Source organism: Schistocerca cancellata, chromosome 3, assembly GCF_023864275.1.
Source record: "Schistocerca cancellata isolate TAMUIC-IGC-003103 chromosome 3, iqSchCanc2.1, whole genome shotgun sequence".
In the NCBI taxonomy this organism is placed as follows: Eukaryota; Metazoa; Arthropoda; class Insecta; order Orthoptera; family Acrididae; genus Schistocerca; species Schistocerca cancellata.
The window spans coordinates 339,627,664-339,916,021 of NC_064628.1; the positions used below are offsets into that span (position 1 = coordinate 339,627,664).

The 288,358-nt window shown below is 41.4% G+C and overlaps 1 protein-coding gene and 1 pseudogene across 1 annotated transcript; one reads left to right on the top strand and one right to left on the bottom strand.

Annotated features, from left to right (window-relative positions):
• Positions 1–33,252: 33,252 nt before the first annotated feature.
• On the top strand, positions 33,253–190,392 carry LOC126175032 (rac GTPase-activating protein 1). Its single transcript, XM_049921534.1, has 12 exons — positions 33,253–33,410; positions 33,494–33,696; positions 59,037–59,223; positions 63,096–63,259; positions 81,940–82,135; positions 112,730–112,907; positions 121,057–121,183; positions 168,473–168,619; positions 173,806–174,056; positions 174,291–174,423; positions 178,803–178,984; positions 189,095–190,392. The coding sequence occupies exons 1-12, from the start codon at positions 33,305–33,307 to the stop codon at positions 189,144–189,146; spliced, it is 1,926 nt and encodes a 641-aa protein (XP_049777491.1). The 5' UTR covers positions 33,253–33,304; the 3' UTR covers positions 189,147–190,392.
• An 82,395-nt stretch (positions 190,393–272,787) lies between these two features.
• Positions 272,788–272,905, bottom strand: LOC126177729 (5S ribosomal RNA; annotated as a pseudogene).
• Between the last annotated feature and the right edge of the window lie 15,453 nt (positions 272,906–288,358).

Consider the following 288,358-nt stretch of genomic DNA (forward strand, 5'->3'; position numbering starts at 1 on the left):
ATTGCGGGAGGATATTGGACGTGTCATTGTCAAAGGAACCGTGCCGGCATTTTCCACAAGTGAGTTAGTGAACCCACGGAAAACCTTAATATTACTGGTAAGACATGGATTTGAATCAACGTTCTCCCAAATACGCATCCAATGTTTTACCACTTAGCCTGCTCTCTCGGTGAAGTTGGTGGGAGACGGTAGTCAGGTGATGTAAAATGCTGCTCACGTTCTCCAGAACAAGAGATACATTATCAGTTTTCAGACAAGAATTATTAATAAACTGCAGAGATATACCTAGATAAAAGAGACTCGTACCTCAGATTACGAATTTCTAGCGTAAAGAAAGAGTGAATAATTAAGAAAACATGGAAAATAATTTTAAAGCAGAATAACATTACGGAATCTGCCGTAGCAGCACTACCTTTTGCGATAGGAAATGTCAGTTTTGGTGCAATATTTCTGAGCGTGCAAGCTACAGCCAGGTGCGGGCCCTGTTTACAGTGAGTTACGCTCACCAGCAGTTAAGTAAAATAGAGGCCACAGGGGCATAGAACTGCCACAAAAAGTACATGCAGCAGGTTGCATGGTGGAAGTTACAGGCAGAAGGGGCCCACTTGCAAACCTGTTATGAGTATGTGACACGGAGCAGCGCGTTTAGCAAAACAGAGGTGCACAGCTGCATATAAATAGTTTTCCGTTCACTAACAAAGCATTCAAGTGTGGCAGCTCTCCTGGACAGCGGGGCATGTCACACCACCGGCTACACACAGCAGCAGATGGGGCGCCAGCATTTCAGTCCACGGTGGGTCGCTGGTTCGACCCTCTGAGGCTGACACAGGGCCCACAGCTAGCCAGCGGCGGGCCACTCTTGGGTCGCTACTGTGGGCAGTCGTCTTGGGTCCCATCATGCACCAGAGACATCCAGGGCGAGGGCCACAGATTCAGCTGCCGGATCGTGGGCGCTTGTTGTCGCTGCGGCCCAAGCCACGCCGGCGAGGGAGCATGGCGCAGGCCACCTTGCAGTCGTCAACGGGCGGCGCTGTGGCAGCGCAGAACGAAATCTGCTGAGTCGGCTGCCGGTGCAGCCCTGACGTCATCATATCACCGCAGCCGTACAAGGCTGACACGTTAGCAGAGTGCTTGACGGGTCTCTGAGGTGGCGTCCTCAGCATTTCGGGATTCGGTGATGCAGACTGAGGGGAATGCGGCACTGTGGTTGTAAACAATAAATCACTTGGAAAGCTCGGTCTTAATACGGTTCCTTCTACCTCTTCCCGCTACATTTGGTGTTGCTGTTACATTCGGTGTAAGAAGTTGCTACTACACTAAAAGTATGAAGATGATGAACAGAGGCAGATGAACTGTTTTCAAAGTCTGAATACTGGTTCCATGCACCTCTTGGATAGTATGAGTAAAGAACTCAGAAAAAAGCTCGCCTTGAACAGAGGTAATCTAGAGATGAGCTTATTAACGTCGTTGTTTGCTTTCTGAGTGAAATACAAGGAGAGAATCAAAAGAATATTTGCTCTTCTAGTAACAAAGAGCAATTTATGCTTAGTACAACACAATGCTGCGTAATTCTTTTTACAACTATTCATTGAATCCTGCAATACTGGTTAACAGATTATATCAGTGTAAACACAAATATTTTTAAAACAAAGAGTCATTTATTAGTCGTACAGTAACTTAGAATTAGATGCATAACTACTACATTTTAGACAAAACTTTCTTTGTAGTAAATCACAGTTGCACGGTATCTTGTAAAACATATTATTCCTCTGTGTTCGGCACTCGTTACAGTCCGTACGTTTTGTTCAATTAATCTGCATTAAGAACGTTATGGCGACAAAGTTGTGACGAGCATTTCGAAGAAAATTATCACCAGGCTGAGTACTCTTTCCCCTGGAAGACTGAAATACAAAAACAAACTGCTTAACACGCTTATTTTCGTTCCTTTCTTAACATCAGTATAGTTTTTCTCTCTCAAATGACATGTGTCACGTATTATTTACCGAACATACTTCATTGCCTGCAGTCCTAACTAATCAGATACGCTCACTGCCAAGATCTGTACAGCATAGCTGGACAGTAAAACTGTTGGAAACGTAGGGCAAGTTACCCTGTACGAGACAAAAGTGTGGCACTTTGCAAACAAACGCATTAATTAATGTTGGAAAACTAATTTATTGTACTGGAATTATTTCTAGACCTTGAATAAACACGTGAAAATTAATTGTCCGTCATGCATGTGAATTGATATTTGCACCGTAACACACTCTTCCGTCGTTGGCCGAAGCGAGATCATTTTACCCGATTGAAAATACGTGTGATTACGAGCGACTCAGCGCCAAATACCACCCTTAGTCCGGCGACGCTCACCTTTCGCTGAATGCGGTCTTAGCCGTTTCCTTGTGAATTTCTTGACCTATTACGACCATCAGTAACTATTTTCAAGAATATGGTATCATCCTTTAGAAAAGAATAATACACAACAATCAATTCTTCCACCATTTTACTGTACCACTTCAAGCGAATTACTGTTCTTTAAACAAACCCTAGTTCTTTCTTACCTCATCGTCATCTGAGCTAGTACTCCTACTGTATTGTCCACATTGTCCACACGAAAGAAATTCAGTTTCAGTTGATCTACATTTTAAGAAAGGCATGTGCAGCACCGGGTCCTGACGCAATATAGTTGGACAGATCATTTGTATGCATCTTGCCGGCACAGCACAGCACTATTGTGAGGTCTCCTGTTCACAGAACAAGGGTCTGTAGTGACTGGGAAAACCTCTCTACCTAAATGAAACACCTGAGAGAAGTCTTCCATAATGATGGCTATAGTTACCACTGACGCATCTAGATTTACATAATTACTCTGCATCTTACAATTAAGTACGTGGCAGATGATTCATTGAACCACCTTCAAGCTATTTCTCTACAGTTCCGCTTTCGAACGGCGCGCGGCAAAAATAAGCACTTAAATCTTTCTGGGCGAGATCTGATTTTTCTTATTTTATTATGATGATAATTTCTGCAGCTGTGCGTTAACAAAAAATTTTCCCATGTGGAGGTAAAAATTGGTCACTGAAATGTCACGAGAAGATCCTGCCGCAACGAAAAACGCCTTTGTTTTTATGTTTGCCACCCCGATTCACGTATTATCTCTGTGGAACTCTTTAACCTATTTCACGATAATATAAAACGAGCTGTACTTCTTTGAACTTTTTCGAGGTCCACCGTCAATCCCATCTCATGCAGATTTCATTATGCGCACCAACACTCCAGAAGAGGGGGGGATTCCGGAGGTACGTATAAAACATCATCCGAAGTTGTGCTAAACGCTTTCTCTGAAAATTATTTCCAGCAGTTAGTTCATGAGCCCACGCGAATAGTAAACGGTTGTGAAAACACCCTTGACCTCTTAGCAACAAATAATCCTCACTTAATAACGAGCATCAAAACCGATTCAGGGATTAGTGAACAGGATGTCGTAGTGACACTGAATATTGTAACCCGCAAATCCTCGAAAAATAAACGAAAAATATACCTATTCAAAAAAGCAGAAGAAAATTCACTTGACGCCTTCCTGATAGACAGTCACCACTCCTTCCAAATTAATGATATAAGTGTAGACCAGATGTGGCTTGAATTCAAAGAAATAATATCGGCAGCGATTGAGAGATTTATACCAAATAAATTAACAAACGACGGAGCTGATCCCCCTTGGTACACAAAACGAGTCAGAACACTGTTGCACAAACAACGAAACAAACATGTCAAATTTAAACAGACGCAAATCTCCAAGATTGGCGATCTTTTACAGAAGCTCGAAATTTAGCGCGGACTTCAATGCGAGATGCTTATAACAGTTTCCACAACGAAACTTTGTCTCGAAACCTAGCAGAAGATCCAAAGATATTCTGGTCGAATGTGAAGTATGTTAGCGGCAAGAAACAATCAATGCCTTCTCTGGGCGTTAGTAACGGAGAAGACAGTGCTGCCAACGCAGAGTTACTAAGCACAGCCTTCCAAAATGCCTTCACGAAATAAGACGAAGTAAATACTCCAGAATTCGAATCAAGAACAGCTGCCAACATGAGTAACGTAGAAGTAAATATCCTCGGAGTAGTGAAGCAACTTAAATCACTTAATAAAAGCAAGTCTTCTGGTCCAGACTGTATACCAATTAGGTTTCTTTTAGAGTATGCTATGCATTATCTCCATACTTAACAATCATCTACAACCGTTCGCTCGACAAATGATCCGTACCCAAAGACTGCAAAGTTGCACAGATCACACCAATATTCAATTAAGGTAGTAGGAGTAATCCACTTAATTACAGGCCAATATCGTTAACGTCGATATGCAGAAAGATTCTGGAACATGATGAATTACCTAGAAGAAAACGGTCTATTGACACACAGTTGACACGGGTTTAGAAAACATCGTTCTTGTGAAACATAACTAGCTCTTTACTCACATGAAGTGTTGAGCGCTATTGACAAGGGATCTCAAATTTATTCCGTATTTCAGTATTTCCGGAAGGCTTTTGACACTGTACTACACAACCGGCTTGTAGTGAAATTGCGTACTTATGGAATATCGTCTCAATTATGTGACTGGATTCGTGATTTCCTGTCAGAGAGGTCACAGTTTGTAATAACTGACGGAAAGTCGTCGAGTAAAACAGAAGTGATTTTTGGCGTTCCCCGATGTTATAGGCCCTTTGCTGTTTCTTATCTATGAAAACGATTTGGGAGACAATCTGAACAGCTGTCTTAGGTTTTTTGCAGATGATGCTGTCGTTTATCGACTAGTGAAGTCATCATAAGATCAAAACAAGTTGCAAAACGATTTAGAAAAGGTATCTTTATGGTGTAAAAATTGGCAATTGACCCTAAATAACGAAACGCGTGAGGTCATCCACATGAGTGCTGAAAGGAATCCGTTAAACTGCGGTTACACGATAAATCAGTCAAATCTAAAGGTCGTAAATTCAATTAAATACCTAGGAATTACAATTATGATCAACTTAAACTGGAAGGAACGCATAGAAAATGTTTTGGGAAAGACTAACCAAAGACAGCATTATATTGGTTGGATACTTAGAAAATGTAACAGATGTACTAAATAGACTGCCTACACTACGCTTGTACGTCCTCTTTTAGAATACTGCTGCACGGTGTAGGATACTTACCAGATAGGAGTGACGGCGTACATCGAAAAAGTTCAAAGAATGGCAGCACGTTTTGTATTATCGCGGAATAGGGGAGAGAGTGTCAATGAAATGATACGGAATTTGGGATGGACATCATTAAAACAAAGGCGTTTTTCGTTGCGGAGCAATCTTCTCACGAAATGCCAAACACCAACTTTCTCCTCCGAATGCGAAAATATTTTGTTGACGCCGACCTACATAGGGAGAATCGTTCACCGTGGTAAAATAAGGGAAATCAGATCTCGTACTGAAAGTTATAGGCGTTCGTTCTTTCCACGCGCTATACGAGATTGGAATAATAGAAAACTGTGAAAGTGGTTCAATGAACCCTCTGCCAGGCACTTAAAGTAACTTGCCCCCTTCTAACAGCCGTGCACCGCAAGTCTCTAGAGGAACGGAAGGTTCCAAATGATTGGAAAAGAGCCCAGGTAGTTCCAGTTTTCAAGAAGGGTCGTCGAGCAGATGCGCGAAACTATAAGCCTATATCTCTGACATCGATCTCTTGTAGAATTTTAGAACATGTTTTTGCTCGCATATCATGTCATTTCTGGAAACCCAGAATCTACTCTGTAGGGATCAACATGGATTCCGGAAACAGCGATCGTGTGAGATCCAAATCGCTTTATTTGTTCATGAGACCCAGAAAATATTAGATACAGGCTCCAAGGTAGATGCCATTTTCCTTGAATTACAGAAGGGGTTCGATACAGTTCCGCACTGTCGCCTGATAAACTAAGTAAGAGCCTACGGAATGTCAGACAGCTGTGTGGCTGGACTGAAGATTTTTAGCAAACAGAACACATCATGTTGTTATCAATGGAGAGACGTCTACAGACGTTAAAGTAACCTCTGGCATGCCACAGGGGAATGTTATGGGACCATTGCTTTTCACAGTATATATAAATGACCTAGTAGATAGTGTCGGAAGTTCCATGCGGCTTTTCGCGGATGATGCTGTAGTATACAGAGAAGTTGCAGCATTAGAAAATTGCAGCGAAATGCAAGAAGATCTGCAGTGGATAGGCACTTGGTGCAGGCAGTGGCAACTGACCCTTAACATAGACAAATGTAATGTATTGCGAATACATAGAAAGAAGGATCCCTTATTGTATGATTATATGATAGCGGAACAAACACTGGTAGCAGTTACTTCTGTAAAATATCTGGCAGTATGTGTGCGGAACGATTTGAAGTGGAATGATCATATAAAATTAATTGTTGGTAAGGCGGGTACCAGGTTGAGATTCATCGGGAGAGTCCTTAGAAAATGTAGTCCATCAACAAAGGAGGTTGCTTACAAAACCCTCGTTCGACCTATACTCGAGTATTGCTCATCAGTGTGGGATCCGTACCAGGTCGGGTTGACAGAGGAGATAGAGAAGGTCCAAAGAAGAGCGGCGCGTTTCGTCACAGGATTATTTGGTAAGCGTGATAGCGTTACGGAGATATTTAGCAAACTCAAGTGGCAGACTCTGCAAGAGTGTAGCTTGCTGTCCAGGTTTCGAGAGGGCGCGTTTCTGGACGAGGTATCGAATATATTGCTTCCCCCTACTTATACCTCCCGAGGAGATCACGAATGTAAAATCAGAGAGATTCGAGCGCACACGGAGGCATTCCGATAGTCGTCCTTCCCGCGAACCATACACGACTGGAACAGGAAAGGGAGGTAATGACAGTGGCACGTAAAGTGGCCTCCGCCACACACCATTGGGTGGCTTGCGGAGTATAAATGTAGATGTAGATGTAGAGAAATGTGATTTGCAGAGTATCCACGTAGATATAGGTGTTAATGGCAGCCTATACATGGGACAGCAATTCCCCAGTCTGGTTGTAGCTCATCTCCGACCAGTAGTGTGGGATGACTCAGAAGGTTGTTGCAGGTCCGTTACTTGTTTTCGAATGGCAGGAACAGATTAAATGGGTTACGATATGTTTGGTACACAGTAAGGAGATACTCCCTTGTGATGGCCGTAGCTGATCGACTAGGTTCTTGATGACTAGTTCGCCTGTTCTGACGTTCTCATGACGTCCAGCATCTGGTCACTGTCACATCCGAAAGCACCATGTATCTGGATATAGCTCGATTCGACAAGCCGGCCAAATGAAGTCCCACAACGAGACACCTTTCAAACTTTGTCACTGCAGATAATGTTGTCTAGAAGGAGTACGCGGCATCTCCGTATCCTTCTCTCTGGTCTTCCAACGTCTGAGGCTGTTCACACTCCTTACACACCCTACCAGCCCTGGTAACAACACTAACCACGGACAACATTAATGCACTCTGGTGGCCGTTTTACCTGTCACAGAGAATTGCAGCTCCGATCATTTACATTCCCGCCGATGGTGTGTATCAGTACAAAAATTCAGATCACGAATGTAAAATCAGAGAGATTCGAGCGCACACGGAGGCTTTCCGATAGTCGTCCTTCCCGCGAACCATACACGACTGGAACAGGAAAGGGAGGTAATGACAGTGGCACGTAAAGTGGCCTCCGCCACACACCATTGGGTGGCTTGCGGAGTATAAATGTAGATGTAGATGTAGAGAAATGTGATTTGCAGAGTATCCACGTAGATATAGGTGTTAATGGCAGCCTATACATGGGACAGCAATTCCCCAGTCTGGTTGTAGCTCATCTCCGACCAGTAGTGTGGGATGACTCAGAAGGTTGTTGCAGGTCCGTTACTTGTTTTCGAATGGCAGGAACAGATTAAATGGGTTACGATATGTTTGGTACACAGTAAGGAGATACTCCCTTGTGATGGCCGTAGCTGATCGACTAGGTTCTTGATGACTAGTTCGCCTGTCCTGACGTTCTCATGACGTCCAGCATCTGGTCACTGTCACATCTGAAAGCACCATGTATCTGGATATAGCTCGATTCGACAAGCCGGCCAAATGAAGTCCCACAACGAGACACCTTTCAAACTTTGTCACTGCAGATAATGTTGTCTAGAAGGAGTACGCGGCATCTCCGTATCCTTCTCTCTGGTCTTCCAACGTCTGAGGCTGTTCACACTCCTTACACACCCTACCAGCCCTGGTAACAACACTAACCACGGACAACATTAATGCACTCTGGTGGCCGTTTTACCTGTCACAGAGAATTGCAGCTCCGATCATTTACATTCCCGCCGATGGTGTGTATCAGTACAAAAATTCTTTGGCATCCGGCAACGTCTGGGTGCTTTACATTTTAATATGATAAATAGTTAATGCTGTAAATCTAGATTTAACCATTTTACTATATTATGCTGAGCATTACAGTGGGACATTTCTACTGCACTGATTATGTCACAAGAATATGTGTGAATGACATCCTAGTTGAAACACCTGCGTTCCGAACAGATGTTAAGCTGTTACTGACAAGCATGAAAATACTGCCGCGGCGCCCTAGACTTCAGGCGCGGACTGCACCCCGCACAACTTCTAAGTCGATTCGGTTGCCTGGAGCTCCGGTCCTACGGAACGGACGCCTCGGGAGCTCCACAGCCAGATCAGCAGGTGGCGATAACAGCGTTCGGCCAGACCGCCAGGCGGCTTGCATGGCGACGGTTAAGGTCTTTGACGTATCGCACCTTTTCCTGCATTCCTTCATCTGCGGGGTCACGAGCCGAAAAGAGGCCATGATAGAACCTTCAATGCAGTTATTTAGACCAGAACGCGAGCTTAGCAGAGTATATCCAGCGTAGTGAGCAACCTACCGAAAGTCTCCGCTGCGCCTTCCACTGGACTCACTTCATATTCGTGGACGGCACGTCGCCTCCCCACTCCCCCCCCCTCGCCCCCCCCCCCCCCCCACCGCGGATGGACAAAGAGTGATCAGCGACGTGCTAGCTGGGACTATGTATAACTTTCTACTGTTTAATTTCTTCACCGGCAAGACAGTCTATGCTTGTTTTTACTAAATTGTTTGACCAATTCTCTTGTGAAGTGCTACTGTGAGATATTTCGAGGATGATTTGTTTTCGCGACTTAGGCTAGAGTGCGGATTTTGTTCTGTTGTTTGTTTCATGCTGAACTGAACTTTATCCAGATTTCAAGATGTGGCTCACCTTTAAAGAGTGTTGTGATTATTCCACTTGTAAAGCAACTTGATTGTTTTTGTGATTCAGGAACTTTAAATTTGTTTGTCATTGAAGAACTATTTTGTTTTTTTCGCCTGTGCAAGAATTTTGTTTAATTTCAGATTTAAGGGAATTTTACCTCAATAATCCATTAAGGATGTTTTTAACGCTGTGTTAGAGAAGTATACTTGTGTTAATGTGGCTACCTAAGTGGATGTCTCCGTGGAACCAGATATATCAGATGGCAATGAGCATTTAGGAAGGACATTTTCCGCGGACCTTGTTCAATGTAGTCCACCTCTGTTTAAAGGACTGTTTCTGACATGGTAGCCGCTGCAGGCTCAGTGGCTTTAACCCATCCGGTGATCGTTCTGCTGCTGAGAATGCAGTACACCAACGACCTTCCCGTCGAAAGGTTGGCGGCTGTCACCCAGTCGCACCTTGCACAGATTGACTCCTCCATATGCAAATTCGGCCGATGTCGCCGGTTCGACCGCTTAGTGGAACCATAGTCGTTTTACATGGCGGGGATGAAACAACAGTACCTTTACCACGACATTTCAGGTGGTACGGAACAGCGCGCTTCCCTGACGGATAATGCGGGACCTTGGTCAAATATTTTATCCAGAAAATACACCCCAAAGTTGAGCACCATGCCCTTTCTTACGCCACGTTGATTTCCAGATGCATGTGTCAGCGCACAGCCACAAGTTCTTCAGTCATCGTTTGGGTTGCCGCGAGCTCCGCTACTACGTATCAGATGCCGCGGGAATAACACAATTTGTCAATACGCCAGTAAGAAACAATTATTAGCTACAGAGACCGACATGTAATATGTAGACTATTTACTCTTAGGAAAAAAAGAAACAGAACCAAAACATGTAACAACGTTGAGTACAAGCCAGTTCAGCTTCATCTTTAGAGAATGATATGACGTTAAGTAGTGCGTTCTTCCACACAGTGGCTAAAAATGCAACAGCCGTTACGCAGTTGTGTCCGCATCTTGTTAAAAGGTACTAAAACAATAAATTTTAGCAGAAATATATAAAGAGGAATCGTCCTATTACTCTAATGAAACTACCAAAGCAAATAATACACAACAACCATTTTTTCACTGGCTGAACTAGAGTTTACTAAATGCAGTAGCACTCAGTGCGGTGGAAATATGTTCACACTATAGCATTCAATCCCAGACACAAATATGAGCTCCGATGCAGAATATTTTTTCTGTGCAATGGTGTCTGACACAAGAACCACTTATTCTGTCAGATTGCAAGTTAGTGGCAAGAAGCAACACCATTCAAAGCAGAATTATGTATTTTTTCCGCGAAAAGACGTAATAAAGCCGAATACCGAATACCTATTCTGTCAGAAACCATTTACATCGAGTGCGTCCGCTGGACTCCTCGCTGCATAATTGAAGATCATAAAGAGCAGTCAAGGACTCCGGGCGTGATACCAGCCTGATAGTAGCAATTTTTTGTTGAACATCTTCATAGGCGATGTAATATCCGTTCATCACTTCCGACTGCACACCAAATGATAATCCATGCAGCGGCGCCAAATCAACTATCCTCCGAGGAAAAAGTTCAAAAACACACCCTCAGCTGATAAAGTCATGGCGACGGTGTTCTGGGGATTTTAAGGGGTTCAAAAAAAAAATGGTTCAAATGGCTCTGAGCACTATGGGACTTAACATCTATTGTCATCAGTCCCCTAGAACTTAGAACTACTTAAACCTAACTAACCTAAGGACATCACACACATCCATGCCCGAGGTAGGATTCGAACCTGCGACCGTAGCAGTCACGCGGCTCCGGACTGAGCGCCTAGAACCGCTAGACCACCGCGGCCGGCTTTACGGAGTTATTCAGTTTGATGTCCTCTCTCATGACGCAACGATCAACTCTGGAGTGTGCTGTGCTACTCTAAGGAAATCGAAGAAACGACTTCAGCGTGTCCGTCGCCACAAAAATGCAAACGAACTTCTTCTTCTCCATGACAGCGCAAGGCCTCATACAAGTCTGCACACCCGAGAGGAGCTCAAACATCTGCATTGGACCCTTCTTCCTTGGACCTCGCGTCTTCCGACTTCCATCTGTTCGAACCAATGGAGAATGTACTTAACGGGAAACAGTACGTAAAAGATGAGGAGGTTATTGATGCAACAAGAAGTTGGCTCCGATGTCGATCAACAAATGGTTCAAATGGCTCGGAGCACTGTGGGACTTAACATCTGAGGTCATCAGTCCCCTATACTTAGAACTACACTACTGGCCATTGAAATTGCTACACCACGAAGATGACGCGCTACAGACGCGAAATTTAACCGACAGAAAGAAGATGCTGTGATATGGAAATGATTAGCTTTTCAGAGCATTCACACAAGGTTGGCGCCGGTGGCGACACATACAACGTGCTGACATGAGGAAAGTTTCCAACCAATTTCTCATACACAAACAGCAGTTGACTGGCGTTGCCTGGTGAAGCATTGTTGTGATGCCTCGTGTAAGGAGGAGAAATGCATACCATCACGTTTCCGACTTTGATAAAGGTCGGATTGTAGCCCATCGCGATTGTGGTTTGTCGTATCGCGACATTGCTGCTCGCGTTGGTCGAGATCCAATGACTGTTAGCAGAATATGGAATCGGTGGGTTCAGAAGGGTAATACGGAACGCCGTGCTGGATCCCAACGGCCTCGTATCACTAGCAGTCGAGATGACGCATCTTATCCGCGTGGCTGTAACGGATCGTGCAGTCACGTCTCGATACCTGAGTCAACAGATGGGGACGTTTGCAAGACAACACGAACAGTTCGACGACGTTTGCAGCAGCAGCTCGGAGACCGTGGTTGCGGTTAAGCTTGACGCTGCATCACAGACAGGAGCGCCTGCGATGGTGTACTCAACAACGAACCTGAGTGCACGAATGGCAAAACGTCATTTTTTCGGATGAATCCAGGTTCTGTTTAGAACATCGTGATGGTCGCATCCGTGTTTGGCAACATCGCGGTGAACGCACATTGGAAGCGTGTATTCGTCATCGCCATACTGGCGTATCACCTGGCGTGATGGTATGGGGTGTCATTGGTTACACGTCTCGGTCACCTCTTGTTCGCACTGACAGCACTTTGAACAGTGGAAGAACATTTCAGATGTGTTACGACCCGTGGCTCTACCTTTCATTCGATCCCTACGAAACCCTACATTTCAGCTGGATAATGCACGACCGCATGTTGCAGGTCCTGTACGGGCCTTTTTGGATGCAGAAAATGTTCGACTGCTGCCCTGGCCAGCACATTCTCCAGATCTCTCACCAATTGAAAACGTCTGGTCAATGGTGGCCGAGCAACCAGCTCGTCACAATACGTCAGTCACTACTCTTGATGAACTGTGGTATCCTGTTGAAGCTGCATCGGCAGCTGTACCTGTACACGCCGCCCAAGCTCTGTTTGACTCAATGCCCAGGCGTATCAAGGCCGTTATTACGGCCAGAGGTGGTTGTTCTGGGCATTGATCTCTCAGGATCTATGCCCCCAAATTGCGTGAAAATGTAATCACATGTTAGTTCTAGTATAATATATCTGTCCAATGAATACCCGTTTATCACCTGCATTTCTTCTTGGTCTAGCAATTTTAATGGCCAGTAGTGTAGTTCACTGGTGATCGCTCTTTTTTGGGAACCGTTCATTTTTACTCGTTCACCGTTCATTTGTGGTTGGTATATGGGTCTTATGAAAAACTGAAAATTAGTAGCATAAGTGACTGAAGATGGAAGGCGCCAAGAGGGGGCACTTGCCTCCTCCCAGAGTACAGGTTTTTTATTCATAACAGAATTATCAGGCACCTGTAATTTTCGTGATTCTGCAAAATCTCTCGTTTAGCCAACTGTAGCGTTATGTGGCTGATCGCAGTGAAATAATATAAGGTGCCGTACGAAAAACCGGCCCCAGGTACAGACTACTCGCCAATTACGCACGATTTCTTGACCGCTACGAGCACAATAGAGAAACATGCAATAATTAGACAGTGAAGAAATAACAAATAAGATAATGGAAACAACAACGTGGTGGGCGACAATGAGCAGTCTGAACCACTGAAATAATATTGTAGAAGTTACCATATTCTCTTTAAAAAATGTGACACCAGACACTCGATTATGTAGCGCGGGCTTCATTTGGTTGTAGGTCGGTCTGCCTTCCATAAAAATGAACATGCCCGTTTACCTTGGATCAAAAAAAGACGGAAAATGGCAACTCATGCGCGCCGTGCGGACTTCCTTACTGTTGTGTTGGCAGAAGAGCCAACACCGTGTTACTAGTGGAGGCCAAAATGCACGCGTTTTAGCTCACGCAGGCTGGCGTGAGGAGGGAAGAACTATACTGACGTGAGGTCTGGAACATGACAAGGAATTAGAATTCAGAAAGCGGACCTAATTTGTTTGATACTTAACTTTAATCCATTAATGATGAACGTCGCTCTTGACGGTACATGATTCACAATATTATCTGTTCAGAATACATTCATAGTAACTGAATATGGCGCCTTTCTAGGTCGTAGCAAATGACGTAGCTGAAGGCTATGCTAAACTGTCGTCTCTGCAAATGAGAGCGTATGTAGACAGTGAACCATCGCTAGCAAAGTCGGCTGTACAACTGGGGCAAGTGCTAGGGAGTCTCTCTAGACCTGCCGTGTGGCGGCGCTCGGTCTGCAATCACTGATAGTGGCGACACGCGGGTCCGACGTATACTAACGGACCGCGGTCGATTTAAAGGCTACCACCTAGCAAGTGTGGTGTCTGGCGGGGACACCACACTTTCCATGTGTAATAACAAAAAAATCTTGCCTATTTACAAGTATTTCTTCTGCTGTTTATCGAAATAGTGAAGTAAGCTGATATGCCGTTTTGTTACCTGAACAAATGTATGTATTACATATCACGTAATTTTTATGTAATTTACGTAATTATGAAACACATTTTAATTACCGGTCGTGGACGATGAGTAGAATACGAAAAGAACCAGAAGTTTAGAGTTCAAAAACGGTTTGAAACAGATCTAGAAAGGGCGTGCGCATCGAACGAAACGAACAACAATTCGATACTGAACTAACTATGAGCAGTGGGCAGTGGAACTGCGACGAGTGGCCACGCGGAGAAGGACGAGTCCGGCCGAACGAGACCGAGGGGAACGCGACCGAGGCTGGAAGGAGACCGGCCGACGTGTCGTTGCGGGAACGAGATCGACCGTTTCCCATTCCCGGGAACTATAAGTAGAAAGTCGCGGCCGAAGTGAACTATGAAAGACCGTTCCTTAGAAGTCGTTCCTCGCTCGTTCCGTTCATCTTGGTGAACCGTTCCTTTGGACTCGTTAGTTCGCGAACGCCCCATCTCTAGCGGGATTCTTCCTGCATGTCGATCAGAGGGTCTTAAGATGACGAAATGTAGCGCTGAAACTGGCTACTCAAATAAAATACTGGAAATTTAGACGACTGAAGGTGTTTGCGTTCGACATTTCAACAGCAAACCACGAGGGTACAATTATTATCCGCAATTTAGTTAAAGTTTTGTTTATTTTGGTAGTACTGTCGTTTTACGTTGATGGCGCATGCTTTGTTTATTTCTTGTTATATGTTTGCAGTTTTCAAGCTGCTAGGTTAGTTTCGTTATCGCTGCCGTGCTGTAAATCATGACTATTCCGCTGTCTATTTGCACCAAAGAAGAGCAACGTTCAGTAATCCGTTTTTTTGTGGTCGGAAGGCGTATCAGGGGCCGAAATTCATCGAAGACTTTCGGTACAGTACGGGAACAGTGTTTTGCCAAACGGATTGAAGAATTCCAAAATGGTCGCAAAAGTGTTACGCATGATGAAGGAGCCGGACGTCCGTTTACCGCCACTAATGAAGAAACCATCGAGCATTCACGTGAAATCATTCTCTTAGACAGACGATTAACTATTGACGAAGTGGCACATCGCCTGCAAATTAGTCATGGTTCTGCCCTCGAAATCATCCATGACAGACTTGTGTTTCAAAAAGTTTGTGCAAGATGGGTCCCAAAACTCACACAGCTGCATTAACAAACGTGCTTGGACATCTGCAAAAAACTTTTGGATCGCTATGGTGACGAAGAGGACAACTTCTTGGACAGGATCGTTACTGGTAACGAAACATGGTTCCATCATTACGAGCCGGAGAGTAAACGGCAGAGTATGGAATGGAAAAATCCAAATTCGCCGTGCAAGAAAAAGTTCAAGGCCCAACCATCCGCAGGAAAACTGATACTTATGGTTTTTTGGGCCGCTCAGTGTCCAGTACTGGAACATTATGGAGAAAGGGGCACAACAATAAACAATGTACCGCACAATGAGATACTTACTGCACGCTAAAGCCTGCAATTCGAAGCAAACACCGAGGATTGCTGTCAAAAGGTGTTGTATTGTTGCACGACAGTGCCTGTCCGCATACTGCTGGCCACACTGCTGAAACGCTCCAGAAACTCAAATTTGAAGTACTGGACCATCCGCCATATAGTCCCGATCTTGCCCCTTCTGTCACTTGTTTGATCCACTCAAACAGGCGTTAAGGAGCCGTCGATTTGCCTCGGACGAAACAGTGAAAGAAGCGGTGCATTCCTGGCTCGCAACTCAACCGAGAACCTTCTTTTATGAGGGCATCAGGAAGCTTGTACAACGATGGACTAAGTGCGGTGAAACGCAAGGAGACTATGTCGAAAAATGATATTCTTGTAAGTTTCCTACTTGATTACAATAAAATTTTATAACTAATTTGCGGATAATATTTGACTTCTATCTCTTTCTAGCTGCACTAGTTCTTGCAGACCTAATTAATTATGAGGTAGGCAGCTGCTGCCCGTGGAGCCGAGTTTTCAAACTGAGGAGACGATGTGCGCTGACGAACTGGCCTCCGAGCGCTGTCGTCAGCGTTCTTTATGGCAGCGCCAGAGAGGATGTTGGTATCGTGTAGTCTACCCAGAAAGTGAAGGTGCAGCGCCCGGTTTCCATATACTGCCTCATTGGCGCCACCCCTAGGGATCCACAGGTACTGATGTTCGTTCTGGTGAGCTTTTGACGGCCAGCACAGGAGTGATGTCTTATGATAATAATAACAATAATGAGCATATGGCATTGGTCGCCGGGAGACCCCTCGCGGGGAGGTTCGGCCGCCGCTCCACAAGTTCTTTAACGCCACTACGGCGACTTGCGAGTGAATGAGGATGAAATGATGGTGAAAGACACACCACCCAGTCATCCCGAGGCAGAGAAAATCCCTTACCCAGCCGGGAGTCGAACCCGGGACCCCCTGCGCGGGAAGCGAGATCGCTGCCGCAAGACCACGAGCCGCGGACGTGTCTTATAATGACACCACAGTATCAGAATGACGATGCACCCATCGTAAAACAGCACCTGTGAGGCAATCGTTTGTGGACAGTAACATCCCAGAAATGGAGTGGCCTGCTCAAAGTCCTGACGTGAAACCAATGGAATGAGACAGAACGGCGACTTCGCTCCAGACTCCAGCGTCCTACATTGTTAGCGTCTCCTGTGTCGGATCTAGAGCAAGAAATGGCCGCCACTCCTCCACAGGCACTCAAACACCTGATTGAAAGTGTCCCCAGCAGAAATGAAGCTGTAATAAAGGTGAAGGATGGACACACACCCCTATTAATGTCCAACAATAGATGTCTAGATAATAGTGTGAGGCGAAGAACCAGACATGAACCTCTGAAGCGATACGTGTTGGATCTAGTAGAAGAATAGGCTGCTACTCCTCCACAGACATTTAGACACCTCCCTGAAAGTATCCAGAGTCAAGTCGTCATAAAAGAGAATCATGGACACATCTCATATTAATTTCCACCATAGATGTCTAGATAATAGCGTGGGGCGATGAACCAGGTATTTACCTTTGAGGCGACGCCCCTAAGCCAGCAGCAGTAAGTTGTGTGTGCGTGTGTGTGTGTGTGTGTGTGTGTGTGTGTGTGCTAGCGCTCGCGCGCCACGGGCCTCGTGGAGCCAGCGCCAGGCAGGCAACAGGTGTGCGCTGTGCTGTGCCGTGTGGTGCTGTTGTGTGCGAGACTCCGCGCCTCGCCAGAGATCAATACTGCACGGCACGCGCGCCGCCACTCCTAGCCTCTGGCGCTGACCCGGGGTCGCGGTCACTGCCTGCTGTCGCCGCTGCCTCTCCCGCCCGACCCGACCGAACAGACCGTACACTACGTCCTACGTGAGCGGTCAAATGCGAACGCGGCGCGCCGCCGGACCGCGTAAACAGGCGAGCGACACACTGCGAAGCAGTGCCGTTCTGTCACTCTGTCCTATGTGAGCTGTCAGCTGCTTGGTGGATGTAGTTCTTCACAAAAAAATGTTATCCGATTTTCTTGCAGTAAAAAACACTGTAGCTACATCAACTCTCATATATAGTTTTTCGGTAGAGATTCTCCTTTTCCTTTAAAAAATTGAAAACCGCTTCTTTCGGTTTTGGAAGTTTTCTTCACTATATAACACTTCTCATTCAATTATAAGAACACTAATTGTTGCAAAGAACTGATTTTTCCGTATCTTACAGTATCATATCGCAGCTTGATGATGAAGTGTCAATTTTTTCGATATTTGTCATAGTCACTGTGATAATCAATTTCTAAGTAAGCTATCACATCAAATTTAGAGTGTTTACAGTGAAAAATGTGGTCGCTGGTTATTTCACGTTTGGTTAATTTTAGGTGATATGTTCCTGCATATAAAATGTAGCTGACATACAGAAATTGTTTTTAAAGCCAAAACAAAAGCCATATCTCGTTACAGTATGAAGAAAGATGCTGAAGTACTTTTATTCGAGGGCGCAGGTGCCGAGTGCGCTGTCTGAGCGCACCACCTGCATGTAGCCTGCAGGTCAGTCGTGAATACCTGTGGAAGCAGATGCGTTATTCTGGTGTCAGCACAAACACCCTTTCAGTACACTGCATTCATTATGGACAGATGGAAGACATTTTTAATGGAAAACTCGTATCTCAAGTATCAGATACTGAAGAAATATTGTCTACAGCAAAGGAGTGAAACTAATATTATATATTTGGAAAGCCATATTCATGGAGATTTCACCATTTGTATGAAGAATTGAAATGTCAACATTTGCTATTCAAGGAGTATGTTTGAATGTTACCTACAACGTTTGATTATATTGTGGATGCTCTAAAACCTGTTCTCCCATTCAATTCAGCTAATTTCCTGCGACCTATTTCAGTAGAAGAACGATTGAGGGTGACTTTAAGGTAAGAACACAAACAAATAATAAATCAATCCTTTTACTTCTTTATTCACATAACTGTATGTACTTAATCTTTTACATTTATCGAACATTAGTGATATCTGAATGATCAACTTGTGGCACCTGTAGCTTTGACAACTCCTTTAATAAAAACTCCTGCATTTGTGTTCTAAAATGTAATTTATTTAATAATGGCAACTGTTTTATAAATTGCAACATTGTCTTGAACCACATTGTTATCTTTTTGGTCCTGATGCATTATTTTAATTTTCTCTGTCTCTAATTGGAGAAATGCATATGGCCCATCTTCTCTTTGCTTACGTTTATTTCTCGTTGCAACCGGTACATTTATCGAGCCTGAACGGATGCTATCATTGCGGGTAGTTTCTGTTGCTTGGGAAATCAGCAGGATAGCTTGCTCTGGCTATTCAACTACAGGAACCTGAAGTTCAGGTCATCGTTGACATCAACACTACTGTCATTGAGAGTCTCAGTACTGATACTGACAGTAGCACTTTCAAAGGCATTTTCTGTGTCCCTCACATCCATTTCGTCTTCCAGAGTAGCAGCACATCTAGATTCCAAAACATCTGAAGATGGGCTCTCTGCTGAGTGTTCTGGCTAAATGTTGCCTTCTGTTTTTTGTTGTGCTAAAATATCTTTTAAAAGTAGTATTGACTCAAAATATGGCCAAGTGCCTCTATATACCGGTTCACTGTCGACGTCAGCTTCAGAATGAGGCTTACGTATTTTTTTCAATTCTTTTCAAACGTGGCCCTTATATTTTTCCATTTTTTCTTTGCCACATCATCTAAAGTAAAAATTTAAAAAGAAAAAGACTTCAAAGCGTAACGGTAGTAAAAGGTTGTTACCCTGTCTCTTTAACAGTTCCCGTTTCAGTGGGGAACGCTAACAATTGTTGACTTGATTGTTTAGAATTAATGGCGAATGGTATATTCATGCTCAGTGAAAATGGAACTTTCCGTACACTATATGAGCTGAGCGAACATGAGACAAATTTAGTATCAAACTCTCCATACTACTGATTCATCCTTGTACATAGAAACATAGGAAATTAATGCACCTGTTTAATGACATAATAACTGATGAGATGCTGCAGACGTTTACTCCACAAGCAGATTTCACCTACATGATTTATAATTGCTTTCCCACTGAATTGCTCTATATCACAACACCTGACAGCATGCTTACAATCTATTTCAAAAGATGTTAAAGGCACATAATGGCAGGATATCACTTTGAAATCTATAGTGACTATAATCTCAAGCTTGTTAATGTGTAAATAAAGACTAGCTCACCATTCTGTTGTCATCAATTGTGTAAGGGACAGGCTATACAAATAACTTTGTTATTTGTTAACGTTAGATATATCACATTGCATATGTAAAAAGGAAACAAATAATATTGTCCAATTTACAACCCACCCCATTTTTAAACAAATTTATAAATATAAGAGATTAAAACAGATTTCTCATCATTCCACGAGCACACTCTTCTGTCAAATCGCTTTTTCATTCAGAATTTCTAAAATGGCTATTTCCACAATCGTTGCAGAGGTTTGTAAAGCTATCTAGACAACACTCTTCATGAATCACATGCCTCAGCCAACAGATGATGACTTTTAAAAAATAGCACAATGTTTTCAGGGCAGATGGTAATTCCCTATGTGTCTTGGAAGTATAGGTGCAAAACACTTTGTATTAAAAAAAACAGTAAATCTGGTTCCATGTACTAGTGCTACAAATCCTTCTTTTCATTGGATTATTAGCCATCGCCAACGCAAATTCTATCTATGTTTGTCATGGTGAATGTACCGGGTGTTTAAAAAATGACTGGTATATTTGAAACGGCAATAAAAACTAAACGAGCAGCGATAGAAATACACCGTTTGTTGCAATATGCATGGGACAACAGTACATTTTTGGCAGACAAACTTTCGAAATTACAGTAGTTACAATTTTCAACAACAGACGGCGCTGCGGTCTGGGAAACTCTATAGTACGATATTTTCCACATATCCACCATGCGTAGCAATAATATGGTGTAGTCTCTGAATGAAATTACCCGAAACCTTTGACAACAAGTCTGGCGGAATGGTTTCACATGCAGATGAGATGTACTGCTTCAGCTGTTCAATTGTTTCTGGATTCTGGCGGTACACCTGGTCTTTCAAGTGTCCCCACAGAAAGAAGTCACAGGGGTTCATGTCTGGCGAATAGGGAGGCCAATCCACGCCGCCTCCTGTATGTTTCGGATAGCCCAAAGCAATCACACGATCATCGAAATATTCATTCAGGAAATTAAAGACGTCGGCCGTGCGATGTGGCCGGGCACCATCTTGCATAAACCATGAGGTGTTCACAGTGTCGTCTAAGGCAGTTTGTACCGCCACAAATTCACGAAGAATGTCCAGATAGCGTGATGCAGTAATCGTTTCGGATCTGAAACATGGGCCAATAATTCCTTTGGAAGAAATGGCGGCCCAGACCAGTACTTTTTGAGGATGCAGGGACGATGGGACTGCAACATGGGTCTTTTCGGTTCCCCATATGCGCCAGTTCTGTTTATTGACGAAGCCGTCCAGGTAAAAATAAGCTTCGTCAGTAAACCAAATGCTGCCCACATCCATATCGCCGTCATCAATCCTGTGCACCATATCGTTAGCGAATGTCTCTCGTGGAGCAATGGTAGCGGCGCTGAGGGGTTGCCGCATTTGAATTTTGTATGGATAGAGGTGTAAACTCTGGCGCATGAGACGATATGTGGATGTTGGCGTCATTTGGACCGCAGCTGCAACATGGCGAACGGAAACCCAAGGCCGCTGTTGGATCACCTGCTGCACTAGCTGCGCGTTGCCCTCTGTGGTTGCCGTATGCGGTCGCCCTACCTTTCCAGCACATTCATCTGTCACGTTCCCAGTCCGTTGAAATTTTTCAAACAGATCCTTTATTGTATCGCTTTTCGGTCCTTTGGTTACATTAAACCTCCGTTGAAAACTTCGTCTTGTTGCAACAACACTGTGTTCTAGGCGGTGGAATTCCAACACCAGAAAAATCCTCTGCTCTAAGGAATAAACCATGTTGTCTACAGCACACTTGCACGTTGTGAACAGCACATGCTTACAGCAGAAAGACGACGTACAGAATGGCGCACCCACAGACTGCGTTGTCTTCTATATCTTTCACATCACTTGCAGCGCCATCTGTTGTTGAAAATTGTAACTACTGTAATTTCGAAAGTTTGTCCGCCTGAAAATGTACTGTTGTCCCAAGCATATTGCAACAAATGGTGTATTTCTATCGCTGCTCGTTTAGTTTTTTATTGCCGTTTCAAATATACCGCTCATTTTTGAAACACCCTGTAGGTTCCTGTGGCAAAGACAGTGACCAGATGTGTATGATGAATGCCCCTTCCGACATGCAATAGGAAAGGGAAGACTAAAACTACCTGAAGAAGAATTTTTGCCAGGATCCAGTGTCAATTGTCCATATGTTATTCTACGTGATGCAACATTTCCACTAAGGGAATATTTAATAAGACCTTTTCCAGAAAGCACAACGACTGCAGGTGATAGTAAAGACATATAAAACTGTCGGTTATCTCAGGCAAGAATGGTGGTAGAATGTTCATTTGGTTCTATAACATTCTAAATTTAGAAATTTGCGTAAACCTATCGAAACTAGGGAGGAAAATGCAGTACATATCGTTAAATGTATAAGTTTATTACACAACATCATCCGTGATCTTGGATCAATTAATGAGCCTGAGGTGGCATTTTTCTAAAATGTATACCAAAATATACCAAATACAGCACAAGACAATTTACAAAAGAGATAGTTCATGGTGTGGGTTCCTGTAGTCATGTCCTAGTTGATGAACCATGGGCAACGTATGAGTGGCCAAGTAAGTGGTCCCGACAGTTGGGATAATAGTTACTTTGGAAGAAGGCTGGGCAACTCTGACATATTCTGAGTCGTAGTCACCTTTGTGCTCATACGGCAAAGACTACCAAATCCACCGGTCACTCCCTCAACCGTTAGGGGTAAAATCCAATGGACTCGGGGCAAGTAAGGCTAGCAACCTGCTTCCCTGGTACTTTAAATATGATGCTGGGAACAATCAGAGCAAAATGCCTCGGACCTTTGGAAGTGACGGAGTCCCACCTCTAACTAACTAACTGACTTGCGTCACTTAATTAAAAATAAACTTGATCATTATTTAATCTGCAGTGAAATTGGGATTGTGAGGCCGAAAGTGCAGGTGGTCAGGTCCATATGTAGGAGGATAAGAGTGGAGAAACTTCAGGATAAGGAAATCAGGCACAAGTACATAACAGTGATCACAGAAAGGTACCAGTCAGTTGAATGTAGTCAATTACAGTCATTGGAAAAGCAATGGACAAGGTACAGGGACACAGTACTAGAAGTGGCTAAAGAATGTCTTGGAACAGTAGTGTGTAAAAGTAGGATGAAGCAAACAGCTTGGTGGAATGACACAGTCAAGGCAGCCTGTAAAAGGAAAAAGAAGGTGTATCAAAAATGGCTACATACTAGAACTCAGGTAGACAGAAAGTTATGTTGAAGAAAGAAACAAAGCCAAACAGATAATTACAGCATCCAAGAAGAAATCTTGGGAAGACTTTGGAAACAGGTTGGAGACTATGGGTCAAGCTGCTGGAAAACCATTCTGGAGTGTAATTAGCAGTCTTCGAAAGGGAGGTAAGAAGGAAATGACAAGTATTTTGGACAGGTCAGGAAAACTGCTGGTGAATCCTGTGGATGCCTTGGGCAGATGGAGAGAATATTTTGAAGAGTTGCTCAATGTAGGTGAAAATACGATCAGTAATGTTTCAGATTTCGAGGTAGAATGGGATAGGGATGATGATGGAAATAGGATCACATTTGAGGAAGTGGAGAAAATGGTCAAGAGATTGCAGTGCAATAAAGCAGCGGGGGTGGATGAAATTAAGTCTGAACTCATCAAATACAATGGAATGTCAGGTCTTAAATGGCTACACAGGATAATTGAAATGGCCTGGGAGTCGGGACAGGTTCCACCAGACTGGGGACAAAAGCAGTAATCACACCAATCTTTAAACATGGGAACAGAATAATTGTAACAACTACAGAGGTATCTCTTTAATCAGCGTTGTGGGTAAAATCTTCTCAGGTATTGTTGAAAGAAAAGTGCGAGTATTAGTTGAGGACAAATTGGATGAAAATCAGTGTGGGTTTAGGCCTCTTAGAGGTTGTCAGGACCAGATCTTTAGCTTACGGCAAATAATGGAGAAGTGTTATGAGTGGAACAGGGAATTGTATCTATGCTTTATAGATCTAGAAAAGGCATATGACCGGGTTCCTAAGAGGAAGTTATTGTCTGTTCTACGAGATTATGGAATAGGAGGCAAACTTTTGCAAGCAATTAAAGGTCTTTACATGGATAGGCAGGCAGCAGTTAGAGTTGACGTTAAATTGAGTTCATGGTTCAGAGTAGTTTCAGGGGTAAGACAAGGCTGCAACCTGTCTCCACTGTTGTTCATATTATTTATGGATCATATGTTGTAAACAATAGACTGGCTGGGTGAGATTAAGATATGTGATCTCAAAATAAGCAGTCTTGCATATGCGGATGACTTAGTTGTGATGGCAGATTTGATTGAAAGTTTGCAAAGTAATATTTCAGAGCTAGATCAGAAATGTAAGGACTATGGTATGAAGATTAGCATCTCCAAAACGAAAGTAATGTCAGTGAGAAAGAAATATAAACGGATTGAGTGCCAAATAGGAGGAACAAAGTTAAAACAGGTGGACAGTTTCAAGTACTTAGGATGCATATTCTCTCAGGATGGTAACATAGTGAAAGAACTGGAAGCGAGGTGTAGCAAAGCTAATGCAGTGAGCACTCAGCTACGATCTACTCTCTTCTGCAAGAAGGAAGACTAAGACTAAGTTATCTGTGCACCGTTCAATCTTTCGGCCAACTTAGTTGTATGGGAGCAAAAGCTGGGTGGATGCAGGCTACCTTATCAACAAGGTTGAGGTTACGGATATGAAAGTAGCTAGGATGATTGCAGGTACTAGTAGATGGGAACAATGGCAGGAGGGTGTGCACAATGAGGAAATCAAAGAAAAACTGGGAATGAACTCTATAGATGTAGCAGTGAGGGCGAACAGGCTTAGATGGTGGGATCATTTTATACGCATGGGAGAAGCAAGGTTACCCAAGAGACTCATGGGTTCAGCAGTAGAGGGTAGGAGGAGTCGGGGCAGACCAAGGAGAAGGTACCTGGATTCGGTTAAGAATGATTTTGAAGTAATAGGTTTAACATCAGAAGAGGCACCAATGTTAGCACTGAATAGGGGATCATGGAGGAATTTTATAAGTGGGTTATGTTCCAGACTGAAGGCTGAAAGGCATAATCAGTCTTAAATGATGATGATGATGATGATGATGATGATGACAATAGAATGCATCATCATGAGCACCTGTGCAAGTGAGGGACAATTTTAGAATACACTAAGCTGATTCAGAAGGATGTAGGTTGCAGTAGTTACTAGGAAATGAAGAAGCTTTCACAGGATAGAGTAGCATAGTGAGGCACATCGAACCAGTCTCTGGACTGAAAATCACAACAACAACAAAATTTCAAAGAGAGTGATATAGGTTTCCCAAAGTCTTTCCTTAACCTATCTTCTAAGATATGTCGTAGGGTCATTATTGTCTTGCGTGTTACTGGATTTCTCCGAAATCCAACTTATCTTCCCAAAGATCGACTTCCACCAGTTTTTCCATTCTTCTGTAAGGAATTCGTGTTCGTAATTTACAACTGTGACTTATTAAACTGACAGTTCAGCAGTGTTAACACCTGTCAGCATCTGCTTTGTTTGGATCTGTAATTATTACATTCTTCTTGATATCTGAGGATATTTCGCCTTTCTCATACAACTTACACACCAGATGGAAGGGTTTTTTCATGGCTAGCTCTCCTAAGTCTACTAGTAGTTCTGGCACAACATCGTCTATTCCTGGTGCCTTGTTTCGCCGTAGGTCTTCTAGTGCTCCATTAAATTCTTCTCACAGTATCATATCTCCTATCTCATCTTCATTTATGTTCTCTTCGATTTCTATAAACTGCCTTCATCTCTCTTGTATAGACACTGTTTATACTCCTTCCACCTTCCGGATTTTCATTTTTTGCTTAGGACTAATTTTCTATCTGAGCTCCTAATGTTCAGCTGGATCTGTTTTCTATCTTGATTTTTAGGCGTTTGTATTCCCTTTCAACTGCTTCATTTGCTGCATTTTTATATTTACCCTTTTCATCATTTTAATTCGATATCTCCTGCTATCTCCAAGGATTTCTGATAGGCCTTGTCTTTTTATCTATTTGATCTTCGTTTGCCTTTATTAATTCATCTCTCAAAGCTGCCCATTCGTCTTCTGTCACATTCCTTTCCCCTGTTGTAGTCACTCTGTCCCTGCTGTTCGCTCAACTTCTGGTTCTTTCAATATGTCCAGGCCCCATTTAATTAATTTGTTACCTTTTTCCAATATCTTTAGTTTTAATCTACAGTTCCTAACCAATAAATTGTGGTCAGAGTCCACTTCTGCCCCTGGAAATGTCTTATGATTTAAAATATTTACGTTTTACCATTATATAATCAATCTGAAATCTACCAGTATCTCCAGGCCTCTTCCACATGTACAACCTTATTTCATGATTTCTAAACCAAGTGTTAGCGATGATTAAATTATACTCTGTGCAAAATTCTAGCATGTGGCTTCCTTTTTCATTCCTTGCCCCCAGTGCATATTCAACTACAATTTTTCTTTCTCTTCCTTTCCCTACTGTCGAATTCCAGTCACCCATCACAATTAAATTTGCGTGTCCCATAACTATCTGAATATTTTTTTATCTCATTATACATTTCTTCAGTCACTTCATCATCTGCGGCGCTAGTTGGCACATAAACTTGTACTACTGTGGTGGTTGTTGGCTTTGTGTCTATCCTGATTACGATAATATGTTCATTATGCTGTTCATAGTAGCTTACGCACATTCTTATTTTCGTACTCATTATTCAACCCACTCCTACATTACCCCTGTTTGAGTTTCGATTTATGAGCCTCTATTCTCCTAACCAGACGTCCTGCCACCAAACTTCACTAATGTTCACTATATCTAACTTCAACCTATCCATTTCCCATTTAAAATTTTCTGACCTACCTGCGCACCCCAACTCATAGAACACCAGTTTTGTTTCTCTTGAACATCCTCCTGAGTAATCCCCACCTAGATATCCGAATGGGGAATTATTTTATCTCTGCAATATTTTACCCAAGTGAATGCCATCATCATTTAACCATACGGAAGAGCTGCATGCTCTCGGGAAAAATTACTTCTGTAGTTTCTCCTTGTTTTTGGCTGTTTGCAATACCAGCACATTAAGGCTGTTTTGGTTCTTGTTACAATACCAGATCAGTCAATCATCCAGATGGTTGTCACTGCAACTACTGAAAAGTTTTGTGCCCCTTTTCTGGAACCACATGTTTGTCTGGCCTGTCAACAGATACCCCTCCATTGTGATTGCACCTACAGTACGGCTATCTGTATCACTGTAGCATGCAAGCCACCCTACCAATGGCAGGGTCCATGGGTCATGGAGGGTACCTTAAAACCCTTGAATTTGTACAGTGAACCCATTCAGTACATTCGTTAGCTTGTGGATGCAAAGGAATAGTACAAAGTTTTCATATAGGAATAGGTGACACAACTTCTTCAGAAAGTCTGACATAAAATTTATATCCAGATCTGCAATTATAGAATCGGGGACACCAAACTCTAGTATCTAGTCGTAACCAATGTATTTACTGCTGTACTTGATCAATGTCCAGAATTACCACCATTGCTTTGCACCAGAAAAAAGGATCTATTACTCTTAGAGTATACTTGTTACCAGCTGCTGTCCTATTGAAATGTCCAAGAATATCTAAAGAAAGCATTTCAGAAGGTGTTGTCACTTCTGCTAATCTCTGAAATGGTGCACATCAGTGATTTAAATCTGCTCTTTGCGCACATGACACACAATCTGTCATGTACAAGTCACATCTTGTTTTCCGGTTATCCACAACAGCTTTCCTGCAAAGCATCTATCTGTCGTTTCTGTCCTTCATGATCTGCCATCAAGTGATTATGAGCCTGTTGCAACACTTCATTTCAAAATAATGCAGGAACCACCACACATGGTGCACACTTTGTATTTCTGCACAGCAAATCATCATTTATCAAAAACTGTTGCTGTGGACGGGAAGCCTGACGACTGGTGGCTGTTGCTTCTGCTTTCCGCCTTTCTGACAAATTTTTGTCTAGTCCTTACAGAGCTCAGTTGTCCTACTTAATGAGTCTGCGTTAGTGTGCATATTCCCAGTTTTATTGCCTATCTCATAAGTGAACTTGCCTTATTTCAATGTCCATCGTGTTAATCTATTGGAAGGTTCTTCAATCCCAAAGCCACATAATGGAAACATGATGAGTCACTACCTTAAATGTTCTTCCCTTAACCAATAACAGGTAAAGTAGATAAAACCATAAATAACAGCTGACATATCTTTTTCTGTTGTTGAATAATTGCTTTCTTCTTTATTCAATGGTCTCGATCCATAAACCACTTCACATTCATTATTATCCCCGATTTGGCTCGAGACACACCCATCTGCCATATTGCTTGCGTAGCAGGATAAGATGTACACCTCTCCAATGCGACTTGACACTCCACTGATCACTCGAATTTTACTCGTTTTCTTAACCCTCTAGCGGACTCACCTTTGTATAAAGTGAGCCAACTACAAATAACATTGTCTTGTAACGTTCCATCGTTGCTTTACAACTGTGGGTCCATACCTATTCCTTCATTATTGCTTCAGCTAATCCAGTGCTAAGTTACGCTGTCATACGTCGAACGGAGCAGCAGTAATATAAAATAAACTGGATGCTGGTTGAGGAAAAATGTACGATCCATGCAAAAGAACGACCAAGATTCTGAGCTAGCGACACAGCCTCACAATGAGGCAGGTGTCTATGATATAATTAGCAATCTAATAAATGGTTGGTTGGAATCTGATGCAACAGTGCTCTTCAATGCTTAGAGTGTGTCATTACTTCTACACGGCATCAGAATGATAAAATCAAAGGTTATTTCATTATTTTTTAATTAAACAGAGATTTAGCTCATATAATGTGATTTTATTTTATCTTTGTTTAATTAAACTAAGGTTAATCTGTGATTTTGCTCACTCATGTTTACCTTGGTAACATGAAGACAACTATTCTTTAAATGTGTACAAAGTGCGCTGTGCGCCCACTCGTTTTACAAAAATCGGCACAGACACTTGTGGTTTGATTCAAGTACTCGACAATTCCTGCAAAATTTCTTAGAAATTACCAATAATAATTACAGAAGCTAAAACTGATTGTAACTGTTTTGTAGTTTGTGGTGGCACAAAATCACGAACAGCTGATATTAAATGTGGCTCAGTCTCTACTCCTTCCTGGCTATTTACATGCCCTAGATGGTTTACTTTTGTTTGAGTGAAACGGCCCTTATTGGCACTGAGTGTTAAGCAAGCTGGCCGTAGTCATTTAAAGATTTCTTGCAACCGTTTCACATGTTCTTACACTTTGTTTGAAAATGCGATTATGTCATCATCTTACAACAACCATTTTTAGGTTTCAAACAGTGAAGCACTCCATCAAAGAGTCTCTGAGACCTAGCCACTGCCATTTTAGTCCAAACAGCATTCAGCTATACTGTTAATGTCTCTATAGTGTGGCAAAAACTGTATTTGGCCGGTTTTCTGGAACTGCTTCAGGCTGATGGTAGCCACTCTTCAAATCCATAGTCGAAAAGTATTTACACTGACGTTGATTGTCGAGTGTCTCCACGAAGCTCGGGATGAGATACGCTTCAGTGACACTTCTTGCATTTAAGAAGTGAAAATTGCAACAGAAACTTTTTTTGCACCATCTGATGATTTTTTGAGCACAATAATAACTTTTGCACTCTAGGGACTATCACTATCCTTAACGATGTATATATGCAGACTGAAGTGACAAATGAACATTTGTACCAAGATTGGGATTCAGATCCAGATCTCCCACTCACAAGAAACATGTGCTAACTATTACCACCCCGGAACGTGTGGCACAATGGCTTTGCAAAATTGGATGGAATTACTGTAGCACAAGTCCCTCTTTGGCCCAAATTTCCATTCCATCTCAGCCCACTGGGTATTCCCTCTAAACTCAAACAGCATCGCAAAGGCCATCCAACAGTATTGGAATAGCACCTCAGCATCAAATGAAACAGGGGATCCTGCCTGAAGCACAGCCACGTGCTGAAATGCTATTCATATTTCGGGGGGAACACCAAATGGGCTGAGCTGTGAATAGGAATCTGGATGCTAGGGTAATCAGTACAGTTGTGCAAAGCCACTGTGCCATGGAGGTACAGTGGTTAGCACATCTGCCTCGGTCCAGGTTCAAATCCCATCCATCATACGAATTTTCATTTGTCACTTTAATCTGTATATAAACATCGTAGATGTTTGAGACTTGGAAAGGTGCCCGAGGCAGGATTCGAACCTAAGACAGGAGCGGTCGCGCGGTTCCAGACTGTAGTGCCTAGAACCGCTCGGCCACCCCGGCCGGCTGGTATCCAATGCTGTGTGACTGGAGTCACTGGTAACAGACCTGCTGGCTTAATGAAATCTATGAATCTAAACAATAAAGCTTCCGTGTCTTTCCAATATTTTCCTTGCAACTGTTTGATTTTATCATTTACAGCAGAAATGGTAATGATATGGTTGACATTCAAATAGGCAACCACTAGGCCATTTGTAAGACTCACCTTGTCTATACTAAAATTGTCTAAAGTCACAGGAACCACAAATCCTCCAGCTATATCCATAATGTCTACTGTGCTCCTATGCACCATACAATGCAACTTATTTAAGTCTTTGTGCATGCCAGTGGTTCTACGATGCAAAACAAGGATCTCAATAAGTCTGAACCAACACTAAACCAGATCAATTTTCCTATACCTGATGATACATCCCACAGTGTACATGTACATAGTTAGCCTGTACTACACTGATTACACGTGTGCCTTATGATATTGTTTCATTAGCAGCTTTCTCCCTGACAGAAACAGAGTTCCATCACTTTGATCATATGCCACAAAATATCAATTATTGCATGGTGTTTTTTTTTCTTCTTTTTCAGAAAACAAGTACTGAGAATTGCACGTGTGCCAGTACCTCCATATACTCTGTAAACTTTTCGATCCCAATGCTAAAAGTGAGCAGTGTTGTCCCCAGTGATTCTACCTTATTGTTACCAACTCCACACATATAAGCTGTATCATGGAGACTGAAATCTCTTCATACCAAATGCCGGCCAGCCATCCCTGTCAACAATTCCAAAAGTGGTTCAAATGGCTCTGAGCACTATGGGACTTAACATCTTAGGTCATCAGTCCCATAGAACTTAGAACTACTTAAACCTAACTAACCTAAGGACATCATACACATCCATGCCCGAGGCAGGATTTGAACCTGCGACTGTAGCAGTCCTGCAGTTCCGCACTGCAGCGCCTAGAACTGCACGGTCACCGCGCAACAATTCCAGTCATGCCAGCCAGACAAAGGCAGACATGACTGCCAGATATATTGGTCAGCCATGCCAGTCTGCCAGACAGGCATGTCAACCATATAAGCCAGCCACAACAGCCACATTTGTACTCAGAACCACTGAAAATCTTGGGGAGAGGAAAATCAGTAAGTTGAAGTATTCTGCGCATTTTCATTTATTATTGTCTTTTGGATTTATGTTCTCAGGCAACTCATCATTTTTTAGAAATCTGTTTAAAGGTGTTGACCATTCTGACTGCTGCTTCACAGAATATTAATGCTCTTAAGAAGTTTGTGGTAAATAATCCACTGTAGTCCAAAAGGAACAATATCTACGTAACTGCAATAACAGAAAAACATGAGTTCATTAATCCACATTAAGGTTGTCTTGAAAACATGTGTGCATAGTGCTACATTCAAAAGTTTTGAGAAGTTACATAGTAATATAAAATATCTGACAGACACCAAAGTAGAATTTACAGACAAGGTGCAAAGTTTCTCCTTGAGAACCCTTTCTGTTTCGTGAAAGTGTTTCTAGATTAGATTAGATTAGATTAGATTAATACTAGTTCCATGGATCATGAATACGATATTTCGTAATGATGTGGAACGAGTCAAATTTTCCAATACAAGACATAATTAAGTTAATTTAACAACATACTTAAGTTAATATAACAACTTTTTCATTTTTTGTGTTATTTTATTTTTATTTTTTTCATTAATATTTTTTTTGTTTTTTTTTTTAATTTATATCTAAAAATTCCTCTATGGAGTAGAAGGAGTTGTCATTCAGAAATTCTTTTAATTTCTTCTTAAATACTTGTTGGTTATCTGTCAGACTTTTGATACTATTTGGTAAGTGACCAAAGACTTTAGTGCTAGTATAATTCACCCCTTTCTGTGCCAAAGTTAGATTTCATCTTGAATAGTGAAGATCATCCTTTCTCCTAGTATTGTAGTTATGCACACTGCTATTACTTTTGCATTGGGTTTGGTTGTTAATAACAAATTTCATAAGAGAGTATATATACTGAGAAGCTACTGTGAATATCCCTAGATCCTTAAATAAATGTCTGCAGGATGATCTTGGGTGGACTCCAGCTATTATTCTGATTACATGCTTTTGTGCAATAAATACTTTATTCCTCAGTGATGAATTACCCCAAAATATGATGCCATATGAAAGCAACGAGTGAAAATAGGCATAGTAAGCTAATTTACTAAGATGTTTATCACCAAAATTTGCAATTACCCTTATTGCATAAGCAGCTGAACTCAAACGTTTCAGCAGGTCATCAATGTGTTTCTTCCGAATTAATCTCTCATCAATGGACGCACCTAAAAATTTGGAATATTCTACCTTAGCTATATGCTTCTGATTAAGGTCTATATTTATTAATGGCGTCATACCATTCACTGTACGGAACTGTATGTACTGTGTCTTATCAAAATTCAGTGAGAGTCCGTTTACAAGGAACCACTTAGTAATTTTCTGAAAGACAGTATTGACAATTTCATCAGTTAAGTCTTGTTTGTCAGGTGTGATTACTATACTTGTATCATCAGCAAAGAGAACTAACTTTGCCTCTTCATGAATATAGAATGGCAAGTCATTAATATATATTAAGAACAACAAAGGACCCAAGACTGACCCTTGTGGAACCCCATTCTTGATAGTTCCCCAGTTTGAGGAATGTGCTGATCTTTGCATATTATGAGAACTACTTATTTCAACTTTCTGCACTCTTCCAGTTAGGTCTGTTTCTGTTAAGAGGAGTACTAACTTACATCTGTATAATGAAAAAATACGCATGTAAATGGTCAACATGTAGGCATATTTACAAATTAATTTGTTACGTAATGTAAAGGACTCGTTCCATGTAACTACGGTTTGTCGTACGAAAGCTCCATGGACTTTGAACTAACTTACGTATCGATCCATCTACCTGATCGGCCACCGCAGCTATATACCCTTTGCTTTGTAACATACTCTCTGATGGCGGTTGAAATTTAAAATTGTTGCGTCGTTAGATGGTTGTTTGTGGATTAGCAAGCGGTATGGCTGCGTCACTTGTTGCTCAATATGATGATTTAATAAGGTGCACTAATGTGATAACAGGAGGAGGCTGTGAGCCAGGTAGTTTTCATGCAGTGTACGCTTGAGGATACGTGAATGATGTCTTTTCTTCGAGAGTTGAAGGAAGTGTCATTTTGTTTCAGAGTTCATCAAATTTGTGTTAAACCAAGAAGAATGTCGGAAACGATGGCTGGCATCGGAACAAGAATGCAAACGTCTTCGCTTAGAATTGGAAAAGCTGAACGCAGTGAAGGAGAACCTAGAGATGAATTTAAGCATGGCACGCCGAATTGTTGACATGGAAAAGAAAAAGCGACGCCAAGCGGAAGAAGAACGGGACTCATTGGTAAGGTGCTACATTGTTGCTATATTGTCCCTCTACTGCACCAGTGTGTGGTAGACTGGTAGTGAATACCCTCCCCCCACCCTCCTTCGTCATTTCGGAGCTGAGTGTGTAGTTGTGCACCCTCCATCCCCCCCTGTCACCGTCCTCGTCCATCTGCGAGTTTGTCAGTTTTTGTGAGGCTATGATAAAGCCTTTGGAATATGAATGTTCACCAACTATCAGAACCTAATTTTATTATCTGTTTACTTTTATAATATACACCAATATAATGTTCATTTAGAGCTAACATATTTTAAGAGTAAGGAGATAATTGTACTTGCACTTTGTGTGTCGAGTTATACAGTTCTGCGAAGAAAGCTGTATTCTATTAATAGTGGTTGTATCATTAGACTGCCATGACCTGGAAGCAGAACTGTGTTCCTGTCACAAGTGTTTTCACCAGCACTATCTGAAACATAATGTTCCTCTTTCTCTGTAGTCAAAGATAACGTTCATGCTAATATTCTTAGCTGCTGTCATCTACTGTGGTGATATGGAAAGATTGAAATAGATTTTCACTGACCACTGGTCTTCTAAGAAACAGTTACAATTCAGAGTAATGATTTCTTATTTCTGTCAAATATCCTGCAGTGGCAACAGGTATGTTCCTCTCTCTGTTTGTTGATTTTGTTTGTTACTGATATAAATCGTATAGGCCTACTTGCAATCAGTCATTTCCAACACCTTCAAGTCTGCCCCCGGTAGCTGAGTGGTCAGCACGACAGACTGTCAATCCCAAGGGCCCAGGTTCGATTCCCGGCTGGGTCGGAGGTTTTCTCCGCTCAGGGACTGGGTGTTGTGTTGTCCTAATCATCATCATTTCATCCCCATCAACGCGCAAGTCGCCGAAGTGGTGTCAAATCGAAAGACTTGCTCCAGGCGAGCTGTCTACCCGATGGGAGATTATTATTATTACTATAAAAAAAAGTACTCTACTGTTTCACACGTTTGTTTAAATTACTATGCATAGGCCTATGTAGATATTTGCGATTTTGTACAGCTCAAGAATTGTGAAAATATTGAACTTCCCAGTACCATCAATCTGCTTTGACTTAAATCATTCAAATGGTGAACATAATGATTTGCCTAAGGACAATGTGTGTTAAACAAGATCAATTACAAGCATCAGTTATTTTCGTGACACCACACAATGCATGATAAGCCTTTACCTTACATCCTGATGTGGCCTCAGGGTAATCTACAGAACATTTTGTGACCACAGCATACACTCCAAAATAATATAGAAGCTCAGTAAATATTGTTATTGTTCTGCATCTCTGTTTTGGGAATGTTGTCACAAACAACGAAACAAGACAATCAAATCTCCACTTGATTTTATACTAAAATGTTTACATAGCTGACGACAACAATCTTCGATGCAAAGAACAACACCCAACTCACTTTACTCATTGGCAAATAATTTACATATACCATCTACATCCAACACTGCTGTGAATTGGCAATCATAAACCATGTGTATACCTTGGAAAAACTATTCCTGAAATATATGTGGTTAACCTTTAATTTAGAACTGTAAACAAATAAGAGACTGATGCTTATGCAGTATTGCATTGTTTTCTTTTCGGTGTGAAGAATTAAGAGGCAAGTTGGGTGCCCAAATGTGGTGATATATCCTTATTCTGTTGTTGCAAGTTAAAAATAAAAATCAGTGAAGTATAAGATGCAAGCAGTAATAATAAACATATAATAATTTTTTGCGCATATAGCAGTATATATAGACAGAAAAATACTGCAAAGAATAGTTTCATTAACAAATTCAAATATAAAGAAAGAAATTGTATTTTAAATACTCTTCCACCTTGGATATACCATTGTTTTCCTTTACATCCTGATCAAAAAATGTAGTACACTTAGAGGTAAGGAATAAGATCTTTTCATAGCATTTGTTGTTGAATTCATACAACTGTGCCCTGTGACTTGGTAATAACTGAACATCCACCTAGCATATGATGTTGGAGGAAGAGACCCAAACACGATCTTTGACACTAAGTCACAAAAAGAATTGAGATCAACTGTGTGTTTCCTGCTGACTCACCTCATCTTCCAATTCATGTGAAAGCTGGAAATGTCATATGTGCCGGTCTTCAATGTATTTGAAAGCCACATACTGCTCAACCTGCAGCTGTTCAGATGAAGCATTTTCATAAGCTCCCATAGCAACAGTTGTTCCATTTACATCTGTGCAAAGTCTTCATTAGAATAGAGTTTCGTAGCAGTAATTTGGAACTGCTTTCTGTACTGTACTTGTGTTGCTTACTGTACTGTGCCTCTGTTGCAAGAAATCTTCGTAAGATTGAATGCCTTTGAAGAGACAAATAACCTATTAGTAGTCAGAAGTTTGTGGAATACCAATGTTTACAGATCTTCAGGTGTGAAGATGTAATTGGATGATGATAATAACTCTTCTGACAAGGCATTTTACAGTTCACCAATATCATTACAGGGACTTTCCCCATGGCTGGAAGCAAAAATGGTCATCCTGCTTCAATCCCAAAATTTTCTTGATTGTAAATTGGGTCTGTGAGGATGTGTGTGTCACAGCACCATCACTGAAGTATAATTTTAAAAAATAAAATAAACTGCCTGTCTGCAAGCTTCAGTTTGACATTGTTGACAAAATGTCTTAGAAGCACATTCACAGCTGTAGTATTGTGCTGCATTTGATCAGGTATATAGCCAGGGGCGCCGACTTATAAAACATATTGGGGGAGGGGGGGGTCTTGCCCCAGGAAATTGGAAATTTTAGATGGAAAATAGTGAGTTATAACTGTTTTGAAGCATTTTAGATTCATATTACCAACATTACAGCCCCGAAAACTGGACTCTAGATAACTCGACAAGCTTGACACATTTTTTTGTCTTTGAAAAAAGTAAAAAAAAACATACACTCACAGTATTTTTGTAAAAAGCTAATTTAATTTGCAGTAGTAATCAGTCTTACAGACTATTACAGAGCAGTGAATACATCACACTGAAAAGACTAAAATTATATTTATTTAAATCCTGAACTATCATTAAAAGAATAAAACATAAAATATTGCTGTCACACAGTATCAGCACTTTGATTAATAACTGAAATAGCTAATTTAAGCTTACTTTTGAATAAGGCTCACGGTTCATTAAATAAAAACAATATCTCAAAATTAATGCTTTAATACAGTTAATTAAGTTAATACAGTATGCCTAATACTTCCAGTCAAAAAGTACGTAAATTGCGGGTTTTAATTGGTTCTTACACCCTAAAAATATATCAGTATTAGAAAATAACTAATGCAGTAATACAGTACTAAACTAGTACTAATATTTCGAAACTGAAAATTTAATGTTATGTCATCGTCATCATTTAAGACTGATTATGCCTTTCAGCGTTCAGTCTGGAGCATAGCCCCCTTATAAAATTCCTCCATGATCCCCTATTCACTGCTAACATTGGTGCCTCTTCTGATGTTGAACCTATTACTTCAAAATCATTCTTAACCGAATCCAGGTACCTTCTCCTTGGTCTGCCCCAACTCCTCCTACCCTCTACTGCTGAATCCACGAGTCTCTTGGGTAACCTTGCTTCTCCCATGCGTGTAACATGACCCCACCATCTAAGCCTGTTCGCCCTGACTGCTACATCTATAGAGTTCATTCCCAGTTTTTCTTTGGTTTCCTCATTGTGGACACCCTCCTGCCATTGTTCCCATCTACTAGTACCTGCAATCATCCTAGCTACTTTCATATCCGTAACCTCAACCTTGTTGATAAGGTAGCCTGAATCCACCCAGCTTTCGCTCCCATACAACAAAGTTGGTCGAAAGATTGAACGGTGCACAGATAACTTAGTCTTGGTACTGACTTCCTTCTTGCAGAAGAGAGTAGATCGTAGCTGAGCGCTCACTGCATTAGCTTTGCTACACCTCGCTTCCAGTTCTTTCACTATGTTGCCATCCTGTGAGAACATGCATCCTAAGTACTTGAAACCGTCCACCTGTTTTAACTTTGTTCCTCCTATTTGGCACTCAATCCGTTTATATTTCTTTCCCACTGACATTACTTTCGTTTTGGAGATGCTAATCTTCATACCATAGTCCTTGCATTTCTGATCTAGCTCTGAAATATTACTTTGCAAACTTTCAATCAAATCTGCCATCACAACCAAGTCATCCGCATATGTAAGACTGTTTATTTTGAGTTCACATATCTTAATCTCACCCAGCCAGTCTATTGTTTTCAACATATGATCCATAAATAATATGAACAACAGTGGAGACAGGTTGCAGCCTTGTCTTACCCCTGAAACTACTCTGAACCATGAACTCAATTTACCGTCAACTCTAACTGCTGCCTGACTATTCATGTAAAGACCTTTAATTGCTTGCAAAAGTTTACCTCCTATTCCATGATCTCGTAGAACAGACAATAACTTCCTCTTAGGAACCCGGTCATATGCCTTTTCTAGATCTATAAAGCATAGATACAATTCCCTGTTCCACTCATAACACTTCTCCATTATTTGCCGTAAGCTAAAGATCTGGTCCTGACAACCTCTAAGAGGCCTAAACCCACACTGATTTTAATCCAATTGGTCCTCAACTAATACTCGCACTTTCCTTTCAACAATACCTGAGAAGATTTTACCCACAACGCTGATTAAAGAGATACCTCTGTAGTTCTTACAATCTTTTCTGTTTCCATGTTTAAAGATTGGTGTGATTACTGCTTTTGTCCCCAGTCTGGTGGAACCTGTCCCGACTCCCAGGCCATTTCAATTATCCTGTGTAGCCATTTAAGACCTGACATTCCATTGTATTTGATGAGTTCAGACTTAATTTCATCCACCCCCGCTGCTTTATTGCACTGCAATCTCTTGACCATTTTCTCCACTTCCTCAAATGTGATCCTATTTCCATCATCATCCCTATCCCATTCTACCTCGAAATCTGAAACATTACTGATCGTATATTCACCTACATTGAGCAACTCTTCAAAATATTCCCTCCATCTGCCCAAGGCATCCACAGGATTCACCAGCAGTTTTCCTGACCTGTCCAAAATACTTGTCATTTCCTTCTTACCTCCCTTTCGAAGACTGCTAATTACACTCCAGAATGGTTTTCCAGCAGCTTGACCCATAGTCTCCAACCTGTTTCCAAAGTCTTCCCAAGATTTCTTCTTGGATGCTGTAATTATCTGTTTGGCTTTGTTTCTTTCTTCAACATAACTTTCTGTCTACCTGAGTTCTAGTATGTAGCCATTTTTGATACACCTTCTTTTTCCTTTTACAGGCTGCCTTGACTGTGTCATTCCACCAAGCTGTTTGCTTCATCCTACTTTTACACACTACTGTTCCAAGACATTCTTTAGCCACTTCTAGTACTGTGTCCCTGTACCTTGTCCATTGCTTTTCCAATGACTGTAATTGACTACATTCAACTGACTGGTACCTTTCTGTGATCACTGTTATGTACTTGTGCCTGATTTCCTTATCCTGAAGTTTCTCCACTCTTATCCTCCTACATATGGACCTGACCACCTGCACTTTCGGCCTCAAAATCCCAATTTCACTGCAGATTAAATAATGATCAGTGTCATCAAAGAATCCCCTGAATACACGTGTGTCCCTCACAGCCTTCCTGAATTACTGATTTGTTGTTATATAATCAATGACAGATCTGGTTCCCCTGCCTTCCCAAGTATACCGGTGAATGTTCTTATGTTTAAAAAAGGAGTTTGTGATTACTAAGCCCATACTGGCACAGAAATCCAATAGTTGTTTCCCATTCCTGTTGGCCTCCAGATCTCCAAATTTATCCGTAACCTTTTCATACCCTTCTGTTCGATTTCCAATCCTGGCATTAAAATCACCCATGAGCAGAACACTGTCCCTGTCCTTTACTCTAACAACTACATCACGGAGTGCCTCATAAAAACTATCCATCTTATCTTGATCTGTCCCTTCACAATGCGAATATACTGACACAATCCTAATTTTCTTGCTAGACACTGTCAAATCTATCCACATCAGTCGTTCGTTTACATACCTTATTGCAACTACGCTGGGTTCCATTTCTTTCCTGATGTAAAGTCCTACACCCCATTGTGCTATTCCTGCTTTGACTCCTAACAGGTAGACCTTGTATTCTCCCACTTCCTCTTCTTTCTCACCACTTACCTGAATGTCACTAACAGCTAAAATGTCCAGCCCCATCTTATTTGCAGCCTCTGGTAGCTCTATCTTCTTCCCAGAGCAGCCCCCGTTGATATTAATAGCTCCCCATCTCATTGCCGTTTGTTTGCCAGGTCGTATCTTAGGAGTCCCTGGTTTGTCAGTTAGAGGTGGGACTCAGTCACCTCCAAAGGTCCGAGGCATTTTGCTCTGATTGTTGCCAGCATCATATTTAAAGTACCAGGGAAGCAGGTTGCTAGCCTTACTTGCCCCGAGTCCATTGGGTTTTACCCCTAACGGTTGAGGGAGTAACCGGTGGATTTGGTAGTCTTTGCCGTATGAGCACAAAGGTGACCACAACTCAGAATATGTCAGAGATGCCCAGCCTTCTTCCAAAGTAACTATTACCCCGACTGTCGGGACCACTTACTTGGCCACATGTGTGTATTTTAATTCTTTAATTTATAAAGATTTTCAAGATTGCTCTAAATGCCATTATTAGGGCTAGAGTGTCTTTAGAAAGGTGCAAATGACCGTCTGACTGGATTACTGAATATGGAGTCGTTGATGACTGGTCAGATTTCCAATTTGTCCATAACATCTCGGTGAGCATGAAGAACAGCCAAGTTGTTGTCGCTTCTGTCCCATCTAAGGGTACTAAATGACTGTTCCGTTGTTGCTGTCACAATTGGAACTACTTGGAGAAGCTTAATGCACTTCACTACCTCACGTAACATTTCTCCAACTGCAGGCTCTTGTGTAATGTACTTTCTTACATCATGCATGTTTTTATGACCAGTTGTTTTTTATTAGCGATATCGACTAACATATTCAAGTGTAAGCGCAGTCTCTCAATGTCTAGGTCATTTTTGAGAAACGTAGTTGATTTTTCCAAATTTGTTTCACCTCTCTTCACTGAAAGAAAGCACCCATGTTCAATTACAATGACATTTGTGAGTCCAGTTGAAGCACACCGCTCAGTAATGCAAGATTGCACTGTTTCACAAACTTCAATGTAAATAGCTTGGTAGTACTCCTTTGGGGTTTTGAAAGTGTGCCGTGAGCTGGCTTTGTTGTTTTTGTACTTCGTTCGTCTACTTGAATTCCGATGAAGCAAAGGATCATCAACTTGTGAAGGGTTTTCTTTTAGACACAATTCCCAAGAGTGTTCTGAACTATGACACCGTCCATTCAATATACAAATCGAGCCCTCATAGGTTTTTTCCAAATCAGCATCACTTAGATAAGGGCACTGAGTTTTTTCATTGACATCCTCTAGTGGGTTCATTGCCTGGCGATAAAGACATAAAAAGAAGTCAGTCTTGAATTGTAACATTGAGTCAAGGTAGCCTGCACATTTATAACCTGCCTCGTCCTCTGCAGAAAATGTTTAAAAAAAACTCTAGAAGTTCTTCAAAGTTTTTGAATATTCTCAAGATACTAGAAGCTCTCGTAGTCCATGAAGTCGGGCAAAGGGGTTGTAGACCACCTTGGTCGTTGGCGCTCTCACAGCATATGCTTCTGAAAAGTCCTATCTTTTTGTTGGATTCCCTTACGGTGTTTATTAAGTCCTTGGCTTAAGCCATAATATGCCTCATGGACGTAAGATGGCGGAGAATGTTTAAACTGCCAAGCCCAAACTGTGAGCAGTGCATTGCACATAACATGCTCTTGGTTGTATATCCAAAACTAACTTTTTTAGTCCTTTGAACTTACCTCTCATATTTGAGGCATCATCATAGCACTGTCCTCTTCAGCTATCCAGTGACAAATCAAGACGAGCATAAATATCTTTTAAAATATTAAACAGATTTAGTGTTGGGATCTCGTATAAGCCAGTAGAGTCTTCATTGATGATTAAGGAATCAACAACAGTATGAATACGAAATGACACTTGTTGATGAGTCAAACAATCACTTGTTAGCCAACCATAATAGAAAAATGTTCCATCTTCTTGACTGAAGCAAATACCTTTCTCAACACAGACTTTCCTAGTAGATCAATGCTCTTGGTATGAATATCATGGGACATCCACTTATACCCCGAACGCCCTAACCAGTCTTTAAACTCAGGTATGTCATTCTTTCGGAGTTCCAATAATTGGAAAAAAAAAAAAAAAAAAAATTGAGTTTACATCTTCGTGCCCTCTAATTGCTAGTCTTTGTCGGCATACAAATTGCACGGTAGTAAAAATTGTCTCAAGAGCTAAGCGGCCTTTCTTCATGTCACTATGTAACTGTTCATTCAATTGGGTTAGTGATAGAATTTAGTTTCAGAACCCCTTCTTTATGCGTAAATGTATTTTCAAGAAGATAGCATTTTTCCAAAGCCTTTTTTCCAGTTATAAAACAATATGAAAGTAAATACATCTTCTTTTACTGAAGAAAATTGTAATAGACTCTCAGCATGTGCCTCATTGCAGGTTTTGCAAAAAGCTTTTTCGGTTGATGCTTCATTCTAGTCATGTATATTTGATCAACAAAAACTTCTGAAACAATCTTCCCTTACCGTATTGTCCAGATTTCGGCTCTGAATGGTTCTCGCCTAAAGATGACAAAGCAATTGATGACACAATAATTGTTGGAGGTTGACTTGCAGTATCAACAACTTCCACTCACACCTTTTAGGTAACAAATTAATCCATTGCAAACTTAATTCACAATACACTAAAGAGACTAAAGTAAGCGAATAAAATATAGTTGTATAAAATAGTCCAATAGACACTAAAGTAGGAACACTAAACACATCTACAGCAAGCACTGAACGGAACTATCCGCACTGAATGACTGCATCAGCAGGGTGGGCTTTATATAGCTGCGGCGCTGTAATGTCTTGAAGTGTCTAGGCGACGCGAGGTGGAGGGTTCCAGGTGCTTCTGCTGTAGTCCTTTTGATGTCACCGCGGCCACAGCGCTGGCCTGCCAGCGCCAGACTTTCCCTGTAGGTTCGAGCACTAGGACAAATTCTAAGTGTGCCCATAGCCCCGTAACACTATCATAATTCACACCAAGGTTAGTTAGGACAGTGCTATTTGAGAGTTCTATTGTCACCTGCTTACTACTGTAATAATTATTTGTGGTAACTCATTACTGAATGTATTTTAAAAGGTACTACCCTCAAACAAGGAAAATAAAAAATTCTAACATAATTTTGTGATTTTACAAAGCATCTACATACATACTCCGCAATCCACAATACGGTGCATGGAGGAGGGTACCTTGTACAACAACTAGCATCTTCTCTCCCTGTTCCACTCCCAAACAGAACAAGGGAAAAATGACTGCCTATATGCCTCTGTATGAGCCCTAATCTCTCTTATCTTATCTTTGTGGTCTTTCCGCCAAATATAAGTTGGCGGCAGTAAAATTGTACTGCAGTCAGCCTCAAATGCTGGTTCTCTAAATTTCCTCAGTAGCGATTCGCGGAAAGAACGCCTCCTTTCCTCCAGAGAGTCCCATCCGAGTTCCTGAAGCATTTCCGTAACACTCGCATGATGATCAAACCTACCAGTAACAAATGTAACAGCCCGCCTCTGAATTACTTCTATGTCCTCCCTCAATCCGACCTGATAGGGATCACAAACGCTCGATCAGTACTCAAGAATAGGTCGTATTAGTGTTTTATAAGCGTTCTCCTTTACAGATGAACCACATCTTCCCAAAATTCTACCAATGAACCGAAGACAACTATCTGCCTTCCCCACAACTGCCATTACATGCTTGTCCCACTTCATATCGCTCTGAAATGTTACACCCAAATATTTAATCGACGTTACTGTGTCAAGCACTACACTACAAATGGAGTATTCAAACATTACGGGATTCTTTTTCCTATTCATCTGCATTAATTTGCATTTATCTTTAGAGTTAGCTGCCATTCTTTACACCAGTCACAAATCCTGTCCAAGTCATCTTGTATCCTCCTACAGTCACTCAGCGACAACACCTTCCTGTACACCACAGCATCATCAGCAAACAGCCGCACATTGCTATCCACCCTATCCAAAAGATCGTTTATGTAGATAGAAAACAGCGGACCTACCACACTTCTCTGGGGCACTCCAGGTGATACCCTCACCTCTGATGAACAATCACCATCGAGGTCAACGTACTGGGTTCTATTACTTAAGAAGCCTTTGAGCCCCTCACATATTTGGGAACCAATCCCATATGCTCATACCTTAGTTAGGAGACTGCAGTTAGGCAACAAGATAAACGCTTTCCGGAAGTCACAGAATATGGCATCCGTCTGATACCGTTCATCCATGGTTTGCAAGATATCATGTGAAAAAAGGGCGAGTTGCGTTTCGCAGAGGCGAGGCTTTCTAAAGCCGTGTTGATGCGTGGACAGCAACTTCTCTGTCTCGAGCAAATTAATTATATTCGAACTGAGAATATGTTCGAGAATCCTGCAACAAACTGATGTTCAGGATATTGGTCTATAATTTTGAGGATCCGTCCTTCTACCCTTCTTATATACAAGTGTCATCTGCGCATTTTTCCAGTCACTCTGGACTTTACGTTGGGCAAGAGATTCACCATAAATGCAAGCTAAGTAAGGAGCCAGTGCAGTAGAGTACTCTCTGTAAAACCGAATTGAAATCCCATCAGGACCTGGCGATTTATTTATTTTTCAACCCATTCAGCTGCTTCACAACCCCAGGGATGTCTATCACTTTGTCCTCCATACGGGAATCTGTTGTTGTTGTTGTTGTCTTCAGTCCTGAGACTGGTTTACTGCAGCTCTCTATGCTACTCTCTCCTGTGCAAGCTTCTTCATCTCCCAGTACCTACTGCAACCTACATCCTTCAGTATGTTTAGTGTATTCATCTCTTGGTTTCCCTCCACGATTTTTACCCTCCACGCTGCCCTCCAATACTAAATTGGTGATCCCTTGATGCCTCAGAACATGTCCTACCAACAGATCACTTCTTCTAGTCAAGTTGTGCCACAAACTTCTCTTCTCCCAAATTCTGTTCAATACCTCCTCATTAGTTGTATGATACACCCATCTAATCTTCAGCGTTCTTCTGTAGCTCCACATTTCGAAAGCTTCTATTCTCTTCTTGTCCAAACTAGTTATCATCCATGTTTCACTTCCATACATGGCTACACACCAAACGAATACTTTCAGAAACAACTTCCTGACACTTACATCTATGCTCGATGTTAACAAATTTCTCTTCTTCAGAAATGCCCTCTTTGCCATTGCCAGTCTACATTTTATATCCTCTCTACTTCGTCCATCATCAGTTATTTTGCTCCCCAAATAGCAAAACTCCTTTACTACTTTAAGTGTCTCATTTCCTAATCTAATTCCCTCAGCATCACCCGACTTAGACTACATTCCATTATCCTCGTTTTGCTTTTGTTGATGTTCATCTTATATCCTCCTTTCAAAAGACAATCCATTCCGTTCAACTCCTCTTCTAAGTCCTTTGCTGTCTCCGACAGAATTACAATGTTATCAGCGAACCTCAAAGTTTTTATTTCTTCTCCATGGATTTTAATACCTAATCTGAGTTTTTCTTTTGTTTCCTTCATTGCTTGCTCAATATACAGGTTGAATAACATCGGGGAGTTTCTACAACCCTGTCTCACTCCCTTCCCAACCACTGCTTCCCTTTCATGTCCCTCGACTTTTATAACTACCGTCTGGTTTCTGTACAAATTGTAAATAGCCTTTCGCTCCCTGTATTTTACCCCTGCCACCTTCAGAATTTGAAAGAGAGTATTCCAATCAACATTGTCAAAACCTTACTCTAAGTCTAAAAATGTTAGAACGTAGGTTTGCCTTTCCTTAATGTAGTTTCTAAAATAAGTCATATGGTCAGTATTACCTCGTGTGTTCCAACGGAATCCAAACTGATATTTCCCGAGGTTGACTTCTACCAGTTTTTCCATTCGTCTGTGAAGAATTCGAGTTAGTATTTTGCATCTTTGACTTATTAAACTGATTGTTTGGTAATTTTCACATCTATCAGCACCTGCTTCGTTTGGGATTGGAATTATTATATTCTTCTTGAAGTCTGAGGGTATTTCGCCTGTCCCATACATCTTGCTCACCAGATTGTAGAGTTTTGTCAGGACTGGCTCTCCCAAGGCCATCAGTAGTTCTAATGGAATGTTGTCTACTCCCGGGGCCTTGTTTCGACTCAGGTCTTTCAGTGCTCTGTCAAACTCTTCACGCAGTATCGTATCTCCCATTTCATCTTCATCTACATCCTCTTCCATTTCCATGATATTGTCCTCAAGTACATCGCCCTTGTATAGACCTACTATATTCTCCTTCCACCTTTCTGTTTTCCCTTCTTTGCTTAGAACTGGGTTTCCATCTGAGCTCTTGATATTCATACAAGTGGTTCTCTTTTCTCCAAAGGTCTCTTTAATTTTCCTGTAGGCAGTATCTATCTTAACCCTAGTGAGATAAGCCTCTACATCCTTAAGTTTGTCCTCTAGCCATCCCTGCTTAGCCATTTTGCACTTCCTGTCGATCTCATTTTTGAGAAATTTGTATTCCTTTTTGCCTGCTTCATTTACTCCATTTTTTTATTTTCTCCTTTCATCAATTAAATTCAATATTTCTTCTGTTACACGAAGATTTCTACTAGCTCTCATCTTTTTACCTACTTGATCCCCTGCTGCCTTCACTACTTCATCTCTCAAAGCTACCCACTCTTCTTCTACTGTATTTCTTTCCCCCATTCCTGTCAATTGTTCCCTTATGCTCTCCCTGAAACTCTGCACAACCTCTGGTTTAGTCAGTTTATCCAACTCCCATCTCCTTAAATTCCCAACTTTCTGCAGTTTCTTCAGTTTTAATCTTCAGTACATAACCAATAGATTGTGGCCAGAGTCCACATCTGCCCCTGGAAATGTCTTACAATTTAAAACCTGGTTCCTAAATCTCTGTCTTGCCATTATATAACCTATCTGAAACCTTCAGTATCTCCAGGCTTCTTCCATGTATACAACCTTCTTTTATGATTCTTGAACCAAGTGTTAGCTATGATTAAGTTGTGCTCTGTGCAAAATTCTACCAGGCGGCTTCCTCTTTCATTTCTTAGCCCCAATCCATATTCACCTACTACGTTTCCTTCTCTCCCTTTTCCTACTACTGAATTCCAGTCACCCATGACTATTAAATTTTCGTCTCCCTTCACTATCCGAATGATTTCTTTTATTTCATCATACATTTTTTCAATTTCTTCATCATCTTCAGAGCTAGTTGGCATATAAACTTGTACTACTGTAGTACGCGTGGGCTTCGTGTCTATCTTGGCCACAATAAGGCGTTCGCGATGCTGTTTGTAGTTGCTTACCTGCACTCCTATTTTTTTATTCATTATTATACCGACTATTGCATTACCCCTATTTGATTTTGTATTTATAACTCTTTATTCCCCTGATCAAAAGTCTTGTTCCTCCTGCTACCGTACTTCACTAATTCCTACTGTATCTGACTTTAACCTATCCATTTCCCTTTTTAAATTTTCTAGTCTAGCTGCTCGATTAAGGAATCTGACATTCCACGCTCTGATCCGTAGAACACAAGTTTTCTTTCTCCTGATAACGACGTCCTGAGTAGTCCCCGCCCGGAGATCCGAATGGGGGACTACTTTACCTCCGGAATATTTTACCCAAGAGGACACCATCATTTAACCATATGGGAATCTGTATGAGACTCAGACGGCAGTATGTTTGTACGATCCTCCTCCGTGAAAGATTTCTCAAATGCTAAATTTAAAATGTCAGCTTTTGTTTTACTTTCTTTTGTTGCCAGGCCAGTCTGATCAGTGAGTGACTGGATGGAAGCCTTCGACCCGCTTACCGATTTTACGTAAGACCAGAATTTCTTTGGGTTTTCAGCAAGATCGTTTGCTGAGGTATGACGGTGTAAGTGGTTGAATGCTTCGTGCATCACTCTTTTTACAGCAGCACGAATCTCTACTAACTTTTGTCTCGTCATTCTCCCGATCTTTCTTGTACTGCGAATGCCACTGTCTTTGCTTCGTGAGCATTCTCCGAATTGCGCTGTTAAACCACAGTGGGTCTTTTCTGTCTGTAACCCACTTTTTTGGCACATACTTCTCCAATGCACGATTTACAATGTGTTTAAAATTTGCCCATAATTCTTCCACGTCCATCGTACCGGAAGTAAATGAAGTCGATTCATTTACTAAGTGGGATGCTAACAACTGCTTATCTGCTCTTTCTAGTAAGAATACTCTCCTAGTCCTCTTGACCAACTTTTTAACTTTCGTAACCATAGTCGTAATGACAACATCATGATTACTAATCCCTGTCTCAACACTGACGCTGTCGATGAGGTCTGGTCTGTTCGTGGCTACCAGATGTAAAATATTTCCATTATGCGTTGGCTGTCGATTTAACTGCTCAAGACAGTTATCCGATAGTGTGTTGAAAAGTAATTCACACGACGGCTTGTCTGTACCACATGTAATGAATCCATAGACATCCCAGTCTATAGTAGGTAGGTTGAAGTCGCCTCCGACTAATACAGCATACTCCGGGTACTTCTGTGATACAGAATGTAGACTCCCTTTGAATGATTCTAGAACTGTCACGGTGGAACCTGGTGGCTGATAGTAACACCCACAATCACACTTTACTTCGACCTCAGTAGACACAATATTTTTGTCAACTCCAATGAAGACACCACCTCCTACAGTGTCTAATCTGTCATTCCGATACACGTTCCTATCTCAGGGTTCAGCCAGGTCTCAGTCCCGAGAATAATTTGCGCGCCACACACTTCCTGGAGGGCAGTAAATTCAGGAACTTTATTCCGAACACTCTGAAAATTTAATGCTAATATCTTGATAGCTGAAGGGTCTTTACACTGAGCGCATCCTGATTTACCTGCCTGCACGTCGACTGGTGAGTGTTAAAGAATAATAATAATAATATAACTAATAATTTTCTTAAATTATTGGGGGGGGGGGGCCTCTGCACCCCGCCTCCCCCCTGAAACGAATTTTTGAGGGGGCTCGGGCCCCCTCAGGCCCCATGGAGTCGGTGCCTGTGTATACAGCACATGCTCAGATATTTTACAGAATTGTAGTGTACTGCAAATGGATGCAGAGTTGCCTGAGAATTATCACACTAATGTCCTGCAACTTGCCTTGTATCAAGAAACTATAATTTTCAGTAAAGTCTGGAAACACTAGGATATCAGAATGGGCTGAATTTTCCATGCAGTATTGTAATTATGAAGATTGCACTTTTGTTGTGTAATGGTGTTGCTGCAGATCATCAACCATTTTGGCTAGATATTCACAGAATTCACTGACAGGCAGTTGGAATCTTATTATGGTGCTTCTGCCCATATGCATCCATCTACACAAGCTGGTCTACTTTGCAAATCACACTTACATGCCTGGCAGAGGGTTCATCGAACCACCTTCACAGCAATTCTCTATTATTACAATCTTGAACAGTGCACCGAAAAGTGAACACCTATATCTTTCTGTGTGAGCTCTGATTTCCCTTACTTTAGTATGATAATCATTTCTCCCTATGTATGATGACTTCAGAAAAAAATTTTCGCATTCGGAAGAGAAAGTTAGTGATTGAAATTTCATGAGAAGATTCCACCACAGCACAAAAAGAGCCTTTGTTTTAATTATGTCAGCCCCAACTCCTGTATTATGTCCATGACACTCTGCCCTTATTTCTCGATAATACAAAACTTGCTGCTCTTTTTCAGACTTCCTCGATGTACTCTGTTAATCCTGTCTGGTAAAGATCTCACACCATGCAGCAGTACTTCCAAAAGAGGATGGATAGGCATAGTGCCATTATGACCTTATCACTTTAGGACATGATGTTGAAAAGATCTGGGATGGTCATTACAGACTGAAACCAGTCATCATCAAAAGAATTGGTATTGTGATGAAAGACTGGAATGAAAAACATTTGATAGTGTAGGTAGTCTCTTTAGTAGACCTGTTGCATCTTCTAAGCATTCTGCTAAGCAGTCTTTGGTTCACCTTCCCCACAACATTTTCTGTGCGTTCTTTCCAATTTAAGTGGTTCGGAATGCCTGGGTATCGAACTGAATTTATCATCTTATTACGATCATCTTTCAGATCCATCTGATGTCCAAGGAATTCTTATACAGTGGTCTTTCCAGGACATTGGACATGTTATCTACAGTGTTGGAAAGATAATCTTTCCTTTGTGCACAAAGTCTCGAAAAATTGTCATTTTAATTAAACTTCTCATCTTGTTTCACAGTATCGGGTAACATAATTTGACGATTCCTGCATTCTGGAGAAGCAAATACATGACTACTCTCGTTAACTTTCCTTGCTGTGTATACAGTGTGCCCTGTGACACCAAAAGTAGCTGTTACTCTGGCAGTGCTCCATGAAGGTGGGGCAAGTGTTAAAACTTGAATATGTTCACTGCAAGTTTAAGTTCTACATGTCCAAATTAGGCGGTCCATTACATCAGAAAAATCTTTGCCCTGCTTTCATGGACTTGCATTGCTTACTTACTCGGCTGTAGAATCAGGATTCAAGGCTTTATGAATTTTCTGGTTTACTGCACAGCTGATTTGATGTGATTTGTTTCCATAAGCTTGTTCGTAGCTGGCAGGAACTGACCTCAGTGGTAACATTCTGAGCAGAGTGTCAGATTTGTTCAGGGACTGACGAAGAATACTGGATGGGTCATGGGCATCGTCTGAATCTCTTGAGCTGACTTCTTTCTTTTCAGCAGTATTGAAGCAGGTACAACACAAATATTGGCCAGCTTCACATTCAGCTTCATTCACTTCATGCATGACTTCTGTAGAAGAGAAAGTTTCATGCTTTACAGTTTGGGAGAAAACGAAATAGCACGATTAATTAAAACAAGACTTAATTGAAACTGCTGATGGTAAAACCTGTATTTTACATAAATTTTAGACAACAATTACAGGCTTCACATTCAGTACTAATTACACAAATAATATTTATAGTGATGAAATTGCTTACTTGTAATTTGTCTCCTATGCCTGGAGAATGATTTGGCGCAACACAGTTGCTGATGTGAGTGCCAGATGCATCTTTTTGTGATGGAAACATCTCTAGTATTCTGGATCAACCGCATCTTTCAGGAACAATTTGGCAAGGAATTACCAATTCTCTTTAGTGGGGAATGTGGAGTGGCATTTTCATTTTATTCTTTGTCATTGAATAAAATGCATTCGCCATTGTCAAGACAAAGAAGAATATTCTATTAGGTATGTAAACATTTCAGCAAAAAATCTAGTAGATCTCTGAAAATTTGTAAATTCGTGCCTGGCTGACAATCTACACACCCTTGAGCATTCAAAACTGATTTTCCTCAAAAAGGTTAGTTAGGACACTGCTATTTGAGAGTTTTACTGTTAAGACATATAGGTATCCTTGTACCAGATATGACTAAATTCTGAGATGGTCACTGTATCATCCCCTGGGGACAATGCGTGGAATGATCCTTCAGCTTTCTCCAGTATTTGTAGATCACACATAACCTTTATTTCCCTTATTTCAATGTGTTGCTTCAAACTGTGGACAGACTTCTCAGTTATACCTTAATGAAAATAACAGTGATGGACATTCAAGCATGTTGGTTCACATTTGTATGTACACACAATATGGCTGCAGGGTGTTTCCTAGATACATTCTCACACTGCCCTTTAATGTGCGTTATTGGGTTATCTTTTGGCACGTGGCTCAATTTAAAACTTTTCTACTTACTTTTGCAGGTATTTTAATACATTCTTGTAAAATAACCACCACACAGAAAAATAATGATGAGTAAATTTTTGTGTTTCTGGCTGCAACTATTGGTTAGTGACAGTAATGGACCGAATTGGTGGGGCCAAGTTCATCCTCTGATGGGTTGTTGCTATGGTAATGGTCAGTTACTTTGTGCCTTCTCATGCGAAATGGAGATTACGGCCAAGTACAGAGTAGAAGTGTGGATACCTTTTCTTTTGTCACTTGTTCAATATAAAGCTGTTAACATCTCTGACTTGAGCAGCTGGTTAACAAAGCTGTGGCCAGCAATGGAATCATTGGCTCTGCTAACAGACAGTCTTTACATGCATATTGTCAATACTGTTACCCCTACAGGTCCGGGGGTTAGAATAGGCCCGATGTATTCCTTCCTGTAGTAAGAGGCAACAAAAAGGAGTCTCTCACTTTTCAGCCCTATGAGTTCAGGTACCATTCTGTGGTTTGACCAGCCACTTTCAAAATTCTACAGAAGTGCGGGCCATATGGGTAAGGACGCCTTACGTGGTGTAAGAGTGCCCTTAGATTCGATATCCTGAATCTCTTGTCATGGCTTTGCGTCTCCACCTGCGATTCAACCATTTGCGTGAGGACAGTTTTCCGGAGTATGTCATCGTCTTCCATTGTCACCTGTCCTCTTTCGCACCATGACAGTAATGGATTTCTCTGCACCCAAAATCCAGCACAGTAGCCAGTCCCCAGTCCATTGTGATGGGGCCTTCATGTACCCATTTGGTGGTAGCCCCCTGACAACACAGGGATCACACTGCTGATGCGCGAGCTGTAAACTCCCCCCCCCCCCCGCCCCCCTCCTCGTATGCCAAGGAGTAGATGCCTGTCTTTCTGGGGCGTCAGGACTCCCGGCAACGGCCGTCTGGCCTTTGCTGTGGCGCATGTGGGGAGAGCCCCTGATCGGAGTGGGTGGCATCAGGGCGGATAACCATTAATCAAGTTGACTAAGTCATCTCTTGCTGGTGACCGTATGGCACCAGCAGTCTCTAAGAAGGGCAAGATAGAATACCATGCTGACAGATATGACCGTAAATAATTTCCCTCTCTCGATACACCATGGGAAGTACATAGAGCTACAAAATGAAGAGAGCCATATTCGCCTCTGTTTTTAGTCTGTAGCAGAACTGATGGGGACTCTTTTCTACCGACAAAGCCTCAGTTTTTCGTTGAACACCTTCAGGATAAGTTCGGAGGAGTGACAGAGCTGTCCAAGATGTGAAACGGCCTGGTCTTGATTCAGACAGCATCCCCAGCCCAATCCAAGCCTTACTCGCCTGTGACAAGCTGGGTGATACTCCTGTTTACCTCACTCCCCATAAAAGCCTCAACATGGTCCAGGGGATTATTTTCCATCGTGACTCCTCTTGCAGTCTGACGACGAGCTCCGCACGAATTTGGAATGTTGGGGTGTTCATGTCATCCGACTTGTTTACCGGGGACCCAAAGACAACAGGGTTGCTACCGGTGCCTTCCTCTTTGCCTTTGAGGGTGATTCATTGCCTGAAAAGGTCAAGGTGATGGTTTACCGCTGTGATGTTAAACCATACATCCCTCCCCCTACGTGGTGCTTCAAGTGCTGGAAGTTCGGACACGTCTTCCCGCTGCACTTCCAGTGCCACATGTCGAGACTGCGGACATTCACTGCACCCAGATACTCCAAGTGCACCACCTCCCACTTGCATCAACTGTGGAGAGCACCACTCCCTCCTGCTTGCCAGACCGCCTAGCACTCCAAAAGAAGCAGAAAATTATGGAGTACAAGACCCTGGACTGGTTGACTCACACAGAGGCTTTACGTAAATTTGAAAGCTCACACCCTATTCTGTTGATGTCGACATACGCTTGCAGCTACATCACCACCGCTGTCCCAAGTGTCAGTGGTTCGTCACCATGTGCCACGAACAGTGGACCCTCCGGGCCACCTGAATACATCTGCCTCCTTACTTGTAGGGGGCAAATCTTCCTCCATTGCTCCCGAAGCACCTACTTTGGGAGCAAGCCCCCCCCCCCCCCACCCCAAATGGAGTCCCCTCTCCCCTGCCAGAGGAGTAACAGCCTCCTCCGGCTCCTCTCATGTGGAAGGGGTCCCTTGGGGTCCTCTCTTCCAAAGCCTGCACTATTGCCACAGCGGACACTTGCCAGTAGTTCAAGGAGCCACAAGCTGCTGGATGAAGAGCTTCATGGTCTTCCTGTGTGTCTGAAGCTGTTTTGAGAAATCTCCCCAGCAAGCCCCTAAAGAGAAGCGAGAGAGCAAGCAAACTAAGTAGTAGTCTGCTAAGAAACAGGACCCCTCTGGTGTCCCCAACACACCAGTCCCTATCAATTTCAGTTCTGCATCTGATGATGCAGTGGAGATCTTGGCATCCCCTGTGGACCTGGATGTCACTGGTGCCTCGTCCACAATAGAAATGGCTACAAATACTCAGTCTGGGCAGCAGGTGACCCTGAGGCATAATCTGCCTCTTGCATGCTTCATTCCTTCCCAGCCTCGCGATAACGTCATCCTCTAGTGAAATTGCAGCGGTTTTTTCCAGTCTGGCTGAGCTACGGCAAGTGTTAAGCTTTACACCTGCTTTCTGCATTGCCCTCCAGGAAACCTGGTACCCGGCAATGCGGACCCCTGCCCTCCATAGCCATAAAGGATATTACAGGGACGATGGCAACTATAATAGTGTCAGGTGGAGTTCATGTCCTGAACTCAGTATGCAGTGAATCTGTGCCACTTTAATGCTCTCTTGAAACTGTGGCTGTCAGGATAAGGACGACGCAGGAAATAACTGTCTGCAACATATATCTTCTTCCAGTTGGTGAAGTACCCCTGAACACATTGGCTGCACTGGTTGATCAACTCCCTAAACCTTCCCTACTTTCGGGAGATTCTAACATCCATAACCCCTTGTTTAGTGGCACAGTTCTTACTGGCCGAGGCAGAGATGTCGAAAATTTACTGTCACAACTCGACCTCTGCCTCTTAAATACTAGGACCGCCATACATTTCAGTGTACATCTCAGTTTGCAGTCCTGGCCTTCTCACATCTATCCACTGGAGAGCACATGATGACCTGTATGGTAGTGACCACTTCCCCATCTTCCTGTCACTGCCCTGGTGTTGGGCCCATGGACGCCTGCCCAGGTGGGCTTTAAACAAGGCGGACTGGAAAACTTTCACCTCTGCTGTCACTGTTGAATCTCCCCCACATGGTAACATCGATGTGGTGGTTGAGCAGGTAACAACAACAATCGATACTATGGCGGAAAACGAGATCCCTCGTTCTTTAGGGTGCCCCGGCCAAAGACAGTCCCTTGGTGGTCGCCAGAAGTCGCTGAGGCAATCAAGGAGCGTCAGCGAGCTCTACAGCGGCATAAGCGGCACCCTTCCCTGGAGCACACTGTGCCCGTGTTCGCCAGCTTATCAAAAGGCAGAAACAGTAGTGTTGGGAGCGGTACGTTTCGACCTTTGGGTGCCATACGTCACCTTCCCAAGTCTGGGCAAAGATCAAATGAGTTTTTGGGTACCAGACCCCAACAGGTGTTCCTGGTGTTAACATAAATGGCGTGTTACTTACCGACCCAAATGCAATTGCCAAGCACTTCGCTGAGCATTATGCTGATGCCTCTGCGTTGGAGAATTACCCCCCACCCTTTCGCATTCTCAAACAGCGGATGGAAGGGAAAGTCCTCTCTTTCACTATACACCACAGTGAACCCTATAATACCCCATTTACAGAGTGGGAGCTCCTCAGTGCCCCTGCACATTGCCCTGACGCAGCTCCTGGGTCCTATCGGATCCACAGTCAGATAATTAAACATCTCTTGTCTCACTACAAGTGATGTCTCCTCTTGATATTCAACCGCATCTGGTGTGATGGCGTCTTTCCATCGCACTGGTAGGAAAGAACTGTCAGACCAGTGCTCAAACCTGGCAAAAATCCACTCGATGTGGATAGCTATCTGCCCATCAGCCTCATCATTGTTCTTTTTAATCTGCTGGAATGTATGGTGTGACAGCGGTTGAGTTGGGTCTTGGAGTCATGTGGCCTACTGGCTCTGAACCAGGGCAGCTTCCACCTGGGTCGCTTTACCACTAATAATCTCATGTTTCTCGAGCCTCGAGTCTGCCATCCGAACAGCCTTTTCCAGACACCAGCACCTTGTTGCAGTCTTTTCTGATTTACGAAAAGCGCATGACACCACCTGGCGCCATCATATCCTTGGCACATTATAAGAGTTGGGTATCCGAGACCCACTCCAGATTTTTATCCATAATTTCCTGTCTCTTCGTACTTTCTGTGTACAAGTTGGTGCCTCCCATAGTTCCCCCCCATATCCAAAAGGGGTCCCGCAGGGCTCTGCATTGAGTGTATCTCTATTTTTAGTGGCCATTAACAGTCTAGCAGAGCTGTAGGGCAGTCCGTCTCACCCTCTCTATATGCAGACAACTTCTGCACTTTCTGCTCCACCAGTACTGGTGTTGCTGAGCGGCACCTACAGGGAGCCATCCACAAGGCGCAGTCATGGGCTCTAGCCCACGGTTTCCAGTTTTCGGCCGCAAAGTCGTGTTATCCACTTCTGTCGGCTTCGTACCGTTCATCCGGAACCAGAACTTTACCTTACTGACGATCCCGTCACTGTAGTAGAGACGTATCGATTTTTAGGACTGGTTTTCGACACCCGATTGTCTTGGCTTCCTCACCTTAAGTGGAAGTACTGGCAGCAACTCGGTGCCCTCTGCTGCCTGAGCAACACCAACCGGGGTGCAGATCGCTCTATGCTGCTGCAGCTCTACAGAGCCCTTGTTCCATCCCGCCTTGACTATGAGAGTCTGGTTTATGGTTCGTCGGCGCCCTCAGCATTGCGTTTACTCGACCCAGTGCACCACTGTGGTGTTCACCTAGCAACGGGACCTTTTAGGACGAGTCTGATGACAGCGTGCTTGTGGAGGCCGGAGTGCCTCCATTGCAGGTTAGGCGTGCACAACTGCCAGCTAGTTACGTAGCACACGTTCATAGTTCTCCTGCGCATCTGAATCACCATATCCATTTCCCACCCACGGCGGTTCATCTCCCACATCAGCGGCCTAGGTCTGGGCTTCCAATTGCAGTTTGTGTCCGATCCTTTCTTTCCAAACTGGAGTCTTTGCCTTTACCACCTATACTTGAGGTCCATTCACGTGCACCTCCATGGTGTACACCTAGGCCGCAGCTTCGCCTGGACCTTTCACGTGGCCCTAAGGACTCTGTTAACCCCACAGCTCTCCACTGCCACTTCCCCTCGATTCTTGACAAGTACAGAGGCCACAAAGTGGTTTACACCAATGGCTGATGCCCACGTCGGCTTCACGTATGTCCATGGAGGACATATTGAACAGCATTCCTTGCCTGATGGCTGCAGCGTTTTCACTGCCGAGCTGGTGGCTATATCACGTGCTCTTGAGTACATCCTTTCATGTCCTGGGGAGGCATTTCTTCTGTGTACTGACTCCTTGAGCAGCCTAAAAGTTCTCGACCAGTGCTACTCTTGTCATCCTTTGGTAGCGACCATCCAGGAGGCCATCTATGCGCCGGAATGGTCCGGTCATTCCATGGTGTTTGTGTGGACCCCAGGTCATGTTGGAATCCCAGGCAACGAACTTGCAGACAGGCTGGCCAAACAGGCTACGCAGAAACTGCTTATGCAGATTGACGTTTCTGCAACTGACTTGCATTCAGTACTACACCGCAAGGTTTTGCAGCTTTGGGAGACGAAATGGCATAACCTCAGCATGCACAACAAACTGTGTGCCATGAAAGAGACTATGAATATGTGGCTGTACTCCACGTGGGCCTCTCGCGGGGACACTGGGGTTCTCTGCTGGCTCCGTATTGGCCACTCTTGGGTGACACATGGCTACCTCCTGCACCGTGATGAGCCACCTCAGTCTCGTTGCAGCGCCCGGCTGACAGTGGCCCATATCTTGGTGAGCTGTTCTTCTTTGGATGCCCTGCAACAAAATCTTCAGTTACAGGACTCGTTGCCATTAATTTTAGCTGACAAGGCCTCGTCGGCTAATTTAGTTTTATGTTTTATATGCGACGTTGGGTTTTATCATTCTATATATGTTTTAGCGCATGTCCTTTGTCCCATTTGTGTTCTCCACTCTAATACTTTTAGGGTGGATGTTTTAATGTGTAATGGCTGGCTTTTCCTTTTTATTCTCATGGCTACAGTCATCTGCTCTCTTGTTTTTTACCCCTTCTACCTGTTTCTTGCTTCTCTCTATGGTTTTCTTTTCCTGTTTTTGTCCACCATAATGTTGGTTGTCCTGTCATTCTTCTGGTTCTTCCTTTCTCTTGTTATTGTGCTGTACATCTCCTTTCTTTTGTCCTCTCCGTTGTGTAATTATTTTACTGGGAACAAGGGACTGATGGCCTTGTAGTTTGGTGCCTTCTCCCCCTCTTCTAAACCAACCAACCATGTGTTGTGCAGGAACATCCACAGCACTCATGTTATGTGACTGGTGGGTGTGATTTCATTCTTCATCTGTTTTTCTTCAAGGATATGACACATCACTGGCCAGTTAGGTGTACAGTGACATTTGCTCATGATTCCAGCTTCACATAAATGCAACTGTGTCCACACCAATACATTCTTCCAAGGTGGGGGGACACCAGATGTAGCTTGACAGGTGACAGATTTGCTTCGAGAAACCTTCAGCAATGACTGCATTATCTCTAGGCAGTTTCAAGGTGTTTGGCCTTCCAGACCTCCCTGTCTAAATCCATGTGACTTCTGGTTGTCGGGATATCTGGAAGATCATGTCTGTCAGGGATGTATCTGGACACTTCCTGACCTGAAGGATAGCATATGGCGACATATTGCTCTGATTACACCAGATATGCTGCGAGCTACTGTCAGACATGCTGTGTTAGAGATGCGGCATGTTCCTGAGTCAGGAGACGATATTAAACACATATTGTAAAATGTGACAATATCGTAATAACCATGCTCCAAATCTAGGGTTGTCATGTGTTTGATTGTTCCTCCCCTTTTCCTGCACCCAAACCACATTGACTGCTTATAGCATCATCTTTTCACCTGGTGGCAGAAAGTGGAAGTATTATTTTTTCAGCATACTTCATAAGTACACCGATTAGGAAACACGCTACCATGTTCCAGCATCCTGTGATGTATACAGCCGACACTGCAGCACTTAGAACATTGTCAGGTTAAGTATAACCACCCAGTACATGCTGTTAAGGTCTAAAAAATTTCATTTATTTTATTTCCATTTTAGCTTAGTGATATACAGCTTGTGCTATGTTAGAACCAAAACTTTCTTTTTTTTTCCAGGAGAAGCAGATTGGTCTGGTGAGAGAGGTAGTATTCATAGAAAACAGAATAAATGATGAAACAAAGGAAAGACTTGCATTCTTAAATAACACTGCCAGCCGCAGTCGTGTCAGCATAGGGAGACAAGATGGTAACATCCTTGAAGCACAGAGACTCAGTGCAATAAAAGAAGACTGTGATACTACAGGTACCAATACAGGACCACTTCCTAGTCGTTTGATTTATGCTTTCATTTTATTTATTTTTTTATATATAGGCACCTAAACAAGACTTAAAATGTCACAGAGCTTTAGGATGTCCTTCAGAATTAACTTCCACAGGAAACACACACAAAACCTATATTGTACTGCTGCTGCTACTGCCGCCACCGTTGCTAAACTGGTGCAGATGTCGTCAGGGGAGTTCCTGTGAAGAGAGAGGAGGTGGTTACGGGGAGGAAAGAGTATATTTGAAAATGTGGAATGTACTGCACATAAGCCATCCCACAGTCTCAAAAGGATATCCACTGCTCATGCAATCTATTGTCCTGCATCATCTGTTTATTTTGTGTGTGTGTGTGTGTGTGTCTCTGTGTGTGTGTGTGTGTGTGTGTGTGTGTGTGTGTGTGTGTGTGTGTGTGTGTGTGTGTGTGTGTGTGTTGAGTGAAAAGTGGAAAATCAAGGGTGGAGTATAACAGTACAAGGAAAAGGATAGTTGTTACTCACCATATAGTGGAGACGTTCAATCACAGAAAGGCACAACAAAAAGACTGTCACACAATTAGCTTTCGACCAACAAGGCCTTTGTCGAAAGCAAACACCACACGCAGAGCTTGTGGTCACGTCTGTGTGAATTGCATTTGCATGAGTGTGTGCGTGTGTGTATGTTGTCTACTTTTGACAAAGGCCTTGTTGGCTGAAAGCTAATTCTATGACAGTCTTTTTGTTGTGCCTTTCTGCGAGTCGTCGTATCCGCTACATGGTGAGTAGCAACGATCCTTTTCGTTATTCTGAAATTACGTAACACATTGGATGTAATATCTGCTGGAAGTCGTGGATGGAGATGGCTCAGTGGATTTGATGCTTCTAGACGGACTGAAGCTTCTGATTCAGTGCTTTAGATGCCTACTAAATAAAATAGTTCTATTTGATATTTATCCAAGTTTGCAGCTCATGGAAAATGTTTTGACAGGCAAAATGTTGCTCGTTATCTTGATGACAATTCAGCCAAAGACAGAAAAAATTTTTGTGCACTCCAGGAAAGTCTTACTATCGCCAGTGTCAATATTGTATGTTAATGGCCTCAGAAATTATTAATTGCATCTGACTTTTCACAGATGGTGCAAGTTTCTGTAAGGAACTGTCAAAATTACTACTACGACCCAGTCAGATAGAAAGAAAATGTTGATGTGGTGCAAAGTTTCTTCAGGAACTTGTAATGCAGGAAAAGTTGAGTCATCTTATATAAAGTGTTATGGTGGTTATATACCCAGTTATCAATTAAGTCAGTTGGGCCACCAATTATCAGCAACTGTCAGCATGGTATAACAGTGGAGAATAGAGTAAAGTCATTTGTAGCTGATGCAAATTGCACACACCATATTCACCTTCAAATGTATTTCTTAACACTTTCATGGGCGCATTCTTTTGTGGCGAGTCAGTCAAAATGAAGCAGATTTTTTTTTTTACTACAAGATGATTGGTACATCCAGACATGGTAAGACTTATTCACAGAAGCTTTGTAAAACCACTAATTTGGTGAAAAGTGTGCTTCCCAAGGTCAACAGAAGACAAAACAAATTTTGTGGTAAGTATACCTCCCTGCTAGCTGTGCGGTCTAATGCACTGCTTCCCAAGCGGGAATTCGTGCCAATCCCCAGCACGAATCCATCTGCAAATTAGCGTCGAGGTCATTTTCCATCTGCCTCGGTGAATGCGGGCTGGTTCCCCTTATTCTGCCTCAGTTACACTATGTCAGCGATTGCTACATAAACACTGTCTCCACGTACATGTACATCATAATTACTCTACCACGCAAACATTGTCTGGAATGAGACGTTTCCGAGGAGGTCCACTGGGGGCCGAACCGCACAATAACCCGAGGTTGGGGTGGCCGTGGGCTGAATGTATGTTGGGGTGGCCGTGGGCTGAATGTATGTTGAGGTGGCCGTGGGCTGTGTACCACTGAGGGCTACAGTGGGGATGAAGCCTCTGTCGTTTCTAGCTCCCCGCTTCAATACATACATGCTGCCCAAGTCTCTTTGAAAACGGCTTGGTGCTAAATATTATTCCCTTGAAAATTAAAATGTTATTTGGTTTGATATGTACTTCTCATAGCCCTAAAAGAAACATTTCACAACAAACTGCAGCTCATGCGGCGGATTACTACTACACACCAGGCACTTGCAGAACTCGTACAATGTATTCCCTTAAATGCAGTAAGGAAAAACACAGTGGTAAGTGTATCCCCCATGGCCTACAAAGGGGTTAATATGTCACTTCATCCTCTTCAGATGAACAGTGTCATTTCATTACTGAAATGCTGGTGACAATGTTAAGGCATTTCTGTGTTGCTTGTATAATGTGTAAAACACTTAACAGAAAACTAAGTCCATAGCCACCATTGTTTCACAGGTTGAGAGAGGCAAAGAACAAGGGGGAAAAAAGTTTGCATCTTAAATCACAACATTTAAATAACTTAAGCAGCTTGTCTGTGCAGTTGGGGATATTGTTCTGAGGGTAATATTAAAAAAAATTGTGAATTTCTGAATTGGGCATGCAGGTCATTCAGTTGGGGTGTTGCTAGACTATCACCTCAAGTTGGAAGTTATGAGATAGGGTACATCAGCAGCCAAAAGCAAGAATGGACTGACAAATAAATCAATCTATACTAAATTGTGCTACAATGTTTGAGTGTCTCTTTGAAATGACAAAATGTTTAAATTACTGAAACGTAGTCAGTCATAGTTTGATCCACAAATTAAGGTCTTGAATTCCAGGACCTGTTCCATCATGAAGTTGAAGTTGATTTTCCCCATAGGATTAATTTTTGTTTGATCTAATTTGTCATACCTGTTACCAAATAATTGGTTATTTCGACCATATAAAAGATTATCACTCTTCTTCCCTTTATCTTTGAGGCTCCGTTACTGAGGTGGAAGTGGAGTGTATTTTTAATGGCAGTGATGAATACAATATTAGAAAATTTCTTCTTATTATGCCTGTGATTCCACTGTTATAAATTCTGTGACATTCATGATAAGCTCTTGAAAAGATTTCATTGGGCTGTTAAGTAAATCTTGCTATGTTCGTTATGCCTGAATATTATCATTTCTTACTAATAACAAAAGGAGGGCCAATATTGGTTGTTGAAGTACAAATCTTTCTTTTTGTTGCAAATCGATTTGAATCACTGTGTGACCATCATCAGTGCTAGTATTGGACTGATAAATACAAGCAGTAAAATTGCAATATCTGCACATACCAATGCAGAGTAATTGTCAGACTGACCTGGGCTGGGCTAGCCCAGTTACATTTTTACTTGTCAGACCAAAGGTACATATGCAACTGGGCTAGCCCAGCCGAGTTCTGTCGGACTGGTACTTGTCATTGGTGTGTTCAGATATTGCAGTTTTACTGCTTGTATTTGAGTTCATAAGGCTGACGATGGTCATGCAGTGATTGAAATTGATTTGTAACAGAAATAAAGATTTCTCCTAAAATGACAAATGCTGACCCTCCTTTTGTTACTAATACTGCTGTGGTGGTCATGGTGCACACCACTCTTGATAGAGCCCTCATTAGCAAAAAAAAAAACTTTTCATAAGAAAACTTAAAAGTGGTCTTGCTGATTGACTCATTAAAGCTTCTCATCAGTGTTATTGGGAGTGCAGCTTGTGTTTGTGATGGGTTGTGGCAGGACATCCTGTTTTTATCCTTACATCCATCAAATCTGAAGTCCATTAACAGTCATGCAATGATACCCCAAGGTGTAAATGAAAATTATGATTTATTATTGTGTATTGTATACAAATAAATAAATAATAATTGGTAGTGTTGGTCATAAAAGTTTTTCTTTAAGGTTCGCTGCTATCGGATTTAAGTTACTCACGGTCTGAAGATGACCTTGATGTGGACGTGGTCCGTACTATTAGATCTTGGAGAAAGCATCGTCCTTCCATAACTGTAGATGAGGTGGAAGATCACGTGCCAAAGCGCCGTAGAAAATCAAATAGGGCTATTGAGGTAAGTTGTTTATTTTCCTGCTTTACAATGTCATCAAAAAATATATTTGTACCAAATAAAGACAAAAGAAGTCTTCTGTATTGCACTTTCTTGCTTCTAGTGGGGAACAAAAGTTCAGTTCTTATTAATTCATTTGCCGAAATGTTATTAATAGCAATTTCAGTTGATTCAACCAAGCTATAATGTCAGCCCATTCTTGTTGCTGATGGAGCTAGAATGACAGAAATAATGTGTTGGTTTAGAATCCAACAAGCATCCTGCCTAGCGGGCCAACAGAATGAATGTGCAGGTCCATTGAGGTGCATGAAACTGACTAAAACATCATTTTCTTCTTCTGAAACTTCACACACATTACCAGTCCACCATTTTCTATCATATATACAGGCAATGTATTGGCCCGATTGTAAGGTAGTAATATTTCTGAATAAAACTGTTGCTTGACTTTGGTCAACATTTGCCACCAAAAAAAAAAAAAAAAAAAAATGTATCATTGGATACTCTTATTACAAACTTGCTTTTCATTTAATGGCACAAAATGGTGATTTTCTCTTGTTCCTGATACTGTGCAGCCATTTTTGAACCTTGTTTCCTGCTCAGTTTGTAATGTTTCAATTTCTTCTTTTGGAAGGAAAAAAAAAGAAAAAGATTGGATTCCTCTGATATTCTTTGTACAGTATTTAAACAAATCAGTTGGTGTCAAAATTTGGTCCTCAGTTGGTCTTTGAAGGCTTGCTCTTGCTGCTAGGCACTTTACAGTTCCTCCAATTCCATCACATGGAGATTTTCCGTGGCTTGTAGCAAAAAAGTTCCATTCAGCTGAGATTCCAAAGTCATTTTGATGGTGGCAGAGATTAAGAATATTTTTGAAGTTTTTGTACTATGTTGCTGACCCATTACTGAAGTAGTAAATGTGTGTGATTTTTTACAAGGAGACACTTTAGATCTTCTATTAATTTCACTATAAAAGCATGTACAGAGATTGCATCATGTTTCAGGCTGTCGCTTATTATACAGTAGCTGATGCTGCTGGTGTTATTTCTGAAGTACACAACAAATGGGTGTAAAGTTACTTGGCTGTTACTCCAGTGAAAACCTGGAGCTGCATCCTAGACAATGAAGGAATAATTTTCAGTGAAGTCCATTAATATTATCAGTTCAGTTAGCTTACAGCTTTCTTTTATCCATTTTAGGTGCTTGCTCTGGTGCGTTGCAACATAATAATGAGTGGAAAGTTTTCAAAAATTGACAATCAAATCTTCAATAAAATCCTCAGTGGTCATCTGCCTGGTTTCTAATGTATCTCTATCAGTGTGAACCCACTGTTTGAACTCAATGGTATCATGTGGATACTACTACTTTCTAAAAACCGTTCCAAGTAGTTCTTTTCCCGGACACGTTTCACAGCGATGAAGGATGCAGTCTTTGGATTCCAAATCACGCATTGTTTTAGCAGTCACTCTCATAATCTTCTTTAATTGGAGTGCTTGCAAGCATCAGTTACACATTTTTGTGTAAAGTACAAACACAGACTGAGTGTATTCCTGCGGCACCCACAGTGATGCATCATTTTGGCCTCAATTCGCAAAATTTGGAAAATCCAATTTCAGGCCCATGCTGAAGTCGGTATGCAGCAAACATTTCTTTCAAATTATTCAGAAGAAGATATTTTTGCATCAGAACTTTCTTTCCTTCTATTCTAATTGATACACGGTCTTTTTTACCTGGACAAATTCGGCTAAATTCTTCATTCTGAAAAAATGTTAACACTCCTCCTTTTACGGCATCTGGAATCTTCTTGCCACACTTGTTCTTTGGCAGAGCTAATGCACCATTTTCGGCCTGTAACTTCCTAGCTGCTTTTACCATCCTCTCTGAAACACCAAATTCTTGCATTGTCTCTTTTATAGCCCAGCTTTGTGGCACTAATGTCAGTATTTGCAATTTTTCAGGCTGCCTTGACAATTGCAACTTCTCTTTCAATTCTTTAATCAGCTGCTTATAATCTTCACAATCAGGGCATGTCGTGCTTGTGCTAGGTGTTTGAAGATCTTCTGGGTGAATCCTCAAGCAGGAGTGTTACTCGCAATTTCCTCTTGAACTTTGCTTATTTTTCATTTTGCGTAACCCTTCACATCCCTTTTTGATACTCCCTGAAATTTTACAGGGGAGACCCCAAAAGCAGTCAGACTTCAATCGATTGATACTTCTGGATATGCTTCATCTTCTGACTGCATTGAAGTGGACTATGATTTTTCTGCTTTCTTTGCTAAAAATTGTTTTCTGCAAGTTGGACAGATCGTCTGACCAGGTTTCACATTGATCTTAGACTTGGCTTGCAATTATTTTGCTGTTTCCACATTGATAATCGGTAAACCCTTTTTAACAGAATGATTCTTTGCACCAAAAGGATTACAACAAGATCTCTGTAGAAAGTCATATTTGCCCACAAGTATTGCTTCGTGATGAAAGCATATTTGTGGATTTTCAGTAAAACATATCTCATTTCTTTGGTTAATTAATTCCTGTTGCTCTACTGAAAATTCTTTAATTCGAATGAAGCCTTGTTGATGTGCGTGTTTTCAGATGTTGTTGTTGTTGTTGTTGTTGTTGTTGTTGTTGTTGTTGTTGTCGCCTTCAGTCCAGGGACTGGTTTGATGCAGCTCTCCATGCTACTCAATCCTGTGCAAGCTTCTTAATCGCCGAGTACCTACTGCAACCTACATCCTTCTGAATCTGCTTAGTGTATTCATCTCTTGGTCTCCCTCTACGATTTTTACCCTTCATGCCGCCCTTCAATACTAAATTGGTGATACCTTGATGCCTCAGAACATGTCCTACCAACCGAACGCTTCTTCTAGTCAGTACCACAAATTTCTCTTCTCCCTAATTCTGTTCAGTACCTCCTCACTAGTTACGTGATCTACCCATCTAATCTTCAGCATTCTTCTGTAGCACCACATTTCGAAAGCTTCTATTCTCTTCTTGTCCAAACTATTTACCGTCCATGTTTCACTTCCATACATGGCTATACTCCATACAAATACTTTCAGAAATGACTTCCTGACACTTAAATCTATACTCGATGTTAACAAATTTCTCTTCTTCAAAAATGCTTTCCTTGCCATTGCCAGTCTACATTTTATATCCTCTCTACTTCGACCATCATCAGTTATTTTGCTCCCCAAATAGCAAAACTCATTTACTACTTTAAGCGTCTCATCTCCTAATCTAATACTCTCAGCATCGCCCGATTTAATTCGACTACATTCCATTATCCTTGTTCTGCTTTTGTTGATGTTCATCTTATATCCTCCTTTCAAGACACATTCCATTCCGTTCAGCTGCTCTCCCAGATCCTTTGCTGTCTCTGACAGAATTACAATGTCATCGGTGAACCTCAAAGTTTTTATTTCTTCTCCATGGATTTTAATTCCTACTAAGAATTTTTTATTTGTTTTCTCTAATGCTTGCTCAATATACAGATTAAATAACATTGGGGATAGGTTACAACCCTGTCTCACTCCCTTCCCAACCACTGCTTCCCTTTCGTGTCCCTCGACTTTTATAACTGCCATCTGCTTTCTGTACAAATTGTAAATAGCCTTTCGCTCCCTGTATTTTACCCCTGCCACCTTCAGAATTTGAAAGAGAGTATTCCAGTCAACATTGTCAAAAGCTTTCTCTAAATCAACAAATGCTAGAAACATAGGTTTGCCTTTCCTTAATCTATTTTCTAAGATAAATCGTAGGGTGAGTATTGCCTCATGTGTTGCAACATTTCTACAAAATCCAAACTGATATTCCCCGAGGTCGGCTTCTACCAGTTTCTGTATTCGTCTGTAAATAATTCGTGTTAGTATTTTGCAGTCATGGCTTATTAAACTGGTAGTTCAGTAATTTTCACATCTGTCAACACATGCTTTCTTTGGGATTGGAATTATTATATTCTTTTTGAAGTCTGAGGGTATGTGCTTGTCTCATACAGCTTGCTCACCAGATGGTAGAGATTTGTCAGGGCTGGCTCTCTCAAGGCTACCAGTAGTTCTAATGGAATGTTGTCTACTCCCGGGGCCATGTTTCGGCTTAGGTCTTTCAGAGCTGTGTCAAACTTCATGTGGTATCATATCTCCCATTTCATCTACATCCTCTTCCATTTCCATAATATTGTCCTCAAGTACAGCACCCTTGTACAGACTCTCTAAATACTCCTTCCACCTTCCTGCTTTCTCTTCTTCGCTTAGAACTGGGTTTCCATCTGAGCTCTTGATATTCGTGCAAGTGGTTCTCTTTTCTCCCAAAGTCTATTTAATTTTCCTGTAGGCAATATCTATCTTACCCCCGAGTGAGGTATGCCTCTACATCCTTACATTTGTCCTCTAGCCATCCCTGCTTAGCCATTTTGCACTTCCTGTCGATCTCATTTTTGAGGCGTTTGTATTCCTTTTTGCCTACTTCATTTTCTGCATTTTTATATTTTCTCCTTTCATCAGTTAAAGTCAATATAGCTTCTGTTACTTAAGTTTTTCTACTAGTCCTCGTCTTTTTACCTACTTGATCCTCTGCTGCCTTCACTGTTTCATCTCTCAAAGCTACCCATTCTTCTTCTACTGTATTTCTTTCCCCCATTCCTGTCAATTGTTTCCTTATGCTCTTCCTGAAATGCTCTACAACCTCTGGTTTAGTTGGTTTACCCAGGTCCCCCATCTCCTTAAATTCCCACCCTTTTTTTTCCCAGTTTTAATCTACAGTTCATAACCAGCAGATTGTGGTCAGTCCACATGTGCCTCTGGAAATGTCTTACAGTTTAAAACCTGGTTCCTAAATCTGTCTTACCATTATATAATCTGTCTGAAACCTTCAGTGTCTCCAGGCCTCTTCCATGTATACAACCTTGTTTCATGATTCTTGAACCAAGTGTTAGCTATGATTAAGTTGTGCTCTGTGCAAAATTCTACCAGGCGGCTTCCTCTTTCATTTCTTAACCCCTTCCATATTCACCTACTACGTTTCCTTCTTTTCCTTTTCCTACTACCGCATTCGTCACACATGACTATTAAATTTTCATCTCCCTTCACTATCTGAATAATTTCTTTTATGTTATCATACATTTCATTAATCTCTTCGTCATCTGCGGATCTAGTTGCCATATAAACTTGTCCTACTGTGGTAGGTGTGGGCTTCGTGTCTATCTTGGCCACAATAATGTGTTCACTATGTTGTTTGTAGTAGCTTACAAGCACTCCATTTTTTAATTCATTATTATACCCGTATTCGATTTTGTATTTGAAACCCTGTATTCACCTGACCAGAAGTCTTGTTATTCCTGCTGAGCTTCACTAATTCCCACTAATCTAACTTAAATCTACCCATTTCCCTTTTTAAATTTTCTACCCTACCTGCACGATTAAGGGATCTGACATTCCACGTTCCGATCCGTAGAACACCAGTTTTCTTTCTCCTGATAACGATGTCCTCCTGAGTAGTCCCCGCCCAGAGATCTGGATGGGGGACTATTTTACCTCCGGAATATTTTACCCAAGAGAACGCCATCATCATTTAACCATACAGTAAAGTTGCATGCCTTCGGGAGAAATTACGGCTTTAGTTTCTCCTTGCTTTCAGCCTTTCGCAGTACCAGCACAGGAAGGCCTTTTTGGTTAGTGTTACAAGGCCAGATCAGTCAGTCATCCAGACTGTTGGGCCCTGCAACTACTGCAAAGGCTGCTGCCCCTCTTCAGGAACCACATGTTTGTCTGGCCTCTCAACAGATACCCTTCCGTTGTGGTTGCACCTACGGTACGGCTATCTGTATCGCTGAGGCACACAAGTCTCCCCACCAATGGCAAGGTCCATGGTTCATGGTTCAGATGACATGCAGGATTATCTGCAAGGCCAATGACATATGGTACTGAAACCTTATTGATATCCATTACACTACAATTAAATTTATGCTTCCAGTTGCTGTTTGTTTGAATATTAGATAAAGTAGAAGTGGTGTATATTTCCAACTGAAAAATATTAAACAATCATAGATAATGGGAACTTACTTGAGAATACAACAGAAAAAATTAAATAACATGATTAACATTTCTAAAGAGTCACCCGTACCTTGAAATACTTCCCGAAAAAAGATCTTTATCCAGTAATGACAACACACTTTACATCATTTAAAAAGGCACACACAACGTCTGAACACTCTTGACTACACAAGTGTACTTCAGATTGATTGTTGAAGCATGTTAGCAAACTCCATTGCTGACACTGAACTGGTATGTCTCAAAACAATAACTTTTTCTGATCAGACAAGTTGAGCTCAGACAACTCAGTTATTATTTGAGCAATCTGGATGCCACTTGCAGAGTTTTATGACATGCTGACAGGTTGCAGATAACTAAAGTTTCAGCTTCAGAAAGTTATACTTTCAGTAGATACAAGGCAATGAAGTACAGTGAAACCTCTTTATGAAGTTCCTCCATATAATGTTTTCCTCTGTATTACGTCCAGCCATATAAACAATGTCAAATTTTCCTCTTTACTGAGTTTCCTCTATATTACAATTTCCTCCATGTAACACTCATATTTTTGGAACCCTGGTCAATTATTTACCTCTTTATAACGTGTAAGTGACTGGATGTAAACACATAGTTTTCCGTTCTGTGGATTCACAATTTGCACTGGCTCAGAAAGCCCGCACTCAGCGTGTTTCATATGTCAGTGGCAGAACCCAGTCACATGACATGTGACACACATTGTGCTTGTGTTCTTTTTGGTGCCATTTCAGTTGATGCTTTGTATTCATAGCGTGTTGGGTGAGCTGAGCAGCAAACAGTTTGTATATCTAGTGAGAGTGTGTCTTCGATATAACTTTTCTTTTTTTTTTTTTTAAAAAAAAAAAAAAAGCTTTCATCAGTGGACATGAGTGAAAAGTGGAACATTTCTCTGGAAGATAAGTTTTCAGTTATTAAAAAAGTGAAAGCATCTCTCGGTGTGAGTCGTGGAGCTAGCGAAGCAATTTGAACTGGCCCCCTCAACACTCAACACTATTATGAAAAACAGATCGTCGATAATGTAAGAGTTTGAGAATTGTGGAAATTCGAAACGTATGCCTGTGAAACCATCGACTTACGACGAAATGGAGGAAGTTTTATTAATTTGATTTCAGCAAGCACGCACTGCAAACATTCCTATAAACTGAACTATTCTGAAGAAGGTGCTTCAAATATCACTGCAGTTAGGAATGGAAAATTTTAAGGCGTCTAATGGATGGATTGATAAATTTTGACAGCATCATGGTGTTGTATACAAAGCAGAATGAGGAGAAAGTAAAAGTGTGAACAAACCAACTGTAACTCAGTGGATGCAGACTCTCGCTAATCTGATACATGGCTACAAACTGTGTGACATTTATAACTCTGACAAAACCGGCATGTTTTTCAATTTCATGCTGGATAGGACATTTACTTTTTGTGGGGAAAATTGCCAAGGCGGTAAGAAGAGCAAGAAACGTCTTACCGTTTTGTTGTGTACAAACGCCGATGGCAGTGGAAAACTGAAACCTTTGGTTGTCGGGCAGCCAAAAAATCCGAGGTGCTCCAAAAACATTTCCACGTTTCCGTGCAAATATACAAACAATGCCAAGGTGTGGAGGATGAGTGATATATTTTTACATTTTCTCAGAGAATTTGACGCCAAAATTGGGAGTGCTGCAAGAAAAGTGCTGCTGTTTTATAGATGTGTGGCACATCCACCAGACGTATCCTTTCTGAGAAATGTGAAAGTAATTTTCCTGCCACCCAACTGCACCAGCCACCTGCAACCTTTCGACTTGGGAATAATACACCCCTTAAGGTTAAATATAGCCCTTGTATAAAAGGCCTTGAATTTGATGGACCAAAGAAAACTGGGAAGTCAGCAGAGCTCACAACTGAAGCTGAATATTTTACAGGCAATGAATTTAATTATGTACTCGTGGAGGGAAGTCAGTGCTGAAACTATTAAAAACTGTTTCACAAAAGCGGATACTGTGAGAATGAGATGGCAGCTCCTGTGGAAGATGTTGCAAGTGATTTGCAAGAGTTTCAGGAATTAATAGGCAGTGTTTCTGTCACTTTTGAGGACTTTGTGGCTGTGGATGACAACGTGGCAACCACAGGAGTACAAAGTATTGAGGAACTGACTGCAGAGAGAAGCTTGGAGAATAATAGTGGTGGTGAAAGTGACAGTGACACGAAGGATGACCCTGTGCCCTCATATACTAAGGCAGCTGAAGCCTTTGAAACATTCAGGAGATATATGATGGCCCATAGACTTGAGGACAGAACGAGCAATAAATGATTGCCATACAGCCAAGGAGAAATAGAAACATGCTTGCTTGAATATTTTAAAAAATCATAGGTATGTGATTTTCAGATTGCATAGGTTCCTAGAGTTTTGTGCAAATTTAAGTTCCATTTAATAATTTAATTATTAAAGTAATTTTTTTGTAACTAATTCTTTTTTAATCTGTACCACTTACTGTGTTTTTGTGTAATATGTGCAGTATATCATAAACAAAATTTGGCTCATATTCCATAATTGGGTCAACTGAAGAATGGAAACCACCTGTCAGCTTTGCACAATGATGTCATATCTTAAGAATTTGTTATAACTTTCTATGGCACAAACTGATCCATTTACTTTCACCCATCCACCTACTGGTTCCCATGTTTTAATTACAAAAAACTAAATCATTTGATACATTGATCATTTGCAATGAATATCATATTACGGTATTGTGAAAATTTAAAATGTCATCTATGGCACCATTTGTCGAAGCTGATTAGTGGTATCCCTATCTTCAGTAATGCCCTATAATTATTATTTGGAAACCTTCCTCTTTATAGTGTTTTCCTCTATACAGTGTTCAGAATTTGTGGTCCCTTGAAAAACGTTATATAGAGGTTTCACTGTATAGTCAAAATTTGGTACGTCGAGATTTATGAGCCGCTTTGATAGCACACTATGATTAATTCATCATAGTTTGACCTTTTGAACTACAACTAAGCTATTGTACCCAAATAGTTGAACAGGATCACAAAGTTTCAGCACAACAGGTCTCTTAGATCCCGAACAATGGTAAAACAAAGTCGATCATTTATTCATTTCGGTCGCAGTGTCAAAAAACGAGCATTTACAAAAAGGTGTCTAGTGGCCCCACCATATTACTTATGAAGCTGTAATTTGGCAGTGCTTCATGTTAGGTCTATATGTACATCCTCTAAAAATTTCATCGAAATTAGAGATGGTCGAGTGGGGACCCTTTTAGGCCACTTGACATGGAATGACCCAGATGGTAGCTCAGGCCACACAGTTTATCGAAAACTCGCACACACAGAGCGTTATCTATGCTGGAATTTGAACCTCCACCAACAGACAACAAAAGTGATGCACCATAAGAACATTGGCAGATAGAGTAAGGAACATCTGCAAACCATAGCTGCTTGACAGTATTAAAATACCTCACCAATTCACTGCTCAAGATGGGTTATTCGTCCGCTGACGTAAAAAGAGCATTAAGACCACCACAAAAATCATAGTGGTGCACAAGTTCTGTGAAATGGAAAGTTTTTCTGCCTTTCATTAAGGACATTGCTGACCACAGATTTTTGACAAAGCGGTAATCTACAGATCCACCCAGAAAGTACAGCATCACCAAAAACTGGCCAAGGTTGCTTGCAAACTGCCGGCCGAAGTGGCCGTGCGGTTAAAGGCGCTGCAGTCTGGAACCGCAAGACCGCTACAGTCGCAGGTTCGAATCCTGCCTCGGGCATGGATGTTTGTGATGTCCTTAGGTTAGTTAGGTTTAACTAGTTCTAAGTTCTAGGGGACTAATGACCTCAGCAGTTGAGTCCCATAGTGCTCAGAGCCATTTGAACCATTTTGCTTGCGAACTGCTTGGGGAGGGAGGGGGAGTGGGGAGGAATTTATAGGCTTCCGTGTAGTTGCAGGGTCGTGAGTGGATACAACAAAAACAATAGTCAAAAAACACCTAGGAAAACACAATGGCAATTACAGAAAGGGGATATTGACAGATTTAGCTGTTGCAGAAAGTGTCTTGAAGACAGGAGACTACCACATCCTTTTTGATAAAAGTACTGGCAGCCACAAGTGGATACCATGAAAGGCTATACACAGAGGCCTTACACACTGTAAAACACCCCAGAAGTTCAGTATGAAGGACGGCATGAAATTGAGACATCTGGATCCGGGTGCTGAAGATGTGTATTAGTTGCCCACCATGTAGCGATAACAACAGTGGACATTGTCAACTGACAATGCCCAATTACGCTTGGTTATTCAAAGCAGGTGACGTCATACTGCTGCACGGGTGCACATGTAAATGGAATTTTGCTGCAGTCAGCAGCCAGGGTGTGAATTACATACTAAGATGCTATGATCCTCCTTGAAAATATGGGACAAAATGTTGGGTTTTAATACGAAATCTTTGACCATGGTGTAATAGCCCATAATATTTCATTAACTGTGACTTTCGTGATTATGTAACTTAAAAATATGTTTCTTAATTTATTTCATTGTGTGATTCGTTAATGGCAAGGGAACTGCCAGCCCACGTCGTTGCCACCACCCACCCTCCGAGCTCTCGGTCAAAGGAAAAATATAGTATAGTCAGATGTTTCTCTTTCGAGAAAATTATTTACATCAGTATAACAGATTTTTAATTGGGTTATAACTGGAACTATTTATTGCTACTTAAAACTTGCCGTTTGTCTTCCAAAATACTACAAATATTCCATATCTCCACATGTATGCCCTCCCACACAAACTATCGCATGGTAAACATACATAATTTGTATTCCATCTTCGTCCACACTTATTGCGCCTTATTTGAATCAGCTTTGGTGATTCTGGAAGTGGTTAGTCGTCAAATAGTTTGTCATTCAGACATTGGAAAAATATACATAGCTGACTAATTCCCATAGGAGGTCATAATATCCAATGATTTAGGAGACCAGGTCAAATAGGCTGAATCAACAGATCTTACTTTCTGGAATTAGCTAGTCCAGAACATCACTCCCCCTCTGTGTTCATTTAATGATATAGCACAGTTTTTGTCGCAGAATGATGGCTGGGCAGCTAAGTGTGATAAAGCCTATGGTGGCAGCACTTTATTGATTGCATTGTCTTGGCCTCAAGTTAATAACAGAGGTAATACCAGCCACTACTTCCCCTTTGTGTTGTATAAGTGGCAACTGGTTTGTTCTACTTAACCTCTGGGAGGATTGTTTTAGATAACTAGTGAGAGATGAGGAAAGATACATGTTTTGATTGTTGAAATTGATTCAGCTTTATACTCATCACGAGCTATTACTGGTTGTGTTGGCTCCTGAAAGGCCGCCTTAAAGTGAACTTACAATGTTCTTGTTTTCTGAATGCGTTACTTTTTTTTGTGGTGAAATTCTTGTTGGGATCTGACTTTATTTAAATTATTTGATAGTAAGTATTTTTGTCTTTTGGGGATCACTCCACATAAAATCAACCAGTAAAAACACAAATTTGAACTTTAGTGATTTAGAATTTTCTAATTTTTTGTAATTTTATTCTACCTATCAAAATAAGATAAAATTTAAGATTTTGTGGACATTTTGTTTTTGAGTTGTTAGTTTCTGAAGTTTCCGAAAATGTGCAATTTCTGCCACTTCTTAAAGCTAATAAAATGACCATGCCTCAAAGTACTTGACATACTGACCTGAGTTGTATACTAATTTATTCAGTTTATTATAGGCTTTTAAAATACGTGCTGCTTGATCAAATTCATTATAATACAAAATTTTCCCAAACCAAAACTTTTTAAATTTTGATAACATCAAAATCAGATTTTTTTGATTTTGGATACAAGTATGTTAGTTGTACACTGCTTGTTAATTCGTGTGCCAAGTTTTGTAATTGTATTCCAAAGGCAAATTACTTTATTTTACTGCTGTTTGATTTGCCACTTGTCTCAGCTGCACTTGGTTTGCAGGCTGGTTCATAAAACTATTATTAATATGAAATTATTGAGAACTAATTAAGCACCCTTCACTTTTATCATATTAAAATTGTACTAAACTATGCCATATATAAGTTAATGCAAATAATGAAAGGTATAGTACAATTTTTCATTTTATGTAACTTTTAATTTATGGTAGTTTGGTTCATGTTTGTAGAACAACTTCGTGTGATTGTGTGTGGGCTCATGGGATAAAGTGGCAGTAAAGCACTGGTGTCATGATTTAAAATGCTCAATTACGCCATAAAATCTTGAAAGGCCTGTGTTGGTGTACATGTATCCCAACATGTACCAAGCACAGCCACCAAAGTGGAATATTGTATTCTCATATTGAAACATCTGCAGTTCAACATTTTATTAGGAACTTGAGCATTTTAAATAATGACACTGGCACATTTGTGCCACTTCGTCACCTGAGGATTTTAATGTAGAATAAAACCAATGGCCTAATAAATATACATAAAATAAGTTCAAATGGTTTTCTTAACTTTCATAAGAATCAGCTGTGAAAGCACAAAATGTGATCAAATATTATCTCCCATCCAGTTGTTAGAGTAGGATAAAGCGTGTTGTCATCGGTCACTCTCTACTTCACAAATGATTAGCATACAGCATAAAAAAAGAGCTTGGCTGAAAGTTTTTATAAAGCCACATCTGTGAACAGGCACTCAAAAGTATCATGAATTTATTCCCGTGAACAAAGCCAAAGGTAAATCAAAAAATGTTTCTGATTTTAAGGATTTTGATGTTCATAAAATCCAAGTGGGTCCAGAAGCTGCAGCATTTGACAAGACTACAGGACTTGTTGCTTGCTCATTTATACATCCTTTCGTGGAGCACTTTCTTTTTTATAACCAAGACCAGATAAATTGATTACAGTAAAAAAACTACATCCTTTCGTGGAGCACTTTCTTTTTTATAACCAAGACCAGATAAATTGATTACAGTAAAAAAACTTCATACCTAGTAAATGAAGTCCCGCAGTTGCCACTGATAGAACATACAGACGGTCAGATGAAGATCTGTGAAGTCAGAGATTGTATTGGAAAAAACTTGTGTTTACATAAATAATCTGTAATGATGGCTTGGGAGATCTAGGTTACGTCATTTGAAAGAAAACTGCAATACATGATCTTGTAGTCTAAGAAGAGTCTAAAATATCTTTCTTGTGAAGGTGAATAAAAAAATTCTTTGAAAGGCATTCAAACAACACATTGTTAATTAATAACAGCTACATCATTGTTTAATTATTTTGATCAGTATTAATGTAGATACTCCCAATTAATTAGGGTAATGTGGGGGAGAAAATGCACGAATAATAGAGATATTTTCAAATACTTACTCTTTCTTCTAAAGTTTATTGAAGTTCTGTGCATAGGTATAGCATGCCTGATTATTTCTTAAAATAGTCTGTGATGTTTATCTACTCCCAAGAGGAATTTATATTTTTCCTCACAGCATTTCAAATTTTTCTTGCAGCAGTAACGCCATTGTGCTGAAACACCCTCTGGCCCATGTGATCTAAAAGAGTATAAACAGACTGCAATGTGGTGCAATGATTGACAAGGTCACTGACTTCATCCCCAGTTTCACTTTCACTGTCTTCTTTGTTTTGTTTAGGATCCTTGACAATTTCAGTGTCACTCTTGTACTGGAAACAGGGTTCGTATGTGCTGACCTTCAGCCAATCATTCAAATTTTCTTCGACATCTATAAAACCATTTAAACCAGTTGCCAGATCCATTAATTGAACAGGTGTTATTTCTTTATCACTGGAACCTGGGAAATCAGTTTTTTCTATATATGGAAGAATTTTCCTTCATGATCAAACTAGTGTATGTGGCTTGACGTCCTGCCAGGCATCACAAATCCCATGCATGGCATCTAGAATTGTTATCTTCTTCCAGAACGCCACCAAATTGTCCTCACCAAGTAACAATCTCATCAGATGAGCCCATTAGTGCTGTTTTACTGGTGCAATTATGCCTTTGTCCATTGGCTGTGTAATGGCAGTCAAGTTTGTGTGTAAAAACTTAGTTACAATGAGATCACCATCATATATGAGAATCCTCTCATCAGAATGGCATGAACTGCGCTCTTAAAAGCAAGGTTCTGGGTGGTAGACATTTCCAATACACCAGTTTCATCTGCATTGTAAATTTGGTCTGGTGTAAATTCTAGTCCACAAATTTCTGGAACTCTTCCCGGAAGGGATCAACAGCTGCAACATTTGAACTAAGCCTCTGTCTTTGTACAGTAATTTCACAAAACACATGATGGTTTTTGAACCTGGTTAGCTATCCAGATGAGACAATAAATTCTCCCTCTAACCCTAGAGCTTGATGAGAAAAATCATACCTTTTCGACACAAACCGTGCCTCAACTAATGAACCTTCTGCTCTGTTTTGGCTGAACCACTGCAAAAGAGCAGCATCTAATTCATCAAATGTAGATCTCTTAGTGATTTTTTTGTGCAGATAGTCCAGAACTAGAATCGCATTTCAGTACCATGATCAGCACTTGGTTTCCCCCTTCTCAAATCTTTCAATTATTCCAAATTTTTGTTTTAATGTCAAACATGTTTCTTTAGTCTCCCTTTCATTTCTTTCACAGAGTCCCTTAAATGTGCTTCAGTGACACTCACACGCTGATGAACATCAGAAAACCGCAATTGTTTTCCATTGACTGGGGCAATCATCGCACCCCCATCCATTACAGGCTCCCCTTCACGACGGAAACACGGTGAACGAGCAACCCCCATGATAGATGGCTTCCATGTTACAGTGGAACATTAATGGGTTCGGGACACATGTGGAGGAACTGAAACTGCAAGTGCAGGAATGCCCCCTGTGCCTGTGTTTTTTGAAAACACACATTAAAGCCACTGACACTCTGGTGTTATAGGGCATCCTTCACCAAAGGGTGATCTGACTTGGGACAGAGCCAAGAGAGGGGTTGCTGTGTTCGTCGATAATCTGCTTCACTCCGCTGCTCTCTCCTTGGCTATTGACCTGCAAGCAGTTGCTGTCAAAATTCATGGATGTCGAAGGATCACCATTTGCTAGCTGTATTTAACCCTGCCAGATGCAACAGACTCTGAGGTTCTCATAGACCTTGTGGGCCAACTCCTGCTACCATTTCTCCTGGTAGACTTCGATGTCCATCATGTCTTGTGGGGCTCTCCCTCTACTTGCCCTCAGGGTCGGGTTATGGAGAGCCTCATGACATCTCGTAAGCTGTGCCTCCTCAACATAGGTAATCACATTCATTTCTGCACTGCACTGCTTCTGGGTTATCCTCAGCCTCTCTTTCTGCTCTCCAGCCCTTGCAGACTCCATTCAATCGGAGGTCATTGACGACTTTCATTTCCAGTGACTGCATTCACGTTTTGAATGGAGCATTACCAGAAGAGAAGCTACCATCATGGATGGTCAGCGGGGCTAACTGGATGCTATTCAGTCAGCTGGCTGCATTTGTACATCACAACAGTGTCCAGGGCTGAGTGGACTACATATCACAAGTGATCCATCATGCTGCTGACTCAACCATCCCAAAGTCCTCAGGTCATCTTAGGAGGCCACCTGTATCTTGGTGGACAGATGAGTGCCATTCAGCTATCTGGGACAGACGATTTAAATGCTGTCCTATAGCAGATAACCTCACAGCTCTTTTGAGTTGCAAGAGCCAAGGCTCGTAATTAGGAGAGCAAGAAAATGTCATGACAAGTGTTCCTGTACTCAATCAACTATTCCATTTGTTCTATGAAACTGTGGGAAGCCATCAGGAGGATTTCTGGCAAACACAGCTGTTTACCAATAGCAGCAGTGCTGAAACAAGGATGTCTCCAAACAGTGCCCGGAGACTTCGCTCAAATGCTGACGGAGAATTTTGCACTAACTACTGCCAGTGACAGCCAGGATCCGGCATTTCGTGACTGCCATGCTACTGTAGAGATGGAAGATTAAACTTCAGATCCAACAATTCTGAGACTTACATCTACCCTTCCTCCATGTGTGACCTGGAATCGGCCCTGTCTGAGACTTGCAATACTGCACTTGGTCTCAGCCAAATCCCTCACTGTATGCTTAGAAGTTTGCAGCCGCATAAAAGGAAATCCTCCTCAAATGTTTTAATTTTATATGGTGGACTTTCCCAGCTTGTGGAGGGAGGCACTTTTGGTACCTCTCCTCAAACCGGAAAGGACAGCACACGTCTCAGTAGTTATTGGAGTATTGCCTTAACGAGGTATGTAGGGAAGACCCTGGAGCAAATCACTAACCATCATCTATTCTGTTTATTAGAGACCTTTGCTACTCTGTGTGAATCCCGGAGATTTCGGTCCACTGCCTACAACCTTACCCTGCTAGAGGCAGCTATTCAGCAGGCTTTCCCATGTAAACATCACTGCATTTGCATATTCTTAGATGTCAGTAAAGTGTACTATACTTCTTGAAGACACTGTATTCTCACACAACTGCATCAGTGGGGCTTTCGTGGCCGCCTCCCCATCTTCACATGGTCTTTCCTGTTTGAGCACTTTCTTAGGACTTGAGTTGGTGACTTGCTGTCAGATCATTTTAGGCAAGAGAATTGTGTCCCTTACAGCACTGTTTTAAGTGTTATCGTGTGTGTGTGTGTGTGTGTGTGTGTGTGTGTGTGTGTGTGTGTGTGTGTGTGTGTGTGTGTGTCAGAAGTTACTAGATATCATAAAGTATCTTAGCCACACGTTTTGGAGAGTGGACAGGGCATGTTTACTCCATGGGTACAGGGCTTTCATGCATTTTTGGCTGGACTATAGTTGCACAGTGTATGGATCAGTGAGGCCTTATTTGAAGATCATTGACACTGTACACCACAATAAGATTCGGCTCGCCATGGGTGCTTATAGACCAATCCTGTATTGAATCTCTGTGCTGAGGCTGGGGAACCACCACTCACCGTCCCGTGGCAGCTTCTCATGTAGGGCATGCAAGTTCCTCGCAGCTCCAACTTCGCCCGCATACCATGCTGTTGCTCTTCCACCTCTGGAACACCTTTTCTCCAACTGTCCACGAGCCACACTGTTGTTTGAGATCCGTGTGCAGCGTCTACTGGAGTTACTTGGTGTGGACAGAGTACATCCCCAAATCAAGGGCTTTAAACATTTGCCATCCTAGTTACTGCAGAGGCCCGGTACAATTTGATTTAGTGCTTTACAGGGGAGATTGTACTCCTGCTTCTGTTTTTAATGCGACATTTTCTATGAGCATCACACCTTCGTAGCTGTCTTTATGGATTGGTCTAAGTTGGGGACTCCATTGGTTGCTCTGTCGTTTTTTGGATCATGTCCTCAGTGTTCAACTGCCTCAAGAATTCACTGTCTTTGACGCCGAATTGTGTGTGTTCTTGTGGACACTGGATCAGATGAGACGTTCTTCCAGTGCTAAATTTCTTGTCTGTTCAAATTATCCGAGTGCACTCCACTCTATCCAATGTTTGTACCCAATGGGTAATTAATCCAGAATGCCTTCCTCCAACTAGGATGACTGGGGAAGGAGGTGTCTTTATGCTGGATAACAGGGCACATGAGTATTGTGTTAAACGAAAGAGCGGATCTAGCAGCCAAGGAGGTGTGTTGTGATCCTCAGTTCCTTTAGTGCCCCATCCTCCAACATGCTAGCACCTCGCTGTTGAGGTACAAAGTCATGCATCGAGGGGAAGACGAGTGGCTGAAAGTGACTGACAATAAGCTCCGTGTAGTAAAGCCCGCAACTTGGCTGTGGCATACTTCCTTCCAGCCACATCGAAGGGACAATGTCCTTCTTAATCTTCATCTCATCAGCCACAGCCCTATGACACACAGCTTTTTGCTGTGGCAGAAGGACCCTCTGATGTGTGGTGCTTGTGGCACACAGATCATTATGTGCCACATTTTATTGAAATGTGTTCTATTTTCTAACCAGCAGGCCGCTGCGGATTTGCCACAGGATCTGCTCTCTGTTTTACATAATGTTCAAACGAATGTGGTTAGATTTTGAAAGTTTTGTAAATTGTCCAATATTTTCCCCAAGAATTTAGGGGAATGATTTTAATGTGTTCACAGGGTAACTGGCTCACCTACGTTTTTATAAGTGGTCAGCAAGTCACATTTCCCTTTGCTTTTCTTTTAGCTCCTCTGTTGTTTTACTTGTGTTTCAATCTCCTCTATATCACGTTTTAGTATTTATTCATTGTGTTAGCGTGTATGTTAACATTTTTGCTGTTTCATCCACATTCATTTCATGTAATGTTTGTGAGGGCACTGATAACTTTGCCGTTGAGCATCTGTTAGCATCCCCCACCCCCCTACACACACACACACACACACACACACACACACACACACACTTGTTACTGACTTTAGTGTTTTTCTGTTTTTAATTCATTGAATGGGTCAATAAATGATTGAGCTCAGTTACACACACAGTTTCAGCACCCATTAACTTTTTGAGACCCTGCAGTTATGGTAGTTAGATGCACTATACCATTGGCAGTATACCAGTTGCTACTATTTGTATACTTTGGAATATAACTGAGAAGTTTTATTGAGCTGAAGCATATGTCTTCACCTAGAATTATGCCATATTTTATTGTATCCACATTACTGGCATTTTAGATTGATGGTGTGGAGGCAGGACCTGATGAACACCTTGTTGCGACAACTACTTTCAAAATGGCGCGTGATGGTCCCATATCTGCAACTTCCAGAATTGAGGCTGTACCATCATCTGAAACCAAAAGTTCTCTTTCAACACCAGTTGTGCCACCTCTAAAAAATGTTATAGCATCAGCTCCACCAAAACCGACAGACTGTAAGTAATCCTCAGTTTCCACTTATGTTATTGTTTTCTTACTCTGTGCTGCAGTAATTAAATGCTTGGTGTACACAATTTCAAACAAATACTTTAAGTATGTATACAAGTGTTGTTTTTTAAACATTCTGTTTTAAATTCACTAATATGTTAGATCGTTAAATTGTAGCAATAATGAAATCTTAAATGGGAAATAGGCAGCGGAACGGTGCCAGACAATCAACATTAACATCTGAAATTCCATATTTTCAGGCAGCACATTGATTCCACCGGCTGCTGCTTGGTAGTAGATGGTAGCAGTTTCAGAACTGTGTCCAGTCTCCATCTTATATAATCACTTGTTGTTCCTTTCGTTTCCACTGCTCTTTGTTATAGTGATACAGGGTGTATACGATCTGGGAAAACCCAGGAATTTTTTCATCCGGGAGAAAACGGGGAAAAATCCGGGAAGTTTTCATTATTTTAGTTTGCAGTTAATTTTTTGTAATTTTGACTGGTAAGAACCGATATTCTAACAAAGGATATTACTGTATCCCGCTACTGCAGAATAGTACTGCAGCAATAAAACATGGACTAGAGAGAGAGAGAGGAAAAAAAATAAATAAAACTTAAAATGCAACAGAAATGCACCTTATACAACAACAAAACATAGTGCTCATACAAGTGTCTGCCAATAGCAAAATGTGTCAAGGCTTTGGGGAGACCATGCAATGCTTCATAACAATAAATTGCCTCCGACGAGTGTGACGTCACAACTGTTTATATTTAGATTCATTTTAGCAGTTACGAGCGGACTCGTGCGCATGCGCAGTTGAGTCACGGATGTGTAGTACCTTCTCTCGCTTCTGGCTACGGAAGTGTGGTAGTGGGTTGTGTGAGCAGTCACAGCAAGCAACTAGATGCAATCGGGAAAAATTTTACTCCCGCCCTCAACCTGCCAGATTCACGCATGCCAATCGGGCCCGGGTGGGGGGTGGGGGATTGTTTCACAAAGCACCTAGCATCCAGCACTTCTTGGTCTATCGATTACTTACATGATTTTGAAATACATCCCTGTTTGTTTTTGAACACATTCTAAGCTGATTTCTGAATGAATCATAAGTTGATTTTTAATGCATGCATAGTGTGTGTGATATCTGTGTCAGGGGAATCCTTGTCGTGTCTAGAAATAAACTTTCCTGCCGGCAAAAGGGGATGGGGCTATACGAGCTGAGCAGAGTAAAGCCGAACGGGAGAATGCCAAACGCTGTCTGATTATGTGGTTGATTGGGTTCGCAGATGACCAGCGTTGTTATAATTACTAGCGAAATCCATCGATTCAGTCTACCAGAGTGAAAATAAACGACTAACAGGTAAGAAGGATTACGTATTATCTCCTCGGTGTATCCAAGAAAATGAAATTTTTAAAGAAAATTTTTGGTCAGATCGCTACACTAGTAAGGGCCAGTTGCACAGTCACCGCTTAAGTTCTATTCTGGAAGTAGCAGAAGACAAGTTGTACGAACATGTAAAAAGCGCGATAACTAAACTGGTGATTCTTGCAGGGCTAGTGAAGTTAACCGGCGAATTAAGTTTTGAGTGTGGCAGGAATAGTTCCAGAATTAGTGACGACAAGATTGTTTGTTAGAATGAGGAAGGAGAAGAAACAGGAACAGCACACAATTATGGAAGAATATGATGATTCCAAATTTATATAAAAATTTTGTACTACTACATTTCGATCTTTCGATCTCAGGCTTGAGAAACTGGAGTGTATGAATGAAACGTGAAACTAACATAAAGCTTTTTGCTTATAGTAGGCCTGATAGGCATTTGACATTGGTACTTGGGATTATATTCTGTTGTGTTACAAAAATGACCATTTGTGCCAAAACAGCCTGGTTTATTTGATGTGTGTTGCAATTGCGGCAATATTAGAAAGGCCTGTTTTGTTTTATGTAGCAGACAGTGACAAAATAGACGTAATCAGATCGAGAAACCATACTATCTAGTATTGCCTAGGTGTGGAAATATCGTAGATCCGGAGCTGATGTGCAGAGCAGTCTGAATTGGGGAATTGTGTAATCTTCACATGACCCCTGTTAACATTTAGTGATTTTGCTGTTTCCTCTTTGTTTACTGCTCTCTCGTCAAATGAAAACAAAACGGATTTCTGTGGCCGGGAGCTATCAAGTGAATTAAAATACATTCACATAATTACGGAAGGCTAAAATATGTTATTGGTTTCAGATTTTATTTTATTTCCATTTCTTATGACAGTCAAGCATTAATCATCTTGCAGAACAATGTAGTCATTTTTGTCGGTTTGCTAAAGAGATTGGCTTTTATTAATATTTTGTGCTGAGGCAGTCAATTTATTTGAAACGAAGTGTTTAATTTCACACTGTTGGCTAGTTTTAACTGTTCGCTGCATTTCAAGTGCACGTTTTCCATCTTCTAGCTTGTATGGCATTATGCCATAATAAAGAACCAAACATGAGATAATACAGTACTGGTACTCATCCGAATCTGGACATACGATTGTGCACTTTAAACCGAATTATGCCTTTTAGTATGGTTCACGAAATTCCGATGCTCCTGGCGTATCCTTTGATGTCTTGTTTTTTTATGACATAATGCAAGATCTTTTAATATTTTACACATACGAACGTGCGGGCTTCCTGCGTCATCGTAGCTGCACAGGCGCAGTGATGCTTGTTATCTGGTGCTCTGTGGCAACTGCTGAAACGAACCAATTTCTAACAGGTCACGGGAAATATTGTGAATGGTGGTTTGAAAAGTGTTTCCTTTTACGCAAGATGAACTGTGTGCGAGAATGTACGATGAATTTCTTAAATCACAAAGCGTTTGACTCTCATTTAAAAATCAACTCTTTGAGGACGACCATTTAGAAGAATGTTGAGAAGATCAGACATTTACGTCGTTATTAAAATTTTACTGGCACATTTGTGTGAAACACGCACAAAATGATCAGCATTATATGTGGAAGCTTAGCTTCTCTTCCAGCTTATTAATCTTAGAGACCAATATTATTTGTGCAAGCTTTGTTTTTCATCTAGCAAAACTATATTAATTTAAACCATTAACTTTTCTTTTTGTATGTTCGCGCTACTTAAGAGTGATCTTGCTATTGGTTGACTACACTACGTGTCATGTGCTGTCATCAGCTGCCGAGATCAAGTGACATGAGCTATGACTGGTTTACAAAAGTGCGTCGCAATCTTGATTTCATTGCTTCGGAAAGTAACATGTATTGTTTGGTGGCATTCGAATTTATACCTCTGTAAAACGAAGAAATGCAGGGTACATGTTGCTGCACATCAAAGATCTTTCCAAAAAGGTATTTTTTTCTCTGGGTTTCGTTTTCTAAAGTACCGGCAAATTCTACATCTGTGTAGAAAACAATAAACATTCTAAGGATTGATAAGTTTTACAGTGCCAAGGAAAAGTATACTGTCATTTAACACGGAAAAAGTGTATTTTCACCTGGGAGAAAGTGTATTTTCAACCGGGAAATCCAGGAATTTTTTTTTTCCTTGTCCACGTATACACCTTGCGCCAGTACCTTGTCTCCTACCTTCCAAACTTTACAGAAGCTCTCCTGCGAACCTTGCAGGACTAGCACTCCTGAAAGAAAGGATATTGCGGAGACATGGCTTACCCACAGCCTGGGGATGTTTCCAGAATGAGATTTACACTCTGCAGTGGTGTGTGCGGAAATAAAGCTGTGAGGACGGGGCGTGAGTCGTGCTTGGGTAGCTCAGTTGGTAGAGCACTTGCCCGCGAAAGGCAAAGGTCCCGAGTTCGAGTCTCGGTCCGGCACACAGTTTTAATCTGCCAGGATGTTTCATATCAGCGCACACTCCGCTGCAGAGTGAAAATCTCATTCTCTAGTGAGATGTGTTCTCTAGTGAAGTTTATTCGATTTTAGTTCTTACTTGATATCTCGCTTGACTTCATCCCGTTTTCTTTCTATTGACATTTGATGTTACTGAATGAGCTATAAGTGGTACAAAAGACAAATGAATCGCAACATGGATGATGGCAGAGTTAAGAGAATATTTCAGGCTATTGCAGAGAGGGGAGACATAAGAGAGGAAATGTTGACATAATCCACAATCAGTGTTCCCAACACAGCTTGCAATGTTTAGCTTCACCGCGCAATGATAATGGGTCGAATATGTTTCACACTACTTTTTGCAGGAACTGACATAGTTGTGAGATGGTGGCGCTGTGAAGGCACCTAGGAATGAGGCTATTGATTTGTTACCCACTATAGCATCAAGTTGATGTTTATGGGTGTGTTAGTGACAGGAGAATCTGTTGTAGCAAGAGCTCTTTAGAGGAATATGTTCGTGGTTGCACAGTGTGCGAAACATTTGTGACAGGGAAGAATTACTCATTGTTTCACTTGTAGCAGTTTAAACTGTCGGACTCTTAGGTTCCTGCTTTACCACACACTCGAAATCGCCACACATTGGGAAATAAGCAGGCAAATATTTATTTCATCCTTCATTTTCTAACTAGATAGAAATGTTTAACAACACTGAATATTTCAGAACATATTGTATTAAGACTATAACGAATGTGATAACGATAATAAGTTGAAGAAACTATTGGCGTGCAGCAAGTTTGGAACCTCCAACCTCTTAAGTCAGCTGTTACAACTTATTCATCTGAATTTTGTGTTGTGCATTAGTGATTATAAACTCTATTGAAGCCTTACATCATTGATGCTTTATTAATTCTCGTTTAATGATAAGTGTGATGTATTTGTGATATGGTATTCTCAGTGCACCATTGTTTTGAAAAGACATACTGCACTCATACGGCACACACTTCATACAGGGTTCGTTAATAAACTCTTCCAAATGTAGACAGTCGAAAGCCCACCAGTTATGTCACTACAGTAAAAAGTAGTGTGAAGTGGTGTCCACACCGCCACTGAAAATATGTTTCTGTTGGAAACATCATTTCCTACAGCATTTCACATCTGTTTCTTGTCTCTGTTTCTGTCCACACTAGCAGCAAACATTTCTCAGTGTATTCACATTGTCTGCAACATTCTTTGTTGTATTGTTTTCTTGTTGTCTGCCATGTCATATATAGAGATGAGGAAACTGTAATATGTGCTGCTGCGTTATTAATTCTCTAAGGTTTATGCAAACAGAAGGAAAGATGTCATCGTCATTAATTCTTTTATTTTTTTTTTTTTTAATTTATTTATCATAACCTGATGGCCATAAGCATCACCGTGTTTAATAGATTTGCAGAGTAAGGTTGCATTTATCAAAGCATTTCGTAACTGGTTTTAAAACCCTGATATTATTTTGATGGAGAGTTTGTATAGTAGTCGTTAATGGTTGATAAAATTGGATTAGTTATTGTAAGGAATCAGTTGGTTGGTTTGCATACAGTTGTCTTCTTTGTTGAGCGAAAACATACCATAGAACAACTTTGGGAAAAACTAGCTCTAATTCATGTAATTTTAATTGGATATCGTCTAACAGATTTTTGAAATTCTGACATGCATCACTGTTTCTTAAAAAGAAGAAGATACAAATTTCCGGAAAGCAATTGCAGCCAAACATGCTGTTAGTCTTAGTTATTTTTGAACAGGAGATTCATTCCAGAGCCTTGAGTATTTATTTCTCATTTGGAAGCAAGCTACAACAAACTACCCTATTTCTTTTCTACGCAGACTTTTGCAGTATTCTACCAAACATAGCAATAGTTTCCTGCAGAGCATCTTGCTTTATTGCTGTTCCTGTACTCCTTTCCTCAATAATTCTGCAAGCAGCTGTCAGCCAGGTAAAAGTGTAAGAACAAGACAGTCTGCTGCCTCGTTGACTGCATTTCAACCCACACCCTGGAAAACAAAACATCTATACAACAGATGACACAATGCAGCTTATAAACGTCCACTTGCCTCATGCAGCAGTTACATGCAGTAGCTGGCCTGAGCGATTGTTTCATTTGATCTGTATGCTGCTACAGACAGATCTTTCTGTGTTTTGAAAAACACACACACACACACACACACACACACACACACACACACAGAGAGAGAGAGAGAGAGAGAGAGAGAGAGAGAGAGAGAGAGAGAGAGAGAGAGAGAGTTAGATACCAACGCCTTTGACCGTACTTTAATTTCTGGTTTAATTCACTAATTTCATCAATTTTTGCTTTTTTTCTGGGTGAACAAAAGGAAAGATATCTCAAAAGTGTGTGATTTGATCTATAATTTACGGTCGTAGCATGTCTGAAAATAACTCGATTACCTTGTAGGCAGATACCAATTTAAATTTTTGAGGAGATTTTACTTGCTGTTACTCATGTGAATTTTTAACAAATGATGAAATTCACTACCACAAATTATTGTATAAACATTGTATTGTACCTCTAATTTCCTTCACTTGTACTGATTTTATACAATGTATTGGTGGTGATTACGATTTTTATCACATATGCCAATTACATATGTTTTTGCTCTTATTTTTGAGGTTTTAATATTTTCCTAGACTGCGCATTTTTCTCAGTTTTGCAGTTTTTAAGCCTGGACCCCACTAATAGATAAAATAGGGGTTCACTGCAGTTTACGTATGGACAGTGTCATTTTACGACTTCACAGACAAAAATTTGAAATCTTAACATTTGATAACTACCCCACTTATGTACAGTTGTCTAAAATTGTCAATAACTTATTCTTTGACATGATTGGTACTTTTAACCATGTGATGTTTGTGTCGTCATTGGAATTTTATTACAAGGCGGGATAACAGTTCTTCCACATGAATCTTACGTGTCAGCAGGCTCTTCTCCGAAAATTATCTAATATGCTGAAGTTTTGTTTATGCATGAAGTTATTTGCTATTGTTATTTATACCTGAATTAACTTTCCCTTTACCATAAACTTACGTTACAAATCTATTCTACAAAAATCCCCTTTGTCAACATCCATACTTTTTTGAAATGTTCCCACACTAAATCCTACTACATAACTCATTAAGCAATTATCTTTTTATTAATGTTAAATTACACTCACGCATCATTCATACTGCTAAAACACATTTATAACATTTTACATACACAAAAAGACATAACACTTTCTGAAAATACTAGAAAAGTTTATGAAAACCATTCTATTACTTTAGTGCACTCTACTGGGCACAAATCGAAACTAAAATCATAGTCCCCCTATCCTTTATCGGCTGATACATAAACTATGTGCGCGTCCAGTCTCGCGTCACCATCTGTCACTATCCAGCTCTGAGACACATCTCCCACTTAACCGCCTCCAAGGCAGGATCGTTATACGGCGCTATGCCTCACACCCCCTATGATTATAAAATTTGATTCCAAAGAATTTTAAAATTATACTAATGTCAATCCTGACATAAAATTACAAAATATTTCACAAAATAACATTCTCATTCTTATACATTAAAATCACAAATCTCTTACTTCGGACTTGGCAGTCTGTAGCTAACCTAGTCTAAAATCTTTAGTTTCTTTGATAATAATCCTCTCTTACATGAAAACATTTTTTGCAAATCTCTCAAAAACATTCCTAACTATTTTAATAATTTTTTTTACATTTACTTTTTGAATGTGGTTTTTTTTTTTTTTTCCTCCCAGGCACTGCGGTTGGTGTCCTGCTATTTAACAATAGTATTTTGTCCTACCTTTAAAAAAAAATGCACATAACTATCGCCTCTTTATCACACATTTTTTCATGAGTCTTGAGTATGGCACCTTGCATTGTAGCGTCCATAACACACCACCGTTCTCCACTTACTGGTCCCTCCATGGTTTACATGCATTCAGGGTGTCTACGACCCGGGACAACCGGGGGGTCCGGGAAAAACCCGGGATTTTTTTCATCCGGGAGAAAACCGGGAAAAACCCGGGATATTTTTAGAATTCCTGGAATTTTTCATTGTTTTAGTTTTCAGTTAATTTTTTGTAATTTTGACTAGTAAGAACCGATACACTAACAAAGGATATTACTGTATCCCGCTACTGCAGAATAATACTTCAACAATAAAACATAAACGAGAGAAAAAAAAAACGAAAATAACTTAAATTGCAAAGGAAATGCGCCATATACAACGTTGACACAAGTGCTCATGCAAGCGTCTGCCAATTGAAAATCTGTCAAAGGCTTTAGGAAGACTATGCAGTGCTTCATAACAACAAATTGCCTCCAATGAGCGTGTAGTCGCAACTGTTTACATTCGATTTGTTTTACCAGTTAACGCGCGGGCTCATGCGCATGCGCAGTAGTCACGTTTGAGTAGTAGATTCTCCCGCTTCTGTCAACAGGAATGTGGCTGTTGGCTATGCAAGCAGTCGCAGCAAGCAGCTAGATACTTCCGGGAAAAGGAGGCGCCTAATTCATATTATTGAGGGGAAAAAAACTTGTTTCACAAAGCACCTAGCATCCAGCGCACATTTGCCTATCAATTAGTCATATGATTTTGAAACGCTTCTCTGTTGGTATTTGAACACATTTTAAGTTGATTTCTGAATGAATCATAAGCTGACTTTTGAATGCATGCATAGTGTACGTGATGTCTCTGTCAGGAGACTCCTGGTCGCATCTAGAAATAAACTTTCCACAGACAAAAGGGGACGGGGCTGTACGAGCTGAGTGGAGCAAAGCCGAATGGATGAATGGCAATCGCTGTCTGATTATGTGGCTGATTGGGCGTGGGAATGATCAGCGTTGTTATAATTGCTAGCAAAATCAATAGATTCATACTATCAGAATGGAAATAAACGACTGACAGGAATAACAGGTGAGAAAGATTATGTATTATCTTCTCGGTGTGTCCAAGAAAATGAAGTTTTGACAGAAAATGTTCGGCCAGATCGCTACACTAGTAAGGACCAGTAGTACAGTCCCCAGCTACCAGCCGCTTAAGTTCTATTATGGAAGTAACGCGGAAAACGTGTTGTACGAACACGTAAGAACGCCTAACCGGAGAATAATTGCGGGGGAACTAAACCAGTGATTCTGGCAGGGTTAGTGAAGTTAATTGGCGAACAAATTTTGACAGTGGGAGCAATAGCTACAGAATTGGTGATGACAGGATTGTTTGTTAGAACGAGGACGGAGAAGAAACGAGGACATCACACAAATTATGGAAGAATAAGACGATTCCAAATTTATATAAAAATTTCGTAATACTAGTTTTCGATGTCATGCTAGAGAAGCTGGTGCATATGAATGAAACGTGAAACTACTTCCTAACATAAAGCTTTTTGCTTGTAGTAGGCCTAATAGGCATTTGATATTGATACTTATTGGATTATATTCTGTCGTGTTATAAAAATGACCATTTGTGCCAAAACAGTCTCGTTTATTTGGTGTGTTATAAAAGTGCTGCCGTATTAGAAAGGCCTATTTTGTTTTATCTAGCAGACAGTGACAAAATAGACGTAATCAGATCGAGAAACCACACCAGTCTTGGGTATTATTTGTATTAACAGCTTTTTCAGTATTAGATAACTACATTTCGATTTTCCATGTAGCAAAATGTTTGACAAACTTTGATGAGGTAAAAGATTCTTTCATAGAAAGGAAAACACGCCATGTAAAGCTGTAGCAAGATTAGAGAGAAAAAAATGCTAGGAGCTAAGGTTTGAAGAAATGTGTAATTTCTTGCTTATCTCTTGTCAGTACTGGTTTTATATATCCTATATTTAATTTTAGCACACACAAAACAGCAAGTTATTAACTAATGGGCAATGAAGAGTTCAGATTTTCCGAAGAGTTCTTGTTCTCTCGATTACAAATAATCCCGCCCGCTATTAATTGCGAGATTTTTTTTTTTTAAGAGAGGCAGGCTGCCTAACCGGCCGACTGGGAGCAGGAGAGGCACCACAGGATGTTTCAGTTTCCACTCTCCTGAATATAGTTTGGACGTGCAGTAGAAAAATGCTTTATGAAGAGGCATGGAACTGCACTTGGGCATACTTAAGACCAAATAATATGTCTTACATTTCCTCGAATACATACGTTTTATGTTTCAGACTTTTCAGAAAGATGTGCGCTACAAGATGAACATATTTTGAAAATTCTTTTTTTTTTTTTTTTTAGTATTGACCCGGTTCGCAAATGTAGATCCGGGGCTGATGCGCAGAGCAATCTGAGCTATAGTGGGTAGTCTCCACGTGATCCGTGTTTACGTTCAGTGATTTTGCTGTTTCCCCTTCGTTTACTCTCACGTCAAATGAAAACAAAACGGATATCTGTGCCCGGGAGCTATCAAGTGAATTAAAACACATTCACATAATTACTGAAGGCCGAAATATGTCATTAGTTTCAGATTTTATTTTATTTCCACCTTTCTGACAGTCAAGCATTAATCGCCTTGCGGAACAATGAAGTTATTTTTGTCTGTTTGCTAAAGAAATTTGACTTTTGCTAATCTTTTCCGCAGAGGCAGTCAATGTATCTGAAACGAAATGTTTAATTCCACGGTACTGGGTAGTTTCAACTGTTCGCTGCATTTCAAGTGCATGTTTTCATTTTCTAGCACGTATGGCATTATGCCATAATAAAGAACCAAACATGATATAATACAGTACTGGTGCTCCAAGAAAATTTACATCCTGGAAACCACACTTAAAAGCTTAATATCAGGTCGGGGTCTACGGTACTTCATTGGGAATCTGGACATACGAGTGTGCCTTTAAGTATGCACTTTAAATGTGCACATTTTAATATGGTTCACGAAATTCCGATGCTCTTGCAGTATCATCTTTCATTGATGATCTTTTACACGTACGTACATACGGGCTTCCTACGTCATGATACCTACCCAAGCGCGGTGTCACCTGTTACCTGAGCTTTCTGGCAACTGCTGAAACGAACCTATTTGTAACAGGTCGCGGGAAAATATTACGATTGGTAGTTTGAAAAGCGTTACTTTCAAAGTAAATATCCTTTTACGTAAGTTGAGCTATGTACAAGAATGGACCATGAATTTATTAAATCACAAAGTGTTTGACTCTCATTTAAAAATCAGGTGTCTGATGACGAGCCATTTTAGAAACATTTCGAACCCTCGAACCCTGAAGATCAGACATTTATGTCATTATTAAAAATTTTACAGGCACATTTGTATGATATCTCTTAAAGTGTAACACGCGCAAAAAAGATCAACAGTATATGCGAAAGCTTAGCTTCTCTTGCAGCTTGAGACCAATATTTTATGTGAAAGTTTTGCTTTTCTTGTAACAACACTATGTATATTAATTTAAACTATTAACTTTCCCTGTTTGGCTCGCTACTTAACACTGATGTTGCTATTGGCTGACTACATCACGTGTCCTATGCTCTGAATATCCTCTGTCATCGGCTGGCGAGGTCACGTGACATGAGTTACGAACGGCTTACAAAAGCGCATCGAATCTCGGTTTCAATGGTTCGGAAAGTAACATGCGGTGTTTGGTGGATTTTCTAATGTATGTTTTCGTAATACGAAAATACGCAGCGTACATGTTGCTGCACATCAAAGATATTTCCAAAACGTGTCCTTTTTCTCTGAGTTTCGTTTTCTAAAATGCCGGGAAATTGTACACCCGTGTACAAAACCATAACCATTCAAAGGAGTGATAGGGGAAAATATACTGTCATCCGGGAGAAAGTGTGTTTTTAACCGGGAAATCCGGGAAAAGTCCGGGAATTTTTTTTTCCTTGTCCACGTAGACACCCTGGCATTGCTGTCCCTGAAACCATACTTCTGTCTAAGCCTGCTTCCTTTACATACATCCTAATATACAATTACTTATAGTATTGGAGGTTATTTACATTTTCTACTATTTAGTTTAACTTGAATTCAAATGAAAGTAAATTAACTGAGTATTGCTTACTCAAGTCAGCAAGATCAATTCTATTCGAAAATCTTTTCTGAAAAATACTTCTTTTCCAAACACTTAATGAATTTAAAAGAAGTAGTTGCTATTGCAAGCAAAGGTTATATTAATTTTTTCTGTTTAACTTTCACTCAACTTGAAAATATTTAATGGTAAAACCCATTTCCTATAAAGCAATTATTTACAAAAAAATTTATAGTTCATAGTTACCACTTTTTATGTAGTGTCTCTTTTCATCGCTTCTTCCTCATAGTTTCACCACTATGTAACAGAAATCAAGAATTGTATTTACAAAATATACATATGTTCTCCACATTCATTCATACTCCACTCGTTAAAAATGTTCTTCACCTAAATCTCCTTTACTAACTGCCCTTGTCACGTCTGGTTATTCTCATATTTGTACATGTCACTCAGCCTTCAATCACAAACTGACCCCCATCTCTCTCACCACAAAACTTACTTTCTCTTAATCCCATGACTCCATCTTACAGCTACAAAGTCACCTTCCCTGATAGAGAAGAATATTACAGAAAATAGATTCAGCTCAGAATGATTACAAGAGGAAGACTGGCAATACGAAAAGAAAACTTGAGCACCTGCTGTTCATCAAACACCAAGCATTGCATAGGTTGCAATGCCCTCTGAGGCCTCCAAGCTTAACTCACATCTACCTCAAGGTCCACCCCGACATCATCTCCATACTCATTGTAGTCCCCCAAATCCTCTGTCCTTCTACAGTACCTAACTGGTATACTGGCTGCTTCTTCATCGATCACATAGTCTTTTCGAAAAAATGGCACAACCACATCTTCCCCATTTATTTCAAAAATTATCACACTTTCTTTAAAATTCAATCTCCCTTTGTAATGGTTAAAAAAATCTACACCAATCAACATGTTTATACACAGATAAGTAATTATAAGGAAGTTAGGGAATACTTCCACCCCATTTATTTTCACTGGCAGCAGAACTTCATGTCTAACAGGTTTTTTTACTTATCCAGTAGCTACAATAATCTGTACCCCCACTACTGGCATAATTACAAGATCATTCTCTTTCTGCAATGATTCTAACCAACCTTTACTCACAGCACATAAATCACTACCTGTATCTGCTGAACACTGTACCTCTTCATCTCACACCTGCAGACTAATTATTGGTTGACTCAATACTTTCCTTTCCTTGCTAGTATCAGCACCCTCCTCCAGTAAGTCGTTCACAACCTCTCTTCTATCGAAACCTTGCCTGTTTCCGGAAATTACACAGATTTTTGCAGAACCACCTTCACCACTTTTTCCCCCATACTAAGTATTCTATCCACTAGTGACAACTCAAAACTCCCTTCTGGCGCTTCGCTATTCTCCATTATAGCCTCTCTCTCTTCCCTTTCTCCACTATTAATTAGTCGACCTCCACTTTGGTCACCATCCTCCTGCTTCTCCCTAATAGCCTCACAAATGTCGTCATTTATAGATGCTAATATTGCCTCCACACTGGCATTAGCAATTTCCTGTAATTCTGCAGCCTCTGTACTTTCTCCTTCCTCAGAACATGACGCGACTTCAGCTTGGTTACTAACCACTTTCTTGCAGTCGAATTCTGTCACATATTCCACTAATACACCCTCCCTCTCGCCTGCAATACAGTGCTTATCTTGTTTATATCTATCCAAAATATCTTCTAAACCTCCATTAAACGTACAGATTTTTACGCAGCTTGTTTCATCCGTTGCTACTACCTTCTCGTGTACCTCCCTTACAGTCCCTGTCTGGTTACTATTAACACATACAAAAGGTTTTGCTAGCGGGCTCCAACTACAACTTCCCGTCTGGTAAATACTAGCCCTTTCACAGACGGCATTTAGTTCGGCGGATTCAGTAATTCAGTATCCTTTCTTACGTTTACCCCTCTCTGCTGTTGCCTTTGCGCAACATCATTCTCTAGCACTGGAGAATACGATCGATAATCGTGCACCTGCTCCCCATTACTTCGCCTATCATTTGCAGGATAGCGCCCTCTCCCGGCACCTCTGCCTCTGCCATTTCCATGGAACACGCCAATTCTGTTAATGTTTACATTATGTCGCAGTCCTGCATCATTTGGTGGTGTATCATGTCGATTTGCATATTCCTCCTCATACAATAACTTCTCAACCCTCTCCAAATAACTAACGAACTTATGCACATCATCCCTCGGTGCTGAAATAAGTTAGTTCCGCCAGTGCATAGGCAGTTTACCTTCCAAACCCATAACAATTTTCTCTGGCTCGATTTTGTTGTTTAAGTATGACAAATTTGTCATCAACTTTAACACAAACTATTTTACACTTTCCCTTCTGGGATTAAACTTTTCCCCCGCCCAGAAGCTATTTAATAGTTCCATATGTTTTTGCTTACCCCAATATTCTTTCAAAAATGCCTCTTTAAATTTATCCAAAGTATCGTACTGTTTAGTAGCAATAACCCCCCCAAGTTCTGGCATCTCCTAAGAATTTTGACATAATAATACCTATTTTTTGTTTGTTCGACCACTAACTAGGTAACACACCCTCAAAATCATTCCAAAATTCTTTTGGATGCACATTTCCTGTTGGATCAAAACGTAAAAACTGTCTGTTAGTGACATGTGAAATTTCAGATGATTCTACAACAAACTACACCCACTACTGTTAATTCCATGTTTGAGGTTAATTTCAATTTGGCATAGTCTACTGTCATGCTCATCCAACCTACTTTCCACATCTTCTACTTGGTTAATTAGCTGAAGAACATTTTTTTCAGATTCATCCACTCGTTCTGACACAGTTTTTACTTCATTCATAAATTTGTCAGATTCAGAACTGATTTTACCGGCTAACACTTTGTGATCAGTTTCACATACAGATTCTACAGCCGCTATTTTAACCTGTACTTTTTGTATACCTTCTTTATTTCATCTACTCTTTGTTTGTTTCCAATAGCAACTCTATTCAAAGCCTCTGTTAATTCACCTTTTACAATGCTAACAGATCTTTTGCAGTTATTCTCAACTCGAGAAATTTTGTCATCTACTTTATTTTCTAATGACTTCAATACATTTTCCCACATTTCTTTTAAAACAGCAGTCTGCTTTTCAAGTTTTTCATTAAACCCACTATTAAGTTTACTAATTGTTTCATTAAAACCACTGTCAAGTTTACTAATAATTTTTTCAGTTTGTTCTTGTATAGAGCCCATTAAAGCGGCAAACATTTCCTACATAGTTCCTAGTTCCATTTTTGGCATCACTGTTTCTTGTTTACCTTGTTCCACTGGCACTATACCATGTTTGGTATCCACATTTGATTCAGTAACATTCCCAACACTATCATCACACACCTGATCGTTACTGAGTTCATGCTTAATGTCACTTTTTGAATTAGTATTATCCCCACTAGTTATTTTAACAGACATACTTGAAGCAGACTCAATTCCACTGTCCGTACATAACATAGAAATATCATAAAAAACATCCCCTTTTATTTTAACAGGCCCCCGCTCATCGTGTAGGCAAGCCATGCTGCCCCGTTGTACTGCTCGCCGCCGCCGTTAACATGCCATCTGCTGCTTCACTGCACTCCTGTTGCTACTGCAGTTGTTGTGTATCATCTTCTTTTTTGCAACTCCAACAACCCTAAACGGGTTCTTTTCAGACTTGTGCTAGTACCGGTTCACTAAATTCTTTCACTAACGTTTACTGTTCGGTCCATCAAAATCTTTCTCTAGACCGCGGCTGCAAAATACTACGGCTGTAATGTTTCCTGGCACCGATGCACCACGTGCGGCGGCGCGGTTTCTTCCGTCCCTTTACAATGAACCTGCACCTACCTGTGAACATTGTCTCAGCAGATCATCAGTAGGAAAGCAGAGTGAAACCTACTGTACTTCGACGTGAACCAGGCTGCAATTTAAGTCACTAATGAAAGTTTGGAAATTTTGTCCTCAATATATTTTGAAACTTCACTGCCAAGCCTGTGCTAGCCTTAAAATAGTCACTCACAATCCCTTTCACTCACATTAGCAAGTTTATGGTCTTGCATTTCCCGAAAACGTAATAGATACAAAAATACTGATTGTTTTTGATTGCGAATGCTCGCCAAATATTAAGTGTGTCAGTACCAAATGCAGACAGTTTTATCCACCGACCTGCTCAATACGCCACGCAGAATATATGTCTTTTCTCGTCACAAAATTCACTTAAAAAATTCTGAAATTTCTACACACACATCGGAATAATTATACAGTCACTTTCCAAAACTTTTGATGTCTGAAACACTGCTAGATCCGGCAACTTACCGTTTCCATCGGAACTACTACTGCTACACATGTTCTATCTGTTTTATGGCTAGGTTTTGACCCCTCTCTAGAATACTCTCTTCTCTACCAGCAGAGAAAGGCGCACGAAGAATATTGCTTTACCATTGGTCAGTTTATTCAACAGCCAATAGCAAAACAACACTCTCCGCGTCAGTCTGCACTTTTCATCAATAACCAATGGCAAAATAGTAAATCTAATGACTGCACTTTTTACCGACGTAATTATCTAATATGCTGAAGTTTTGTTCATGCATGAAGTTATTTACTATTGTTATTTATACCTGAATTAACTTTCCCTTTACCATAAACTTACTTTACAAATCTATTCTACAAAAATCCTCTTTGTCCACATCCATACTTCTTTGAAATGTTCCCACACTAAATCCTACTACATAACTCATTAAGCAATTATCTTCATATTAACCTTAAATCACACTCACGCATCATTCATACTGCTAAAACACATTTATAACATTTTACATACACAAAAAGACATAACACTTCTGAAAATACTAGAACAGTTTAAGAAAAACATTCTATTACTTTAGTGCACTCTACTGGGCACAAATCGAAACTAAAATCACAGTCCCCCTATCCAATATTGTCCTCTATTGGCTGATACATAAACTATGTGCGCGTCCAGTCTCGTGTCACAATCTGTCACTATCCAGCTCTGAGACACATCTCCCACTTAACCACCTCCAAGGCAGGATTGTTATACGGCGCTACGCCTCAACAGTTTTCTTCCATTCTTTTTTTCTTGGAAATGTTTCCTGTCTTGTTCTGCAAGGAAGAGAATGAAACTACAGATAAGTTGGTGAATGAGTTTCAGAGGCAGTTCACTGCTCTCCAGATAGATGACACTATGGCTACAAATCAAGATGATGCAAGTGATTCTGTTTGGGAACAAATATCAAGAATTTGTGGAGCCGATGGACTTCTTAAATATAACTGACTCTCCAGGGTAATGTTCTCTTTTCTCACCTTACCCCAAAGCAACGCAGAATGTGAATGTGTTTTCAGCTTTGTGAAGAAAAATAGAACAGAGTCCAGATTATTCATGTCCACTGAATCTCTGGAGTCTATTTCTATTTTGAGTACCAGGAGTTTTGGACCCTGTTATGACAAAACATTTTTTAAAGACTTTTTGCGGGAAGCTAAAAAGGCTGCAACTGTGATTGTAAAGTCGAACTAGCATGTGATTTCCAATGTGTATTAAATTATTTCTTGTCTTTGTTATGTTAAACAAGTTTCATTGTGTAAAGCCTTTATCAGTTATTGCATATCTGCTGCATTTATCAATGAAGTCATGTTATGTATGCTCCAAACCAATATTCACAATACCTGCTGCTGTTAAACATTGATGTCTTCTTGACTTTTATGTTCATGTACTAATTAGCCTATGATGTAAGTAGTTGTGATTTCATTGAAGTATCCTGTTTACAGCCTGAATTATTGTATTGTAAGAAGTATTATTATTTTTCTCAAGCCAGGATATGTCAAAAATCAGTGGAGTTTTTGGTCACACACGGGTTTTATTGATAACCTTTTCAAAAATCAGCAGAAAGAAATACTGACCTATAAAGTTTAAAGAAATTTGCAACCTTTCAGAACCAGTGGTTCCTTCTGGCAGAATGGCATAGTTGAAGGGGAAGGAAGAGGGCTGAAGGAAAAGGAATGATGAGGTTTAGGAAGGGGGAAGAGTTCATAAGTCGACCAGACCCCTGAGTCGAGGTTAGACATACTGGATAGGATGAGAAGAAAAGAGTGATTGAGCCGAACGAGATTCAAAAATCTGAAAGCTTAAAGATGGAAGGTATGGTAATAAGCAAACCAGAGTATACTTACAAAACATTATGTAAGAGTTAATAAAAGTAGAAAGCAGAGAGCGTTATATTAGTGGTAGAAGTGGGGAATGGGATAAAAAGGGTTGAAGATAAGATGTAGAAAACTAAAAGGCCAGGAAGCTGTCGAGGCTCAAGGACCTGTTGTAAAGCCAGTTACTTCTTGCAGAGTTGAAGTGTTGCCGTGTTCCACTTTATTTTTCTTTGCTTTTGCAACTTCGCTGGAGGGTTACACATCGTTTTAAGATGTTGAATAATCTAATTATTTGAAACTGGGGCTATTGTCTGACATAACAAAAGTCAGGTATTTATCCACACATGTAGGAGGTAGATTTAAAATAATTACAGTAGTCCTCAGTAGATTTCACATTTAATGACGTTAACCCAGCAGACACAGAATTTTATGCAAAACTGACATAGCTTGCTTGTTCGTTAAGAGAGATCACAGAAGAAAAACAAAGCAGAACTAAGTGAAGGCGCATGCAACAGTCTGTCTGTCTACAAGTTTGGTTATTAAGAGCTTAACTGTGAAAGTTAACTGATACATTGAAAATGTTATTCAGAAGAATCTTAAAAAGAAATGGTTACTTAATTTCATAGCTAGTGGATAGCAAACATAATCTTCCATTATCACAGTGCATCCTTGCAGACGGAAGAAGTTTGATATAGCTGCAGTTGGCACTGCATAGCAGGAGCACAGCTTCAAGGAGTGACATGAGTGCAGAAAGAGAAGATTTAAAGGTACAGATAATTATGAACATATGGCTTGACAGGTCACGTTCATGGAATTGGTACCCTGATTAAGACATCTCCAACAGCAAAAACCAATGGTAACATTCCAAGGGGTAAGACCATAGGGGAGGAAAGTAGGTGCAGAAGGACCGTATGGTTGGACAAGGATATTGCGGAGACTCGGGGTCATGAAAAGCTATTCTAGGTTTGTGCCAAATGTTGGGCAGAATGGCCACATTTAGAATGTGGTTGTAGAAAGTCATAAGCTTCTTGAATTAGCTGATCAGTACATGCAGGACCAAGGTGACAATGAGTGACAAGAGGTTTACTCCAAAGTTGTTTTTTGGAGAAATCAGAAGTACCAGGACAGGATGTGATATCCCAGGAAATATGCTTTTGAACTAAGCTGGTGAGGCAATTATGTCCAGTGAAGGCTGAGGGAGAATGGTGTTGTGTTGCTGTGAAGTGTCTGCATCTGAACAGATATGTTTGCCTCAAATGCTAAGGCTGTTCAGGAGGGATCTGACATAGAAAGGATGGAACTGTCAAAATGTAATTACTGTTCCTCGTAAGTAGGTTTAATGTAAACAGAAGTCTGTAGCTGACTTGATGAGGACAAGGTTAACATCAACGAAAGAGGCATAGGATTCGGGATAGAACCATGTTAAATTTAATTATAGGGTAATGTATTTAGAGATTGCAAAAATTCTAATAAGTAATCATCATGGATCCGTATAGCGAAGATGTCATCAGTGTATTCAAACCAAACCAGGGGTGAAAAGATAGGCATATGAAGTAGCCATAATGATTACCTTGGCTGTGCCCCCGCTCTATTTGTATTCTGATCCTAAAAGATAAAGTAGTTATTGGTAAGTAAAAGTTGTTTAAGGTGAGCAGGAAGGATGCTATAGTTTAGGAATCTGGTCGGTGCTGCTTTAGGTAATGTTCAGCAGTAGGCAGATCATGTAATATACAGGAGTTGGTTTGGGAGGTCATTCTACACGCACGTTATTCACCTGATCTTGCGCACTCAGATTTTCAAATTTTTTTCTCCCTATTGATCATCCTTCAAGGAGCTTCATTTCTGGTTGAAAATACACCCCAAACAGGGCTCGACATGTTCTTTGCCTCAAAATCACACGGTGTCTACAGTCACAGAATTGTAAAGCTACCCCAGCATTGGCAGACTGTTGTAAATAATGAAGGAGAATATATTATTGATGATGAGTCAGTGCGTATCTGTTGTGTTTATTAAACTTGGGCTAAAATGCTACGAACCTGTGCACCAAACCAGTACTGTAGATTGCAGGTATTCATCAACTAGGGCAGACGTACATTCACTGGGAATATTGAAGCCAGCAACAATGGGATGGCCAGGGTGAATGAGTTGTGCAGAAGACAGTTCAGAGCCGTGTTGTAGGAACCTGAGAAAGAATGGTGAAGTAATACTGGATGTTAGGAATTCTTGGAAGTCTTGTAAGGGGTGATTTTGAGGTTTTAATGGTGGATGAAGTTGGAACCGTGGCAAGAACAGTGAACATTGAACCACAATGTTGGGTTTGCTGTTGGAAAGCCTTTGGGATTGGGTTGCAAAATGATATTTCGAGTTGGCATTACATGTGAAGAAAGTAAGTCTTTCACCAAAGCAGCATAAATAAATGCAGCCCCTGTGTTCCGTCACATGTGAGTGTCAAATATTGTGACCGCCACTCCCCTCACTCGCCAGATTGCCCAGCTTACGAGAGAGAAAAGAAGATCCCCTGCTGCTGTAGACAGCCCCCCCCCCCCATGCTGGGCATGCCAATTAGCCTTTATATAAGTCTTCTTCGCACTTAGACACTTCCATCTCGAATTCCATTGGTGCAGTCATGCAAGGCATCTCTGCCGCTATTCTTCTTGCTGCTGGCACTTCTGTCACCCTGTCCACAGGTTCCCCTCGTCGACTGGTACCATGGTGGACCAAGGGTGTCACAGTCGTTGTCCAGGACTGCTGAGTGGCACTGCACTGATTTAAACTACACCCGTCACAGACCAGTCTCCTCGCTTTTAAGTGTTTCCGTGCTAAGGCTTGTTACCTTATTAAACAGAGTAAAAAGGAATGCTGGGAACACTATGTTTCCTCCCAGGAGACGTATTACCTATCTCGTTTCTTGATAACTGAACAATTGTGGAATCTTACATGGTATATTGTGATAGGACCACACTCTCACCACGTGTTTTTTGAATGAGAATAGTATGAGTAGTTCCAGCACAATTTCAACAAGACTTATTTTTTAGTAGCTGCTGAAAGATTACACACTGCAGATCTTGTTTGTCTAGGGGGTTCTCGAAGTTTTGTCTGCAAAATTAATCATTCCAACAAGCATGGCCTGGGTTTTCTTCTTGTTTGAAATAATCACTACCGAATCTCAAATACTTTCAGCTAAAAATGATATTCATTCGTACTTTTTGTTAGTAACTACACCATTTTCACTATGAACATTGATAGTTTAAATCCATTATACTGCACTTGTCCCATAAACCCGTCCATCTCCCTCCAATACAGACAAAGAAGTGGCGAGCAAGCCAACATGTGCCCGGAAGTTGCAGACATTCCTGCATTCTAGATTCTTTGGTCTACTGACCTTAATAAACTACAAAGATACATATAAATAAATACATATAAACATTCAGCATTTAACGTCTCAAACGAATCCAATATTTATCATAAAAGAAAATATTCATAATTAAATAAATTAAACACATTTTCTGGCAACATAATGAAATTACCTTATTTCATTACTGTGGGCATCGTACTTTTCACATGAGATAATCTTTATCTCCGACAGTTAATTACATTACACTCTTCATTGCAGGTTTGGTCCAAGCTCCGTAGCCCTCTGGGTCGCCAGTCCAGGGTCTTAACATCCAAGGTGCTCTGTGCACGTCAGCGTCCTCTTCCTATCCTGTTACCTTTCTCTGGCAGAAACGCTAAGTTGAACAGACCCCCTGTGTTTCATCCCGCCCCTTGCTGAGCCCTATACTAAGCCCTTCACTGAATGGGAATTCTTGCATGAGACACTGCCCGAGGCCCGGATTCCATCCACAAGCAGATGATCTAACACTTGGACATTTCCCAGAGGCAGCGTCTCATCAGGGTTCTCAAATGCATTTGGCTCATTGGTGCTTTTCTGTCACAATGGCGAGACAGTATAGTTATCCCCGGCCTTAAGCCCAGGGAGAACACAACTTCTCTCAACATCTACTGCCCAATTATCCTGAAGAATATACTTTGCAGACTGCTTGAGATGATGGTTGGCTTCAGTTTACGTTGGGCACTCGAATCTCTGGGCTTTTTTTCACCCTTATCAGTGTTGGTTCCGGGCAGGACGATCTCCTACTGACGATTTACTGAGATTGGAAATAGCCATCTGACAGCCTTTTACTAACCACCAGCACCTTGTTGCAGTCTTCTTTGACCTACACAAGGCATACGACTTGACTTAGTGCTATCACATCATAGTTACCCCCCACTCCTGGGGCTTCCGTGGTCCCCTTACAATTTTTATCCGCGAGTTTTTATGTAACCGGCTCTTTTGGATTAGAGTTGGCACTTCACTCAATGCCCCTCGATTTCAGGGGAACTGTATCCCACAGTGTTCTGTGCTAAGGGTCACTCTCTTCCTCAAAGCCGTCAATGGGCTTTGAACCTCTGTTGGGCCTCTGGTTACCTCGCCATTGTACGTCAATGATTTTTGCATCTGGTGCAGCTCCCACTCGGTAGCATCTGCTGAGCACCAACTCCAAGGTGCCATCTGACGGGCCTCTTTGTGGGCCACCTCCCATGGCTTCCAGTTTTCTCCTACCAAAACAGGAAGCTTTCTCCTACCAAAACATGTGTTACGGATTTTTGTCGTCGACCCACTGTACACCCCGAACCAGAATTTTATTTAGGCAATCACTCATCGATGTTGTAGCAGAGTCCTGTTTCTTGGGCCTTATTTTTTATAAAAATATGACATGGTTGCCCTGTATTTGCCACCTAAAGACTACAAGCATGCAGAAGCTTAATGCTCTCCGCATCCTGGCCCACAATCTTGGGGTGCAGACCGTACCACTCTTTTCCATCTTTATCGAGGTCTGGTCTCGTCCAGACTAGATTATGGTTGTCAGGTTTATGGCTCAGCAGCTCCTTCCACTTCGCAGCTACTTGACCCTGTTCACCATTGTGGGGTGCGTCTGGTTTTTGGTGCCTTTCGTACTAGTTCCATTGAAAGTTTCCTTACAGAAGTGGGGATTCCCCCTCTACAAATACGATGGACGCAACTCATGGTTTCTTACGCAATCGCCATTCGCCAGTGTCCTGACCATTTTGTGTCCCCTAGCCTCTTTGCAAATGAGGGATGTCTCCCTCCTGACACCTGCCCACGGATGGGACGGCTAGTTGGCATATGTCTCACTTCCCTCTCTCGGGATCTCCATCTCCACTCGCTAGAATGCACCCCATATATTTTCTCACATATCCTACCTCGATGGTGCCTAGACCACGGATTGGGACCGACCTATTCCAGGGTCCTAAGATTTGTGTCATCCCTGTGGTATTCTGGCGTCTTGTATGTGCCATCCTTGCAGAGTTCCAGGGTGCCACCATCTTCTACACTGATAGTTCTAAGACAATTGATAAGGTGAGCTATGCTTTCCGGTCTCTTACTGGCTTAGAGCATCATTTATTGCCGGGATCGTGTAGTGTGTTCACAGCAGAGCTTCTAGCCATTCAAAAAACCCTCCATTATGTTTCTTAGGCCTCCCCCCCCCCCCCCCCCCCCCCAATAGTGTTTTAATTTGTTCAGGCTCAATGAGCAGCCTGCAGGCTATCGACCAATGTTACTTTTGTGACACTTTGATCTCTGCTATCCATAACCTTCTCTCTGCCCTTGGTTGTGCCACCTCCTCAGTTGTTATTTTCTGGCTCGTCTCAAGTCATGGGCATCTCAGGGAAACGACTGGCTGACAGTTTGGCTAGAGAAGCACATACTTACCTCCCATTCCCTTTCATGATTCCAGCTGCTGAAATGCCGGGTCTATGTCAAATCTGTCTTTGTCCAAAAGAGGAATGACATCTGGTGCACTACTGCTCATAGTAATAAACTCCGCACACTCAAGAAGTCTACTGCAGTTTGGCAATATTCTTTCCGCTATTCTCAGGAGTCCACTGTTTTATGCTGTCTATGCATTGGTCATACCAGACTCACCCGTCGTTTCCTCCTCCGTAATGAACTGCCCCCACAATGTGGCTGTGGAGTCAGACGGGTGGTATCCCACATGTTCATGGAATGTCCCCTTTGTGCTAAGTATAGTGTTCCTGTTTCCTTGATTATAATATTAGCAGACTATTTACGGATCGTTGAACTGGTCCTCAGTTTCCTCCGTGAAGGTGGTTTTTATTTCCAGACATCAGGTTTTCCTTTACTCTTCGAGCAGAGGCAGGATGGTTGTGGTTGGGACCTCTCTGCTTGTCTTCTCGGTCTGGCACCCCATGACCACTCCCCCACAGAAAGATGCCCCTTTTTTCCAGTTTCTAGATTTGTTCTCACCTTCTGTGTCTTTTACTGTGTGTGTTTTAACTTCATTATATTATAATTTGACTCTGCTGACTGGATCCATCCACTTTTGGCAGACCCTCTTTCTTCTGTGCCTAACTTCGGAACTGTGGGACTGATGAGCTGGCCGTTTGGTCCCATAAACCGTCTCAGTTAATCAGTCAAAATCATGAGTAAATGCAGGTTTAGTGCTGAAAGTGAAACCATTGGATAATACAGATATTTCATGAGGGTGTAGGGACTTGGATGAGAGTTTGAGAACACTGTATTGTTGTGGCTGGTTCTTGTGATCATAAGTTGCCATTGCCCAGTGAGGCATTGGCAAAGGCTGGGGAATGATGAGCAAGTTGGCCAAGTTCGTTCTGTAGGAGAGGGTAAAGTGTGATCTGTTCCAGTTTCAAGTTGGCATGATGGATGAGACCATCAAAGGACACACAAGGGGCAGATAATTGTAGGATTTTGTAGGAGAGGAGTGTGGTAAAAAGAAAATAGGCAGATAAGGCATATGGGACACAGATCAACTGGGTAAGTGCAAGAGAGTGCTGTATTTGAAACTGTAAAACGGCCTGGTGTAGAGCAGCATTACATCCAGAAACAGGGCCTTATTTTGGGGGTAACTCCCAGGGACAAGCAGATTTCAAGAAACAGTGTGAAACGTCAGTTGTGATAGTTCAAAAGCAGGTGACCGGATTCATTGTGGTGAAAGAGGTGGGTTTGGACTATTGTAGATGGTGGGAGTAGCAAAAAAGCATAGGGGGAAGTAAGGGAAACAATCGGGCAAAAGGATGGGAAAAACGTAGGCAAATTCTTACGAAAATTTTAAGGACTAGTGAGTGGGCCAGAATTTCTCCCAAGAAAAATGGACTATATGATACAAAAGAATTAAAACAATAAATTGAACTGGAAAAGTTCATGAAACTTACTTGAAAACTGTTTAAGTTAAAAAACCTGGTCACACCCTGTGCACCTTCTGCACCCATTTCCGTACCCTGTGGCTCGTGCCTGTGACTGCCCGTTAGTTGGCAAACATGCGCTATCAAAGGGAGAGCCACCTGTGAAATGACGTATGTACCGTAAACAGTGTTCAGCTTTCTACGTTGGTATGACTATCACTAAGTTATTACTTAGGATGAATGGGTATAGGCAGAGGGTGTACATTGGCGTCACTCGGTGTCCTGTTGCAGATCCTGCTGTACAACATGAGTCATGACCTCAGTACCTGTTTTGCAACACATGCCATCTGTATTCTTCCACCAGGCACCAGTTTTTCAGGGCTTCGCAAGTGAGAACTGGCTCTAAAAGTCCTTGGTTGGTGCCACCCACCTAGTCTTAATTCACGTTCATTATTTTCTTTAATTTCCTCGGTGTCAGCATTTCTTCTCAATAACTACTCCTTTCTTCATTCCCGTTTACTTTTTTTTTTTTTTTTTTTTTTTTTTTTTTTTTTTTTTTTTTTTAAACTGTCTATTTTTTTCCCCACCATGCATCTATACCACATATAATGCCCATAGCTTTCCACTGTTATGAACTCTACCAACTTGTCAGTAGTTTCTTTCACGCTTATTATTCCATCTTCCACCTTCAAGCTTTTAGATTTTGAAATCTTGTCCAATGCAATCTCCAACAGTTAATCTTTCCTTCTCATCACATTTAATAGGTCTCCGCCACACGAAATGGCCATGCGGTTTGAGGCGCCATGTCATGGATTGCGCGGCCCCTGTTCGAGTCCTCCCTCAAGCGTGCGTGTGTGTGTGCGTGCGTGTGTGTGTGTGTGTGTGTGTGTGTGTCTAGGGACCGATGACCTCAGCAGTTTGATCCCTTGGGAATTCACACACATTTGAACATTTTTTGATAAGTCTCCCCTGACCTGGTGTTCTGGTCAATATCAAAACTCTCCCAATTTCCTGGACCTCAGCTGTCCTTTCCCTTCATCCCTTGTCGTTCCCCTTCAACCATTCGGACAGAAGAAGGACTCGCTGGCTGTGAAAGCTTGTACATTCCTTTAACCTTTGTATGGTCTCCTATCGCTGCTTTGTGAGCGTATCTCCCCCATCTATCCAATTATAGGACATTGTAGTATGTGATACTTATAGGGTATGGAAAAAGATGCACAGCAGTTCAACATCGCTTGGTAATTTTTTCCTGAGGCTGCAGCTGGCAGCAAGGGTGGTAATTTGCGCTCTATTCTTGGTGAGAACGAACTTTCAAATACCTACATAACTTTTGTTTTACTTTCCAGCTTCACCCCAAAGTATTTAAAAAGAGTATTAATTTGAGTCTTCATGGCATTCATAAGCTGTTTGTCAGATGTATACATTAACCAGGACCATCTACTTTGGTGAAAAATGTTTTTACCTGTAAACTTGTCCAGCCATGCCCCACAGCATCTAGTGGTATGCAATCTCTACAGAAGCTAAGTGTCTGGGTCAAAGTTCCGTTATAGCGCATAGTCAATCAGAAAGTTTCACGACAGGCTACACTCTTCTACAAAGTGAAATACCCCTTCTGGTATATTCGTTTCTTAATTGCTTGTTGTAATCTTCCATTGTCTCCTACTTCAGACAACTTCATGCATTATTTTTAGCGTTTTCATATTTTTTATTGTTACTGTTTGTTACTTCCCCTTTTTATACGGAAATGTTTTTCTCAGTTATGAACTGCTTTCCTCTACAGGCACATAATCCCAGTCTGCATCTTCTTGTTCACTTGATCAGCTGCATTCATTTATACATCTGAAGAACTTTCACTTAACGTTAAAACAAAAAGCCAGACATACCTCCTCAAAGGTTCTAAATTCAGCGCACACATCATTAACATTTATTATGTTTACTTGTGTTATCAGTCACAATGATGATCAGCTGTTAATTTTTCATATATTCCACTCAACATATAAGAAATAATACTGATTAGCACTGAATGTTACATAGTGTTGGTACTTGTTGATTGCTGACTACGGACTTATTTTAAACTTAGTGACTGATAAGGATTATTGTATGATGACTACAGAGCAGAGACTTGCTTTAAATATCATGCTGAATGATTCAGTATTTGTATTCTTTGAATACCGTATTTACTCGAATCTAAGCCACACCTGAAAAAGACTCGAAATCAAGGGAAAAAAAATTCCTCGAATCTAAGCCACACCTGAAATTTGAGACTCGAAATTCAAGGGGAGAGGAAAGTTATAGGCCACACCTCCAAATCGAAACACAGTTGGTCCATTGTAATATGAGCCAATTTACGTTGAATGAATGACGATACAGTAGTTTGGTTCGAGATGTAAGCTTAGCAGTTAAGCTTCACCAAGTAGCCATTGCTATGTGTCAGGCGCTCCGTCCGTACATACGGACACTTCCTTTTTCACGTGCTTCCTCTGGTTTGAATTGATTGCTTATTTTTCTTTGATCTGATAAGTGCCATTCTCTTTGTTATAGGTGTTTATGTCACTCTAAGCTGAAGATGCATTACTGTACTGTGTCATGCATTGTTTGTCGCATTCTGATAATGAGTGTTTACAACCTGTCGCCGCTCGCGGCATGGCTTGCTTTTGTGTGTGCTACTGCCGCTTAAAAGAGAGAGAGGGGGGGGGGGGGGAGCGTCTCATTAGCGAAACAATGGCAAGGGGCTGCTATTTGTTGTTACTTACACTGCTGCTTTCTTTGATATTGATCAACAAAAACCAAATAATAGACTGCATTTGATAGATGATGTTCTGAATGAGAGTTTAGCGAAAATTTTTCTCCATTTGAAAATCTTTGCAGGCACCTTTTTAGTACATTACATTCTGCACAGAAATTAGTCATCTTAGATTTAAAAATCTAGTCAATTGTCGGCTTGATTTCTGACTGTATCACTATTACGCATAAGAATAATACGAACATAAACATGATATGATATATATATATATATTCTTCCGCATTTGCTGTTGTCTCATTCTAGTTTCGTAGTTTACTAGGCAGGCAGAATGTAAATGAGATAGCAGCAAACACGAAAGAATATGTGGCAAAATGTTTATATTCGTATTATTCTTATGGTGAAGAGAATACTGCATGTGATTCACAATTCATAAAAGTTCCTATTAGCAACCATCTCTTCTCACAGATAGGAAAAAATTCAGAACGTAGAGTTGGCCATATTGACAAACATCCCTAACAGTCTTGCCAGTCGGATTTTCGTAGTACATTGAAACGCTGCAACATTCGAAGATGAACAATACGGGATTTGTATTTACTTGTATGGATAATGTATGAAAATGCAGTGGCCGAAACTCGGGGCGGAGGGAAAAAAGCTCGTCTTCCACCTATTTTGTTTTAATTTATTAACTGACGCAGAGGTTCTGGCGCCAGTATTTATCTGTGCCTGCAAAGCTTGCCTGTGTAGCACTACATATATTCGACGGCAGAAGTTAGTTGTGGCAGCACCTACCAGCATTTTCCAGAACTTCCACTTACTTTGCACTCGATTCTAAGCCGCAGGTGGTTTTTTGGATTACAAAAACCGGAAAAAAAGTGCGGCTTAGATTCGAGTAAATACGGTACTCACTTCCCACATACTGGAGCTTTGTGCCCAGCACCTATTTGGATATATGTGTTAGATGAAAATTGCATAATTTAAAAATGTAAAGCTGTTACATTTCATATAATAATGTACAATATCAAATGAAAACCATAAATGTAGTAGGCAGAGGCATTTGTTTGATTCACATTTGCTTTGCTGTCCTTAAAATGGTAAAATGATTGTTCATGGGGGCAGAAGTATGGATGTGCACTGGGATTTATAAAGACTGCCAAATTTTTCTAGAGATTTAAATAATCTAATTCAATTAATCCATAAACTAAGAAGTTTCATATCAGCGCACATTCTGCTGCAGAGTGAAAATTTCATTCTGGAACTAAGAAGTTGTTCTAGGAAAATTGCAAGGAAAAGACAGTAACACTGAAATTATGGGGATCACATTCTAAGATTTGAACATTGTAGAAACTAACAAATTTTGAATAAAGATAGCTTTTGAGTTACACAATGAAAAAGATAAGATCTTCTGTAGGAAGAAAGTAATGAGGGTTTCAATAATGGTATGTTAATCTTAAGACAAATTCTTGAAATAAATTGTCTGTTAAAACTATTGGGTTATTGGTTGGTACTGTTGTTACCAGCAATCTATACACTCCATAGCAAATTTCTGAGAAATATACCTTCAATAAGAATTTGGAAACTCCATATATGTTTGGTATATCTATTACATGTGGAGTAGACCACTAAAGAAGGGGAGAAAAGGAAAGAAAAAGAAATGCTGGTATTAGGAATGGTATTACAGCAACTCGAGCTTTCCACCTTCTTACATTTAACATTATATTGTGATTTGCAGTTTTCTAACCTTTCAGATAGTGGATTGTATTTGCATTCTTCTTGAATTTCTGTACCTCTTTACCCAAACTTCCATCAGCATTTTCTTGCTCACTCACCCAGTCATTCAAGATTGGGATTCAAGCACTTTTGGTGTGGTTTAGGTATGTTAGTTCAAACGAGAGGCTGGGTTATCTAGCAGTGATCACAGCATATCGTACTGCCCTATATACTTCTATGCATATGCTCATAACAACACCTGGTGGTGAAACAACCTGTTGCTGTATTAACTACTACATGCACATTTTATTTTGTTGTGGTTGATCATCTGACGCTATATCACTTTTACAATGCATTACAAACCAAAATTTTACATATTTGTTCATTATGCATTTATTTTCCTGAGCAATTTGTGTAATGGGCATTCCTTTGGGATAGGGGCTGCAGATGAAGTATCAAAATAGTGATTTTCGTATACTCTCACTGGAAGAAATAGAAAATTGTGTGGGGGCAGACAGTGTTGGTGATTTTTGACGCCTTTAAGAAGCTTTCACAATGAAAATTGTAATTCAGTTTCATGAATAATCTCTCGTATGTGATACATGAATCTCTAATAGATTCAGCAGTGGGACCACCCCCATTGCCACACTTTCAGGCAATTTCATGCAGTCGGCTTACAGTTTACCATTTTTAAATCTGTTTGGTTGAGATTGCATTGCAACATGACAACACTCTCTTGATGCATTTATTTCTGAGTAACAACTGCATTAAAATATTATTAGCCTTTTTTAAAAAAAAATTGAGTATAAATTAGTATTACTTGTGTGTGCTACCCATTACGGAAATATTAAATTTCTTGTTCTCTCTTTCCAGTGTCTTCTGATACAGATGATTCAATGACACCAAAAACCAGTCGCAAGCAATCCATACAACCGAGTCCTCATGTTGGTGGATTTAATTTTGGTGCTGATAAAATAATTAATAACAGGCCTCATGCATTTTGCTCAAAGACAATTATTCGCCCAGAGATGTGTGAACCTTGCAGTAAAAAGTAAGTTTCTTTATTGAGGGACTTCACTGATTAATAGATTAATAATGCTTAATGCTCGGTAACATAAATCTAAATAAGTCGATGATCAGGGATGAGAACTTGGTGCTGTTTACAGCATGAGATCTCCTTTAAATATTCACAAACTTTAATGACCTATTTGTGCTCTTCAGAATTTATGTTATGTTCTGCACTTTTAAATTGTGGACGTTCTATTTTCCTTGTGTTTCAATGTCGTCAATTTTTGAGGCTGAATATGAAAGACTTTACTGTCAATTCTGTTCCTGTAGACTGAAATTAATATATTTCCTTCTTAAATAGTTCAAATATTTCCTTATAAGTAACTTCACTGTTTATTCTCTTGTTTTTCATACAAAAGCTTCAAAAACCACCTTTACCATACTAACATGAAGTTAATGTTATGAAGGTCAGCCAGTAACTGAATGACTTTAACACACATATAATACAGTATATACTTTCACATTCCAGTTGTTGAATTACTACAATGAAGCACATTGAGGCTCCAGATAATGGGACTCTCATCTTGTTGTGGTTTGTGCCAGTTGACGTTCGGGTAACAGGCAGTGCAAAACTTTGCATCTGTTGAGAAGACACCATATTTTCAGGATCTCGTTAACTTTACCTCTATTAAACGGAAAAAGTAACAAGGTTGTGGTAATGCAGGGTGTTCCATTTATCTGATGTCAGCCTGTCCGGGGTATTGCAGGCCGGCCAAGGAAGCTGTACCTGCCCCAGTTTTTTAGCCTGAAGGCCACGCAGACATATTGTCTTGTCGGCCACAACAATGGCTAGAACAGAAGTTTTCAGGGGTTAGAGTTCAGAGTTGTGATGCAGTTCACAAATTGGTGAATAAATTTCATGAAACAGGAAGTGGGTAAGACAAGAAGCATAAACAATTATGTACTGTGTTCACCGAAGCTTATCTCAATGACATTGCCTGGAGAATTCCCTTAAAAAGTCTCTTACACGTCTTTCACAGAAAACACAAATATTGTGCACCTCTGTTCAGAGGTGCTAAGCTGCTTGCGCTAAGGTCCTATAAAGTATCTGTAATACAAGGACTTCGACCTAGTGATCCTGCACAGAGGGTTTGTTTTGTGAATGAGTTTTAAAACAAGTGCATGACAATGAAAGGGATCCTTACCTCATTCTGTTTTCAGACGAAGCTTGGTTCCATTTACACAGATACGTTAATTCCCAAAACAGTTAACATTAGAACACAGATAGACCTGTTGTGCTTCATGAGGAACCCCTTTGTGATCAGAAAATAGGGTTGTGGTGTGCACTTAGTGATGACAGAATAATAGGCCCATTTTTTTTAATGACACAGTTACAGGTGAAAGATTGCGCAAAACATTTTGCGACCATTTTTTAATGCACTGAGTGAAAGAGAACAAAGCTTAACAATATTTCAACAGGATTCGGCAAGGGCTCCTAGAGCCAATATTTTTTTTGTGTGGAATTTATGGTGTGTTCAATGAAAGAGTGATTAGTAACAATATCTGGCCCGCTAGAAGTCCTGATTTAACTCAGTGAGATTTTTATTTGTGGGGTACACTAAAAGACAAAGTGTACACAACAAATCCTCACACAATAGAGGAACTCTAGGATAATATCCACGCAATATCGCAGAGAGAAATACTTCGTATGATTAATAATTTCTTCAGTAGATGTCAGAGATCGTGGAAAATAATGGCAGGCAGTTCCAGCATTTCCTTGCATGACATGGATGAGTACAAAATTTATTTGCTTACATTTTAAATGCAGTCATCTTATACCGCAGCAGTAGACGGGTGACAAGGTATCTGATCGCTGGACAACAGAACGCTCGCTGCACGGCATCCTTTGCGCCAAATAGGGGTCATCCGATAAACAGAACACCCAGTATATTGAAAGATTGCTATTGTAAATACATTTAAACAGAAATCATAAGTGTTTACCTGACACCACGGAAAAGACAGCAGCGTTATCTATGTATTTGTAACACTTAAAGACCCATTGTTGTTACCGATAGTTTCCAACAGTTAAGGCACTTATTTTGAACACCTGCAAGAAGTATTTTAAATACTCATATATTTTAGGAGGGATTTTTCCCTTCAGATAGAGAACACATCTTTTTTACATCATTAAAAACATAGAGAAAACATTGCAAGGTAATTTCCATATGATTAGGAACACTAAAAAATTCATATTTGTGATAAATTCAAGTAAAGGTGTTAATTCCTCTCAGTATGGGAAATTGGGTATAAATACGGTTACATAGTAAACTGTATGCGGATGAACTATTTATCGGTAATAGTTTCAATAGCTGTATTTTATGCTTTTCAAATCCAAACTAACAAATTATTGCTTAGTGGTATTTTACAGTAACAGGCAAAAGTGTGATTTCCAAATAGAAAATCCGTAACAATAGAAAATTGGTAACAATACATTTGCGGAAACAGTACACCAGTGGATGAACATGATGGCATGTAAGTAGACAAGTAAGTTGTCATCTAGTGCCACATTATTAATTAATGGGAGTGGTCCCAATAAAACATGTGGCACCTACGGCCATGTAAGATTCAGCGTCTCATACAACAAAGAAACGTGCGCAATTTAGTTTGGTTATAGTACAGTAAAACCCGGCTTTTGTGCTTTTCAAGGGACTTAAAAAAATGGTTTTAAAGGCGCGAAAATGTAAAATCTTGGAAATTAAGTTTTCGGCTGTAAAAGTTACGTATAGGATACCCCCTTGCACTTTATGTATGATGTATGTACATAACAGGCATCAAAAGACTTGTCAGGGACCTTTTCATTATCTAACAAAGGTGTATTATCTAATAAAAACCGCTGATGTAACTGGAATTTATAACTGTCTGGGAAGTGGAAACGTTTGACTTAATTTCAAATGTCATAATCGAATTTTTGAAAAGCCTGCAGCTGTCATTCATTATTTAAATAATGAAATACTGCACTAGTTACGTATTTTTTCATGCTTAGCACGATGTGTTTTGCGAAATTTTTCTCGTTGTTGTGTGCAAATATGTAAATAAGTATTTTGTATGGCGCTTGAATATGTATTATTCTGCGTATCTTGCACTGTACCTGTCTTTTTTGGGGTTATCAGGTCCTGCGCTTCATCAGTTACGTAGAGACCCCCCCCCCCCCCCCCCCACACACACACACACACACACACACACACACACACACACACACACACACACACACACACTGTTTTGTGTAACATCACATTGTTCGAGAGTGCAGGTGCAGTTGTCTGCAAATTATGGCTCACGTCAGCACCGGTGACACCTGTCACGTGGGTTCTGAGGCAATCTTCAGTTTGTACTGGCAGCTGGCGGAGGTGGTGAAGACTGCTGGCCTCGCACACACAGTGCAAACGGAGTTCCAAATTTGCAGCATCGTTCCCATAGTGGAATTGGGTTCTTCTGTTTGGAGCCGAGTAGAGGGTCTCAACCAAAGGCTTCAACTTTGTGACTCTTGGCTACAGATTCCCAAACTTAAGTTATCGTTTGGGGATTAGTAAGACTCCCCTTGATAGGTCAGGCGTGCTCAAAACAAATCAAGTAGAGTACTTGAGGAGTGCACACGAGGATTTCTTTAGACTAGGCGGTAAGACAGAGGTGTTCTGATGAACAGTCACCAGTTGATCCACAGCTAGGGAAGTCAAGCATTGTTCACGATAAAGACGCTTCAACTGTCAGATTTTTATCAGTAAACTGTGGAAGAACTCATAATAAAGTTCCTGAATTTGCTGCCCCGCCGGGAAAGTTTTGTGCTAAAATTATTCTTGTGCTGTGAGTTGGCAGAAACTTGAAGTGGAAAGCTCTGAGAGATTTAGTGAGTTTTGGAACATACATCGCAAAGACAGATTAGAGACCATAGGAAGGGGAGTGTTCATTGCAGTTGACAAAAATATTCTCTCTATTGAAGTCTGAGTTGAGTGTGACCATGAAGTCTTCTGGTCACATACAACAGTTGTCAGTGAGACTAAGTTAATTGTTGGATGTTTTTACACGCCACCTGACTCCACTGTTACAGTTCTAGAGTCATTCAAAGAAAGTCTACGTTCAATAGTGTATAAATACCCAGATCATGCAATACTAGCTGGAGGCGACTTCAACTTGCCAAATATGACAGGGATGTCTATGGATGCATTGTCAGAGTGCAGACAGTCATGCAAAATACTTTTGAACACATTTTCTGGAAATTGTATTGAGCAGCTAACACGGCAGCCCGCACACAATGGAAATAACTTGGACATTTTAGCTAGAAATAGGCTGGACATTATAGATAGTGCCAGTATAGAAACGGGGATTAGTGATAAAGATGTCATTATAGCCGCTATGATTCTGAAAGTCAATAAATCAGTCAAGAATGCTAGGAGAGTGTTTCTGGTAGATAGAGCAAGTAAACAGTTACTAAAAATCTCACTTAGACAGTGAAGTGGCATCATTTAGTTCCATTAAGATGGATGTAGAGGAATTATGGGCAAAGTTTAAGCAGATTGTAAATCATGATCTGGAGAGTTGCGTGCCTAGTAAGTGGATAAAGAATGGAAAAGACCCAACATGGTTCAATAATATTATTTTTATTGAATGATACATTGATATTTTTTTCTTTGCAAAGTTGATACTTTGTCAGTATAACAAGGGCCAGTGATATTTGTTTAAATATTGTTGTATCGGATTCCCTGTATTTTTAAAAATATCAACAGTCCTACAACTAACCTGTGATACCATATGACATTCACCGTTAGTTCCATGCTCTCCACCTCTTGCCTAGTACGTAGTTTCCATCAATTTTTTCCTTCCTTTCAGCACCTATGTTTTCTGTCTTCCATCGATAAATTGGAAATGGGCTGAAACATTTGGGTCTGGCTCTTCTAGCATGTGCTACTATACTGTGGCACAGGGTTTTTAATTTGTCCAGGACAGTAGACGTGCTGCTGTAACAAAAATTAATTACATAACTATTTTTTAAGCTGATAATTAAAACAGACATCTTTGTTAATTTATGTGTCAGACTAATGTTCTGATGATTCTGCTGTTTTCTGTTCCTGAAAAATAAGTGAAAGAAGTAAATAGATATAAAAAGAAACTACAGTGGAACTTCGATTTTATGTTTTTCATGATCCTACACGATAAATTCAAAGCCCCTGTGAAAAACTCGTAAAATCAATCCTAAAAATATTATTACTTTTTTTTTACGTTTCTTCTTAGTAAAATTTACTTGATTCTACATTCTTATTTGAAGTCTCACTTGACTTTGTCCTGTTTCTTCCTACTGACATCTGATGTGACTAAATGAGTTAGAAGTGGCCCAAAAGACAGGAGTTTGCACCTTGGATGAACGCAGTTAATGGAAATTTCAGGCTGTTGCAGAGAGGGGAGACATGAGAGAGGAAATGCTGACATAACTCACTATCAGCATTGCCGACACAACATGTAATGTTTGGCTTCACCGCGCAGTGATGATGGGGTCAAGTACATTTCACACAAACATTTTTCAGGAACTGACTTGATCATAATGTGGTGGCAATGTGGAAGCAATCAGAACGAGGCTATTGAGTTATTGGTCGCTATAGCATTAGGTTGATGTTTATGGGTGCGATAGTGACAGGAGAATCTCACTTGTAGCAAGAGCTCTTTAGAGGAATATGTTCGTGGTTGCGCAACATGTGAAAAATTTGTGACAAGGAAGAAGTGCTCATAGTTTCACTTGCAGCAATTTAAGCTGTTCTATTAGATTCCTTCATAACCACACACTTCGAAATCACCACATATTCGGAAATAAACAACCAATTATTTGTGACAGGGAACAATATGAATCTTATTGCTGCTCGTTTAACTTGCAGGAATGTAAGCTGTCCTCGTAGTTTTCTGTGTAACCACGCTTGGGACCACCACACATTTGGAAATAAACAGGCAAATATATATTTCATCCTTCATTCTCAAACCATAAATAAACGTTTAACATCATCAAATATTGCAGAACATATTGTATTAAGACTATAATGAAAACGTTAACAACAATACGTAGAAAAAAATATTGGCATGCAGTGAGTTGTGAACTTAAATCCTCTGTCAGCTAACGATGATAAGTGTAAGGTATCTTTGATAGACTTTAAATGCACTGTTACTTTCAGATGGTGTACTGTGCACATACATGTCGCACTCTAGGAAGGAAATGAACAATTGAAATGCACACAGTTCACAAGTGCTTGCAAAAGCTGATAGTCGAAAGCCCACTAGTGATGTCATAACTGCAAAAAGCAATGTGAAGCTGTGTCCACACTGCCACTGGAAACATGTTTCAGTTGGAAACATTTCCTGCAATGTACTGCATCAGTTTCCGACTTCGCTTCTTGCTCTGTTTCTGTCCATACTTGCAGTAAACATCTTTCAGTGTATCTGCATTGTCTGCAACGCTGTGTGTTGTATTGTTTTCATATTGTCTGCCATGGTATATATAGAAATGAGGAAACTGTAATATGTTCTGCTGCATTATTAATGCTTGAAGGTTTATGCAAACAAAACAGAAAGACATCATCGTCATTCATTCTGTTTTTATTTATTTATCGTAACCCGTTGGCCATAAGTATCTCTGTGTTTCGTAGATTTACAGAATAAGGTCGCATTTATCACAATCATTTTGTAGTTGGTTTTAAAACTACGATAGTATTTTGAAGGAGAGTTTGTATAGTAGTTGTTAATGGTTGAGAAAATAGGATTAGTTGTTGTAAGGAATCAGTTTGTTGTTTTGCATACAGTTGTCTTTTTTGGTGAGCAAAAAATCCTACAGAATAGGATACTAGCTATGTGTGGGGACTGTATACGGAAGACAGCTCTAGTTCGTGTAATTTCAGTTGGATATCATCTAACGATTTTGAATTTCTGACATATATCATCATTCCTTAAAAAAAAAAAAAAAAAAAAAAAAAAAAAAAAAAAAAAAAAAAAAAAAAAAAAAAAAAAAAAAAAAATTGGGAATGCAATTAAAACCAGACATGCTGTTGTCTTAGTTATATGCCAACAGGAGATTCATTCCAGAGCCTTGAGTATTTATTTCACATTTTGAAGCAAGCTTTGACAAATGACCCTATTTTCTTTCCTACGCGAACTTTCTCAGTATTCTACCAAATGTAATAGCATTTTCTGCAGAGTTATTGCTGTTCTTGTACTACTTGCTTCATATATTCCACAAGCAGCTGTCAGCCTGGTACAAGTATAAGAACATTACAGTCTGCTGCCTTGTCCACTGCATTTCACCCCTGCACCCCCATGGAAAAACTTAATACAGCATGAGAATATGAAACACCTAACAACTCTCTACCACAGAAGACACAATGCACCATATAAACACATACTTGCCTCATGCAGCAGTGACATGCAGTAGCTGGCCTGAAACATGGTTTCCTTTGATCTGTACTGATGCAGCTACAGATACACGTTTCTGTGTTTCAAAAGATGTTTCCAATGGTGTCCACATCAAGTAGCTGGAAACATGTTTCAAGCTTAGTGTGTACGCAGCTTGGAGTCTATTCGACTCAATTAAACTGCCATTCGCTATTGAAAGAAAACACAAGCCACCAAACATTTGATTCCGATGCCTTTCTCTGCCTTCACAGTTTTCGGTTTAATTCACCATGTTCATCAATTTTTGACATTCTCTGGGTGAACACAAAGGAAATAGGTCTCAAAAATGCGTGATCTGATGTATAATTTGTGGTCGTAGCATGTTGGAAACCAGCTCAATTGCCTTGCACCCAGATACCAATTTCAATTTTTTGATGAGTTTCTACCTGCTGTTACACAGCTGTGATTTTTTTGAGAACTGGTGAAATTCATTATCACAGGTTATTGTATAAACAGTGTATTGTATGTTTAATTTCCTTCACTTAGGCAGATTTTATACATTGTATTGGGGAGGATTACTATTTTCTATCATAGATGCCAATTACATATGTTTATGCTTGTATTTTGTGGGGTCTTAACACTTTCCTCAATTCTGCATTTCCCTCACTTCTACGGTTTTTAAGTCTGGACCTCAAGAAAATGTAAAATAAGTGTTTCACTGTAAGTCAGTTTGCATACCATCAGTTACAAGTAATTTATGTTCATTTCAGAATCAAATTTGGTAAAATAGCACTCAAGTGTCGTGACTGCAGAGGAGTTTGCCATCTGACTTGTAAAGATAATCTTCCATTGCCGTGTGTACCAGTTACGAACACACCTACAGGGAAAGGTTTTATTGTGAGTACTGAAAACTTTGATAAAGTTTATTTATTTTACTTCATGATCTTAGATCTCAACTGGTGAATTCAATCAATTCTGTCTTCTTTCCTTATCGAATCGTCATAATTTGTGTAACATTATCCTACTACTATCATAAAATATGTCGTGGATTATAGAAGTTTTACACTATTGATTTCCAAGACAGATTAAGTCTGGCAATCGACTATTCTGCCTTTCAGATTGAGTCTTTTTGTACTGTAAATGGGTACGGTTATCGACTAATGGTAATGCAAATCTGCTAATGTGCACCGTTTTAAGTGCAGATACTGCCAATGTTGCTGACACTGTTACTTCAGCTAGCATATTTTTAAAGACTTCACATCACTATCACCAGACACTAAAGGCAATGCCATAGTGGTGTAGTTGTCCTTTCCTCTCTCGTTATGTATACCATTTGCAGTGGCAGACTAAGCACTAAGCTTGTCAGAGGCCTGGGAAAGTGAAACTAGATTAGGCCCCAGTCAGCTTACAAATTAATTAATTTGTAGAAGACATTTTGTAAAAACGAATAATGTAATTCAATGGCTGACAAAAAAGTATGTATAATGTGTGTATTCTATGCTCTAGTATTTGTGATATATATGTATTTCAAGATATATGTGAAAAATTCAGAACTGGAATCATCATTTAGTGCAAAGAAATAAAGAATATTTTATGCTCTCTGTGACTGACACGATAAACTTCACAATTTTGAAATGGGTGTGAACTGTTAAAAAATTCATTGTGCTGTACTTGGCTGCAAAGGTTATGTAAATAAATATTTTTCTGAACTAGTCAGCCGTTGCATCCAACATCAGTAATTGAAGGAATGTATTCAAATAATTCGGTAATGCTGTTCGATTATTTTGTTTCTGCTGCTGATGGGTACAATGCCTCGTTTGTCCCTCACAATAAAGAAAAGAAATATCCAACTTTAGCTGCTTTCGCTATTAGTCACATTTCAGTGAATTTATTTATTTTTACCCAGTCCTAACTGTATGATAGGTGCAAATAAATGTAAAAGAACATATGTGACACGGTTACCAAGAAGAAAGAAAATGATGCCGGCATTGATTCTAAGTGCTTTACCAAAATTTGCTTTCTGATGTGTTTGAGCCTAAATTTGATGAAGTACCCACTTTGTGAAACCATTAATCAAAATAATTTTATTTAATAAAATTGCAGCCAAATAGCCATATACAGTTTAACATTTTACATTTACATTTTACATTTTTGCATATTCATTTATCGATTTCACTCTTTTACTGCACAGTTCTATGTGATATCGTTCACAGGCTTCGTTACACAGTTCACATACACATGTTGCGGTTGGGTCGTGATAAGTTTTGTTTTTGCAGATTAGATGATGAAAGCCGTGAATAGAAAGTCTAGTTACGACATGTCGCTGTTCGAAGTTCGGTGCTGTCCATGAGCGGTTCGTCATTGCTTCGGTGCCATAAAACTCCGGCCATATTTTTTCTCGTTTGTCCTTCATGATCTTCAGTTGCTTTCTGGAAGCCCTGGTGTGTGGCATCATATATTGAAGTCTGATGTCTTCAATTAGGAATGTCTCTCTCGCTAGCAGGTACACTAGTCTAGATCTTGTTGTCTTTGAGAGACCTAGTGCTCTTTTTAGATAGGTCGATTTTACCTTTTCTAGTGTTTCTAGATTTTTTTCTGTCAGGTGGTCCCATATAACCTCCATCCCATAGGCCAGGATTGGTAAGATTTTTGTGTTGAATAATTTCATGGCTGTTTCTAGACTGAGTAGGCGGATGTTTTTGAAGTCCTGTATTGCTATTATTGCTTGGGCTGCGCGTTCTGTTGTATGTTTTGTGAAGCATTTGGCTGTTGGTTGCAATGTCACTCCTAGGTATTTAAAGTCTGATGAGATTTTTATTTTTTGTCCTCTGATACTGATTTCCGCATTCTTGGGTGTTTTGCCTCCTTTTCTGAAAATGACCATTTCTGTCTTTGTTATGTTTATGTGTAGTCTGTGTTCACTGCACCATCTGTCTATTTCCTCAACGATTCTCTGCAGCTTCTGTATATCTGTTGATCCTACGGCTATGTCGTCAGCGTATGCATATACATACACATCTTCTTCATTTTCTCCAATTCGGAGTACTTCTTCAGTGGCAAGAATGTACAGCAAAGGGCTCATTGGGTCACCCTGTAAGACTCCATTCGATTGCAGAATGGGGTTCGAAAAAGAGAGGTTATCTGATATTGTAATTAAGTTGTATTCGAGGATTGACTTGACTATTCTTGCCCATACGCTATCTTCTCCCATTGTGTTTTCCAGTTTTCGGACTATGAGCTCTCTTTCCAATAGGTCAAAGGCTTTGGTAAAGTCTATGAACACCGTGTAGAACATTTGTTTCCTTTGTAGCGCATCATGGATGTTGTTTAGAAGAAGCCTGACTGCCGTAAGTGTTGATCTTCCAGATCTGAAACCCATTTGTCGTTCTGGGAGATGACTGTCCACAGAGGCTTGGATTTTTTGTGTTATTATCTTTGAAAACGTCTTGAATTGAGTATTTTCCAGGGCTATACCTCTGTACTTGTTTGGGTCCATTGGGTCTCCTCTACCTTTGTAGAGAACTTTTATTGTCGAGTGTCTCCATTGTGTCGGAATTCTTCCAAGTTCCAGGCATTTGTTAAACAGTTTGGTCCATATGTGTTGGAGGGCCTCTTTTGCATCTTTTATATGTTCATTATATATATTATCAGGTCCTGCTGCTTTCTTGTTCTTCAGTGCTTTTATTATTTCTTTCACGTCATCTTCATTTAGGGGTTCCCATGTATTGTCTTTTTCCTTAGTTTGATGTTGTTTCTCTTCCTTTGGGGGTGTTTTGAGTCCTCGTTTGTTCAGTATCTTACTGAAGTGGTCTTCCCATTCCTTCAGGTCTATATTTGGTGTATGAGCCATTTTTCTTGGTCTTACTGCTATGTATGGGTCTTTCTCTGCTTCATCCGCTTCTCTTTTTGCCTCTCTTTCTATGTATTCTTTTTTCTTCTCTTCTATTAGTTTTTTGTAGATTTTTCTCTCTTCTGTGTACAGTTTGTGTGTTTCCTCATCATGCTGGTTTCTTAGTCTGTGGAGGGTTCTTAGAACAGTGTTCCTTTTGCTGTAGCATTCAGCATCGAACCATCTTTTGGCCGTCCTTGTTATGGGGATTGTTTGTATCACTGAATTTTTTAGGAGGTCTTCTATTTGGTCTGTTGCTTTTTCAAGGTCTCCTTGCTCTATGAAAGTTTCTATTTGTGTTAATTGTTCTTGCTGGTTTGTTAATTTTTCTATATCAATTTTTCTTTGTGTGATTTGGTGGGTCTTTCTTGCTGGCGGTGACGTGACGATATTTATTTTTATCTTCATTGGAATGTGCTTTCGTATAGGAGTAATGGAGTCATGCCATATTGGTTGAATACTTCCTTCTATGTCTCCTCTTGTTAATGCGATATCAATGGTGCTCTTCCCATTGTGGCATATGTATGTAGGTATCTGTCTATCGTTAAGTAGGGTGAAACCATCTTCTTCTAGGGTTTCAATGACTAGTTTTGTTTTATAGTTTTCTGTGTCTATTCTGCAGTTGAGATCGCCTGCAATAATGGTGGGTTTGCTGTTGCATTGTTTGATGAGTGTGACTATTTCGTCAATTATTTCTACAGCATTTGTGAGCGGTTTAAAATAGGCTGCAATTATATTTATGTTTGCCGCTTCTATTAGCATACTATTTTCTTGTTTTATGATTTTTTTGGTGGGCGTCATCCAGGGTTTCAGTAGGATAGATATTCCTCCCATGGGTCGTCCTCTTTCTCCCTTCTTTGCCATTAGGTGATAATTATAGAAATCTTTATGTTGCCAGCTGTCTATCAGGAAGGTTTCTGTTAGAATTGCAAGGTCCGAGTTTTGCAGAATGTCTGTTGGTGTTAGGTTAAGAGCACTTTTTACTCCCTCTGTATTCCACAAGACTGCATTTATTTCTTGCTCTTCTGGTTTTCTTCTTAGTTTAGTTGAGCTCTGCTCCCTCTTCCATTGATCGTCTTGGGAAACGAAATCGACGTACTTTTATGTTTTCTGGCCAGAATTCTGGTTCTTGTGTGACTTGTAGCTTTTCAAACGGAATGCCTACTTTGAAGGCTTTTTTGTCGCCCAGTGTGCGCAGTTCTTCACAATCTAGTTGTCCCAGTATTCCGTTCTTGTTAAGGTATTTCACTACTGTAGCAGTTGTGGTGGTTCTCTTTAAGTTACCGATGTATAGCCATGCTGTTGTTTCTGCTGCTTGCATTTCTTCGTCTTTTTTGGTACCCATTATGGTTTTAGAATTACTCTGGTTTCTTCTGTACCAGCTCCTCCCTGCCACAGTACTCCAAGTCGGTTCCTCTAGTTCATTAACCTGATTTCGGGTTTTATTATGTAGCTCATCTGCATTGACTTGGACTTGTAGCTGATTTTGTTGCTGGAGCAGAGGGTTTCTGTATATTGTCGTTCCCTCTGGTTTAACTTTGTTGTTGTATTTAGTTTGTATGTTGTTTCCATCAGTTTTGGTTTTCTCTGCGTCTAGGTGGCTTTCCTTTTCTAAAGTTTTCTTTATTTGCTCTTGTATTAATATCCCTAGTTGGTTTTTTAGGAAATCAGTTATCTCCTCCACTTTATGCCTCAGTTCTCCCATTTCCGTCTTATGTCCGTCTTTTTTTGCTTTTTCCAGAAAGCTACCCACAGCGATGTCTCCGTTGAAGTTCTTCTCAGATCCTGTAGGTATCTCTTCCGTCTGTCTCTGTCCGCTGTGTGCTGTTTCCTGTATTTCGCCAATAGATGTCGCTACGTGCCCAGCAGCCCACTGTTCGCTATGTGCTGTTTCCTGAGTTTCTCCAATAGATGTCGCTAGTTGTCCACCAGTGCAGCTGTCTTCTCCTGCGCTCATCTCTTGTTGGATGTTCCTAACCTCTCTTATAGTATTCCTATTCTCCACCTTATTTGCTTTTGTTTCGTTTTTCAAATATTGTAAACATTTTCTTATTTCACTCACCGCCTCTAGTAAGTCGTTCTTCATTTCCTTCTTCATATATCCTCCTTCTTCTGCCACTTTTCCGATCATCACAAGAGCGTTCTCAATACGATACACTGCACTGTCCGCCATCTTAATAAGTTAATCAAAATAATACACAGAGTACTGGAAGCTTATGATATGCCAGTCTAAAAATCATCACTATCCCTCGTGGCAAAACAAAAGCTGTCTGAGCTGAGGTGAAATGAAAATCTTACTGCTGTCTACAAACAAAAGTAAAGCTACTATCTTCATAGACAGTGCAGCCACTATCATGTTCCTACTAAGAATGGATCAATGCAGATCTTATTGCAGTTGTTGTGAAGCAAACATGATGTACTGTCTTCCAAAGATTCCAATGGCAGTATGTATTTATGGAATGCCAAAATGCCACAAACAATAATTACTTCTCTACCCCATTCTTATTCTCTTGTGATATTGAAAATCAGCTTCAGCTTTAGTGTGTGATTTTATTTGCTGTCTCGTTTTCTTCTTCCCCTCCCCCCCCCCCCCCCCTTTCTTTAGCTACTGATACCCCCCTTTCCAAGAGAATTGTGCCTTACTAAGACAATGCAGAAAAATATACAGAATTCAAGGCAGACTTCCTTCCATCATTTCACAATAAAGACACTTGCTTTTTTGTGGTATGTTCACTGCTTTTATTTATTTTGAAATGCGTATTGCGAGATCTTGGCTAGCACTCTTTCTCCCTCGCCATATTGAGCTTGGAATAGCATGGCCAGTTGCTTATACACATAATGTAGTATTATTTAAACAGACCGTGAAGAGAGTCGGTGTGGTCATTAGCTGAATTGACACAAATCAAAATTACGTGACCAATGCTGACATTATTTCCTCACAGTCCACCTAGCCTTACTTAGTTACCAAATGTGCATTTTCCATGTTGTCTGCTTTTGTACATGAGGCGTTCAGAGCACAAGTGGTGTAACTCCACCTACGATAGTTTTGAGTAAGAGGAGCATTAATTAAGAAGTGTATAAACAATTATTAATGTTAATAATTTATTTGTATTGAATATGTGATAATATGCACAAAAGTCTGTAAATATATTAACAAAACAGAATATCATACAGGAAATGTGCAGGAAATGACTTGTTTAACAAAAAAGAAAGGGAACCCTTTTATCAGTCATCTACTGTTAACTTCAAATACATTGTGTGAATACAGGTTCGTTGCTCGTCCGAAATGTGATTCCGGGAATTTGAATGTTGAGTAGTCACCTTCATAGGCAAGTTCTTGAAGAATGCGCGATATACAGGAGGAATAAATTTTAGAAGATCAAGCATATCCTTCTTCTTGTTGGTTGTCACTGTCTGTCTGGTCTTGTGGACTCGTCTTTGTGTCACTGATGCAAGGCTTTGAAAAGGTCTGCCTAACATGTGCTTACAAAAATCCACCTTCTAATACCATGTCACCCTCACAACATCCCCACGACCCCATTAAGTTTTATTTACATTCCCTCCGCAAACATGCCTTCACCCTAGCCAGATTATGCTCCCATATTTTATTTACTCAGGCTTGTCTGACATTTGGCATTACCCCCAGAGGCCTCACACTCAAAGTTCCCATCTCTGGCTGTAACCTTTCTTTCCATCAGTCCCTATACCAGTTCCAAACTGAACAATCCATAGCCCTCACCCACCTAATCCTTCACCTACACATCAACTCAGCCAATGAGCACACCCGTCAACTCCTATCCTTAATAAGTCATCAATCTTTCCTCTCCCACATCAACACCGGCTGTTCAGAGCATCCTCCTACAGGCCAACTGCAAATAGAACAGCATGCCACCCTCCACCTCAAAAAACTATCCAATCTCCTGGTTTCCCACCTCCAGAAAGACAACTCGCTCACCCTCCACCACGTTTCCAGTAAACCTCAACCTCTCATTGCACACAGACCCAGTCTCTCCCATCTACTCAATCTCCCACTTCCAGCTCCACTCCCCCCAAAACCTCAAAATTCGAATCAACACAATCTGGAACCACAACACCCTAATTCTATAATTAACCTTTCCTCCAAACCTCTCTCCAAATCCGAAACCTCTGTCCTATTCAAAGGCCTCACCTTCAGCCCTACTCCCAGATTCAACCAAACAGCCCTCGTTAAAGATTCACTGTCCTACACTCGTACTCTCTGCTGGAAATACCACTTTCCCACGAAGAAAAATAATCCTAATCCTACTCCTAATGATCCAACTCCCCAAGACACTATCCAAATTGAACCCTGCCTGGAACAGTTCCGTCCTCCGTCACAGTGGGACCCACCTCCTCTTCCTCAAAATCACCCTCTCCAAACCTTCCAGGAATTTCTCACTTCCAGCCTTGCCTCTCAATCCTTCTTCAAAACCCTTAATCCTACTCCCAACATCACCACTGCTGAAGCCCAGGCTATCCGTAATCTGAAGGCTGACCAATCCATCGTCATTCTTCCGGCGGACAAGGGTTCCACGACCATGGTACTTGATCGTCGGGAGTATGTGGCTGAGGGACTGCGTCAGCTTTCAGACAACACTACATACAAAACAAAACTTTTCACCTGACTCTATCAACCTCCTGACCCCACCAACACCCCGCATCCCTACCTTCTACCTACTTCCTAAAATTCACAAACCCAATCATCCCGGCCGCCCCATTGTAGCTGGTTACCAAGCCCCCCGCAGAACGAATCTCTGCCTACGTAGATAAACACTTTCAGCCCATTACATGAAGTCCCCCATCCTTCATCAAGGACACCAGCCACTTTCTCAAACGCCTGGAATCCTTACCCAATCTGTTACCCCCAGAAACCATCCTTCTAACCACTGATGCCACTTCCGTATACACAAATATTCCGCACGTCCAGGGCCTCATTACGATGGAGCACTTCCTTTCACGCCGATCACCTGCCACCCTACCTAAAACCTCTTTCCTCATTACCTTGACTCACAACTTCTTCACTTTCGAAGGCCAGACATACCAACAATTAAAGGGAACAGCCATGGGTACCAGGATGGCCCCCTCGTACGCCAACCTATTCATGGGTCGCTTAGAGGAAGCCTTCTTGGTTACCCAGGCCTGCCAACCCAAAGTTTGGTACAGATTTATTGATGACATCTTCATGATCTGGACTCACAGTGAAGAAGATCTCCAGAATTTCCTTTCCAACCTCAACTCCTTTGGTTCCATCAGATTCACCTGGTCCTACTCCAAATCCCATGTCACTTTTGTTGGCGTGGACCTCCATCTGTCCAATGGCCAGCTTCACACGTCCGTCCACATCAAACACACCAACAAGCAACAGTACCTCCATTATGACAGCTGCCACCCATTCCACATCCAACGGTCCCTTCCTTACAGCCTAGGTCTTCGTGGCAAACGAATCTGCTCCAGTCCGGAATCCCTGAACCATTGCACCAACAACCTGAAAACAGCTTTCGTATCCCGCAACTACCCTCCCGACCTGGTACAGAAGAAAGTTACCAGAGCCACTTCCTCATCCCCTCAAACCCAGAACCTCCCACAGAAGTGCCCCACTTGTGACAGGATACTTTCCGGGACTGGAACCGACTCTGAATGTGGCTCTCCAGCAGGGATACGACTTCCTCAAATCCTGCCCTGAAATGAGATCCATCCTTCATGAAATCCTCCCCATTCCACCAAGAGTGTCTTTCCGCCGTCCACCTAACCTTCATAACCTCTTGGTTCATCCCTATGAAATCCCCAAACCACCATCCCTACCCTCTGGCTCCTACCCTTGTAACCACCCCCGGTGTAAAACCTGTCCCATGCACCCTCCCACCACCACCTACTCCAGTCCTGTAACCCGGAAGGTGTACACAATCAAAGGCAGAGCCACGTGTGAAAGCACCCACGTGATTTACCAACTGACCTGCCTACACTGTGAAGCTTTCTATGTGGGAATGACCAGCAACAAACTGTCCATTCGCATGAATGGACACGGGCAGATAGTGTTTGTTGGTAATGAGGATCACGCTGTGGCTAAACATGCCTTGGTGCACGGCCAGCACATCTTGGCACAGGTTTAAATCGTCCGGGTTATCTGGATACTTCCCACTAACACCAACCTGTCAGAACTCCGGAGATGGGAACTTGCCCTTCAGTATATCCTCTCTTCTCGTTACCCACCAGGCCTCAACCTCCGCTAATTTAAAGTTGCCGCCGCTCATACCTCACCTGTCATTCAAATTCTTTGCCTCGACTGACATCCCTGCCCAAACTCTTTGCCTTCTCTCTCTCTCTCTCTCTCTCTGTCTGTCTGTCTGTGTGTGTGTGTGTGTGTGTGTGTGTGTGTGTGTGTGTGTGTGTGTGTGTGTGTGTCTGTGTGTGTGTGCGCGTGTGTGTGTGTGTGGGGGGGGGGGGGGCTTGCGCGCGAGAGTATATACCTGTCCTGTTTTCCCCCTAAGGTAAGTCTTTCAGCTCCCGGGATTGGAATGACTCCTTACCCTCTCCCTTAAAACCCACATCCTTTCGTCTTTCCCTCTCCTTCCCTCTTTCCTGATGAAGCAACCGTTGGTTGCAATTTATTGTTTTGACTGGCTAATTCAGGCAAGTATCTATGGCTAGGTATCATAAATTTGTGTTTTATTACTTACACTTTCATGTCTGGGTCTTGCACTAATTTCATGAAGGAAACACAAGTTACAATTAACGGTTCTGCCCTGTACATGAATCAGTATATTAAGTTATTACTTTGTATGTCTTCGCACATTCTTCAAGGTGTTTCACATCACAGGACACGTAATCCTGGGAACCTCGACTTCCTTCTGTTTCATCCCACATGTACATGTAACCATTTTTATCATTAAAAGAATGCCATCCCAGATTACACACGTATAAATTTCTCTTATAGTAGGCAACAGGCATATGCCGTTTTGGAAAGGGAAATGCCTTTTGTAAATAAAGTGTAGGCACATAGTGGTCACTAGTTACTGAGTTTTCGCCTTGTTTCATCGACACTCTTGCTTTTCAGCATGTGCTAGGTGTTCGTCCTTCTCGTTTTGCAACCTACGTCTCTTTTGTACATCATCCTCAGTTGCAGTCTTCAGCTGTAGTTTGTCGCATGTTTTACAAGTGTCTTTCGATGGAGGCTTGAATGTAGATTACATCTTGAAATGAAAACATGATAGTAATATTTTGCTTTGACCGGTTCTTTGCGATTGTTCCTATACCATTGAATATAGAGTTCATACATTTTTCTCACTGTGATGTCCTGGCTGAGATATCGTCGATGGGGATTACCTTTCTGGTTTAATGGAAACAACTTAATATGTTCTTGAACACTGCTGTCGTCTATTTTATTTTCAGGTGTTTTTCTTCCGCGTGAATCAGTCACAGCAAACACTTCCTCCTTTCCTATACATCTGTATAATCTCCATTTATTTGCAGTGTCCCTAAGAAGTGCTTTTTGCACAACTGTGTACTATTATTTCCTACCCTAAGAAAGTATTTGTATGCGATTGCTCTTGGAGAATGACATCCATCTTTCAAGTGTTTTCTTTGTACTGAGTTTGAATGAACAAGTCACTGAATATACACATTCTGTCTGGAGCAGTCTGTTAATTTCCAAAAATTTTCTTCGGGAGGACGACGATTCAACCCCGTCTCCAGCCATCCTGATTTAGGTTTTTCGTGATTTCCCTAAATCGTTTCAGGCAAATGCCGGGATGGTTCCTTTGAAAGGGCACGGCCGATTTCCTTCCCCATCCTTCCCTAACCCGAGCTTGCACCCTGTCTCTAATGACCTCGCTGTCGACAGGATGTTAACCACTAAGCTCCTCCTCCAAAAATTTTTGAATATTTCTTTCCTCTTACTTGCCTCAATTTTTGCATTATATTCCCTCCTGCAGTTACACTCCTTGTCCTTAAATATCTTTTCTGGAACTTTCTTTCCACTACAAGATACACAGTATACAATAGTCCTGTGTTCATGTTATTCTTATGGATGTTCTGTTTCCATGCGTTGGGAGTTACTGTGCTTTTATGTCCCCTATGAACTTCCTCAGAACCTAAAAGTATGATAAAGTTAGGTCAAATTCTGCAGTTCTGTTGAACTATGCAGTTGTTGTATATTCATAGTATACCCAGTACGCAATTGTTACAAATTGCACTTCTGTTGGGGTATATATGTAATGGTAAAATGCAGCATCCTTAGACAGGTTACGTTAGAAACAATATCTTATCCATTTTGACTACATATAGAATACTATTAATAGTTATTGGTGTGGCTTACCTGTCATAGTATCATTCGTAGGAACATTTTCCTTATTTGGTGGATATTCTGTACAACACTCCATAATACGGTCACTACAAGAATCTTTACATTCCATCTTCCACTAATGTGCATGGACATATGTACATTGTGCTCTGAATAAAGGCGGGAAATGGTTAAAGCACTAACACAGTGCCCAACTCTATGCACAGTTGATGAAACTTCAGAGTATATTTATAGCTCTGAACTGTAGATGTGCCTGTTGCCGCGCGGGATCAGCCGAGCGGTCTAAGGCGCTTCAGTCGTGGACTGTGAGGCTGGTCCCGGCGGGAGGTTGGCAATGACACAGAACAAATGAATACTGGTCCAGTTGTAGTCTTGAAATGTCTGTCCCTTCTTCTACTCACATTAACCTTTGCACAGAGCATTTTTTAGGGTGTGCAGTTAACACCTGTCGTAACTCAAGAAGATCCATGGCTTCTTACACTAGTAAATTTCTAAAGGACACTTCAGTCCACTGCTGTGGAATTGAGGAGTAGGTGCCTTGCTCACTAGATCTTTCACTGTGTGGTTATTTCTTAGGTGTTACCTGGAAGCTCTCACTTGAAATGAGACAACGTGGTCACTTGAAGCTTCTCTAGAACCCAGATGCAAGAAATTCTAGCAATTCTATGTGTAGCACTTGAAGGTGTATATAACATCCTGCCCCCCCCCCCCCTCACTCCCTCTCCGCCCATTCAATCTACACAATGCATGGACAAGATCAGTGCTCACCTGAGTTGTGTTGGGCCTGATTACTTTCATTTTGCTTGCCCTTTGTTTCTTGAATGACTTTATCCATGTTAGCTTTGGGAATAATAAAAACTAGAATTTGTTCAAAAATGTCTACACATCTTCGTGTTGGACCCTGCATCTTACATGGTCATTGGAATAAGTTAGTAATCAACAAGTTACTTACCATTCATTTTAACTAATGATGGAAAAAAATTTAAACCTGTTATAAAATTCTGCCTTTTATTTGAGCTCTCGTTCAATTTGAATAGTGTTTGAATTATGCTCCAGGAAAGAAAATTAATGCTGTGTTTCTGATCAGTACTGTACAGGATGTTTGAAAAAAGTCCAATATTCTTAAAGGGATGTTTCTGGACAAGACTAGAGAAGTCTGCAGACATATGTCTGAATGCAAATAAGAGCTATTTAGTTGTATGACAGCCATCCGTCTGCCAGTACAGTAAGTGCTCAATGTGGCTACCACTCATTTTTACAAATGCTTCAGCCCTCTTTCTCCTACAAACATTATCAGCTGCCCTCATATCATGCATGCTACCCATGTCCATTTAATGTATGCATGTTAGTGAGTATGGGATACCCAAATGCCTTTAAATGTCTCCATAGACAGAAATCTGAGAGACTGTGGTCAGCTGAATGGGAAAGTTATACTACTCTACCTATTCATAACGCATTAAATGCTTATGTATGGGACTGTCCTACAAGTTGTAAAATAGAGGTTGCTGCCTCCATTGTGCATAAATGACAATTTACAAAGGTAATGTTGCATAATAATTGATGATAAATTGTACTAAGTTATCTTGTAAAGTGTATGGCTCTACAAATCTGTCATGTCACAATGGTGCTAAAGAGATACTGAGGCCTTGCTTCCATGAATGCTTGTGAATTTTTATCTGCTCATTTATGAAAATTCTGGTAATTTAGTATCCCACTTACTGCGAACCTTCCATAATCCATAAATGCAAGCTGCAAAACTATGTGGATTGCATGCAGCTTAATGTGAGTGGTACATGCCCAGTCAGTAGGGCAGGCGTGAGGAGAGCAGTAGTGGTGGGGGTTGCGGGGCCGGTGGTCGCCCACCGTAGGTGAAATGTCAACCAGTGGAGGGGAAGTGCCATTCCAAACTGAAGCTTATGTTCATATTTTCCGTAAATATTAGTTATAGTCACTCCACATCAGACTGGCATGGTGACCACCAAAAAGATCTACTGTCACCTCAGCTTTGGTTAGTACATAAATGAATTCAACTGAATATGCAACAGCCTGCTTAATTTCTTCATTGATAGTCGTCGGTGTTGATGTACAGCTTTGTTATACTGGCTGAAAAAAAGGGTGTGGAAATTCAGCACTGACTACTGTAAATGATGTAGCTGTCAGTTGCACAATTGCGTTTCACAGTTTGTTACTTTTGACTGCTAAGAATCGATACTCTAACAAAGGATACTACTGTATCCCGCTACTGCAGAATAATACTGCAACAATAAAACGTGAATGAAAAGAAAGGAAAATAAAACATAAATTGCAAAGGAAATTTGCCATATACAACAACAAAACACAGTGCTCATACAAGCGTTCGCCAACAGCAAAATATGTCATAGGCTTTAGGAAGACTACGGAATGTTTCATAACAAATTGCTTCCGATGAACGTGACGTCACAACTGTTGACATTAGATTCGTTTTAGCAGTTACGAGCGGGCTCATTCGCATGCGCAGTTCAGTGGCGTATGAGTAGTACCGTCTCCCGTTTCTGGCTACAGAAATGTGGCTGTTGGCTGTGTAAGCAGTTGCAGCAAGCAGCTAGATGCAAATAGGAAAAATTTTACTGCCACGCCCAAGCTCTCAGAGTCACGCATGCATAGTGGGCCTGGATCTATGAGGGTGGGGGGCACCAAATTCGTATTCTTGAGGAGAAAAAACCTTGTTTCACAAAGCGCCTAACACCCAGCGCGCGTTGGTCTATCGTCTACTCATATGATTTTCATGCACATTCCTGTTGGTTTTTGAACACACTCTGTAAGTTGATTTCTGAATGAATCATAAGCCATGCGGGTAGCCGTGCGGTCTTGTGCAACTTGTCATGGTTCGAGCGGCTCTCCCCATCGAAGGTTCGAATCGTCCCTCGGACATAGGTGTATGTGTTGGCCTTAGTGTAAGTTAGATTAATTAGTGTGTAAGCCTAGGGACCGAAGACATCTCCAGTTTGGTGCCATATTTAAAAAAATCATAATTTGACTTTTGAATGCGTGCATAGTTTATGTGATGTCTCTGTCACGGGAATCCTCGTCGCATCTAGAAATAAACTTTCGTGCAGGCAAAAGGGGACCGGGCTATACAAGCTGAGCTGAGTAAAGCCGAACAAGTGAACGCCAATCGCTGTCTCATTATGTTGTTGATTGGGTTTGCGAATGATCAGCGTTGTTATAATTACTAGGGAAATCCGTAAATTCAGACTACTAGAGTGGACATAAACGACTAACAGGAGTAACAGATAAGAAAGATTACATATTATCTTCGTGGTGTATCTAGGAAAACGAAATTTTGTCAGAAAATGTTATGCCAGATCGCTACACAAGTAAGGGCCATTTGTACAGTTCCCGTCTAGCAGCCGCTTAAGTTCTATTCCGGAAGTAGCGTGGAAAATGGTTTGTACGAACATAACAACGCCTAACCGGAGAATTATCAGGGATAACTAAACCGGAGATTCTGGCAGGGTTAGTGAGGTTAACCGGCAAATAGGTTCTGACAACGATAGGAATAGTTCCAGAATTAGTCATCACAAGATTGTTTGTTAGAACGAGGAAGTCGTAGAACATCATACAAATTAGGGAAGAATATGACACATTTCCAAATTTGTATAAAAATCTCGTACTACAACTTTTTGATCTCATGCTTGAGAAACTGGAGCCTATGAATGAAATATGAAACTATTTTCTAACATAAAGCTTTTTGCTTGTAGTAGACCTAATAGGCATTTTTTGATATAGGACTCCGTGAATTATATCGTATTATAAATATGACCATTTGTGCCAAAACAGTCTCGTTTATTTGGTGTGTGTTACAATTGCTGCAGTATTAGGCAGGCCTATTTTGTTTTATCTAGCAGACAGTGACAAAACACACGTAATCAGATCGAGAAACACACCACTCTAGGGTACTATTTGTATTTACAGCTTTTTCATAATTAGACAACGACACTGCGATTTTTCTTGTAGCAAAAAGTTTGACGAACTTTGATGAGGTAATAGATTCTTTCCCAGAAAGGAAAGCACGCCATGTGAAGCTGCAGCAAGATTAGAAAGGGAAAAAAGCTAGGACTTAGTCTTTACGTGTTTTATCTATCCTATATTTAATTTTATGTCAAACAAAACAGCATGTTATTAGCTAACAGGCAATAGAGAGTCCAAATTTTCTGCAGAATTCTTGTTCTCCCGATTACAAATAATCCCATCCAGTATTAATTGTGTGTTTTTTATTTTTATGTACTTACTTTTTTTAAAGACAGGCAGGATGTCAAACCGGGCTACTGGGAGCACAGGACATTTTAATTTCCACTGTCCTGAATGTAGTTTGATGGCATCCAATACAAAATATACACATTTCAGTTCCACACAGCGAAATACAGTGACGTGTGATAGTAGAATGCTGTATGAAGAGGGTTGGCACTGCCCTCTGGCACACGTAAGACCAAATAACATGTCTTACATTTCCACGAACATGTTTTACTTATGAGACTCTTCAGAAAGATGCGTGCTACAAAATGAACATATTTTTGAAAATTCGATTTTTTAAAATTTTTGACGTATCTCAAACGCTCGATGTAGCGTACCTTCAGATTAACATAATTTGGCAAACTGTAGGACATTACTGTGTTTTCCATTTCCCACGTGGAATAAGATTACCACTCTCCTGGTTACATTGGGAGCTAACATCCCAAAGGTGTTCGAGCTTACATGCGGTTCCTCTTTGTTGAAATGTCTTGGCTCAAAGTCGTCTAGGCATTGAACCGCACGTGTCGCATTACACGCCCTAAATTAGACACTTGTGACCCTTCGGTTAAATTGTCTGGCTGATGGCAAGTGTGCTAAATTGTATGTAACATACAACAACAGTAATATTAATATTGGGAGCTAAATTAGTGGTCCATAAATGATGTAAGCCACACAATTGCAATTTGGTTAGAATAATGTTTATTCAGAAAGCAAACTAATAGCGAAAGTGATCGTATTTAGAATTACTGTTACACTATATCCGTTTGACACAGTTCAATCAGTCACAATCTCATCTACATCTACATCTACATCTATACTCCGCGAGCCACCTTACGGTGTGTGGCGGAGGGTACTTATTGTACCACTATCTGATCCCCCCTTCCCTGTTCCATTCACGAATTGTGCGTGGGAAGAACGACTGCTTGTAAGTCTCCGTATTTGCTCTAATTTCTCGGATCTTTTCGTTGTGATCATTACGCGAGATATATGTGGGCGGTAGTAATATGTTGCCCATCTCTTCCCGGAATGTGCTCTCTCGTAATTTCGATAATAAACCTCTCCGTATTGCGTAACGCCTTTCTTGAAGTGTCCGCCACTGGAGCTTGTTCAGCATCTCCGTAACGCTCTCGCGCTGACTAAATGTCCCCATGACGAATCGCGCTGCTTTTCGCTGGATCATGTCTATCTCTTCTATTAATCCAACCTGGTAAGGGTCCCATACTGATGAGCAATACTCAAGAATCGGACGAACAAGCGTTTTGTAAGCTACTTCTTTCGTCGATGAGTCACATTTTCTTAGAATTCTTCCTATGAATCTCAACCTGGCGCCTGCTTTTCCCACTATTTGTTTTATGTGATCATTCCACTTCAGATCGCTCCGGATAGTAACTCCTAAGTATTTTACGGTCGTTACCGCTTCCAATGATTTACCACCTATGGCATAATCGTACTGGAATGGATTTCTGCCCCTATGTATGCTCATTATATTACATTTATCTACGTTTAGGGAAAGCTGCCAGCTGTCGCACCATGCATTAATCCTCTGCAGGTCTTCCTGGAGTACGTACGAGTCTTCTGATGTTGCTACTTTCTTGTAGACAACCGTGTCATCTGCAAATAGCCTCACGGAGCTACCGATGTTGTCAACTAAGTCATTTATGTATATTGTAAAGAATAAAGGTCCTATCACGCTTCCTTGCGGTACTCCCGAAATTACCTCTACATCTGCAGATTTTGAACCGTTAAGAATGACATGTTGTGTTCTTTCTTCTAGGAAATCCTGAATCCAATCACAAACCTGGTCCGATATTCCGTAAGCTCGTATTTTTTTCACTAAACGTAAGTGCGGAACCGTATCAAATGCCTTCCTGAAGTCCAGGAATACGGCATCAATCTGCTCGCCAGTGTCTACGGCACTGTGAATTTCTTGGGCAAATAGGGCGAGCTGAGTTTCACATGATCTCTGTTTGCGGAATCCATGTTGGTTATGATGAAGGAGATTTGTATTATCTAAGAACGTCGTAATACGAGAACACAAAACATGTTCCATTATTCTACAACAGATTGACGTAAGCGAAATAGGCCTATAATTATTCGCATCTGATTTATGACCCTTCTTGAAAATGGGAACGACCTGCGCTTTCTTCCAGTCGCTAGGTACTTTACGTTCTTCCAGCGATCTACGATAAATTGCTGATAGAAAGGGGGCAAGTTCTTTAGCATAATCACTGTAGAATCTTAAGGGTATCTCGTCTGGTCCGGATGCTTTTCCGCTACTAAGTGATAGCAGTTGTTTTTCAATTCCGATATCGTTTATTTCAATATTTTCCATTTTGGCGTCCGTGCGACGGCTGAAGTCAGGGACCGTGTTACGATTTTCTGCAGTGAAACAGTTTCGGAACACTGAATTCAGTATTTCTGCCTTTCTTCGGTCGTCCTCTGTTTCGGTGCCATCGTGGTCAACGAGTGACTGAACAGGGGATTTAGATCCGCTTACCGATTTTACATATGACCAAAACTTTTTAGGGTTCTTGTTTAGATTGTTTGCCAATGTTTTATGTTCGAATTCGTTGAATGCTTCTCTCATTGCTCTCTTTACGCTCTTTTTCGCTTCGTTCAGCTTTTCCTTATCAGCTATGATTCGACTACTCTTAAACCTATGATGAAGCTTTCTTTGTTTCCGTAGTACCTTTCGTACATGATCGTACATGATTGTTATACCACGGTGGATCTTTCCCCTCGCTTTGGACCTTAGTCGGTACGAACTTATCTAAGGCGTACTGGACGATGTTTCTGAATTTTTTCCATTTTTGTTCCACATCCTCTTCCTCAGAAATGAACGTTTGATGGTGGTCACTCAGATATTCTGCGATTTGTGCCCTATCACTCTTGTTAAGCAAATATATTTTCCTTCCTTTCTTGGCATTTCTTATTACACTTGTAGTCATTGATGCAACCACTGACTTATGATCACTGATACCCTCTTCTACATTCACGGAGTCGAAAAGTTCCGGTCTATTTGTTGCTATGAGGTCTAAAACGTTAGCTTCACGAGTTGGTTCTCTAACTATCTGCTCGAAGTAATTCTCGGACAAGGCAGTCAGGATAATGTCACAAGAGTCTCTGTCCCTGGCTCCAGTTCTGATTGTGTGACTATCCCATTCTATACCTGGTAGATTGAAGTCTCCCCCTATTACAATAGTATGATCACGAAACTTCTTCACGACGTTCTGCAGGTACTCTCTGAGGCGCTCAACTACTATGGTTGCTGATGCAGGTGGTCTATAGAAGCATCCGACTATCATATCTGACCCACCTTTGATACTTAGCTTAACCCAGATTATTTCACATTCGCATTCGCTAATAACTTCACTGGATATTATTGAATTCTTTACTGCTATAAATACTCCTCCACCATTGGCGTTTATCCTATCCTTGCGGTATATATTCCATTCTGTGTCTAGGATTTCGTTACTGTTGACTTTCGGTTTTAACCAACTTTCCGTTCCTAATACTATATGCGCACTATTTCCTTCAATAAGAGATACTAATTCAGGAACCTTGCCCTGGATACTCCTGCAGTTTACCAATATTACATTAACTTTTCCTGTTTTTGGTCTCTGAGGACGGACGTTCCTTATCAACGATGATAATGTCCTCTCTGGTAAGCCGTCAGGTATTTTATCGTTTCGCCCAAGGGGGGGTCCCTCTAACCTAAAAAACCCCCGTGTGCACACCACACGTACTCTGCTACCCTAGTAGCTGCTTCCGGTGTGTAGTGCACGCCTGACCTGTCTAGGGGGGCCCTACAGTTCTCCACCCAATAACGGAGGTCGATGAATTTGCAACCATTATAGTCGCAGAGTCGTCTGAGCCTCTGGTTTAGACCCTCCACACGGCTCCAAACCAGAGGACCGCGATCGACTCTGGGCACTATGCTGCAGATATTAAGCTCAGCTTGCACTCCGCGTGCGATGCTGGTTGTCTTCACCAAATCAGCCAGCCGCCGGAAGGAACCGAGGATGGCCTCAGAACCCAAGCGGCAGGCGTCATTCGTTCCGAATTCGTTCTCATTGCAAATTAAAAGTCCAATACTCCACCTTGTTAACTACTCGAAAAGTTAGTCCATACCAGGCGCGCGGCTGCTCACCGCTCAGAGACTAAGTCCCACAATACCGCACAACGTGAAATTTTCTAAGCCATTTCACTTCCAAGCTACCTAAGGACTGACCGTCCACTTTCGCATCTCCACCAGCACTGTCCCTCTGCCCGTTCCCGGCCACATTTCCCGCACGCTGAACATCCTCGCTCAACTGACTTGGGCAGTTCCCTTTCCTGAAGCCGTCCATCTGATTGGCTACAGCTTTTCCTACATTTTATCATATTTAAATAATCAAAGCTTGACCACTTTCACATTCTAAATAAAGTAACAATAATACCCATTACACAATAAATGTTAAATTCTTTTACATAAAACCAATACAAATTCCTTCTTAGCTTTGAATGCCACAGCCAATAGCCTTGCACAAATGTGCTTTCTGATAACTAAATAAAGAACAAAAGTAACTATTATGCACTAAACTTTACAACAAATGTTCTATTACCTATTGATTCAATAAGGTGTCATGCTGCCATCTTTCAACGCATTTTGTGTGGAGGAAATGATGATCTGATGCTTAACTGAAAATACTAATAATTTAAATTTACTGTATCTTTTAAACAAATAAAGTTACAGAATAGGTATTTACAACATTTGTCATTTTAATTATGCCTCTTCTATATGAAATGTCGATCGTTGAGATCGACCAAAGCATTCAGATTTTAGCATTCAGGTCTTTGTTACAAAACTTGTTAATTTCACTTTAACAGAGTAAATCCTAGATAGATGTGATCAGTCTTAAAGTTTTGTTGGGATCACCATGAAAATTTATGAAGGGTGGTAGATTAAAATTATTGTGGCTTCATTGCCTGAACTACTACAGAATTACATGGTTTTCATAAATGTTTACCTTTATGGCTGATGTTAGGCCTGCCATATTTAACACTGCTATGTCTCCCTGGCCACAAACAGCTTCTATGGGGTTTCCCTATGGAGTAGGTTCTCGTCTGTCTCACTTGACACTACAGCACTTAGACCTCATTCAGCACAATAGGTGCCTGTGAATTTACCCATCTCGTGGCGAATCTGTGCTCTTCGTGGCATACGATCCTGGACAACAGTGTACATTTCGCAATTCCTGAAGGATGACCCTTTCAGCCATATACCTAAATAAAAGTGAAATGCTCGTTAACTCTCAACATTATTCATAATCCACAGAATCTGTAAACTTACTCTGACACCAACACAATCTTAAAAAGGTATGTACTTCGGTTGATGTAAGAGATAGTTGTAAGTGCTGTCTGAGAACACCATCACATTCAGCAGAGAACTACTGTTGTCATACTCGAAGATGACATTAGACTTTGTGGCAGATGGGAGTAACGTAAATGGTGAACTCCTTCACGGTCACTCCTATCAGCCACTGTGCCAAGTGTCAGCTTGGAATGCATGAATAGTAAATGTGCTCATCCACCCACAATATGAAATGAGCAGTGAATGTCAACAGGAAGAGAACGTTGTAGTCACCCCAAAGGTTTGTTATAAGTGCCTCTCCATGCTGTGCAAACCTTTTCATCTTGCCATTACAGTACTTCTTCCTTTGCTGTGCTGCAATTCTGCTATCTGTCTTGTCTGATTTACCATGTGGGACAGATTTCTTGCTGACTACCTAGCTCACTCATAGGTTGTTGATTATGTGTGTTTTTTTTTAAATACATTGTTCCCTTAATTTTACACCACATATTTAGATTAACTTTCGGTCCTCACATCTGGGTTTGATCTTCAATTTTCAAAATTCTTCTGTCTGTTTAGGGGTGCCATATCTTTGGGCACTGGCGATCACACCAGGTGGCCTGTTCTCTGGCTGGGTGGTGTCTTTAGGGAGAATCCTTGTTCGGAGTAGTTGACATGATGGTGGATATTTGGCATCATGAAACGAGCAAAGTTATTAGTTGGTGGCTCCAGCTATCCTTTCAGACAGACCACTATTCAGTGCATATTGTTATGAACTTAGAAATCTTTTCTCCTTGGACACACTATGAGAGGAAAACAAAACCAATTGACTGGCTGTTACTCCCCTCAGTTCCTGGTTTATTCCTGAATAGATGGTCGTGTGTCCCTGTGTCTTTGTGAAGGCACCGTTATTTGTGAAGGATATTTGAAAATGTATTTGGTGAATACTCTTCCCTTAGTAAATTGTGAAAGGGGTTCCACCCGAAGTTGATAAAATGTACCCATTCTGGGGCATTTTCACATGAACAACTTGGTGATGTACGTGTTACCATAACACCCCTCAAGATCCTAAACATTGTACAGGGAATAATTTGTCACTAGGATCTAAAACTACAGATGGACAAAATACACTCCTGGAAATTGAAATAAGAACGCCGTGAATTCATTGTCCCAGGAAGGGGAAACTTTATTGACACATTCCTGGGGTCAGATACATCACATGATCACACTGACAGAACCACAGGCACATAGACACAGGCAGCAGAGCATGCACAATGTCGGCACTAGTACAGTGTATATCCACCTTTCGCAGCAATGCAGGCTGCTATTCTCCCATGGAGACGATCGTAGAGATGCTGGATGTAGTTCTGTGGAACGGCTTGCCATGCCATTTCCACCTGGCGCCTCAGTTGGACCAGCGTTCGTGCTGGACGTGCAGACCGCGTGAGACGACGCTTCATCCAGTCCCAAACATGCTCAATGGGGGACAGATCCGGAGATCTTGCTGGCCAGGGTAGTTGACTTACACCTTCTAAAGCACGTTGGGTGGCACGGAATACATGCGGACGTGCATTGTCCTGTTGGAACAGCAAGTTCCCTTGCCGGTCTAGGAATGGTAGAACGATGGGTTCGATGACGGTTTGGATGTACCATGCACTATTCAGTGTCCCCTCGACGATCACCAGTGGTGTACGGCCAGTGTAGGAGATCGCTCCCCACACCATGATGCCGGGTGTTGGCCCTGTGTGCCTCGGTCGTATGCAGTCCTGATTGTGGTGCTCACCTGCACAGCGCCAAACACGCATACGACCATCATTGGCACCAAGGCAGAAGCGACTCTCATCACTGAAGACGACACGTCTCCATTCGTCCCTCCATTCACGCCTGTCGCGACACCACTGGAGGCGGGCTGCACGATGTTGGGGCATGAGCGGAAGACGGCCTAACGGTGTGCGGGACCGTAGCCCAGCTTCATGGAGACGGTTGCGAATGGTCCTCGCCGATACCCCAGAAGCAACAGTGTCCCTAATTTGCTGGGAAGTGGCGGTGCGGTCCCCTACGGCACTGCGTAGGATCCTACGGTCTTGGCGTGCATCCGTGCGTCGCTGCGGTCCGGTCCCAGGTCGATGGGCACGTGCACCTTCCGCCGACCACTGGCGACAACATCGATGTACTGTGGAGACCTCACGCCCCACGTGTTGAGCAATTCGGCGGTACGTCCACCCGGCCTCCCGCATGCCCACTATACGCCCTCACTCAAAGTCCGTCAACTGCACATACGGTTCACGTCCATGCTGTGGCGGCATGCTACCAGTGTTAAAGACTGCGATGGAGCTCCGTATGCCACGGCAAACTGGCTGACACTGACGGCGGCGGTGCACAAATGCTGTGCAGCTAGCGCCATTCGACGGCCAACACCGCGGTTCCTGGTGTGTCCGCTGTGCCGTGCATGTGATCATTGCTTGTACAGCCCACTCGCAGTGTCCGGAGCAAGTATGGTGGGTCTGACACACCGGTGTCAATGTGTTCTTTTTTCCATTTCCAGTAGTGTATAATGCCAACACTTGGAGAGGCGAGGGGTGCACGTTGCGTGTCATGGGCTGACAGACAACAATGTTGACATGGACACATTCATCCTGGCCCTGTTTCCTGAGTAATTTGAAACTGTGGTTTACCACTGTGATGTGAAGCCACATTCCTCCCACCACCCCCCCCACCCCCTGACGAAGTGCTTTAAACTCCATTACTTCGAGCATACGCCTTCGAGGTGTACATATGACCTGATCTGTGGAGACTGGCTGGCCACTTCACAAAAATTTACTATGTGCAGTACTCTCTCTCCTTGTCTATTGCAGTGTTACCACTACTCAAGGAACACAAAATCCAGTGATCGGAGGTCACAGATGGCCTTCCATATTTTGAAGCTCAGAAAAAAAACTTAATCATTTGTATGCAGTCTGTTATATCAGCTTCTGCCACCACTGTCGCCATGTTATCGGCAGTACCTCATGCATTTGCTCTCTCAACACTGACCTCTGGTAATCATGCAGATAAATTTGGCCTTGAAGGCAATACACCTTCTGCTCTTGTTGCAGTTACTGTGGTATCATCCTAGGGAACCATTCCCTGCACATGGCCAGAGAAGCAGCATCCTCGTTTGTGTCTGCCGATGACAGGGCTCTCTTTCAGGAACTCTCTCACTGGAAATCCACAACTTGGCACACAGACACTAGCCAATGACTGAAGGAGCCATCAATTGTGGGTCCCAGGGCTGCCCACGCTTCTGCGGGTACTACACTCATGTTGGGGAAACCCTATCTACATTCCCAATCGCCAAACGACAAAATCTGTTAAAAAGAGACTGAAGAAATCTCAGGAGGTGCCAGATTCCCTCATGCCACTAGACTCCCAAACAGTGTTCGTTATTCTACCTCCTTTGGTGACAAGTTGATTTTGTGGCATGACCTGTACTCCTAGCCTCATCGCACCTAACCAGTACACCTTCAAGGCAATTATTTACCGGAACTGCAGTGGATATTGTTATCACCTGTCCAAACTACAACTAGTTTCCTGTTGTTCTGCAATCTGTGTTGCTCTCAAAGTACACTTCCTTATGAACATGCTCCAGTTCTTGGAAGTTACTGTGCATTCGGTCACGAGAGAGCATCTGTTAGGGTCGTGCAGACATCGTGAGGAGGTGAGGGCCCCAGCAGTGCAACTGACTTTTTGAAACCATCCATACAGTTCTGTTAGTTAAGATCGTGGGAATCACATCCTGCAGCCATTAAACCTCATGGGCTCTCATTTGAGAGTAATTGACAAAAAAAAAATCAGAGTTTTGCTTGTTGCTCCATAGTGTTAAAGAAGTAGAATTACATAGCTTGCATGGTGTAATGGATAGGATACTAGCTATACATGCAGGAGGCTGTGGGTTTGAATCTCATAAGATGCAGCAATTTTTAATCCTTACTGAAATGACTTTGATTATTGTTTTATTCAGTTAATAGGTTTATATATATATTTTATGTTCCTTTGTCACATCAAACTGCCAGACAGAAACCAAAGCCCTTCTTCTGCTATGTTGGCGACACTTTTGTCGTGTGGGGACATGGCGAACAGGCACTAGATGAGTTTCTGGAGCACCTCAGCAGCATCCATCTGAACATCAAATTTACGATAAAAATGGAGGAAAATGGATGCCTCCCCTTCCTGGGCATACTAATTAAGAGGAAGGCAGGTGGTTGACTAGGTTGTGCAGTACATCAGTACATAGGAAGAAGAGACACACAGACCTTCATGCAAGAAAGCTGCCACCATCCAGCACAAAGACAAACAGGACTGACCACCCTGGATCTTACGGCGCACGCCATCTGCGACAGACAGCGTACCATCTGAGCTGCAACACCTGAGGGAAGTCTTCCACCAAAATGTTCACAGTGAAACGCAGATCAACAGGGTGCTTAAAAGGAAGAGGGAAGCAATGGCAACTCCAGAAGAAGAAGACAAATGACGCGCATTCCTTCTGTACGTCGATCCGCTCTCGGCCAAAATTGCATGACTTCTGGGTGAATACAATGTGAAAACCGTTCTCCGCCCACCTCCGAAGACGAGGGAGCTCCCGGGTTCTGCCAAAGACCCACTGAAGTTTAACACACCAGGAATATACAGCATCCCATGCGAATGTGGTAAACAATACATTGGACAAACACAGCGCTGTATATCTGAACGCTGTGAAGAACGTACCAGATCTGTGTGACTAGGTCACACAGAAAAATCAGCCATAGCAGAACACAGCATAAATGAAGAACACACCTTCAACTTCGAAAACACGAAGATGCTGTGTGGAGCATCTGGATTCTGGGGAAGTATTATCAAAGAATCCCTAGAAATAAGGATTCGCGACAACCTGGTCAACACGCATGAGGGATACGAACTCAGCATAGCATGGAACCCTGCAATAGCGGCAATCCGTTGGGAGCGCACCCGTCAACGTCCTCCACCGCAGATGCAGACGGAATGCTTACACCGAGAACCAAACGCTACCCCCGCCACTGCGCGATCGCTGCTGCCCACCGCAGCCTCCCAAGGTCTGGTGGAGGGGGGTGACCGCACGTATAATACCCCCTCCCCATGAATATTGACACTTCACCAGAAGATGGGTAGTATGACGCTTCCCGAAAAGTCACGATATATCAACGCTACCACCCAGCTGGAGACCCGAGAAACCTTCATCAACAGTTTACACCAGGAAAGCCTACAGTCTCATATATAGCCATGTAATTTAACTTCAGTATTGTCGTTAGTGGTAGAGAGGCTGTGTTGAACATTAATTCTGATGAATACTTAACAGGGTGGTTTGATAAGTCTGGTATAAAAGCAAGAAAAATGTTTCTTTTGCATACAACTCGGCCTTACTTTTTGACAGTCTCCTTTGAGGCATGTACTCTTGTTCCAGTGAACCTACAGCTTTCTCCTCTCATCGGGAAAGTAAGTTCTGTCAAATTCTGTAAAATACTCATTTGCTCATTCGGGAGGACGATGGTTCAATCCCGCGTCCGACCATCCTGATTTAGGTTTTTTCGTGATTTCCCTAAATCGCTCCAGGCAAATGCCGGGAAGTTTCCTTTGAAAGGGCATGACAGACTTCCTTCCCTAATCCGATGAGACCGATGACCTCGCTGTCTGGTCTCCTTCCCCAAACAACCCCAACCCCTCCTCATTTGCTGAAAATTTCTTCCCAGCAAGCCAAAGTCTCAAGTTAGACAACAGGAAGAAGGGCTAAGTCTGGTGAATAGAGTGGACAAGCAACCAATTTAAAGCCCAGTTCACACACTTTTTATGATTGTTATTGCTGATGTTTGGGACTGTGCATTGTCGTGGCCAAAAGAGCACTTTTTCGTGTGTCAGCCTTGGTCTTTTTTCAGCCAGTGCAAGTTTCAAGTGTTCAAACAGGGAAGCATAATAGGGTTCTTATGGTTCTGTATTTTTCCAAGTGATCATGAGGATTATTCCTTGGGAACCCCAAAAAACCGTGGCCGTCACATACCACCTGACAAAATGGTCTTTGCCTCCTTTGGTGCGTTTTCACCAACCTTTGTCCATCGATTTCAATGCAGTTTTGTCTCTGGCACTTAATGATACTCTAGGTTTCAACTGTCACAAATCGGTCTAAAAGTCCTGTACATTGCGATTACACATCACCAGACATTGTGTTGAAATGTTGTGCCATATGGGCTTTTGGTTGACTGTGAGCAATTGCGGCGGCTCCTTGCTCAGAACTTTTCATAGCTAACTCTCCATGCAGGTTTTATGCATAGCTCAGTTGAGATGCATACAGTCTCGGTAATCTCTCAAATTTTTATTTGGTGGTCTTGCATTACCATATCAGCTGTTTCCTTTGTTGTGACATCATGCTTCATCATCGCTGTTTGTCCAACCAAGTTTAAATTCATTAATGCTAAAGTAAATGGACTTCAGTAATAGCACAGAGTCTGTGTTAACTTCATCTGGTTCTGTTTTGATTTGTGTTGCGCTGTTTGTTGGTGACTTTTCCAAGTGGTATAGTGACCAGTCTTTGGTCTTGATTCAGTGGCAGATGTTAAGCTGTAGGCTCCATTCTAAGGGCCTCAATTTGGATCCTTTGCCGTGGATTCCAATTCTCATCTGCAAAAGTATGAGTCGTGCATACATCTCATACCACAGTCCATCCTGACCCAGATGCTTGGACTTTGCACAGTCCCTATTTTTGGAACTTCTGTTTGGTAAATATCTGATATGACTGCTCCGTATTTGTCAACTAGACGAGCTGCACGAGAAAGTTTAAAGATTTGTGTTTCATTGCCCACACTTCTTACAATGCAGAACCTGATACCCTTCTCCAATTTACTGGGTCCTTGTCTTGTCTCAGTTGGCTTTTGGTTGACAGTTTTATGGCTCAGTGGCACCTTTAGCTTTTAAACTGTTGGACCCGGGTCCATTCTTGTGCCAAAAGATTGGACACTGGCGCCTTCCAGACTATTCCCAAAGGTAGTCTTCTTGCTGAATTGGGGATCTTCCCTCAATTCAGATGTCCACTGTAGCTCACTTCTGCAATGAAATTCGATTACCATATTCCTTTTGCATACTAGGGGCCACTTGATACCTACCCTCTAGTGGATTACCAGTTAGTGTGCCTTGAGAACCTCTGCCAGAACCTCTACCCAAACTCTTAGAACATACTACATGTTTCATCACACCACACCAACCCATGGCCTCCACCCTGCCCTTTCCTGATTAGTGTCCATACTGTGAATTACACCAGATGTGTTTCAAGGACCTTAGATTGTCACCTCCATGACCTTTCATTGTCTGTTCCTCTCAGTTCTTCAGGAGTATCATAGTGCTACCATCCACAATATATATGGCTGTAATTGAAAAAGTGCTATGATCATTTCTCCAGTGGCAAAAGCCTGTAGCTTAGACCCCATTCGGATCACTGGGAAGGAATAGCAGAAGGGAAGGCAACCAAGAGAAAAGGTGGAATAAAGAATGAGAAGGTAAAGTACGAGGAGTTACGGTGTGGAATGTGAGAAGTTAAAATACAGTAGGGGCCTGAAATATCTGGCAAGGGGTGTGAAAAGGCTTAGTCTCAACATTGTGGCAGTCACTGACGCAAAATGGTTAGTAGAAAAGGCTTTCTGCACAGACACATATAGGGTATATAGCAGCAGCAGAAATGGCGTAATTGGAGGAGGATTAATTATGAATAGGAAAGTAGGGCAGAGAGTGAATTACTGTAATAGTCAGTGATAGGATTATTCTCGTCAGAATGGACAGTGAACGAACAGCACAACAATAGTTAAAGTATACCTGCCAACATTACAAATAGATAATATGGAAATGTATGAACACTAAGATACTGAACATACAATTCATTGTATGAAAGAAAATGAAAATCTCATAATCGTGGGTGATGGGGAAGGTAATAGAAGACAGATTTGTATGGGGAATATGGACTCGATAGTAGGAACTGGCCAACATAAGTTATTTTGCTCCTTGATTAGCAAAGCCCATATGCTACTTTACTTTTGTTGACTTTCGTCTTGTAACTTTTTTCCATGACACTGTACAGCCATTTACTTGTTCTTTTCCCTGAACTTTAATGCCATTCCAAGTTTCTTGTTCTTTTCGTATACTGCTTGCTCAATTTACAGGTTGAATAACATACGGTGCAGTCTACAACTCTGTTTCGCTCTCTTCTAAAAGCAGCTTGGTTTGTGTTTTAGTTGTAACCAACCTCTTGGTTCTTAAGTTTTTTCCCTGCTTCTTCTAGAATTCCATTCCGTTCAAAAACACTCTCTAAATCTACTAATACTTTAATACGAGGGCTATCCACAAAGTACATTATGTTTTGGAATTAAAAATAAATAAAGTATTGGAAATTTTTTTTATTATATACAAATGAAAGCCACACTTAAATACTACTTTTCTACATAGTTGCCATTTAAATTAAGGCACTTATCGTAGCGATGGACAAGCTTGGAAATTCCTTCGTCGTAAAATTCGGCCGCCTGCGCCTTCAACCACATGGTTACCTCTTCTTGAAGCTGTGCGTCGTCATCAAAACGCTGCATAGCCAACCACTTCTTCATTGCTGGGAATAAGTGGAAGTCGCTCGGTGCCAGGTCGGGACTGTACAGCGGATGAGGAAATGACTCCCACTTAAAAGATTCGAGAACTTCACGAGTGGCATTTGCTGTGTGGGCCCGGGCGTTGTTGTGAATCAGCAAGATCTTTGAGCCCAACTTTTCCCTGCGCTTGTTTTGTATTGCTCTTCTGAGGTTGTACAGAGTTTGGCAATACCTTTGAGAGTTTATTGTAGTGCCTCTTTCCAGGAAATCCACAAAAATCACACCTTTTCTGTCCCAAAAGAGGTAACCACGTGGTTGAAGGCGCAGGCGGCCGAATTTTACGACGAAGGAATTTCCAAGCTCGTCCATCGCTACGATAAGTGCCTCAATTTAAATGGCAACTATGTAGAAAAGTAGTATTTAAGTGTGGCTTTCATCTGTATATAATAAAAAATTTTCCAATACTTTATTTATTTTTAATTCCAAAACGTAATGTACTTTGTGGATAGCCCTCGTAAATATGGATTTGCCTTTTCTTAACTCATCTTGTAAGATGAGTCACAAAGTTAGTAAGACTTCACGTAGTCCCGCATTTCTCTGGAAGACAGACTGATCTTCCCTGCCATTGGCTTTTATGAGTTTCTCCATTTTTGCGTGACCCCTTTAAGCCATTATTTTGCAGCTGTGGATTCTTAAACTGATGGTTCAGTAATATCCACACCTGTCGTCACCTGCCTTCTTTGGAACTGGAATTGTTACATACTAAGTAAAATCTAAGGATATTTCTCCTTTTTCGTGTTTCTTGCATACCAGGTGTATCAGTTTTGTCATGGCTGACTGTCGAAAGGGTATCAAAAATTCTGAGGGAATGTCAGTTAATGTTTCTCAGTGCACTTCTCTTCTCCAAAGATCTCTTCAATTTTCCCACATGTGGTATCTGTTTTTCTTAACTTGTACATGCTTCTACATCTTTTCATCTCTCATCGAACTGTTCCTGCTTTGCCGTTCTGCACTTGCTGTCAGTCTCATTTTTTTTAGATGCCTATATTCCATTTTGCCTGCTTAATTTGCTGTATTTTTATAATTCCCTTTTCGTTAATTAGATTCAATGTATCCTGCATTATCCAAAGAATTCTACTGGACTTAACTTTTTGTCTCTCTGATCCTCTGCTGCATTCACTATTTTTCTCTCAAAGCAACCAATGAATTGTTTGTGTAATACCATATGGCAATAACAATTGCAGTTATAAATTATAATGAGCCAGAGTACTTGAACAGCATCAAAAAAACCTTAAAGAAAGAGGCTAGCAAGAACAGTAAAAAATTGTTTGAAACTCTGATAATTAATCTGTGTAAAGTTATTAAATTTTAGCAGTTAAGAAATTTGTGTGGTGAAATGAAATTCTTTCAGTGAACATGTGAGACACAAATAGGCAGGAGAGAAAGTGCTGCATACACCTTGTCATGGTTTTGACACATTAATTGGTCCACTAAATTTTGGTAGCACAGCCTTATAAACTTCATTTCTATAAGAGGCAATCAAAAAATTTATTTTAGGGAATTGCTGCTTATGTGCAACACAGTGCGACTGATGCAGGTTTATGCCCACCAGCGTGTAGAAGAGGGATTAGTGTCACATTCACGTCTTTCCATTGTGCGTGTGGTTAATGTGGAAACCTGAACTACAGCGTCATTATTACAAAATGCATTCAAACAGGACCAACATGCTGTCATTTTTTCTTGGCATGTGCAACAGACATAGAATTTCATAATAGGTCCTTTATAATACTAGCCATATACAGGGCACCTTCAGGAAATTTCCACCTGTTTATAAATTGTCTTGAAGATTTATTATCTCGCCTAAAATTAAAAAAAAAAAAAAAAAAAACAAAGAACTAGTAATTGCTGGTGGTGATTTTAATACAGATGTCCTGAAAAACACGGTCAGTGAACAGTTACTGAAATCAGTTTCATTAGTTGAAATAAGTGGTTCATGTAATGTTAAAACAACAGCTGATTTCTGAAACTGGGGGGGAGGGGGCGGGGGGGCTATCAAGTACGGGGTCCCACAGGGTTCTGTCTTAGGTCCTTTACTGTTCTTGATATACATTAATGACTTACCATTCCACATTGATGTAGATGCAAAGTTAGTTCTTTTTGCTGATGATACAAGTATAGTAATAACATCCAAAAATCAAGAACTAAGTGATGTAATTTTAAATGATGTTTTTCACAAAATTGTTAAGTGGTTCTCAGCAAACGGACTCTCTTTAAATTTTGATAAAACACAGTATATACAGTTCTGTACAGTAAATGGCACAACTCCAGTAATAAATATAGACTTTGAACAGAAGTCTGTAGCTAAGGTAGAATTTTCAAAATTTTTAGGTGTGTCCATTGATGAGAGGTTAAACTGGAAGCAACACATTGATGGTCTGCTGAAACGTCTGAGCTACGTATGCTATTAGGGTTATTGCAAATTTTGGTGATAAGAATCTCGGTAAATTAGCTTACTATGCCTACTTTCATTCACTGCTTTCGTACGGCATCATATTCTGGGGTAATTCATCGTTGAGTAGAAAAGTATTCATTGCTCAAAAACGTGTAATCAGAATAATTGCTGGAGCCCACCCACAGTCATCCTGCAGCCATCTATTTAGGGATCTAGGGATCCTCACAGTATATATATTCACTTACGAAATTTGTTGTTAATAATCCAACACAGTTCAAAAGTAATAGCAGTGTGCATATCTATAACACCAGGAGAAAGGATGATCTTCACTATGCAGGGTTAAATATGACTTTGGCACAGAAAGGGGTAAATTATGCTGCCACAAAAGTCTTTGGTCACCTACCAAACAGCATCAAAAGCCTGACAGATAGCCAACCAACATTTAAAAATAAATTAAAAGAATTTCTAGATGACAACTCCTTCTACTCATTGGCTGAATTTTTAGATATAAATTAAGGGAGGGGGGGGGGGGGGGGGGGACTTAAACATTAGTGTCATGCAATATTTTGTTTAATGTAATATCTTGTACAGACATCTTTTATTAACCTGACACGTTCCACATCATTACGAAGTGTTGTATTCATGATCTATGGAACAAGTATTAATCTAATCTAATCTGTCATTCAGTTTAATTTCTACTGTAAATTTCCCAACTAGGGTATACAAATGTTCTAAGACTGCCATTGATAATATCTTTATAGACTATTCTAGGCAACTAAGCCACATTACAAAACCAGTAGGAAATGGGCTATCTGACAATGAAATGCAACACCTAACATCAAATTTTGAAAATTGTCAGGGCAAAACGTCTATCAGAACTGAGTGCAGAAGGCCAATAAAACAGTCAAAAACTGAGAAATTTAGGAGATTGCTCAAAGAAATTAATTGGATGGATGTTTACAGCACCCAAAACACAAATGAAAAAAACATTCATTAATAAAGTTAGCACCTTATTTGAAAATTGTTTTCCACTGAAGGTAACTCAAATTAAGCAGAAGTCGAATTAGAAACCATGGATCTCACAATGGATAAAGATACCATGTGAGACAAAAAGGAAACACTATCTGATATGTAGGGACACCTTTGATACTAGCATTATAGCTCATTACAAAAAGTACTGCAAAATAATAGGAGGTTATCCAGAAATCTAAACACCTGCATTATGAGAAGAATATAAATACATCCAGCAATAAAATAAAAACAATATGGGATATAGTTAGAGACAGGTAGGACCAGAAATGAGGAGGAACAAATAGCTCTAAAAGTAAATAAAACCCTGGTAACAAATGCATGTCGTGTTGCAAACCATTTAAACAAGTATTTTGTCTATGTTACTGATAGCATGGGGTTGTCAGGTTCAGTAAATAATGCAATGGGATATCTGAGACCAGTACACACAAGCAATCTCAGTAAAATGGAATTGACACTTACTTCAGCCGAAGAAATAGAATCCATCATAAAGTCCTTGAAATCAAAGCATTCTAGTGGTTATGATAACATATCAACAAAGTTAATAAGAGTGTTCATGTGAGCTTAGTCATATGTTGTTTGTGTAATCAATCACTTATCACAGGAACATTCCTGAACTGGCATACATGTGCTGAAGTTGTACCCCTCCACAAGAAAGGGGACAAAAAATGCTGTCAAATTACTGATAGATCTCACTTTTGCCAGCTTTTCAGCAATCTTTAAAAAGGTTGTGTTCAAGTGTCTACTTAAGCACCTTAGTGAAAATAATGTACTGTCAAAGTCACAGTTTGGGTTTCTTAAGGGTTCTGATATTGAGAAGGCTATTTACACTTACAGTAAAAATGTCCTTAATTTATTAGACAACAAATTAGAGGCAACTGGCATATTCTGTGACCTGTCAAAGGTTTTTGACTGTGTGAATCACAGCATTCTTTTAAGTAAATCAAAATATTATGGCTTCACTGGTAGTGCTGCAAAGTGGTTTCTTTTGTGGCGGCGTTCGTAGCGACAAACACTTCGCTGTAGAAACGGCTTACGAAATCACCGCCACACTTTTAATAGCGGGCCGACCGGTCCGCTGGAACAGTGAACAGAAAGATGAAAACCCAAACACTGGTTAAATAAAAGTCGGTACTTATCTTTATTAACGAAGATACAGAAACACAATAGTGAACTCCGTGTCTACAGAAATCTGTCTAGTTCGAGTCGGAGCGGCTAGGTCAGCGTCGGCTGACGACAAACAACTACTCTGCTGCGATGAACACACAACTGACTAGCACGTACACAAATCGGTGGCGAGTATACAACTGAGCGGCGAATACAGAACTGTCCTAGCGCTCGCGACTCCAGTGCTTAAGAAGCCAGAAGCCAGCGGTGGCGCGCGCAGACTTGCGGTGATTTCCTGTATCGCTGGCGCTGCTTATGCGGACGGCGTACGGACTTTGATGCTGCCAACCTTTTGGCAGCGGGCTCGGTTGGCATTACTGGCTAGGATATAACAGTTTCAGTCATATCTTACTAATAGAAAACATTTGCCATTACGTAACACTTCAGCAGTAGGCAGTCGGACATCATCTGACTGAGAAGAAATTACATCTGGTGTTTCCCAAGGTTCCATACTAGGTCCACTACTTTTTCTTCTGTATATTAATGACGTATCATCTGTTAAATTACCAGATGCCAAGTTTGTCTTATTTGCAGATGATACAAACATTACAATAAATAGTAAATCAGATATAAATTTGGAAAGTGGAGCTAATCAAATTTTTACTGACATAAATAAGTGGTTCATAGCCAATTCACTGTCGTTACACTTTGAAAAGACCCACTCTATGCAGTTCAGAACTTCCAAGAGATTTCCTTCTAGTGTGTGTATAAAATATGATGACATGGAAATAAGAGAAGTAGAGAGTGTAAAATTCTTGGGATTACAACTTGATAATAAATTCAGTTGGGAGCGACATACTAACGAACTGCAAAAGCGCCTAAACAAATCTGTGTTTGCAATGCGAATGATGTCAGACATTGGAGATAAAAAAACTGACATATTTTGCTTATTTTCATATGTTTATTATGTCTTATTATTATTGTTATTATTGTTATTATTATTATTATTATTATTGACTTTTTTTTCTCAGACTTAAGTCTGGTTAAAAATGGAACGTGACGCGGACCTCGGTCAAGCGTGACTTCCTTGTAACTGTATGGTATATGTTATATTGCATTTAGGAACTTTCGGGTAATTGAACATGTATCAATAATTACAGATTTTTGTAGTTGTATATATATGTTTGGATGTAGCTGTATTGCATTGATGTACTGGTGAATATTGTGAGGTATGACTCCTGTAGTTGATAGTAAAATTGGGATAATGTCGACTTTATCCTGATGCCACATGTCCTTGACTTCCTCAGCCAGTTGGATGTATTTTTCAATTTTTTCCCCTGTTTTCTTCTGTATATTTGTTGTGTTGGGTATGGATATTTCAATTAGTTGTGTTAATTTCTTCTTTTTATTGGTGAGTATGATGTCAGGTTTGTTATGTGGTGTTGTTTTATCTGTTATAATCGTTCTGTTCCAGTATAATTTGTATTCATCATTCTCCAGTACATTTTGTGGTGTGTACTTGTATGTGGGAACGTGTTGTTTTATTAGTTTATGTTTTATGGCAAGTTGTTGATGTATTATTTTTGCTACATTGTCATGTCTTCTGGGGTATTCTGTATTTGCTAGTATTGTACATCCGCTTGTGATGTGATCTACTGTTTCTATTTGTTGTTTGCAAAGTCTGCATTTATCTGTTGTGGTGTTGGGATCTTTAATAATATGCTTGCTGTAATATCTGGTGTTTATTGTTTGATCCTGTATTGCGATCATGAATCCTTCCGTCTCACTGTATATATTGCCTTTCCTTAGCCATGTGTTGGATGCGTCTTGATCGATGTGTGGCTGTGTCAGATGATACAGGTGCTTGCCGTGTAGTGTTTTCTTTTTCCAATTTACTTTCTTTGTATCTGTTGATATTATGTGATCTAAAGGGTTGTAGAAGTGGTTATGAAATTGCAATGGTGTAGCTGATGTATTTATATGAGTGATTGCTTTGTGTATTTTGCTAGTTTCTGCTCGTTCTAGAAAGAATTTTCTTAAATTGTCTACCTGTCCATAATGTAGGTTTTATATATCTATAAATCCCCTTCCACCTTCCTTTCTGCTTAATGTGAATCTTTCTGTTGCTGAATGTATGTGATGTATTCTATATTTGTGGCATTGTGATCGTGTAAGTGTATTGAGTGCTTCTAGGTCTGTGTCACTCCATTTCACTACTCCAAATGAGTAGGTCAATACTGGTATAGCATAAGTATTTATAGCTTTTGTCTTGTTTCTTGCTGTCAATTCTGTTTTCAGTATTTTTGTTAGTCTTTGTCTATATTTTTCTTTTAGTTCTTCTTTAATATTTGTATTATCTATTCCTATTTTTTGTCTGTATCCTAGGTATTTATAGGCATCTGTTTTTTCCATCGCTTCTATGCAGTTGCTGTGGTTATCCAATATGTAATCTTCTTGTTTAGTGTGTTTGCCCTTGACTATGCTATTTTTCTTACATTTGTCTGTTCCAAAAGCCATATTTATATCATTGCTGAATACTTCTGTTATCTTTAGTAATTGGTTGAGTTGTTGATTTGTTGCTGCCAGTAGTTTTAGATCATCCATGTATAGCAAATGTGTGATTTTGTGTGGATATGTTCCAGTAATATTGTATCCATAATTTGTATTATTTAGCATGTTGGATAGTGGGTTCAGAGCAAGACAGAACCAGAAAGGACTTAATGAGTCTCCTTGGTATATTCCACGCTTAATCTGTATTGGCTGTGATGTGATGCTATCTGAATTTGTTTGGATATTAAGTGTGGTTTTCCAGTTTTTCATTACTGTGTTTAGAAAGTGTATCAATTTAGGATCTACTTTGTATATTTCCAAAATCTGTAGTAACCATGAGTGGGGTACACTATCAAAGGCTTTTTGGTAATCAATGTATGCGTAGTGTAGGGACCTTTGTTTAGTTTTAGCTTGATATGTCACCTCTGTATCAATTATCAGTTGCTCTTTACATCCTCGTGCTCCTTTGCAGCAGCCTTTTTGTTCTTCATTTATAATTTTGTTCTGTGTTGTATGTGTCATTAATTTCTGTGTGATGACTGAAGTTAATATTTTGTATATTGTTGGTAGGCATGTTATGGGGCGATATTTAGCTGGGTTTGCTGTGTCTGCTTGATCTTTAGGTTTCAGATAGGTTATTCCATGTGCAAGTGTATCAGGGAATGTGTATGGGTCTGCAATGTAACTGTTAAATAACTTAGTTAGATGTGAATGTGTTGAGGTGAACTTCTTTAGCCAGTAATTTGCTATTTTATCATTTCCAGGGGCTTTCCAATTGTGTGTAGAATTGATTGCTCGGGTGACTTCATGTTGCAAAATTATCACTTCAGGCATTTGTGGTATCATCTTGTATGTGTCTGTTTCTGCTTGTATCCACCGTGCATGCCTGTTATGTTGTACCGGGTTTGACCATATGCTGCTCCAGAAGTGTTCCATGTCTGTTATGTTTGGTGGATTGTCTATTTTAATGTGTGTGTTATCCATTGTTTGGTAAAATCTCTTTTGGTTTGTGTTGAATGTTTGGTTTTGTTTCCTTCTATTTTCACTTTTTTTGTATCTTCTAAGTCGTTTGGCCAATGCTTGCAATTTCTGCTTTTTTTCATCTAATTGCTCTATTGCTTCTTGTTGTGAGATTTTACCTAACCTTTTTCGTTTTTTGTCTGATATTTCATTTCTTATAAATTGTGTTAGCTGTCCGATGTCTTTTCTCAGTTTTTCTATTCTGATCTGTAATCTGTGTTGCCATGCTGGTTTTGTGCGTTTCTTCTGTGTGTTGGTTTGTTCTGATCTCTGCCTAGTGTGTATATTTAGTGTAGTGAGTGCTCCTATATAAACCAGTAGTTGTAACTCTTCCATAGTTGTGTTTTCATTTATTTTGTTGTGTATGATTGTGTTGATAGTTTTTATTGTTGTTTCGACTTGTGGGTTATTTGGCGGTCTATGCAAGAATGGTCTAATGTCTGTATTTGTGTCTTTGTATTCTATATATGTCAGCTGAAATTTCTCTTCTATATCTAACACGTGTGTCTCTTCGTGTTCTATTTGTGCTTGTTCTGGTGGCTGTCTTAAGATTTCGTTTTCCTCTGATTGTTTAATTGATGCGTGTTGGTCTTTGTTTGTTTGCTCTGGGATGTTTGAGTCCATTACTGTGTTTTCTTCTTCTTCTGATTGCACATTATTTTGTTCCAGTATTTGTTGTACTTGTTGTTTGATGTTTTCTAATTCTGACTGGGGTATCCTGTTATTTTTTATTATTACACGGATCTGATCAGCTAGTCGTTGTTCTGTTAAAAATTTTAATTCCGGGTATCTGGTAATAAATGTTGTGTATACTTGTGATCTGTATCCAGTTGTGTTGGTTCCTAGGTTTGTTGCTTGGTAATAACAGAACATGAGGTGTCGATTTACTTCATCTGACCATCTCATCCTCTGTCTTTGTTTTCCTTCTAGGGTGGTTGCAGGAAGCATATCCTGCAAAACACCTCTATTCGGATTTAAATCATTTTCCATGTGGCTAGCAGTGTCGTTACCATTGTGGGCGGGCATAGGGTTCAAGCGTCGTCCCCGACCATGACGGCGCTTGTCCGAGGCTTCTTTAGTTCTGTCCTGAACCAAGTAATCACACTAAAAGGGGGGTTAGCCCTATTAGTGGTTTGTTCTTTTCGTCGCCTTTTACGACTGGCAGAACATACCGGAGGCCTATTCTTTTCCCGGGCCTCCACGGGGTTTATTATTATTATTATTATTATTATTATTATTATTATTATTTCATATTTTGGGGTAACTCCACAAATCGAGAAAAAAATTTCAGGGTACAGAAGCGTATAATACGAGTAATGTGTAGTGTAAATCCAAGAACATCATGTCGAAACCTATTCAAAGAATTGGGCATACTAACCACAGCTTCTCAATATATTTATTCCTTTATGAAGTTTGTTGTAAATAATACATCTCTTTCTCCAACTAACTGCTTAGTACGCAGTATCGGTACTAGGAATAAGAACAATATACATAAAGATTTAAAATCACTTCTCTCCCAGAAAGGAGTCTAGTATTCAGCAACACATATTTTCAATAAGTTACCAGCAACCATTAAGAGTTTAGTTTCAGACAAGGCACAATTTAAGCATAATTTAAAAGAATTTTTGGTGACCAACTCCTCCTATTCCATCCATGAATTTCTCAACAAGTGCAGTAGACCATTTTAATGGAAGTTTATTAGACTTTAAATTTTGACAAACTTGGTTATAATAGCCAAGTAACTAGTTACTGTGTGAATGACGGATTTAATTAAAGCAGATGTAAGTATTAAACCTGTAAATATTACAAGTTTAATTTTAATTCATATACATAATTTTACTGTTTATTGACTGAGGATTGGAAAGGGTTGGTGAGAGATGATGTCTGCTGAAGGTTGTAAGAGAAAGGAAAAAGAACTGGTTGGGACGTTCATTGAGAAGGGAGTGTTTGCTAGTAGATGCTTCGGAAGGATTGGTTTGTGGCAGAAGACTGAGAGGAAGGAGATACAAGATGATAGACGACATAAAGGGAATAGGAAATTATGCAGACCTGAAAAGGATGGTGGAAGACCCGACAGCCTGGAGAACTACCATGTGAAAACCTGCCTTTAGGCAGAACACTAATGATGATGACTGAGGATCGTTAAAATTAATGAAACTTCGAGTTTTTCTAATTACATTTTTGTAATCTAATCTAATGTAATCTAATCTTGGCTGCCGACCAGTAGACATCCATTGGAGAAAAACAGTGTGTATAGGGGTAAATGTCTGTAGAAACCCACCATTGCAGAATGGTGCTGCTGCTGCTGCTTCATATTACACGTCATAGGTCTTGTAACACGGAAGTTACACCAAGTTAAAATGGGAGCCACTTCAGAATTCGCCCTGTAGTCCTGATCTCTCCCCATACACCTTTGGTCACTTAAGAGTAAACTATTCCTGTCAGATGAGGGTATGCAGCAGGCAGTTACAGACTTCTTCGTGCAGCAGGACACAATGTTTTACCAAATGGGTATCTTAAAACCTGCCATAGTGTTGGATTGATTGCTTCAGTGCTCAAGGTGATTTTGCCTGATTGGCATACTGATTCTGGGCAGAATGGTCTTTGAATGGAAACTTTTTAATTGCCTCTTAAAATATTTTGGCCATCTTTGGAGTAAGCCAATAGTCTGAAGCTGCAACACACTCTTCATCCTTTTAAAAATATGCATGAACTGTGCTATATTTTTAAGCAAGCGCCAGAGACACTGATTGACGGCAATAAGTTTCCACAACTGACATACTGGGCTGTAGGAGCTGGGTGTGCCTACAGTGTTCCGTGCATAGTTTGTAGGTGGTACATTAATTCTAGCATTGGCTTCACCTATTTTGGACTCGATTGTGAAAGAAGCAATTGTAATGTAGTGTTCTGGCACCCGGAAAATAACAGGAAAGTGTATAGCCAAAATATTAGAAGAAATAGTTTATGCAACTACACTCTTAGAATTTAATGTAGAAGTGCTGGATAGTTTGTGGTTCTCTGCAGGCACACAGATTGATTTGGTCCCCCTAAAGAGGGTCCATTGTGCCATAGATACTTTCGTCCTTTTTACCGTGCTCCTTAATCTAAGAGTTTTCCCAGTCCATATTTCTGCCAGATGCCTCAGGCTCCTTTAGGACAGTGTGTGTTCTGGAGCTGAGTCTAGATTGCCATAGATGGAGTCTAAATGCACCACTCATAGTATCGAAATGATTTGTACTGCTTGGGAAGTTTTGTCTGAACATAAATTTCTCTGTAGGTGTTTGATGTCTATCCAGTGGTGGTCCTTGTTACATTCCATCTTACACTTTTCTGCATTAATGGCTATTTAACATTGCACTATGTGGTGCAATTTAAGGTAGGCTATGAAATGTGTCAACAGCTGACCACTTGGACAATTCATCTTCTCTTATTTTGTTAGCAGAAATAGTACATCAAGAAGTCAATGAAAATGTCCATTTCATGATGATTAACTGTGAAATTACATATTGTCCCATTAGCCACATTATTGAATTTGTGTTCTTCAGGTGGAAATTTCTTGAGGTCAAAGTATTTTGGATAGTTATTTCTGAGCCAGATATGTACATCTGCTGAGTGCTGTATTTCTCCTCATTCATTTCCAATTTTCCACTCCTCCATATGACATAAAAGCAGATTCAAAGAACAGCTGCAACTGAGAATCGTATTGATTAGATTGAAAGTACGCTTCAGTTGTGAATGATACAGCATTTATTGCATGACTAGTTTCTAAGACACCTGTAGCTCCACCAGCAGACCACCCAACAGTTAAAGTTGTGGTTGTGGGCCAGGGAGGTCAGTCAGTCAAAAAAAGATATAACATGGGGCTATGCACCATTCAAAAGCAACATAGTAATGAGAGAATTACCGGCCTGACCAGTACACAAAGGACTTGCATGTGGATGAGTGAAATGTAATATAATTTAAGGAGTATTTGTGACATTTGTCTGTTTCACTAAGAAGTCCAGTCCAGTAAAGCTTTTCATTTGTAGAACAAAGTTTTAACTCTGTAGCGAGGTACGCGCTGAAATGAAACTTTCTGGCGAATGAAAACTGTGTGCTGGACCAATTTGTTTCATTTGTGTTATGTTATTTATAGCCTTACATCAAGCAGATTTTGCATGTATCTGGGTATTTCAATTTTCTCAGACCATTTTCCATATTATGTTTGCAAACTTGTTTTCAATTTCCTTCTTCAGTCCTGCAAATCCTTATTGATGTCTTTTGTAGTACTGTTTAGTTTTCCTATCGTACAGCATTTTAAATAACTTAGCCCTCTATAGTAAGTCCCTTTGGGTCTTTGTAATAGTTCTTTTCTATATCTGTCAGATCTAGCAAACTTTCCGGAGCTTATGCTTCAAAGAGCTATGCTGTAATACACTGTGTAGTGTTTTTTTAAAGCCCGGTTTATTCTCTTTGTATACAGGCTGTTCGTTTATCATGGATACTGAGCTCAAGCCCTCCTCTGTCTGCATGGAGTGTGCAGGTTGTTGTTAAACAGTTCCTTCCTTCTTCCTCAAGAAGATACATGCCATCAGCATTTTTATTAACACTGTAACATCAGTTGCATAAGCTCTCATTTTAAAATTTTGTTCAAGAGTTGTTGTTTGTGACAATTTTTTGTTATGATCATAAGAAGTTGTGGTAAGGTAACAAAAATTGGTATTGATAGAAGACTTCCTTTGGGGTCTCGACATTTTATTCTTATTTCTTTAGACGATCATCCATTTACATAAATTTTCATGTAGTTCCAGTTATCATATTTGTCAACACTTCCATGTTGTTGTCAATGAGATCCATGTTTTTCATTGTTTTTATCAGGTGATTCTGATTGACTCTGTGGAATGTTAAGAAAATTGTCTGTTGTAGCTTGACAGACTGTTTTATGAAAGTCGGGGAAAATGGGGGAGGGGAGAAGCTTCTTCTCATTGTAGTTGTGGAAGTTACTGCTATTATGTCTCTGTATTCAATTAGTCTGTAGGATACTTGCCCCAGGACTGTGTGACTGACCTTCATCAATAAATTAAGGAATGACTGTTGCCAGTCTCTGCATAACAGTTTTGGCTACTATTTTGTAAACTCTTCTTCAGGTGCTGCGAGTTTTGCTGCTGTGTGTACTCACTGCCTGGGCTCAACCAGGCTGTGAGCTGTTGTTGGTCTCAAACTGCCGTTTATAGCAGAGTTAGATTCCTGATGCCTGCTGAGCTCTTTGATACTCTGTTTTTACAGAGAAGACACTGATACTCCATGAAACACAAATTCCCTCTGCGTTTTCAGACTCATGTGTGGCAGTCGGTGAGATTTTAATAAATTGAGTCCCAGACCCCAAGTAATATTTAAATGAAACTTCCATTCCTGTTTATTAGATTTTCTGATATTTTTATTTCGATGGACTCTCTAATTACGCTGTCCCAGAAACTTGGTGTTTACACCACAGTACTGGTCTCACCATATTTCACGGATAGATCGTCTTTAATAGAACAAGGAATACTTTTTATCTTTGTTGAAGGGAAAAAATACATTGGATGCCATGTTTCCACAGTATTCTACCAATCTTTGCAGATATTGGGCCAGCACAAGGTAGATAAGTGATTTTTGGCTTCCATTCATCAGTCTGTCTAAAACCTGCCCCCCCCCCCCCCCCCCCAATTCTTCATTTTGATTGTTAACCATTCAGTTTGATGTTCTTAGTACCCATACCTTTGGATCACCAGTTGTAGGTGTAATTTTTGTGTATATTTTGTCACCCAGGGATCCATCCGGTATTCTCTTAACTGACACATCGAGGAAAATTAATTAGCTCACTTTTCAAGCTCCATCATGAATTTTATATTACAGTGGATAATTTTATGTTACAGTGGATAGTGCTCAAATGCTCTAGGAAATCTTGAAGCTTGTATCCATGTAGCCACACCAATAGAAACACACAGGTTTCAACGTGGCAGCTTCTAGTGCCCTTGCTTCAAAGTGTTCCATGTATAAGTTTGTCGTGACAGGTAATAAGAAACTACCTATTGTCATGTCATCAGTTTATTCACTATATTTTCAGTTGAACAAGAAGTTACTTGGTGATGGGTCGACTGTTACCTATTTTTTACTGGTACTATCTCTGTAAGAATATGGGAAGTTTCTTTTCGGACAACTTCTGTGAATCAGTTATTGGTACAGGAAATAATTCCTGTCGTCTCATCCTCATAAAATGTTTTAAATACTAAGAGCCTAAAAATTTGAGTATTCTGTGCTCGAAAATTAATGTCTATTACCTCCGGTGGTATTGCAATAGTGCACTGCTTATGATGCATCTTGGGAACCCTAGCAAGGGGCTAAGAACCCCTCACTCTGCTAGAATGTTTAATCTAACTGAGATGAACCCTTATGAGCTTGCCCTTTCCCAGGTCCCTGAAAAAAAGATTGACTGGGCTTTGGAATATGGACCTAGGAAATGCAGGACAAGCTCCCCGAAGCATTTATCCCGGGAAGGCTGCCCCATCTTCCCTTGAAAGGGAAGTTTCTGTTACATAATCGAAGCTTTTAATCATAAATTTTTTAACAAAATGAACAAATTTGCAAAATTCTTTTGACCTTAAACTTTAAGGTGAATAAGTTTTTAATCTCTGCAAAAGAAATCTGAAGTGCTGTATTCCAAAATGACAATGATTACAAGACGGCTGGACCTGGAGCCCACCCATTATCGGGTGAAACATCGGTGTTTACTGCTGTGCTGGACACAGTCTGTCTTTTTAACTGCCCCTCTGCAACACATGAAAACTATATTAAGCACCATTGATGACAAGAGTGATTCATTTACTCAAAACAAATGACTTCACTTTTAATTTGAAAGCTGTATGTCGAAAGGTTCTGGGCTAAGATGGACACCTGTGCTTAAAGGTTAAACAGATTAGCAAACTATATGACAATGATAAGGCTTACTTCAAAGCAACCAACCTCTTAAATTCAGTCGGCAACCAAGGTGCGACTGGACCCCAACCCGTCCCTTCTGCCAGTTGACTAAAGCCCTGATGACAGTTGGTTGTTAATATTTTCAAGGTTAAACTGATAGTCATTTATTAAGACTGCTCTGAAGAAACGTGTTCAAACCTCACTTGTGGACACTTATTACAAGAGAACTCACTCGACCGAACCACAAGATCCAGCTAAAATACACCAATAATGACTCGTTCTTTCAAATACGGAAACGAATAGTTCAATACAACAGGTTGATCAGATTATAAGTAATGATTGATAAATGCAATTACAATCAAATAATTGAACTGGTTAACAGCTAAATCTAATCACAAAGTGCCTCTTTTAACAGCAACCTATGCTTAGTAAAATTGTCCTGGCTGTATTTACAAACAATTAGAACATTTAGGGTTGGGTACAAACCAGAAAATAATAAGGCGGGCAGATAGACAATGAAACAATCACCACAAGGATTACAGAATGTTACTCCCCTTTATCAGCAAGCAGGTCCGTGGGTCCAGAGTGCATCGCAGACTTTACTGAGTGGTGCCGATGAAAGCCAGGTAGAAGAGAGCAGCTAGGCCATGGAGCGGTCGCCCAACATGAATGTTGTGCCAACCAACCGACAGGGTGTTGGTCTGCTGTTTGTAGATGCTGACTCCGGTGAAGTACTCCGGTATTTTGGCTCTGCACAGGCCCTCCTTGGGCAGCTTGTGGCTTCGGCCGCTCGGACCTCGTGACCATCTCTTGTCGCAACACTACCACCAATCCCCTAACTTCATACCTGCTTCTGGGGCCCGCGAACCCCTTATATATAACAGCAAGCAAAGACCTTCTAAGGATACAACTCGCAGATACCAACTGGGGCCACAAGAGGGATAGTCGATACTACACTTCAGCCAGTGGAGCCAGACAACAGTCCACTAACTCAGGGGTACCACGGCTCTACTGAGATAATTTTCTTCTGATCGTAGGAAAAAGAATACACCTTGTAAAGTAATGACAGTCTTGAAATTGTAGTGGACAGTGCACAAGACATGAAAATAAAAATAAACATGTAATGAAAATGTTTTTATGAGGTTTTTTTTCTGGAGCAGTACTTAATTTGAATGCATGCCTTGAAATTTGCATAAAGCAACTAACAGTCAAATCAGTCCTAGGTAAACTAAGATTGAGCGTACCATTTTTGTACCTTCCCAGCTCAGTAACAAACAAAAATACTTGCAGGGGGGGGGGGGGGGGTAATATATTAAGATGGGCTTAACTCAAATTGACATTGGTGAATTTGGCCATGAGCTAAGTCAAGTTGACCACTTCTTTCAGTGGCAGAGGGGTACATAGTGTGGCTACTGCAGGGTTAGAGGAGGTGAGAGGTATTTTGTTTTGTTGTTCATCTTTCAGTAATGATAACTCACAGGTGTGTGTGACTCATACTGATGAGGTGCTATGGTATAAATTTTGACATGTAAATAACATTGATTCTCTAATGTGCTTTATAAAGAAAGTGATACATATTTGTAGCAAGGAATGTGAAACTGAATTACGGTTGTTTTAATAAAATGCAGTGGGCAGAACAAAAATTACATTCAAAATGCTTAGTAAACATTTATGCTTGTTATATATGACTGAATGGTTTCACAGGTAGATATACTTACAAAATTCTCTCAAGCTTCCAGCTGCATTACATGGTTTTAAATCAATGAGCTTTTATCCGATTACTCCTCAGCCATGGTGATGCTACTTGACAATGGCTAAGAAGTACTCGGCCAAAAGCTCAAGCATTTTAAATCACTTGCCATAGCTGGAAGATGTAGGGAATTTCATCATCTATGTTTGTATCACATAAGGCATAATGCATTTAAATATAATTACTTTTATTAATATAATTTTCCCCATGCAGACAGTACACCACTTAATCCGGCAACTACAGTGTCAAAACTTTGGGTTACTGAGGGTGACAGTAATCTGAAACAAAGAACAGTTCACCCATAGTGTTCCAAATGGTGCAGATTAACATCACTACACCTAGTCTTTTGTGATTCATAACATAGTAAATTGGGCAGGTCACCAGTTAATACTAAGATTGGATATATGCTGCCTGAAGTGCCGCACCACAGTGTCAATATTGGCTCTTGAGAAAAAAAGTTTGACAATACCTGTTCCAGGTTCTAGGCATGCTCTGGAATACACTTTTAATCTGTTTGGAAGTTTAAAATGTTAGAATAATTTCTTGAGGTAACTCGTACCTGCTAGTTGGATCAGATTGTGCATTGAACTGATCAGTTTTATCCCCTTGGGGAAAGATTTTTACGCCATTAAGAAAACTGGTTGATATTGTCCCAGTTAGTAGCATTGGACATTTCAATTATTATTCATTACATTTACTATATAAATGGCTATTTAATTCTGATTTTGGTAGTATTTTCCCAGTACACTCCCCCTCCCCCCCCCCTTCTTCTTCTTCTAAGAGATGCATTTTTGGAAACTTCTTCAATGCATTGTAAAGTGGTATGTACAAACAAATTATTGATTATAAAACCAATTGGCATTCTTTACTTTGGATGATGTAAAGACTAGTAATGCATTTCAGATTGTTGCATTCTCTCTTAGGGCTCCATTGCGGATTTCGCGCCGCCAACACCACCGATGATACCAGCTCTCATTCTGCATTGTGTGAAGGAAGTGGAAGCAAGGGGATTGAATGAAGTTGGACTCTACCGTGTTCCTGGTTCTGATAGAGATGTTCGAATGCTAAGGGTAAAATTATTTCTAGTTTGAACCAATAAGAAATTTACTCTTAAGTGCTGTTCTGTGTTAAAAATATTCGTATATTTGGTCAGTAACTATTCTGGTGGTTGCTGCACAAAACTTGTTGAACAAGTTTGCTCTTGGATTATTAGTTTTCTCCAATAGCTGTTGAAATACACCAGATTCTCTCTCTCTCTCTCTCTCTCTCTCTCTCTCTCTCTCTCTCTCTTCCTCTTTGAAAAAATAGTGATTTTGACAATATTATAGTTTGATCCTTATGGTATACATTTTAAGGTGACACAATAAAACAATTTTAGCATTACCTGTAATTTTTTTGGCAAAATTGTCATTCATTTCTATTTTAATGATTGCAAAGTAAATAATTTTATGATATGTTTGAATTCCATACTTATGAGCCACAAAGAGCATGGCCTAGTTTATATTTTATAATCCTTTTTGGCTCACCTCTTAGTGTTACTGTTTTGTTGTTAACTTTTTGAAGATCATTAGAAGAAAATACATTCCGTTCTTTTACTTTTGAGTAAAATTTTAGTGGTTTAACTGTTACTATCTGTAATTTTGTAAACACATGGTGCACTACTGACCTGTTTCATGACAACTGGCATGCACAAAATGGCTGTAATTCCATGTCTTTACTGGGTGTGTGGACTGTAAACCACACCAAAGCTGCAACCACGCAAGCTTCCACACAATTTGCCAATTCAATACCCAGTTATCAGCATAGTCAATGTGGCACTTAACTGTTAGTGTAACAGGCCGCTAATAGTTTTGGCAGAAGAGTGCACATACCACAGATTTTTTCCACACCTTTAGAATTTTGTGGCTGCTCTAAAATTTTGTCATGTTTCAGTTGCATCACCAGCCTTGCTGAGCCATCCTTAAATATTCATCACATGTAGAGTTATTTTAATAGGTTAGGTGATAGTTTAATTACTCTTTCCCTACAAAAGTACATGGAAGGATGGATGATAAAATGCCTATCTGACAGTTCTTCAAAGCATAACAAACATATGCATGTAAATTTTACCTTAATATACACTGAAGTGCCAAAGAAACTGGTATAGGCATGCATATTCAAATATAGAGATACGTAAACAGGCAGAATAAGGCGCTGCATTCGGCAACGCCTATGTAAGACAAGTATCTGGTGCAGTTGTTAGATCAATTACTGCTGGTACAATGGTAGGCCATCAAGAGTTAAGCGAGTTTGAATGTGGTGTTATAGTTGGCGCACGAGTGATGGGATACAGCATCTCCGACATAGCGATGAAATGGGGATTTGCCCGTACAACCATTTCACGACTGTAAAGTGACTATAAGGAATCTGGTAAAACATCAAATCTCCACCATCGCAGCAGCCAAAAGAAGATCCTGCAAGAACAGGACCAGTATCAACTGAACAGAACTGTTCAACATGACAGATGTGCAACCCTTCCACAAATTGCTGCAGATTTCAATGCTGGGCCATAAACAAGTGTCAGCGTGCGAAATAGTCAACAAAAAATCATCAGTATGTGCTTTTGGAGCCGAAGGCCCTCTCGTGTACCCTTGATAATTGCACAACACACAGCTTTTCGCCTTGTCTGGGCCCAACAAAACCACCATACAACTCTGACAGGTGACAGGTACGTAAGCATCCAGTCTGATCACTTCATCCATTCATGTCCATTGTGCATTCTGATGTACTTGAGCAATTCCAGCAGGACAATGTGACACTCTACAAATCCAGAATTGCTACAAAGTGGCTGAGCTTAAACACTACAGGTGATCAGACGCATATAGTCTTCAGCAATGGGTGCAGCTCTGGCATGGTTAACATTTCTCACACGAAGCAAAGACGTGGAATTTCACCAGTTTTGTGTATGCCAGTTGCCATGTAACAGGTCTGTAGTGAATCCTGTGGTTGCAAAATTCCAGACAATAACAGTTAGACCATTATAATTTTACTCAAAAGTAAAAATGCTGTCACACCTTCTTGTCCAAGTTGAGCAGAGTTGTCAGTTGGGTTATCTGATCATGACAGAACCTGGATATAGCAACGAACAGTTTTCAACCACAGTCAAGCTTGGAAAAATCTTGTGTTTGCTGTACACCAATAAAATGGAGTATCATGTTGTAATTTGTTTCTGGCAGTAATGGAAATGGTTGTAGTTGTCCAGTCAATCCGTAACTCTTAAAGACGTCTCCTGGATTGCTTGATGGAGCTGCAACATTACTAGTGCTGCCAAACATGAATTACAGCATTATACACCTCTTTATCAATGGGCAGTGCTATTTTGTTTAGTTTGAGTGCTGTATTGGTATTCTGTGGTCCTGCGGTATGAAGATTTCAGTGTACCAGGCCTGCAGACATGTACCTACAAACAATTAAAAATATTATGTGCTGTATTTGCGCAAATGTACACCACACTTTTTCCCTGACTTTTGTCTTGAAAAATCATGGTGTGGCCTGTAATTTAGATTTGTTCCCCTCAAATCATAAATTTCAGAATGACATGTACACATATCTTTATTGAAATTAATACCATTACAAGTTACTGCAATTACTTTTTATAAACCATCAAAGACTTAAGAAGAAAATAGCAGGAAAAGGTATACCTTGTTCGCAAATATAGTAGCTGTTCTTGAAAAAGAAACCGCTGCTGTTCAGCAACCCCTGTACATTTTTGCGCACTACGTTCCCCTATATTATTTACTGTAGTGCTGTTTAGCGTATCAAGAGAGACCAGTGTTCGCTCTGCATTCCCTTATTTGGGAAAGTAAATAAAAATTTTTGCCCTGTAAGATCCCAAAATGCTGGAAAGATATAAAATTATTTTTGTAAGCTTGAGGCAGTTTTTGCATAGTTGTAGTTCTGTGACTAGTGGATATATTACTTCATTCCATAAATTCCAAAACCCTCCCATATGAACTTTTAAATTCCAGTGGCGAAATGTTTCTTTTACGTGCCATTTTGCAACCTTTTATTTGAATTGTTTCAGTTGCAACAGCATACTCACATTTCCTGTTTTGCACTACAAAATCAAGCAAGTGTGTTTCCACATCTGGATATGTGCGCTACAGCCCTCATAATGAACGCTGATCTTTTGAACTGTTAGTTTTTCTTCATTTGCGCTCCGCAAGTGAAATTCCCCACCCCCCTCCCCATCTGCATGAAATCTATGTCCAGCTTCCTGCTTTCCATGTTACTTTGCATAATGTGTAGCTGATAACTTTAAGTTGCACAATTGTTATTTAGGGTTGCCAACATAATTTGTTGTGTGCATCATGTAATTACTAATACTACCTCGTAATCAGAGGTAAATTTAGTAGTGCGGCCTGTATGAGAGATAAACTTTTTACTGTAATTTGGTGCCAAAAGTTTAGGTGTGGCCTTAATTTGCTTGCGGCCTATATTCGCGTACATACCGTACATAATTTTTTCTGCGTTATAATCAAAATTTTGACACTGCTCGTATAATTTTGCACAGAGTAAAACAGGATAGAAAACTGATACAGCTGGAAATATTAAAAAATATGTCAGTGACACATACTTTTGAATAACAAAACAGAAGTTTCTTTGTTCTCCTTCAGCTAATACATGACATCTAGATAATCACTGTGAAATTAGTTTTGAAATGCATTTGATCCATATTTTGGATCAGTTTCATTATTTTAAATGTTGTAATTTGTCACCTCTCTTGCTTTTCCAAGTGGCCTTATTTGTGATTGTGACCGTTCATGATGGCCTAAAAAACTGAAAGCTGCTTTGTGAGAAAATAAAAATTGTTTCACAATGACAAGAAAGTATTTCATTTTTGTTCTTATAACAATTTAGAGTAATTCCACAGGATTCTTAGAATATTGTGTGATTTGGTTTCCTCTGTCTGATCATTCCATTTTCTCTTGTCAAACATAACAACTACTTTACTTATTACAAGTAAGAGGTGATGACTATTGGAAATATCTTATTAAAGGTGTCATTAAGACTTATGAACATGTGTGTGTGTGTGTGTGTGTGTGTGTGTGTGTGTGTGTGTGTGTGTGTGTGTGTGTGTGTGTTTGTTTGTTTGTTTTCTATCCTGTATAAAGAATATGTCCTGATGAGTGTTACATTTAGAAACCTTCCCCTTAGCACAGGAAACTTGCGTATACTGAAACAACCAGAGATGATACTGCACTGCCATACTCAATCTCCATGTCAGTGTTGCACAGCACGGAGAGGTTGAAGCGTGCTGGCATTTTAAATTTACACAAGGCAGGAATCCTATTGTCACTGATGTTAAGTTCCTCTTAGTACTCTAATTATATTACCATTGAATAATTTTTTGGAAGGTATCATTTGTAGTCAGTAGACCATGCTCTTCATATTCTGTATTGTACTATGCCATTCCCTGTATGTCATTTCAACCGTCAACATCCCTGTGTAATTAGTCTCAAGGTTTTCCATAAATACAGATACATTGGAACTAATTTGTAGTAAAATAATCAGATTTTTTGTCTATATACCTTTATGGGATCATATTGCTATCCATTATTGCTTCAAATAACAGAATTATTGATTATCCAGTCTTCTAACACTTACGTAACAAAGTTGTAACACACACTATTACAGTGTGAAAACTTTTATTACCTGTGGCCCTTGTGAAAACTTTCATTACTTGTGGCCCTAACCCCCCCTCATCTCAAGGCTGTTAATGGAAATGCCATGTGGCTAGGGCCTCCCATCGGGTAGACCGTTCGCCTGGTGAAAGTCGTCTGAGTGGACGCCACTTCGGTGTCTTACGTGGTGATGGAGATGAAATGATGATAAGGACAACACAACATCCAGTCCCTGAGCGGAGAAAATCTCCGACCCAGCGGGGAATCGAACCCTGACCGTTAGGTATGACATTCCATCGCGCTGACGACTCGGCTACCAGGGGTGAACAAGGCTGTTAATAACCTGCACTAATTCTAGTTTGGTTTTATAATCTTCACTTCATTTACTAGAATGCTTGCTGCTGTGTGTAACTAAAATTCATGTTATATGCCACACTAATGATATTTTTTCACTTACTTACAGAATGTTGTTTTATGTTATTTTTATATCAATTTTGGGTATTTATTATTTTGTAAATTATTGTTTTTAACCGTGGGTTACACTGATAATTGTAAACCAGAGGTTGTTGATATGCCTTTATATCTTTACGCAGGAGAAATTCTTACGTGCACGAGGTGTCCCAAACCTTTCTGGGGTTGAAATTCCTGTTATCTGTGGGACAATAAAGGATTTTCTACGTTCATTGAAGGAACCACTTGTAACCTACTCTCTGTGGCCAGAATTTATTCGGACTGTGGATATAAAAGATCTCACAGAAAGAAACTCAGCATTATATCAACTTATTTCAGAATTGCCACAGCCCAACAGAGATACACTGGCATTTATGATTCTGCACCTTCAAAAGTAAGTACAGTTGTAATAGTAGTTTGCACCTGTTACCTGCTTCAAGGCACTCCATTAAGGAACAATGTTTGGAATATTTTAGTGTTAAGTCGTTGGTGTGTGATAGTTATACAGTAAATTGTATGAGGCTTTAGGTGTTGAAGTTTGGGACAAGGAGGAATTTGAGTAGAACATTGTAGTGTGACTACTAGAGCTAAGTTTTCATTATTAAATTGTGACAAAATCTGGTTGCAGAGTGTCAGAGTGCCCAGAGTGCAAAATGCCTGCATCAAATCTTGCCAAGGTATTTGGTCCTACGTTAATCGGTTTCTCATCTCAAGAACCGGAACCAATGGCAGTGATGACAGAATCAAAGCAGCTAGTTCCAGTAAGTGTTACTTTATGTAAGACAGTTTTACGTCTTGTAGATGTGATTTCTACAGGGTGTTTACATAAGAGTGCACAAAAATTTAACTAACAGGACATAAAGGATGCTCCATTGAACAATTTCAGGCAGGGAACCTGGCATCAGAAAAGCCAACTGAAGGAGATAATAGGAATAAAATCGCATTGCTGTGTACTTTTTTTATTTACATTAGTTACAGTTAACTACAAATAATATCACTGACACAAAGAACATAAGATTTGCACTGTACCTTACAAAATGTGCTAAAACTGATTCTTCTGATTCACCCATACAAATATCCCTGGTGTGTTTTGAATCGCGTTACAGGCAGCTACAATTCTGGCAACTACACTGGAACCTCGCATAGTGAGCATAATTCGTTCCAGAATCTTACTCATACTGCAAAACTCGTTAAGCGAAACTATATATTCTGTATAAATTAATGTAAAATACGACAATGTGTTCCATGCGGAAAAAATACTAAAAGTTTTATCTTATTCGTGCCATTTATTCATAGAAAATTATGCATACAGTATTATGTACTTCATTAAACATGATATATAACTAATTCTCTTTTTACTAGGATGCTATCTATAGTCATTTGTTTCTGCCAGTGCTTCAACACTTTGCATAAGTGCGGCACAGAATTATCATCAAATAAATTTGTAGTGGGCTTAGCCACTGCTTGATTGGGGTGATGATTTTCAATGTATGATGCAATCGATTCCCATGCTTTCAGTATTTCTCTTATTGTGCCAGAAGATTGCCACTTTGCTGTTACCGCCTCCACCTCCTCTCCTCTTCTGAAAAGCTCCTCTCCAAAACTTCCTGCTGTGAAACATACGGCAACTCCATAAGCTCTTCGGTGTGATCTTTCTCAGGTGTGATCTTCCACAAGCTTGTCGATATCATTGTTAACCATTCCTAGTCCCAAGCTCTTGGCCAAAGACACAATCTCGTTGACTACAGGCTCCACAGGTACTGACTCAAATGCCTCAGAGTCACATTGGACAACACACTCCGGCCAAAGCTTCTTCAAAGCAGAAGTGAGAGTTCTCGATGTAACTCCTCACACCTTTTTGATCATCTTGATGCAGTCAATGGTGTCGAAGGGAATACTTGCAGAACTCTGAGAGTGAGATTGGTAACTTCAGTCAAACCCAAAGCAATGCTCGAAGAGTGCTTTAGTATAGAGCTTTAGTGTTAGAAATAAGCTGCTGGCCCATAGGCTGGGGTAACAGAGTAGTTTGGGAGGCAAAAATTGCACCTTGATGAATTGAAATTCTACAAGGAGGTGGTCTTGTGGGCCTGGAGGATGGGCAGGTGCATTGTCCATAACAAGCAATACATTTGAGTGGCAGAGTCATCTCGAGCAAATATTTTTTCACCCAAGGATCAATCACTTCATTCATCTAATCACAAAAATGATCACTTGTCACCCAGGTGTTTTTGTCAGACCTCCACATCACCTTTAACCTGCTCTTCTGTACTTCACACTTCTTGAAGACTTGAGGAGTTTCTGAATTGTAAACAAGCAACTGTTTAATTTTCGAATCACCGCTTCCATTGGCACAGAATAGCAGTATGAGACAGTCTTTCATTGGCTTATGGCTGGGTGGTGCATTCTCCTCTGCTGTTATAAAGGTACGCTTCAGCATCTTTTTCCAGAATAGACCCGTTTTGTCACAATTAAAAACCTGTTGCGGCAGATAATCTTCAGAATCTATGAGCATTTTGAAGTTGCTGATGAAGTTATCTGCTGCCTTTGTGTTGGAGCTGGCTGCTTTGCTGTTCCTCACAACGCTGTGGATGCCAGTTCTTTTCTTAAACATCTCGAACCACACACTGTTCCCCGTAAACACTTCTTCACCCACTGATGATAATGGTGTCTTCTTAACAAGGTTGGCAAAAAACATTCTCAGCTTCTCACAAATGATGATCTCATTAATAGGGTCGTCCTGCAATTGTTTTTCATTTATCCATATAAGGAGCAACCTTTCAACATTGTTCGTAATATGAAATTGTTGCGTAGATACTCTTGTCACTTGCTTTAAAGCATCTGTTCCTTAATCTTGTGCTTTTTCTTGAGGATAGTGCAAATAGTTTATGTAGAGCGAATGTCTGTGCATGCTAAACGAGCAAAGCTTGCGCAATATAAGTGTTTTTCAGTGATTTTACATTTCATTTCTGAGGTAATTTTCTTTCTCTTATGGTTGTCATCTTGCAGCTTTATCTTTGGGAAGATTTCTACGATGGTTATTAAAATTTGCACTCAAAAAAAATAATAGTGTGAACACAAGTTTAGAAAAATGTTTGATCACAAGCTGCCGTAAGATGGTAGCAGAAAGAGCGCTAAACCCAGACAGTAGTATGTACTAAAGACATTGTTCATATGCCGCTGCCAACAGTGAAAACTGTTCATATTGTTGAACATTTCTCTCGTCATGATCGAACAGCTGATGATGTCACACTAAATTGTCGCCACTCATTATGAGAAACATAGCTCGTTAAGTGAGACATTGTTTACAACTTGTTTTGCTTGTTATGCAAATTGTGCATTATGGGAGATGCTACTTAAGCGAGGTTCTACTGTTAATTCCATCTTTGTATCCACTGGGATCTCGTACACAAGTGACTTCAGGTACCCCCATAGGAAATAACCATGGGGATTCAGGTGAGGTGACCTCGCAGGCCATGGAATAGGACCCCCTCTTAAAATCAAGCGACCAGGAAATAAAGCATTGAGATTGTTGCAGACATCCACACTGAAGTGACGTGGTGCACTGTCATGTTGTTTCCACATCCTCTCATGAACGGCCAAGGGTACTTTCTCTAACAACTCAGTTAGAACTATGTGCACAAACCTCAAGTACAGGTGGCCATTCAGACGGCCAGGTAGAAGATACGGCTCAGTGAGATCGCCACTTACAATGCCGGTCCAGATATTCGCAGCAAAACGTACTTGATGTTGTGAGTCTAAGATAGCATGAGAGTTTTCCTCATCCCACAGATGGCTATTCCTGCTGTTCAAAGTACCATCATAACCAAATGAGGCCTCATCAGTAAGTAACACGATTTGGAGGAAATTTAGTCAATTAATCCTTTGTTGGAGCAACTACTGACACAGTGCAACCCCTGGTGCAAAGTCAGTCACAAGCATTGCACAGACTCATTATGAATGAATGTTCGTGGAGTACTTGACATGTGCTAGTATCTACAGCATCCATTTCACGTGCAGTACAAGAAGTGCTTGCAGTGGCGTCCGCTGCAATATGTTCCAGCATCTCCTCTTCAAAATTGGGTTTGCATGTGGTCCTCATGTTGGCAGGTGCCTGGTTTCTTCTTTCCAGTGAACCAGTCTCCCTTATTATCTGTCGACTGAGAGAAATAAACGCTTGCTGTGGCGGATGAAACCTGTTAGAAAATTGTTCCTTGTACAGCCTTTCAGCAGTGGAAGCATTGCAGCATACTTCCCCATAAACAAGGTGCATGTGTGGGAGTTCTGCGAAGTTGTACCAGTACTTGTACTGTACGTCTCTGAAAAGCACTGACTAATGAATGGGTCTGTCATTGATTCATAGCACATTCTGTCAGGGGAAAATGTAAATACAATAAAAAAGAGCCACCTTGTGGACAAGTCAAGTAAACAAAAACTGCATCATGACTTCCTAGTAATCAGGATCATCCTCCTTGTTTCCTTGCTGGAAATAAAGAATGTACATGTATGTAAATAGCACAATAAGTGTGAACTTGTATGAATGTTAGTTGTAAAAAAGCCAGAAAACAGTAATGCTAGACAAAGCAGAAGACAAGTTTACTTCCGTATCTCCTTAAGCTGACTTCTGTCACCGCAGGTTCCCTAACTCGTATTGTTCAGTGGACCATTCTCTATGTCCTGTTACATTTTTGTGCATTCGTACAGAAACACCTGATTTTGTTTACATAATTAGTTTTACATGCTTTTGTGGCTATGTTCAAATTTTGAGTTTGATATTAATTTATGCCTGGTAGTTGTAACAGATCGATATGCATCCCCCACTCCCCATGAGAGTATGTGATGTGGTTTCTTAAAGTAATAAGAGAGAATTCTACTGTACAGTTATTCAGCATTGCTCATATCCATGACAGCAGTCTTGTGTTCGGTATTAATGTCCCCTACATGGACAAAGACTGGGTCAAGTGCTGATGGTTGTGTGCGTCTATATTCCTTGTTAACTGTAATTAGTCTGCATGAGATAATTGGTAAGTTTGTCAACTGCCACATGGTAGTCTTCTATAATTACTGGTGGATCTTTAGATGTAGTATTTGTTAAATGTTGTTGCTTCAAAATTTTGGTTAAATTGAGCTCTTTTATTTACAGGTTGTTGAAAATTTGATGAGTTTGCCTTCAGAATACTGGGCACATTTTGTGAATAATAATTCAACACCAATTAGTTCTCGATCTGACACACTTTTTGCTACACCGTCAGCTACATCTTTAAAATGGCAGCATTCAGGTTCTTCAACAAGGAGGTTCTTTAATACTCCACATGGAGGCAACAGGTAATAAATCTCGTTAAGCTTAGCTCTAGTGCATTACGAACCACTTTCACTATGAAACTTCCTGGCAGATTAAAACTGTGTGCCGTACCAAGACTCGAGCTCGGGACCTTTGCCTTTCGCGGGCAAGTGCTCTACCAACTGAGCTACCCAAGCACGACTCACGCCCCATCCTCACAGCTTTACTTCTGCCAGTACTTCGTCTCCTACCTTCCAAGCTTTACAGAAGCGAACCTTGCAGAACTATCACTCCTGAAAGAAAGGATATTGCGGAGACATGGCTTAGCCACAGCCTTGGGGGAGTTTCCAGAATGAGTTATATTGCCAGTTCACTGTTGGTAAATGTTGATAAGCCTCGTTAATAGGTTGCAGGCAAACATCAACATACTGCTACAATAGTTTGATGTTGAACATCGATGTGTATTAAAAGCCTAACCACACTGTTCACAGTTCTTGCTGAATAATACGGTATGTGTGGCACCATTTCTCAAATAACTTGAATAGGCATTGTCATTATTTGATCTAACACAGGGTCAATTCGTGTTACACTGATTCCACTGTTGAGTTGATGCATTGTTGTTATTGTAACCAATATGAATGAAAATCGGCCATGGGCTGACTATCTTGGGCCCAAAATTCAGCCCTTTATCTATCCTCACAATACTAGGCACTGAACCTATACATCGTTCGATGTTTAATTTACAGAAATTACTGTTGAATCATAATTCATTCAGTTACTCCAATACCGTCGAAAAATTGCTTCTTTGTAACAGTTCCTTCTGCCGTAAAGGTTAGGCTGAATTATTTGTTTAAATAATGAAATTAACAGATATAGTTGTACAAACAATACTTCTGACAAACCTGGTAATTATTTTGGAATTAATTAAGGGTTGGCTTTGCTAATATGTTTTTGAATAGAGCCAAATAAATACTTTAAGAATCCTAGTAGTTCTTTTTCCAAATGTTCATAATTAGTGCATAATTTATATTTGTTTTTAAGTCAACAATATAATCGAAGTCACGAAACAATTGCAGATTTCACCACATAACAATTATTAACTAGGAATGGTCAAAATAAATTAGGAAATTAATTACATCAACAAAACTAAGCACAAAATTAGACCCAGTGCATATATTCCTTAAGACTGAGGGCCAACCTTTCTCGTTTATGGAAATGCAGATCATACTTCTGCATGTTTATGGAAATTCTGCAAAAATGAAAATAAAATGAATTTAAGGAGGCAGATGGCAAAACAAGAAAGGAAGTAGAGAGATCCCAACTTGCTTCGTCACAAACTCTTTAGGGAAATATATTTGTAGTTGCACAGCGTGCGAAATATTTGTGACAGTGAAGAATATGAATGTTATTGCTCATTGTTTCACTTTGCAGCAACTCAAGCTGTCCTCTTAGGTTCCTGCCTAACCACATGTTCAGAAATTGCCACATATTTGGAAATGAAAAGTGAAGTATTTGTGACAAGGAACAATGTGAATTTTATTGCTGCTCACTTAACTCACAGTAGTGTAAGGTACCCTGTTGGATTTCTGCCTAAGCACATACTCAGAAATCTCACAGATTCAGAAATAAACAGGCAAATATTTATTTCATGGTTCATTCTCTAACCATTCAGAAATGTTTGACAACATTGAATATTGCAGAACGTATTGTATTATGATCATAACGAATGTGATAACAATGCTAAGTTGAAGAAAATATTGGCGCACAGTGAGTTGCGAACCTATAACCTGTAAGTCAGCTAACCACGTCGTTATTCGTTACACTAAAGCTCACTGATCTGAATTTTGTATTGTGCATTAGCTATCATAAAATCTCTTAAGCCTTACATTGTTGATGCTTTGTAATTGACATTTAATGATAAGTGTGACATATTTGAGAGATACACTTTCAATGCACCATTGCTTTGAAACAGCATACTTTGCGTGTACATCACACACTGTGAGAAAATGAATAATGGAAATGCACAGAGTTCACACAGTTGGTGTTTACAAGGGTTTGGAAAACTCTATTGCTGACAGCCCACTAGTAACGTCACAACTGCAAAAAGTTATGTGAAGCTGCATCCACACTGCCATTGGAAACATCATTTCTTACAGTGTATCGCATCTGTTTCAGGGTTTGTTTCTTGTCTCTGTTTCTGTCGACACTGGCAGTAAACATTTCTCAGTGTATTCACATTGTGTACAACACTGTTTGTTGCATTTTCTACGTATTTTCTACCTCATGATGTTTAGAAATGAGGAAATTGTAATATGCACTGCTGCATTACTTATACTCGAAGGTTCACGCAGTCACAATGAAAGGCGACATCACCGTTATTCATTCTTTTTTTATTTATTTATTGCCACTTGTGACCTGAAGGCCATAAGCATCTCTCTGTTTCATTGTTATACAAAACAAGGTTGCATTTATTAAATAAAGAATGCCGTAATCGGTTTTAAAACTATTATATTATTTTGATGGAGAGCTCGTATGTTAGTTGTTACAGGTTGATAAAATTGGATTAGTTGTTCAGGGTTGATAAAATTGGATAAGTTGGTGTAATAAATCGATTTGTTGGTTTGCATACTGTCGTCCTCTTTTGTGAGCGAAAACATACTGTAGAACAACTGGTGGGAAAAACTTGCTACATATGGGAACTGAATATGGAAGACAGTTATAGTTTTCATAATTTCACTTGGAAATCATATTTTTAATTTTTGAGTTTCTGGCAAATATGGTGTCGCCATTTTTTATTTATTTATTTATTTATTTTTCAACGAGAAAAGAAATAGAAATTTCGGGAAAGCAACCACAACCAGACTTGCTGTTAGTCTTAGTTTTTTTGCAACAGGAGATGCGTTCCAGAGCCTTGAGTATGTATTCCACATTTCGAAGCAATCTGCAACAAATGACATTACTTTGTTTTCTACATAGTCTTTCTCAGTATTCTACCAAATGTAGCAGTAGTTTTCTGTGGAACATCTTGTTTTATTGCTGTTCTTGTACTGCTTGTTTAGTGTATTCCATATGCAACTGTCAGCTTGGTACAACAATGTCAACTCGACAGTCTGCTGCCTCGTCCGCTAACTCCCCACCCCCCATTTTGCTCCCGGAAAACCTTCATACAGCAAGAGAAAACAAAACATGTAACAACTGTATACAGTGGAAGACACAATGCGACACATCAATACACACTTGGGCCATGCAGCAGTGGCGTGTCGTAGTTGGCCCAGAACATTGTTTCCTATGATCTGTACGGACACTGCTATGGATAGATGTTCCGATGTTTTGAAAGATGTTTCCAAATGGTGTCCACATCAAGTAGCCAGAAACGTATTTCAAAAATGTGTTTCAAACTTTGTGTGTATGTGGTTTGAAGTCTACTCGCCCAAATTAAACTGCCTTTGGCTACGGAAGGGAACCCCACCCCACCCCTCAACTCCCATTAAATTCCAACATCTTTCACCGTATTTCACAGTTTTTGTTTAATTCGCCATGTTCATTGATATTTTTCTTTTTTGCAGGTGAATGCAAGGGAAAGATGTCTCAAGGATGTACGTTTTGCGTATATTTTGTGGTTGTCATGTGTCGGAAAATAGTGCTGTTACCTTGTACCTAGATATCTATTTCAATTTTTTGATGAGTTTTTATTTGATGTTACACATCTGTGATTTTTAAAGAAGTGAGGAAATTCTGTACCACAAATTATTGCACATTTAATTTCCTTCACTTATACAGATTGTATACACTGTATTGGTAAGGGTTACAATTTTTAATCGTATCACATTCTTAGGCTCTTATTTTGGGAGCTTTAATGTTTTCCTCAATTTTGCAGTTTTTAAGTCTGGACCCCACGAAAATGTAAAACACAAGTTTCACTGAGATCACTTAAGAAAAAAGGCATTAGTTGCAGGTTTTTTTTTTCGGTTGTGTATACAAAAAGACTAGTGGTGTTTTCAACCAGTCATCATGGATAAAGCAAATAAATACTACTACTACTACTACTACTACTACTACTAAACAACGGAAACTCCAGGTTGGAATGTCAACAGTATTGGATAAAGGATAGTTTGCTGTTACTGTTGTTGTTGTTTTTGTTGTTGTTGTTGTGGTCTTCAGTCCTGAGACTGGTTTGATGCAGCTCTCCATGCTACTCTATCCTGTGCAACCTTCATCATCTCCCAGTACCTAATGCAGCCTACATCCTTCTGAATCTGCTTAGTGTATTTATCTCTTGGTCTCCCTCCACGCTGCCCTCCAATACTAAATTGGTGATCCCTTGATGCCTTAGAACATGTTCTACCAACCGATCCCTTCTTCTAGTCAAGTTCTGCCACTAACACCTCTTCTCCCCAATTCTATTCAATACCTCCTCATTACTTATGTGATCTGCCCATTTAACCTTCAGCATTCTTCTGTAGCACCACACTTAGAAATCTTCTATTCTCTTCTTGTCTAAACTATTTATCATCCATGTTTAACTTCCATAGATGGCTACACTCCATACAAATACTTCCAGAAACGACTTCCTGGCACTTAAATCAATACTCAATGTTAACAAATTTCTCTCCTTCAGAAATGCTTTCCTTGCCATTGCCAGTCTACATTTTATATCCTCTCTACTTCGACCATCATCAGTTATTTTGCTCCCCAAATAGCAAAACTCCTTTACTACTTTAAGCGTCTCCTTTCCTAATCTAATTCCCGCAGCATCATCCGATTTAATTAGACTACATTCCATTATTCTCGTTTTGCTTTTGTTGATGTTCATCGTATACCCTCCTTTCAAGACACTGTCCATTCCGTTCAGCTGATCTTCCAAGTCCTTTGCTGTCTCTGACAGAATTACAATGTCATAGGCGAATCTCAAAGTTTTTATTTCTTTTCCATGGAATTTAATACCTACTCCGAACTTTTCTTTTGTTTCCTTTACTGCTTGCTCAATATACGGATTGAATAGCATCGGGGAGAGGCTACAACCCTGTCTCACTCCCTTCCCAACCACTGCTTCCCTTTCATGTCCCTCGACTTTTATAACTGCCGTCTGCTTTTTGTACAAATTGTAAATAGCCTTTCGCTCCCTATATTTTACTCCTGCCACCTTCAGAATTTGAAAGAGAGTATTCCAGTCAACATTGTCAAAAGCTTTCTCTAAGTCTACAAATGCTAGAAACGTAGGTTTGCCTTTCCTTAATCTATTTTCTAAGATAAGTCGTAGGGTCAGCATTGCCTCACGTGTTGCAACATTTCTACAAAATCCAAACTGATCTTCCCCGAGGTCGGCTTCTACCAGTTTCTGTATTCGTCTGTAAATAATTCGTGTTAGTATTTTGCAGTCATGGCTTATTAAACTGGTAGTTCGGTAATTTTCACATATGTCAACACCTGTTTTCTTTGGGATTGGAATTATTATATTCTTCTTGAAGTCTGAGGGAATTTCGCCTGTCTTACACATCTTGCTCACCAGATGGTAGAGTTTTGTCAGGACTGGCTCTCCCAAGGCTACCAATAGTTCTAATGGAATGTTGTCTACTCCCGGGGCCTTGTTTTAACTTAGGTCTTTCAGTGCTCTGTCAAACTCTTCACGCATTATCATATCTCCCATTTCATCTTCATCTACCTCCTCTTCCATTTCCATAATATTGTCCTCAAGAACATCGCCCCTGTATAGATGCTCTATATACTTATTCAAACTGTCTGCTTTCCCTTCTTTGCTTAGAACTGGGTTTCCATCTGAGCTCTTGATATTCGTGCAAGTGGTTCTCTTTTCTCCAAAGGTCTCTTTAATTTTCGTGTCGGCAGTATCTATCTTACCCTTGTGAGATAAGCCTCTACATCCTTACATTTGTCCTCTAGCCATCCCTGCTTAGCCTTTTTGCACTTCCTGTCGATCTCATTTTTGAGATATTTGTATTCCATTTTGCCTGCTTCACTTACTGCATTTTTGTATTTTCTCCTTCATCAATTAAATTCAGTATCTCTTCTGTTACCCATGGATTTCTACTAGCCCTCGTCTTTTTACGTACTTGATCCTCTGCCGCCTTCATTTCTCAAAGCTACCGATTCTTCTTCTACTGTATTTCTTTCCCCCATTTCAGTCAATTGTTCCCTTATGCTCTCCCTGAAACACTCTACAGCCTCTGGTTCTTTCAGTTTATCCAGGTCCCATCTCCTTAAATTCCCACCTTTTTGCAGTTTCTTCAGTTTTAATCTACAGTTCATAACCAATAGATTGTGGTCAGAGTCCACATCTGCCCCTGGTGGAAGTGTCTTACAATTTAAAATGTGGTTCCTAAATCTCTGTCTTACCATTATGTAATCTATCTGAAACCTTCTACTATCACCAGGGTTCTTCCATGTATACAACCTTCTTTCATGGTTCGTGAACCAAGTGTTAGCTATGATTAAGTTATGCCCTGTGCAAAATTCTACCAGTTGGCTTCCCCTTTCAATTCTTAGCCCAATCCATATTCACCTACTACGTTTCATTCTCTTCCTTTTCCTACTATCGAATTCCAGTCGCCTATGACTATTAAATTTTCGTCTCCCTTCACTACCTGAATAATTTCTTTTATCTCATCATACATTTCATCAATTTCTTCATCATCTGCAGAGCTAGTTGGCATATAAACTTGTACTACTGTAGTAGGCGTGGGCTTCATGTCCATCTTGGCCACAATAATGCGTTCACTATGCTGTTTGTAGTAGCTTACCTGCACTCCTTTTTTTAATTCGTTATTAAACCTACTCCTGCATTACCCCTATTTGATTTTGTATTTATAACCCTGTATTCACCTGACCAAATGTGTTGTTCCTCCTGCCACTGAACTTCAGTAATTCCCACTATATCTATCTTTAACCTATCCATTTCCCTTTTTTTGTTTGCTACTCACTTTAAAGATGACCTGTGAAGTTGCAGGCAGGCACAACGAAAAGTCTGTTACAGATAAATAGCTTTTGGCCATGTGTGCGTGCGTGTGCGCCCCCCCCCCCCCCCCCCTCACACACACACACACACACACACACACACACACACACACACACACACACACACACACACACACACACTCACTCTCTCTCTCTCTCTCTCTCTCTCTCTCTCTCTCTCTCTCTCTCTCTCCGCTACCATCAGCAGCTGTGACCTAACTGTGACTATCACTTGAATAGCAATCTGGAGTGGAGAGTGGAGTGGAGTGGGGACACAGTTTAAAACGAAAGGATCAGGGAAGGGGAAAGGATAGGTGGGTACGTTGGCTGATGGAATGGCAGGATAAACGGGTGGAAACTGTTTGGAGGAGGTTATGGAGACAGTGGATTACTGTAGGTTGAGGCTGGCATAATTTTCGAGACTGGAGAATGTGTTGGAAGGATTGCACAGTTCAGAAATACAAGTGGAGCCCCACCTTGTGAAGCTACCTTTGAAATAAAGCATGTTAATTTCAACTGCCCTGACATAGGTTGTGGTTAATTTGTTCCTGTCGAGGGTGGTATTGGGTGGTGAAGGGCATTCTTTTGTAGCTGGCTTCTGGGAGTGGTGTGAGGATTGAGTTGTGTGTGGGAAATGGCATGGAAGTCTGTTTGATGAATAGGTCCGGGGGATATTGTCTGTCTTTAAGGCCTTGGTGAGACCTTCAGCATGCTGGGAAAGTGTGTTCTTTGCCATTGCAGATACGCTTTCCCTGGATGGCAAGGCTGTATAGGAGGGATTCTTTTGGTGTTGAAGAGATGGCAGCGGTCAAAATGTAAGAACTGTGTGTGGTTAGTGGGTTTAATGTGGACAGAAGTGTGGATGGAGCCACCAGGGAGGAAGTGATGAACATCTAAGACGACAGTATGCTGGGTTAAGGAGGCATAGGAGGATGCCATGCGGGTGCCCATGACTGTGCCACTGATTTGTTCGTATACTTTCCTGCATGGCACCCTCCTATGCCAACTTGTTTATGGGCCTTATAGAGGAAACCTTCCTAGCCTCCCAAAACTGCAAACCCCTGGTCTGGTTTGTTGACGACACCTCCTCGATCTTAACTCGGGGCCAAGACACCCTATCGTCATTTCTTCAGAACCTCAACTCCTCCCCCATCTGCTTCAACTGATTTACGTCCACCTTCCCCACCCCACTCCAGATGGCTATACATGTGATACTCGCTGCCAGAGTTAGCAGTCATGTGTGCATGAGGTCTGCTTGTGGGAATATGTTTATTTTTTCTTTGCTGATGAAGGCTTTGGCTGAAAGCTATTTATCTGTAACAGAATTTTCGTTGTGCCTGTCTGAAACTCCACAAGACACCTTCATTGTAGCAATCTATTCTTTTCCTAATATTGAAGATAATGCTTCCAAATAAAATAACTAGAGACGTATTATACCAGTTTGAATTTCAGTGTAAAGAAAGTGAGAGTGCACATTTTTTACCCTCTGATTTTAGAAGCAATCTGACAAGACTGAAAGTGAACGTACATTTCAACTCTCAACAACCCCTCCCTCTTTGCACCCCTCAATTCTTTTCATTTCATAACTGGCAAATTCATATAGACTGATAAAGCTTGTGAGCACGTGCTCAGCCAGGACTTGCTCATATATTTTTGCTTTTACTGGCTGAGCTTGCCAGTTGTAACTGTTGGTTCAAGGAGCCAAGAAAAATTCTTCAGTGCACATAGTTTTGTATCACCTGCTTTTCACACTTCTTGTAAAAACATCATTTCAGTACATTTTTACTTTTTTAACGGTCCATGATGACTAATCAGGTTTTTTTCTGTTGTTGCTCGTGGTTGGTCACTTGTCATGTATTCCATTATATGGCATGCTCCCAACAATTTTTTCTTGCTGTTCTTTAACCAAAATTATGTCACATAAATGTGAGGTACGTTACTGCAGGAGTCTCGAACAACTATTGTTGTTCTGAATTTTCATTACTGTTTGAGATTTGAAGTCTGTTTTCTACTAGAGTCACTCGGACATTTGACTGCAGTTGCTGATATTGTTGAACTTCGTGTCTGGTAGACCAACTCTTGATTTTATGGTCACTAAAAACTTAATTTGACTTGTAGTGGGTGGTAATATGTGTGTACATTTATAATGAACTCGGAACCAGAAAGCCCGCTGAAAAGTGTTACATCAGTAAGTAATAGTAGGATATAAAGTTCCAAAGGGTCACAAAAAACTTACAGAATTACAACTTTAGCACTTCATACCTCTGTTCTCGTTAAATAAAGGTGGATGTCCTTAAACTTTTAGTTGCCTATGTTTAACAGAGGTCTTTAAATAGTCATCCGTAGTCTCATTTGAAGCACTGTTGAATACTTATCATTTTATTGATGGTGTTATTCTAGCTGCCAAAGATTGTTACATGGGCTCTTCAGGAAGACACATGGCATTATGGATGATGGGAGTTGCAGGAATAGAAGTCACAAGATAGTTTAATATTTCAAACAGTAGTTCAGTTCGTTCAGGTTACTACCAGTCCAGCAAAAATGGGGCATACACTGTTATTGGTGTTCCATTTCTGTTAAGTCTTCACTTTGCTTAGTGAAGTATGTTCATTTCTTGTTCTGCAATTGATTAGGTTTTTTGAGCTACCCAAAATCAGTGAAGAGAAAAATTAAAAATAATTAACACCCTGTGTTATATTGGTAAACTAGAACATAGATAAGTGAGGTTAGTAATAATTAAGTGTCCTCAGATTTGTATCAGTTCAGTTATGCCATCAGTCACCACACTCAAGTGTTTTCTTAGAGAGCACTGATGTGGTAAGCAGTACTTCGCTTCATTGTCATGGACTACAGTTCACAGAGTTTATCTCTCACAAGGAGGAGCTAATTATTTCCTTAGTGTTGAACTATTCGTGTCACTGCCAGTTTACCTACCATTTCTCCACTTCCGTAAATACATTCTTGTTTGCCTTTCAAAATGCAAATGTTTTCAGCATTATTTATCTGTGGTTAGTTACAGTTTTGGTTAATCTAATTTCTTGCCACTAGGTGTGGAGTATGCTTTTGTAATTGTTTCTCTCCCCCTCATTTCAGTGTTGTAGATTATCTAACCCATTGAACTGTACCATACGTATTTTGTTTTGAATTTGTTTTAATTGTGGTATTTCTTTCTTTCTGTCTACCAGGCCATTTGGAGGCAAAAAATTCTTCACGGACTCGCCCATGCAGAAGGAGTAGGAGGCAGAAGGAATATAGCTCCTTGTTCTGAAATGTGTAACAAAGTGTACAAACTTTAATTTTAATGAACTAAATTTTATTACACCAAACAGTTGTCAGGATATGTTCGTTCATTCATTCACACATCATGTTCAATAAATCTCATTGTGAAGAACATTCATGGATGTAGAATTAGTGTCAAGTTACACATTAACAGGCAGAAGCTGCCGCTACAGGCTGCATCTGTGAAGTATTTTGACTACAAATCACTACTGCTGAACTAATCACATTGATAACAGTATTAATTACTGCCTTGTGACTGTAAATATGTATATTAGGAGAAAGACAGGCACTTTCAAGAAGGAAGAAAATCACTCCTCCTCCACCTCGGATTTTGCTCTTACTGTCGCTTGAATTACATAATTTAAACAAACCAGTCAGGAAGTATGGTTGAACTTCAGTTTGTACAGTTAGAAGTATGTTGTACATTTCAAAGGATGTTGTTAAAGTATGTAAACTATTACATTGTCTAAATTGCTTATCACATCAGATGGTAATTTTTAATTATAAGAGTTTGCACAGTAAAGTTAAGGTTTATCGTGTAAAAGTACAAAATGTACCTATGTGTTCTAGCTGTTTCTCTTACTTCGATTTGTTGTGTACATTATATTAGTTTTGCTGTGTGTGTAATATACAGTAACTCCTGACGATGTGAATAACTAGAAATAACATTATATTGTAAAATAATATTAATTATGTGTAATATTGTTTTAATGCATTATTTCCATTTAAATCTGAGCATTGCATAACCTATTTGATCAGAAATTTATGTGAGACTACTCACATTCTAAGTTGATAATTGAAGCAGCTTTTAGGTATCTGGGTTGTTACACTTCCATAATGTACCCAAACCTGTGTATGATTTGATGATACATCCTTCGAACTACTAAGTCTGATTTGCTTTCTTATCAGTAACATCAATTCTGTTTCATAAATTCCTGTGTAGTAACTGAAGAGTTACTGCAAATTTTTGTGTTGAAATCTACCAGTGAATTGTGCGGTAGATTTATTACTTTCCCTTGTGTCCAGCAAAAGCCTTAGTTTGAAGTAATATTTTTGCCTGGAATCATTTCTTCCTACCCTTTCTGTGTAATGCATGTAAAAAATATCATTGATGTTAGTACATTAGTTACTATTATTTTAAAAAAAATATTCTGGTAATTCCGTCCAGACATTATTAATTACATGCTGTAAAAAAAAAAGTTCTCCAGCTAAAACTGAATAAAAGTTTTTAAAATATGGAGTGTGTATGTTCTGCCACCCATCAAAGTTACAAAACTTTGAATTTGCTAAAGTGAATGTTTCAATATTTTTGTTTCCTCTACATCTAATCACAAACATTGAATTAGGGCAAAAGTAACTGGAAGATGTAAAAAAATTCTAAAGAAAAATCATGCTACCACTCTTGTATAGATGAGTGTACAAATTTGCTTCAGCTGTTAGCACATCCATGTATAATTATTGGTGATGGCGTGGTTGTTAGGGTGAAACCAAGAACAGCCAAATCAACAAAATGTCCCACAAGTTGTTACCAGTACGCCAGAATGAGATTCAAAAGCAACTTAATACACTTACCTTCTCAAAGCCTCTAGATGATAGTGATGAAAAAATGAAAAGTGCAGACAGAATGAAATCAGGTTTGTCATGTCTTGGCATTGTTCTCTGAACTGTCCATCTTAAAATAAGATTCACAAGGCTGTATAAATGCAACATGCATTGGTACAGGAAAAATTTAATGATTGGTTAACACCTGTGCTGGTTCTTTATTGTGATGACCTAATGAATGGAAGCAAAAAAGTGTATTTCTTCAAAGCTGAGCTCTGCAAATGTTATCAAACTTCTTGGAGTAAGTGTTGATGTCACAGGTGGCATATGTACACTTTCAACCAAAATGTTAAAAAAATCTTTTAACCTCTGACTGTAAGATTTCTGTTAGCTATGCCCATCAAGAAAGGATAGGCCCCTTCTGATTACATCAGGAAAAAATGTTTGTTGCCCTTGAAAAAAGCTACAAGTATAGCCAGAAGTTACATGCAAAACGAAAGCTGCACTTCATTCATGATAATAGTACTAATATACAAATATTTTTGCATTTCTTATGCAAAGTGCATTTAATAAAATCATAGTTCAACAGGAGCAATTTCAAGATGATTTTTTAAATCTCTTTCAGATTGTCTCCGAAACAAACTAACCCTCTTTTGGTTCAAAAATAAATAAATCACATAGGTGATAATATTTAGCATTATTTCGTCAGAGTATTTGCAAACTTGATTTTAAAAACTATGGCATGTTTACACATATTGTGAACTTAAAGATTACTCATGTAACTGCTGGAATTAGGCAGAAATACTACTCTGCAGAATTATTGAAGGGCACTCGATACACAGTCCGAGAATTATTGCAGTCCTGTACAGTGAGTCAACAGACGAGTGCCCTTATATTGTGAATATTTCTTAAATGTTTTGCATGTTTTTCTGTTTGAGGTATAATATGTGTTTTTGTAATTGTTAAGTGTAGAATCAGTCTGTAGCATAGTCGTCATTTCTTCTGAACCGCTTGCTCAGGCATCAGCCCGCATTGGTGACACTTCAGGATGGTAACAAGTAACAGGTTTCTGTCGGTACTTTTACAGTTAGCTTCTTCAGTTATTCCTGCTAGGATGTGTGCAGACATAGTAGCTGGTTACAGTACTCCAGCAGCTCAATGTACTTTTGGCTATGGTCAGCCACTTCAGGTTGCCGCCTTGGGGTGCAATGGGGATGGATAATCTGATGCAGCACATGGGACACCTCAGGTGTCACAGGCTCTGCATCTGAGGCACCATCCAGTGTACCAGATGCAGTGGGAGGGCGAGTTGCAAGTGATGACGCGTTCAAGTCTATATAAGCAGAGGGACAATGTTCAGGCTGACCGCGTGGCCTCACCCTGAGAGTAGACAGGTAGTCATTCCTTCAGCACGGTAGGAGGAAGTACACGGGGGCAGGTGTTTGCTAGTTATTGGGAGTTCCAATGTTAGGCATGTTGTAAAGCTCCTTAGGAACGTAATGGTCAGGGCAAGAAAGCAAGCCAATGTGCACTTGGTACGTCTGCGGGGAGCGGGTCGGGGTCAGGAGGAGGCTTTGCCTGCAGCTGTCAGATCTGCAGAGTGCAACTGTCTGCAAGTTGTGTCTCACATTGGCACCTGTTGCTTGTGTTCAGAGATCATCCTCAGATCATACAGGCAGCTGGTGGAGGTGGTGAAGGCTACTGGCTGGTCGCACAGGGTGCAAGTAGAGCTCGCAATTCGCAGCATTGTTCCCAGATTTGATTGTGGTCCTTTGCTTTGAAGACAAGTGGAGGATCTCGGCCAAAGGTTTCATCAAATGACAGGCTTGGGTGCAGATTACTCGACCTGCATTATTGAGTGAGGAATTGTGGGATGCCTCTCACTAGGTCAGAGGGTGCACTACACAAAGGAAGCAGCTATTTGGGTAGCAGAGTACTTATGAATGCACTTCGGGGTTTTTAGGTTAGGTGGTAGTTTGACATACTTAAGTCCAAAGTAGAAAGCTCATAGATATTTAGTAATTCATGAAACATATTGAAAAGACAGATTAGACACAATAGGAGAGGGGTGTTCGTTGCAATTGACAAAAATATTGTCCCTATTGAGGTTGGTACCGAGTGTGACAGTGAAGTTGTCTGGTCGAATATAACAGATCTGGGTGAAAGCAGGTTTGGCACTCATGTGTGTGAGGTGTGCTTGTTTGTGTGTATGAATGGTGTGTTCTTCTCTGTTCCTCTTCTGCTGACGAAGGCTGTGGCCAAAAGCTGCGTGTGTCTTTTAACTGTTCCTATCTGCAACCTAACACGTCTTCTTTACAGTAAGTAGAAATCTAGCTTTTGCTACATTGTTGATATTATGTATGATTTTACCAGCCACCTGAGTCCAATTTTAAAGTCTTGAGTCATCCAAAGAAAGTCTGCAGTCACTAGTGTGGAAATACTCAGACCATGCAGTATTAGTTGGAGGCAACTTTAACCTACTGGGTATAGACTGGGACTTCTATGGATTCATTGCAGGAGGTACAGAGGCAGTCTAACGAAGTACTTCTGAAAACTGCCTAGAAGCTAATTCAATAGCCCACACACAATGGAAATATTTTAAACCTCTCATGGAAAAATTCCTGTAGTAGTTGGTGTTAGAGCTGCACTTTTTTTTAGATTGATGTCACCTGACACGTATACCTGCTTAAAGGAAGTACCTCTAACTAAGGGCTCACCTGCAGAGGACATCATGTTTCCAAGTACAGAAGGAATTAGCATATTTCATCAAAGTATAGGAGATAGAGATAAAGTTAGTGAACTGCTTATAGATGTTGACTCTGAAATTATTGGTATATTGGAGCCCCACTTAAATAATGTGACAGTTTAGAGTCTTCCTTTACCTGGATACAGATTAGCTGGCTGTTTTTTCAAGGAGTTCTTTGTGGAGTGGGAGAGTGGCCATGTATGTAAAAAGTATTCCATTTGAGTCCATAGATGTATCACGACACTGCACTGAACAGATATTTCAATGTTTTGCAGGGGCAGTTGAATTCAGTGAAAATAAACGTCTAATTATTGTTGTCTATAGGTCCCCTAACTCCGACTTCAGAGCATTTCTGTTCAGGATAGAGGTTTCTTGATTCACTTTATAGGAAGTACCAGAAATTAGTTATATGTGGCGACTTCAATATAAATTTTGGCACAGAAAAAGGATGTTGGTAGATCTTCTAAATTTGTATGATCTGATGCAGATTGTGTTTTCTCCAACAAGGGTGCAGGGGGACAGTAGCAAAGCCAGACAATATTTTTATTCATTTTTCATTGCTAGATGGGCATTCTGTTATTAAAAAGATGAATGGCCTTTCAGACCATGCTGCGCAGATTTTAACACTTAAAGGCTTTTATGGGCCTACTCGAACAAATGTCACATACAATTACAAACTATGTAGGAAAGTTAATGCAACAGCAATAGAGAGTTTCTTAAACCTTGTCAAGGAACAAGAGTTGCACGATGTTTATAGTGCTGAAAACATAGATGACAAATATAATGCTTTTCTTAACACATTTCTCATGGGTGATTTTAACGCCAGGATTGGAAATCGAACAGAAGGATATGAAAAGGTTATGGGTAAATTTGGAGAGGATATGGAGGCCAACAGGAACGGGAAACAACTCTTGGATTTCTGTGCCAGTATGGGCTTAGTAAACACAAACTCCTTTTTTAAACATAAGAACATTCACCGGTATACTTGGGAAGGCAGGGGAACCAGATCTGTCATTGACTATATAATAACAGATCAGGAATTCAAGGAAGGCTGTGAGGGACACACGTGTATTCAGGGGATTCTTTGATGACACTGATCATTATTTAATCTGCAGCAAAATTGGGATTGTGAGGCTGAAAGTGCAGGTCAGGTCCATATGTAGGAGGATAAGAGTGGAGAAACTTCAGGATAAGGAAATCGGGCACAAGTACATAACAGCGATCTCAGAAAGGTACCAGTTAGTTGAATGTAGTCAATTACAGTCATTGGAAAAGGAATGGACAAGGTATAGGGACACAGTACTAGAAGTGGCTACAGAAAGTCTTGGAACAGTAGTGTGTAAAAGTAGGATGAAGCAAACAGCTTGGTGGGATGATACAGTCAAGGCAGCCTGTAAAAGGAAAAAGAAGGCATATCAAAAATGGCTACATACCATAACCCAGGTAGACAGAGAAAGTTATGTTGAAGAAAGAAACAAAGCCAAACAGATAATTGCAGCATCCAAGAAGAAATCGTGGGAAGACTTTGGAAACAGGTTGGAGACTATGGGTCAAGCTGCTGGAAAACCATTCTGGAGTGTAATTAGCAGTCTTCGAAAGGGAGGTAAAAAGGAAATGACAAGTATTTTGGACAGGTCAGGAAAACTGCTGGTGAATCCTGAGGATGCCTTGGGCAGATGGAGGGAATATTTTGAAGAGTTGCTCAATGTAGGTGAAAATGCGATCAGTAATGTTTCAGATTTCGAGGTAGAATGGGATAGGAATGATGATGGAAATAGGATCACATTCGAGGAAGTGGAAAAAATGGTCAATAGATTGCAGTGCAATAAAGCGGCTGGGGTGGATGAAATTAAGTCGGAACTCATCAAATACAGTGGAATGTCAGGTCTTAAATGGCTACACAGGATAATTTAAATGGCCTGGGAGTTGGGACAGGTTCCATCAGACTGGACAAAAGCAGTAATCACACCAATCTTTAAACATGGAAACAGAAAAGATTGTAACAACTACAGAGGTATCTCTTTAATCAGCGTTGTGGGTAAAATCTTCTCAGGTATTGTTGAAAGGAAAGTGCGAGTATTAGTTGAGGACCAATTGGATGAAAATCAGTGTGGGTTTAGGCCTCTTAGAGGTTGTCAGGACCAGATCTTTAGCTTACGGCAAATAATGGAGAAGTGTTATGAGTGGAACAGGGAATTGTATCTATGCTTTATAGATCTAGAAAAGGCGTATGACCGGGTTCCTAGGAGGAAGTTATTGTTTGTTCTACAAGATTATGGAATAGGACGCAAACTTTTGCAAGCAATTAAAGGTCTTTACATGGATAGTCAGGCAGCAGTTAGAGTTGACGGTAAATTGAGTTCATGGTTCAGAGTAGTTTCAGGTGTAAGACAAGGCTGCAACCTGTCTCCACCGTTGTTCATATTATTTATGGATCATATGTTGAAAATAATGGACTGGCTGGGTGAGATTAAGATATGTGAACACAAAATAAGCAGTCTTGCATATGCGGATGACTTAGTTGTGATGGCAGATTTGATTGAAAGTTTGCAAAGTAACATTTCAGAGCTAGATCAGAAATGTAAGGACTATGGTATGAAGGTTAGCATCTCCAAAACGAAAGTAATGTTAGTGGGAAAGAAATATAAACAGATTGAGTGCCAAATAGGAGGAACAAAGTTAGAACAGGTGGACGGTTTCAAGTACTTAGGATGCATGTTCTCACAGGATGGCAACATAGTGAAAGAACTGGAAGCGAGGTGTAGCAAAGCTAATGCAGTGAGCGCTCAGCTACGATCTACTCTCTTCTGCAAGAAGGAAGTCAGTACCAAGACTAAGTTATCTGTGCACCGTTCAATCTTTCGACCAACTTTGTTGTATGGGAGCGAAAGCTGGGTGGATTCAGGTTACCTTATCAACAAGGTTGAGGTTACGGATATGAAAGTAGCTAGGATGATTGCAGGTACTAGTAGATGGGAACAATGGCAGGAGGGTGTCCGTCCACAATGAGGAAACCAAAGAAAAACTGGGAATGAACTCTATAGATGTAGCAGTCAGGGCGAACAGGCTTAGATGGTGGGGTCATGTTACACGCATGGGAGAAGCAAGGTTACCCAAGAGACTCGTGGATTCAGCAGTAGAGGGTAGGAGGAGTGGGGGCAGACCAAGGAGAAGGTACCTGGATTCGGTTAAGAATGATTTTGAAGTGATAGGTTTAACATCAGAAAGGCACCAAAGTTAGCACTGAATAGGGGATCGTGGAGGAACTGTATAAGGGGGGTTATGCTCCAGACTGAACGCTGAAAGGCATAATCAGTCTTAAATGATGATGAACACATTTCTCATGTTCTTTGAGAGTAGCTTTCCCTTAAAACATTCTAAATGGGCTACTAGCAGTAAAAGGCATCCTGGGTGGCTGACTAGTGTGGTAAGGATATCGTGTAGAACAAAGTGGGAATTATATCAAAATCTTAGAAGCAGTCATAATCAAGCTACAGTAGCCTATTACAAACAGTGCTGTAAGGTACTTAAAAATGGTGTAAGGAAGGCAAAGAGTAGGTGGTATGCAAACAGAATAGCTAATTTGCAGGATAAAATTAAAAGCATATGGTCAGTTGTGAAGTGTCTGCTTAGTAAAAATATTTCTGTTACTGTTAAATCAGATATACATACAGTATTTAACAAGCATTTTCTGAGCATCGCTGGTGAATTAAATAAAAATTTAGTTTCTACAGGGAATCGTATAACTCTCCTGGCAAATGCCTTTCCGAGATTGATCTCTGAAATACTCCTCCGTGATACAGACAAGGGGGAAATTTAGTCAATAATTAAATCGCTGAAGACTAAGGACTCTCATGGATATGATGGAGTGCCTTGCAGAATACTAAAGTATCGTAAAACGGGGTGAATAGAAACTAAACTTCATATACACAGGGTGTATACGATCCGTGAAAAACCAGGGATTTTTTAGAATTCCGGGAATTTTTCATTGTTTTTGTTTTCAGTTAAGTTTTCGTAATTTTGAGTGGTAAGAACAGTTACTCTAACAAAGGATATTGCTGTATCCCGCTTCTGCAGAATACTTTAACAATAAACATAAACGAGATAGAAAAAAGGAAAATAACTTAAATTGTAAAGGAAATGCGCCATATGTCCTCATCCAAGTGTCTGCCAACAGCAAATGTGTCAAAGGCTTTAGGAAGACTATGCAATACTTCATAACAACGAATTCCCTCCGATGAGCGTGAAGTCACAACTGTATACATTTGATTCGTGTTAGCAGTTACTAGCGGGCTCATGCTCATGCGCTGTTGAGTCGCCTTTGTGTAGTAGATTCTCCCGCTTCTGGCTACGGGAATGTGGCCGTTCCGACTGTGCAAGCAGCTAGATGCTGCCGGGAAAAGGGGGCGCCAAATTCATATTCTCGAGGGGAAAAAAAACTTGTTTCAGAAAGCGCCTAGCATCCAGCGCACGTTGATCGATCGATCATTTATGTGATTTTGAAACCCATCCCTGTTGGTTTTTGAACACATTCTAAGTTCATTTCTGAATGAATTTTAAGTTGATTTTTGAATGTGTGCATAGTGTACGTGATGTCTGTCAGGAGAATCCTCGTCGCATCTAGAAATAAACTTTCCGCAGACAAAAGAGGATGGGGCGATACGAGCTGAGCGGAGTAAAGCCGAACAGATGAATGCCGATCGCTGTCGCATTATGTGGTTGACCGGGTTTTCGAATGATCAGCATTGTTATAATTACTAGCGAAATCCGTAGATTCAGTCTACCAGAATGGAAATAAACGACTACAGGAATAACAAGTGAGAAAGATTACGTATTATCTTCTCGTTGTATCCAAGAAAATGAAATTTTGACAGAAAATTTTTGGCCATATCGCTACACTAGTAAGGACCAGTTGTACAGTCCCTGGCTAGTAGCCACTAAGTTCTATTTTGGAAGTAACGCAGTAAACGTTTTGTACGAATATGTAACAACGCCTAACCGCAGAATAATCGCGGGGTAACTAAACCGGTGATTCTGGCAGGGTTAGTAAGGGCCCGTCCACACGCAACGATCTGTCTGTGCAAATGTATGCGCACGTCACATCTGCGCAGACAGATCGTTGCATGTGGACAGAAGATGTGCACCAACCTGAGGTGTGTGCAAACCTGGAGGTTTGAGCGAAACCTCTCAAATCTGTAGGTTCAAACCACATCTGCGCAGATAAGTTGGAGCGTGTGGACAGGAGATCGCCGCAAATCTGGCGCGAAACACCTGTTTGCTCAGTCTAGTGTTTGTATTTGTAGGCACAAGGCATTAAAATGGCGATACTCGTCAGTGTTCTCGAGAGTTTGTAAGTGAATTCATTGAAATATGTAGAAACCACCCATGTTTGTGGAAGATTAAAAGTAAAGAATATAGTGACCGTGACAAAAAGACAGCAGCATACAATGCTCTAATTGAAAAATTGCGGGCAGTTGACGCCTCGGCAAACAGAGAAACAGTAATTAAAAATAAAAATAAAAAATTCGTTGCGAACTGTTTACCGAAAAGCGTTATCTAAAGTTCAGAAATCTAGATCTGGTGTAGGAGTAGATCAAGTATATCAGCCAACGTTATGGTATTTTGATCTGCTTGGCTTTCTTAAAAGAGATAATTATAAGTTTCGGCATCCATCCGCGAACAATTTCGCCAGTCGTTAGGTTTGCCCTGCAACTCTCGCAGTAAATTTACGTGAGAAAACTGCTTTCGCTTTAGCAGCCACTGTCTACACCATTTTGACCGCTTTCTCTGTTTCCTGCGGTTGGTCTGAATGTTTTTTGCAACACAAGTTGCGAACACAGACCACAACAGAACTTCCTCCATTTCTATGTCTCAAAATAACTGAATTAAATTTTTAACGTTTACGGGGAGCGTAGTCGCTTGCCACTGATTTTTCTTTTCTACGCCGACAGATGGAGGGCGAGTAGTAGATTGGGGTTTGTGTGTTGTGAACACACCACATTTGCAGCGATCTTTTGCATGTACAGACATCTGCACCGATGTCTGCGCAGACAGATCGTTGCGTATGGACCGGGCTTAAAGTTAATCGGCGAACAAACTTTGACAATGGCAGGAATAGCTACAGAATTGGCGATGACAGATTGTTAGAACGAGGAAGCTGAAGAAACGGGGACATCACACAAATTATGGAGGAATAGACGATTCCAAATTTATATAAAAATTTCGTAATACTACTTTTCGATCTCATGCTTGAGAAGCTGGTGCATATGAATGAAATGTGAAACTATTTCCTAACGTAAAGCTTTTCCTTGTAGTAGGCCTAATAGGCATTTGATATTGGTACTTCGTGAATTATATTCTGCCGTGTTATAAAAATGACCATTTGTGCCAAAATAGTCTCGCTTATTTGGTGTGTGTTACAAAATTGCTGCAATATTAGAAAGGCCTATTTTGTTTTATCTATCATACAGTGACAAGATTGACGTAATCAGATCGAGAAACCACAGCAGTCTTGGGTATTATTTGTATTAACAGCTTTTTCAGTATTAGATAACGAAATTTCGATTTTCATGTAGAAAAACGTTTGTCGAACTTTGGTGAGGTAATAGATTCTTGCACAGAAAGGAAAGCACGCCATTTAAAGCTGTAGCAGGATTAAGAGAGAAAAAAAAATGCTGGGAGGTAAGGATTGAAGAAATGTTCTTTCTTGCTTGTCTCTTGTCTATATTGGTTTTGTGTATCCTACATTTAATTTTATGTCACACAAAACAGCAAGTTATTTGCTAATAGACAATAAAGAGTGCAAATTTTCTGAAGAGTTCTTGTTCTCCCGATTACAAATAATCCCATCCGCTATTAATGGCAGGGGCAGGCTGTCAAACCGGCCGACTGGGAGCAGGAGAGGCACCACAGGACATTTCAATTTCCACTGTGCTGAATATAGTTTGATGGCATCGCTTACAAAATATACACTTTTCAATTCCACAGGGCGAAATACAGTGACGTGTGATAGAAGAATGCTGTATGTAGAGGCGTGGCACTGCACTGTGGCACACTTAAGACCAAATAACATGCCTTATGTTTTCTCGAACACACATGTTTTATGTTTCAAACTTTTCAGAATGATGTGCTGACCCGGTTCGCAAATTGACCCGTGTTCACTTTTAGTGATTTTGCTGTTTCCCCTTCGTTTACTCTCACATCAAATGAAAACAAAACGGATATCTGTGGCTGGGAGGTATCAAGTGAATTAAATTACATTCACATAATTATAGAAGGCTAAAGTACATTATTAGTTTCCGATTTTATTTCCATCTTTCTGACAATCAAGCATTAATCGCCTTGCAGGACAATGAAGTTATTTTTGTGTGTTTCGTAAAGAAATTTGGCTTTTATTAACCTTTTCCGCAGAGGCAGTCAATGTATTTGAAATGAATTTTTTAATTCCACAGTACTGGCTAATTTCAACTGTTCGCTGCGTTTCAGGTGCACGTCTTCATCTTCTAGTGCGTATGACATTATGCCATAATAAAGAACCAGTTAGAGCATAGGACGTGTGCTCCAAGAAAATTTACACTGCGTAAACCACACTGAAAAGCTTAATATCAGGTCGAGGTCTACTTCATTGGGAATCTGGACATACGAATGTGTTCTTCAAGTTGCAGTTTAAATGTGCACATTTTACGATCTTTTAATGTTTTACATGTACGTACATACGGGCTTCTTACGTCATGGTAGCTGCGCAAGCACGGTGTCGCCTGTTACCTGGCGCTACCTGGCAACTGCTGAAACGAACCTATTTCTAACAGATCGCGGAAAAATATTGCGAATGCTGGTTTGAAAAGCATTACTTTCAAAGTAAATATCCTTTAACGTAAGTTGGGCTATGCGCGAGAATGTACCATGAATTTCTTAAATAACAGAGCGTTGGACTCTCATTTAAAAATCATTTCTTTGATGACGAGCCATTTGAAGAATTTCGAACCATGAAGATCAGACATTTACGTCATTATTAAAAATTTTACTGGCACATTTGTGTGATGTATCTTAAAGTGTAACACGCGCCAAAAAAAGAAACATTATATGCGGGAAGCTTTGTTTTTCTTGTAGCAACACTGTGTATATTAATTTAAACCATTAACTTGTGTGTTACCGCTACTTAACAATGATGTTGCTATTGGCTGACTACATAACGCGTCCTATGCTCTAAATATTCTCGGGTGGCAAGATCACATGACATGAGCTATGACGCTTACAAAAGCGCATTGCAATCTTGATTTCAGTGATTCGGAAAGTAACATGCAGTGTTTGGTGGAATTAAAATGTATACTTTCGTAATACGAAAATACGCAGCGTACATGTTGCTGCACATCAAAAATATTTCCAAAACGTATCTCTTTTCCTTGAGTTTCGTTTTCTAAAGTGCCGGGAAATTCTATGCCCATGTCCAAAACAATAACCATTCAAAGGATTGATAAGTTTTGCAGTTCCGAGGGAAAATATACTGTCCCTTAAGACGGAAAAAGTCTGTTTCCACCCGGGAAAAAGTGTATTTTTAACCAGGAAATATCCGGGAATTTTTTTTCCTTGTCCGCGTATACATGCTGTTACTTAATTACTTTGAATACTATAAGGTAGTACTGGACATTTATTTTAACTATTATTGTTTTTGGGTTGGCAACACATCAGACTAACAAGGAAATTATGTTTTGTTGTGTTGGCAGCATTGTATGTTGATGTTTACCCTTGTGTCTGTGTCGATAGTTTTCCTACCTACTTTGAACTTTTCTGGTAAATAAACATGTATTCTACATATGACAGTTATTGGCATTGTAAGTACTAGGTATAAGTTCTGTATAAAACAGTATGGGAGGGTTTTGTTTCACTTTCAATGAAATTAGTGTGTGAATTTTCAAATTTTTTAGGTTATATTTATAAACTTTGCGTGGTTAATAGAGACATATGAATTCTAGTGTTTATTCGCCCCTCAATAACGAAATCTAAAAAAAAATCTATTAGTATGCCATACTAATACCACATAATTCTCTAGTTATGTTACATGCACAACTAACATATCTTCCTTGTTTCATAGTTGCTGTACAAATATGTCACGGAAATACAAACCCATCATGGGAGGTGGTTACAATAAACACAGACCTAACTGTGTAAACAGTGCCCTCTCTGATATCAAATTGGGGGTTAGCTTGTGGTAAGCAGCTGAAAAACATGGGATGCATTTTAGCATAGTATACAGACACCAAAAAAGAGGCACCGACATTAAACCTGACGGTGGACAAACTGCCGTGTCTTTTGAAGAAGAGATGCTGTTTGTAGACAGATTGAAAATATACAGTGAATTGGCTATTCTATTAACTTTACAACCTTAAGACTTCTAGTAAAGGATTCTCTAGACAGAAGGGGGAAGGAAGTGAGAAGGCTTACGAATAATCTCCCTGGTCATGATTTTGTGGAATCATTTAGGAGGCGACACAAAGATCAGTTAGCAGTGTGAATGTGCCAAAACACAAAACGCTCCAGAGCTGGTGTTACACCAGAAACTATCAACAGTTACTTTGATGAACTGTCAGAGGAATTGGAGAATGTGCTGCCGTCTAATATAATAAATTATGATGAGGCAAACCTTACAGATGATCCAGGAAAACCAAAGGGAGTCACACAGAGGGGAACTAAATATGCTGAAAGGGTCTTGAACTACTCAAAGGCATCAATCTCTGTAATGTTTGCAGATGGCACTATACTACCCCCTTATGTTGTGTATAAGGCTTTGCATTTATATTGAAGGTGGGCCAAAATATGCAGGATACAATCGGACAATATCTGGATGGTTTGATTCCTTCTACTTAAACGATTGGGTCCTTACAGTTGTCCCATACCTGAAAAGGCTGGAAGGTAAGAAATTTCTCATTGGAGACAATTTATCTTCGCATCTGTCCATAGAATCAGTTTAGCTGTCAGGACAGTGACATAAGATTTATTTCCTGCCAGAAAATTCAACACACCTGACACAACCACTGCACGTGGCATTTTTTGGACCTTTTAAAACTACTTGGCGCCAAATATTAGAAGAATGGAAGAAAGGCCCAGGAAGAAATCAGGCAACAGTTCCTAAGAATAAATTTCCTCTGCTTTTGAAAAAGTTGTGTGACACCTTGAAGGAAAAAATATGTTATTGCAGGGTTTAGGAAATGTGGGACTATGACTCTAGACTGCAATGAATGTTGTCAATGTTCCCAGGTACTGGTAAATGAAAACAAGGATAAGAATGATCTTGAAGAATCCACTAATGCTGTTGACAACAGTTTTATAGAACCCGTACAGAGTCTTAGACAAGACCAGACTTCTAAACAAAGGCAAGAAAGGACAAAAGTTAATGTCCAACCTGGTGGAAGTGCTAGTGTTGATGACTGAGGACATAGATGGGGAGGATGTAACAACCAATTCTTCACTTTACAGTGTTCCAAACCCTTGTACATCTGAACAAGCCAAGGTAACGAAAAAAAAAACACCAAGAAAAACAGAAAAGTCTTGATTCATTATCAAAGGATGAAGATGCATACGCAGTGCAGCACAGTGGTGATGACTTGATTTTGTCCTCTTCAGATTCTTCAGATCAAGATGAAAATACTGGTATCTCCATAAGACAATGTGACTATATGGCGGTCAAAGTATATGGTAAAACTTCATCTTAATGTTGTTATGTTTGCAAAGTTAATTAACTTGTTGGCAACGGTTTTCTTGGAACATTTTTAAAAAGAGTTCATCAAACCAAAAAGTTCACAAAGATTGAAGAAGAATATTTTGTCTCAAGAAACGATGTCATCCTAAAATTGTCACCGGTTCTCAGTTCAAGTACTCGTTTCAAAGACATGTTTTGAGGATGATATGTCTGGTTTAACAATTTAATAATAATACAGTACCAGGCTCATGGTAAACAGCTGTGTTCTGTTTGTTCACCTTAAGTTTGAATAGATTAGCCATGTGACACAAACATTTCTGTACATTTTACTTACTTTTAAAATTAATAAACCATTATCTTTTGAAATAAATGTTTATCTGTTTATTTTATTATAGGAAAAAATAATTTCACAGCTTTTATCAATCTCTCTTTGCTTTTAACAGAAACGATGATAGTTTTATAACACTGTTTCTATTCAGCCCTATCTGTGGGGTGATTAGAAACACCATGTTTATTTTTTTAAATTTATTGAAAGAAAATAATTTGTTGATAGCATAAGCTGATAAGAGCAATACAGACCTGAGTTTTGGGTAGTATTTTTTTGTTTAAAATTGACAAACAATAAGTCAATTTTTCAACCAAAGTTCAAATTTGTTGCTATTCATCCCATTTTACAATACTGTGCTGCACATGTTAGTCCTGTATGTAATTTTTCCTTTAGGAATTCTCAGTTTCCTGGACAATTAAAATACTTGGTAGTAAAGCTGCTTTATAAAAATGGAGAAAGGGATAATGTAGACAGATTAAAAAAATGATACAGAAAAATCCCAAGGCCCCCACCCTAAAATCATTGCCTAAAGTTCACAAACCCGGAATACCCATACGTCCATTAATTAACTTCACCAAAGCACCAACATACCACTTAGCCAAACACGCACACACTCTGCTACAGACAATATACAAATACACTGACAACAGAAGTCTAAAGAACTCAAGTGACTTAATAGAAAAAATAAAAAATGAAAACATACCAAACACAGCAACATTGGTTTCATTTGATATAATTTCAATGTACACACACATCCCAACAGAAGAAACCATCAACATAATAGAAAGAAACCTCCAACTGCAAGGAAACATACCCACAACAAACATACAAGAAATATTAGCCATACTCAGGCTCATCACAGAACAGAACTACTTCACATTCAACAACAGATTTTACTCTCAACAAGATGGACTACCCATGGGATCCCCAATCAGTGGCCTCCTAGCTGACATTTTCCTCAACCAAATAGAAAAACAAATCTTTGACAAAATAGTAATACCAAAACAGTACAAAATAATATATTGGTACAGATACGTAGATGACATAATTTGCTTAATAGACGAACCACTGTCCTGCATAAAAGAACTTCATGATAACATAAACTCCATCCACCCACAAATACAATTCACCATAGAAACACAAACAGATGAAAAACTTAACTTCTTAGATCTCACTATACACAAGAGAAACAACAAACATGAATTCACAATCTACAAAAAACCCACACTCACCAGCACCATTATTCATAACCAGTCCAATCACCCCATAACCCACAAAGAAGCCAGCTTCAGATATTTACTTCACAGGCTGAACAAAATACCCATGAATAAGCATGACTACACACAAGAACTGAACACAATAAAACAAATTGCACAGGAGAATGGATATGATGCAAAGAGAATAGACAAAATAAACCACAAAATACAAAACCACAAAATACAAAAACAAACAGCACATAACCATGAAACACACATACATACAAACACAACTCATCACACAACAAATCGGCAGACAATAAGCAACAAATGGCACATAATGACTTACAACAACAAAGTCACACACAGGGTGGCTAATATACTAAAGAAACAAGGACTCAACATAGCATACAGAACCAACAACACAATACAGAGCAGATTTGGAAGAATTACCACCAACACTGACAAATACAGCCAGTCTGGCATCTACCAACTTACTTGCAACTGCTGTCAATCTGTATATGTGGGCCAAACATGCAGGACCTTCAGAACCAGATATAATGAACACCTCAGAGCACTGAAAAGCAATAGCACACACTCAACATTTGCATACCACCTGGTAGCACACAACCACCACCCAACAAACATTGAAACTGACCTTCACATCCTAAAAACCAGCAGCAGCCTATACCAAAAATTAACTATAGAAGAAAACTACCACATCCAAAAATCAATAGCCCAAGGAAAGAAAGTACTCAATGAATACACATCACTGTGCAACAAAACTCTCTTCACCACAATAGAAGAACTGTACAAGTAAAACACACACACACACACACACACACACACACACACACACACACACACACACACACACACACACCCTCTCTGCCCCAGTACTCATCACACACAGACAAACCCACATAAACAACACACAACTGACACCAAATACAACTCAAACTCGCGCGCCTCAGCCAACAGAACACGCTACGAAACAAATGAACGCCACACAACCACAACAACACGTAATGGCAGCGAAAACTCCGCCTATGTTTTGAATAATCGATAAACTGCATCGCCACACGAACACAGGCAAAGAAGTAAGCCCATTTACTTCGCCAACAAAACAGGAAAACCTACCACAACTTCAAAACTGTAAGTTACAGAAAGAAAACGTGATACAGTCTTATTTCCGTTCGTAAATACATAACAAATAGAAAATAAATTACGTTTTGCTGTTTGCAGATGACATGTTGTATATTGTGTAGCATAACAGCTACCAAAACAAGAGGACAATAATATAATGTAAGGTATGTTACTTTTCGCCAATTAAGTTATAAATGCAACTTTTACATAATGTTGTAAACGACGAAAATATTAATATGTTAACAACAAATTTACAGTTAAAAATAAATAGAACCCACTGATGATAGCACAAAAGTGCTGAAACATGTATGGGTGAAACAAAAGAAATAAGGTGTATTGCATAAGGCGGAACTTCTCATCCCATTTTCTTAGCAAGCACGGAGACAACAAGAAGAACTGCACCACAAGATGATTATTACTATTATAAATATATGTTTACATGAAATATATGTTGTTACTAATTGGCAATTACCTAACAATTAACTGAATCGTCGCCATTATCTATTATAGCTTATCACGAGCTTTTCTGCACATTCTCTCGGTAACGATCTCCATATCGTCCTGATTTGATATGACTGCTGCTTCAAAGTATATATTGGCTTACCTTTAAGTTTCATCTTAATATACGACCAAACATTTTCGGTCGGATTTCCATCCGGAGACATTGCAGGCCAATCCATTGTGGACACCCCATTGTATTGTTTCCACGCTGTACAGAGACGGTTGCGACGTTTCGGATCATTATCCTCTTGAAGCATCCAGTTGGCCTTATTCAAACCAAACAGCTTCTTAACGGGCCTTAGAAGGAATTTTTGACAAATATAAAAATATAAATACACTCCTGGAAATTGAAATAAGAACACCGTGAATTCATTGTCCCAGGAAGGGGAAACTTTATTGACACATTCCTGGGGTCAGATACATCACATGATCACACTGACAGAACCACAGGCACATAGACACAGGCAACAGAGCATGCACAATGTCGGCACTAGTACAGTGTATATCCACCTTTCGCAGCAATGCTGGCTGCTATTCTCCCATGGAGACGATCGTAGAGATGCTGGATGTAGTCCTGTGGAACGGCTTGCCATGCCATTTCCACCTGGCGCCTCAGTTGGACCAGCGTTCGTGCTGGACGTGCAGACCGCGTGGGACGACGCTTCATCCAGTCCCAAACATGCTCAATGGGGGACAGATCCGGAGATCTTGCTGGCCAGGGTAGTTGACTTACACCTTCTAAAGCACGTTGGGTGGCACGGGATACATGCGGACGTGCATTGTCCTGTTGGAACAGCAAGTTCCCTTGCCGGTCTAGGAATGGTAGAACGATGGGTTCGATGACGGTTTGGATGTACCGTGCACTATTCAGTGTCCCCTCGACGATCACCAGTGGTGTACGGCCAGTGTAGGAGATCGCTCCCCACACCATGATGCCGGGTGTTGGCCCTGTGTGCCTCGGTCGTATGCAGTCCTGATTGTGGCGCTCACCTGCACGGCGCCAAACACGCATACGACCATCATTGGCACCAAGGCAGAAGCGACTCTCATCGCTGACGACGACTCGTCTCCATTCGTCCCTCCATTCACGCCTGTCGCGACACCACTGGAGGCGGGCTGCACGATGTTGGGGCGTGAGCGGAAGACGGCCTAACGGTGTGCGGGACCGTAGCCCAGCTTCATGGAGACGGTTGCGAATGGTCCTCGCCGATACCCCAGGAGCAACAGTGTCCCTAATTTGCTGGGAAGTGGCGGTGCGGTCCCCTACGGCACTGCGTAGGATCCTACGGTCTTGGCGTGCATCCGTGCGTCGCTGCGGTCCGGTCCCAGGTCGACGGGCACGTGCACCTTCCGCCGACCACTGGCGACAACATCGATGTACTGTGGAGACCTCACGCCCCACGTGTTGAGCAATTCGGCGGTACGTCCACCCGGCCTCCCGCATGCCCACTATACGCCCTCGCTCAAAGTCCGTCAACTGCACATACGGTTCACGTCAACGCTGCCGCGGCACGCTACCAGTGTTAAAGACTGCGATGGAGCTCCGTATGCCACGGCAAACTGGCTGACACTGACGGCGGCGGTGCACAAATGCTGCGCAGCTAGCGCCATTCGACGGCCAACACCGCAGTTCCTGGTGTGTCCGCTGTGCCGTGCGTGTGATCATTGCTTGTACAGCCCTCTCGCAGTGTCCGGAGCAAGTATGGTGGGTCTGACACACCGGTGTCAATGTGTTCTTTTTTCCATTTCCAGGAGTGTATAAGTGACGCTTCAGATATTTTGCACTCATTTTAAACTGCAACCGACAAAACAAAACATTCAACTCTAACACTGTTTATCTATACACTGTGCAAAAGCGCATTGATCACAGATTCAAGACGACTACCAGAGATGTCGATGCGGACGTTACATTTAAAATTATGGCGTACACTTTCCTGTGGAACCGACTGTAAGTGGGAAGTACCTCTATATACCGCTATACGCGTGCTCTCTCCGCCGCGTGACGCTTGTCATACATGGCGATAGTGTTGTTTGCAATTAGACAGTGCAACAAGAAGTTGTCGCTCTCTGTCGGGTCCGGGAATAACCAAAGTGGAGGCGGCGAGAGGCTATTGCCCTTTTGTTTTTTCATGGTCCTTCTCTTATTTGTTTGTGGTTTGTTTTGTTTCGTTTCTTTGGTTGTTTGGTGTTGCATATTATGTTTCACATTTACTTTGTTATTTTACAGTATTTAGGTTGCGTTGCGTTATCTTTGATACTGCAATAACGAGTGGACGTTGTATTATCCATTGCAAAGAAGTGCTGCGTACACATATATATTGTGCACCATTTACAGTATGTATTACAATTTTTAAAGCAATTATTAACAGGTGGCTCACGCTTATCAGGTTTTTCTGTGATGTATCCGCTCTTGAACAATGCATATCTTAACATGTTCACTAATGGAGGGGATGAAAACTGATTATGAATCAAAAGTTGAATTTTCAGCGTATTATTCCTCAGGGGCAAATTTAGATCATAGCTTTGTAGTAGGATTACATCAGAGAACTGCCTTAGAAAATTATTCCGATGTCTGAATGTGTAAACATTAAGTGGCTGGATTATGTCGGTTGTTCCAGCAGGAATCGTCATACACTGTACGTCCTTATTTTGTAAGGTGGCTATAATTTCGCACCATATAAGAACTCATCCACACACTTCGCCGTGATCTACAAACACAATTAGATATCATGTGATAGGCTGTACATCGTATATATGAATATATAAAGGGGATTGACATTGTCACGTACGTCTTGTAAGTAATTGTTAACGCTTATTGCATGAAAGGTGACGGAGTGTCTTTACTATAAAAACGATGTAATGAATGATTCTCTATACTAGTAGAGGTTGGAATACTAGTGGAGGTGAAACGGCAGGCAGAACTCAAGCTCTGGGTGGAAGGCCCGCACAGGTGTTGGTCCTACTTAAACACAGGATGTAGCTAGACAGACGTCGTGGCACCTGAGCTCTGGAGCACAATAGGGTGACGGCCGGCCGCTATTGTAGTAGGGGCCGGACGGATAACCGGATAATACTTGCTAACGCTGAAAATCTTGGACGCAGGTGATAGGAACGAAGAAGTGGCGTCTCGGAAACCACGCAGGCTGGATTATTTCCCAGGATTTTTACTCAGAAGCGTACCATTGTACGAGTATAGGTTCATCCTCGCAAACTTTCCGCGCTGGACGACAAAAGACTAAAATATGGTTGGTCGGCGTTCGGAAGAATCTGTGGAGAGGGAGAATATTCCGTGGTTTCGGGAATATGATTCGTTTTCGGAATTACGATGGTGGGGAGCTAAGCCTTTCTGGGAAGCCAGCGCTGAAGAGACGTGGTCTTCCATTGTGAGTGCCCGTGTGTGACGGTCGCACGATATCAGCTTTTGATGGTGCAGTCGAACTTGCTGTCTTTACTCTCAATAGAGAAGATAGTTAAAACAGTTAGGAACTGTACTGTTGCGAACCTATACGATTCTGGACTTCACCTCCGGGTTGGAAGTCGTCGTTGCGTACGCAGCGTTCAGTAATTGAGAGCACTTCCTCTGCCTATACTTACGTTGAGACGTTATCTGAACTCCGTCCTTGTGGCTGGGAGTTCGCGTTTATCGTCTATAGAACACAGAGAGGAGAAGACAGTATTAGAGTATATTAGTCAGAGGACCGCCTTCTGCCGTCCTAGTGTTTGAAAGGGTTTATTTGTGGCTGGAGTTCTTCCATCGTCGCAGACGAGTACGAGAACCATCACTTCGACGCACCAGACGCAGTACATACGGTGATATCGCAAATTGCTTCGGCTTATTAGGGCTATAAAAGCTAAGCAATCGTGATCACGTTAACTTATTTCCACTGAGGTTCCACAACACCGTAGATCATCTTTGAAAGTAGTGTCATCTAGTGTTTGGTACGTAGATAATGTCAGTCATTTCGCGTTATTGATGTCAGAAAATGGTTCAAATGGCTCTGAGCACTATGGGACTTAACATCTGAGGTCATCAGTCCCCTAGAACTTAGAACTACTTAAACCTAACTAACCTAAGGACATCACACACGTGCATGCCCGAGGCAGGATTCGAACCTGCGACCGTAGCGGTCGCGCGGATCCAGACTGAAGTGCCTAGAACCGCTCGGCCACACCGGCCGGCTATTGATATTAGTCCGCGCAGTCATAATAAGGAGCAGAGTTGGGCAATTGATCAGTAGTTTTACTTAGGAAATGTGAACTTTGTAATATGAAGGCTTTTTTTTTAAATCTACACTCCTGGAAATTGTAATAAGAACACCGTGAATTCATTGTCCCAGGAAGGGGAAACTTTATTGACACATTCCTGGGGTCAGATACATCACATGATCACACTGACAGAACCACAGGCACATAGACACAGGCAACAGAGCATGCACAATGTCGGCACTAGTACAGTGTATATCCACCTTTCGCAGCAATGCAGGCTGCTATTCTCCCATGGAGACGATCGTAGAGATGCTGGATGTAGTCCTGTGGAACGGCTTGCCATGCCATTTCCACCTGGCGCCTCAGTTGGACCAGCGTTCGTGCTGGACGTGCAGACCGCGTGGGACGACGCTTCATCCAGTCCCAAACATGCTCAATGGGGGACAGATCCGGAGATCTTGCTGGCCAGGGTAGTTGACTTACACCTTCTAAAGCACGTTGGGTGGCACGGGATACATGCGGACGTGCATTGTCCTGTTGGAACAGCAAGTTCCCTTGCCGGTCTAGGAATGGTAGAACGATGGGTTCGATGACGGTTTGGATGTACCATGCACTATTCAGTGTCCCCTCGACGATCACCAGTGGTGTACGGCCAGTGTAGGAGATCGCTCCCCACACCATGATGCCGGGTGTTGGCCCTGTGTGCCTCGGTCGTATGCAGTCCTGATTGTGGCGCTCACCTGCACGGCGCCAAACACGCATACGACCATCATTGGCACCAAGGCAGAAGCGACTCTCATCGCTGACGACGACTCGTCTCCATTCGTCCCTCCATTCACGCCTGTCGCGACACCACTGGAGGCGGGCTGCACGATGTTGGGGCGTGAGCGGAAGACGGCCTAACGGTGTGCGGGACCGTAGCCCAGCTTCATGGAGACGGTTGCGAATGGTCCTCGCCGATACCCCAGGAGCAACAGTGTCCCTAATTTGCTGGGAAGTGGCGGTGCGGTCCCCTACGGCACTGCGTAGGATCCTACGGTCTTGGCGTGCATCCGTGCGTCGCTGCGGTCCGGTCCCAGGTCGACGGGCACGTGCACCTTCCGCCGACCACTGGCGACAACATCGATGTACTGTGGAGACCTCACGCCCCACGTGTTGAGCAATTCGGCGGTACGTCCACCCGGCCTCCCGCATGCCCACTATACGCCCTCGCTCAAAGTCCGTCAACTGCACATACGGTTCACGTCAACGCTGCCGCGGCACGCTACCAGTGTTAAAGACTGCGATGGAGCTCCGTATGCCACGGCAAACTGGCTGACACTGACGGCGGCGGTGCACAAATGCTGCGCAGCTAGCGCCATTCGACGGCCAACACCGCAGTTCCTGGTGTGTCCGCTGTGCCGTGCGTGTGATCATTGCTTGTACAGCCCTCTCGCAGTGTCCGGAGCAAGTATGGTGGGTCTGACACACCGGTGTCAATGTGTTCTTTTTTCCATTTCCAGGAGTGTATAAGTGACGCTTCAGATATTTTGCACTCATTTTAAACTGCAACCGACAAAACAAAACATTCAACTCTAACACTGTTTATCTATACACTGTGCAAAAGCGCATTGATCACAGATTCAAGACGACTACCAGAGATGTCGATGCGGACGTTACATTTAAAATTATGGCGTACACTTTCCTGTGGAACCGACTGTAAGTGGGAAGTACCTCTATATACCGCTATACGCGTGCTCTCTCCGCCGCGTGACGCTTGTCATACATGGCGATAGTGTTGTTTGCAATTAGACAGTGCAACAAGAAGTTGTCGCTCTCTGTCGGGTCCGGGAATAACCAAAGTGGAGGCGGCGAGAGGCTATTGCCCTTTTGTTTTTTCATGGTCCTTCTCTTATTTGTTTGTGGTTTGTTTTGTTTCGTTTCTTTGGTTGTTTGGTGTTGCATATTATGTTTCACATTTACTTTGTTATTTTACAGTATTTAGGTTGCGTTGCGTTATCTTTGATACTGCAATAACGAGTGGACGTTGTATTATCCATTGCAAAGAAGTGCTGCGTACACATATATATTGTGCACCATTTACAGTATGTATTACAATTTTTAAAGCAATTATTAACAGGTGGCTCACGCTTATCAGGTTTTTCTGTGATGTATCCGCTCTTGAACAATGCATATCTTAACATGTTCACTAATGGAGGGGATGAAAACTGATTATGAATCAAAAGTTGAATTTTCAGCGTATTATTCCTCAGGGGCAAATTTAGATCATAGCTTTGTAGTAGGATTACATCAGAGAACTGCCTTAGAAAATTATTCCGATGTCTGAATGTGTAAACATTAAGTGGCTGGATTATGTCGGTTGTTCCAGCAGGAATCGTCATACACTGTACGTCCTTATTTTGTAAGGTGGCTATAATTTCGCACCATATAAGAACTCATCCACACACTTCGCCGTGATCTACAAACACAATTAGATATCATGTGATAGGCTGTACATCGTATATATGAATATATAAAGGGGATTGACATTGTCACGTACGTCTTGTAAGTAATTGTTAACGCTTATTGCATGAAAGGTGACGGAGTGTCTTTACTATAAAAACGATGTAATGAATGATTCTCTATACTAGTAGAGGTTGGAATACTAGTGGAGGTGAAACGGCAGGCAGAACTCAAGCTCTGGGTGGAAGGCCCGCACAGGTGTTGGTCCTACTTAAACACAGGATGTAGCTAGACAGACGTCGTGGCACCTGAGCTCTGGAGCACAATAGGGTGACGGCCGGCCGCTATTGTAGTAGGGGCCGGACGGATAACCGGATAATACTTGCTAACGCTGAAAATCTTGGACGCAGGTGATAGGAACGAAGAAGTGGCGTCTCGGAAACCACGCAGGCTGGATTATTTCCCAGGATTTTTACTCAGAAGCGTACCATTGTACGAGTATAGGTTCATCCTCGCAAACTTTCCGCGCTGGACGACAAAAGACTAAAATATGGTTGGTCGGCGTTCGGAAGAATCTGTGGAGAGGGAGAATATTCCGTGGTTTCGGGAATATGATTCGTTTTCGGAATTACGATGGTGGGGAGCTAAGCCTTTCTGGGAAGCCAGCGCTGAAGAGACGTGGTCTTCCATTGTGAGTGCCCGTGTGTGACGGTCGCACGATATCAGCTTTTGATGGTGCAGTCGAACTTGCTGTCTTTACTCTCAATAGAGAAGATAGTTAAAACAGTTAGGAACTGTACTGTTGCGAACCTATACGATTCTGGACTTCACCTCCGGGTTGGAAGTCGTCGTTGCGTACGCAGCGTTCAGTAATTGAGAGCACTTCCTCTGCCTATACTTACGTTGAGACGTTATCTGAACTCCGTCCTTGTGGCTGGGAGTTCGCGTTTATCGTCTATAGAACACAGAGAGGAGAAGACAGTATTAGAGTATATTAGTCAGAGGACCGCCTTCTGCCGTCCTAGTGTTTGAAAGGGTTTATTTGTGGCTGGAGTTCTTCCATCGTCGCAGACGAGTACGAGAACCATCACTTCGACGCACCAGACGCAGTACATACGGTGATATCGCAAATTGCTTCGGCTTATTAGGGCTATAAAAGCTAAGCAATCGTGATCACGTTAACTTATTTCCACTGAGGTTCCACAACACCGTAGATCATCTTTGAAAGTAGTGTCATCTAGTGTTTGGTACGTAGATAATGTCAGTCATTTCGCGTTATTGATGTCAGAAAATGGTTCAAATGGCTCTGAGCACTATGGGACTTAACATCTGAGGTCATCAGTCCCCTAGAACTTAGAACTACTTAAACCTAACTAACCTAAGGACATCACACACGTGCATGCCCGAGGCAGGATTCGAACCTGCGACCGTAGCGGTCGCGCGGATCCAGACTGAAGTGCCTAGAACCGCTCGGCCACACCGGCCGGCTATTGATATTAGTCCGCGCAGTCATAATAAGGAGCAGAGTTGGGCAATTGATCAGTAGTTTTACTTAGGAAATGTGAACTTTGTAATATGAAGGCTTTTTTTTTAAATCTACACTCCTGGAAATTGTAATAAGAACACCGTGAATTCATTGTCCCAGGAAGGGGAAACTTTATTGACACATTCCTGGGGTCAGATACATCACATGATCACACTGACAGAACCACAGGCACATAGACACAGGCAACAGAGCATGCACAATGTCGGCACTAGTACAGTGTATATCCACCTTTCGCAGCAATGCAGGCTGCTATTCTCCCATGGAGACGATCGTAGAGATGCTGGATGTAGTCCTGTGGAACGGCTTGCCATGCCATTTCCACCTGGCGCCTCAGTTGGACCAGCGTTCGTGCTGGACGTGCAGACCGCGTGGGACGACGCTTCATCCAGTCCCAAACATGCTCAATGGGGGACAGATCCGGAGATCTTGCTGGCCAGGGTAGTTGACTTACACCTTCTAAAGCACGTTGGGTGGCACGGGATACATGCGGACGTGCATTGTCCTGTTGGAACAGCAAGTTCCCTTGCCGGTCTAGGAATGGTAGAACGATGGGTTCGATGACGGTTTGGATGTACCATGCACTATTCAGTGTCCCCTCGACGATCACCAGTGGTGTACGGCCAGTGTAGGAGATCGCTCCCCACACCATGATGCCGGGTGTTGGCCCTGTGTGCCTCGGTCGTATGCAGTCCTGATTGTGGCGCTCACCTGCACGGCGCCAAACACGCATACGACCATCATTGGCACCAAGGCAGAAGCGACTCTCATCGCTGACGACGACTCGTCTCCATTCGTCCCTCCATTCACGCCTGTCGCGACACCACTGGAGGCGGGCTGCACGATGTTGGGGCGTGAGCGGAAGACGGCCTAACGGTGTGCGGGACCGTAGCCCAGCTTCATGGAGACGGTTGCGAATGGTCCTCGCCGATACCCCAGGAGCAACAGTGTCCCTAATTTGCTGGGAAGTGGCGGTGCGGTCCCCTACGGCACTGCGTAGGATCCTACGGTCTTGGCGTGCATCCGTGCGTCGCTGCGGTCCGGTCCCAGGTCGACGGGCACGTGCACCTTCCGCCGACCACTGGCGACAACATCGATGTACTGTGGAGACCTCACGCCCCACGTGTTGAGCAATTCGGCGGTACGTCCACCCGGCCTCCCGCATGCCCACTATACGCCCTCGCTCAAAGTCCGTCAACTGCACATACGGTTCACGTCCACGCTGTCGCGGCATGGTACCAGTGTTAAAGACTGCGATGGAGCTCCTTATGCCACGGCAAACTGGCTGACACTGACGGCGGCGGTGCACAAATGCTGCGCAGCTAGCGCCATTCGACGGCCAACACCGCGGTTCCTGGTGTGTCCGCTGTGCCGTGCGTGTGATCATTGCTTGTACAGCCCTCTCGCAGTGTCCGGAGCAAGTATGGTGGGTCTGACACACCGGTGTCAATGTGTTCTTTTTTCCATTTCCAGGAGTGTATATAAGCAGGAGCAACGTTTATCATTTAGTAGGATTAGTTGCCTTCATCATTCGTTTATGTTTAGATTGTAATTTATATAATTATGAGATCGTACGGCCTTCTTCAGGGGGTAGTCAGACAGGGCCAAATCTTCATTTTAGCGTTTATTATTTTCCGTTGCGCACATGTATTTTACACCCGCCTGGAGTAGCATCATGAAATTTCCTTATTCCACATATTTGTGATAGCTCGCCAGAAGAGGGTATTATGGGAAAGACCAATCTATACTATGAATTATCACAAATGCTGCGATAACTATGAACATGTAGGAACCATTAATATGGACTAATTCTGGCCACATGTATCTTGCGACCCATAGTGCCACCGTGTACTCCGGGGGGGGGGGGGGGGGGGTGGCGACGAGCGCGACTCCCTCGGCCCTCGGTCTACCCAAGACCTCCGCCACCCACGCGTGCACGGCCGCCTCGTGTTTACATCAGTACACGTCATGCGGCGGGGTGGTTATGGACATCGAATCGATCGGTGGAAACACGATGATGAGAAAGTGTTGGGCGGCCGGACTGTAGGATAGGTATGCATTAATGAAAGCATGGGCTTCAGCTGCGTGCGTTCAGGTGCCCGTACTGCCATTCTGCAATTACCGCTACCATAAACTGGCGGTCAGAATTTGCACACCGAACGTCATATTGAAATCGAATAGCGTATATAACAGAGTGTAACAGATTGAGTGTATACAAGTTTATTCTGAATACAACATGATCAGGCCAAAGAATGTATTACATCTATCACACAGAAGCTTCGATAATCCGCAATACGATGTCGACTCTGTTGTTACCGACGAAGGAACATCGTTCGCATTACCTTTAGCGAATTTGATTAACGAGTCCATCAACGCCGACGTATTTGTAGGCTATTATAGTAATTCGACCTATGATGACGAAAGTGTATTTACTTGAGGGTGTCGCAGTGGAAGAGTTGTTTGAAGAGAGTTATGAGGGTTTTGTAAAGGATAGTAAGAATAGTAAAATTATAATGGATTTGGAATATAAAATCAAACGCAGTTATCTTTTGGCGTGGAAAGAAGAGGAATAAGAGTTTAAAAACAGTCCAAAATAGTTTCAGAAAGTTTAAGGACACTAAATCACTATATAGGTAGGAAACACAAATTACTGAAAGTGGGACTTTCAACTTATATCTGACTACTGCGACATCTGGATGTGACTCTATCATACGTGGTTGAATTTGTTGTTAGTTATACTATTAGATATACTGCACATAAACTTTTTACCGTTTCAAAAATTGTGAGGTGAGGGGAGGATTTCGAAATATATAAAGACGTTTAAAGATGTGACTGCACAGTTGCAAAGTACAGTAGCAACCGTGTAAATTATGTTTCAACATTTTTGTTACATCTCCTACTGCTTTGACGACATGTGCTCAGAACTATAACAAGTGCGTTTCCTTCGGGAGAGTTTTCAGAACTTCAGCATCTGTATGGGCACTTATCAAAAAATACGTGACTCATATTTTGACCTTGACTACAACATATTCGAAGTGTGTCAGCATCGGTGAGTAGCGCTTGGGTAGATTACTTGTGAAATGCGTGAAAAACTGTCACATCGTGAATGACTTTTTAATTTATTACTTATTTACTACTAACTCCATTCGCAACGCATTTCGCAGACAGCAGGCACACATACTACTGGAAATAACTGCAAAATTATATCGTTGTACAGCACACATTTCAGGAGATAAGGCGTCATTAAAAAGAGCTGCTTGAAAATGAAACTGCGGGGAAAAAAAGGAGTGAACTATGGGTACAAGTATAAGATTCAATGGTGACAATTTCTTTTGTTGATAATCAAGGTACGTTATTTCTTAGGCGTCGCGTTATTTGAACTTTGTTATTTACAGAATTATGAACAATATTCAATGTGTACAAAATTCCATTGTGAGCGAAAACATACACTTAGGTACGCAATAGTGATGAGGTAACTATATTAGTTTCATGATCAATTCAAGAGGTGGGAAGTTACAGACTCAATCACATTCTTGATGAAATCTTAGTTATTACATCAAATGTTTTCTCTTCATCAGTTTTCTTTGATGGAATTTTATTCCGACGAATGGAATTACTTATTTCGTGGAAATATCAACACGCCTATACATCCAACGGTAGTAATTGATTACAATACCTGTTCAACAACTGAGAACGTTAAACACTACTGCGTTTCTCTTTTTAACTTAGACTGATGGCCATAGATGTTAAGTCCCATAGTGCTCAGAGACATTTTTAACTTAATGCTAGGAGTTAGCTACCAGGTCATAAAAGCAAATTTTTATCGTCACTAACACTCACTTCGAGTTGGTACGATTAGGTGTTATATAAAACTTCTTTATTATTTCCTTTTCTGTAATAACAAAATGTGCAATATGTGTTTCAATTTCGTGATTTCATATTTATTTTGGAGTCATGCAATAGGAAAATGGACATTAGAATCTTCGAATATTAGAAAACATGAAGTTAATTGTCATATGAATACAGAATGGAGGTAAATACTTCAGTCAATGTTGCGAAGACCCGAAGTGCAAAGAAATGTCTTATTCTGCAAAAACCCACATGAAAACTGGAAGAATGGGAAAAAAATAAATTGCTCAAAGTTCTATAGACTGAGGATATTCTAAAGCTGTATCTTCTTAGACCTTAACAGTGCTGTGTAAGCTACCACCATTTTTTTCCCAAAGGAAGCGACGTTGCAGTCCTGATATTGCAAGATGCTCAGTTCATAGTATCTTTCGTTCGACCATATTACCTTTCGTTTCATGAATGTTTAATACCGGCAAACAGTACATGATACTGTGTGTATCCTGAACAGATATAATGTTTATCGGATTAGTCGTATTTTCAAAATTCTTTCATTGCATCCGATCATTACCCTTCGAATTATTCATTTGTAACACAGATATAATTTCATAACTATTTCATTTCTTTAAAAAGTAAAATAGAAATTATTATCATCGACATTCAAGTGTTTTTTGCATTTTCGAAATGTGTAGGGGACATATTCACTCCAAAAAGCTGAGAGATAGAAAAAAATTGCTAGTTGTTAATTGTCATATGCGTAATAGCTCCCTCTCGCACTAGGCACAAAAATTATTGTGTATATTTCAATATAAGTCATTTTTTACGATTTCAGCCTTGTAGAGTGCTTTGTAGTGTAGTGGAAGGTATATCCTGATGTCTGAAAACAGACTCAGTTCTAAATAAAGCGAATGACAGAGTTCGATTCGTTGACAAGATATTGGGAAAATACAAAGAAGATTATTTACAAAACACTCTTGCATCCCATTTTACAAAATTGCTCAAATGTGTATGACCCGTACCAAATAGGACTAACAGGAGACATAAAACGTATACAAAAATGAGCAGCTCGTTTGGTTACAGGTTTGCCTGAACCATGAAAGAGCATCACGGAAATGGTGAAATACCTGAACTGGTAGTTGCTTGAAGACTTACAGCCTGTCGACCACGAGGAAACCGTGGAGACAAGGTCATACTAATTATGGCGTGCACAAAGGCGTTTAAGCTCTCATCCTTCTCGCTCTATACAATTGAATGCAATGGGAAGATATCCTAATTTGTGGTGCAATGGGAAGTACCCTGTGCCATACACTTCATAACGATTTGCAGACAATGGATGTAGGTGTAAATGTCCTACTATTCTGTTCTTTCTTTTAGCTGCTTTTTTCCACAAATTTCCATCCTCGGCGATTCGAGAAGAACATCTTCATTTCTTGTTTCAGTTAATTTTAAGCATCACGTATCACCCCATCTCTTCTCTTTTCTGGTTTTGTGCTGTAATGCTATTGGTCCACAGTGAATACAACAATACGCATCTACTGAGAACTGCCGATTACGATAGGAATGTGGATGTAGTTGTTCTCAAAACGAAAACGGCAACGCAGACATATGCTGTAAACCAAAGAATGTTAGCCATCCTTTCGTCTTCCAAAATGTAAAATGCTATTCCTAACAAGAAAAGACGCTTATATAACTTCGCTCTGATCTTTTGAATCTCTCTTACGTTCGAGTCCTGGCATATTACACCAATATGTAAAAGAATTGGCCCTTTGAAGCAGTTTATATTCTGCCTTACACAGTGTTTCTATAGTGGACCATTCTTTCACTTTACCATCTTCTGCCGATTCTTTAAGTGGGCTATATGTAACAAACTTTTATAGGTTTCTTTCTTACCGTTATATACCTGCCACGTAACACACACACAGAATCAAACCCTTGGACACTAAATTACCGTTTGTCGCTAGAAGCAATAGGTTTGTTCCCCGTCGCCCCCGGTTCCTCAGAAAACATCTTTGATGCACTACTATTCGTAGTCATTCTTTCAATACGAACATGTACTCTATAAACATATGTAACTACCTTATCAATTATTTCACTGGAATACTTGTTGCCAAACAATCCCATCTCATTCTGTGTATTACAACGCGGGAAATTGTGAAAATTATTAGCACATGCATCAAAGCTATCCACAGAATCTCCCTTCCCGTATAGAAATTGCCATTTAAATGTGTCGTCGATGAACATACATTCATCGGCGTATGTATGTACGCTAATCTGTTTTCGTATACCTCTTTGATTCCCGATTTTCTTTCTTTTTGCGTATTTTCTTACCTTCTCTTTCATTTGCGTGCAAACTTGTCAGCATGATTTCTATAATATTGTTGTTTTCCTGTAAGTTCCTGCTTTTTTTTTTTTTTTTTTTTTGTTGCAGGAATGTGGGTTGTCTTTTCGAAAACACTTCTTACAATTGGAGTTATCAGGAGGATTTTCTAAGAAACAAGAATATTTAGCTGCTTCTTTATAATTTTTCTTTCTTATTTGACATCGAATATGCATTATTATTTGCGTATCTGTACAACTCTGTCACTCTCTTTCTAAATGTATTCGTCTCATTTCCTCTATTGTTTAAAATTACGAAATTTTTGAGTTTTCTACTACTTGGCAATGATGCTGTTGTATCTAAAGGAGCCGCAACATTAGAAAACTGTAACGAAACGCAGAAAGAACTGCAGAGAAATGAGGTCTGGTGCAGGGATTGGCAGTTAACCCTCAGCATTAACAAAATATGTAACGGACCGCTCTTGAATAGACAGAAAGACCCATTATTGTATGATTGCTCGATTTCAGAACAAGAACTGGAAGCAGTCACAGTGACAAAATGTCAGTGGGTAAGGGTATGTAGTGATTTCGCTAATGTGCGTGACACACAAAGGTTTGGACCGACTCTGGTGCGGTCTCGGATAGCCGATATTTTTAACACGACCACTCGTGGAAAGCGGGAAATCCGTGTTCGAGTCCCAGTCCGGCACAAGTTTTCATCTGTCACAAGTAGCTGACGCTAATACATATTCACAGTATGTGGATCTATTTCATTTTCACACAACGCAACTCTCGCGACCGTATTCTAACAACCTGAGAACGTGACAGTTCGCTCACTTCTAACACGCCTATCACTGAAGCTAACATGGCCGGTGCCAACCGAATACGGCAGAGGGCAGCACTCACCTCTGCCGGTTGCATATCCGCTGGGGCGCCGGGTGGTTGAACATCTCTTGAAGACGCTGTGTTATTCCAGCTGCGCTTCCCGCGATATCTGCGCTACTTATCTCGTGTTCATACTTGAGGTCATCTTTGCGCAGATCCATCATACCGGTCACCTACCCTCCAGCCATACTGAAACAAAACAGCAAGAGGAGTAGTATTTTCCATAGTAAAGAATTTACACATTAAGACTGAGAATAGTCTCTAAATCACTTCTATTTATCAATCACAGCCCACGGACACACATCTACGGCCTGATAACAAAATATGATGTGGCAGGATGTGTTAGGGTCGGGTTGACCTGTGAGTGATCATGATATTTAAACTTTCGTCTAACATATTAAAAATTTTAATATTACAGTCAGTCTTAAAAATTGACGAGGTACTGTGTTAAAATCGAATACCAAATGGCAGGATCACAAGATCTGTTTAATAACAGACTGATACCTTCTTATTCTGGACAAGATACAAAAACCATTACAATAAATTATTTAAAGTTCAAAATCAGGTAACAGCCACCAAGGATACCAAACATAATATTAAAACAAATAGCGTAATAAAACTACACTGGGGAAACCCACAAAATAAGAACAATTTAAAACTGCACACCAGAGTCAGAATAAACTTACTGAACCCAGACCAGAGCACCTCATGCAATCTTAATACAACCATTTTAACACATATATGAAAGTTTGCTCTAAATAGTGGTGCCCAAGGTCTGGCAAATAACGAGTGTCAGCAAACCAGATATATAACAAAACGCAATGACTTCATGACAATTCAGAATTACAGCAAAATGGGAAATCTTTTTCAACTACTTCTGAAAAGGATCTTAGGTGTTGTGCTCAAAGCGGAGTTATGACATCAACATTAACAAGAACAAGTAAGGGTCATAACTTAATCATAACAAAAGAACGATAGCGGTAATTACAAGAACACTAAATCAAAGGAACCTGACATATGCCAAGGTTTTGCCTTAGTTAGAACGTCGACTGGCAAGAGGTACAAAAACATAACTTGATTGTGAACTGGGTATCACTGCACAAACTGAGCTAAATGATTGCAAAGTCGTACTCAGAATCAGAAGTAATTGTACAAGGTGTTTCAAAAAGAATATACGTATTACAGAAAATTATGTTTTCAAAACCATCGATCGCTAAGTCACTGCCCCGTTATTAAACGAATGAATACATTTTCTAGTTTTTATTCATTGCCGGTAAATGCCGGCTGTCTTCAGATTGCTTGGTTACCGTTAGATGTGCGACTCTTCAACCTTACTAAAATAATTGGAGTTTAAATTTGGTTTTATCTCCAGCCTCACACACTAAGAGGCAACTACTTCGACAAATATTTATAGTATAGTAGGTGCCACAATGGTACCACAATTGCCACAGTATCGGTTATAGTTTTATATCTAAATTTCACGAAGTCTGTTTTTTCTTTATTTACACGAAAAACGACGACAAGCTACGCTACTACCTGGAAAAGGAAGTCTTCGTTGATCTCACGCAAGTGCAGTGAGGTTCTCTGATACGAAATTATTCACATTTCCCTCCACGGCCACTTCACAGAAAAATAATTCTTTCATACAACAACACTTACGGAACCGTTCTACCAGAAGAACTCCATTTTTTCTCAAATGAATCTATTTCAGTTATGCTAAACCCAAAATCCTGAACTCATTTCGCAACTTGAGAAAATACTACAATTAAAAGCTGTAACAGAAAATTTTCAAAATTGCGGGCCGCGTTTGGAGAATAAATACACCTCTTGCTATACTGAGCACCCAAAAATGTTATTCCAGTTCAGTGCAGAAGTTCACAACACTGAACAAAGTAATACAGTAGCTTGAAGAACACCTAGAACACAATAGTTGACTAATAATCCCTTTATAGCAAAATACTAATAAGGTCAAGTTAAATTTCCAAGAATTTCTATGTGGGCGAGCGGTAGCCGACGAAAACGAATGGCTGCGATCATTGTACTAGCTGTTAGTACGTCGGTCCCAAAAGTAGACACGCTAACTCTCCAATTGAACTCTAGCTGACGCTTCACTTCGTTCTGCTGTCGTTTAGTCGTGCAGTCCCAAAAGTACACGGAGGGGAGAAGGATCCCGAGCAGAGCTCTAATTCCGAACATGTGACCGGCGCGTCGAAGGCGCCGACCTCTGTACGCCGAACCGGAATTTGGTGCCGTCTCGCCGCATACGCCTAATACGCAGGCAATCCTGCTGGCTCTGCTGCGCAACAGGGAAGCCTCTGCGCCCCGTGAATACGGCAGCTCTTTTCAAAAACACCCGGTACATTACAGTGGTGGAATTATTTAATGCATGTTCATGCGTCGTTTTACAATTTTGTTTTTGGCAACTGTTTGCTTCAGTTTATACCATTTGAAACTGCCTCTTAAGAGGGTCTGTCATTACATATGCGAAACGGAATGGATTAACTGCCTTAAATCGAGTGGGATATCTTCCAATAACTGCGGCAGCAGCGTATCTAAGAACTCGAGATACTTTAGTGTATTTAGAGTTCCGTCAATAAAAAAGCGACCAATGACGCGGGACTTGAAAATAAGCACCAAACGTTGATAAACCAAGAGCGTTGTTTTTATCTACTTCTTTGAGTCGCCGGCCGTGGTGGCCGAGCGGTTCTAGGCGCTACAGTCTGGAACTCCGCGCCCCCTACTGTCGGAGGTTCGAATCCTGCCTCGGGCATGGATGTGTGTGATGTCCTTAGGTTAGTTAGGTTTCAGTAGTTCTAAGTCCTAGGGGACCGATGACCTCAGAAGTTAAGTCCCATAGTCCTCAGAGCCATTTGAATTTTTCTTTGAGTCAGCGTCAATTTTCAACTCATGATTAGTTCATATTGTGAAGATTGACTTGCCCACTGTTTGTAAAAGATGCTTCTTCCATAAACAAAGCCTGCATAGATATACCGCATTACTTTGCACTTTTTGTGGATAACATTCAGAGAACTATAGTCAATTTGTGGGCTATTACCATGAAGTTGTAGATGCAGCGAATGTGAAGAGGATGAAATGCGATGGAATATAGTGTTCGAAGAATATTCGCTTTATTGATAACTTTCAGACATCCGGGATGCATCTTAGTGACATTTGCATGATGTGTTACTGCTGCTAAAATATTAGTTTTCTTCTTTCATCAGTCGCTCTTGTTTTGTCTTGGAGTATTTTATTCTCCACACTTCCAGTTTCTAGAATCGTTTTTTAGAACGTTTGTGAAGACGGATCGTGAATTCTTGGTACAATGTGGACATCTTTCAGCATGCAGCCACGTCGCTGCTCTAATAGTTTTGCGTCATTCGCCATAAACGATATTCGCTTTTTCGACTGTCATATACATTGTGAATATACACTCCTGGAAATGGAAAAAAGAACACATTGACACCGGTGTGTCAGACCCACCATACTTGCTCCGGACACTGCGAGAGGGCTGTACAAGCAATGATCACACGCACGGCACAGCGGACACACCAGGAACCGCGGTGTTGGCCGTCGAATGGCGCTAGCTGCGCAGCATTTGTGCACCGCCGCCGTCAGTGTCAGCCAGTTTGCCGTGGCATACGGAGCTCCATCGCAGTCTTTAACACTGGTAGCATGCCGCGACAGCGTGGACGTGAACCGTATGTGCAGTTGACGGACTTTGAGCGAGGGCGTATAGTGGGCATGCGGGAGGCCGGGTGGACGTACCGCCGAATTGCTCAACACGTGGGGCGTGAGGTCTCCACAGTACATCGATGTTGTCGCCAGTGGTCGGCGGAAGGTGCACGTGAGCGTCGACCTGGGACCGGACCGCAGCGACGCACGGATACACGCCAAGACCGTAGGATCCTACGCAGTGCCGAAGGGGACCGCACCGCCACCTCCCAGCAAATTAGGGACACTGTTGCTCCTGGGGTATCGGCGAGGACCATTCGCAACCGTCTCCATGAAGCTGGGCTACGGTCCCGCACACCGTTAGGCCGTCTTCCGCTCACGCCCCAACATCGTGCAGCCCGCCTCCAGTGGTGTCGCGACAGGCGTGAATGGAGGGACGAATGGAGACGTGTCGTCTTCAGCGATGAGAGTCGCTTCTGCCTTGGTGCCAATGATGGTCGTATGCGTGTTTGGCGCCGTGCAGGTGAGCGCCACAATCAGGACTGCATACGACCGAGGCACACAGGGCCAACACCCGGCATCATGGTGTGGAGAGCGATCTCCTACACTGGCCGTACACCACTGGTGATCGTCGAGGGTACACTGAATAGTGCACGGCACATCCAAACCGTCATCGAACCCATCGTTCTACCATTCCTAGACCGGCAAGGGAACTTTCTGTTCCAGCAGGACAATGCACGTCCGCATGTATCCCGTGCCACCCAACGTGCTCTAGAAGGTGTAAGTCAACTACCCTGGCCAGCAAGATCTCCGGATTTGTCCCCCATTGAGCATGTTTGGGACTGGATGAAGCGTCGTCTCACGCGGTCTGCACGTCCAGCACAAACGCTGGTCCAACTGAGGCGCCAGGTGGAAATGGCATGGCAAGCCGTTCCACAGGACTACATCCAGCATCTCTACGATCGTCTCCATGGGCGAATAGCAGCCTGCATTGCTGCGAAAGGTGGATATACACTGTACTAGTGCCGACATTGTACATGCTCTGTTGCCTGTGTCTATGTGCCTGTGGTTCTGTCAGTGTGATCATGTGATGTATCTGACCCCAGGAATGTGTCAATAAAGTTTCCCCTTCCTGGGGCAATGAATTCACGGTGTTCTTATTTCAATTTCCAGGAGTGTATTAATAGCTTTACGAGCATGTTATCTAATTGCTACAGCAGCCGAACACAGTCTGATGGGCTTCAAGCGCACAGGTAAACACAACAACTATACCTGAGATACGTGTTTACTTACGTTTGGTATAGTAGGGCAGACGTTTGTGGAAGCTCTTCTCCTGACGGCGAGACAGCGGTCTGTGGCGCTGTTATCTTCATAGCATCTGATCAAGCGTCACACATGTTGCTTCGTTGAAGTTCTCTAAGAATCTTCTTTCAAATGTAACAGAAAGAAGTATATAGGTCCATTGGCAAAGAAAAGTCGGTTTCGTAATTCGGCGACTATAAACGGAGAATACTACTTGCGAACGTCAGGAAATTCACCATATAATCCGTTTTAACTTGGCGAAAAGCATACCTCAATATATTTATTCATTCTGGATGTAGCTGCCTCGCACTGTATATTTACAATGATGCTTATTTCTGTGTGTTACTACTTTTTATTAAGTATACTGCAGAATAAATTCACTGATTCACTTTTATGTTTTTTGTTTAGTATTTTTATCTTCATCTTTTTCTAATTCTTCAGTTCTTCTAATTCCATTTTATACGGTGTATTTAGTGGGTGGAGTTCTCTGACATTTTGCTCTTCTTTTCCATAAGGGTGTTCTGTATTGTGTATGTGCGTGGTTATTGCTGATGTTTTGTGTCTGTTTTGTGTGTAGACTTTAATGTGCTCTGTATATCTGATGTTGAAATCTCGGCTTGTTCGTCCAAGGACTAAATAAAGGATATTATATGTCTGTTAGAAATGGAGATATATTCACATCACAAAACATATTAAGATGAAATATTAAAGGAAAGACGTGAATGTGAATTAGTGAATTTCAAAAATGTTCAAATGTGTGTGAAATCTTATGGGACTTAACTGCTAAGGTCATCAGTCCCTAAGCTTACACACTACTTAACCTAAATTATCCTAACGACAAACACACACACCGATGCCCGAGGGAGGACTCGAACCTCCGCCGGAACCAGCCGCACAGTCCAAGACTGCAGCGCCTTAGACCCCTCGGTCGCCTCGACAGTACATTTAAACAAAAATATTAATACATAGAAATAAGCACCACTGTAAATATGTATAGTGAAATTATGGTACATATTATTATGATAAATTCCGTCTACACAAATGTGTATCATAACCTGTGGAGAACCTATAGCATTATCTCTGTTGATTACATCTAAAAACATATTTGCGACTATTTGTTTATGTGTGTTTGTCATTCTCGATGTATACTGTGCATATTTGATATTTAATATGTGCGAGATTCTGCAGAAATGTTCCACAAGAAAATTATAAGTAGAATACTTCCAAGTTTCGCCACTATCTGTGTATAAAGATCGATAATCAGCTAAAAACTGAGCGTTTTTATATACTGCAGCAAAGACAACACAACCATTCAGAACCTCAGACATCAGAAACATCAAGAATAAATGGCATAGTACACAGAGAAAAACGCTTCTGCCACACTACTCATTAGATGGGTAAGTGGGTAATTTCCCCAACCCCCCCCCCCCCAAAATTAAAACTATTATCATGTAATATTTTGTGTAATGTAATATCTTGTATAGACACCTTTTATTAACCTGACTCGTTCCACATCATTACGAAGTGTCGTATTCATGATCTATGGAACAAGTACTAATCTAATCTCTAACTGACGCAGTTAGTTAAAATATTCAGTCCTTGAAGAGATTCTTAATGAGACTGTGATACAGTAGGTAGAACAGGGAAATTTATTTATGAATGTAATAGCAGTTTTGGAAAAAGCAGTATAGGGTCAGACAGAGATTGGATACATTCGTAGGATTCAAAAAAATAGCTATACACCATAGGGAAATACAGTAATATACACTATTTACAGGAGCAAAAAGGTGGCAATAAGAATACAAGACCCATAGAGACTCGAGAAGTGCTCAGATTAAAAATGCCATAAGGTAGGTATGCAGTCATTCCCCTCAACTGTTTAATTAGTATATCAGACAAATTGTGAAAGAAATGAAAGAAAAATTGAAAAGTCGGATGAAAATTAATAGTGAAGAAATATCGGCAATAAGTGTCGCCGGTGATATTGCTATCCTCGTAGAAATTGAGGAAGGTTTGTAAACCCTTTGTAATGGAATGAACACTACGTTGAGCATAGAATATGGATTGAGAATAAATCAAAGAAGGACGAAAGAATCGAGGTATACCAAAAAAATTATGTCAATGAGAAAACATAACATCAAAATTAGGGACCACAGAGTAGACGCAATAAAGGAATTTTTTTACCTTGGAAACAAATTGCCCTATGACAGATGAAGCAAGAAGGACGTGCGAAGGAGCACTGGTAGAGAGAGCATTACTGGCCTAAAAGAAGTCCACTAGAGTCTAAGATAGGCGAGTTGTGTAGGCATTCATATCAATATCTTTGTTTACGGAACGTATTTGGGTTTCGTTATTTAGCTACGCTTTCTCTGGCATTTTGGCAGATGGCGCCCTTACGGTGCCTCGAGTGGGATTTAAGAGCGCAAGCAGCTCAGATTTCAGGTCTGTCTGCTGAGGGTTGACCGTTTCGAAAGGAATCTCTCTAGATCGCGGCCTGAGCTTGCTAGCCGTGGAGATCCACTTGCCGCGATTGGATGTCGGATGTTTACTTTGAGAAGCGTGCCTAGCTGCCTCCTGGAGAGTCGCCGCTTCCATCAGCCTGTGCGATAGCGAGCCATAGTCTGATGTTCGGGCAGGGCTGATTCCTACTGCCTTGGTTGGTGGACGTAATTCTCCTAGGCCTGACGCAGGTACAAATATAACTGTGAACACCATTTCCTTTGATGTTCTCGCTGTAAGCTGATTTGGCTATGATGTGTGGCTATAAAATAACGGCGCTATTGCTGTGAAACATTTTATTTCAAAAACATACATATTTAGTTATTGCCACCCACAATATACTCCGCTCATCTATACCTACAACGCTCCATGCTAATTTTCCTTTGATGGAAACAGTGCTGCAAATCTTCCTCTGTGAGCTCGTTGACAAAGTGTGCCGCTTTCTTTTCACTGCGTAAACGAACTGAAATCTTGTTCCTTTTAATGAAGATTTGACATTGGGGAATAAATAAAAGTCACATGCTGTTAGCTCAGGCGAATAAAGTGGGTTGCCCAACACTGGGGTGCTGTACTTTGCTAGAAACCTCGTAACAGATAATGGAGTACGAGCTGGTGCGTTGTCCTGAAGCAAAACCCGTAACCTACTCTCGCAGGATTTGTTTCGTTTTTTCTTATTTTCACGGAGTTGCGAAAGAACCTCAAAGTAGTATGTTAATTAATGGTGTGACCTTCAGGAACCTAGTGAAGATACGTAGACAATTGCGTGAATATCGAAAAGAACATTCATCATCGCTTTGAATCTTGGTTTGCTCATTCGAGCCTTTTGGGCCCTTCCAATGCACGGATGGGTTAGCGCTTAGTTTATGGATGATTAGTGAAAGACCAAGATTCGTCACATGGCCTCACTCTTCCCAAGAAATCAGGACCATTTGCAATAGTTTTCAGTCAGTACAAACATTTTCACGAGCTTCTCTTTGTTCGATCGTGAGACTTTTCAATACCAGTTTCGTACACTGTTTTCTCATGTTAAATCGGTTACGTAAAATTTGCCTTAGTCATTCTTTGTCAATTTCTACAGTTTCAGCAGTCGACCAAATGCTCATCCGACGTTCAGATCGCATTAGCTTACCTATCTTTGCGATATTTTCATCCGTTTTTGATGTTGAAGGGCGTCCTGGGTGTGAGTCATTGTCGACGTCTTCTCAGCCATCTTGTAAACTCTTATACTACTATGTGATAAAAAGTCTTCGTCATTCATTTATTTTGCTGAAAGATAGGTTTCAGTAGAATTTTTCTAGTTTCGTGTGAAATATCACGACATTTCGTTGCTCTACTACTATACTTCCCATTTTTCTGGCAAAACAAAATAACAGCTCTCATACAAACGTCGGCCACGGTCACACTAATTTGTCTACAGGGACTAGGGATGCCTCATTCGACTCAGAAGGCTTGGCGCTCCACAGCTATGGGTCGCTATCTTCGGCGCATGCGTACTTACACTATGACAGTATCACCTCGTTATTTTATAGGCACACTTCATATAATGCTGAGCGATGTTTTGGTCGAAATCCTTAAAGTAGATCAGCATCCCAGTAATAAGGACGTGCCCAAAGTTTGAAAATTTATTCGATTTTAAGAGAGTTTCCATTTTACCTTGTCGTGTTTGTGAATACCTGGCCTAGAAAGAGTTGCTTTTACCTGCATTTTGGTGCGTCTACCGCCACCAGCGTCCGTAATGGCGGGGGAAAGCCTAGAATGGTCTGACGAAAGCGCCGAAACAGGCTGCTAACAAATAAAAGATCTGAAAACACGATCGAGACTCTTTTTATTCGATTTTTAAACGGTTTATACTTTTTTTCGAATGTTTTAATTGCGAATAGATGAAAGTGCTAGGAGACAACGGTTAGATATGGAGGACACATCAAACAAGTCCAAAGTGTGATGACTGAAAAACGTAAACAGAGTCTGACGGGGAAGCAAGATAAAACAAGGTGATTAAATCAAGAAGAATGTACCAAAGGTGTCTGATACTCTCTTTGTTTAACCTTGCTAACGTATAGTTACTTGGACCCACGCGAAAGTTTTCTGGCAAGGAACGTGTTTGATGAAGAATGGGGATGAAGGAATCTGCGGAGTAAGAAGTTGAGACCTTAACGTGAAAGTTCGCGACCGGCAATGGCTCCTGGGGGACTACTTGCTGTGTGCGCTTCAGCAACAGCGCACGCTGTTCGAGGGACTGAGAGCAGGCTTGCTCCGCGGGGATCAAAAGTGAACGAGCGTATCTTGTGGAGGACCAAGGTTACGTCTGCAAAGTTTGTCGACTGCTCTCTGCGTTAAGTTTTCGCGATCCCGATCGTCTTTGTCAGTTATCGAGTGTATGCCCCAGGAAAGGGGAGGACGCCACGTGGTATCTCGGAAAGTCACCGACAGATTTGGAAGTAACTTCAGGCGTGTCCCAGGGGAATATGATAGGAACCTTACTGTTCTCCTACGTTAATAACATGGCAGAAAATATTAAAAGAAATGTCAGACTTTTCGCACATGAAACTGTTATCTATCCGAGCGACAGCCCAGAGAGAACTACTTGCTAAAAGTGAACGAATGCGGTATGTTTTATACTAGAAACTGTTTTGTAACATTTTGTCTTCTTGAGTTTTTTTTGTCTTTCACTCCCTATAAACATTGAGCGACTCGCTTCGTTACCAGTATATCTGAAAGTACCTACTTAACCCTTTGGTGGTCTGAACCCGTCAAGATGGCGGATTACAATTCTTTCCGCTTCAGCTAAAATAAGGAACTTTTATCTGCTGCTATAAAGTGGCAGCACAACATCGCCAGCATCGCATCTCCTGGGCTCGTGACTTTATCGGTTGGACCCTAGACAACTGGAAAACCGTGGCCTGGTCATAAGAGGCCCGATTTCTATTGGTGACAGCTGATGGTAGGGTTCGAGTGTGGCACAGACTCTGGGAAGCCATGGATCAAAGCTGTTAAGAAGGCACTGTGCAAGCCGATATTGGATCCATAATGGTGTAGGCTATTGTTAAGTGGAATGGACTGGGTCCTCTGGTCCAACTGAACCGATCATTGACTACTTAGAAACCATTTGCAGCCATTCATGGACTTCATGTTACCGAACGACAATGGAATTTTTATGGATGACAGTGCTTCATGTCACTGGGCCACAAATGTTCGCGACTGGTTTGAGGAACATTCTGGACAACTCGGACGAATGATTTGCCTATCGATCGTACATTTATGATACATAATCGAGAGGTCAGTTCGTGCACAAAATCCTCCACTGGCAACATGTTCTCAGTTATAGACGGCTATAGAGGCACCATGGCTTAATATTTCTGCAGGGGCTTCCAACTACTTGACTTGTCATGTCACGTCGAGTTTCTGCAATACGCTGGGCAAAAGGAGGTCCGAGAAGATATTAGGAGGTATCCGATGACTTTTGTCACTCAAGTGTACTGATTAAGATAATTATATTTATAATTTAGGATGTGTTCCGTGGGTTAGAATGTATTCTGTAAGTGTGCTGAATGAAGCATTCCTTCAAGTTGATGTCTGGTAGCTAAGAGTTATAGCAAGATTTAGGTAACAGCACTAGAATGAGATTCTGAGAGTCATACAAAAATAGAGTGTTGCTGCTGGAAAAACTGCGACTTGGAAATATAACAAAATTCGCTTGGCAACTCTATGATTGTCGACTTGCTTTCGGAACTAGAGCTGAATTATCCTTCCAAATGCATTGGATATTCTATTGTAATTCTGAAGAAATATTCCGAACAATTCTCACGTAACAAGTACAACGATGAAATTAAGTTCTTCCGACTGCAAGAAAGTTATTTTACCTGTAAATTGCTATAATGTATCTCATCTTTGATTCGTGAGCAGTGTGCTATCCTTTCTGTCTAATTCCAGATTCACATCAAAAGTGATGTCCCTTTGCTACTGACTACAGGTTAGTTTGGGCCATAACAGAGGCGTAAGTGGCAGTATGTAGAAACGCTGTCACCATTAACTTTCCTTACACTAGTATTTTTAATTAAATTAAAGAACGAAACGCCATGTGAGGTCACAGGGCACTTATTCAGTCTTTTATTTCAGCTTGAGATGTTGAATATATTGATTCTTGATACGGATTCGAACTTGGATATTCCTTTTCGAGGGATTTGATCCCTTCGTCACGACATAATGCCATCAGTTCTTTATTTGCTCAAGATTTCAAACTCTTCCAAGTCTCCTCGTAAGACGCATGTCAGGGTTTGAATCCAGGTTCGGCACAAAAACCTTCAGAACGACCTTTCAAGCTTTAGCATGAAAACACCTAATTTTTGGTGGAAACTTTTTTCGATTTCTAACGTCTCCTCATTCAATAACGATATGTGACGGTTTCGACTCCCATAGGGACACAGATCCCTTCGTAATATCATTTCAAGTTCAAACAAATCACTCCTAGCTACAGGGGAAAAAATATCGGTAGTTAACTTGTCTTCGTGTTTAGTCAACGATGACATGTGCGAGGTTCGATTCCCAGTAATGACTGTACACTTCGTCACGTCATTTCAAGTTCAAACGTTGCGCATCTGTCGCTACTGGTGGAAGAAATATGTTTTCAACGTTTGTTCGTGGCTGGAAAACAACGGCGATTGGAGCAGGGTTCGAATCCCATAAGGATAAAATTTTTTAATTGTCCTATCATTGCAGTTTCAAACACTCGCTACTGCCGATAAAATTCTGTATCGGGCATTTGATTGTGCTTATATAACAATTGGATTAGGTGCTGGGTTCGAAACGCATTCCAAAACATACATTACGTCATTTCAAGTTCTTTACTTAGGAATGAATCCATATTTAACATATTTCGTGGTTATTTAATAGCTACAATAGTTGTTGGATAGGGGTCTCGGTCCAGTACAAAAATTTCGTCTTCTAATTTCAAGTTCAGATTTGCTAGCCGATACTGGCTAAAACCTTGGTATGTCACATTTCTTTATAGCTAGTCATCAATGGCGACCAGTGCTGTGGTCGAATCACGGTCAGGCACGAATATTTTGCTTATTATTGGGTTTCAATCCATATCCAGAACAAAACAACAAACGGTTTGCCATGTCATTTAAAGTTCACACATATGCGCAAGTAGCTGCTCATTAATAACGTTCATTTTCAATGTCATTTCGTATTAAATAAATGCGATAGGTGATTTTAGAACGGCACATAGATCAATGTGCCTTCATGAATACAGTGAAATTACTGGTAACACGTTGTTGATGGAGAGGTTTCGGTAGAGGACCTGACACTATTACTCATGGTTTTTCTGACTGCTCAGTTCATTAGTTTATTCAAAAGTACTCGATTTTCTGAACAGCGGTTAATAGGTGATTGTAATACCTTTTAGAGAGGAAGAATACTTCTTATTATCATAGAGATCTGAGACTCCAGACAGTCTAGAAAAATTTCTTACTCTGAAAAAAGAAATTAGTTTTGAGTAGGGTTTACGGAATGATTGGTGTATTAGAATTATGGGCATTATTTGTGTCAGACAGTAATGAGAGCAGTAACACTTTATAAATGCCGCTTATTGTAATAAATTCATGTTTACAAGAGTTAAGGTCTGTCTCTGGTGTTCCCCGACATTTTAGTATCGTGGTATTAATTTACATTTGAAGTTATTGCAATACGGAGCAATGCTTTTTCAGTTGTCACTTGTGACTTCCATTTTGTATAGTCAAGCGACTGTACCGAAACGAGAGGAGAGGACCTGAAACACAGTTACGTTATGTGGGCTGCATGCAAATCAGGCGGAACGCATTCAGGTCGTTAGAAGACTTTTGACCATGATAGTAAAGTACTTTCCATCCGTCACTGTTTCTGCAATAAAGAGTGATCCTACAAATCCTCTGAGAGACATACCACACAACACTGACAATCCAGGAAGATTAACAGCTCGTTCATCTGTAACGTGGGGATTATCTTTTTTCCAGTACACACAGCTATGGCGACTGAAGGTTTCATTCAGTTTAAACGGCGCCTCCTCAGAACAAACAATGACGTCAGTCAACTTTTCATTATCGTAAATCCTTTCACAAAATTCGAGGCACCTTTTCTAAACGCCCTATTCATCGCGTGAAGCAGTCTGGGGCTGTAAGGATTCCATTTTTTAAAATGTGTTGCTCTCTCGATATACTTACATTTGATTCACACGAAGCTTACTGTATGGACTTCTCTGGTGATCTTGTGAAAGCTTGTACCACTGTGTCCACCCCTCTTTCGTCCGCCACTGATTTCTTCTTGCTACATTATCTCTTCCTTCCCCATCAAATTTGTCTCGTAACTTCGTTATAGTTACATGTGACGGAACGCTGTATCAAACTATGCCTGTCATCGTCTCATGTCTTCACATTTCCAATAACGTCTTGCAGCATAGCATAGAACCACGCAGGAACAGCCTAAGCGAACAGTGATCAATCTTATGCTGAGAATGATGAACGGTGCAGCAGTGTCGGTGTTCAGTAAAGGACTAAACTTCGCTCCGATTCTGATTGTGGACATCATAAGCAGTGTGAAACAGCCCACCTGAGTCAATCAACTAAGCCAAAGACATAAGCCGTGAAGCGTGCTGCGCGCTCACCAGGTTCTCACCATCGAAAAAAAAAAACATTTCAACGGCAGAAAGAACGACCATCTGAGTTACGTGACGATCCAGATACAGTCACCCTGCTTGTTGACAAAGAGATCGCTAAAGTCTTGCGCATGGACTCAGATATAAGCAGAAAATGTATGTACTTTTTGATGACGCAGCGTAAAGGAAAATAGGAGTTGCCTCCAGACAAAAACCATCGGACTTCTTCGCAGTACCTTCGATGCGAAAACTGTCAAGAAACCACGAGCTGCTACACTACCACAACTCTATAGCCTTCTGAAAGTCTTCAAAGAGGGAGTATCAATGCAGTCCACAATCAGCTATATACGTGCAGCAACACATGGCTCGGTTACTCCAGACTGGTCTCCTGAGTCCATCTGTGAAGAAATGCCAACGTGGCATCCGTAATTCCACCAGTTTTGTACAACAGCTACAAGGGTGATCGGTTGGTGAGTTTTGACGCAGTGTCTCTCTTCACCAGGGAATCACTAAAGGGACTCCATGGAACAGATCAGCAAGAAACTCGACACTAACCGGATGAGAATCTTTGAATTTGTTCTCACGTCAATTTATTTCCTGTTCGATGGAAACTATTGCTAACAGACGGGCGGCGTTCACATGGGGATGTCCTCTGTCTCTCGTTCTGGCGAATTTGTTCAAGGAAAATTTCGCGAAGAAAGCCTTGGAACAGGCCCTCTCATGCCTGTATTGCTACAAAATGAGTAAAAAAAGTTATAACTCTGTTGCTAACGAAATCAATAAACTGTAAATCTGAAGAACTCCTAAAATGATTATGGAATGCTGCTGGATGTCCAAATTCATCTACAAGTGTTTTAGGACTAACTCTCAGTAAGCTTGCCGTCTGTGCAGTTACGTAGAGCTTTGAGATTCAAAATTTTCGCAATAGACACTGGGTTTGAGTACCTAAGAGTTTATAATATTGCACCACACTGGTAACTTTTGTATCGAGAAGTTGTCAAGAGACGACTGGAAGCCATTTTTCGTCTTTCTACATTAAGTGTAATTATTGCAGCAATGTGTTACCCACGATTTAAAAACAAGTAGTTCACCTGCATTGATTTCCATTATAAGAGAGGCTTATAACAAACTACAGACGTATAATAGCGAAAGAAATGTGAAGGAAATTGGGCCACGAGTTTCAAATAATATTATGACGTAAAACGATTTCATTTGGAATGTGATTTGAAAAGTGGAGCTAAAATGGAATCACAACGAATTATTTGCCTAAAACTACAGCAGTATTGACGATTCCTCAATTTTTGATGAAAATTGTGAGTTGAAAGTCAGATATCGTTACCATGAAATATAGACGAATTCAGGAAATTTAAAGGACAGATATCCTCTTTATATGTGTCTTTAGTGTCGCAATGGCAAATCTTCGAAAATCAAATAAAGTTTACGATGAGCTGTTCGGAAAAAGAGAGTTCTGAGAACTAATTCAAAAGAAACAAAAAGTACATTCATTCAATTAATGACAAACAAGTGGAGCAATATTTGGAACTGGATTTCAAATTTATTATTCGTAACATTTGTTATTCATATATGAAGAGTAAGTGTTTTTATGCGTGTAAGTGAATAATGTTTCAGATAAGATTTCCTATTCACGAATAACAAATAACAACATATATCTGCGTTTGTTATTCGTCATCCGCATAAATTTCTCCTAACTCTGGTGATAAGCAAAGCAAATCGCACGTGAGCAGACCGCAAATTCGCAGCCTATGTGGAAGTGAATCCATGCGCGTGAAATCCGTTTGGCTGCGAACAAAGGCTCACGCAACTGAGGCAGGCGCGTGGCCCGTGTACAAAAGCGCTTCCAACTGTCATTGACATCGGTAATCTTTGGCAATTTCCGTCAACGTTCGCGAAGTGTATTAGCGCTCTCGCATACCGTAGGCGCATGCAGGCCACGCGGAAGGGCCATACGCTAGCAGGGCTCTAGAAGAACCTGTTTCTAAATAGGCGATATTGACCTACTTTCCTTTTGGTTTTTAACGGACTATTGTTAGATTTCCTTTATTTTATTGTAAATCGTTCCATGTTTATAAGCTTACTGTAAGATACATGATAATTACAATGTGATGCATAAGATGATTATCTCAGGTTATTAATAATGGGCAGGGAGAGGCTTCTAAAAGTGACTTCACCTGGAGAAAATCTTTGAGTAGTAACCACTGAAAACAGTCGACTGTGAATTTTTACGTAGCCATGTGTCTAATCATCCCAACTGCTGCATTGTTTTTGGGTCGTTGGTTTCGCAGCTTTCGCAGCCTTATGATTTCCACCATGTTGATGCAGTTAACTGTTGTGCGACCTATGTTCGCAAGTCACCTCCTAATGTAAGACCAGATTTCTGATGTGGCTAAGCAGGTGAACCTGTGAAATAAGTATCAACGAAACCACATGTGATAGCTGTGCTGGGCTGGAATTTGTGTAATTTTTCGTTCACTGCTATTTTCTCGTTAACGATCATGTATCACAAGGCTTTGACAGTAGATGATACAACGTTGCTGTGTACATTCCTTCAGATGAAATTCCAGTTTATATGAGGTTAGATGTATTCTATATGATTTTTTTCGCTATTCTTCGTTAAAGTTATAGATCAGTTTGTTTGTTAAAACATGCTGTGGATTTTGGTTTTGTACATGTAACTGAACTAGAAAAAATGTGTCCTAATATGTTTTAAAACTCTTGGTATCGCTGTGTCGACCAGCGGTTCCATAGTTATTGGTTTCCATCTATTGATTAAGATCTTTATAACGCTATAGTTCCAGTTCCCCGCACTTTCGTGCATGTGGTTGATCATTCGTGATACCCAGAAAACAGGTTCAGGGTAGGAAAGGATCAAACATCAACAAGTGGAAGAGACACCCATCAGATAGTTCGTCCTTTTCTCCAAATTAACATTTATTTAAGAAAAACATACTGATCAATGAAATTCCAGATTAATAACCAACATGAAAACCATCAGAATTATAGTGACATATAAAGTGACAACACTCCCCCCGCCCCCCCCCCCCCCCCCCATGAACCATGGACATTGCCATTGGTGGGGAGGCTTGCATGCCACAACGATACAGATAGCCGTACCGTAGGTGCAACCACAACGGAGGGGTATCTGTTGAGAGGCCAGACAAACGTGTGGTTCCTGAAGAGGGGCAGCAGCCTTTTCAGTAGTTGCAGGGCGAACAGTCTGGATGATTGACTGATCTGGCCTTGTAACACTAACCAAAACGGCCTTGCTGTGCTGGTACTGCGAACGGCTGAAAGCAACGGGAAACTACAGCCGTCATTTTTCCCGAGGGCATGCAGCTTTACTGTATGATCAAATGATGATTGCGTCCTCTTGGGTAAAATATTCCGTAGGTAAAATAGTCCCCCATTCGGATCTCCGGGCGGGGATTACTCAAGAGGACGTCGTTATCAGGAGAAAGAAAACTGCCGTTCTACGGATTGGAGCGTGGAATGTCAGATCCCTTAATCGGGCAGGTAGGTTAGAAAATTTAAAAAGGGAAATGGATAGGTTAAAGTTAGATATAGTGGGAATTAGTAAAGTTCGGTGGCAGGAGGAACAAGAATTTTGCTCAGGTGAATGCAGGGTTATAAATACAAAATAAAATAGGGGTAATGCAGAAGTAACTTTAATAATGAATAGGAAAATAGGAGTGAGGGTAAGCTACTACAAACAGCATAGTGAACGCATTATTGTGGCCACGATAGACACGAAGCCCACGCCTACTGCAGTAGTACAAGTTTGTATGCCAACTAGCTCTGCAGAGGATGAAGAAATTGATGAAATGTATGATGAAATAAAAGAAATTATTCGGGTAGTGAAGGAAGACGAAAATTTAATAGTCATGGGTGACTGGAATTCGACAGTAGGAAAAGGAAGAGAGGGAAACGTAGTAGGTGAATATGGATTGGGGCTAATAAATGAAAGAGGAAGCCGCCTGGTAGAATTTTGTACAAAGTATATCTTAATCAAAGCTAACACTTGGTTCAAGAATCATGAAAGAAGGCTGTATACATGGAAGAACCCTGGAGACACTACAAGGTTTCAGATAGATTATATAATGGTAAGACAGAGATTTAGGAACCAGGTTTTAAATTGTAAGACATTTCCAGGGGCAGATGTGGACTCTGACCACAATCTATTGGTTATGAACTGTAGACTAAAACTGAAGAAACTGCAAAAAGGTGGGAATGTGAGGAGATGGGACCTGGATAAACTGAAAGAACCAGAGGTTGTACAGAGTTTCAGGGAGAGCATAAGGGAACAATTGACAGGAATGGGGGAAAGAAATACAGTAGAAGAAGAATGGATAGCTCTGGGGGATGAAGTAGTGAAGGCAGCAGAGGATCAAGTAGGTAAAAAGACGAGGGCTAGTAGAAATCCATGGGTAACAGAAGAGATACTGAAGTTAATTGATGAAAGGAGAAAATACAAAAATACAGTAAATGAAGCAGGCAAAAAGGAATATAAACGTCTCAAAAATGAGATCGACAGGAAGTGCAAAATGGTTAAGCGGGGATGGCTAGAGGACAAATGTAAGGATGTATAGGCTTATCTCACGAGGGGTAAGATAGATACTGCCTACATGAAAATTAAAGAGACCTTTGGAGAAAAGAGAACCATTTGCATGAATATCAAGGGCTCAGATGGAAACCCAGTTCTAAGCAAAGAAGCGAAAGCAGAAATGTGGAAGGAGTATATAGAGCATCTATACAGGGGCGAAGTTCTTGAGGACAATATTATGGAAATGGAAGAGGATGTAGATGAAGATGAAATGGGAGATACGATACTGCGTGAAGAGTTCGACGGAGCACTGAAAGACCTAAGTCAAAACAAGGCCCCGAAAGTAGACAACATTCCATTAGAACTACTGATAGCATTGGAAAACCAGTCCTGACAAAACTCTACCATCTGGTGAGCAAGATGTATGAGACAGGCGAAATTCCCTCAGACTTCAAGAAGAATATAATAATTCCAATCCCAAAGAAAACAGGTGTTGACAGATGTGAAGATTACCGAACTGTCAGTTTAATAAGTCACACCTGCAAAATACTAACGCGAATTCCTTACAGACGAATGGAAAAACTGGTGGAAGCCGACCTCGGGGAAGATCAGTTGAGATTCCGTAGAAATGTTGGAACACGTGAGGCAATACTGACCCTACGACTTATCTTAGAATAAAGATTAAGGAAAGGCAAACCTATGTTTCTAGCATTTGTAGACTTAGAGAAAGCTTTTGACAATGTTGACTGGAATACTCTCTTTCAAATTCTGAAGGTGGCAGGGGTAAAATACAGGGAGCGAAAGGCGATTTACAATTTGTACAGAAAGCAGATGGCAGTTATAAGAGTCGAGGCACATGAAAGGGAAGCAGTGCTTGGGAAGGGAGTGAGACAGGGTTGTAGCCTCTCCCAGATGTTATTTAATCTGTATATTGAGCAAGCAGTAAAGGAAACAAAAGAAAAGTTCGGAGTAGGTATTAAAACCCATGGAGAAGAAATAAAAACTTTGAGGTTCGCCGATGACATTGTAATTCTGTCAGAGACAGAAAAGGACTTGGAAGAGCAGTTGAACGGAATGGACAGTGTCTTGAAAGGAGGATATAAGATGAACATCAAAAAAAGCAAAACGAGGATAATGGAATGTAGTCGAATTAAGTCTAGTGATGCTAAGGGAATTAGATTAGGAAATGAGACACTTAAAGTAGTAAAGGAGTTTTGCTATTTGGGGGGCAATATAACTGATGATGGTCGAAGTAGAGAGGATATAAAATGTAGACTGGCAATAGCAAGGAGAAAGTTTCTGAAGAAGAGAAATTTGTTAACATCGAGTATTGATTTAAGTGTCAGGAATTCGTTTCTGAAAGTATTTGTATGGAGTGTAGCCATGTATGGAAGTGAAACACGGACGATAAATAGTTTAGACAAGAAGAGAATAGAAGCTTTCGAAATGTGGTGCTACAGAAGAATGCTGAAAATTAGATGGGTACATCACATAACTAATGAGGAGGTATTGAATAGAATTGGGGAGAAGAGGAGTTTGTGGCACAACTTGACTAGAAGAAGGGATCGGTTGGTAGGACATGTTCTGAGGCATCAAGGGATCACCAATTTAGTACTGGAGGGCATTGTGGAGGGTAAAAATCGTAGAGGGAGACCAAGAGATGAATACACTAAGCAGATTCAGAAGGATGTAGGCTGCAGTAGGTACTGGGAGATGAAGAAGCTTGCACAGGATAGAGTAGCATGAAGAGCTGCATCAAACCAGTATCAGGACTGAAGACCACAACAATAATAACATAAAGTGACAAACCACTGAAATTTACCTATATAAGCAAAAGGAAACAGTATTCAATAAAAACAAAGTATCTGAGTTTATAACAGTAATAATGAAATTTGAATCGTAATTTACAAATTTCATGAGTTAATCTCACCAAACTCCACAGCCCACAACCCTGGCAGCAGTTGCTCAACCCAGGTATAGCTCCAAGGAACAAGACAACTGCTCAATTTTTGCTAGGTATGACAGACTTCGCGCAAAGCGCTCCCGCGGCAATAACTTAGACCTCGGGCGTTGGGCAAGATGCTGCGAAAGAAGCGGCCCAGAAGTCACGCCTGCAAACACCAAGGTAGACTCGCGTGTTTCGCAATCAACTGTGAACATATATCACACTCGAGGCAGCACCCTCAAACAATAACAGAATATACACACACAAATGATGACGCTCGCTTCAGCAAGATAAATACATGGACAGGGTGAGTCATAAATGAGGAAAAATATGTCGAGGACCGCATGCTGCTATGCGTAACACGTGACGCACCGTTGTTAATTTCGTTCTCCTCGGTGTACTGTGTACGTAAAACAAAAACACCTGTTAACCGCCGGCCGGATTGGCCAAGCGGTTCTAGGCACTACAGTCTGGAACCGCGCGACCGCTACGGTCGCAGGTTCGAATCCTGCCTCGGGCATAGATGTGTGTGATGTCCTTAGGTTAGTTAGGTTTAAGTAGTTCTAAGTTCTAGGTGACTGATGACCACAGCAGTTGAGTCCCGTAGTGCTCAGAGCCATTTTAGAACCTGTTAACCATTGAACGAGATACCGACGAGCCTTATGATCACAACATGTCATTCACCCATAGATGTAACACATGACACACCAGTGAGCTGATGTGTATCTGCTAGCGTTTGAAAGATACGAGTAAGAACAAATCCCATCGTAATGTATGTTAAATTGTATCAGAACTTGTGAATCACACGTTGACGGCGGTAACGGAGTGTACAGTCCCCTGTTAGGGAATGTGTGTCCTGTAAGCGGAAAGAGTGGTAAACTGCGGAAGTAAAGCCACGGCGTGCATGACGTGTTTACAACACCTCTGCGCTGCTCACTCTGCCCGATACTCGCCGTGTCGACAGCTGCTAACGGCTGCGTCGCAGTGTTACTACAGTACCGTGGCAAGTTTCACAAACGAGGAATACGCCGACACTCACCTCACTTACTGGCTTGCAGATGGAAAAGCTCACGTTGCAAGGCAACTGTAGCACGAGAGGTTCCTAGCCAGCGCCTTCCATCCGCAAAAGCGTTTTACTCTGTGTGCAGGCGCTTGAGGGAGTATGGTTCATGCGTAGTACCGCCAGGATTTAGTGGTCGTGGTCGAGCGTCGACGTACAGTGCGAATGAGGAAGAAAAAGTGTTACAAACTGTTGCGGAGGACCGAACAATAAGCACCACGTCTCTCGCCACTGTGGTCGGAATGTCACAATCTACTGTTATGTGAGAACTTCATAGAAACTATTACCATCCCTTTCACTTGAGGAAGATACAGGCATTATTGCCGGAAGACTACCAGAGGAGGATGGACTTCTGCAACTTTATCCTACGCCGTCAGACCCACGACCAGCATTTTTCACGACCAATACTGTTCACCGACGAAGTCTATTTCACGAAGGAGGGTATAGTTAATTCGCATAATTGGCACGAGTGGTAGGAAGAAAACCCGCACAGCACATGGATACGAGGGTACCAACAACGATGCGGTGTCCATCTCTGGTGTGGTATTATTGATCACCATCTCATAGGGCCACATGTGCTACCACAAAGTCTTACAGGAGAGCGGTATCTGCGTTTCCTGGATGCTAAATTACCGGAATTGTTGGAAGACGTTTGTTTGGCCTCTCGTATGAACCTGTGGTACATGCATGATGGTGCCACCGCTCACTTCAGCGGCTCAGTGCGACGCCACCTGGACAATGCCTTCCCTTCGAAATGGATCGGTCGTGGAGGCCCTGTAGCATGGCCAGCAAGATCGCCAGCCCTGAATCCACTGGATTTCTTTTTGTGGGGCCATCTGGAAAAAAATGGTTCAAATGGCTCTGAGCACTATGGGACTTAACATCTGAGGTCATCAGTCCCCTAGAACGTAGAACTACTTAAACTTAACTAACCTAAGGACATCACACACATCCATGCCCGAGGCAGGATTCGAACCTGCGACCGTAGCGGTCTCGCGGTTCCAAACTGAAGCGCCTAGAACCGCACGGCCACACCGGCCGGCGGGGCCATCTTAAATCTGTGATTTATGAAGGAGAGGTTGTTGATGTCAACACCGTTCAACGCAGAATGCAACATGCCTGTGATATTACGCAAAGAGATACAGACATGTTGGATCGTGTTCAGCAATCCTTCCTGCGAAGAGTTCAACTCTGCCACACACATCGTGGCCGTCATTTCGAACAGTACTTATAAGCCACCACCGCAGCTTCTGGTCATGTGTTTCTATGTTACTTTCGATTTGTACAGCTGTATTGTATTTGTTTGTATTAATTGCCACATACCTGTGTAGTTGTATTTTGTATTCTGCGTCTATGTTCTCGTTTCTTAAAACTAAGTCTGGGACACAAAAGCCAAATTACAAAACATGGATGTACAGCAGTGCAGCCCCTCCTCACGTTCCTTTCCCTATGCCTAGTAGCCACGATACATAATACCGGACAGCGTAACCGGTACGAAATAGATGTGGGCGCTGTCATTGCTCGCCATGTCACGCAGACCGTCGCTTGACGCATCATGCCTCGCCTCCCCGTGAGGGGCTAGACTACCTACAACACTTGCAAGTTGTGCCCTGTTGTCGATCTGTCCCCTTGGCCAATGCCAGCGCACAGTAACACCCAAAAGTCCAGTTAATATTTCCAGATTTTTACCATTCAATTGCATTGTCATTTATTGACACAGGAATATGCAGAAAACGAATTTATGTATGTAGCTCAGTGTGTGACAATTTTCACGACATATTTTTCCCCATTTATGACTCACCCTGTATACACGCGTTCACAAGGCTTTTAATCAGATCAGGGGAAACTCACTAAGATTGACACAGATAATTATAATTGATTTTGTCGTACACAATAAATACATACGCCTCTGTTTAGGTAAGATAATAAGCGAGTACATGTAAATGATAAGGTGGAGGTACAAACAGAGGAGTTGCAGTTAAACCCTTAAGCAAGGCAGAAAATTTCACTCAATAGTACCCCTTTGTAATTTAGTTATGACTAAAACACACCAACTTAGGTTAGAATAAACACACTTCATTAAATTGCAATTAGATTTCAAATTCATATCCAGTGTCTGATACAGTACCATGACATTACCACCGGGAACAGTGCCACTCACCGGTGTTACCACTTCAATTCATAACATCGCACCCCAAGCGGGTGCACACAAGCTGTTTACCAATTAACACAATCACATGGTCACGGTAAATAATAACAGCCAACCAGTTGCAGAATAAAATTTCATTGAAATCCTTGCCCACGGTTTCGGTAGATCTAAATATACCTTCATCAGAAGCAAAAGTACACCTGAACAGGGAGACACCTTCATTAGCAAAAAACTTAGCAACATAACTAAGATAGAACACTTATAGCTTTAAGTAACCATGAAAAATACCAAAGTATTACAAGCACAAAAACTTTTAGTCACTTACTAAAATCACATCCTGCAGTGGAGATGCATAAAAAAATCGTGCCAAAGGCGTCGTCAGTAGTTAAAATTAAAATATCTCCTCCATATGTACAGCATAATTATACAGAGATGGTTGATGTTTAAAATTTTGAAGAATCACATGGCTTCAAAAAGGACGCACTAACAACTATTGACCACTCTCAAGCCACGGCACACTTACGAACAAACAAATACTTATTATCCACTGAACAAGACAATAATATTGAGCCAATCTTCCTTTAAACAATAAAACCACTTGGCCAGAATGTCAATAGCCGGTATGTTACGGTGCACTCTGCTATCAATTATACTTTCAACTCCTTTTCAAATAAAAGAAGAATGCCCCCGTCACTAGAGCTCCAGAGCACGACCTTCGTCACCTTCTTTAGCGGCTGCCCAACATTCGACAAGTCGCTCGGGGATCCGGCTGAGTACATCCGTTGTCAAACCCTAATCCGCCCAACCAACCCCGCCGCCAGACACTGCTGCTCAAGCCCTCCTCCTCGCGTCACGTGCCGTTGACAGCTCACTCCGCCGCGCCGAGCCTCCACACCAACCAAAGATCAGTCACAAGGGAGGTGACTATCGATACCGGTGCCATACGTAGTTAGGCCAGCAAACAGACCCGTCATGGCTCAGTTCGACTCTTCCCTTTGTTTCCTACTTTGACGAAGTGTTCAATGGCAATGTTTTTACTAGTGACTCACATCAGTATAAGGGTTCTTCAATAAATATATTCTGAAAGTAGGTTAGTTTTATTCAGGATTGCAATACGCCATCTTATTCACCACTCTTTTAGCTACAAAATCCCATTTTTCATCATAATCTCCGTTCAATGCGACGACCTTACAGCACTTCGCTGGGAAGGCCTATATGCACGATAGTACTACCCTACCGGTCGACGTCGAAGTCAACGTCTTACGGCACCAGTAACTTCCCCATCATCCACCTACCGCTTCCCGCGGTGTACACCCTTCATTGGGCCTAACGGATGGAAGTCGCAAGGTGCGAGATCTGCGCTGTCGTGTGGATGAGGAAGAACAGTCCAATGAAGTTTTGTGAGCTCCTACCTGGTGCGCAGACTTGTGAGGCCTTGCGTTATCATAAGAAGGAGAAGTTCGTTTGCATTTACGTGGCGTCGAGCATGCTGAAGTCGTTTCTTCAATTTCCTGACGATAGCTTTAGAGTTAATCGTTGCATCATGAAGAAACATATCAAAGAGAATATCCCCTTCAGAGACCGAGAATACCATTGCCATGACTTTACCAGCTGAGGGTGCGTATTCGAACTTTTTATTCGGAGGGGAGGTGGTGTGACGCCCTCCGTGGAGTGCCGTTTCGTTCCTGGTTCGAAGTGATGAACCCATGTTTCATCACCTCGTCACAATCAGCCTCGTAACGCGCAAGCAATTCCACACAGATGGTCCTTCGTTGCTCTTTATAATCTTCCGTTAGGCAGCGAGGAAACCAGCGGACATATACGAGGTGTGTCCAGAAAGTAAGTTCCGATAGATCGCGAAATGGAAACGACAGTGAAAATCAGAAATGGAAACGACAGTGGAAATCAGAAATGTTTTATTTGCATCAGCTACTTCTCTACATAGTCGCCGTTCTGACTTATACATTTGTCGTAGCGTTGTACCAACTTTCCAATACCCTCGTCATACAAGGCAGCCGCCAGTACTTTCCGCCAATTCTCTACGCTGATCTACAGCTCGTTGTCTATGCCAAAATGTTGTCTTCATAGTCAGCGGTTCATGTGACCAGAGATGAAACTCAGAGGGAGACAATAACGGGCTGTATTGTGGGTAATCAAACATTTCCAATTGAAAACGATTCACTGCCCCTACAGCTGAGAATTGTCTTGAAGAAGAAACCGCACGACAGTTATATAATGTTGGCTGTATAGCTTCAGGCGAAATTTGTCACCAGGCTCTCGTACTTGGCGGGAGACAGTAATTTCTAGACTTTTTACGCGCTCACTGTGAGCCCAGAAATGAGAAGAGCGACGTGATGCTATCTAGGGTCATACTAGAGACACTGCCCAACACATCTGTGCAAAACGTTATCGGATTTTCATAGTCGTTTCCATTTCGCGACCGATCGGAACTTACTTTCTGGACACCCCTCGTACCTTTGAGTATCCCATCTGGTGGACGAGTGTGTCAGCACTGTCAGCGGAGGCGTCTAGTTAAGCAGCGAGGTATTTGATTGTGATCCGTCGATCACCTCGAATCAGAGTGTCTGCGCGTTCCATTGTTGTAGGAGTCACAGTTGTGCACGGCCTACCGGCACGCAGCAGATGGCACAGGCTTGCGCGATCTTGTTGCGATGATGACAGATGCATCGCCCAACGACTCACCGAGCTTTTGCTCACTGTTAGGTCACCGTAGACATTCTGCAAGTGCCTATGAATGTCTGCAATGCTCTGGTTTCCCGCCAAAGGAAGCTCAATGACAGCTCTCTGCTTGGAAGGCACCGCCGTCACAGACGCCATTTCGAAGACTACATATAGCGCCGCCATCCACCGGAACTCCATGAAACTATAGAGGCTGAAGTGGGAATATAGTATGATGGCCCACAACAAATTCCACATTTTTCAACCGAAATTTTCCAAGACAAAAATGTGTTGCATTACTTACTGAACGCTCCCCGTAGAATCCGCGAGATCGATGTCACTGATTAATCTTTTCTAAGTATGGACAAGACCGGCCCGCCCGGTTGGCCGTGCGGTCTAACGCACGGCTTTCCGGGCGTGAAGGAGCGCCGGTCACCGGCACGAATCCGCCCGGCGGATTGGTGTCGAGGTCCGGTGAGCCGGCCAGTCTGTGGATGGTTTTTAGGCGGTTTTCCATCTGCCTCGGCAAATGCGGGCTGGTTCCCCTTATTCCGCCTCAGCTACACTATGTCGGCGATTGCTGCGCAAATAAGTTCTCCACGTACGCGTACACCACCATTACTCTACCACGAAAACATTGGGGTTACACTCGTCTGGTGTGAGACATTCCCTGGGGGGGTCCACCAGGGACCGAACCGCACAATAACCCTGGGTTCGGTGTGGGGCGGCGGAGGGGTGAAGTGGACTGCGGTAGTCGTCGTGGGGTTGCGGACCACTGCGGCTGCGGCGGGGACGGGGCCTCTCCGTCGTTTCTAGGTCCCCGGTTAACATAATATAACATAACATAACACGGACAAGACCACGAGAGACCTAATTGCCCCGGTCAAACCTGTACAAGGAGCATTTCAAATTTTTCTTCTGACTTGTTTTTCTTCAAATTTTTGCCAGTGTGCAACTCTTTAGAAACACTAGTACTTCTAAATCGCATGATGCGCCAACGAGTCACTTCTACACTCCTGGAAATTGAAATAAGAACACCGTGAATTCATTGTCCCAGGAAGGGGAAACTTTATTGACACATTCCTGGGGTCAGATACATCACATGATCACACTGACAGAACCACAGGCACATAGACACAGGCAACAGAGCATGCACAATGTCGGCACTAGTACAGTGTATATCCACCTTTCGCAGCAATGCAGGCTGCTATTCTCCCATGGAGACGATCGTAGAGATGCTGGATGTAGTCCTGTGGAACGGCTTGCCATGCCATTTCCACCTGGCGCCTCAGTTGGACCAGCGTTCGTGCTGGACGTGCAGACCGCGTGAGACGACGCTTCATCCAGTCCCAAACATGCTCAATGGGGGACAGATCCGGAGATCTTGCTGGCCAGGGTAGTTGACTTACACCTTCTAGAGCACGTTGGGTGGCACGGGATACATGCGGACGTGCATTGTCCAGTTGGAACAGCAAGTTCCCTTTCCGGTCTAGGAATGGTAGAACGATGGGTTCGATGACGGTTTGGATGTACCGTGCACTATTCAGTGTCCCCTCGACGATCATCAGTGGTGTACGGCCTGTGTAGGAGATCGCTCCCCACACCATGATGCCGGGTGTTGGCCCTGTGTGCCTCGGTCGTATGCAGTCCTGATTGTGGCGCTCACCTGCACGGCGCCAAACACGCATACGACCATCATTGGCACCAAGGCAGAAGCGACTCTCATCGCTGAAGACGACACGTCTCCATTCGTCCCTCCATTCACGCCTGTCGCGACACCACTGGAGGCGGGCTGCACGATGTTGGGGCGTGAGCGGAAGACGGCCTAACGGTGTGCGGGACCGTAGCCCAGCTTCATGGAGACGGTTGCGAATGGTCCTCGCCGATACCCCAGGAGCAACAGTGTCCCTAATTTGCTGGGAAGTGGCGGTGCGGTCCCCTACGGCACTGCGTAGGATCCTACGGTCTTGGCGTGCATCCGTGCGTCGCTGCGGTCCGGTCCCAGGTCGACGGGCACGTGCAGCTTCCGCCGACCACTGGCGACAACATCGATGTACTGTGGAGACCTCACGCCCCACGTGTTGAGCAATTCGGCGGTACGTCCACCCGGCCTCCCGCATGCCCACTATACGCCCTCGCTCAAAGTCCGTCAATTGCACATACGGTTCACGTCCATGCTGTCGCGGCATGCTACCAGTGTTAAAGACTGCGATGGAGCTCCGTATGCCACGGCAAACTGGCTGACACTGACGGCGGCGGTGCACAAATGCTGCGCAGCTAGCGCCATTCGACGGCCAACACCGCGGTTCCTGGTGTGTCCGCTGTGCCGTGCGTGTGATCATTGCTTGTACAGCCCTCTCGCAGTGTCCGGAGCAAGTATGGTGGGTCTGACACACCGGTGTCAATGTGTTCTTTTTTCCATTTCCAGGAGTGTATTATTTCACTATGGGGGCTAAAGCTTGCCGTGGAAGATTAGATTTAGGAATGCTCCAATTCCACGCTCACCTCTGTATTCGCATCAGAAACGTAGCAGCGTCGCCAGTGCGCAAGTGTGCATACAACTCGCGGCGCACACTTGAATTACAACGGCGCGGCGCGCGCCAGAAGCAGCTGAATGGACCGTATACCGCAAATGGCCTGGCTCTAGCGCGAATGAGGCAACAGCACGCAATCACCGCTCATTGGAAAGCCTCCCACACTGCGCGGATTCCACAGACTCAGCCACCTCTACTACCTACGTCATCGCGTCAAACGCACACTCGAGACCAGGTGAGAAGACTAACGCAGAGCGTTGCTGGCGTGCCTGCCCTGGCACAGGAATGTACGGCGTGGAGTGCTGCAGTTCGCTGTTTGACTGGTAGCGGCTCGGCTGCTACACGGGGAACCGAGCCGCCTTTGTCCGGCTCCACATGACCCTGCTCGGTCAAGTACTCGCTTCACGTCAGATGTTCGGACTCCGGACATGTGAATAACGGAGTGCGAGAAGCTTTGTGTGTGCGGTGTATGTTCTTTCGGACATGCCCGAAAAAACAGACACAATTTTTATCCTGAAGCCACTATCAATCAAACGTAGCTCTTAGTGCTCATTGATTTGTCAGTGAGGAAAGTTGAAAATTTGTGCCGGGTTCACGTCTCCTGCTTACTGGGCATATTCTCTAATCACTGAGCCATCCAAACACAGTGATTGTCGTAACTGCATGGACCACCCAAGCATGGCTATTGTCAGACCCGAATTCTCAACTTGTCTGAAAACTGCTGTAGTAGTGCCTCTGCCACTATCCTCATTACTCGCGGCATTTCGCCGGTTCGTGTAACAGTTCGAGCGTGGTGTGCATCAGCAATGTAGGGATCATTAGCCAGTCTTGCCTTAATTATGTATGTGGTGTCTGTTTTTTAAGAAGAGATCACTGGCTGTCTCACCTTAATTAGACATATAGGTATATATAGTGATTGTTCTTTCTGACAAGTTAAGGTGAGACTGGTCAATGATATCTTCATTGCCGATGCACACCAAGCTCAAACTCTTACAGGAATCGGTGAAAGGCCGCGAGTAATGAGGGTAATGGGCGCAGGCAATACCTCAGTAGTGTGTAGGTAAGTTGAGAATTTGGGCTTGGTGGGAGGCGTGCTTGGGTAATCCATAAAGTTGCGATGACCACTGTGTTTTGATGGCTTAGGGTCAGATTATCTGCCTAGTAAGTAGGACAGTTGGGTTCGACTTTCCTCACTGATATAAATCAATGCCCACTAGCAGCTACACGTCGTAGATCCATTGTGATATGAGTGGTCTTGACTGACGTCTCATCGTACGTCACCAAGACCCACCACACAGCAAAAATCCAACGCCTTTCTTTCTTACTTCTTTTTTTACTCTCTCTTTATTCTTTAACACAAAAGTAGTTCCTTCAAGAACGGTTACATTCCACAGTCAACTTCATACACCAAGAGGAAATAATTTGATATTTCAGTATGTAACGTCACCGGTTTTTCTAGTTGGTTGTTGATAGATTAGTATTGATCGGCCCTGGCTAAAACTCGGTGAAGTCGGTAGAGCGATAATACTGTTATTAGGTAAAGACGACGTTACAAAAAAAGTGCTGAACTGAACTCTAGACGTGTGCGTGACATTTACTTCACCAGTTGTGACCAATATTACGCTAATCGTCGTAATTAACTCGTTTATATTCGATGGTTTAACAGTTGCTATAAAAATATTAATTATAAGTTCAATTTAGTTCCACCGACACCAACCTCCCCATCATAGTTTCGTCGTAATTTCAAATCTCTATTAAGTCGTATCATTGCGATCGCTTCCTAACGTCATAGAGTTTCTATATATGCGCCAAGCGCTTCAGTCAAATATTATCGCAGCACGCAAAAGATCACAGTTATGTCTCTAAAAAATTTTGTAATTTGGAATCACAAATGCGTAAATTGACACGAAGGGGTGGTATATTTCACAATAATAATCCCTTTCTAACAAGGCCGCGAGGAAGAAGGTTTTCCAGGTGGTGGTGGGGAGGAATTTATAAATTATCTGCTTTAATACTATTGCCAAGTTCCAGAGTCCATTTGCAATTTCGAATGAAGTTAATTGTCTATCACCGTTCAATGCCTAACTAGAGTTGAGTTCGAGTTATGTAATTAAAAAGTTCACTTCGGTCTGATGTAAGGTAGTCCTCTATCTGAATTCTAAACGATGTTATAGTTGAAGTCAATGTTTCGTTTCACTGCGTCATAGTAGATCGCAATTATCAATCCTCGAAAAACAATCTAACTGCGATTACATATACGAGTATTCAAACAAGTCTGACCAGCTTCGGCTAACGTAACGTAGTGACAATGGATCAAACTTTCCTTAGCCATTACTCACGATTCTCAAAGAGTACGCACAAGAAAGTATTCCATGAGATCGTTGGTTCTGCTTTGCTAATTTTAATTATAATGATTTTGCGATTTACTATGATTTTGAGTTTGAGTTTACTGAGATTCTATCTTTCTTTTGTAAGTTGATAAATTACTAAGTATAAGGTTCTTGTTTCAATTACTGGTTATTATCCAAATAATAGTGTTAAATGGAACTTTGCTTACTTGTTCACTTTTCATGGAATTTGGAACTGGTTTTGAGGAAATTTTTGAGGAATTGGTTGCTATTTTTTCTTTTTTCATTTTTCGTCCGAGGAAGTGGCATTACAAGTACAATCACAGGAAAAAATAAGACTCCAAACAGAACATTTATTCTGCCTTTTATTAACAGAATAATACATACACCTGAAATAAATACTATCCCTGAAACGTAGGAGACTACTGTCTTTATAAAGAAAACACGCCAATAATCTAGTATATTTTCCGCTGTAACTTTGCATACTTTTCGCTTATTGGCAAGAGAAGAAAACTTATATGTACTGTTGATCAGAAGCAGATCACTAACGTGTTCTGGATTTAATTGGCTGCGGTGATTTGTTAATAAGATGCCAGATTCACTAAAGCACGGATCGCAAAGTGCGTTGGTTGCTGGGATACATAAAGGTCTTGCGACTGAAACCAGGCTTGGTAGGTCCTTTTCACGTCCACTCCCCCATTTTAATATGCATCAATGTCGGCGTCCACTAAAATACAGACATGTGCTTCATCTGATGCGGAGGATTTGTTATTCTACCAGTCCTTCAACAGATATCTGTTTCTGGCTGTCGATGATATTGCACTTGATAAAGACTGTATGCGTAAACACAAGTGTGGTGTACAGAGATCTACGCAAGAATACGAGGGCTATTCGGAAAGTAAGTAACCATAGGTTGCGAAATGGAAATCAAAACTGTTTTATTTGCAACGGTTAAATACACCTTCCAGCTACTTTTCTACACAGTCGCCGGTCAGACTTAAACATCCGTCGCAGCGTTGTACCAACATTTCGACAATTTTCTACTCTGGACTGCAGCTCGTTGTCTGTGTCAAAATATTGTCTTCATAGCCAGCGGTTCATTTGAGCAGAGATGAACCTCAGGGGTAGCCAATTACGGGCTGTATTTTGGCTGATCGAACACTTCCCATCGAAAACGCTACAGGAGCATCTTCATTACCCCTGCAGAGTGCGGCCGAGAATTGTGGTGTAGAACGAACCGCATGACAGTTATGTTATGTGGATTACATAGCTTCAGGTTAAGTCTTTCACCAGGCTCTCATACTTTGCGGGAGACGCTAATTTCTACCCATCTTTATGTTCTCAATGTGAGATCAGAACGGAAAAGAGCGACTTGTTAAGTATCCTAACATACTTTCTGTCTCTTCATCTTCTGCTTGCGACGTCATTGTCGGTGTTGGTTTGTTGTCGATTCTGGTTCACTATCACTGAAGAGTTTACAGAAACGCAAACCCTGCCATACCTTCTTATTCATACAGAATTCTACTCCCGTTATACCAGTTTCTGCTTCTGTTCATATTACCCTATACTCATCTGACCAGAAGTCCTTGTCTTCTTTCCATTTCACTTTACTGAACACCACTATATCTAGACTGAGCCCCTGCATTTACCTTTTCAGATTTTCTTGCTTCCCTATCGCATTCAAATTTCTGATATTCCACGCCCCAACTAGTAGAACGTCATACTTTCGTTGGTTATGAAATCTGTTTCTCATGGTCACCTTCCTCTTCGCAATACTCTCCCGGAGATCCGAATGGGGGATTAGTTCGGAATCTTTTGCCAATGGAGAGAAAAAAATGGTTCAAATGGCTCTGAGCACTATGGAACTTAACATCTTAGGTCATCAGTCCCCTAGAACTTAGAACTACTTAAACCTAACTAACCTAAGGACATCACACACATCCATGCCCGAGGCAGGATTCGAACCTGCGACCGTAGCAGTCCCGCGGTTCCGGACAGAGCGCCTAGAACCGCACGGCCACCGCGGCCAGCGGAGAGAATATCATGACATTTTTTCAGTTACGTGGCACATGTCCTGTGGATACACATTATGTGTCTACAATACAGGGGTTCCCATGACAATCTGCGTCCTCATGCCGTTGATAATTGCTGATCCTTCCGCCTTTAGGGGCAGTTTCCCACCTCAAGGGTAAGAGAGTGTTCTGAATCTCTGTCAACTTCTCTGCAGTGAATATACAAAACGATGATATAAATGGTTGCATATTGTAGGGGAACAGCTTGCACACATTTGACGCAGGCTGTTAGGAATTTCCTGTTTTTCAATCAAGTCAAACATATTGACATACCGGAAATCCGGCCAAACGAAAGTAGCAATTTTATGTTTGGAAGTACAGCCTCCACATGCAGAAAAGTGAGGGCTTCGTTTTAATTCCTTGTACCTCATGATAACAAATACATATATGCAAAAGATAGATCAATTACGCTAGTTAATTACAAATCTACCTATATTTCGCTGTTCAAAATTTGTTACGATATTATCTTATTGAAAAAAATTTTATGTGTGGCTATCATTAAAAATTTCATTTGGTATTGGGCACTTGAATAACGCTTGAACATCTGTTAAATGTCTTATGGTTACCCTTTATGATGTATTTGTTAATGTAAAAGGACGCTGCAGCAAAGAAATTTTTTTAAAATGTTTGTTTCTAGCATGCTCAGCAGCTTAGCACCCTCAGCTCCATTACCCCTGCCATGTAAGCTAAAATCACAGTTAGGACCAAAATTTTTTCATTTACCTGTCACAAATGCACGATGTGCCTGCCACTGGATGCATGAAAACCATCCGGAAAATTGTCACACTCGTCCCTAGCATGTCTGCATTCACTGTTGTTGCTGTACAACGTCGCAGTTCTCCAAAAACTGCTTCAGGGGAGGCAAAACGGAAACTACATCTACGTCATAAAGCATATCAAGGCGCGTGGCATATGGTATTTCTGGTAGCACATGGCATGAGGTGAACGTTACTGTAGCGCCAGATGGGGCTGGCCCCGCAACACGAGGTAGTTGAAGGAACGGGAAACGGCAGTGGGTGTCAACTAGCGAGCAGTTACTGAGCACTGTGCTGATGTTCTTCATTACAACATGGCCCCGGGACAACATTTGGACGATTTCGCATGTGGAAGATCCATCGGGAAAGAGTAAGAAGGATGAAGTGTGACGAGTGTAGCCCAGAAGTTTGGTACTGCTCACAGCAGTGTTTCACATACATGGGGAGCGTTTCGAACTACATGTACTGCCCCCCCGAAGGAGGGAAGAAGATCGACCTCTGTCAGCTACAGCAGCAGATGACCACTACAAGGAACACCAGGTGAAAATGGAGCAGCCGGCTGCGGTGACCGAGCGGTTCTAGGCGCTTCTGTCCGGAACCGCGCGACTGCTACGGTTGCAGGTTCGAATCCTGCCTCGGGCATGGATGTGTGTGATGTCCTTAGGTTAGTTAGGTTTAAGTAGTTCTAAGTTCTATGGGTCCGATGACCTCAGATGTTAAGTCCCATAGTGCTCAGAGCCATTTTTTTGAAAATGGAGCCACGTCAGACTGCGGGGGCAGCTGCCACCACATTAAACAGCACTGAAAGACACATAATCTCACGTGCCGTGGTGGTACGGCGGCTGCTTGGAGGTGGTCTCTTTGCCCGTCTACCAGAGAGTTATGTTCCTTTGGCACCTGCGCGGGCCGAGCGGCTGTAGGCGCTTCAGTCCGGAACCGCGCTGCTGCTACGGTCGGAGGTTCGAATCCTGCCTCGGGCATGGATGTGTGTGATGTCCTTAGGTTAGTTAGATTTAATTAGTTCTAAGTTCTAGGGGACTGATGATCTCAGATGTTAAGTCCCGTAGTGCTTAGAGCCATTGAATCATTTGAAGCACCTGCACATCGGCGACACCGTTTGTGATAGGCCAAGACCATAAGGACATAACCAACGAGGGTTGAGATCGCGGTGTGTTCTCAGAGGATAACAGATTCAATCTGAGTAATTGTTCTGGACGTTGTCTCATATGACCAGAGGTGGGAACACGTAACGCACCCACAAACAATGTCGAACAGGATCGTTTTGGTGCTCCAGCTGTTATACTGTGGAAAGACGTAATTTTGCCTGGGCTTACTGACCTCCAAATTATTGGAAACGTTACACTCACGGGTCAATGTTATTGTGACACTGTATTTCTTCCCCATGTGCATCTTTTCAGGGATGCATCTTGAAATACGCGAATAGAAAATCAACCGGGCCAAAACATAAATAAATCAAAGTAATAAACTGATGAAAAATATTTATAAGCTAAGAAATATGTAAATAACAATTATAGTGTGTAAGGAAAATGTTAAGAAAAATATTTTGTGAAATTTATTTAAGTTCTTTGCACAATGATGGTGACATTGAAGTATCCGCACCGAGCTCTTTGTTGGCGGGAGAGCCCGCGCATTGATACATAGGGATCGTGGCGAGAAGCGCTGGTGGAGGAATGGTAAGCCCCACCACAACTCCTTACCAACCTTCTGGCCATCATGTGAGTACGTTGCAGAACCTGCAATGCCGTCCGCGGCGTTCGCACGCCCTATTAAGAACCGTGTCCTGCCTTTTGAAATGTCCAGAGGACCATCATAAATAGTTGTCTACACCTACATGGTTACTCTGCAATTCACACTTAAGTGACTGGCAGAAGGTTCATCCAACCACTTTCATACTACACTACCGGTCATTAAAATTGCTACACCAAGAAGAAATGCAGATGATAAACGGGTATTCATTGGACAAATATATTTTACTAGAACTGAAATGGGATTACATTTTCACGCAATTTGGGTGCATAGATACTGTGAAATCAGTACCCAGAACAACCACCTCTGGCCGTAATAACGCCCTTGATACGCCTGGGCATTGAGTCAAACAGGGCTTGGATGGCGTGTACAGGTACAGCTGCTCATGCAGCTTCAACACGACACCACAGTTCATCAAGAGTAGTGACTGGCGTATTGTGACGACCCAGTTGCTCGGCCACCATTGACCAGACGTTTTCAATTGGTGAGAGATCTGGAGAATGTGCTGGCCAGGGCAGCAGTCGAACATTTCCTGTATCCAGAAAGGCCCGTACAGGACCTGCAACATGCGGTAGTGCATTAACCTGCTGAAATGTAGGGTTTCGCAGGGATCGAATGAAGGGTAGAGCCACGGGTCGTAACACATTTGAAATGTAGCGTCCACTGTTCAAAGTGCCGTCAATGCGAACAAGAGGTGACCGAGACGTATGACCAATGGCACCCCAGACCATAACGTCGGGTGATACACCAGTATGGCGATGACGAGTACACGATTCCAATGTGCGTTCACCGCGATGTCGTCAAACACGGATGCGACCATCATGATGCTGTAAACAGAACCTGGATTTATCCGAAAACATGACGTTTTGCCATTCGTGCACCCAGGTTCGTCGTTGAGTACACCATCGCAGGTGCTCCTGTCTGTGATGCAGCGTCAAGGGTAACCGCAGCCACGGTCTCCGAGCTGATAGTCCTTGCTGCTGCAACCGTCGTCGAACTGTTCGTGCAGATGGTTGTTGTCTTGCAAACGTCCTCATCTGTTGACTCAGGGATCGAGACGTGGCTGCACGATCCGTTACAGTCATGCGGATAAGATGCCTGTCATCTCGACTGTTAGTGATACGAATCCGTTGGGATCCAGTACGGGGTTCCGTATTATCCTCCTGAAGCCACAGATTCCATATTCTGTTTACAGTCATTGGATCTCGACTAACGCGAACAGCAATGTCGCGATACGATAAACCGCAATCGCGATAGGCTACCATCCGACCTTTATCAAAGTTGGAGACGTGATGGTACGCATTTCTCCTCCTTACACGAGGCATCACAACAACGATTCACCAGGAAACGCCGGTCAACTGCTGTTTGTGTATGAGAAATTGGTTGGAAACTTTCCTCATGTCAGCAAGTTGTAGGTGTCGCCACCGGCGCCAACCTTGTGTGAATGCTCTGAAAAGATAATCATTTGCATATCACAGCATCTTCTTCCTGTAGGATAAATTTCGAGTCTATAGCACGTCATCTTCGTGGTGTAGCAATTTTAATGGCTAGTAGTGTACTTCTCTATCATTCCACTCTCGAATGGCGCGTGGGAAAAAGGAACCTCTAAATCTTTCCGTTCGAGCTCTGATTTCTCTTATTTTATTATGATGATCATTCCTCCCTACGTAGGTGGGTGTCAACAAAATATTTTCGCATTCGGAAGAGAAAGTTGGTGATTCAAATTTCGTAAGTAGATCTCGTCGCAATGAAAATCTCCTTTGTTTCAGTGACTGCCACCCCAACTCGCGTATCATACCATTGACACTCTCACCCCTATTGCGCGATAACACGAAACGGGCTGCCCTTCTTTGCACTTTTTCGATATCATTCGTGAATCCTACCTGGTAAGGATCACACACCGCACAGAAATATTCCAGCAGAGGACAGACAAGTGTTTCTTTAGTGGGTTTATCGCATCTTCTAAGTGTTCTGCCAACAAAGCGCAGTCTTTGTTTCGCCTTCCCCACAATATTATCTACGTGGTCTTCCCAATTTAAGTTGCTCGTAACTGTAACTCCTGGGTATTTAGTCGAATTGACAGCCCTTAGATTTGTGCGATTTATCGTGTACCCAAAATTTATCGGATTTCTTTTAGTACCCTTGTGCATGACCTCGCACTTTTCTTTGTTCAGTGCCAATTGCCACTTTTCACACCATACAGAAATTCTCTCTAGAACATTTTGTAATTTGAATTGGTCGTCTGATGATTTTACTAGACGGTAAATTACAGCGTCATCTGGAAACAATTTAAGGGGGCTGTTCAAATTATTACCTAGATCATTAATGTAAATCAGGAACAGCAGAGGGGCTATGACATTACCTTGCGGAACGCCAGATATCACTTCTGTTCTACTCGATGATTTACCGTCTATCACTACGAACTGTGACCTCTCTGAGAGGAAATCACGAATCCAGTCACACAACTGAGACGATACTCCATATGCACGCAATTTGATTAACAGTCGCTTGTGAGGAACGGTATCAAAAGCCTTCTGTAAATCTAGAAATATGGAATCGATCTGAGATCCCTTGTCGACAGCACTCATTCTTCACGGGAATAAAGAACGATATTTTCTGAATCCGTGTTGGTTATGTATCAATAAGGCATTTTCTTCAAGGTGATTCATAATGTTCGAGTACAGTATATGCTCCAAAAACCTACTGCAAATTTAGATCAGTGATAAGGGTCTGTAATTCAATGGGTTACTCCTATTTCCTTTCTTGGATATTGGTGTGACCTGTGCTATTTTCTAGTCTTTAGGAACAGACCTTTCGTCAAGTGAGCGGTTGTATATGATTACTAAGAAAGGCGCTATTGTGTCTGCATACTCTGAAATGAACTGGTTGGTATACCATCTGGACCGGAAGACTTGCTTTTCTTAAGTGAATTGAGTTGTTGCGCAAGACCTAAGATATCTCTTCTATGTCACTCGTGCGAACAGCTATTCGGGTTTCGAAATCTGGAATATTTAGTTCGTCTTCTTTGTGAAGGAATACCTGAAAACTCTATTTAGTAACTCCGCTTTAGTTGCACCATCCCCGGTAAAATTTCCAACACTATCGCTCAGTGACGGTATTGACTTTTTTTAACACTGGTGTACTTTGCATACGACCAGAATCTCTTTGGGTTTTCTACCATATTTTGAGACAATGTTTCATTGTGGAAACTATTACAAGCTTTTCGCATTGACGTCCGCACTAATTTTCGAACTTCAGTGAAACTTAGCCAGTTGTGACTTCAATATAACTATTGTCTTTGAATAAATGTGTCACCTATGTTCGTCTAATTGCACATTTCTTTGTTGCCTTTTGTACTATACTGTAGCAGTTATTTCTATGCTTAGTCCAAGTTTCGTCGAGATATTTTAGTTGGCTGACATATCGTACGGAAGTTACTTTCGCCCTTAGGTTTTTGCACACCAGTGTACTTCTTTGTGGTACTCCTGGAGTTACATCTGTCAGTTTTGGTCTGTTAAGTGCGAAGTGATGAGTTATATCTGCAATGAAGTTCTCAGTCAGGTTTATACAAAAATTCCCATGTACGATGAAGTTAGGCGACCTCGGAGGGCAAGGATCCAACGTTCCAATGCTTTCCGTCGATTCATTGCTGGGAAAGCTCGTTATTAAGGAATAGTCTTACATCCGGTGCCAGTGCGATGGTGTTTCGCTCGGTTGAAAAATGAAATTTTCGACATCTTCTCGTCACTGTGGATAAGATCTCGAACATGTCGAAGTATGTGATTTCTGTAAGCACCTTTCCGCAATAGGAACGGCCCTTAAATATTGAAGCGATTAACGGGGCAAAATACCTGAAGCTTTCGAATTCGTCTCACGTGGTCGACTATGGTATGTCGCTGCTGTGTTCTCCACATTCTTACGTTATGGTGGTTCACTTTTCCGCTTCATTGGAATGTAGCCTCAGTGTTATATTCTGGCTCCACGTCGAGAATGTATTTACAAAACTGTATACGTCATTGCCTATAGCCACCATGAAAAGTTTGTAGCAACAGAATCCTGTATCGTTTGAGACACCTAAGTCGCTGCAAAACACACTGGTCAGACAGATGAGGAATGGCTAACTCTTGGCTGGCGTTGCCAGTACACTCCTGTGGACTACGGGCCAAAACTGGTTGAATGCACTCTACTCTGAACGGGCGCACGGTTGGGACCTTTGAATTGCTCCTTGTTGTTGTTGTGGTCTTCAGTCCTGAGACTGGTTTGATGCAGCTCTCCATGCTACCCTATCCTGTGCAAGCTTCTTCATCTCCCAGTACTTACTGCAACCCGCATCCTTCTGAATCTGCTTAGTGTATTCATCTCTTGGTCTCCCCTACGATTTTCACCCTCCACGCTGCCCTCCAATGCTAAATTTTTGATCCCTTGATGCCTCAGAACATGTCCTACTAACCGGTCCCTTCTTTTTGTCAAGTTGTGAGACATACTCCTCTTCTCCCCAATTCTATTCAATACTTCATCATTAGTTATGTGATCTACCCATCTAATCTTCAGCATTCTTCTGTAGCACCACATTTCGAAAGCTTCTATTCTCTTCTTGTCCAAACTATTTATTGTCCATGTTTCACTTCCATACATGGCCACACTCCATACAAATACTTTCAGAAACGACTTCCCGACACTTAAATCTATACTCGATGTTAACAAATTTCTCTTCTTCAGAAACGCTTTCCTTGCCATTGCCAGTCTACATTTTATATCCTCTCTACTTCGACCATTATCAGTTATTTTGCTCCCCAAATAGCAAAACTCCTTTACTACTTTAAGTGCCTCATTTCCTAATCTAATTCCCTCAGCATCACCCGACTTAATTCGACTACATTCCATTATCCTCGTTTTGCTTTTGTTGATGTCCATCTTATATCCTCCTTTCAAGACACTGTCCATTCGGTTCAACTGCTCTTCCAAGTCCTTTGCTGTCTCTGATAGAATTACAATGTCGTCGGCGAACCTCAAAGTTTTTATTTCTTCTCCATGGATTTTAATACCTACTCCGAATTTTTCTTTTGTTTTCTTTACTGCTTGCTCAATATACAGATTGAATAACATTGGGGAGAGGCTACTACCCTGTCTCACTCCCTTCCCAACCACTGCTTCCCTTTCATGCCCCTTGACTCTTATAACTGCCATCTGGTTTCTGTACAAATTGTAAATAGCCTTTCGCTCTCTGTATTTTACCCCTGCCACCTTTAGAATTTGAAAGAGCGTATTCCAGTCAACATTGTGAAAAGCTTTCTCTAAGTCTACAAATTGCTCCTTACATAAACAATTATTTGCTTGATATTTCTGGTGTTTTCGTCTTGTGCCCGCACGGGCAACCTTTGGTGTACCATCGGCCTGACTCGTGTAGTTCTTAAGCTCGCATGGCGGCTCGTCACGTGATGCGACAGCAGCGCTCCTACAGCCATTGGCGTTAGTGTTTAGGTGTAACGCACCGATATCAATGGCATACCATTTCTGACACCTCATGCCAACAACTTATGCTTCAAAACAGCCGGTTCTGAGTGTACTGTACATTTATTTTATGTTTAACCGATCTTCAGATGTTTACATTTATTTACACATCGTGTTCATGGCATTTACAGCGTTTTACAATAGCAGTCTTAAAAACGTACATTGGAAAATTATGCAACGCTATTAGTACAGGTTCAGTGACTACGACACATAAATAAGTGGAAATATGTGAAGATGGGATGCCAGACATCTTGATACGGTAGCGTGGAAAAATAAATCCTATAAAAGAAACTAGTTGTAGTTAATTCATCACAAATATTTTCAAATTCAACGGTTACAGTGTTCTGTACGTCCACAATGGAAATAACTTATTTACTAATGTCAGTCCGCGAACGAATAGAAAAACGAAATGTGGCAATCGGGCAGCCAATCCCAGTCGACAAGCAATTATGAGGAACTTCGCGATTTCTTTTTTGGCCAAGGCCAGGTCATTCGAGTATTTGAAATGTAGTGTGTTAATATCCAAAAGCACTATTAGCAAGCATTTTTTAAATACTTGTCCAAAAATACTTGTCCAAAAATATCTCTTATGACTGACAATAATCTTTTGAACTTAGCGAAGTGAAAAAATGCGAAGAATAGAACGGCGAATTTTCGAAACTACTTCATGAGGGGAGAACAATGCAAGCGCTTCGCTCTTTCCGCCACGAGTTTCTTTTGCTGGGAGCAGTAGGTTGCCCACCCGTGGTCACTGAAGGTGCAATTCTGGACTGTCAACAAAAATCACGTTGCACAGTTGTAACTGATTTGTACCTGAAAAGGCAGAACGCTGTGTTATCGCCATACAGAATCGTCCCACATGAGTAATTAACGAGCGAGGGAAGTGGCTTCTGCAGGGAGATCTCTACCAGAAACCACATGAACCAGTAACATGTAATTGGTACCGAAACAAACTTTTAGTTTCGATGATTAAGTTAAAATTCACTCCATTTTTTGTCTTCATTCCTGTAGAGGACACAGTCTTATGGACTTAGCTATCTGAAATACAGGGTATTTTTGGCACATCAACGACTAAAGACAGGTCGCATTCATCATTACAGTTCACTGCCAGGAGGAACCAATTTGTTGGTTGTATTTTTTCTTTATTTTCTTCATTTTATCTCACGATTAAAACTAAAACTAAGTTAAGAACCATTACCTCTCCCATGAACCATAGACCAGGCTGCGATGCAGAAGCTTGTGTGTCTCAACGATACAGATAACCATTCTGTAGATGCAGCTACAACGGAGGGGTATCTATTGAGGGGCCAACCAAACGTGTGGTTCCTAAACAGGGGCAGCAACCTTTTTAATAGTTGCAGGGGCATCGGTCTCGATGATGTCTGATCTGGTCTTGTGATATCACCCAACATGGCCTTCCAGTGCTGCTACTCCGAACGGCTCAAAGTAAGGGGAAACTTCACTCGTAATCTTTTTCGAGGGGATGCAGCTATCCTGTGTGGGTAAATGAGGGTGGCATACTCTTGGGTAAAATATTCCGGAGGTAAAATAATTCCCCATTCCGATCTCCGGGCGAGAACTATTCAGTAGAATGTCATCGCGTGTGTTATGCAGATTATCTAGTTAGTCCTTTGGAAGTAAGTGGGCCAATAAATATAAGCGTAATATCTTCATCACGGTATTACTTAATATAACAACTACGTTTCAAACCAAATCACCAGGTACCTGGAGTACGTACAATACATCTAAATACAGATAATGAAATAGGTCACCTAGGAACGTATAGACTTCAAAGCTACTCGTGATATACATTAGTCAGAGTGGAGCACCAGCTCAGTTGCGTTATGGACTGAATAGTTCCGTACCATACGCCAGCTCGTTTATGATTAAGTGTGAAATGCAGCTGTTATTGATATGAAATGATGTACACTATCTGACAAGAATGAAGCACCCAAAAGACGAGGAGGAAACGAAATGGTATTTCACGGGTTGATAAGGTATGTGATGTTACTGCAGTGATTACAATGTCCTGTCAGCTTTACAAAGAACAGCAGTATCAGCCCACTTACCAGTGTGACGTTCCACCCTCTCTGATCTGAATGCGTACACTGATTCAGTTGGGAAATACTTCATAAAACCGGTGAATCTTCTTCTGAGGCAAACTAGCTTACAACTGTTGTAACAGGTCCTTCGTGGATACCGGCATTGGGACAGAGCTGAAATCCAAGTTCGTCTGACACAAGCTCTATTGAGGATAGATCTGGGAATGTTGATGGGCACAAGAGTACCTCAACACCACGGAGAGACAGTTCGTAGAGACATGTCAACATGTGTGACACGCATTGTCCTGTTGAAAAATGGCATCACGATACTGTCGCATAAAAGATGACACGTGAGGCCTCAGAATGTGCGTGAATACGGCTGTGCTGTCAGAGTTCCATCAGTCAGTACTAGCCGTGATATGAAGTCATACACCATGGCTCCCCACATCGTGACATCAGGAGTAACAATGCTCCGGTTTTCCAGAACATTGCAAGACTGAGTTCTCTCCCAAAGTCGCAGCCGTAGTCGTCGACGGTTGTCGTTCGGTGCACAGCAGTACCGAGATTCATCGCTGAACAAAATGCTACCCCAATCAACAGCAGTCCATGCTTCCCTGTCATGGCATCATTTCCAACCCAACGGCAGCCCACCCACGGGATGGCTGATGCTAGACTCTGATCAGTGCTGCCGGATAGCACAGAGTGTTGCAGGCAGGCCATTAATTGTTCTGAGATGACAGGTACAGATGAGAATGGGTTACGAAATGTTTGATACACAGTATTCCTTTGTTGCAGTCAGAGGTGATCGACCAGAACCCTGACAACGAGTGCAGCTGTCCTTACATTCCCATGCAGTCCAGAATCGGCCACTGTCACATCCGAATGTTCCACAGATCTGTATATTGCATGACTGAACCAGCTGGCTAAAGGGAGAACCACAGCGAGGCCCTTTTCAACCTCTGTCTCTTGCTGATAACGATATCTCATACGAGTACGCGGTATCTCCTTCAAAATGATACCTCGGCATCATACACTGTTCTCGCCCCTTATATACCCTCCTGGGCCCTGTAGCAGCACTTAACACGTACAACGCTAATGCATCCAGAATGAGATTTTCACTCTGCAGCGGAGTGTGCGCTGAATGAAACTTCCTGGCAGATTAAAGTTGTGTGCCGGACCGAGACTCGAACTCGGACTTCTGCCTTTCGCGAGCAAGTGCTCTACCAAATGACCCGTCCTCACAGCTTCAATTCCGCCAGTACCTCGTCTCCTACCTTTCAAATCTCACAGAAGCTCTCCTGCGAACCTTGCAGAACTAGCGCTCCTGGAAGAGAGGATACTGAGGAGACATGGCTTAGCCACAGCCTTGGGGATGTTCCCAGAATGAAACTTTCACCATCCAGCAGAGTGTGCACTGATATGAAACTTTCCGGCAGATTAAAACTGTGTGCAGGACCGAGATTCGAACTCGGGACCTTTGCCTTTCGCGGGCAAGTGCTCTACCAACTGAGTTATGTAACGAGGTGCTGGCAGAATTGAGCTGTGAGGACGGGTCGGGAGTCGTGCTTGGGTAGCTCAGTTGGTAGAGCCCGCGAAAGGCAAAGGTCCCGAGTTCGAGTTCCGGTCCGGAACACAGTTTTAATCTGCCAGGAAGTCTCATATCAGCGCACACTCCGTTGCAGAGTGGAAATCTTGTTCTGGAAACATCCCTCAGGCTGTGGCTAAGCCATGTCTTTGTAATATTCGTTCTTCCAGGAGTGCTAGTTCTGCAGGTTCGCAGATGAGCTTCTGTGAAGTTTGGATGGTTGGAGACGAGGTACTGGCAGAATTGAAGCTGTGAGGACGGGGCGTGAGTCGTGCTTGGGTAGCTCAGTTGGTAGAGCACTTGCCCGCGAAAGGCAAAGGTCTCGAGTTCTAGTCTCGGTGTGGCACAGAGTTTTAATCTGCCAGGAAGTTTCAACACTAATGCAGTCTGGTGGCCATTCTACAGAAAATTGCAGCTCTAGTTATTTACATACTCATCGATGGTCTGTACATGTACAAAATTACATAAACATCCGACGATGTCTTCCGGGTACTTTACTTTTTTGTCATGCAGTGTGTATTATACTTGTATTAATATGCTCACTTGCTTCCACAGTACTAACTAGATATATACCACATGTAAAGGACAACTTTAAACTTTAAAGTAAATGTATGATGATGTAACGCGATTAAAGTATAATATATGTCCCTTCCTTCAGGTATTTGTAGGCTGTTATTAGGTGTTATATTCAGGTCTTCAAGATGACGATGATATAAATTGTCCAAAATAGTTGCCGTTCAATAAATATTTTAGCAGCTTTTCGACGATGTGAACAAAGAAGTCTTATATCACAGTTGTGGAGCACAGCCTAAAGATATATTCCATATGTTCAATGATTCGCTTTATTTTGTCAGTATTGAAAACTGGACGCAAATGCACCAATGCGATCGTCCACAGAATACGTCGACTATGAGCAGCAAACAAGCTAAGTGATCAGAGGTAATTATGCCTCTGCGTGCAGTAACGTACCACCGACATTTGTTTGGTTTACTCACCGTGAGGCTACTTAAAATTCCTGCAGGAACGCAGTTCCTTTGCCATGGCAATGAAATTTGCCGGTCTCAAAGGACCCCAGACCCCACGAGAGCGCCGTTCGCAGTCCCTGTGGGATTTAGGTCACCTGAATATGCAGGCCGTCCCACCTGCGCGCTAGCCCTCTTTGCAGTGTCTCAGCAACACGAGCGTGGTCGTCCATGGAAATGATGTCAGGGCACACAACTTCCTATGTCTCGGTGCTGTACTGTTCCACATCTGTAGCCCAGCGGGGCTGAGTACACCAGTGCACTCCTTACGTTGTTTCATTTACATCTAAATCTACATTCATACTCTGAAAACCTCCGTGAAGTGCACGGCAGAGCGTATGTTTCATTGCACCAGTCATTAGGATTTTTCCCCGTTCCATTCACGTATGGAACGTGGGACTGTTTAAACGTTGCTGTGCGTGCTGTGATTAATCTTGTCGTCATGATCCCAATATGAGCGATACGTAACGGACTGTAGAACATTCGTAGAATATTTAAAGCTGGTTCCTGAAACATTTAGGTAGGGTTTCTCGGAATACTTTACGTGTATATTCATGAGTCTGCTAGATCAATTTCTTCCTCGTCTCAATGACACTCTCCCGTGGGTCAAACAAATCTGTGACCATCGGTGCTGCCCTTCTCTGTATATGTCCAATATCCCCTGTTCAACCTACTTGGTACAGATTAACACACTTGAGCAGTATTCTAGGACGAGTCGCACGAGTGATTTTTAAGCAATCTCCCCTGTAGACTGATTCGGCTCCCTAGAATTCTACCAATAAACCAACATCTGCAACTTGCTTTACATACATCTCACCGCGTTTGGTCCTTTCATATCCCAGCTAAGTGACACACCCAGGTATTTGTGTGAATGACCGTTTCCAACCGTGACTCACTGATACTATGTCTTTTCTATCTGGCAAGTACACAGTTTTACATTTCTGAATATTTAAAACAAGTTGCCCATCTTTACACTACTTTTAAATCTTATCAAGATTTGTTCGAATATTTGTTCAATTCTTCCAGACGGAACTTCGTTGCAGATGTCTGTATCGCCTGCAGAATATCTTATGTTACTACAAAGTTATTAATATACAGCTGAAGAGGCAACGATCCCAGCACAATTCCCTGCAGCACTCCTCAACTTACTTCCAAGTATATCGAAGAGTCTCCATCCAAGACAACGTGTTGTGTCGTCCCTGCTAATAAATCCTCATTCCAGTCACAAATTTCGCTTGACACCTCATACGACTGTACTTTTGATAATAAGAACAGATGTAATACTTGAAACGTCCCCTTAGAAAAATTAAGAATGACAGTGCTGGAAAAACTCTTACGTTATTTGATTTTCAAACAGCTGATCATCACTAAACTGACACACAATCTTTTTAGCGCATCGCAATCTGACTTTCAATAATCCCCACAAAAGAATGGCCATGTCCAACAATAACTTATACCTTCCATGAATCACTTACCTCACAAAAATCATCGTTACTAGAACTACTGCAATACAGCGAGCGCCAATACTGCCATCTAAATAAAAGATTCTAACTACTGAAGGCACTGACTACTGATAGGCATAGTTAGCAAATGAAAGATTTTGATAGAGAACAATGTATTTACCTTAATAATGTTCAAAAATCACCATATATATATATGTTGTTGTTATTGTGGTCTTCAGTCCCGAGACTGGTTTGATGCAGCTCTCCATGCTACTCTATCCTGTGCAAGCTTCATTCATCTCCCAGTACCTACTGCAACCTACATCCTTCTGAATCTGCTTAGTGTATTCATCTCTTGGTCTCCCCCTATGATTTTTACCCTCCACGCTGCCCTCCAATACTAAATTGGTGATCCCTTGATGCCTCAGAACATGTCCTACCAACCGATCCCTTCTTCTGGTCAAGTTGTGCCACAAACTTCTCTTCTCCCCGATCCTATTCAATACTTCCTCATTAGTTATGTGATCTACCCATCTAATCTTCAGCATTCTTCTGTAGCACCACATTTCAAAAGCTTCTATTCTCTTCTTGTCCAAACTATTTACCGTCCATGTTTCACTTCCATACATGGCTACACTCCATACAAATACTTTCAGAAATGACTTCCTGACACTTAAATCTATACTCGATGTTAACAAATTTCTCTTCTTCAGAAACGCTTTCCTTGCCATTGCCAGTCTACATTTTATATCCTCTCTACTTCGACCATCATCAGTTATTTTGCTCTCCAAATAGCAAAACTCCTTTACTACTTTAAGTGTCTCATTTCCTAATCTAATACCCTCAGCATCACCCGACTTAATTCGACTACATTCCATTATCCGCGTTTTGCTTTTGTTGATGTTCATCTTATATCCTCCCTTCAAGACACCATCCATTCCGTTCAACTGCTCTTCCAAGTCCTTTGCTGTCTCTGACAGAATTACAATGTCATCGGCGAACCTCAAAGTTTTTATTTCTTCTCCATGGATTTTAATACCTACTCCAAATTTTTCTTTTGTTTCCTTTACTGCTTGCTCAATATAGAGATTGAATAACATCGGGGAGAGGCTACAACCCGGTCTTACTCCCTTCCCAACCACTGCTTCCCTTTCATGTCCCTCGACTATATATATGACATCGATCTTTACTAGTTTCCTTTTCCTGGCGGACACACGTCCAGATCGTCCGCTTATAGTAACCTCTCAAAACTCTGGCATCTCTCTCTCCACATCCACCACTGCTGGCGGCTCACCTCCAACTGCCCAACGCTACGCACTGTTCACATCCAACTGCCCAACACTACAATAGCGAATATTCCAACAACGCCAACCAGCCACAGACTGCACACAGCACAGTCAGTGATTTTCATACAGAGCGCTACGTGGCGTTACCAACATAAAAACCTAAACAGCCTACTTACATACTGACAAGGCAACGGCACAATCCGACATGTCGAAACCAGCCCTGAAATATTTGGCAGAGGAAGAATACGCCGAAAGAAGCACAATGTGTTTCTCACTTCAAAGGACATATAAATCATTACTGGGTAACATATTTAACTCATATTCATATTACATAGTATCACCTTCACATGCTCTATAACTAGTAACACTGTTAATATAAGGCAACAAAAATGGTTCCTTGTTAGACCCTTTGCCCATTGGCCATTACTTCTGGCAAATTCTCTAAACATTTTCATCATCACTTATCACTGTACACGTTACTTTTCTCTCAGTACTATGACTTATAGTACAACATTGCGCCTTAAAGTGTAGAAAACAGTTGATGCAGTTTTCACAGCAAAATAGCAAAAGAAACAGGAAATTAATTTCAGCAGAAATTTGTTTCTGACAACCTAGCACAATTTCCTTGCAGTAAAATGCAAAGCACAAAACATGACTGAATCCTAAAGTCATTTATCACACAGTGTCAAGTAGACACTTTCATCTAGAAACGAAATCACTCCTATACCGAGGAAAATACCATATAAAATTCATTTAACAAATGGTATCTTGACCTCAGGGAGTAAGGTTGCTTGCTTCTCAAAGCTTAACGAGGATATGCTGGGAGGAACTTGTCCTTTTTCTTCCTAATTTGCTTCACAAATGGCTCTAAGCACAGTGGGACTTAACATCTGAGGTTATCAGTCCCCTAGACTTACAACTACGTAAACCTAACTAACCTAAGGACATCACACACATCCATGCCCGAGGCAGGATTCGAACCTGCGACCATAGCATCAGCGCGGTTCCAGACTGAAGCGCCTAGAACCGCTCGATCACAGCGGCCGGCTCTTCACAAAAGAACTTCTATTTTGCGGTGAACTATTCCGAAGTGGACTAGAAGATACCGTTGAAGATGATGGAGCCTGATCATGATACCGCGTTAAAGCACTCCGTCTTTAGGCCACAAGTGGCCCAACGGGACCATCGACCGCCGTGTCATCCTCAGATGAGTATGCGGATAGGAGGGGCGTGTGGTCAGCACACCACTCTCCCGGTCGTTACGATGGTTTTCTGTGACCGGAGCCGCTACTATTCGGTTGAGTAGCTCCTCAATTGGCATCACGAGGCTGAGTGCACCCCGAAAAATGTCAACAGCGCGTGGCAGCCCGGTTGGTCACCCATCCAAGCGCCGGCCACGCCCGACAGCGCTTAACTTCGGTGATCCGACGGGAACCGGTGTATCCACTGCGGCAACGCCGTTGCCATACCGCGTTAAGCTGACAAAATATACAACCACAGTACGGTCAGACAACGTAATCCCTGCTTTAACATGAAGATTCACTCGTAGGATGGGGTAAGGGCCTTTCTTAGACTCTCCTATCTTAATTACGAGGTTAGAAAGCAATACTGGGTGTCCAGGTTTACTTGGTTGATTCTGTTTCTGAGTGGCTTTGGGATTATTCTACTTTACCTGTCTACAGATAGACTTGAGGTAGTGTGCTAACCTCTTAGTTTCAGCTAGGTCTAAGCCAGGTGACATTCTATCAAGTTCAGACGAAGAGCTGATAGGCCGTCCGTATACTGCGTTATGGGGCGTATACCTTGTTGATTCATGTATACGACTACTGCACGCAGAGGCTATGTAGGCAGGATACCTATCCCAGTCAGTATGCGAACGATCCACGTAATAAGACGACATTCGAGCTATTATTCGACGTTCAAGTTCAAGGCGACCATTAGCTTCTGAATGAAAGAGAGTCGTTCTCCATTTTTTGATTTACAATAATTTGCACATCTGTATGAACAGGGCAGACATGTTATTAGTCCTCTGATCTGTCAAAATAGAATTGGGGATTGCGAATGTTAAGACTAAATGATTGACAAAGGCACGTGAAAATGTTGCTGCAGTCATATTTGGTAGTGGTACTAGAATTAGGTACCTAGAAAAGTGATCAATTACAGTACACATTTATTGTTTTGTGTGCACTGCGAGAACAGCTCGATTATATCCAGAGCAATGTTTCGAAATCGTCTAGTAGTTTCTGGAAAGGTCTACAAAGGAATTTTAGTTCTTGGTGGTGGCACCCTCTGAGCACAAGGCAAGCAATTTTATGCGTATTTCCGAACATCCATGTGTCTGCCGTTCCAAAAAATGGCTCTGACCACTATGGGGCCACTATGGGACTTAACATCTAAGGTCATCAGTCCCCTAGAACTTAGAACTACTTAAACCTAACTAACCTAAAGACATCACACACATCCATGCCCGAGGCAGCATTCGAACCTGCGACCGTAGCAGCTGCGCGGTTTCGGACTGAAGCGCCTAGAACCGCTCGGCCACCACGGCCGGCTGCCGTTCCACCAAAACCTATTATATGGTGTAATTCTTTAGGAACGCAGCATGTCATTGTCAATGGAGAGATGTCTTCCGAAGTAAGAGTGATTTCAGGTGTCACACAGGGGAGTGTCGTAGGACCGTTGCTATTCACAATATATATAAATGACCTTGTGGATAACATCGGAAGTTCATTGAGGCTTTTTGCGGATGATGCTGTAGTATATCGAGAGGTTGTAGCAATGGAAAACTGTACTGAAATGCAGGAGGATCTGCAACGAGCTGACGCATAGTGCAGGGAATGGAAATTTAATCTCAATGTAGACAAGTGTAATGTCCTGCGAATACATAGAAAGAAAGATCCTTTATCATTTAGCTACCATATAGCAGGTCAGAAACTGGAAGCAGTCAATTCCATAAATTATCTGGGAGTAGGCATTAGCAGTGATTTAAAATGGAATGAACATATAAAGTTGATCGTCGGTAAAGCAGATGCCAGACTGAGATTCATTGGAAGAATCCTAAGGAAATGCAATCCGAAAACAAAGGAAGTAGGTTACAATACACTTGTTCGCCCACTGCTTGAATATTGCTCACCAGTGTAGGATCCGTACCAGATAGGGTTGATAGAAGAGATAGAGAAGATCCAACGGAGAGCAGCGCGCTTCGTTACAGGATCATTTAGTTAATCTCGAAAGCGTTACGGAGATGATAGATAAACTCCAGTGGAAGACTCTGCAGGAGAGACGCTGAGTAGCTCGGTACGGGTTTTTGTTGAAGTTTCGAGAACATACCTTCACCGAGGAGTCAAGCAGTATATTGCTCCCTCCTACGTATATCTCGCGAAGAGACCATGAGGATGAGATCAGAGAGATTGGAGCCCACACAGAGGCATATCGACAATCTTTCTTTCCACGAACAATACGAGACTGGAATAGAAGGGAGAACCGATAGAGGTACTCAAAGTACCCTCCACCACACACCGTCATGTGGCTTGCGGAGTATGGGTGTAGATGTAGATGTAGATTTACGACTATGTTACCCATGTTATAAAATCTGCTAGGGAAGTGTACCGACGAAATTCTACATCTCTCTCCGGTGCCTCTTTCAGTTCTTCATTTAAAACGTAATTTGTCTGAACCATTCCGACTTTGTGGATCAACTCCTCACCAATTTGATGTAAACAGCATGGCTTGTGGCGTACTTCGTAGTCAGATAATTTCAGTGTCCATCGAATTAAACGACGACTGCGTTCCTTGAAGCTGAACATCCACGAAAGAGCAGCGTGGTCAGTGGCCAAAGTGCATTTTGTTCCATACTATAACATCCGAAGTATTTCACTCGAAATATAAGCGCTATCATCTCCTTATCAGTGGTACTATAATTTTCTTCTGCTTCTTTTAACTGGAGTGAGACATAGCATGAGAGTATTTCCTCACCATTATATTTCTGATTAAGAACAGCACCGATAGCATAATCTCAGGCGTTAGTAGAAAGAATAAAAGGTTTCTCAAAACCTCAGCCCGTTAGTAAAAACGAACTGGTCAAAACATTTTTGATTTTTTCATATCTAATTCACATTCTTCAGTCCGCTCAAACGCCGCACTTTTCTTTAGCAACTTTGTTAATGATTTAACCATAGTGGCATAATCCTTCACGAAACGACAGTAATAACTGGTGATGCCAAAAACGTTTGCAACTCTTCAACATTAGTGATCACTGGAAAACTCTCTACCGCTTCGGTTAACTGTCGATCCAGCTTAACCCCTTCCGAACTCGTAATGTGTCCCATTTGTTGGACTTGTAGAAAGTTTTCAATGGTGCTGAGCCACAGTAATACAGCATTTTTGAAAGAATACGCCACCATTTGTTTGTATATTACTACATTTCTCTTCTGTACAGTCCAGATTTCGGCTTTTAAGTCATTATCGAGTACAATGCTAAATGTTCTTAGACCATTACCACGTTTTATCCGGTAAACAAGACCTGCTTTGGGCTGACTTTACCAGATTTGACGTGTTAATGGTCCAATAACTCTTACCACTGTACTCGATAGTGGGGTAAAAGCCGAAATATAGATTGTACAGAAGAAAAATACAGCAATATACTATCAAATGGCGGTGTAGTCTTTCCAAAAATACCGTGTTTGTGTAAAAGATCATTTCGCTATCTTTAAACTCGAATGTGCACTCTGCAACCTTGATAATCCATTTCTCAATATAGCCGCAAGCTGTTCGATAGTGCTTGAAAGTCTTATTGTATCATCGAAGTACACGAGGCACGTAGTCGATTTCAAACCTCCTAGTAACAAGTCCGCAAATCTTTGAAAAGTAGCCGGCTATGGTGGCAGAGCGGTTCTAGGCGCTTCAGTCTGGAACCGCGCGACTGATACGGTCGCAGGTTCGAATCCTGCCTCGGGAATGGATGTGTGTGATGTCCTTAGGTTAGTTAGGTTTAAGTAGTTCTAAGTTCTAGGGGACTGAAGAGCTCAGATGTTAAGTCCCATAGTGCTCAGAGCCATTTTTTTTTTGAAAAGTGGGAGGCGCATTTCTAAGATCAAAGGGCACACATAAAAACTCTTGCAATCCATAGGAAATCACAAATGTGGTTTCTGGTAGGTCTCGTGGCGCGGTTGGAATCTGCTGGTAACCAGAAAAAGTGTCAAGGATGGTAAAATACCTGCAATTCTCTAATCTGCTAAGTGTTTCGTCGATATGGCGTACGAAGAAGACAAATGGCGACCAGAGGCTGGCAAAAAGTTGAATTGTCTCATCAGCCAACTGTTGATATATAGTATCTTTAATAATAGATTGTAGGTAGGATGGGAGTGTGTACGGCTTCCGAACAACTGGCCCAGCGTCTTCAGTCGGAATTTCATGCTGTACAAGGTCAGTTGCTTAAAATACTGCTGTTCCTCGAAAAACCAAGCATGTTCCACTAATACTGGTACAAGAGATTTCGCTCTGACTCAGTCAAATGTGCTGAGTTCTCATACATTTGATGTTTTAGTAAGGGTGCAATTTCACAAATTTTCCTTACTTATTTTCACACTGAAACTCTTCGTTTACAGACTCATGCCCACTATCAAGTATTGTTCTGCATAGAATCTCAATATCTCTTTGTGCCACAATTATCAATACATACTCGAACAAAAAAACTTCTTTACCACTATCTCTGTTTTAGTGATACTTCTTTTAACATTAATCAGCAACCTATTGAGAACTTCGTCCTGACTGAGCAGATAAACCAGAAAGCTCGATTTCAATGGTATTTTGATTATGATATCGAGCCAAAGAATTTTTCCTAAGTCTCCGTTGCTTGTAACAGGGGTGTTAATTTTTGATGCCCACATTCGAAATTCTGTTGGAGCTGCTGGAAGAAGACTTATGCCGTACGTTCCTCGCAAATGAGCTTGGTGGGTGCTGCCTAAACAGTGAGTTGCCTCACCAAATCGAACAACATGTGCCCTAGAATTTAGCACAGCCCAGCACAAACTGAGAAAGGAATAGAAAAAAGTACTTAAATCTGAAACTTTTTTATTTTTCAATGTAGTCTCCTCGTAGATTAATGTATTTGGTCCCATGATGTTCCAATGCCTTGATCCCATACCGAAAATGAGTTTCCTCCAGGCCTGCAAGATAGTTGAAACGCCGACTGACAATTCTTCGTTTGAAGTGAATCTTCGTCCACCAAGAAAAATTTTAAGTTTATGGAAGAGATGGAAATCTGACGGGGCCATGAAATGAAATGAGCGTATGGCATCGTTACTCGAGAGGCCCCATACGGGGAAGTTCGGGCTCCAAGTGCAAGTATTATTTTATTTTATTCGACGCCACATTGGGCGGCTTGCACCCCGGTGATGAGAATGAAATGACGATGAGGACAACACAACTCCCAGTCCACGAGCGGAGAAAATATCCAACCCGGCCGGGAATTGAAACCGGGCCCGCCTGCATGGGAGGCAAGCACGTTACCACCCAGCTAAGCAGGTAAGCTAACTTGACACAGCCATATCAGGTGAACAAGGCGGGTGTGGCAACAATTCATACCTTAGTTCGTGTAATTTTGCCAAGGCGACGGCACATGCATTTTTGATCCAACCTCAAGAGTCGCGGCACCCATATTGCTGATAATTTTTTCATTTCTAATTCTTCAGTTAACATATGATATACCCTTTCAGATGGCATCTGGCAAGCGTGAGCAATTTCACGCACTTTCAACCGGCGATCCTCCATGACCGTTTTGTGTACTTTTGCTTCATTTTCTGGGGTGGTGATACATCTCGGCCTACCGCTGCGCGGATCATCATCTAAGCTCTCCCGACCAAATTGAAATTCATTTGTCCACTTGTTAATAGTTGAATATGAAGGAGCAGAGTCCCCCGGCATATTCTGGAAATCGGCATGAATGTTCTTTGCTTTCATACCTTTTTTTACGAAGTACTTCATCGCTGCTCGAATCTCGATTTTTTCCATCTTCGCAAATCACTAGGCAGACACAACAACAGAGCCACGTCACCGCCACAGCTCTCTTCCAAGAGCACTGACGTGGCACGTGTTTACAGGCAACTCCAATGAATATCAGTTGAACAACTCGTTGCGCTAGTGCTGACCTCTCGTGGTAGTTCTGAGAACTTTTCAAATACCCTCGTCATTCCCCATAATGACACCGAAATCCCTTCTGTGCGTCCTCACTTCTTCCACGATAAAGCTTTTTTTTTTTACCGCCTATCTGCAAATTTACAGAACATGTTCCTGTAAGTACTATTACTTCCTTCCCTAATCCACTAATGTTACAGCGTTGTAGCTTTAGCGTGCACTTATCACAAAGGGAAACAAATAATCCAGTAATCTGGATTTTTTTACCGCCTATCTGCAAATTTACAGAACATGTTCCTGTAAGTACTATTACTTCCTTCCCTAATCCACTAATGTTACAGCGTTGTGGCTTTAGCGTGCACTTATCACAAAGGGAAACAAATAATCCAGTAATCTGAGCCACTGCGACACTCAGCTCGCTCTGTTCCTCCATGAGATCCACAGCACTGCAGACAACGGAACTCAGGTTGATGCTGTGTTCCTTGACTTCAGGAAGGCATTTGACACCGTCCCGCACTGCCGTTTGGTGAAAAAAAAATGCGAACTTATCGAGCATTGGAGCAGAATTGCGATTGGAGTGCAGATTTCCTCGCAGACAGAACTCATCACATCGCTCTTATCAGAACAAAATCGACAAGTGTAAATGTAATTTCCGGAATACTCCAAGGAAGTGTGATAGGACAGTTCACAATATATGTAAATGATCTAGTAGAAAGCGTCGGATGCTCTTTAACGTTGTTGGCAGGTAATGCGGTTGTCTATGACAAGGTAGCAACGCCAGAAGATCGTAACGATTTGCAGAATGGCGTCCAGAGAATTGATGAATGGTGTAGGCTCTGGGCCGGCTGGGCTTGGCCTAGCGGTTCTAGGCGCTCCAGTCTGGAACCGCGCGACCACTACAGTCGCAGGTTCGAAACCTCCCTCGGGCATGGATGTGTGTGATGTCCTTAGGTTAGTTAGGTTTAAGTAGTTCTAAGTTCTAGGGGACTGATGACCTCAGAAGTTAAGTACCATAGTGCTTAGAGCCATTTGAACCATTTGTAGGCTCTGGCAGTTGACACTGAATGTATCCAGAGCGACCGTAAGTGCAATGATCACATAAAACAAATAGTGGCAAAAGCAGATGCCTGACTGAGATTAATAGGAAGACTCTTAAGGAAATACAACTCATCCACATAGAAAATGGCTTATAAGACGCTCGTTCGACCAGTTCTTGAGTATCGTTCATCTCTCTGGGGTCCCCGCCAAGCAGGACTGATAGAAGAGATAGAGAATATCCAATGAAGAGCCGCACGTTTCGTCACGGGATCGTTTACGAGGCGCGAGAGCGTTACGGAGATACTCAACAAACTCCATTGGCAGAAGTTACAAGGGAGGCGTTGTGCATCATGGAGAGACTTACTACTGAAATTTCGAGTGAACACTTTCCGGGAAGAGTCGGACAACATACTACGTCACGAGGAGAAAATTCGAGAAATTAGAGCCAATACAGAGGCTTACCGACAATCATCCTTTTCACGCGCTATTCGCGAGTGGAAGAGGGTTGAGGGCTCAGTTAGTGATACGAAAAGTACCCTCCGCTACACACGATTAGGTGGCTTGCAGGGTATGACGTAAATGTAGATGTAGACGTGAGCAAGCGCCCATGGCAGTGAGACTTACTTTAATTTTTCCAGTGTCGAATGGAGCGGCGCCAAGACTGTGGTGTCGGCAGGTTCAGCAGCACGGCTCAATGCGTCGACGGTGGGGACGGCAGCCAGGATCATCGCGAATGTGGCTGCGGCAACGACGCACGACGGCGGCGTCGGACGCTCGTTAAACATGTAGTCGCGGCGGCAGCCGCAGCTCAGGCAGAACTGCCAGCGGCGCAGGCTCGAGAATGCGCCCACGTGGCAGAGGGGCAGTCTGTGGCCGAACGCAGGGGTGGTGTGCCGCGCAAGCGTTTTTCATGCATCACGGAATGTGTGGGCGCATGTAAATGCCAAAAATGTTAGTACGAGGCTCACTCCAAAAGAAATGCACACTATTTTTGTAAAAATACAGTTTCCATTCTGCATGTGTGAAAGTTGTACAGTGTGTAAATACATCCTTACCGCTTGTTTTCAAACTTAGTTCAACCTGTTCTCGTGAGTGGCGCCGTCACAGCATGTCTTCAAGATGGCTGCTACACTTGACGTTCGTCAGAAGCAACGTGCTGTCATACAATTCCTATGCTTTGAAAACAAGACAGTGGGAAACATCCACAAGGGGTTGAGAAAGATGTATGGGGATGCTGCAGTCGATCGCAGTACAGTTAGTCGGTCGGCAAGCAGGTTACGTGATGAAAGCGGGCACGGCAATATTGAGGATTGTCCTCACTGCGGCAGGCCTCGTACTGCACACATTCCAGACAATGCGCAGAGAGTTAACGAATTGGTGACTGCTGACAGACGGAGCACAGTGAAGGAATTGTCACGCTACGTTGGGATAGGGGAAGGAAATGTTTTCAGAATACTGAAAGTGTTGGCGTCAAAAAGGTTTGTGCCTGCTGGGTTCCCAGGATGTTGACAGTGGCTCACAAAGAAACGAGAAAAACGGTACGAGAATGGTGGAAATGAATCTCTTGGAAGAATTGTGACAGGTGATGAAACATGGCTCCATCATTTTTCACCAGAGGCGAAGAGGCAGTCAATGGAGTGGCATCATGCAAATTCACCCAAGAAAAAAATATTCAAAACCACACCTTCTGCTGGAAAAGTTATGGCTACGGTGTTTTTTCGATTCCGAAGGACTCTTGCTTGTGGACATCATGCCAAGTGGAACCACCATAAATTCTGATGCATATGTGACGACACTGAAGAAACTTCAAGCTCGACGGAGTGGTATTCGACCACATTGGCAAAAGCAGGATGTTTTGCTGTTGCACAACAATTCACCGCCACATGTCAGTCAAAAAACCATGGAAGCGATCACAAAACTCGGATGGACAACACTTGAACACCCGCCTTAGAGTCCTGACCTGGCTCCATGTGACTATCATCTCTTTGGGAAACTGAAAGACTCTGTTCGTAGAACAAGGTTTGAAGATGATGACTCCCTTGTGCACGCTGCCAAACAGTGGCTCCAGTAAATTGGTCCAGAATTTTACCGTGCGGGTATACAGGCGCTGGTTCCAATATGGCGTAACGCAGTAGAGAGGGATGGAAATTATGTGGAGAAATGAAAATATTGTTCCTAAAGAATGTATCTACACACTGTAAAACTTTCAAACATGTAGAATAAAAGATGAATTTGAAAAAAATAGTGTGCATTTCTTTTGGAGTGACCCTCGTAGAAGTGCCTTCTGATGTAGCAATGGTATGGACTAAGGAACTGCATCCACCTCTCTCCCATAACAATATTGAGTGGAAACTATCCAAAGGCTAGATCAAATGATATGTCCGATCCGACACCATTATTTATTACTTGGTATTACTTGGTTGAGGACATGGTCAACGTAGATTGTGAGCATCTGAAAGAACAAGAGATGTTCGAACAAATTAGCTGGAGTTTAGTTCCAGTAAGCTAAGTCAAGGTACTGATGTAAGACTGCAGTGCATGGGAGACCACCGACAGCCATACTGAGGGTCATTGTTCTTGAACAAGGAGGAGCAGGAAGACACGTCTGGTTGGTTGAATTTTCTCATTTTGAGATACCTGAAGGGCATCTGTTTACTTGTTAAAAAACATTCAACAGCCACGATCCCATAAAGTATTTGTTGTTTAAGGCATCTGGTTGCAGCAGACTATGCTGTCATCTTCAGGTCTTAAAATCTTTTTTATGATGCAACAAGCAACTATGAACAATATATATATGGACATAGCCTGTTGGACAAGATGCTTAATGTTTTTCAACTATTTTAGCGATGACAAACCTATTATAATATGCTATTTTTATCCACTCGACATCTTGTGTGTGATTTCAGCAAAAACGATTTGCTTTACAACAAAAAGATTTAAGACTGGAGGATGACAGCAAAATCTGTTGAAACCTGTTGCCTTAAATAAAAAAAATATTTTATGCGATCTTGATTGTTGATTGCTTTTCAACGTCTGGTTGGGTCGAGAGCTCGCTACCAAGAGCTACCACGCTATCCTGCCGTGTGTCCCCCAAGTGACCATTCACAGCCCTCGTATTGGCCGCTGGAGGGTACCTTGTAAGCATGCCTTCGTCAGTGACATTCTAGTAAAGCGTACCTCGTCAGCGGTACTCGCTGTGAGAACGCTATTCAAGTGGACAGAGCGTGGGTAGGCAGCGATATTCGATGACATTGGGTGTTGCACCGGCGCAACCGCAGATGCATCAGTGGAACACAGTTCTACAGCATTGGAAAAAAGAAATGGGAAAAATTGTAATTACCAATAAAACATTTCCCGCCAGTATGCAGTCGTCCATGCACACTGGCTATGATACGGGTCGCAAATGGGAAATCGACTGACATAAGCGACTTTGACAAAGGGCACGTTGCTGTGGCCCAACAGTAAAATGAGCATCTCAGAAACTGTGAAGCTGATCAGCTGTTCGCATGCTACTGTTGTGTGCATCTGTCGAAAGTGGGCTTAAGATGGTGAAACAACAAGTGGACGAAAAGGTTTTGAATGTCCACCACTCAGCACGTGACGTGGATGTCGAATGCAGTGTAGTGATGATCTGTGGCGACTCTGATGCCAGAGTACAGTGCTGATGGAGGCACAACCGTTCAGCCTGATGGAGGCACAACCGTTCAGCGCATGTTGCCGAACACTTGGATTCACAACAGGCGACTCCTACATGTTTCTATGATAAGCCAACGACATCATCTGTTATGGTTATACTGTCATGGGTTCATCGCGATTGGACTGTGGGTTCATGGAAATTGGTCACCTCTTAGGATGAAGCACGTTTCCCGTCACAGTAGGACGACAGTAATGTTTGGATACTCTGTCATCCAGGCGAACAGCTACTCAAAACATGCACTGCGCCACGGACGCAGGTTTGTGAGTGCAGAGTTATGCTAAGTTATGCTATGAGCGATGTTTACCTGGGCTGCCATGCGGCATGTGGTGGTAATCGAAGACATCACGAAAGCCGTGGACCACCTGCACCCTTGCCGGCCGAAGTGGCCGTGCGGTTCTAGGCGCTGCAGTCTGGAAACGCGAGACCGCTACCGTCACAGGTTCGAATCCTGCCTCGGGCATGGATGTGTGTGATGTCCTTAGGTTAGTTAGGTTTAACTAGTTCTAAGTTCTAGGGGACTAATGACCTCAGAAGTTGAGTCCCATAGTGCTCAGAGCCATTTGAACCACCTGCACCCCTTCGTGCTTGATGCCTACAGCATTGGTGATGGCATCTTCCAGCGAGATAACTGCCCATGTCACAATGCCAGAAACGTGCTACAATGAAACGAGGAGATCTGTCGTGGGCTCACATTGATACCTTGGCCACCGTGTTCGCCTGATCTGAACCTGAGGCAACACAACTGGGCTCTGTTGGGCGTCGGCTAAGCACCCACACACTGATGGCCCACAATCTGGTCCATAATTTACAGGAATCGCGTGACTTGTGCAGAGACATCTTATCTCACACACCTTCAAAAACCTACTAAGGAATTGTGGAATTCATGCCATGCAGAATCGATGCCGTGTTGTGGTCCAGAGGTGGACCAAAATGCTATTAAGCATATGGTCATAATGTTTCGGCTCATCAGTGTATGTTCACTGATGAAGCAAAACTAGTAAGAATGAGTAGGAAACTTTATCCACTATACAGTGACGAATGGTCGGTACATGTGTAACCATAGCATGGGAATGTTTGAACTGGTGGAGTAGCACAGACGGCAGAAGCTCCAGGATAAATAGGCGGTAATGTGGATAATTTTAAATATATTAACAAGACATCTCAATAGAAACCTACTTCATTCAAAATGATATTTACAGTATTATTCAGAAACTAAACAGCGCATTAAAACTGTTATTTCTTATGATGTATATATGAAGGCTGAATCGACAAATAAAAATTTGTGCCGAGGCCGGATTCAAACACAGGCCTCGTGCTCACTAGGTAGATGTGCAAACCACTGCACCACTCTGGCACAATGGCTTTGCACAACTGCTTGACTACCCTAGCAGGCCTCCCTCTTCAATAGGATAATCCATGCTGTTGTGCAAACGCACGGTGCCCGGGTTGCGTGATGGTTAGCGCATTTACCCAATGAGCTGGAGGACTGGGTTCGAATCCTGGGCTTAGTACAGATTTTCATTCATCACTTCAGTCTGCATATATACATTATAGATGTTTGAGATCTAAAAAGGCCGCGAGAACCAAGTAACTTTATAAGTTATTTTTTAGGTAACTTTGATTTGATAAACGTACTGAATGTGTGAAACCCTGGTCCGATGTAAGAGAGGGCCTGATGGCCCTAACTAGATCATGTTACATAGAGAAATAAATAATGTTCGACGTACGACAAACTTTGTTAGACAGTACCGCTAGCTGTTTTTTGAAGTGGATGTGAGAACCATCTAGTATGGATGTGTTGCAGTTTTGCAATGACGATACTTTATCATGTGTGAAAAGTGCTTCAGGCAGCTTTTGGTGTCATAGAGAATTTCCCTACCGAAAGACAATGGGCAATGTTAGCAACGACAGAGAGGGGTGCTCGAGACTGTGATCAGGCATCATAAAATTAGAATCAAACAGTATATCCCAGATACTTTAAAGGCTCGAACTCCCCTGTATAAAAGAGCTTCAAACTTCCGATTACTTTACAAATGACTTAATGTGTTAAATAGTTGGCGTTAATCATGTCAAATAGAAAAGGTTTACAAATGGTTTTAAATTACGTTTAAAGTTTGTTGAAATTGGGATAATGCCATCATTCTGAAACAATGGATGAGTACAGTCCGGGTAATTTGAGCTCCGTTTTACGCAAAAGCTAATTTCTCACGTGTCTTAAACTTTGTGATTAGATATCTCTTGAACTACGCGTTGCACAGTGATACACTTTTGCTGGTGTATTGAGTGGTATAACTGGATAGTGTGTACAATTTGTGTTGCGAATAGAGTCGGTAGTGAAGGAGTCATCAATTAAAACGTCAGGCGTCATACTTAAGTTCAACAGTATGAACAGCGATCATGCAGTTAGCGATAAACCTTTTTTTTTTCTTTCGTTGTGGTGGTTGTCAGCAACAAAATGTTCCTTAAAGATTTGAAATTATGTTTAAAGTTCGTTGGAAGTCGCTAAGTGCTCTCATTCTCAAATATTGGACGAATATATGCTGGGTTTTGCGCGTCGCAAGTTATGCCGCTTCAGACATCTACACAGTTTCTACCTGTTACCTGTTACACTTGCCTTACTGTATTAAACCCTTAACGTTAGATTACAGCTCTTAATGAGTGGATTATGACAGCATTCTGAATTTTTTAAATTTGGACAGTAATTATATGAAACACTGAAAACGAAATTTCTGTTGCCCCTGGAAGATGCCAGATAGGCAACCAGCAGCTGAGCTTTGGCGTCAGTGCCCTGTATTAGTTACTGGTAAAGATGATCACTCAACAGATAATGCTGGCTAATGCAGTATTATTTCAACTGCAAGTCTATCACAATTTTTCTCTTCAACACTAAAGGAAAAAAAAGAGAGGTGGCTTTGCGGCGGCGCGGTTCCTTCCGTCCCTTTACGACGAACCTGCACCTACCTGTGAACATTGTCTCAGCAGATTATCACTAGGAGGGAAGCCGAGCGAAACCTACTGTACTTCGACGTGAACCAGACTGCCATTAAAGTCACTAATCTACGTTTCGGGAGACAGTCTTCACACGAAATGAAAGGCTGGAAATTTTGTCCTTAAGTAATATATTCTGAAACTTAGGTGAACAAGTATCACTGCCAAGCTCGTGCTAGTCATAACACAGTCACTCACAATCTCTTTCACTCACGTTAGCAAGTTTATGGTGTTGCATTTCCCGAAAACGTAATAGCTACAAAAATACAGATTGTTTTTGATTGAGAATGCTCGACAAATATTAAGTCTGTCGGTACCTAATGCAGTCACAGTTTTTGGACACCGATCTGCTCAATACGCCACGCGGAATTTATGTCTTTTCTCGTCACAAAATTCACTTAAAAATCCCGAAATTTCTACACACCCATCGGAATAATTATGCCGTCACTTCACAACACTTTTGATGTATGGAACACTGCTAGATCCGGCAACTTATCATTTCCATCGGAACTACTACTACACACGTCCGAACTGTTTCATGGCTAGGCTCCGACTCCTCTCTAGAATACTCTAAGTCTTCTCTACCAGCAGAGAAAGGCGCGCGAAGAATATTGCTTTACCATTGGTCAGTTTACTCAACAGCCAATAGCAAAACAACATTCTCCCGCGTCAATCCGCGGTTTTCATCAATAACCAATCGCAAAATAGCAAACCTAACGACTGCACTTTTTACCGACGTAATTATCTAATATGTCGAAGCTTTGTTTATCCATAAAATTATTTACTATTTTTATTTATACCTGAATTAACTTTCCCTTTACCATAAACTTCCTTTACTAATCTATTCCACAAAAATCCTCTTTGTCCACATCCATACTTCTTCGAAATGTTCCCACCCTAAATCCCACTACATAACTCGTTAAACAATTATCTTCATATTAACCTTAAACCACACTCATGCATCATTCATACTGCTAAAACACATTTATAACATTTTACATACACAAAAAGACATAATAACACTTTATGAAAATACTAGAACAGTTTATGAAAAACATTCTATTACTTTAGTGCACTCTAGTGGGCACAATCGAAACTAAATCACAGTCCCCTATCCAATATTGCCCTCTATCGGCTGGTACATAAACTACGTGCGCGTCCAGTCTTGCGTCACCATCTGTCACTAGCCAGCTCTGAGACACATCTCCCACTTAACCGCCTCCAAAGCAGGATCGGTATACGGTGCTATGCCTCAGCTACTATTACAAAAGCAAATGACGTGTGAGAACTCACTTAAGAACTGTAGTAGCAATCGGAGTCCCCACGCTTACTGACGGTGTTCAGTTTGTACGAAACAGAAACTGACATCTATTGACGGGAAATACAATGGGGCTAGGAGGTAATCTTAGAAAATTTGAGGTATGAAAACCTATTCTCCAGCGCTGAGCGAACCAACTAGTGCAGACTTTCAGGACTCACTTTTGCAATTTATTCAACGTACTCAACCAAACACACTCCAACAAAAATAAATAAATAAAGAGAAAAATTGGATGATTTATTCAAGAGAAAGAGCTTCACAAACTTGAGCTGTATACGGCTCGTTTTAGTGCCTTTTACTGCTTGACATCTTGTCTTTGCAGTACTGCTGTCCCGTTTCTTATTCGATTTACTGGCGTCACTAAGTTGCTGGCTTGCCTTCTTGAGTGGCAGCAGCACCTCTTATCGATACTAGTACTGTCGTACTATCTTTGGTGTGACCGCTAGTATTTACGGGTGGTGGTGGTGTGTTTGTTGGTCAGTCAGTTGGGACAGAGCTGTGAGGAAGTCTCCGCAGCGCGAGGCCAGGCTGGGACCGCTGGCGGTGTGCACGTGTTGTCGGATCGTGAGGCACTAGCTGCGGGAGCGAGAAAGTTCGTTGCCTACCGAACCTGGACGCTGAAGGTGAGTGATCAGTTAACCTGTTACGAAACCTCAACTATTGTGTCATATCTTCGTTCATTTGCGGGTTGTTGCTCCCTGGGCCGTTCGGGCTAGCAGCAATGTGTTAGAGCGAAATTTTGT

Bases quoted from the DNA above. Each gene is read 5' to 3' on its own strand.
- LOC126175032 (XM_049921534.1), top strand. From the start codon at position 33,305: ATGGTTGTTTGTGGATTAGCAAGCGGTATGGCTGCGTCACTTGTTGCT. The intron at 112,908-121,056 runs GTAAGTTTCTTT...TGTTCATTTCAG, and splicing joins TGTGAACCTTGCAGTAAAAA to AATCAAATTTGGTAAAATAG. The intron at 174,057-174,290 runs GTAAGTACAGTT...ATCTGGTTGCAG, and splicing joins ATGATTCTGCACCTTCAAAA to AGTGTCAGAGTGCCCAGAGT.